Here is a 249,652-nt window from a genome sequence, read left to right on the forward strand (position 1 = left end):
CAGCTAAATTGAGAGAGAGAGAGAAACTATGCCTAACCTGGATGGCCTGGGCTACCCGATCTCACCAGATCTCAGAAGCTAAGCAGGGTCAGCCCTGGAAAAAAATTCTGATACTTCCCACCAAATTTGCCAGCATGGTGCCATAGATCGAGCTATTGTAAATTAGTGAATAACACAGTTTAAAGGCCCCACCTCTAGTGCCCCCCTGCTGCTCCCTTGTCTCTTAATGCCCCCCTAGGTGATCCCACCCACCCGCAGGGGGTGGTACTGCTAGGGTTGCCAGGTCCCTCTTTGCTACTGGCAGGAGGTTTGGGGGGCGGAGCCTGAGGAGGGTGGGTGTTGGGGAGGGGAGGGACTTCAATGCCATAGAGCCCAATTGCCAGGGCAGCCATTTCCTCCAGGGGAACTGATCTCTGTCGGCTGGAGCTCAGTTGTAATAGCAGGAGATCTCCAGCTAGTACCTGGCGGTTGGCAAGGTACTGCCCATTTTGTGAACCACTGGGTTACAGAAACCCTTGGCAGAGGGGGTAGGCTGCTCTGCTTAGATGCAGATCTAGGGAAGCGGAATGAAAGCCTGCATCCCTTTCTTCACAGTGGGCCAGTACAGAAATCCATCACAAATTGGGCCCAGGGTGACTAACCGCGACCTGCTAATGGAATGGAGCCAAACAGTCTTCCTCCGATAGCTCATCTCTTTGTAAAGACTGAAATTCTTCCTCCCTGCCACCCTTTGACGACGAGGATACCCCGTCCCCGTTTAATTAAACGCCGGCTTCCTATTGCCCCTAATCAGATTATCCAATAATACCTGCTCAAAGCAGTCAGAACTGATTAAAATAAAGACCGGCCACTGCACACTTTTTTTTCCTCCTTCCCTCTTTCTCTCGGTATGAATCATTTGATTCCTCAGGCTTGGATTGAAATAAATTGGAGATCAAATTACCTAGTGAATTAATTAAATCAGGAGAATAATCTTTCCCTGGCTCACTTGACAGAAGTTGCTGGCTGTTACTGTGAAATCAAGGCTCAGAATACATATATATATATTATGTATGTATATATGAATACATATATATATATTATGTATGTATATATATATATATATACACACACACACACACACACACACACACACACACCACTTAAGGAAGAATCAAACCGGCTTACAATCACCTTCCCTTCCCCTTCCCACAACAGACACCCTGTGAGGTGGGTGGGGCTGAGAGATCTGTGACTAGCCCAAGGTCACCCAGCTGGCTTCATGTGGAGGAGCGGGGGAAACCAACCCGGTTCACCAGATTAGCCTCCTCTGCTCACGTGGAGGAGTGGGGAATCAAACCCGGTTCTCCAGGTCAGAATCCACCGCTCCAAACCACCGCTCTTAACCACTACACCATAGACTCCCAGGTTTTGTCTTTAGTCACCCGTGTGTGTGTTAAGTGCTGTCAAGTGGCTTCTGACTCATGGCAACTCTATCCTTAACAGCCTTGCTCAGATCTTGCAAATTAAGGGCCGTGCCTTCCTTTATTGAGTCAATCCATCTCTTGTTGGGTTTTCCTCTTTTCCTGCTGCCCTCAACTTTTCCTAGCATGATTGTCTTTTCCAGTGACTCTTGACTTCCCATAATGTGACCAAAATACAATAGCCTCAGTTTAGTCATTTTAGCTTCTTCTAGGGTCAGTTCAGGCTTGATTTGATCTAAAACCCACTGATTTGTTTTTTTGACGGTCCAGGGTATTCATAACACACTCCTTCAACACCACATTTCAAAGGAATCTACTTTCTTCCTATCAGCCTAGAAGAGAACTTAAAACTGCTTCTTGAAGCGGGGGGGACGACGACACCATCCTGAGTTTGCAATCCACGTGGGGGACTGGGTTGGCAGAACTCTTGGGAGAACCGGGCTGTTCCGCTTGCTTCCTCTTTGTGATAAATGTCAATTACATAACTAGGCAGATTGGGTGCTCCCCCCCCCTCCCCTGGTAGCTATTTGGCATCCTCCCGATATGCATAAAATTGCATTGGAACATATCCCCTTTGTGCAAGGAAAGTAATCCAGCAAACTGCAGAGAGTAGATTTGTTCCCTCTGGGACGTTTCCGGCACAGCCGAGCACCTTCAAAAAGCAGTCGGCGAGGCAAGAGGGAAATCTTGGCACTGCAAAGTTGTGACCTGGTTCCCCCTCCCCTTTTGCTGCTTTTATGCGTCGCTTCGGCCTTCCCCCCCCCCCACCCGCGTTCCCCGTAATGGAATCGCCGCCTTTTGGCATTTCTGATCCGGTGGTCACAGCATGAACACGGCAAGCTTGGGAAATTACCTCCTGGAACACAACTCGGCCCCTGAGCTCCTAATATGAGAACCCCTACAGCAATGGAGATGTAGCTTGAGATAATGGAGCCAAAACAGACCAAGAGAGCTATTTATAACCCAATCATATGCACGTGTACAAGGAATGAGATTGCTGGGGAGGAGGGAAGAAGAAGAGTTTGGTTTTTATATGCTGACTTTCTCTACCACTTAAGGGAGAATCAAACCGTCTTCCGATCCCCTTCCCTTCCCCACAACAGACACCCTGGGAGGTAGGTGGGACTGAGAGAGCTCTAAGAGAACTGTGACCAGCCCAAGGTCACCCAACTGGCTTCACAGGCAGGAGCGCGGGAACCCACCCGGTTCGCCAGATTGGCCTCCGCCGCTCACGCGGAGTAGCGGGGAATCCAACCCGGTTCCCCAGGTTAGAGTCCGCCGCTCTTAACCACTGTGCCAGGCTTGCCTCTCTAACTGGGCCAGCTCCAGCAGTTTGAGGTGCCATCATCTGATGACTATATCTAACAGCAAAGCAGGTGGCTTGTGCTAATTGCAAATCCAAGGCCACCCACAGGTGAGGAATGTGCTTTGTCATCCTGCGGGGGAGGACTCACTAGAGAGAGCCGGTGTGCTGTAGCTTGAAGAGCGGGTGGTTTTGGAGCGGTGGTCTCTGACCTGGAGAACCGGGTTTGATTCCCCGCTCCTTCACATGAGCGGCGGAGGCTAATCTGATGAACTGGGTTGGTTTCCCCACTCTCCACATGAAGCCAGCTGGGTGACCTTGGGCTAGTCACAGCTCTCTCAGCCCCACCCACCTCACAGGGTGTCTGTCGTGGGAAGGGGAAGGGACAGTGATTGTAAGCCGGTTGATTCTTCCTTAAGTGGTGTGTGTGTGTATACATTATATATATATATGTATGTGTATATATGTATGTGTGTGTATATATGTATGTATGTATGTATTCTGAGCCTTGATTTCACTGGGTTGGTTTCCCACTCCGACACACGAAGCCAGCTGGGCGACCTGGGCTAGTCACAGCTCTCTCTTCAGCCCCACCTCTCTCCCAGGGTGTCTGTTGAGGGGAGGGGAAGGTGATTGTAAGCAGTTTAAGTCTCCCTTAAGTAGTAAGAGAAAGTCGCCATATAAAAACCAACTCCTCCTCTTCTTCTAAATTAGCCAACAGGCTATAGAGGCGACAGGCTTTTCTTTGAAGAGATGCCCGAGATACTTCCAGGAATGCCCTGCAGATGGCAGCAAATCCCACAAGAGCCACAAGATGGCAGCAAATCCACCACCCTACTGGCCCTGTGCAAGGTTTTTCCCTAGGATGCGTGGTGCAATGGTTAAGAGCGGTGGTTAGGAGCGGTGGACTGGAGAACCGGGTTTCGATCCCCCACTCCTCCACATGAGCGGGGGACTCTGATCTGGAGAACTGAGTGGTAGAGCATCTGCTTGGCATGCAGAAGGTCCCAGGTTCCAGGTTCAATCCCCGACATCTCCAACTAAAGGGACTAGGCAAGCAGGTGAAAGACCTCCGCCTGAGACCCTGGCTCAGTGGTAGAACCTGCTTGGCATACAGAAGGTCCCAGGCTCAATCCCCGACATCTCCAGTTAGGGACTAGGCAAGTAGATGATGCGAAAGACCTCAGCCTGAGAGCCTTCCATGGACCGGCAGCGGCTCTGGAGATGCTGACCCTGGGACCTTCTGCATGCCAAGCAGATGCTCCACCACTGAGCCAGGGTCTCAGATCAAGGTGTCTCCCATCACCTAGTCCCTGCTACTTTAACTGGGGATGCGGGGGAATTGAACCTGGGACCTTCTGCAGGCCAAGAAGAGGCTCTGCCACTGAGCCACAGCCCCTCTCTATGGCTCTCCAGGGTCTCAGGCGGAGGTCTTTCCCATCACCTCCTTGCCTGGTCCCTTGAACTGGAGACGCCGGGGGATCGAACCCGGGGCCTTCCGCACGCCGGGGCAGAACGCTCTGCCCCTGAGCCACGGCCCCTCCCCAGCTTCCGAGAGCTGACCAGGTCGGTTTAGCGTGGGTCGCTCGACCTCCACGAGGCCCCGCCCACCCCCGAACTCTCCCGGAACGGGCCCGCCCCGCCCGAAGCTGGGGACCCGCCTCCGGAGCGGCGTCGGAGGCGCGCCTGCGTCATCCCCCCGCTCACGGGACGGGGGCGGGCGGCGGCGGCCATCTTGGGCCTCCTCCCTGCCTGCCTGCCTGCCTGCCTGTCTCCTCCTCCGCCGCCGTCGTAGCCGCGAGGGGGGCGGGGCCGCGGAGGGGCGTCGGGGCCAGCTGGCGGCGCGGCGGCGGCGTTGGGGCCGGCGGGCGGGCGGGCAGCGTTGGCGGCGGCCATGGGGCAGTGCGGCATCACCTCCTCCAAGACCGTCCTCGTGTTCCTCAACCTCATCTTCTGGGTGAGGAGGGCCGGGGGGGGAGGGGAGGAGGGGTCCGCTCTGCCCCCCACCCACCCAACCGTCTTATCCCACCCCCCTCCCACCCCCGTCCTCCCTTCCACTTGTGGGGGGGGCGAAACCCCCCCGTGTATGGAGGGAGAGGGCTGCCAGTCTCTGCGTGTTGCCTTTCTTTATCTCCCCTCCCGTTTTCCCCCTACCCTATTTCCCCTTCTCCCCCTCCCCTATTTCTCCTTCTCCCCCTCCCCTATTTCTCCCTTCCCCTATTTCTCCTTTTTCCCCTCCCCCATTTCTCCCCCTACCCATTTCTCCCCTACCCTATTTCCCTTCTCCCCTCCCTATTTTCCCCCTCCCCTATTTTCCCCCTCCCCTATTTCCCTTCTCCCCCTCCCCATTTCTCCCCCTCCCCATTTCTCCCCCTCCCCATTTCTCCCCTCCCCATTTCTCCCCCTCCCTATTTCCCTTTCTCCCCCTCCCCTATTTCTCCTTCTGCCCCTCCCCTATTTCCCTTTCTCCCCCTCCCCTATTTCCCCTTTCTCCCCTCCCCTATTTCCCCTTTCTCCCCCTCCCCTATTTCCCTTTCTCTCCCTACCCATTTCTCCCCTCCCCTATTTCCCCTTTCTGCCCCTCCCCTATTTCTCCCTCCCCTATTTCTCCCCTCCCCTATTTCCCCTTCTCCCCTCCCCCCTCCCCTATTTCCCCCTCCCCTATTTCCCTCTCCCCCTACCTATTTCTCCCCTCCCCTATTTCCCCTTTCTCCCCCACCCCTATTTCTCCCCCCACCCTATTTCTCCCGATCCCCATTTCCCCCACCCCTTTCTCCCCTTCCCCTATTCCTCCCCCTTCCCCCACCCCTATTTCTCCCATTTCCCCCGCCCCTTTCCCTTTCCTCCCCACTCCTATTTCTTCTCTCCCCTGTTCCCCCCACCCCTTCTCCCCCCCACCCCATTCCCCCTTCTTTTGGAGGATGTCCTTCCTTACTCCTCACCCACCCACCAAATTGCTTCTCTGACTTCCTGGTTTCATGGAATTATGGGGAGGAGGATGGATGTATTGAGGGGGCCCCACTCACTCAGCCTGTTCCTTCTCCACCCCTTTCCCCCCTACCCCTTCAAGGATGGCCTTCCTTACTGCTCACCCACCTACCCAAATTGCTTGCCTGGCTTCCTGGTTTCATGGAATTATGGGGAGGGGGGTGGATGGATGGATTGAGCCCCCCCCCCCGTTCTTCTCCCACCCGCCCCCTTAAGCACACCCACATTTCATACGCCACAATAGGCAGGTCCCTTGTTCTCTTTGTGGGTCACCGATGGAGGGAATTGAAGCTTCTCTCCCCCCCCCTTTTCCTTTCCTTCTCCATAAATTATTGAAGCTATTTTCTCTTTCCCCCTCCCCAAAATTGCTGGGTATGGAGTTGAAGTGTTGCTTTCTTGTCGTCGTCCCCCTTTCAAATTACCATGGGGGGGATTGAATCTCTTTTTTTTACTCCTTCCCAACCAAATTATCAGGGGCAGAATTTAGAGCTTTTTCTTCCCGTTCTGTCCCCCCCTCCCCCACTTTGGGGAATGGGGCTGAAGCTTTTCTCCCCCCCCCCCTGTTCAGGAGGGGATTTAAGCTTTCCCCCCACCCTCCATGCTCAATTTTTTTTTCTCCTCCCCAAAAGCTGTTGCATTCTAAGGCAAGGGGGACGATGGGGTGGATTTTGCGGGAGAAGCCTCTCTCGCGCGGAGAGGGTGCAGCGGGCTGGGGAAGGGGTTCGGGACGGTTCCCCATCCCCGGCTATTTTTTATTCCTCGTTCAGTTTTGCCTCTACGAAGCAGCAGGCGACATCCCGTAATTTTGCAGCCGGTTTTTAAAAGCAGCGATTGAGGGATGCTGTGAAGCCGATAGAGTAGGCAGGCCTTCGATGGCGCATGGGAGAGAAAGCTTGTTGTAGCAGCGGTCATTCACAAAAACCAGACATGCAGGCCTCTCCGGTTGTGCCCTTGCTGCACTCTCTAGTGACCCAGATTTGGCAAAGATGTGGGGGAGGAGAACTGGTGCAAGGGCATTTCCCCCCCCCCCCCCACCACCACCACAAATGATACCAGGCAAGATTTGAAACCGTCACTTCTGAATGCTCTAAACTAGGAGCGGAGGCCGATTTTAAATGGATTCTCGTGTCTGGCCGGTGGAAGGAGGCCCTTTGCGTGGCCGGTACACTCAGCCAGCGTGGTGTAGTGGTTAAGAGTGGTGGTATGGAGCGGTGGACCCTGATCTGTCAGACCGGTTTGATTCCCCACTCCTCCTCCACATGAGCGGTGGAGGCTAATCTGGTGAACTGGATTTGTTTCCCCACTCCTACACACGAAGCCAGCTGGGTGACCTTGGGCTAGTCACCGCTCTCTCAGCCCCACCTGCCTCACAGGGTGTCTGTTGTGGGGGTGGGGAGGGGAGGTGGTTGTTAGCCGGTTTGATTCTTCCTTAAGTGGTAAAGAAAGTTGGGATATAATAACCAACTCTTCTTCTTCACATCCAAAAGTGAGTTTGTTTTCTTGAACAGCCCAACTCATGATGTCAGGTATGACCTAATCCACAGTGATGCAGTTAGACGTGGCGTGGCGTTGCTGATCAGACGTGGCGTTGCTCATCTTTTCTTATTTTTAGTCCTCCCCCTTCCTTCAGCTTCCTGTCCCACCCCGCTTCCCAAAATCCCCTCGTTTGCGCCTCGGAGGGGAGGGGGCGGAAGAGCAGCCTTTCAGTTGTGGCGAATCTCAATCGGTGAAGGAATTTGGACCGCTTAGTAGCAGCACAGGGGTTTGGCTCATCCTTTAAAAAAGATAAAAAGCCCCTCCCGGGATTTTAATTTTTTTCCCAAATGAGTGTGTGCATATTTTGAGGGGGGAGGAAGGGCAGAAAGAGATGGAGGTTTTGGCCCAAGTGAGCTTGCTGGTGAGGACCGGGCGTTTTTGGCCCAAATGCAGGTCACAGGAGCATGGGTCGTAACCAAAATAGCTGCACGTTGCGCAAAATGGATGGTTCCCCCCCCCCCACCATCTATTGAGATCTGGCTTTTCAGGAGTCGTGGCTGAGGGTGTCTCAAACTGGGTTCCCTTGTTTTCCTGCGCTTTTAACACTTGGAGTGTGCGGCCTTGTTTGAAACAGCGCCAAGTAGCACATGAGAGTATTTAACACCCTTGCTGCAAGAAGAAAGGAACGTGATAGTGTGGAGGACAGCTGACCATTAGGGGCTCCCGCAACTCTCCCAGCTGCCCTGCCCGGTATTTTTTCAAGCAGCTATAGTATCTGGGGGCAACGTACAGATGAGGTGCCCCCCAAAGTAGGGGAATGTGGGGCGTGGGATAGGGTGCCGTAGAGAGTTAGGCCCATGTCCGAACTGGCCATATCTGTGTTTGTCTTGCATTACTGTTGACCTCGTGTTTATAAATCAGACTCGGCTGTAGCAGTTTAAGCCCTGACTTGGTTGGCCCAGGTTAGCCTGATCTCTTCAGACCTCCAAAGCTAAGCAGGGTAGGCCCTGGTTACTCCTTGGATGGAAAGCCACCAAGGAAGTCCAGGGTTGCTACGCAGAGGCAGGCAATGGCAAACCACCTCTGTTCGTCTCTTGCTTTGACCGGGATGGGCCAGGCGAGCCTGATTTCGTAAGATCTCAGAAGCTAAGCAGGATCAGTCCTGGTTAGTCCTTGGATGGAAGACCACCAAGGAAGTCCAGGGTCGCTACGCCAAGGCAGGCAATGGCAAACCACCTCTGAACGTCTCTTGCCCTGACCTGAATGGCCCAAGCTAGCCCAATCTCATCAGGTCTTGGAAGCTAAGCAGGGTCGGCCCTGGTTAGTACTTGGATGGGAGACCGCCAAGGACGTCCAGGGTCACTATGCGGAGGCAGGAAATGGCAAAACCACCTCTGAACATCTCTTGCTTTGACCTGGATGGACTAGGCCTGCCTGATCTTGTCAGCTCTCCGAAGCTATGCAGGGTCAGCCCTGGTTACATTTGGATGGGAGACCACCAAGGAAGTCCAGGGTCGCTGTGCAGAGGCAGGCAACGGCAAACCACGTCTGAACATCTCTTGCCTTGAAAACCCCCATGAGGGGTCACCATAAGTCAGTTTTGTCTTGATGGCAAAAAAGTGGTTCAAATCCCCATTCCTATTATTATTATTTGCTATCCCAGCTGTTAAAGACAGTGTACGTAGGTTAGTAGAACAGCAGTTCAGTAAATATCTTGGAAAGGGGGATAAACAGCCGCACAGACCTCGCACGTGAGATTGTCTTAAGCAAAGGAAATCCAACCTAAGACTGTCAGCAGCCTGAACCGTTCACTATTCCTAGGGTGGCAGCCTGAAGTTCAAGTTACTGTAACTCTGGGCTCCTCTTCCCAGCTGTTTCAAAAATGTGTTCAGACGGGCACAGAGCAACTGGTTTCAAAGGAAGCCCTCGCCCGTTTCCCACGGCATAGCGAGCCAGCGTGGTGCAGTGGCTAGAGTTCTGGGCTAGGACCCAGGAGACCCAGGTTCGAATCTCCACTCTGCCGTGGAAGTGTGCTGGGCGACCTTGGGCCAGTCACACACTGAGCCCCACAGGGTGGTTGTGGGGATTAAATGGAGGAGAGGAAAATGCTGTAAGCTGGTTTTGGTCCCCGCTAGGGAAAAGGGGTATAAATGAAGTTAATAATAATAATAATAATGCGTTCTGGCCGTATTTCTCCCCATAGCCAATGTCTAAACAGACTTTGTTTATTGTTGGATGTGTATCCCGCTGTATACCAGCCAAACCCAGGCTCAGAGCGGGTTACATAGTACTGTGTTCTCAGAGTAACAGAGATTCTGTATGGTTTAACAGATAAAGTATGTCTGTTTATGGTTTTGTTCACATTACTGGGGTTTTATTATAGTTTTCTCACAACCTGTGACAGAGCATAGTTTTCAGCTTCTCTGCGACGGCGTCTTCTTTGGCTTGTCAAACAAGAGCGTTCTAGATCAGATTTAGGTGTTTTACGACAGCAGAAACGTAGTAATTTTGGAAAGTTCACGCGGCATAGGAATTCAGCGTCTGGACTTCGGTGATTCGAGGGGGGGGTTGCGCATTCCGGGACATGTTTCCTGTAGCGTTTTGAAGAAATGCCTCGGTACAAAAGTCCAAAATGGTTATCGTTAATTAAATATCAATGATCTCAGCTTGGCATATGTGGCTCTCTTCTCTGCCCTCTTCTCCCCACCCTGCAATTGCAACAATTCTGACAGCCAGAGCTGACTAGTCCCAAGATAAACCACAGACTCAAGATAAACTACTCATGGCGGAGTTGAGGATTTGATCGTAAGCCTCTTGATCATAGTACAACGCGGTCACACCACATTGGCTATGCAACTTTGAACTACAAAGGGAAGGGAAGCCGGGCTGGAAAGAGGTCTCGCCTTCCCGGGTTGTTCGCTTCTCCTGTCCCTTTCACCTTGGTCTACTATAGGGTGGTGTCTGCACACAGGCTTATATTGTAAGCTTTCTTGTCTTTAAAAAAAAAAGATTTTTGGAACAATAGAGTTGACGCTTGCCAGCGAAAACATTTTGCCCTTTCTGTTCCGAATCGCTTCCCTGTCCCAGACCACGCGAAGCGGCTTACAAATTATAAATACGCCGATGCAACAAAGGGTCTGAAGCATTCTGCGCAGGGGTACAGCTTTTCCTGTCCCCCGCCCCCCGTAGTGAGCGGTTGTGAGGAGAGGCCGTGGCTCAGTGGTAGAGCCTCTGCTTGGCATGCAGAAGGCCCCAGGTTCAATCCCTGGCATCTCCAGCTAAAGAGACTAGGAAGGTTGGTGATGTGAAAGACCTCCGCCCGAGACCCTGGAGAGACGCTGCCGGTCTGAGTAGATAATACTGACTTCAGTGGACCGAGGGTCTGATTCAGTATAAGGCAGCTTCATGTGTTCATGTGTTCAACATTTAGGGGAGGGGCCGTGGCTCAGTGGTAGAGCCTCTGCTTGGCATGCAGAAGGTCCCAGGTTCAATCCCCGGCATCTCCAGTTAAAGGGACCAGGCAAGTGGGTGATGTGAATGATCTCCGCCTTAGACCCTGAAGAGCTGCTGCTGGTCTGAGTAGACAATACTGAGTTTGATGGACCAAGGGAGTCTGATTCAGTATAAGGCAGCTTCATGTGAGTGTAGGTGGGATGAATCAGATACGGTCCATCGGTACCTGAACCCCATGAATTATTCCTGCAACTGGAACCTGAGAACCGCAGCTAACATTTCCTTCTGAAGGGGAGGAGAGAACAGGTGAAATTTGAACTTTGCTGGAGAGAGATGAACCTCCAGGGCCAAACGGTGGACCCTGGTCTCTTAAAACACATCCGTTAAGTCTTGCTGGTGTAGGATCCTCTCCTCTCTGACTCTAGGGAGCCCTTTGGGTACCTCTTCATTATCTGTCTAGGTACGGCAGCCGGGGATTTCTTAGCTTCGTCTTGGAAGGAGCTTTCTGCAGTTTGGTGTGAGGCGTCTTTGTTTTGCCTGCAGCTCCCAAGGAATCTGGAAGCGCTGAAGTCAGTTCAGGTTACGGAGACATGTGATCCAGCCAGTGCAAGAGAATGGGACTATTGTTAGGCTCGTCTTTCTCTTCTTCCCGCTCTCTCTCTCCCCCCCACCTCGCTTTTTAATTCTTTCCCTGTTCCTCCTCTGCAGGCACCATAGTTATATTATCTCCGGCACACTGGAGTTCTTTAAAGGATAAAGATGCCTTTGTAAATTGCGCGGCTCCTATCTAATGCTGGTGATTCCGGTCTGTTTTCTCGGTTCCGCGTGTCCCGCCTTGGACTGTCGAAAAAGTGCGAGGGAAGGCACCCGGGTTCCAGCATAGAATAGGAGTTAGGGGTGAGGAGAGAGTAGTGTTTGAGAAGGCCTGTAATTTTTGACGAGAACTTTTCTGTCTACACGTGTCTTCCGAGAGGCAGCGTAGTGATTAAGAGCGGTGGACTCTAATCTGGAGAACGGGGTTCGATTCCCCACTCCTACACACGAAGCCTGCTGGGTGACCTTGGGCCAGTCACAGTTCTCTCTGAACTCTCTCCGCCCCACCTACCTCACAGGGTGTCTGTTGTGGGGGGGGGGGGCGAAGGGAATTGTAGGCCGCTTTGAGTCTCCTTGAAGGTAGAGAAAAGCGGGTTATAAAGGTCTACTTTTTCTTTGTAGCTAATGCGGTGCTCCTTTTCTACCATGTTTGTCTTGTCTGGGCATTTAACCAGGCATAATGGCTGTCCCCTTCTGTACATCTGAAGAAGCGAGACCTCCCTCTCAGAGGCTCATACCGGAATAAGTTTTGTTAGTCTTTAAGGTGTGTAATTCCTGTGTAATATGACCTAAAGTCAGCTTTAACTTTTAAATGTTCTCAGCTGGTCAAGGGGGTTACCTGACATCCATTGTAAACAGCTGACTTGGATGTTCTCCGAAAGGCCTCCCCATACTTTTTGTGTTTGCAAGTTCCATTTCCCCCCCCTTTCTGCACCCACCTGGAAACACCTGCATCTTACATGCTGATTGGCCTTTTAAAAAGAATAAAGCAGGCCAGTGATCTTAAGTGGCGTTCATTCTTGCATAGCCAGCCTTGTTCTTTACTAGCCTCTCCAGCGATTCACGGGTGTATTCATAAAGCCAAGGTGCATACTTTGCATTTCTCAACAGTTAAGGCACAGCAGGGTGTGTTAAAGTGACGCTGATTATGCGCCCTTAAGGACAGACGGCCTTTATTTGATCAGAGCAGTGTGGCTGAGCCATATGGCAATAATTCTCAAGTTTCTCCCACCGACCATTGTGGTCTGCCAATGGGCGATGTACTTCCTGCTAATCCTTGACCCTAGCGGGCAGGCTTCTCATTCGGAGAGGATCTCCATGGACTCCTGGAGCCGGTCAGCTGGGGTCCTGAAAGCTTAACACAGATGCTGTTTTAATATTTTTGGGGTGATGGTAGTTTTCTGAACATACCAAGCCAGCGTGGTGTAGTGGTTAAGAGCAGTACTTTGGACCGAATGATCTGGAGAACCAGGTTTGATTCCCCACTCCTCCACTGTCTAATCTGGTGAACCGGGTTGGTCTCCCCACTCCTACACATGAAGCCTGCTGGCTGACCTTGGGCTAGTCACAGTTCTCTTAGAGCTCTCTCAGCCTCTCCTACCTCACAGGGTGTCTGTTATGGGGAGGAGAAGAGAAGGTCATTGTAAGCCAGTTTGATTCTTCCTTAAGTGGTAGAGAAAGTCTGCATATAAAAACCAAAGGAAGGTGATTGTAAGCCGGTTTGATTCTTCCTTCAGTGGTAGAGAAAGTCGGCATATAAAAACCAACTCTTCTTCTTAATGTTGCTTGTGCAGTTAATATACTGATCAGATTTTATTGGTAGTTGGGACAGATGTAGCTTACAGTATCAGGAATGTTTACGAGGAGCCCCCACGGGTGGGAAGGCAGAGACAATGCGTTCTTGGACATTCTCACCCCCCAGGGATTCCCACTTCAGAAAGGCCTTAAGAGAAAATTGCAAATTGCAGAAATATGCAGAAATACAGATCTTTTTTAAAAAAAAAGATCTGCTGGGGACCTTTAGGGGGATCTGGCCTTTGTGATAACAGACCTTTGTGATAACAGATATCTGGTTTAAACCCCCTGGCTTTGTTCTCTACCTTTTTAAGGAGAATCAAACCAGCTTACAATCGCCTTCCCTTCCTCTCCCCACAACAGACACCTTGTGAGGTAGGTAGGGCTCAGAGAGAATTGTGACTAGCCCAAGGTCACCCAGCAGGCTTCAGGTGGAGGAGTGGCAAATCGAACCCGGTTCTCCAGATCAGAGTCCACCACCCATGTGGAGGAGTGGGGAATCAAACCCGGTTCTCCAGATTAGAGTCCGCCGCTCTCAGCCACTACACCCACACTGGCCCTATCTAGATTATCCAGAATCTTTTGTAAATGAATGAAATCTCTTACGAAGTCCGATCAATTAAAAGCTTTAACTAGGTGACCTGGTTTCTCCGGGAGTTAAAATGACCAACTCTGAGCGAGTGGGGGAAAAGTGGGAGAAGCGGATTAACATGCCATTAAACTATTACAGGAGAAAAAAGGAGCGGTCGGCCATTAACCTAATTCTGGATTTTCCTTTATGCTTCTTTCCGCCAGGCATCTCGGAGCCTTTGGTGCGGGAGTTGACATCATTAGCGAGCTATTTCTGAGCCTTCATTGCTAAGCAACGGTTAATAATTACAGTATTTCCCATCTCTTCTTGGGTGGCTCGCGGTCTCCAAAACGTGCCCCGCGTAAAATGTCATCCTCTTGCGATGGTGCGCTGAGTTCCATTAAGCACCTGTTTCAATTACGTTCTCGCAGCGGTGTTTTTACCTGCAGCTTACATTGTAATTCTGTGAACCCTTTTCCCCCCCGCTGCATTGTTCTGCTAAGTGTTCAGCCAGCCTGTTCCAACCCTCTGAATGTAATTCGCGGGGATTAGGTTTGTGGCGAACCTGTAGCCAAACTGGTGGAAAACGCCAATTTGAAACTGTGGCCCGGACCTGGTTCTTGGCGAGTTCCCGCTTGAAGCCGAGGCAAGGCAGAGAGCTGCGTTTGGTCCCTTTCAGTTAACATTGCTTTGTCCGGTTACAGAGGGTGTCCCCCTAATAATGCAGACACATGAGTGGCTACCTCCATTATTGATATTTGGTCGCCCCTCCCTGTTCAGTCTTTTTCAGAGGCCCTGCTTTGGTTGCCCCTGAACATTTTAGAGAGTCAGCGTGGTGTAATGGTTAAGGGCAGCGGACTCTGATCTGGAGAACCGGGTTTGAGTCCCCGTGCGTCCACACGAGCAGCGGAGGCTAATCTGGTGAAATTGATTTGTTTCCCCACTCCACACGAAGCCAGCTGGGTGACCTTGGGCAAGTCACAGCTCTGTTAGAGCCCTTTCAGCCCCACCGACCTCACAGGGTGTCTGTTGTGGGGAGGGGAAGGGAAGGCGATTGTAAGCCAGTTTGATTCTTCCTTGAGTGGTAGAGAAAGTTGGCATATAAAAACCAACTCTTCTTCTTCCTTGCCTCATGATAGTCTGAGTGGAATGCCCCTTAGAGACTTTTAGGAAGAACACGCAAAACATTTTTTTATTTAGGCGAGGTTTCCTGAGCTGAATACTCAGTTGCCCCATTAGTGGAATGCCCCTTAGAGACTTTAGGAAGAACATGCAAAACATTTTTTATTTACGCAAGGCTTCCTGAGCTGAATTCTCACTTGCCCCATTATAGGTGATCTGTGAATGCGCTCATTGAGGACCGGCGAATGGAAAGCATATGTTCACCCCAAAGCTTTAGGGAGGATTTCTTTGCCAGACAGGAAATACCCTGACTGAGACATGCTAAGGACCTGATGGCATGCTAATTGCTGTAAACAACCAAGTACCATCGGGTGCAACTGCTGATGTGCAGGGCCGCATACTTAGCAGCCTAAAGCTCAAATTCCTGCTGCCGAAGAATAGTATCTTGTAATAGGATTACGCTGCTCGAGCCAAATAGGTCCTGATTATTTTAGGACTGGGTTCCGGTTTTGGCTGCCCTCGTTCACAGGCCATGTCTCAATCTGTGTCTCTCGGGTTGAGATTTAAAATGAGCTTTCTGTTCACTTGGTGTCCTACGTTGGGGAGGGGCGGGAACAGGGACGGGCTCCTGATTGTAGCACGCCTGCCTGCCGAGGTCCTGACACCGTCGCGCGCTTGTTTTCTGAAGTGGCGCTGCAGTGAGCCGCAGTCTCGATGCAGAGAATTTGACACTTGGAAGCACACGGAGACTGCGGCGCTCGGGATCTGAGTGTCTTGGCAAAGCCAAGCGTGTATGGGGCCACTGGCTGTCTTGCGGGACAGCCTAGAAGATGGTGGAGTCAAGGCACAGATTAGGAAAACACACCCCAGAGGATGCATTTAAAATGTTTTTGCTCCTGATGGGGCCGGAATCTCAAACCTGACGCCTGTGCAGTTGGAGAAGGCCTGTTCTAAGTCCCCCCCCTTCTTTTTTTTGTTAAGAGATTAGCATAATTCTGCTATTTTCTGTTGCCCCAGAAGGTCGGACCAGAGCCAACGGGTTGAAATTAAATCAAAAGAGTTTCCCTCTAGACATTAGGAATAATTTTTTAACAGTTAGAGCGGTTTCACAGTGGAACAGGCTTCCTCGGGAGGTGGTGAGCTCTCCTTCCCTGGAGGTTTTTAAGCAGAGGCTAGATGGCCATCTGTCAGCAACACTGATTCTGTGACCTTAGGCAGATGATAAGAGGGAGGGCACCTTGGCCATCTTCTGGGCATGGAGTAGGGGTCTCTGGGGGTATGTGGGGGGGAGGTAGTTGTGAATTTCCTGCACTATGCAGGAGGTTTGGTGGTCCCTTCCAACTCTATGATTCTATTATTCTAATTGAACTGTATATGGATGGGTGAAGTAGCTCTCTACCAAGCAAGGTATGTCTGTGTAAGTCAAAGAGCGCCTGCTTTTTTTCCTGATCATTTGTGGGAGGCGGGATATATAGACCTCAGCTGAATCCATGTGAAAGTCAAACTTCTTTCATTCACCCCCTAGTTTGGCCAAGAGGTTATTCACCCAATGCCAGTTTGGCCAAGAGACTGCTTACCCAATGCCACATGCAGCGGTAATGTATATCCAGCCATACCTCGGAGACGCCAAGTGAGCACATGGTGTTGGGGAAATGGCGATGACAGACTTGCTCAAAGACGCAATATCTGCAAGGTGCAATAAAACGGTGTGCAATAAAACAAACTACTCCTGTAATGCTCTCAAGGGAGCCAGCTTGGTGTAGTGGTTAGGAGAGGTGGAGTCTGATCTGGAGAACCGGGTTTGATTCCCCACTCCTCCACATGAGCGGCGGAGGCTAATCTGGTGAGCCGGGTTGGTTTCCCCACTCCTCCACATGAAGCCAGCTGGGTGACCTTGGGCTAGTCACAGATCTATTAAGAGCTCTCTCAGCCCCACCTCCCTCAAAGGGTGTCTGTGTTGGGGAGGGGAAGGGAAGGTGATTGGAAGCCGGTTTGATTCTGCCTTAAGTGGTAGAGAAAGTCGGCATATAAAAACCAACTCTTCTTCTCCTCCTTCTCCTCCTCCTTCTGTGGTGAGACAAATCCAGTGCATTCAATAATCTTTGGGAAGATTTATTTCTTTATGTATTTATGGTCCACCATTCTCCCTGGGAAGGTGGATTACACAGTGGGTTAATACCATCAATAGGCTGAGACATTCAATAAATAGGGTTTGGGTTGTAGAACCGACCAGAAATCTACAAAAAAACTGGAATCGAAGCAAAGCGTAAGCGTCAGTGCATGGCAGAGCTCTGATCCCGGTTTTGTCTTGCCAGGCGGCTGCGGGCATCCTGTGCTACGTGGGCGCCTACGTCTTCATCACCTACGATGACTACGACCATTTCTTCGAGGACGTCTACACGCTCATCCCTGCCGTGGTCATCATAGCCGTGGGGACCCTCCTCTTCATCATCGGCCTCATCGGCTGCTGCGCCACGATCCGAGAGAGCCGCTGTGGGCTTGCCACGGTACGTGAGCGCTTCCCTTTCTCTGGTGCCAGAGTCGCTCTGCTCCGTGCGCCATTCCAAATTGCCACGAATGGAAAATATTCTGAGAGCAGAATTATTTTTTTAAGAACAGTCCGCTCTTGTTCCGTCTAAGAGACGGTTGGGCGAGCAAAATGTCAAATTCTGCAGCATTTACTGGTTCTTTTGCTCAAAAATTAATCTCCAGCTTTTATGGTACTGTGTAAAATGATCTCCTTGACCCGAGCACTAGGGTTGCCAGATCCCTCTTTGCCACCGGTGGAGCCTGAGGGGGCGCGCTTTGGAGAGGGAAGGGACTAATTTGGAGAGGGAAGGGAAGTATTAATTTTGTTTATTGGCCATGGATAGCCCTCTCCTCCATGAACATGTCCACTCCCGTCTTCAAGCCTTCCAAATTGGCAGCCATCACCACATTCTGGGGCAGGGCGCTTGGCGTCTCTCTACCTGCTCTGACCTGCCACTTGGTATCACCTCGTTCAGCTCCATGACTCGAAGCCTGTTGCAACCTGATTCCATTATTTTGCCGGTTAGGGATGCTTGCTTTTAATTGTTTCAGACGCTGGTTGTTCTCTCTCTTTTGAGGCTTACATCATTCCCCTCCAAATATGGGGCAATGATGTGCTGTCGAGTAGGCAACACTACCCAGACCAATCCAGTTCAGTTTTACTTGGAAGCGGCCCAACATTGTGAAGTTATCTGGTCACCATGAATAAATCCTGCTTTTTTGCCACTTCTGTAGCATCTTAATAGAGCCCTGGGGCGCAGAGTGGTAAAGCTGCAGCACTGCAGTCCAAGCTCTGCTCACGACCTGAGCTCGATCCCGACAGAAGTCGGTTTCAGGTGGCCGGCTCAAGGTTGACTCAGCCTTCCATCCTTCCGAGGTCGGTGGATTGAGGACCCAGCCAGCTGGGGGTAAAGGGAAGTCGACTGGGGAAGGCAATGGCAAACCACCCCGTAAAACAAAAGTCTGCCTAGTCAGCGTCGGGATGTGACATCACCCCATGGGTCAGGAATGACCCAGTGCTTGCACAGGGGACCTTTACCTTTGCCTTTACTTCATAGCATCTTAAGATTTGACGGGAAAACTTTCCTTTAACTGTCTTGTACGAGATTTAAAACATGGAAGAGAGGGGGGAAATGATTACAATACAGCAAAGCGGAGCTCAGTTGGTACTTGAGATGGTGAAATAACATCTCCTGTAACGCAAGCTGCCATTTCCAAGGGCCAGAGATACGCTTGTGTTCAACACGTACAATAGACTCGTTTGGCTCAAACAATGAAGCTGCAAAATATTTTATGAGACTTGCATGTCTGTAACTTGAGTTTGCCACGGAACTGCCCCATAAAGCAACGATGGGATCTTGACTGTATCTTTTGATCTCTTTGATGCGGGGGCCTGTGTACTCAAATAACTGCTAGATAAGATGCTGTAACATGCTGGGATTGCGCGTTCCGTGTTACCCAAAGGTCCTGATTAGGTTATCCTGGCGTAACCAATAAGCAGGAAAGCTATGTTTATACCTAATCTTCACTTTCCCTGACTAGATTTAAAACTGTGTCTCTTTTTTTTCTTAATACTTAGTTTGTGATCATCCTCCTGTTGGTTTTTGTCACGGAAGTGGTGGTCGTGGTTCTGGGCTACATCTACCGAGCAAAGGTAAATTGGTCTCTCTTTGTGTGTGCGGGTTAAGTGCCGTCAAGTCTCTTCTGACTCCTGGCGACCTTGTGACTCAGCATCCTCCAAAACGTCCCATCTTTAACAGCCTTGCTCAGGTCTTGCAAACTGCGGTCCATGGCTCCCTTTATAGAATCTTCCTCTTTTCCTGCTGCTCTCTTTTACAAAGCGCTTGAAACGTGGCTTGCAAATAAGCTGGGCTGGGGGGGTGTTATAAACTCATCTGCGAGGCAGGGGAAATCGGAGGAGGCTGCCAGGTTAGAATTACAAAAGTTAAAAATAAAAGAGCGGCGCGCTTGCAGAAGGAAGTAATTAGAAATCTTTAAAGAGATAAAGAGCTAGGAAGGAATAACCGTGGCAAGTTGAGAAGCGGGTCACCGGCAGGTGATGGAGTATGACTCTCGGGCCTACCTACTATTTTTAAAGTTTTTCTTGGCTTGGCTGAAATTTCCATTGTTAAAGCTCAAAATAACTCTTCCCTTCCCCCTCCTTTTTTGTTAGCTTCAGGTGAGTTTGAGGATATACAAATTCCCTTTTAAAATAGGTCGTTCGTAGCCTGTGGGGGAGTCACAGGAATCTCTTGGCCCCCTTCCGTTCTTTTTGGGTCCACACCCCAGCTAAATCGTCGCTGTCAGCACAGCAGGCCTGCGATGCTTACCTACACTTGTGTCGCTGCCGCACCCAGATCCCGAGACATCTGTCACAGTCGGTGTTAAACTGCCCAGAAACGAAGGGGACAATCCCTTCATTGTCTTTTTCTTTCAAAGACACCACATCGACCCGTGTGGTTTCCGGAGACAATGGTAATTGACTGTTTGAGGTCATCGAGCGGGGTGTGGAATCCAATTATCCTGGGATCTGAACCTCGAATGCTGTCGGTGCCAGATAAACTCGCTTCCCGGACTGAATTTCCTTGATTTTAAGAGTGGGGGCGAGGGAGAGACTAGTAAAGACTGGACTGTTGCAGCTAGACGGCCTTGTCCGCTACAAGTCATGCCTTTTCCCCTAGTTCCTTTCACCCACATCTCCAAAACTGGCTGATGCAGTGATTACTTTAGAACAGGATCTCTCATGAGCACATGAAGCTGCCTTCTACTGACTCAGACCCTTGGTCCATTAAAGTCCGTATTGTCTACTCAAACCGGCAGCGGTTCTCCAGGGTCCCAGGCAGGAGTCTGTCCCATCACCTCCTTGCCTAGTCCCTTTAACTGGAGATGCCAGGGATTGAACGTGGGACCTTCTGCATGCCGAGCAGACGCTCTACCACCGAGCCACGGCCCCTCCCTCTCCAACCCCGTGGTCCATTGGAAGTTAGGACACTCCTCTCTTTCTCTCCACATGGTTTGTGATGCCACTCGCCCTGCTTATTCTTGGCAGGTACGGTATTCAAGGTGAAGATATATCCTGTGTTCCGATAACACCGCTCTGGGTCCTGAGATGCTCAGAAGAAAGGAGGGCATATAACTATTTTAAAATTACTGCCCTTGGTTTGTGCCCTCCTTCCTAAAAGTGGGGCGGAACCACGCAGGCCTCATGCATGGATTAAGGTACAAATAGCTTCCCCCACACACACACAATTTGTCACTTACTCAGGAGGTAGTACGTACTTTATCTCAATCCTCTTTCCAGTCATAGAATCAGAGTTGGAAGGGACCACCAGGATCATCTAGTCCAATCCACTGCACAATGCAGGAAATTCACAACTACCTCCCCCACATCCCCAGTGGCCCCTACTCCATGCCCAGAAGATAGCCAAGATTCCCTCCCTCTCATGATCTGCTTAAGGTCATAGAATCAGCTTTGCTGACATGTGGCCATCTAGCTTCTTAAAAACCTCCAGGGAAGGAGAGCTCACCACCTCCCGAGGAAGCCTGTTCCACTGAGGAACCGCTCTGACTGTTAGAAAATTCTTTCTAATGTCTAGGCGGAAACTCTTTTGATTTAATTTCAATCCGTTGGTTCTGGCCTGACCTTCTGGGGGCAAAAGAAAACAACTCGGCACCATCCTCTATATGACACCCCTTCAAGTACCGGATGGTGCAGTCACCCTGCGGCTTCCTTTCCCGTGCTCCGGACAGTATAACAGATGTTATATTCACGTTGTTGCTTTGTCTTAAGGTAAGCCGGTGCTTGCCCTAACTTCTCAGCTGGTCCCCAAAAAATGATCCATTAGGCAAAAACTGGTAGTCGGCATTTTCAAAGCTAAATGTTAGCTACAAAGTATTCCGCTGAATGAGCGTTTAAGGACCATCTGCGTCAGGGCGCTGTTTTATGCATATCCTGTTTGGCTGAGTTACTCATCGAGAATGGCAAACCAAATTGATGACGTTGTTTTGGGGGGGTTGCCTTTCCCCCTCCCCCTGAAACCAGGTGGAAGATGAAGTCAATCACAGTATTACGAAAGTGTACGACGCATACAATGGGACGAACCCAGATGCTGCCAGCCGCGCTATCGACTACGTGCAGAGACAGGTGAGAACAGACGCTGTTCTGCCGCCCGTCCAGTTCTTCAAATGACAAAGTCCTGATAATACGCTGAATCCTCCGAGGCAGGGCTGTCCTATTCTCCACGTGGCAGCGCCGAGCGGGAAGTCAGGACCGGCATAGAAGGTCTCTCTGGTTCAGATTCCTATCGCAGAAACAGTTGAAGCCACCTTGCGCACGCGGGTGTGAGGATGACGCAGGGGCAGCAATGCTGTAGTGTGCCCCAGAAGTCCCCCTGGGTGTTGAAGTGACCAAGAGCCAGTGTGGTGTAGTGGTTAAGAGTGGTGGTTTGGAGCAGTGGACTCTGATCTGGAGAACCTGGTTTGATTCCCCACTCCTCCACATGAGCGGCAGACGCTAATCTGGTGAACTGGATTTGTTTCCCCACTCCTCCACACGAAGCCAGCTGGGTGACCTTGGGCAAGTCACAGCTCTGTTAGAGCTCTCTCAGCCCCACCTGCCTCACAGGGTGTCTGTTGTGGGGAGGGGAAGGGAAGGTGGTTGTAAGACAGTCTGAGTCTCCCTTAAGTGGTAGAAAAAGTCAGCATATAAAAACCAACTTTTTTTCTCCTCCTCCTCCTCTGTGGGGGAGTGGCTGGTTTAGTTTTTTTGCAATGCTGAATATAACCTCTCTCTTTTTTTTAATATAGCTGCACTGTTGTGGCATCCGCGACTACACAGACTGGGAGAAGACAAACTGGTTCCAAGAAACGAAAAACAACAGTGTGCCCCTGAGCTGCTGCAAAGCCAGCATCAGCAACTGTACGGGGAGCCTGGCTCGTCCCACGGACCTTTATGGCGAGGTCGGTGGCGCCGAGCATTTGGGTTTTGTGCACGCAAAGCATAAGTGGCTTGCCCATGCCCTTCTGGCGCAATCGACTCATTAGCACTCATGTGCTCTTGGAGTATCATTTCTATGAGGATCTTAGATCATGATATAAGGTAAAGGCCCCCTGTGCAAGCACCGGGTCATTCCTGACCCATGGGGTGATGTCACATCCCGACGTTTACTAGGCAGACTTTGTTTACGGGGTGGTTGGCCATTGCCTTCCCCAGTCATCTTCCCTTTACCCCCAGCAAGCTGAGTACTCATTTGACCGACCTCGGAAGGATGGAAGGCTGAGTCGATCTTGAGCCGGCTACCTGAAACCAACTTCCGTCGGGATCGAACTCAGGTCGTGAGCAGAGCTTGGACTGCAGTACTGCCGCTTACCGGACTGCAGTACTGCCGCTTACCACTCTGCGCCACGGGGCTCTTACAGATCATGATATATCTGTCCTCTTTTAATACATAAATCCGATGCCTCTGTGTCTGATATGATGCCTTTTTTATTAAGTGATCGGGATCCCAAGGCTACATTGGCAGTGGCGGAATTTATTTCAGTCCTTATATCCCTGCAATATTAGACTTAAAACTATGCTGCTCAAGATCAATGGCTCAAGGAGCTTCTTAAGCAGGGGTGTGGAACTCAATTGTTACGAGGGCCGGATATGACATAAATGTCACTTGGTCGGGCCAGGTCATGCCTTTTTTCAGAGAGCAGGCCTTGAGACTGGGAAAGGTTTGGCTGAGTTTGCCTAGTGCATTCCATGTCGGAGACAAGATTTGAACCCAAACTTTCCTTCCTGCGGTCTCTGTCCCGTAGCAGCCTGCTGCAGCTGCTATGTTGCCCCAGCTCTCCTCTAGTCCGGTGTCCCTTGCAAAAAAAAAAAACCTTTTTATAGGCTCTACAAAACTGAATTGCCCCATATGGTATCACTGACGCGCGTGTTTGTTTTTCAGGGGTGCGAAGCCCTGGTGGTAAAGAAACTGCAGGAGATCATGATGTACGTCATTTGGGCGGCGCTGGGTTTTGCCGCCATTCAGGTAAGACCATCGCTTTTTTTAAGGAGGAGAACGAGCAAGACGGTCCCTCAAATGCCGCGCTCAATATACAGCTCTCTTTCCCCCCTGATTTTCTGTGTACCGTTCGACCCAAGAGCAGGCACCAGTCGTCAACGTTTAACTTTGAAAAGAACATAAACGCCACGCTGGCCCCTAAATTGCATCACGTAAATACACAAAACCTGTGTTTCCGGAAGCAGGGTCACGTTGCTTCCTGAAAGGCTGCATAAACATTGCGAGTTTCAGGGCAGGGCGTTCTGCTGGTTCTGAAATATTGACCTAAGGTTGGGAAAAATTCCGCCCCTTTGCAGAACCGGTTGTTAACCCCTAGCTGAGGCGCCTCCAAAGATTTCCTCCTGCTGTATGAATCTTTCCTTCCAACTCGGGAGCAATCATGCCCCGGCCTCGTTTCGTCTTATCCTAAATTGACAGGGAGTGTTTCGTTTTTATCGGTCCGGCGCTTTAAAGAAGAGCCTTCAGATGAGTTGCTTATTGGCAGACTATAACAGGGGTACCTCTCTCATGCCCGGCGGCCAGGTACTGATTAGCAAGAGCTAAGCTGATCACAGTAGAAATGGCTTGCAGTACTCAAAGGAAACTTGAATTGGCCGCGATTTCTTTCATTCACATGTGAAAGCTTAAAGTACCAGCTTTATTTCAAACGTGTGTTTCATTGCTGACACCCCCCTAAAAAAGGTAGCTGTGGCAAACGGCACGGTGAGGGGGGTCCTCTGGAGAAGAAGCGGGCATGAGGACGGCCCAGCAGAGATTGAGTACGACAGGCACTTTTCATTTATTTATTTGGAGAATGTCTATCCCGCTTTTCTGTCAACCTGTGGCTCTCTAGGCAGCTAATGAAAACTAATGTATCTGTACAAATAATATGAGAAGCGGTTGGTGAACTCAGCTCTTTTACTGCATACCAGCACGGTATATATTGGCCTTGGTCTGATCCAGCAGGGCTTTCCTTATGTGCTTATGGAGGATGGGGCTGTCCATGGGTACTAGTCAAAATGGATACTAGTCATGATGCACACCTATTCTCTCCAGGATCAGAAGAGTGCGCCTATTATATTAGGAGCTTTGGAACACAGGCAGGATAATGCTGCTGCAGTCGTCTTGTTTGGGGGCTTGGGGACCCCTGGCTGGCCACTGTGTGAACAGACTGCTGGACTTGATGAGCCTGGGTCTGACCCAGCAGGGCTTTTCTTATGTTCTTAGGATGCACCAGCAATAAAGGAAATATCTTCTCACTGTCTTGGTGTCTCCTTCCAAGACGTTTGAAGAAGACAAGAGGGGACAGGTTTTTGGTAGCGGAGGCCCAGGTTATAGCCCTCCAAGGCAGAAGTGAGCCAGCTGGCGATATATGGAATGTACACAGTGCATTGGATGACGGCTGAAATACAAACAACCCTGCAAGAAAACGGCTGCTTTGAAGGAAATCTGAATGCTTCTACAAATAGCTCCCTCTGTGTTGAACTGTTTGACGTGCCCCCACCTTCAAACATTCTGGGCTTGTGTTGCCTCACCATGGATTGTGGCGGGCATGTAGCCTGACGCATTTGACCTGCTACCCACTTCGGTTAGCGCCGAGCAAGCCGGACTTCGGCTGTTTGCTCTGTTTTGAGTTGGCGAGGAAAGGAGCGGCCGATAAGGTTGGGCAAACATCCGCCGCTAGAAAGTGTAGCTCACCCAAAGTGTGGAGGAGTCGAAAGCATAACGAGGCTTCAGTTGGAGATAAATGTCTGGATTTCGATTTTGGTATTGCTTCCTGCACCGTCAGTCAAACCCGCAATGTTTATTTCTCTTTTCTGTGCTCCCGGAAAGCATTTGTGGTGATGGCTGCCAACTGGGAAGGCTTTAAGAGGGGAGTGGACATGTTCATGGAGGAGAGGGCTATACATGGCTACTAGTCAAAATGGCTACTAGTCATGATGCATACCTATTCTCTCCAGGATCAGAAGAGCATTATATTAGGTGCTGTGGAAGACAGGCAGGACAATGCTGCTGCAGTCATCCTGCTTGTGGGCTTCCTAGAGGCCCCTGGTTGGCCACAGTGTGAACAGACTGCTGGACTTGATGGGCCTAGGTCTGATCTAGCATGACTTTCCTTATGGTCTTATGGATACTGGTCCTGATGCATACCTGTTCTCTACAGTATTAGAAAAGCATGCCTTTATATGAGGTGCTGGGGAACACAGGCAGGATAATGCTGCTGCTGCAGTTGTCTTATTTGGGGACTTCCTACAGGCACCTGGCTGGCCACTGTGTGAACAGACTGCTGGACTTGATGGACCTTGGTCTGATCCAGCATGGCCTTTCTTATGTTCTTACATTCTTACGCTAGCAACATTTCTGCATCCGATCAGCTTGCCGAAAAGACAGTCCCAGGTGTCCTCGGTACTCCCACATGCACTCAGTTTGCTTCTCTTCTCTTCCCCCCCCCCCCCCGCAGCTCTTAGGCATGCTCTGTGCTTGCATCGTCCTCTGCCGGAGGAGTCGAGACCCTGCTTACGAACTGCTCATCACCGGAGGGACCTATGCGTAGAAGAAGCCGTAGAACCTACACTTGAATCTCCCGTTTCCTCCACTTGGAAGACAATGGATCGGCCAGGTCTGTCGCAAGCAGCCACCGCCGATTCGGTGAAGCGAGCCGGGACAGCGAGCGCATACACTGGTGACGGGCAAAGGCATGGCTTCCCTTAACCCCCCCATCCCCGTATTACTGTGACACCCCCCCTCCCCATCTATTTTAGCCAGCCGTCCACCTATCTGTACGTTTTGAGTAACCAAATAAACACTCGTTTTTGGAACCGTTGACAAAACGGGCAGCGTGACGCAAGGGGCGGGGGGGTCAGAGTTTGTAGCCTGAGGTTGGTGAATTGCCTCAACCCTGTCCTGGTTTTAACCTTTGCGTACGGAATCCTTCCAGTCTTCGCCGCGGGGGGTGGGGGTGGGAATAACAGGCCAAAGTTGTACGAAGGTAGGTCGGCCGCATTTCAGTTTTGCGAGGGCTCGCAAGTTTCCCTGTCTTGCCTGTCACCAGTGTTTGTCTTCACTGACGCGTTAAGTGAAGCCCCGAACATACTATAAAAACGACTACTAACCAAAATTTTAGGATCGCACGAACACGTCTCTTGACCTTTTAAAAACGAAACTTCAAGCAAGCAGTTATCTTCCGAAACCCTCTTTGTTTTAAAGTAAGAGCTGGCTTTTCAGGAGTATAATGTATGCACTACTGTTCTATAATGAATATTTTCCGTTTTTTTTCTATGAGGAGCTGTTTTATGTGTCGAGTGAACTGTTCTTCTAGAGTAGCAAAAAATAATACGTGAAGGTGAATTGTGTAAATAGAAGACCTGATTAAATAAATCTTCTGTACATCTCTCCAAACTCAGCTGTGGTTAACCTATTTTTTTGGGGGGGGAGGGCGCTCCTCCTGAGTAGTTCTTGACAAATTAAAGTGACTTACCTGTGTGGGGAGGGGTCTCGCCGCTGACTTCCACAGGTAAGTTTCCGACCGTGACCACAATGCATGGATGAAGTGGATGATTTGCTAGGAGGCCTGTCAGTCAGCTCCCTGCTGAGAGAGCCCCTTCCCTTAAAGATCTTACGTTGCATACCTGAAATTCCCATCGCTCCACCCCCACTTTAACCTCGCAACAACCTGTTGGGATGTGACAGTAGCTGGCCCAAGGAGACACGGCAAGCTGGATGGCGGAGTGGCGATTGGAACGCAGATCACCAATGCACGAGACCAGGGGTCCGCACCCTAATTGAGCCTACGGGCACCTTTGGAATTCTGACACAGGGAGTTGGGCGTAACCACAATTTGCCAAGGAGCAAGGTTATATATAAGTGTAATAGTGATTCTTCAACATTGTAGGCTCAAGCTTTGATTAACGGTGCAAAGCCAGTTGGAAGCCCTGCTGGGCAGAAGCCCCACCTAGCCCTGCCCACTTCCTTGAAGTGGGGTGCCCATGAGTAGTAGAAGAAGAGTTGGTTTTTATATGCCGACTTTCTCTACCACTTAAGGGAGAATCAAACCGGCTTACAATCACCTTCCCTCCTCCCCACAACAGACACCCTGTGAGGTCGGTGGGGCTGAGAGAGCTGTGACTTGCCCAAGGTCACCCAGCTGGCTTCGTGTGTAGGGGTGGGGAAACAAACCCAGTTCACCAGATTAGCCTCCGCCGCTCATGTGGAGGAGCGGGGAATCAAACCCGGTTCTCCAGATCAGAGTCCACCGCTCTGAACCACCTCTCTTAACCACTACACCACGCTGGCTCTCAGCTACGTTGGGGGACCCCTGCCCTAGACTAACACTAGTCACTGCACAAAACCAGTGTTGATAGAGGACAGGTGACTGGCAGATTTTGCTCTGTCCACAGTTTGTGGTACATACATAGTGTGGCAGGGAGGGAGTGGAAGAAGCGCCTCCTGTCTACTGGGGGTGCCAAAATTACAGTAGCAGCGGGTAGCTGTCATTCAGCCCACACCGAGAAATATCCCAGTGGGCGTTTGAGAGCAGATGGCGGAGCCCAAAATAGTGGCCAGGGTAAAACTTGCTCTGTGGACATTTGATACTTTAAGAAGGGATTCACCCTGATTCATTCTGTGGCATAATCCGCTACATGGGAGGTGGGGGCCGAGTAACGTTCAGTGCATTGCTGTCTAAGAAACTAGTATCTTGCTGTTGTCTTACCTGATCTTTAACTGGTGGGTTGTTGTTTTTGTGAACACCCAGTACAGTTTGTGTGGCTGCATCCGTTGCAATAGCCCAAAGCTATTAAAATTCCAGTTAGCGTGGGATCAACGGTTGAGGGGGTGGGCCCATTAAGTTTCACCGATTTAAACAGAGTTCACAAGCGACTAAAACCTGCCTTGGGGATGAAAGGGGTATTTGTGTGTTGGTTTGCAAAGTTAAAGGCTGGCTTGTTGTGGAAGAGATTAAAGCCTAAGATTCGGGCATGTGAGCAGATCTGGCAACATAACAGGGTCACAATCTTGAAGAAGAAGAGTTGGTTTTTATATGCCGACTTTCTCTACCACTTAAGGGAGACTCAAACCCGCTTACAATCCCCTTCCCCTCCCCACAACAGACACCCTGTGAGGTGGGTGGGGCTGAGAGAGCTCTAACAGAGCTGTGACTTGCCCAAGGTCACCTGGGGAGGGGCCGTGGCTCAGTGGTAGAGCATCTGCTTGGCATGCTGAAGGTCCCATGTTCAATCCCTGGCATCTCCAGCCAAAGAGACAAGGCAAGTAGGTGACTTGAAAGACCTCCGCCTGAGACCCTGGAGAGCCACTGCCGGTCTGAGTAGGCAATACTGACTTTGATGGACCAAGGTCTGGTTCAGTACAAGGCAGCTTCATGTGTTCATATGCCCTCTCGTACTCTTGAATCTGACCCAGGCCCTGTCCCCACCCCCTGGCCTGACCCTAGCAACGATTTTAGCACAGAGTGTGGCAAATTTGCCATAGCTGCCGAGTGAAAACCTTTTTAACGGAGCCGAGGGCACCTGCCGTTTCCCCATTCAGAGGCAGCCGCTGTTCTCATGTCCGCTAGCACACTGCGCGGTCCCACTTGAAAGCCGCTCGCTGGGAGGGAGGTTAAAGGTCGGCACTTTCCCATGCGGCTCCTGCCCCGTCCTCTGTGTCCCCGAATCATTTCTTGCCTGAATGCAGCTGGCAGATATTTGCTGTCTCGGGAGGAAGGAGGGAATCATCTAAACCACGAACCTCGTCTCGAAGTACAATCCACCCCTCTTGCCCGCCACCCGTCAAATCAGATTACCAAAGCCGACAAGAGCGCCGTATAAGGTGGCTTTCTTTTGGGGGGTCCGCTTCCCCCCCCCCCATTGTAAAGGGACCGTCGCTAAAGGCGCTTTAGTGTTGAGCTGAAGGAGGGATTAAAGCAGCAACAATAAATCTTCGCCTCTAGAGCTCCGCAGCTAATAAAAGAGCCGGAGTTTTTCATTCCAAAGGAAGATCATGGCCTTTTCTGCCGATGGATGAATGGGGGTGTACGTGCATTGTAAAGACCCGGAATTGCAAATAAATACCACGGCTGGCTCGCCTGTGCGAGAAGAGAAACAACTTATCCTCTAGTGGTTTTTGCAGATTTCTTTGAAACGTCTCCAATAGAATTCTGCAGTATCGGAAAAGAAGAAGAAGAAGAAGAGTTGGTTTTTATATGCCGACTTTCTCTACCACTTAAGAGAGACTCAAACCGGCTTACAATCGCCTTCCCTTCCCCTCCCCACAACAGACACCCTGTGAGGTAGGGGGGCCCGAGAGAGCTCTAAGAGACCTGTGACTAGCCCAAGATCACCCGGCTTGCTTCATGGGGAGGAGTGGAGAAACCAACCCGGTTCACCAGATTAGCCTCCGCCGCTCATGTGGAGGAGTGGGGAATCCAACCCGGTTCTCCAGATCAGAGTCCACCACTCCAAACCACCGCTCTTAACCACTACACCACGCTTGCTTGCATAACATCCCCCAGAGTAGCTGCTTCAGGGGAGCAACACCATTACCCCATCCATGCTTTACCCAGGGAATGTTGGTCCAGCCCCCAAGGTATGCGAACCCACCGAATTTCTCATGCTTCCTCTTGGGCAAGAGGTTGCACAAGCTGACCATCATAATTTCCTTCACTGGAGCCATTCGGTCCAATTTTTAGACTGTAATCTCCTTGGGGCAGAGACCCCTCTCCTTGCCCTCTATAAAGCTTCATGCCCCTTGTTGGTACTGTAAAGGAAAAAGAAAAGAGTGTGGTGTAGGAGGGTTTTCAGCGTCAGAGGGGATGCAAGAGGCTTTTTTTTTAATGTGATTAAAGCAACACGATCCATTGTTAATAGAGGTTTTATTCTGAAATACATACGGCCAGATTAGGAATTTACATGTATGTAAAAACAGCATCGATCAAAGACTATGATTTATTGTTTTTGCAGATTGGTTGTCTTCATAATCTGTTAGTAGGCCAGCAATGAAAGGTAACCTACTTGTTATTTTACTGCCAAACAAAAGCGCGTGCCGATGAGAGAGACTTAGTGACAGAGCATCTGCTTGGCGTGCAGAAGGTCCCAGGTTCAATCCCTGGCATCTCCAGTTAAAGGGACTAGGCAGATAGGTGACCCCTGCCTGAGACCCTGGAGAGCTGCTGCCAGTCTTAGACAATACTGACTTTGATGGACCCAGGGTCTGATTCAGTATAAGGCAGCTTCATGTGTTCATGCAGGTCCCAGGTTCAATCCCTGGCATCTCCAGTTGAAGACCAGGCAGTAGGTGATGCGAAAGACCTCCACCTGAGACCCTGGAGAGCCGCTGCTGATCTGAGTAGATAATACTGACTTTAATGGACCCAGGGTCTGATTCAGTATAAGGCAGCTGCATGAGTGGAATGGGGGGGGGGGAGGATGAAGTTTAGACGAACATTTCATTTTGAGTCATACAGCTAGGGGCCCTGTCCTCCATACATGTGACCAACACCCAAAAGCTGGTACTGCACAGAGGGGATTGGTCGGAAGGGAATCAGATGCATTTGCTGATCGTCCAGTCCCTTTGGAGCACTTGGGTAGATTCACATGCACTGTTCCTTTATTGCAATTCCGCTTGGTTTCCAGGGTGTTTGAGGGATTTTCCTGAGGCGGTCAGTGGGGAACAGTCAACCTGGCGCTCCAAAGGTGACCAGAGCTCCAGTCATTTCATAGGCTCCGGTCCCCCGCGTGTTATGCACCCGACATTTACATAACAGGGTAACTGGCCCTTACGAGTTCGAAGCATTGATGAGCGATTCTGATGGAGCCCTTGGTAAGGCAAGACATCCGCTCGCGTTCGCGAAACAAGAGGTACGTTGGGAACAGATCCCGTGTTTCTCCTTGAGCCTTCCACCTGCTTCTGGCATTCAGATTCCCAGCAGCTGAGCCCCAGAAGAACGGGCAGCATCCTTTGGCAACCCGAGTTGAGCGTATTTCGTTCCCTCGAAAGAACGTTCTGCTCCAGACAGCTGGGGATTGGTATGTGTGCTTAAACCGGCTCCTTGTTGTGGTGCTGTCGGCCAAAGATAGATCTCTTGAAGATGGCCTTGGAGAGATTATGGAATCCCTTTGTGGTCCAAAGATTCTTGCCGGTGCATAGAGGCTCGACGGCAGATCAGGGAAAGCTGCCTGGATTTTTAAACGGTGTACATCGGCAAACCCGGTACTCGATCCCGCAACTGTACAAATCTGGTATCCGGCAGCTGTCTGTGCAAACAGGGAGAGGGCCCAGAAAGGTGCTTATCTGTTGGCGAGGGATTGAAATACCGAGTCCCCGCAGAATGCCCATCACATCAAACTTTCTCCAGGTAGGATCCTGGCACAAAACCTTGCTGCCCGTTCTGTTCCGCCATCCACCAGCCGTCCTCTCCCACTTCGATGACGGTGACTACGTCACCTGCTCGGATATCCAGTTCGTCTTCGTTCTGGAAGGAGAAGAGTGAAAAGGGATGGAAATAGGGTTGAGCCCAAAGGGGTGGGGTCGCTGTGCCTCTCCCCTTTTCATTATTCCGGTGAGTCTCAAACCGTCGGATACTGCCAAGCTGTTCGTCCAAGACCATCTACGTAACCAGAAGCAGAATTTTCTGCATTGGAGCAAGAAAAGTTCGGCTCTGAGACGACGGGGAGGTCTACTGATTCAGACCAAGCGTTGGTTTGCAGTTCTGCAGTGATGTACGAACTGCCATGAGGAAGTTACTTGGGGTTGCGCCTTAAGTGGAGGGCCAGTCTACACCAAGCAAAACCAAAAGGCCCACCTCCTGCCCCCCTGCGCGCTCCGGGAACAGCTGGGGATTAGACGGGAACAAAACAACAGTTCGCGTTGGAAAGGAGGGCGGAATGCTTTGGGGTGGCCTCCTAGCCCTAGTTCCCTGGAGGTGATCAGCGTGTTTCTAAGCTCCGTCACTTCAAATCCCCCATAAGAGAAAGCTAGCAAGCCAGGAGGGATTCTAACTGAACCTTGTGTGGCTAGCTTTCCTGTGTAGGGTTGTTGTTTTTTTGGAGGAGCGTTCAGTGATGTGAGCCCCCCCACCCCCATGTGCAATCTGAATCAGGATTGCAATAAGAACATCTACAGGCTGAAGACAAGCCCAAAGCCTCATCTGTTCTGGCTACCAGCGGGCTTGGTTTGGCAATTTCCTGCCGCTTAGCTCTGCTTTTAAACCCGGACATTTGCTGAGGGGGGGGCAGAGGGACACCCGTGGGGGAACGGCTGCAAATCTCTCCCTGCATAACCTTGAAATTTGGGCCTTAGATTCCAAGGTGGCTTTATCAATGGGCTCTCATTAGATGAGTCATACTATTTATCTGTTCTGCAGCTGGTGGGGGGGGCATACTTTCTCCTTTTAGCAGGGCACCCGCCCGCCTGGATTGCCTGGCTTTGTTTAACGCCTTGAGTACAGAAACAATTTATAAACCTTTTTAAAAAAAATAACGCTTTCCTCCGGGAGTTAAAACCACCTCGGCTCTATTTGGATCAACGACTCAGTCTTGTACAGCAAGCGGTCGAAATGACTCATTGGAAGCTTTTCGCCGTTACCTGGGCTGTGTAATCATAGAGGACTCTGTACTCCTGGGGCAGAGCGGCGTCTCCTTCCTGGTCCACGTGGATCGCTGCGTAGACACCGTCCACTTTGTCTACGGAAACGAGAAAGGTAACCAGAGATGCCGAAGGATCGTGCGCAATTGCTCCAAAGCGCAACGCGTCCACCCTGGGTAACGGCGAGCACAGTTGCCAGGAACATTTGGCAGCGGTCAAAAGCATACCAGCCCAGCATACATAATGAAACCCATCCCTTTAGCTTTCATAACTACTTCCATGAAGCTTTTGAAGAGAGAGAGAGAGGCTAGGAGCAGTGAAAAGGGGGGTACCCTCTTCAAGAATCTGCTGGTGGAAGGGATTGCTGAATTACTTCGCATGGTAATCCTCTGTAGGATTCCTAGCCCAAGGTCACCCAGCTGGCTTCGTGCGTAGGAGTGGGGAAACAAATCCGGTTCACCAGATTAGCCTCCGCTGCTCATGTGGAGGAGTGGGGAATCAAACCCGGTTCTCCAGATCAGAGTCCACCGCTCCAAACCACTTCTCTTAACCACTACACCACGCTGGCTCCCTTTTAGAACTTTTTGGATAATAAAAAAGGTCCACCCATTTAGGGCTTTTATTGCCTTGAGTGGCTGAATGGAACGACACCCCAATTGGAAAACTAATTTTCATTTAATCCAGAATCTCTCCCAACGGCATTTAGAAATGCATGTCTGGTTAAAAAATACATACCCACTGGGGGAGCTGTAGGAATAATGGTGTCCGCAGCATTGCGGTTGTTTCCGTGGAGCAAGCCGGAGAATCTATAAATCGACAAGAAATCAGTGGGGGAGAAACAAGCGCTCTTCCCAATCCCAAACCGTTGTGTCTGTCCCTCCCCTCCTTAAGATCCCCAGATGTTCCTTCCTTTACCTCTTCATCATGCCACAGGTCGGGATTGGACTGCTGCAGTTTTTCGTTGGAGCTACTCGGTCGTAATAGTTCTCGTACCCGATCGCAACTGCGGTGGGAAGAGAAAGAATCGGGAAGAGAAAGGGTCAGGAATGACCCTTTCCCCCTCTCCCTCCATAAACAACTGACTGAGCACAGGCACAATTTATGTTTCTTCCTCCTGAGCACAGACGTGGTTTGGTGCAGATCCCATACGTTTCATGTGGGGTTTTGCACAAGAGGGGATTCTGGCAGACTGAGAAATGCCTTCTAGAGAGTCCTCAGCAAGGTCTTCTACAGCCGTGGTCCACGACTGTTTTGAGTGTTAATAGGATGTCCCCTGGAATGTGGGAGACTATCAGGATTGGCAGGCATTACTTTTAAAAAGTATAGTTAACGAACTATAGTACAATAAGATTTTAAATAAGAGATAATTACAGATATTTTATTTGGTAATGTCATAACACTCCATCGGAAGTCCAATGGTGATGGCACTGTGGTGGGGGGGTGGGATTTGGATTCAGGGCACGATGGAATTTAGAGAACTGAATATTGTATTAGTATATTGTATTAGTATACTGAACATGTATTGTATTGTGCGCTGAACATGTATTTTTTTGTTTCTGTTTTTTTTATTAATGTATTATTTTTTTCTTTTTGTTTTTTTTGTTTGTTTATGTTTTATTATAAAAATAATAAAAAAATATTTAAAAAAAGCATTGAACACCGCTCTGGTTCCATCAAGGAACGAGGCAATTAATTTGGAATATGTGCAAGTAGTTCCTAATTGAAGGAGCTGGGTATGTTTAGCCTGAAGAGGAGAAGACTGAGAGGTGATATGATAACCATCTTCAAGTACTTGAAGGGCTGTCATATAGAGGAGGGTGCCGAGTGGTTTTCTGTTGCCCCAGAAGGTCGGACCAGAACCAACGGGTCGAAATTAAATCAAAAGAGTTTCCGTCTAGACATTAGGAAGAATTTCCTAACAGTTAGAGCGGTTCCTCAGTGGAACAGGCTTCCTCGGGAGATGGTAAGCGCTCCTTCCCTGGAGGTTTTTAAGAGGAGGCTAGATGGCCATCTGTCAGCAATGCTGATTCTGTGACCTTAGGCAGATGATGAGAGGAAGGGCATCTTGGCCATCTTCTGGGCATGGAGTAGGGATCACTGGGGGTGTGGGGGGGAGGTAGTTGTGAAATTCCTGCATTGTGCAGGGGGTTGGATGACCCTGGTGGTTCCTTCCAACTCTATGAGTCTATGAATTTGTTTCCTGGTATAATTCAAGGTGTTGGTCTTGATCTTCAAAGCCCTATACGGTTTGGGACCGCCATACCCGAAGGACTGCCTATTTGGATGGGGGGGGGCACCAAGGAAGTCCAGGGATGTGACACTGAGGGCAGGCCATGGCAAACCCCCTCTGAACTTCTCTCGCCTTGAAAACCCCACGGGGTCAGCCTAAGCCAGCTGCGATTCGATGGCAAAACGAAAAGCTATCCATGCCGTTCTAAACAGAGTTACGCTCGCTGAAGTTACGTTCTGCTTAGGATGGCTCTGAATTAATTAAATGTTGCAGCCCCAATTATGTTTTGTTCTTGAATATTGTATACACGCCCTACATTTCGGGGTGGGGAGGCTGCCCTCTGTTCTGATCCTCATTCAGGAGTTCAGGGTTGAAAACCGGGAGGGCCAAAGGCCGGGGGCCCTTGCGTTCGGTTACCCGGCGGCTCCGTTCCCGTCATCTTGCTCTGAACGAAGTATTCCATGTCTGACCCCACGTCGCAGTTCTCCAGGCTCAGTCGGACCTCTTCATAGACCTATGCAAGAGAGGAAAGAAGTTTAAAAACTGAGTATTTGAGGAGGGGGAACTGGTGGTCCGGGTTTCCTTGCAGGAAGTTTTTAGAACACGTTTCCTTATGTAAATGAAGCGCCCCCTTAATTTTAGGTTGGCGAGATTCGAGACCAGCGGCCCCTTAGAGACCAACAAGATTTTCAGGGTATGAGCTTTGGAGAGTCCAAGTTCCCTTCGTCAGATACAAGCAGGAAGGGAGACCCCTGAGTCCAAACCACCGCTCTTAACCACTACACCACACTGGCCCTCTAATGATTTTCTCACCACTATACCTTACTCACAAGCGGAAGGATCCCATTACTTCTTTTAGCCCAGCAGACTAGCGATCCAAGACATTGCTTTGTCAAGGTCAAATGTTGTCTACTCGGCCCGGAAGCTCTCCGGGGTCTCTCTCCCAATCTCTTACCATCTTGTCCTTTTTTAAACGGGGATGCCGAGAACTGAACTCGCAGCCTTCTGCAGGCAAAGCAGAGGCCCTTCTGCTCAGCCACCGCCCCTAATCCGCCCGCCCCCCCAATTACCTCGTCGTCCTTCACGCACTGCATAGAAAGCTGGTTGCAATGAACCCACAAGGAATCCCGCAGGATTGTAATCCGGTCGCATTCTTGGAGCTGGAAAGCCTGCGTTCACGTTTAAAAGAGCTGAGTTAGAAATCAGACTTGTTCCCTGTTGTAGTTTTCAATATAGCATTACTGAGCAACAGGCTGCATTTCGTGGCCGTTTTGGCATGTCACGCAGAGGCGAACCCAAGTTTGCCATTGAGCGTCCTTGGAACCTCCTCTCCCAGCTCACCCCGATTACGAAAGCCTTTATTGGCATTCGAAAGAAACGTACAGTGGAGTTTACAGTAAAATCACGATGCAAAATATGCAAGTATCATATGATAAGGTTTATTCACAGAGGGTAGCTGTGTTAGTCTGTCTGCAGAAGTAGAAAAGGGCAAGAGTCCAGTAGCACCTTAAAGACTAACAAAAATATTTTCCGGCAGGGTATGAGCTTTCGTGAGCCACCACTCACTTCTTCAGATACAGCTAGAATGTGACTCCATCTGTCTTTAAGTAGAGGAGAGTGAATTCAGACAAGCATTAGTATGTAAATGTTAACAGTATGTCAATGTGAATAGCAGGCGTGATGGGATTAGGTGTGGTCTACTGGACTCTTGCCCTTTTCTACTACTGCAGACAGACTAACACGGCTACCCACTGAAAAATATTTTCTGGCAGGGTGTGAGCTTTCGTGAGCCACCACTCACTTCTTCAGATACAGCTTAGAATGTGAATCCACCTGTCTTTAAGTAGAGGAGAGTGAATTCAGACAAGCATCAGTATGTAAATGTTAACAGTATGTCAATGTGAATAGCAGGCGTGATGGGATAAGGTGTGGTATGGTAAGGTTTACTACGAGATCATTTTTAGGAACATACTAGATTAGTTACTTGGTTCTTTAATCCTGAGTCAACCATTATAGGGTGTGGTTGTAGTTTTCATCAAACCTTGTTGGCAAAGCTTAATGGTCGGGCCTGACGAAGAAGCCTTCACGGACGGTGGCCCCGATCCAACCCCTTACCTCGCACGTGCTGATGTGCTCTTGCTCCCACGAAATCCTGGCCGCGTCCAGCAGTTCTATGTTTTGCTTGTACACTCTTTCTGCGCCAGTAAAGAGGAGAAAGGGAAAAGTTCCACGCATGGAATAAAAGTCTTACCTTACAGTTAGGCAGACGGTAAGATGTTGTTCTGCTTCAAAGTGTCACAGATAAAAAGACCAGGAAGGGGTTGTTTGGTAGGTAGGAATTTTGTCCGCTGTGGACTATGAATCCGAGGCCTAGTGTCATAATGGAGGAAACTCAGATGTATCACCGCTGACCAGCGTGGTGTAGTGGTTAAGAGCTGTGGACTCTAATCTGGAGAACTGGGTTCGATTCCCCACTCCTCCACATGAGCGGCGGACTCTGATCTGGAGAGCCGGGTTCGATTCCCCACTCCTCCACATGAGCCGGCGGACACTAATCTGGTGAACCGGGTTGGTTTCCCCACCCCTATGCACGAAGCCAGCTGGGTGACCTTGGGCCAGATGCAGTTCTCTCAGAACTCTCTCAGCCCCACCTACCTCACAAGATGTCTGTTCTGGGGAGGGGAGGGGAAGGTGATTGTAAGCCGGTTTGATTCTCCCTTAAGTGGTAGAGAAAGTCGGCATATAAAAACCAACTCTTCTTCTTATATACTACAGATAAATACCCACATAGGAAAGGGCTATGGAGTGTTGCGAGCTGGCTGAATCATGGTGGCATTTTACCAGAGGAAGGGTATACCTTATATCACCCACCCTGGTGCCGGATGGCGAACAAGCTCTTCCTACTCTCTTGGCAACCTTTGTTCGGTGTTGTTTTTTAAGTTTCTAGCCCTCATTGTTGTATAAGAACGCGTGATGGCCGTGCATTTGAGAAGCAAGGAGAACGAAGAACAAATTGTGCATGAGTCTACATCGAGCCTCAGTTTCATAGAACCATAAAGGGGTTACCTGCTTCGTTGGCCGCGTCTTTGCACTGCTTCGCTTTGGACTGGCTCTGAAATATAAAGAGAGGATAAGGGCATGATCCTCCTTGGGTATGTGTGTACCCATTTGGGTAAGCACAAGCTATCTTGCCTTAGGTTGTATCCCCTCGTTCTAAGGAATCTTTTCAGGGTATCTTCCCGTCCCCGGCTGTAGGTTGCCAACCCCCTCTTCCACGACTGGAGGTGCCTCATTACAAAAAACAATCCCCTTCCAGCCAACGTGGTGTAGAAGTTAACAGCGGTGGTTTGGAGCGGCGGACTCTTACCGTAATATTTATTGCTGTCTTTGACCAGTGTAACACAAGTTATCACAAGATTGAACAAAAGTTCCAGATCTAAAACAATGATTCGATACGACAGAAGAAAGAGCGGTGGACTCTAATCTGGAGAACCGGGTTCGATTCCCCACTCCTCCACATGAAGCCAACTGGGTGACCTCGGGCTAGTCACAGCTCTCTCAGCCCCACCGACCTCACAGGGTGGCTGCTGTGGGGAGGGGGAGGGAAGGTGATGGTAAGCCGGTTTGATTCTCCCTTAAATGGTAGAGAAAGTTGGCATATGAAAACCAACTCTTCCTCTTCCCGCAGAAAGCTAGTGTGTCAGGGAGAAGGTTTATAACCTCATAGGCTAGCTTTCTGTAAGAAGGCTTTTCACAAGACCCCTCACCTGCAGCCTGGACTCAGGTGTACTTCCTCGGTGAGAATTCAGCCATGGCTCTGGTTCCAAGGAACGGGCTCTGCTTATGCGTCCCCCTTAAACCCTTGCCGAGCGATTTTTTTGGGGGGGTTACCTTTTCCGTCTGCTTCTGGTTCCCCGCGGCGCTGATCCGTTCAAAGGTGAGCTCGGCCTCGTCCGCCTCTCTGCACTTCTGCTCGTAGGTCTTCTTGGACTGGAATCGGAGAGACAAATGCAGGTGATGAGATCGCGGACAGGAGTCTGGAAAAACGGGATTTTAGGGAAAGGGAACGCCTCGGCCTGGTAGCCATTGTAGGGTTTGAGGGGGGGCTGTCGCCTGGACCCCAAGCGGGAAGGCGGTGGGGGCTTCCTTGATGCGACAGGGTCTGTCGGACGCCATTCAAACCTTCGCCCTAAACAAGGTAAGCTCTTTCCTTTTCTTACTCTAAGGCAGAAAGAAAAAGGGGGGGGGAACAGAGCTGGGGTTGCCATAGGGTTGCCAACCTCCAGGTGGTGACTGGCGATCTCCCAGGATTACAACTGATCCCCAGGCGACAGAGACCGTAAAGTAGATTCCACAGAGAGAGCGGTTGGCCCAGAGTTACCCTAGGGTTGCCAGCTCTGGGTTGGAAAGGACCTGGAGATTTTGGGGGTGGGACTTTGGGAGGGCGGGGTTTGGGCAGGGGAGGGACCTTGACAGGGTATAAGGCCATACTGTCCACCTTCCCAATCAGCCATTTTCTCCAGGGGGACTGATCTCTGTTGTCTTATTGTAATTCCGGGAGATCTCCAGCCAGCACCTGGAGGTTGGCAACCGTAGATTTCAACCAAGGTATTTCTCACACACACACACACACACACACACTGCTAGCTTGGCATTCCGATATCCACTTTCGAACTCATAACTCACCTCCGTTGTCTTCTTGTACAGCGAAATCTTGTTTTTGTGTATTCTCTCCATGGTACCCTCATACTGTAGGGATTACATAAGGTTTTTATCATTTTGTTAGTCGTTTAGGGGGGGAAAGTCGAAGATAAGTTTCAGGAACATATGAAACTGCCTTATACCGAATCTGACCCTTGGTCCTTCAAGGTCAGCATTGTCTGCTCAGACTGGCAGCAGCTCTCCGGGTGAGATCTTTCGCATCGCCTCTTGGAGATGCCGGAGATGGAAATTGGGACCTTCTGCACACTGAGCAGATGCTCTACCGCTGAGCCAGGGTCTCAGGCAGAGGTCTTTCGCATAGCCTACCGCCTGGTTCTTTCAACTAGAGACACCGGGGATTGAACCTGGGATCTTCTGCATGCCAAGCAGATGCTCTACCACTGAGCCACTGCCCCCTCACATGAACACACACGAAGCTGCCTTATATTTATCCAGACCCTGGGTGCATCCAGATCAGTACTCAGTACTCAGACCGGCAGCAGCTCTCCAGGGTCTCAGGCAGAGACCTTTCACATTGCCTACTGCGTGGTCCCTTCAACTGGAGATGCCGGGGATTGAACCTGGGGCCTTTTCTTGCCATGCAGATGCTCTACCACTGAGCTATGATCCCTCCCATATAATACATGAACTCATGAAGCTGCCTTATACTGAATCAGACTCTTGGAACGTCAAAGCCAGTATTGTCTACTCAGACTGGCAGCGGCTCTCCAGGGTCTCAGGCTAGAGGTCTTTCACATCACCTCCTTGCCTAGTCCCTTTAACTGGAGATGCCAGGGATTGAACCTGGGACCTTCTGCATGCCAAGCAAATGCTCTGCCACTGAGCCACATTCCCTCTCCATGGTTCTCCAGGGTCTCAGGCAGAGGTCTTTCACATCACCTGCTTTCCTAGTCCCTTTAACTGGAGATGCCGGGGACTAAACCTGGGACCTTCTGCATGCCAAGCGGATGCTCCACGACTGAGCCATGGCCCACGTTATAGGCCATTCTGAGATGCCGGTGTGATCATTTCTGCCTGCGCCTCACCTTTTTCCGTTGCTCCTTCTGTCTCTCTCTGAACTCTTCTAGGCCTTTCAGCTCGTCCCTCAGCATCGTGGCCAGCTGGATGTGAGAGTTTCCAACACTTTCGATTTCTAAGGGAGATCAGAGAATCTGTTGAGCAAACCTTTTGTGTAGGAACCCAGCAAGGACATCCATCCCCTTGACAACAGTTATTTCTGTTGCCGTTGAAATGTTGCTGTCAGCAAGACGGAGGTCATTGCTATGCAGCATCTATTTGACTGAGAAGAAAAGCATTTGCATTAACCTTTTTTTTAAACAAAAAGTGCTCCAGGTGTGATAATTTCCCCACCAGTGGTGGAAGCCAGACACACCCCACCTTCTCAACTGACTTTTTTAAATGGTGCTTCCAAGAATCATAGAGTTGGAAGGGACCACCAGGGTCATTTAGTCCAACCCCCTGCACAATGCAGGAAATTCACAACTACCTCCCCCCTCCACACCCCCAGTGACCCCTACTCCATGCCCAGAAGATGGCCAAGGTGCCCTCCCTCTCATCATCTGCCTAAGGTCACAGAATCAGCATTGCTGACAGATGGCCATCTAGCCTCTGCTTAAAAACCTCCCTGGTAGCCTTCTGGTGTATAGTTGGCTTTGAGCGTTTGGCTCAAAGCCAAGTATACACCAAAGTACACAACATGGGGTTCAGTAAAATACTTACGTTGCTTTAGAATTTCAAAGGACGCCTTCAGAGTGCTGAAAAAAGGGGGGGAAACAAAGTAAACTATTATCGATTCACATATGGTCTGACGATGCAGGTTTATATCTATCTCACATGAAGCTTCCTTATATTGAATCAGACCCTCGGTCCATCAAAGTCAGTATTGTCTACTCAGACCGGCAGCGGCTCTCCAGGGTCTCAGGCTGAGGTCTTTCACATCGCCTACTTGCCTAGTCCCTTTAACTGGAGATGCCGGGGATCGAACCTGGGACCTTCTGCATGCCGAGCAGACGCTCTACAAACCAAGCCACAGCCCCTCCCCTAACCTCAATTTTAATTTCACCTTCCCGCAAGCAGCTGGTGGCACTGGGGTGTAGCTCTCCCCGGTTTTATCCTCGCAACAACCCTGCGGGGGACCAGCCCGCTCGCCCAGTTAAGCTTCGTCGCAGGGGAGGGTCTCGAACCCACACCTCACCGCTCCTAGTTTAACCTCTGCGCCCACACAATCTTCTGCTTTCTCTGTTGGGGTCACTGACGCAGGAAGCGCCAGGCCGTTGATCTAAATTTCCGCAAGCGCAACGGTTCGCAGCCCATATTTTTAACGCACCCACAGTAGGAATTTTTGACTTCTTTGGGGGTTTTTCTGATATATTTACAAGCAGGGGCCTGTGAGACTTATAGGGGGATCCCTTCCTCCCCCCCCCATGTATTTTTTTAAGTGTTCAGGGGTTTTTTTTTTTGCCAACCAGGGGGGTACACCAAGTTCTTAGAACTATTTACAGTCATGAACACATGAAGCTGCCTTATCCAGAATCAGACCCTGGGTCCATCAAAGTCAGTATTGTCTACTCAGACCGGCAGCGGCTTTCCAGGGTCTTCGGAAGAGGTCATCGTGGCACCAATCCACGGATTTAGATATCCGCAGATTGGGTGATGCTTGATTGTTAGAATATAAGAGTAGACATCTAAAGAGAAAGAGAGAATTTGGAGGCACAGAGAGAAAAAGAGAGAGAAATCGCTCAATGAATGTATGTAATTATTAAGATCGGGAGTATATCGAGCTTCCTGGTATCACGAGTCTCTTACCTATACCCTCAAAAAAAAAGGTAAAGGTAGTCCCCTGTGCAAGCACCGGGTCATTCCTGACCCATGGGGTGACGTCACATCCCGACATTTACTAGGCAGACTGTGTTTACGGGGTGGTTTGCCAGTGCCTTCCCCAGTCATGTTCTTATGTCATCTTTTCTTTACCCCCAGCAAGCTGGGTAGTCAGAACTGAAGTCTAATTTGACCAACCGCCTAACCTAGAGGCTAACTAGCATTACCTGAGCTATTCAGATCTGTCTTCCAGATACCATTTACAGAGGATGTGGGAAAGAGGCCTTAAAAACTGGGCGTGAAATGCACACACAGCAGTCCTTCCTTTCTTTTTAATCCAGCCTGACCAAGAGTTCTGGAGAACCTCAAAGCCTGCCTGTTGCGTGCTCCCGCCTAGCCCGGTTGCTTCTGACTGCTGTTGTTAGAAATGATTAAAAATGCCCGGCGAAGCCACAAAGAGGAGATTTCTCGGTCTGAGACGAACGCGCTCCCCTGTTGATCATCCCCATCCCATCTTCTTTCACGGTCTCGCCAAACCGCCTTTATCTCCCGTGCAGAGATTTCGGGGTAGGCTTTCCGATCCAAAAGCAAGCATCCTAATTGATGGTTAGAACAGCTCTTCCCCCCCCCCAAAAAAAACCCAAATGCTATCCATTATGATGTTTCTCTACCGCCCTCTTGTGGCACTGTTTCGACCTTGTAGGGCTTTTTCAAACTGAGTGAGTGATCAAATTTATTGTTTGCGGCCAAAGGCCATCACAATCTATCATACAAATCATTAAAATAACATAAAATATCATTGAAATAACTTTAAAGCAGTCTGACCCCCCCCCAAGAAGCGAGTAATTAAGTTTAAGTTCCCTGATTTAAAAAACAGCCTTAAGCTCGGATTTTCTTGGCTGCTAAAGCAAATGGCGAAACTTTGTAGGAAACATCAGGATTGGCGCCTGATAGGAGAAAGGGCTGCATTTGGGCATTACATTTGGATTCGAGTAAGTTTCAGCGCACGGTACAGAAATGCATACAGTGCGCCTTCAACGGGGAGAAGGGAATGTTTTGCAAACATTCTTGCACCCGAAAAAAGCACACACATCCCATTTTGGCAACTGGGGGGAAATGCAAAAAAAGGTATAAAAGTTTTGTACATAGAAAAAGAAGAGTGGGTTTTTATATGCCAACTTTCTCTACCACTTAAGGCAGAATCAAACCGGCTTACAATCGCCTTCCCTTCCCCTCCCCACAACAGACACCCTGTGAGGTAGGTGGGGCTGAGAGAGCTGTGACTAGCCCAAGGTCACCCAGCTGGCTTCGCGTGTAGGAGCGTGGAAACAAATCCAGTTTACTAGATTAGCCTCCGCTGCTCATGTGGAGGAGCGGGGAATCAAACCCGGCTCTCCAGATCAGACTCCACTGCTCCAAACCACCGTTCTTAACCACTACACCATGCTGGTGAGCCTTAAGCGATTATTCACATCACTGTTGTGCACAAAGTCCAGAACAGGTAAAAAATAATTATTTTTCCTCTTTTGGACAAATGCAATTGTACCCTTGGGAGGCTAAAAGGAAGAACCCATGAGCCTACTTATTCGCTAGACTTGCACTCAATCATTTAAATCATTTGCAGCATTTTTTCTTTCTGTCTGGACTTTCTGTTCAGGGGTGAGAACGGGAGATGTGACCCCAATTCCCCCCCCCATCCCATGCATTAATTCTATGCAGAAACGAAGGACTGGCATCCGCTGAGCATAGGGTTGCCAGGTCCCTCTTCGCCATCGGCGGGAGGTTTTTGGGGCGGAGCCTGATGAGGGCGGGGTTTAGGGAGGGGAGGGACGTCAGTGCCGTAGAGTCCAATGGCCAAAGCGCCCATTTTCTCCAGGGGAACTGATCTCTATTGGCTGGAGATCAGTCATAATAGTAGGAGATCTCCAGCTAGTACCTGGAGGTTAGGAAAAATTGCACAGGAGTCTCCAAGTACAAAAGTATCAAAAGGCTTATTGGTGTTTAAACATATAACATCTACAGAACACAGTGGGATACATAAATAAATCTTAGATAATATATACAATATATACATGTAACCTAACCTACGGTACTAGCACGGAGGTGCCTTCTTTTTGAATTGCAATAGTACCTGGAGGTTGGCAACCCTAGCTGAGCAGGGAGAAGCACGCTTTTAAAAAAATGGCTTCTTTATTTCTAAAGGCGTAAACATCCATATGGGCACCCGTTCAGATTCTGCGTCTTCCTCCTTTGCGCGCCGGGTATCGATGAATCACACTTCCATAAAATCTCTAAAAGTAAGAAAATAACCACCCCCATCTGTTGTTTGTATCATTTCTCGTTCCAAGGACAGAACTGCTTTTGCGGAAATACAAAAAAAAGTCTTCGGGCACCCTGGTCCTTAGCTATATTAATTATGTACCGGGGTTGAGTCTCTGGCAGTGAAAAGAGGTTCTAGACCCTGGCCCAAATTCAGCACAGAGATTAACAGAACCAGTCTGTTCTCACTTGTGTTCATGTCTCCTCTGGGGGGGGGAAACATTATCCCACTAAAATGTCTGGCTTGAGTTCACGATTCTAGAAAGCCAGCGTGGCGTGGGAGCTGGAATGTTACCCTAGGACCTGGGTTCAAATCCCCACTTGGTCATGAACCTCACTAGGCTGAGACCGGTCATCCGTTCAGCCAAACTTACCTCCCCAGGTGGTTCTTTGGATAAAATGGGGAGAAGGAGAAGAAGAGTTGGTTTTTATATGCCGACTTTCTCTCCCACTTAAGGGAGACTCAAACCGGCTTGCAATCACCTTCCCCCTCCCCTCCCCACAACAGACACCCTGTGAGGTAGGTGGGGCTGAGAGAGCTCTAAGAGAGCTGTGACTAGCCCAAGGTCATCCAGCTGGCTTCATGTGTAGGAGTGGGGAAACAATTCCAGTTCACCGGATTAGCCTCCGCCGCTCAAGTGGAATAGTGGGGACTCGAACCCGGTTCTTCAGATCAGAGTCCACTGCTCCAAACCACTGCTCTTAAGCACTATACCACGCTGGCGAGGGGAGAACCATGTAGATTGCCCTGAGATCCTTGGAGGTGAGGGAGGACAAAAGACATGATCGAATCCCCAGAAGTAGGGCCAGTCCTCTCTAGGAATTGCTGGAAACTCTGTGGTTTACCATAGTGTTTCCAGCGATTCCTAGCGAGGCATGCCATCACATCCAGGTTTTCCCAGAAGCGATGGCGGGAAGGCTCAGATCTACCACCTGAATCCAATGCAGTCCCAATCCTGTCCTCGTCCCAAATGAAGATCCCGCACCCCAGTCGGATGCAGCCGCCTTTTCGCTTGCCCGGCTTTTGCTTCCTAACTTTGCAGAGATCCTTCAAGGCCGCCGTGCAGGAAAGCGCATTTGCAAGGCACATGTTCACAGGAAAACCACACTCTGTGTGTTTCCCGGCGGGCGATGGTGGAAAACACATGCACGCGTGCACCCACATCATCTATTCTGTGATCAGAAACAGCTTAGGAAAGTGGAGCGGCTCTATCAGCTTCCAAACTTTGTTTTGCCTCTCGCGTTTGGTTTGGGGTGTTTTTTTTTAGGGCCGGGGCGGAAAAATCCACAGACGATCGAGAACTATAATCGGAAGAAATTAACCCAAAATGAATGTTAGCATTGCGCGAGGGTTTCGAAAGAACTGCAGTCGCTGAACCTGCCCGGGGTGGGGGTCACCGACATTTTACTGCACCGACGACGCTCCGACTTGAATGACAATTATTTCAAAATCTCCACTGACAATAACTGGGGACACGAAACGGAATCACTAAGGGAACAGCCTTGAGTTTAAAAAGTGGGGGGACTGATCCAACAAAGGTTTCTTTGTGCATCCCAATTTTCCTGCACGGATCTCACTTCTGCGTAGGAAAAAGCATGTAAGGAACCACCGTGTGCGACAGAGACGACTCTTCAAGATTTCCAAGCCTACTTCCTCATCTCCTTCCTAGGCAGAGGGCCTTAGGATTGGGGCCAATGAGTTTTCCTCCGCGGGAGTAAAAGCAACTCTAGGTGACTATTTCCAGTAGGAAAAAGCAAGCAAGGGGGAAAGGGTCCGAGGGTTTCCCCAACCCACCCTTTTACTATTCTCCTCCTTGGTAAAGTAAACCCTGAGGCTGCATTTGGAAAAAGAAAGGAAATTAAATAAGCACAGGAGAAACTATAAAGTAGCTGATCCCTCGCTGAAATGGGTGTAGCCATTAGGGTTGCCAACTCTAGGCTGAGAAATTCATGGGGATTTGGGGGGTGGAGCCTGGGGAGGGACCTCAGCAGGGTATAATGCCCTCATAGAATCATAGAGTTGGAAGGGACCACCAGGGTCATCTAGTCCAACCCCCTGCATAGTGCAGGAAATTCACAACTACCTCCCCCCCACACACATCCCCAGTGACCCCTACCCCATGCCCAGAAGACGGCCAAGGTCATCTAGTCCAACCCCCTGCACAAGGCAGGAAATTCACAACTACCTCCCCCACACACACACACATCCCCAGTGACCCCTACCCCATGCCCAGAACATGGCCAAGGTGCCCTCCCTCTCATCATCTGCTTAAGGTCACGGAATCAGCCTTGCTGACAGATGGCCATCTAACCTCTTCTCAAAAACCTCCAGGGAAGGAGAGCTCACCACCTCCCGAGGAAGCCCACTGAGGAACCGCTCTAGCTGTTAGAAAAATTCTTCCTGATGTCTAGACGGAAACTCTTTCGATTTAATTTCAACCCTACAGTCCTCCCTCCAAAGCACTGATCTCTCGATCAGTGGTAATTTCAGAAGATTTCTAGGTCCTACCTGGAGGTTGGCAACCCTGGTAGCCACAAAAGCATCCAGTTATCGCCTCTTAACCTTTTTTTCTTTCCATCAGGCAACAGCGGGGAAGAACCTGAGCGTGCTCTCAGTTCTTGCAAGTTCAGGAGCTGCTCAAAGTGGCTGACGTCAGATTTGCAGACAAATGCAACCTCACATCAACAGATATACCAATGGAAGGAAACATACCACAGCTTCCTTCATAACTAACACCTTACTTTCCTGGCCTATTCATTTTAGCCTTGTTTGGGTGCAGAAAAGTACATTACACCGTCTGCCGGCCTCTTTCCCCTAATATATCTGTCAGATAGATGTTTATCCCATTTTTCCTGCCAGACACACACAGCAGCACATTCCTCTTCTCCATTTGTAGCTTCACAACAGCCCTGCGAGGTAGGTTAGGGTGAGCGAGAGTGGCTGGCCCGGTTTTGCCCAGCGACCTTCAGGGCTGAATTGGGACCTGTGGGTCTCCCTGCTCTAGTCCAACACCCTAACCACTCTACCTCACTCTCCATTTAGACTTCTCACTACCAGTGTGGTGTAGTGGTTAAGAGCGGTGGTTTGGAGCGGTGGAGTCTGATCTGGAGAACCGGGTTTGATTCCCCGCTCCTCCACATGAGCGGCGGAGGCTAATCTGGCGAACCGGATTTGTTTCCCCACTCCTATGCACAAAGCCTGCTGGGCGACCTTGGGCTAGTCACACTCTCTCAGCCCCACCTACCTCACAGGGTGTCTGTTGTGGGAAGGGAAGGTGATTGTCGGCCGGTTTGAGTCTCCCTTAAGTGGTGGAGAAAGTCAACATATAAAAACCAACTCCTCTTCTCCCCATTTTGCAATCGACTCCCACCTATGTGCAACGAAAGATCCTTCAGTCGCTGCTACTGAGCAGGCTGTAGCATGTGTGAAAGTTATTTTATTCTCTCAAACCTTTGGTGCAGACATTCTCTTGCATTCTGATTTTACCCTCTGCTTCACCTAACTGCTGTCATTTTTTTGTTCCATAGTTGCTTTATTTATTAATTGGGCAAATATCGTTACCCTACTGTTTCTATGGGAAATTGTACCCGACCTTCTTGCAAGGATCTTGGGTGTCCTCACAGCGAGGTCCCCCAGGGCTTCATGGGATTCGAACTTGGGCCTCGCTGCATTGCGGCGGGCTGGTTACACCGCCTGACCCGGAGATATTTTCTCCCCCCTCCTCACCGTTTTGCAAAGTGGAAGAGGGGAAATCGGTCGCTCCTCGCCATCTGAACCACAGGAAGTGGTCGCCGGTGGCAGGGCGGATGTGGAGTTGGCAGAAATGCGAGTGACACCGAAATTGGGATTGTTTGTTCTCCATTGCCCGGGGAAACATCGCCAACTTCTCTTTCCTGGGACAGGAACTTGCACCACTGCGTTACCCAGTTGCACGGGGGAAGCCGATTCCAGAGGGGAGGCCGTCTGTCTCCCTGCGGCAGTGGGACCGATGCTGAGGCCAAGATGCCCTCCCTCTCATGATCTGCCTAAGGTCATAGAACCAGCATTGCTGACAGATGGCCATCTAGCCTCTGCTTCAAAACCTCCAGGGAAGGAGAGCTCGCCACCTCCCGAAGAAGCCTGTTCCACTGAGGAACCACTCTAACTGTGATAAAATTCTCCCTAATGTCTACACAGAAACTCTTTTGATTCAATTTCAACCTGTTGGTTCTGGTTCGACCTTCTGGGGCAAGAACCACTGGGTTGCTGAGTGACCTTGGGAGGGTCACGCTCTCTCAGCCTAACCCGCCTCGCAGTGCTGTTTTGAGGAAAAACTGGGGAAGTGGGAACCATGTATGGAATAGATCCAGGAATGGGATAAAAATGCACCAGACATATGACTCCAGGGCAAATGAACGGGACTCTGCTGAACGGGACACTGTGGATTCTCTTGCCTTTAACCAGGAAAACTAATTTTCAGCTCTACCTGGTCACAGCAACAAAAAAACCCACATATATACAGCCCTCTTCTTCCTTCTCCCCTCATCTCCATTTTATCCTAGTCCTTTATATGTTTATAGTCTCCCTTTCTTGTTGAGACTCGAGGCAGATTACAGAATTAGAAAACAATGCAACAGAAGACCATTGATGCACATAGAATCATAGAGTCGGAAGGGACTACCAGGGTCATCTAGTCCAACCCCCTGCACAATGCAGGAATTTCACAACTACCTCCCCCCCACACCCCCAATGACCCCTACTCCATGCCCAGAAGATGGCCAAGATGCCCTCCCTCCCATGAACTGCCTAAGGTCATCAAATCAGCCTTGCTGACAGATGGAACAAACGGCGTGATAAAACCAGATAGCAAACTTGGAGAAATCAAAGCAGTATGATCATCGACCTGACCTTGATGGCCCAGGCTAGCCTGATCTCATCAGATCTTGGCTGCTAAGCACGGCCCGCCCTGGTGAGTACTTGGATGGGAGACCTCCAAGGAAGTCCAGGGTCACTACCCAGAGGCAGGCAATGGCAAAACACCTCTGAGTGTCTCTTGCCCTGACCTGGATGGCGCAGGCTAGCCTGATCTCGTCAGATCTTGGATACTAAGCAGGGTCCCTTAAATTGGAGGAAGGTTGGACTCGATGACCCTGGTGGTCCCCTTCCAACTCTACGATTCTATTCTTCTATGATTATAAGGCTCCTTAGATCGGAGGAAGGTTTCACGCTTGAGCCAAAAGGAAAGGTGTGTGTGTGATAAGTGCCGTCAAGTCGCTCCCGACTCATGGCGACCCTATGAATGAAAGTCCTCCAAAATGTCCTATCTTTGACAGCCTTGTTCAGATCTTGCAAACTGAAGGCTGTGGCTTCCTTTATTGAGTCCATCCATCTCTTGTTGGGTCTTCCTCTTTTCCTGCTGCCCTCAAGGAAAGGTAGGCTATCAATATTTTAATAAATAAATGTGGCTTAGTGGAGTGGTAAGCTAGGGATAGGATTCACCCCACTAACGGCCACTGTTTAACTTACAGCCCCCGTCATTCATTTTCCATATTGATTAATTCTCCCCACCCCGCCCCTTGTAGGGGATCAATCTTGCACTAAATAGGAAACAGACCGACCGGCTCAATTTTTTTCCCTCCATCCGTTGCTATGAGTCTATATAAAGGGTAACACAGGAAGTCTTTACAAACCATCCGTTCCCCACCACCACTACTGTGAGTCACATTTTCTGTCGCTTTGAGGCCGGCGTTCTGCACCCATTTCCTAAGGACTGCTGTGTGGTTGCGGCAACCGAAACGGTTGAGACAACCTCGGTTAATTTTCGCTCCGTTCCGAATTTAGGAATCTGCGCAAGCTGGGGACCTGAAAAGTATCAAGAGGAAGGATAAAGCGTTTGCAAATCTCATCTCATGGCTGAGAATCTCAAGGGAATCTCTAAATCTTGGGGCTTCGGCAGGCTAATTCTTTTTTTTCTTTTCCTTTTTTGAAATTGTGGGACACAGAAAGGAAAAATGGAAAAGGGGGAAAGGAATCCGTCTGCAATTGAGTAATATGATATACATAAACAGAAATAAAATAAAGAAATCTTATCAATCTAATGTTCATAAAACACTTAAAAAATCCTTCTACTGAGTGTATTTTTTTCCTTTGCTGCGTGTGAGTTAATTCACATTAAACATTTATTACCATACTAATATGCCATCCAGTTACATAGATTTATAAACTAAGTAAAAGATTGTTGTAAAATGGTTGCCATTTATCATTAAACTATTCTGATTATTCGTTTACAGTAGAGCTCATCCAGAAAGTCAATCTGGCTAATTCTTCTATTCCCTTTTCCTGCAACTGACTAACTTTTCTCAACATTTCATGACTCCCGGAGAATATTTAGGCCTCATCATGCCCTTTTAAGCAGATTGGGGGGGGTTAATTTACAGTATCACATTTTTCTGTGTATCTGAAGAGCCCCCCCCCCCCGCCCACGTGGTGTAGTGGTTAAGAGCAGTGGTTTGGAGCGGTGGGGTCTGATCTGGAGAACCGGGTTTGATCCCCCACTCCTCTACATGAGCGGCGGAGGCTAATCTGGTGAACTGGATTTGTTTCCCCACTCCAACACACAAAGCCAGCTGGGTGACCCTGGGCTAGTCACAGCTCTCACAGCCCCACCCACCTCACTGGGTGTCTGTTGTGGGGAAGGGAAGGCGATTGTAAGCCGGTTTGAGTCTCCCTTAAGTGGTAGAGAAAGTCGGCGTATAAAAACCAACTCTTCTTCTTCTTCTTCCCCCCAAATAGGTAGAAGCCCCCCCCCCCTTGTCTATAGGGGGCCCAGTTTCATCCACAGAGACTAGTTGGTTTACTGTTAGATATTGTGAATGGGAGCAACTCCCCTGGTTCCCAGGAAGAGAGAGATTTTCCCCAATAGTGCTTCTATTTCACTGAAGATGCCCAGAAGTTGAACCGGGGGTCTTCTGAACCCCAGTCAGATGTCCTGCCTTTCGTTTGTTTCTTCGGTGGTGGTTGAAATTGCTTTCAAGTCCCAGCCAGCTTACGGTGACCCCATAAGGTTTTCAAGGCAAGAGACGTTCGGAGGTGGTTTGCCATTGCCTGCCCTCTGCATAACAGTCCTGGACTTCCTCGGTGGTCTCCCGTCCAAATACTAACCAGGGCCAACCCTGCTTAGCTTCTGAGATCTGACAAGATAGGGCTAACCGGGGCCATCCAAGTAGGCGCTTTGTCTCTTTACTCTGAGCCTGATGTCCCAATTGGTTGCAATGACTTCTTGTGGGGAGGGGACCTTTTAAAGCACTTTGAAAGGCACTAAATTAATGCGATCCCTTATTGGACTAAGAAGTGCGCCTTCTGTGCTTTTTAATTTCCTTTGCTGCTCCGGGCAGTCCAACAGAAAGGGGACGCTGAGAAAATCTCGCCAAAGACACCATTAATTTGGGATCCCTCTTTTGGTCAATGTCAGAGTTTCCGGGGGGCGGGGGACCCTTTTCATGTTAGGGTTCACATTCTCAGCCAGATTCAAAGGCCCCACTTTTCTGTAGACCTTTCCTTTCATTACGGGGGTAGGCAGGTCACAGGACTGCAAAGGCCAATCTCCCCCATGATTGATCGATACTTACATGCCACGAACCGTGCCCGAGAAACAACTGACGTATAGCTTAAGGTGAAAAGATTAATAAATAGACCAGTCCGGGAGGGTACCATTAAGAAATTGGGTTGCAGATGGACTTGGGGGGTGGACTGACCTTTGAGGTTTATAGGGCATTTTTTTTGTTCCAAGTGGACTTGACTCTGAGCCCTAACTCTGGTGACCCCGAATCTCCATCCCTTTTCCTCTGATTACTCCATTTCTCATCATTATGCTCCATGACAGACGGCTTCATTACCGCTCTACCACTCAGTACCGGCGGCACATTTTCTGAACCCCCTACCCCCAGCAAACTTCCCTATCAAAGCAAAGCAGTCCCTTCCAGTGGCCCTTTGGGGATCTGCCTGGCAGAAAATAAGTCATAGAATCATAGAGTTGGAAGGGACCACCAAGGTCATCTAGTCCAACCCCCTGCACAAGGCAGGAAATTCACAACTGCCTCCCCCCCAAAAAAATCCCCAGTAACTCCTACTCCACACCCAGAAGATGACCAAGATGCATTCCCTCTCATCATCTGCTTAAGGTCATAGAATCAGCATTGCTGACAGATGGCCATCTAGCCTCTGCTTAAAAACCTCCAGGGAAGGAGAGCCCACCACCTCCCAAGGAAGCCTGTTCCACTGAGGAACCCCTCTAACCGTTAGAAAATTCTTCCTAATGTCTAGACGGAAACTCTTCTGATTTAATTTCAACCTGTTGGTTCTGGTCCGACCTTCTGGAGCAAGCCAACTCTCCATTCCCATAGGGCATTCTGTGTGTGTGTTTGCGTGTAAAGTGCAGTCAAGTCGCAGCCAACTTATGGCGACCCCTTTTTTGGGGGGGGGGGTTTCATTGCAAGGGACTAACAGAGGTGGTGGTCTGCCCTGCCTCTGGTTCTGGCTCTGATCCCCGCAGAGGGCCTTTATAAACGCAACCTTTGATAAAAGGGAACTAACTCTATTCCGTCTCAATTCAGATTCCTGCGTGAATCTGGAAAACCGAATCCCAGCATTGGGGGAACAGCTAGGTTCGTGGCCCCGTAGTGCTTTGGAGACCAACAAGATTTTGGGGGTATAAACTTCCAAGAGTCAAAATTTCCTTTGTTGAGAGCTTTGAATTTCAAAAGCTCATACCCCATAAATCTTGTTAGTCAAGGTGCTACAGGAACGCGAATCTAGTGGTTGTACTGGGAGGGACCTGGTTGCCAGAGCAGGAGCGAAACAGCTTGGAAGGGCAGCTGTGTCACAAACTCAAACTTGAATTGACAGAGTCGTCGGAACGGACGCGATCGGTGCCGACTGGATCAGGGAACCAAGGGGTCAGGTCCGGAGAAACGCGGCACCTGCTTTAAGTCCCGTCCAAAGCGGCTTACTTGATTTCCGTTTGGCCTCCCGCTTTCCGAGCGATCTGAACCAGCTCTTTCCCGTACCGTTCCTCTGCCTGGGCCCTGTGGACAAAACACTTTGCATTATTTTAAAGTTCATCTACAAGCCGACACTGACAGGAGGTCTTTGGGGTTTGCACTGCTGTCTTAGTGATTCTGGGTCTCTGGGCAGAAATTGGGGTGGCCAGCTATGAATATCCAAGCAACATTTATTTGCCCTGGATCAAGAGCCATATTAGTCAACCCCGTCTCTTTCCTTTCCTGCCCCCACTCCATTCGAATCATACCAGCGCCGATACAAAGGCAACATTTCCATAGATTGGGAGAAATCTTTGCTCATGTCTTTTAAAATAGCCCTGGAGTTCAGGCAAGGGGCTGCGTCACCTTTGACTGCGTGGTGATTCATCTGGCCGTACAGCGTTTGCGTTTCTCCCCAGCTCCAAAAAACAAAAAAGATCCGCTCAAAAAAGGACAATAATCCAGAGCCCTGGAAATGAATTTCTTCGGACGCAAATTTTATTCGGATGGCCCAGCTAACCTGATCTCGCTGCATCTCTAAGCAGAGGCGGCCCTGGTTTATGCTTGGACGGGAGACCACCAGGAAAGTCCAGGGTTGCCTCGCAGAGGAAGGCAATGGCAAACCACCATTGTTGGATCTTGGATGACCCCTTTTAGGTGGTAGATTTCAGTGGTAGAGCATCTGCTTGGCATGCAGAAAATCCCAGGTTCAATCCCCGGCATCTCCAGTTAAAGGGACTAGGCATGGAGGTGATGGGAAAGACCTCTGCCTGAGACCCTGGAGAGCTTCTGCCAGTCTGAGTAGACAATACTGACTTTGATGGACCGGGGGTCTGATTCAGTAGAAGGCAGCTTCGTGCGTTCGTGTGAAGCTATACATGTTGGCCCCAGTTAGTATTTGGATGGGAGACCACCAAGGAAGGCCAGGGTTATTACGTGGAGGCAGCCAATGGCAAACCACCTCTGTTTGTCTCTGGCCTCGAAACCCCTACAAGGTCACCCTAAGTAGGTTGCGTGTTGACTGGATTTTCCTCCACCCCCTTAGATGGAAGACCACCAAGGAAGCTCAGGGTTGCTATGCAGAGGGAAGCAATGGCAAACCACCTCTGCGCATCTCTTGTCTTGAAAACCCCACGCGTTGGAGCATCATAGGGTCGCCATGAGTTGGTTTGTGACTCGACGGCACTCTTTCTTTTAAATTTTATTCATCTGCCCATCGCGGCAATGTAATACACGTTGATCTATCTGCATTAGGGGGCAGGCGTGCCACGTTTCCACAATCCCACAGACCTTCCTTCTTTTATTACCTCTGTTTGATTAAGTCTTCCACGTCCTTACACATCTTCCTCCCATCGAGTAATCGCTGTAGGAGGGCATCGTATCCCGTGTGAACAGTGAATTCCTTGCACTAGGAAATGGAAATTTTGAATACCAGTTAGTGAGCACAATTTCCAACCGTAATCATAGACTCAAAGAGTGGGAAGGGACCGCCAGGGTCATCTACTCCAACCCCCTGCGCAATGTAGGAAATTCCAAACTACCTTCCCGCCCCCACACCCCCAGTGACCCCTACTCCATGCCCAGAAGATGGCCAAGGTGCCCTCCCTCTCATCATCTGTTTAAGGTCACAGAATCAGCATTGTTGACAGATGGCCATCCAGCCTCTGCTTAAAAACCTCCAGGGAAGGAGCGCTCACTACCTCCCGAGGAAGCCTGTTCCACTGAGGAACTGCTCCAACTGTTAGAAAATTCTTCCTAATGTCTAGACGGAAACTCTTCTGATTTAATTTCAACCCTTTGGTTCTGGTCCGACCTTCTGGGGCAACAGAAAACAATTTGGCACCCTCCTCTCTATGACAGCCCTTCAAGTCCTTGAAGATGGTTACCATATCACCTCTCAGTCTTCTCCTCTCCAGGCTAAACATCCCCAGCTCCTTCAACCTTTCCTCGTAGGACTTGGTCCCCAGACCCCTCCCCATCTTTGATGCTCTCCTCTGGACACGTTCCAGCTTGTCTACATCTTCGTCTACATTTTCTATGGTTTTTAAGGAGGGGAGTTGTAAAATTGAGTATGGTGACAATTCAGACAATCCTTGCTCTGGTGCAGAATGTGGAGTCTTAAGAACACCCCTTCCGTTTGTCATGTTTCTAGACCTCACGGCAGTGATTATTTATTTGGAAACGTGCAGGCAACCCGCTGTAAGCCAAAGCCCCACTTCCCTGTTCTGCCCTGTCCCTTACCACAAGTGAAAGAAACCTCCTGCTACCTCTACAACCTGCTGTTCTCACTACATCCTGAAAGCATCGGCCCTTTTCTCTCTGCTTTATCACATGCTACTTTGGGGCTTTTCTCTCGAGTAGACCTTCCAACCAACCAACCAACCATGGGATGAAAGGAGGAGGAAGAGGGAAAAAAGAATTAAGTGAACGGCCCGAGCTAAGCACAGTCGTCCAAAAATAAAAAATACAAAGGTACTTGGGTGAATGTAGATTAGATTTCTTAACAACTATTAAAGGATACTCTTTGATCTAACCCCTTATCTATATTTTATATTAATGTTATAATTAGGTATAGTTTTAAAAATGTTGGATAGGATACTTAACATAATGGTGGGATTATTTCCGTTAGCAAAAGTTTATACAATTTATTTTTAGATGGAAGTGGGTGAGGGGGAAGTCGTCTTATTGTTAAATTAGCAATATCACTAGAATTTTTTATTATTAATGTTATTACTTTTTAGTAGTGGATATTGTTTTATATGCTGATATGTTATATGAAGAAAATATTAAAAAATATATTTTTAAAAAAAGATTTCTTAACAACTAATCGAGCCAGAAAACTGCCCTGCTCATTTCACTGAGGTCCCAAGGCCGTCTCTTGCATATCTTTTACATTAAATTTAAATATTTACATGCATTTAAATATATACATAAGGAATATTTGTTTGTGTTTCCCTTTTCACGCCACCTAAACGTGTTCCCCGGGGAATAATTGCGCCCGATCTGAAATGTAAGAAAGGATCCCTCCCCACCCATTCCGTTCGTAAATGTCACCCTCAGAGCTGGAAAACTGAAAGGAGTTTCATTTCTGCTCTGCCTTTCCATTAAAAAAAAAATTAACCTCTGGGGCAGCTTCCAGAAGTGATACAGAATAACAATCACCTTAAAAGAAATGAAAAGAGCAGAAATGAAAAGATCTCATCAGATCTGGGAAGCTAAGCAGGGTCGGCCCTGTTTGGTACTTGGATGGGAGACCACCAAGGAAGTCCAGGGTCGCTATGCAGAGGCAGTCAATGGCAAACCACCTCTGGATGTCTCTTGCTTTGAAAACCCCATGGGGTCACCATGAGTCAGCCGTGACTTGACGGCACTTTCCATCCCACCACCCACCAAAAGAGCAGTTTACCTACCTAAAATAGCGCAGTGTAGGACGCCGACCAATCCCAATATATTCGGTCATGAACTTGAAAGTCAAAGTGGGGCTGGAGAAAGGCCCGTTGAGTAGCCACTGCCGTGGTGAGCAGAAATCCAGGTCAGTGGCCCTCCGGGAAATTTCTCTGTAAGTTACACGGCCAGTTTGTCCCTGAATACGTTAGATATGATCAACCGCATAGATAAATAGGGCCTGGCATCGAACTCGGCCAGGATGAATCCTTCCGGGTTTCCAGTAGGACACGCAGCGCGGGGACTCAACGGACTTTGAGAACTGCATCGCAAGCTTCCTACTCAGGAGGAATCGTCTAGATACATCTGCCATACCAGTCCCTTCTGGAAAAGATTTCTACGCTACCTTTCACGCCCAACTGTTAACAACAGCAACATGCAAAAGAAGACGGTGGGAACGGTAAAACCTGACGATGCCAACCGCAAAGTGACAAACATTAAAGGAAAAAAAAATAACTTATCTACAGAAAGAGAGGAGAGAAGATGCTAGGTTTGCCAGCCTCCTGCTGGGGCATGGAAGTCTCCCAGAATTGCAACTGACCTCCAGATGGTGAGGGGTCTGGAGACCCAAGTCCTATGAGGAAAGGTTGAAGGAGCTGGGTATGCTTAGCCTGGAGAGGAGAAGACGGAGAGGGAGTATGATAACCATCTTCAAGGACTTGAAGGGCTGTCCTATAGAGGAGGGTGCCGAGTTGTTTCCTGTTGCCCCAGAAGGTCGGACCAGAACCAACGGGTTGAAATTAAACCAAAAAGGTTTCCGTCTAGCCATCAGGAAGAATTTTCTAACAGTTGGATCGGTTCCTTAGTGGAACAGGCTTCCTTGGGAGGTGGTGAGCGCTCCTTCCCTGGAGGTTTTTAAGCAAAGGCTAGATGGCCATCTGTCAGCAATGCTGATTCTATGACCATAGGCAGATGATGAGAGGGAGGGCACCTTGGCCATCTTCTGGGCATGGAGTAGGGGTCACTGGGGGTGTGGGGGCGGGAAGGTAGTTTGGAATTTCCTACATTGCGCAGGGGGTTGGACTAGATGACCCCGGTGATTCTCTCACACACACTCACTATAAAGGAAAAAAAAATAACTTATCTACAGAAAGAGAGGAGAGAAGATGCTAGGCTTGTCAACCTTCAGATGGAGCATGGAAGCCTCCCAAAATTACAACTGACCTCCAGACTACAGAGATCAGTTCCCCTGGACAGACGCTATGGTATCGCACCCCTGCTGAGCTTCCCGCCTCTCTTTAAACTCCCCCATTTCCAGGCACCGCTCCCCAGATCTCTAGGAACGTCCCAAACGGGAGTTGGCCAGCCTAGGAGATTCGGTTCTGGGGCCCACCGAAGAGGAGGCCCTGTCTCTAACATTAGCCAGCCCCTGCGCGTCCTTCCAGAAAGAAGCACAGCCGCCCAGGACACCAGTCAAATGCCAAGAAAGCAGCAGAACATGCCAGCAAGCATACACATGGTCTTCTGTCAAGGCTAGGCAAGGTTAGGGCTCCGTAACCCAACCGTAACCCAATGAGGGCTCATGACGCAAAACCTACGCTCGCCATCCCGGGTCTGATGCGGGAGATGCCGGCCAAGGCTTGAAGGTCCTTCTTCTCCGTTGTCGCCCTTCCGTCTCCAGCTGCACCACCTCGCCCCTTAGAAGCGGGGTTTTGTTTTTTTTCCAACCGGCTGACTCACCAGATGGAAATCGGAGCCCGACGGCTGACCATCTTTCCCCCCCAGGAAAATATTGCATTCGAGAATACGCAGAGCTGCTTTTGAATGAGTCAGACCACCGGGCTATAGGGCCCGGCACACGGGGGATTCAATCCCCACCGCCTCCGTTTAAAGGGGTCTCCGGTAGCTGCCCTGGAACCTTGACTGGCAGCCAGGGTGTAGTGGTTAGAGCAGTAGGCTGGGAACTGGGGCGGCGATAGGGTTGCCAGGTCCCTCTTGGCAGCCGGTGGGAGGCTTTTGGGACGGAGCCTGAGGAGGGAGGGGTTTGGGGGAGGGGAGGGACTTCAGTGCCATAGAGTCCAATGGCCAAAGGGGCCATTTTCTCCAGGGGAACTGATCTCTACCAATTGCAAATTGAAAGTTGTCATGCGCATTCTGTGGTCTGCTCCACCCCTGCAAAGGAAAGGAACTGGTTGTACTACATTTCGGTTGTGCAGGGCGACTGAAACGCTAGAGTTCCTGTCATGGGTACGTCCTGCTGTTGACCGACTGAGTCATTTCAGCAAACCCCAAGATCCGACAGTACGTTGGTAGACCCGCGGCGCTCTGTGACTGCCTTCCTGTGCTGTTTCGAAAAGCCAAGAGGGAGTTTGTTCTGTAGTCGAAAGACGTGCTCAGAAAGCTCGGCATCTTAGATTGCATCATCCTTGGGGCAGTGAAATCGGGATGCCAGCTCGGTAGGGTTGCCAGCCTCCAGGTACTAGCTGGAGATCTGCTATTACAACTGACCTCCAGCCGATTAAAATATGTATAACCTTTCCTTTTAGCGGAAGTTGGCAGAAGTTTCCTTAGGCTGGACAATAGGGTTGCTAACCCCCAGGTACCAGCTGGACATCTCCTGCTATTACAACTGATCTCCAGCCGATAAAGATCAGTTCCCCTGGAGAAAACAGCCACTTTGGCCATTGGACTCTATGGCGTTGAAGTCCCTCCCCTCCTCAAACCCCGCCCTCCTCAGGCTCCACCCCAGAAGCCTCCTGCTAGTGGGGAAGAGGGACTTGGCAACCCTACAGCTCGGGGTTGGGAAATTCCAGGAGATTTGGAGGGAGAGTGGGGTTTGGGGACATCAGCATAGAGGCCGCCCTCCGGAGCAGCCCTTTTCTCCAGGGGAATTGCTCTGTGTCATCTAGAGGTCAGTTGTAATTCTGGGAGATCTCCAGCCCCCACCTGGAGGCTGGCGCAACTCTTTGAGTTCTGCACCACCCAGGGCTCTGGAACCCTCTTCAAGAAGAGTCCCGTGCAGCACACTGCAAAGATCTTGGTCCGGATGGCACCAAAGCCATGCCCACAAGCAGCAACTGGTTTTGGGGTAACAAAGCACTGAAGTGTGGCCAGCGTATCTCCTAGAGACGTATTCCAGTCCTTACGCTTCACACGGCTCGCCGTTCTCCTACAACGATCTGTTCGGGTCAAATGTCGCCCCAGGCCCCAGGATCGCAGCTCCAGCCCGACGCCTATGAAGTAGGTGTTGGGGCATCGCTTTCTCTTAACATAATCTTAATGGTTCCAAGCGATTAAGGGTTGAGACGGAGATGCAGGGTGGGGCAATCTTACACGACCTCGTTCAGCTTTGCATAACACACATGGGCACTGCAATTTAAGCAGGATGTAGACAAGCTGGAACAGGTCCGGAGGAGGGCAACAAAGATGGTGAGGGGTCTGGAGACCAAGTCCTATGAGGAAAGGTCGAAGGAGCTGGGGATGTTTAGCCTGGAGAGGAGAAGACTTGAGAGGGGATATGATCACCATCTTCAAGGACTTGAAGGGCTGTCATATAGAGGAGGGTGCCGAGTTGTTTCCTGTTGCCCCAGAAGGTCGGACCAGAATCAACGGGTTGAAATTAAACCAAAAGAGTTTCCGTCTAGACATCAGGAAGAATTTTCTAACAGTTGGATCGGTTCCTCAGTGGAACAGGCTTCCTTGGGAGGTGGTGAGCGCTCCTTCCCTAGAGGTTTTTAAGCAAAGGCTAGATGGCCATCTGTCAGCAATGCTGATTCTAGGACCTTAAGCAGATGATGAGAGGGAGGGCACATTGGCCATCTTCTGGGCATGGAGTAGGGGTCACTGGGGGTGTGGGGGGGAGGCCGTTTGGAATTTCCTGCATTGTGCAGGGGGTTGGACTAGATGACCCCGGTGGTCCCTTCCAACTCCGATTCTATGGTCAGTGTGATGCTGCAAGTCTTTTCCAAGATCGAGGCGACACGGCAGGGATATTTTATGGACAACCCAGACAACGATAAAAAAAACAGAAATGCAAAACGGGTCTGCGAATGGCAATATCAGAACCAGGGACCAACTTTTCTTTTGAGAAACAAAGCTTGGAAGCGGTTGGATGTTCTTAATAACGGTGACCTCTATGGAACCGCTTGGGCGCTCTGGTTTGGCATGAAAGCCCCCCTGCCGCCACCCATGCCCCGCACGCACACAGGTGGGCCTGAATAGCGGGAAGGCCAGGTGTGCGCGAGTCGCGACAGGTGCATTCGGTTCCCCAAACTGCCAGTTTGCAAATCCGCACCCCCAAAAACGTTCCCACTAAAAGAACAACCCCTCCGGCCCTGCATGCCTGAGATTCTCGAATTGCATTCTTGAATTGTAAAATGCCAGCTCTTCGGCTTCTTATCTCTGTGAAGACTTGGCAGCAGAATCGGACACTTACCCAGAAGGAGTCTTTGAACTGCAGCTGCGTCATTGCGATAGACTGGCGCAGGTGGCTCGGGAGGGGTGGGGGGCAAGCTTGCGCCAAAGTTTTTAGAAAGAGGCGCGCCGCTTGCGCTCTGGAGCAGGAGACACGTTGTCCAGGCCGTGGTTCTTTTTCACCGCTCGGAAAAAACAGCACCTGTCAGTTTGGGGAGACCTGCCGGGCGGACTGCTTGACACCCTGAGCGGCAAGGAGGGAAAGAACAGGAGGGCCAGACCTCACAGGTCTCCCCTTTCCTCTTTCCCTCCTCCGGCCCCACCCCCGGGACTCTTCAGCCTCAACCCCATTTCGGTTTCTGGCAACCAGTGAATATATTGAAATAAGGAAGCTGCCTGCGGTGTCGACGCCTTGTCATTTAGATGCAAATGAGACACACATTTTCTTTTAAAAAAGGACGCCATCCACAAAGCAAAAGGTCTCTCCGATAAAAGGGACGAAACAGCTCTGGGGGTGGGTGGGAAGAGAGCTGAGTTTGGTTGCAGCTGGCATCTGGGCAGATGGTGTATCTTGTTGCAAGGCATATATTTTTTTTGGGGGGGTGTAATCATTTGCACGGGAGAGAAATCACACACACACACACACAGGAAGCAGAGCTGTGGTATTGCATGCTCAGCGGTTGCAGCAATAACGGGCGTTTCCCCCCCCCCACCCGCCAGCTCTCATCAAAATCGAGAAAACGTCCTGCACGGTCGCTCCGGCTTCTGCCCGTTCCAGGCCTGGACCGGCCTGTGGTTTTTCAGACGCTGCCGAGCAAAAGCTGCGCCCATTGTCAATGCGAATGGAAGAGTTAGCGCAGGCAGAGCACAGCTGGAATGCCAATGGGAGCCCCTTCCCCTGGCAGCCTTCGCCCAAGGCTTTTTCGAAGGGGAACGATCCAGGCCTGGCTAGCCCGAGGGGCCACGGAGGGTCCACGCACCTTCCTGGTTGCGTTTGCGGGGCTGAAACGCGTCGGGGTTAGGTCGCCGGAGAACCAGAGCTTTGGGAAACATCGCAACACGTTTCCGCTCCTCGTGAATGCGGAAGGAAGTGTGGTGCGATTAAAAAGTAAGAGGCACCCAATGTGATTTTTTTTTTTTTTAAAAAGGGACCTTTCATTGACAGAAGTGGTGGTGGAAAGGGCGATCAAGCCACAGCTGACTTATGGCAACCCTGGTTGGGGGTTTTCGAGGCAAAAGACTTTCAGAGGTGGTTTGGCATTGTATAAAGAAGTATCCATAGAATCATAAGAGCTGGAAGGGGCCATAGAGGCCATCTAGTCCAACCCCCTGCTCAACGCAGGCTCAGCCTAGAGCATCCCTGACAAGCGTTCGCCCGGCTGCTGCTTGAAGACTGCCAGTTGAGGGGGTGGTTTGAAGACTGCCAGTTGAGCGGTGGAGCGGTGGACTCTGATCTGGAGAACCGGGTTCGATTCCCTGCTCCTCCACGTGTGGCGGAGGCCAATCTGGTGAACTGGGTTTGTTTCCCCACTCCTACACACGAAGCCAGCTGGGTGACCTTGGGCAAGTCACAGCTGTCTTAGAGCCCTCTAAGCCCCACCTACCACACAGGGTGTCTGTTGTGGGGAGGGGAAGGTCAAGGGATCTTAAGCCGGTTTGAGTCTCTCTTAAGCGGTAGAGAAAGTCGGCATATAAAAACTCTTCTTCTTCTCCCTAGGCAGCTAATTCAAAAACTTTTTCCGAACAATTCCTTTTGTCCGTCCCAAAGCATTCTGAATTTCCTGCCCATCAGCTTCACTGGAGTTCTCGTATTTTGGGAGAAGAAAAAATTCACTTTGTCAAAAGAGGTGAAATGTGGTTTTGTTTGAAGCCCTTTTCATCATCATTGGGGGGGGGGAGCTTTACTGAAAGGGAGGATACAGCTCGCACAAAACATAACCCTTTGGGGGGGGGATCACCTCCATCCCAGCAACATCCCACCACTTAAATGTTTGTTTTTTTTAAAAAAACTAGCTTTAATAGATTCATACCAAGAAAGAGAGAGACAAACAAACAGGGCATCTGAGTGTTTTAATCTGACGAAAATAAACTTTTTTGACTTAAATACGGTACATTCTCTAACGCTATCTCAAGTACAATAAAAAATAATCGCTATTCTAGATGCAAAAATAAGATTTCCAGATCATATAAACACCCGCTAGAGAAGTTATTTAATATACACGGACGCCTTAGAGGTAAAAAAAAAAAAAGGCCGTTGCCCTGCCAAACACTCCTGCAGAAAGACAATTAGATCAAGAACATGGAACCCAAACCAATCCTTTCCCCGCTTCATTTTTCCTCTTTTCAAAACTTTAAAAACCAACCATCGGCAACTACTCCCTCTGCTTTGCCGTAATGTCGAATCTTTGCATTTTCAAGTACGTTTTGAAAAGCAGTGTTAAAAGAAGAACGCTTAAGACGTTTTCCTTGTCTTTTTTTCCCCTTTTTAAAAAACTAGTTCCATGGCAACCAAGTTTCGAAAGGCCAAGGGGCATTCAAAGCAACAGGCAGAGGGAAATAAACTTGAGAATGCAACGAGAGCTGCAGACGCCGGTATAATACAGCCACAAACTAAGTTTGCTTTTTAAAAATTTTCTTTCAAAAGCTGAAAACTCCAGCACTGGATCAAAGAACAGACCAAGGTGAATTGCTCGGGAAATTAAAGTTCTTCGTGGTAGAAACGTTCGTCGTGCAGCTGCCTGCCATAATCAGTGGCTTCGCTGTTGAGAAACAGATCCTGGTTACTGAGAATCTCTCCTTCTGAAAGCTTTTCGTTACTGTCAGAGTCCATTTCTTCGATCAGGTGCGCGGCCTTTCAGAACAAACAAAACAAAACGTCAGTTTGGTTATCTTGCAAGTGGAGATCGCTTCGGCGCTTTTAGGAAATCCACCCCATTATGGAGGAGAGCCGGGGTCCCTGGGGGGCGCTCGAGACAGGGTCTTTTGGGTGGCATCCCCACGATTACGGAACAACCTCCCCAGGGAGGTCAGCCTGTCCCCTTCACTTTCGATCTTAAGGGGGCAGCTGAAGAAGGTTTTATTTAGGGGCTGCATTTGACGACTTTAGTTTTTCTTTATCGGCAGTCCTAATTGAGATTTTAATCTGTCGTCTTTTATGTGCTTTGTCACAGTTGCTTTATTTATACTGTAAGCTGCCCTGGGGGCCACAAGGTAAAAAGGCAGCCAGCAGATGTTTTAAACCAGTGGTTCCCAAAGTGGGCAGTACCACCCACTGTGGGGGGTGGGATTACCTAGGGGGGCACTAAGAGACAAGAGGGCAGCAGGGGGGGTGCTAGAGGTGGGCCCCTTCAACTGTGTTGTTCACTAATCAAGCTATGGCACCATGCTGGCAAATCTGGGGGGAAACTATCAGATTTCCCCCCCAGACTTTGAAGAGCTGGTACCACGGGATCGAGTTCATCCGTTTTGTTGAAGCATAGAATCATAGAGTTGGAAGGGGTCACCGGGGTCATCTAGTCCAACCTCCTGCACAAGGCAGGAAAATTACAACTACCTCTCCCCCCACACCCCCAGTGACTCCTACTCCATGCCCAGAAAATGGCCAAGATGCCCTCCCTCTCATCATCTGCCTAAGGTCATAGAATCAGCCTTGCTGACAGATGGCCATCTAGCCTCTGCTTAAAAACCTCCAGGGAAGGGGAGCTCACCACCTCCCAAGAAAGCCTGTTCCACTGAGGAACCGCTCTGTTGGAAAATTCTTCCTGATGTCTAGACGGAAACTCTTTTGATTTAATTTCGACCCGTTGGTTCTGGTCCGACCTTCTGGGGCAACAGAAAACAACTCGGCACCCTCCTCTCTAGGACAGCCCTTCAAGTACTTTAAGATGGTTATCATATCCCCTCTCAGTCTTCTCCTAGGCCCTCTCTCAGGTGCCCCCCAGGGACCCCGGCTCTCCTCCATAATGGGGTAGATTTCATCTACAAAGTTTTAACTTGATTTTGAATAGATGTGCGATTAATTGTTCCTGTTTCGAAACTGTATTGTTATCATCTTCTTTAGTGCGTCATGCAAACCCCTATTTTGAATAATGCTGTTTATAAGATAGGGTAGGGGGCGCTGGGGTTGAGTTTGTGGAACCAAGGGGGCGGTGCCCCAAAAACTTCGGGAATCACTGTTTTAAACAACAAGTAATGTACAACTACAAGTAAATGTCGAAGTCCAACAGCTCCTAAAGGGGGGGGGGGGTTAAGCAAATGCAACTCGGGGCTGGGTTCGGGTCATCAGACCAGTACCAAGTTCTCCCAAGTCCCTACCTCCTCCTCAGCAATGCCCTCGTTATTCGGCACCACCCAACCCAGCAGCTCTTGAGGATTGAGTTTTCCGTCCTGGTCCTTGTCGTAATCGTTTCTGAATCGATCCTTCTCGACGAGTATCCATTCTGGATCTTCGCCAGCAGCTGGGGAACAAAAAAAAAAAAAATCCGAGTGAAACATTTAAAAAAAAAAACACTGTTCCTGCTTTGTGCAGCTTTAATTCAGCTTTAAAGGCATCTATAAAAATAGCTATTTTGAGTGGAAAACACAAGCTTTGAAGCACATGGACTTCTCGTATCTGCAGCCCACTTACGCCAAAGATTCTGGACCACATCGACATGAGCTGCGGCTCAGTGGGAGAGCCTCTGCTTGACATGAGAAGGTCCCAGGTCCAATCCCCAGCATCTCCACTTAAAGGGACTAGACAAGTAGGTGATGTGAAAGACCTCAGCTTCAGACCCTGGAGAACCACTGCCGGTCTGAGTAGACAATACTGACTTTGATGGACCAAGGGTCTGATTCAGTATAAGGCAGCATCGTGTGTTCATCTGCTTGGCATGCAGAAGGTCCCAGGTTCAACCTCCGGCATCTCCAGTTAAAGGGACTAGGCAAGTAGGTGATGTGAAAGACCTCTGCCTGAGACCCTGGAGAGCTGCTGCCTGTCTGAGTAGACAATACTGACTTTGATGGACCGAGGGTCTGATTCGGTAGAAGGCAGCTTCATGTATGTATGTGTAAAAGGGGGTCAGGCCGATCACAGGTTTAAACACTCAGATGCTGACAGGCGAGGAAGGGGAACAGCGGCAGAGACAAAGGCCACGGTCCAGGGAAGCAACAGAGGCAGATTTGTGCAAGCGCAGAGGGCTCATCGGTCCACGCCACAAACACGCTGCAACCTCCCTGCATTAAGAAGGCAGCTTACCGCCCTGATATTCACTGGCCTTGTGCGAAAACGCTAAAAACTGCAGAGAAAGGCCCCTTAATTGAAAAGGTGCCGTCAAGGAGGGGAGACAAGGAAAACCGAGGTTACCGTACAGCCGCTTACGTTAAAGAGTGGCGATGTTAAGGATGTCTGGGTAACAGACGGACTCGGACAACGCAACGTAAAAAGCTGGTTGCATTTCCCAACTCAAGCCCACTCACTTGGATCTCGTCTGTAGTCGCCGAGGAATTCTTCCAAGCTCACAAACCCATCGCCGTTTTTATCGTGGTCCTCCAAAGCTTCTTGGATGACAAACTCCTATAGAGGGGGGAGAAAGAAATGAGGAAGGAAATTCAGCTTTAAAAAAAATCAATGTCTGTGTACTTCAGATCCCACTGGTGGCTATTCAGTAGTCGAGAGGCAGTTTTACACAGGGCCTCTTGCCTATGTATTTGTGGAGCCGCTCCAGAGGACCTAACCCATTACACCTTATTCTGTCCTCTTGACAAAGAGCCCATACTTAAATTCCTTGGAGCGATTCTAAAGGGCCTAAATCTTTCTCTGGATCCAGAGGAGCTGCTCTTTCTCCTATCAGATGCCAATCCTGATGTTACCTACAAAGTGTCCCTCTTTGCTTTAGCAGGTAAGAAAATGTGAGCTAAAGCTGTTTCTAATCAGGGAACGTAACATATTTAAATACTAGTTTCTTTTGGGTCAGGCTGTTTCAAAGTTATTTTAATGTTATTGTATGATATTTTATGTTATTGTTAATGCTTTGTATGGTGGATTGTGATGGCCTTCGGCCACAGACAATAAATTTTATCACATCACAGAGAACAATCCAGGGATCGCTCCACATCTTCCCTATGGCACTGCACAAAAAAAAAGGTTTCCTAGAACTATTTAAACCTTTAAAAAAAGGTTTCCTAGAACTATTTAAAAGGCAGTATCTCCATGGTACTGGCCACCAAGACTAGATTAAGTCATGCCATCGTATTCGCTATTACTATGTATGGGTGTAAAAGCTGGACAGTGAAGAAAGCTGATAGGAAGAAAATAGATTCCTCTGAAATGTGGTGTTGGAGGAGAGGGTTACGGATTCCGTGGACTGCCCAAAAAAAACAAATCAGTGGTTATAGATCAAATCAAGCCTGAACTGACCCTAGAAGCTAAAATGAATTAACTGAGGCTATCGTATTTTGGTCATGTCATGAGACGACAAGAGTCACTGGAAAAGACAATCATGCTAGGAAAAGTTGAGGGCAGCAGGAAAAGAGGAAGGCCCAACAAGAGATGGATTGACTCCATAAAGGAAGCCACAGCCTTCAATTTGCAAGATCTGAGCAAGGCTGTCAAAGACAGGACATTTTGGAGGACTTTCATTCATAGGGTCGCCATGAGTAGGAAGCGACTTGACGGCACTTAACACACACACATCCCCACGGTGTCCCACAGATCTTGTCAGAGCTAGGAAGCTCAGCAGGGCACGCCCTGGTTGGTACTTGTATGGGAGACCACCGAGGAAGTCCAGGGCCGCCATGCAGAGGCAGGCAATGGCAAGCCACTTCTGAACTTCTCCTGCCCTGAAAACCCTACAAGGGCACCATTAAGTCGGCTGGGATGACAGCCCTTTTCACCCCCATCCCCGTAGTATAGTATATTTTTTAAAGCAAGCTGCAAACGTACCTTCATATATTCCGCTTCCTCAGGATGCTCAAATGCAATGAATTCGCTCAGGTCCAGGCCAGAAGCTCCGTCCCTGTTCGCCTTTTCGAACCTCCTCTTGTCCTTTAAGTGCAGCTGATAAAACAGGTTGGAGAGGGACAACTAACATGAATCGCCGGCAGGAGACTTAGCAAAACCCAGGGCGGTTTCACGCTCCATGAACTCAAATGTGCTTGGATGCTGATAAAATTAACACTTTTTTATTAAGCGATCAGTTTTGTACACGTTGAGAGGAGTCTAACAGATCTTAACTTCTATCCAGAGGACAGAAGGAAGAACGGCTCTTCTCAGACACTCACTGAGCAGAAAAAAAAGGCATAAAATCATCGAAGAGAAACTGAGTAATGTTCCTTATCTGTAACATCTGCTAGTGACATTTAACATATTTTGAATTCTGTAAGAGCAGCAATTTTTATACAGTGCTTTAAAAAAAAAAGACAAAGCACCACCTTATATAGATCCTTGCTTCACCACATCCTGCGGCAGGGAGTTCCAGAATTTAACTATGGTTGCCATAGTTTCATTCTGCAGGGCCTCAGCTCTTACGCATGCAAAGGATGAGGCTGCATTATTAAGCCCCTTCCCATTTTCGGAAGGATACCTCGGTCCTTTCGTTCTTAACATTAAACAGCGGCTGAACTCTCCTTCCTTGCCTTCATCACTGCTTTGGAGCATTTACAGTCTCCTGGTGCTAAATTATCACTAACCCGTTGGACACTGCAAAAATTCGAGGTAAGGGCTTTTCTCATGTGAAGCTGGAAACAAAGACAACGTCTGCCACCTCTTGGTGAAACCAAATTTTGCTTTGCTGGTTGTTTTTAAATAAGAATGTGTGTTTTTATTAACTGTTTTCTTATAACGCTCAGGTTTTCATCATTAGCCACCTTGGTGGCCCTGGCTGAGCAGCCAGGCAGAATGTAAACTTTGTACACCAGCGTGGTGTAGTGGTTAAGAGCAGTGGTTTGGAGCGGTGGACTCTGATCCGGAGAACCAGGTTCGATTCCCCACTCCTCCACATGAGCGGCGGAGGCTGATCTGGTGAACTGGATTTGTTTCCCCCGCTCCTCCACACGAAGCCAGCTGGCTATCCTTGAGCAGGTTACAGCTCTGTTAGAGCTCTCTCAGCCCCACCTACCTCACAGGGTGTCTGTTGTGGGGAGGGGAAGGCAATTGTAAGACGGTTTGAGTCCTCTTTAAATGGGAGAGAAAGTCGGCATGTAAAAACCAACTCTTCTTCTTCTTTATAAAATGGATCATTGTTGCGTAAAGATAGTTGGCGAGAAAGAGGGAACAGGTGCAATCGAGAGGGCTGTTAAGAGTGGGACTCTTACGCTTTGGGACTTTATTTGCAGCTCGCTAAAACAAAAGGTTGGCCACCAAAGATGGGGTGGTACGGGTAAATGAAACAAGAGGGGAAAGTAGGCATTTAACGTTCAGAGCTACTTGGAAGTACTCCGGTGACTCACCTGCCGGAAAGATTCTTCTTCAGCGTCCTCCAACGTAGAATCGTCTTCAAAGTCTATGACGCGGTCGTACATCTGAATGTTGTATTCTTCCCAGGATATATACCCGTCGCCGTCTTTATCGTATTCCCCAAACTGCTGTTTAGCGTCTTCGACGATGTAATGCTTAAAAGACTGCTGGATCCACAAACTTAGCTCCACTGTGGAGATTCCACCAAACACCATTAGAACGTAAACCAATTTCTCCCTTCTCCACCCCCCCCCGAATATTAACAAATAAAACCAATATCATCTAGCTTTCTTCTAGACTTCTTTGCTAACTGCTGCTAGAAAAGGACAAACTCGGAACTTGGGGTCTTTGATCCACAGGCACCGAAATCAGGGTTTAAAAATCTCCCTAGTGAGAAGATAAACTCGAGTAGAAATCTTTTTGCAATATTTTCTCCTGTTGCTTCTCTGTGGGGCAGCTCTACATACTTGCGTTGGGTACAAGGACGCAAAATGAACTCCAAAGGGATGCGCACCTCAAATTGCTCCAGCGGCAGCACCACAAGAAGGACAGTGATCTTGGGCAAGAGGAAAGTCGTATATTCTTCAGTCCTGCTGCCTTCAATGGAATTCTAACACGTGATATCCCTGGATTATTTATATTTCCTTCCTGCTATTCCTTCCTGATGATTTAGGGCACATGATGGTCATATATGCACTGAATTTATCCCAGAATACATACAGGCAGAGCAGGTTTTACTGCCTTTCAAACCGGGTTTGATTCCCCACTCCTCCACATGAGCGGTGGAGGCTAAGCTGGTGAACTGGATTTGTTTCCCTGCTCCTACACACAAAGCCAGCTGGGAGACCTTGGGCTAGCCACAGCTCTCTTAGAGCTCTCTCAGCCCCACCTATCTCACAGGGTGTCTGTTGTGGGGAGGGGAAGGGAAAGGTGATTGTAAGCCGGTTTAATTCTCCCTTAAGTGGGAAAGAAAGTCGGCGTATAAAAACCAACTCTTCTTCCCATTTAAGAATTTTCTGTCATTATTTTACTGCTCCATAACAAGTAGGCTTATATGCTAAACAGAAGCCATTACATGTACTTCCTCGTGTCTGGCTGTTGAGTTTGCTTTTCATAACCTGTATTTTTTTTTAAAAAACCAAATCATTGTTAAAGTCCACACATCCTCCATACCCTCTGTGAGAAAGCCATCCGCATCTAAGTCGATTTTCTTTACAATAGCTTTCAATCTTCTCTGTTGTTCATCTGGACTCAGCTTGGCAAACTCGTCCGCTTCTTCCTTTGGAGGGAAATGGAAAGTGTGAAAAATGAGAACTGTAGATGGGTTTTTCTCCGCTCGCTTCTAGTGCTACACCCCTATCTCCATAAAACGACGAGCCGTTCAACATCTGTCAACCTAACCTAACAGGCCTCTTGAAAGGATAAAATGAAGGTATATTGGGAAAGGGGGAAACGATGCATTCTGGCTGTACAGTTCTAAATAGATTTATGTCCTTCTAAATCACTGAAAAGAGCCCCGTGGCGCAGAGTGGTAAGCTGCAGTACTGCAGTCCAAGCTCTGCTCATGACCTGAGTTCGATCCCAACGGAAGTCGGTTTCAGGTAGTTGGCTCAAGGCTGACTCAGCCTTCCATCCTTCCGAGGTTGGTAAAATGAGTCCCCAGCTTGCTGGGGGTCAAGGGAAGATGACTGGGGAAGGCACTGGCAAACCACCCCGTAAAACAAAGTCTGCCTAGTAAACGTCGGGATGTGACGTCACCCCATGGGTCAGGAATGACCCGGTGCTTGTATAGGGGATCTTTACTTTTTAAATCAATCAATACATAAACTCGGTGTGTGTATATAAATAGATAGGTATTAATACATGGATATGTGTATATACAGAGAGATTTCTTTGACAATCCGCTTTGGGTCTTCATTAGGGGGAAAAGCAGGATGAAAAAATATACTAAATAAATATATAGATATGCATGTGTATACATAAATACATACACACCCCAAAAAATGCTGCGTATGCTCTCACACACACGTGATAAAGTATGCATTTTATGCGTATAGCATGCATTATATACACACACACATATACTCAAATACTACACAACCATATATTACACAAGCTAATTCTGTCTACCTCCACAGCATTATTTATTGATTTTAATGTATATGTATTATATTTTTTTGTAAAATGGTTTTAATGTTGTTACCCGCCCTGAGCCTGGCTTCAGCTGGGGAGGGCGAGATAGAAAAGTAAAATAATAAATAAAGAAATAAAGATTCCATCTATACACCCACCCAATAAATATTCTAATGCTGTGCGTATATCTATTTATTATTTATATATTAATATAATATACACAAATACTATACAACCATATATTATACATGCTAATTCTATCTCCCCCCACAGCATTATTCCATATTTACACCCACCCTCCCATCTATACAATATCATGTACATATTCTAATGTTGTGTGTATATCTACGAGTGAATGTACAGCGCACTGAACCTATAACCCACAATACTATCCCAACATTTGCTGTACGTATAGATACATAAAATGCCAATATACACAAATTATATAAAATGACCCTTGTTCGGTGCATACACATGCACAGTACATGTATATATACATATATCTATCTACAAGTGCACGTGTATAAGCACAATGCACACATATCATTTCCCCTTTTTCAAAGAGTGAAATGGCCAATGGCTGTTAAATCTACGGAAAGTAAAGACACACATATTAATATATTAATACATATGTAAGCATTGAGCTTATATATATGCACGTGCAAAGGTACATGTATATGCACCGCACTGATGCTAATATGGTAATACACATACCAGTACATTCCTAAGGAGAATTACTCCAGTCTAAGCCCATTGAAATGAATGGGCTTAGGCTGGAGTAACTCTTAGGAACGCACTGTTAGTATACAGGCAAATGATCTGAGACATCCACACAGTCCCAGCCGGACTTCTCCTCTGGCTTCCTCCTGGGGCAGCCCTGGGAGGCCGGCTCCCTCCCCCTTGCTCCCCGGGGGGGGGGGCCCTTCCACATGCATAAGCACCATACACACATATATTAATATGTTATTAATATATATGTGTATATATGTATGTGTATGTACGTATGTATGGTGCTTATACATGTGTTAAGGTATATTTATACATGCATACATCAATGTGGGTACACATGTATAGTATGCACCTTTACACGTGCTTACGTATAAGCCCAATGCATACATACACATACTAATAACATATTAATATGTGTGTATTGTGCTTATTCATATGCACATGTACATATGCATGTATATTTATGCACACGTATGTACACATGTACATATACATATATGCACACACACTGTACTGTACATATATGCACAGATATTTACATATATGCACACAGATACTTACAATAAGCACACATATACCTATTGTACACCATGCACACATACACTGTACTGTACATATATGCACACATACTGTACATACATGCACACATACACTGTACTGTACATATGTGCACACAGATACTTGCTTTACATATATGCACACATATACTTATTGTACACTATGCACACATACACTGTACTGTACATATATGCACACATACTGTACATACATGCACACACACTGTACTGTACATATTTGCACACCGATACTTGCTGTACATACATGCACACATATACTTACTGTACACTATGCACACATACACTGTACTGTACATATTTGCACACCGATACTTGCTGTACATACATGCACACATATACTTACTGTACACAATGCACACACACTGTACTGTACATATTTGCACACCGATACTTGCTGTACATACATGCACACATATACTTACTGTACACAATGCACACACACTGTACTGTACATATTTGCACACCGATACTTGCTGTACATACATGCACACATATACTTACTGTACACAATGCACACACACTGTACTGTACATATTTGCACACCGATACTTGCTGTACATACATGCACACATATACTTACTGTACACAATGCACACACACTGTACTGTACATATTTGCACACCGATACTTGCTGTACATACATGCACACATATACTTACTGTACACAATGCACACACACACTGTACTGTACATATTTGCACACAGATACTTGCTGTACATACATGCACACATGCTTATCGTACACTATGCACACACACTGTAAGGTACATACATGCACACATACGCTGTACTGTACAGACATACTACGCGCATACATCTCTAACGCGCTGTGCCCGCGCATGCACCGCACTGATGCTTCGCACCGTCAATAAATACACTTCGCACACGGGCGTCCAGGATCGGGGGCCTCCGCGCGCGCGCACACCCGCCCACCCTCCCAGCCCGGCTGCCCACCTGTCCCCCCAGCAGCGCCTCGCGGTCGAAGGCGGGCCGGTGCTCGCCCTCGCCGCCGTAGTGCGGCTGCTGCTGGCCGCCGAGGCCGCGGAGGAGGAGGAGGAGGAGGAGGAGGCGGAGGCCCGGGCCCGGGCCCAGCAGCCCGCACGGCCGCGGCGCCAGCAGCAGCAGCGCCCGCATCGCTCGGCCCCGCTCCGCAGCGGCAGCAGCGGGAGCAGCAGGCGGAGCAGCAGGAGCAGCAGGCGGAGCACCAGCAGGGGGGCGTGGCCCTGCCGGGCTGCAGGCGCCGCCCCCCGCCCCCCTCGCCCCGCCCCCCCCGGACGCCAGGCGAGGCGCTGGGAGAGCGCGCGTTGTGGCGGAAGCCTGCCGCGTTTGGTGTGATGGAGGAGGAGGAGGAGGAGGAGGAGGATCATAAGCGGCCGCGCACCCAAATGGCAATCACTGCCACGGCAGGTTTCTGCTGCCACCCCATTCCACTTTGGTGTGAAATAATAATAATAATAATAATAATAATAATAATAATAATAATAAATGGCTGTGCACCCAAATGGCAATAACTGCTACAGCAGGTTCTGCTTCCACCCTTTGCATTTTGGTGTGAAATCATAATCTTAATCATAATAAATGGCCGTGCACGCAAATGGCAATAACTGCTACGGCAGGTTCTGCTTCCACCCATTGCATTTTGGTGTGAAGTAATAATAATATAATCATAATAAATGGCCGTGCACCCAAATTGCAATAACTGCTACAGCAGGTTCTGCTTCCACCCATTGCATTTTGGTGTGAAATAATAATCATAATCATAATCATAATAAATGGCCGTGCACCCAAATGGCAATAACTGCTACGGCAGGTTCTGCTTCCACCCCATTGCATTTTGGTGTGAAATAATAATAATATAATAATAATAAATGGCCGTGCACCCAAATTGCAATAACTGCTACAGCAGGTTCTGCTTCCACCCATTGCATTTTGGTGTGAAATAATAATATAATAATAATAATAAATGGCCGCGCACCCAAATTGCAATAACTGTTACAGCAGGTTCTGCTTCCACCCATTGCATTTTGGTGTGAAATAATAATAATAATAATAATAAATGGCCATGCACCCAAATGGCAATAACTGCTACGGCAGGTTCTGCTTCCACCCCATTGCATTTTGGTGTGGGAAAATAATAATAATAATAATAATAATAATAATAATAATAATAATAAATGGCTGCGCACCCAAAGGGCAATAACTGCTACGGCAGGTTCTGCTTCCACCCCATTGCATTTTGGAGGTCGGATGACCCGAAGCCATCCAACCTCCAAAATGCAATCGTGGGAAACAACCTGCTATAGCAGTTTATTGCAATTTGGGGGCTCGACCACTTAAAAAAAAAAAATCTCACACCAAACATTACAAGCTTAAAACTGCAATACATGCAATATCACACAACGTACCATACACTGTAGTGTACCAATACATACTTTGCCAGGGTGCGCATTTAATTTCATTATGAATTCATCTAACATATAAAATATACTGTACTATTTATTATTAACAGCCTTATTATAATAACCTTACAATTGTTATATATATATATATACTTTGGTTTAATCTCATGTCTCCCCCCCCCCAAAAAAAATCCATTTATAATTATTGCCATCTTATTTTTTTCCCCCAGGGGAATTTAAAAACCTTACTCACATACTATTATACCGACACATAAACATCCCCAATACTAGCATTGCTGGCCTTACCAGGGGGTTAGACAGATTTCACACGGAGGAAAGGCCCAGCAGTGGCTACTGGCCATGATAACCAAAGGGAGCCTCCATATCCAGAGGCAGTCAACCTCTGAATCCCCTTGCCAGGAGGCAACATCAGGGGAAGGCCTCAGCCATGGTAACCGAAGGGAGCCTCCATATCCAGAGGCAGTCAACCTCTTGGCTCCAGTGCCAGGAGGCAACATCAGGGGAAGGCCTCGGTCTCAGAACAGAGTTTCCGTCCAAGGCAGACAAATAAAACAATTGCAGTGGGGGGATACTTTCTGGGGAGTGGGGTGGTTTTATATATTTGCTGGATTTACTTATTAAAGAACTTTGTGAATGAAACAAAGTTATGTCAAATAACCTTTATTTACTTTAGTTACAGAACTGGGGGGTGGGAAATACAAAAGACCAGGGCAATCTTGAGCACGCAGATCTAATTTGTATGTGTGAAGGGTCTTTACTCCATTCATGGGTACAGGAGGGATTGTAAAAAAACCACCAAAGTGGTTTTGATGAGCCAAAATGTGCAAGCTGCCGGGGTTTTCACCCCAAGGAGTATCAAGGGAGTACCTTCCCAAGCTGTCTCTGTTTACTCAGAGCTCAACAACACTTCCTTAACAACAAAACTAACTCTGCTCTTCGCGGCCGTTCGCAGCAGGTACGGGGCGGCATCTGTTTTGTAACGTGTGGATGTGTTCCCATGAATCGGGACCGGGATCTTAGAGGGGAAGGTTGTTGCCCATTTGCTTGATGTTGCTTTTCGGTAGTTTCCCAAAGCTTATGTTTCCCCCCCCCCCCCCGGTTCTGTCTGTCTGTGGTTTAAAGAGAGGAGCGGTCCACAAAAATAGGAAGGTCGAGGGAGAAACCTGTTAGATGAGAATGCAAAGATTTATTGGCCAGTGGGCGATGTCAATAGCGAGAAAATTTGAAAGGTTGGGGAAAAGCTGTGGCTCAGTGGTAGAACATCTGCTTGGCATGCAGAAGGTCCCAGGTTCAGTTCCCGGCATCTCCAGTTAAAAGGATCAGGCAAGTAGGTGATGGGAAAGACCTCCGCCTGAGACCCTGGAGATTCATGGAGAGGGGCCGTGGCTGAGTGGTAGAGCCTCTGCTTGACATGCAGAACGTCCCAGGTTCAATCCCCGGCATCTCCAGTTAAAGGGACCAGGCAAGCAGGTGATGCGAAAGACCCCTGCCTGAAACCCTGGAGAGCAGCTGCCGGTCTGAGTAGACAATACTGACTTTGATGGACCAAAGGTCTGATTCAGTAGAAGTCAGCTTCATGTGTTCAGCTATTGGGGAGAGGCTGTGGCTCAGTGGAAGAGCATCTACTTGGCAGGCAGAAGGTCCGAGGTTCAATCCCCGGCATCTCCAGTTGAAAGGGGCTAGGCAGGTAAGTGATGTGAAAGACCCCTGCCTGAGACCCTGGAGTACGTCGATGGACCCAGGGTCTGATTCGGTATCAGGCAGCTCCATGTATTCATGGGCATCTTCCCTGTTTGTGTACTTTGGAAAGTCAAGTTTGAGCAACGTTGGCCTGCCGTAGAGCAGCTAGACCTGAGTTCAGCAGCACCTTAGAGACCAACCTGGGACTAAAATAACAATAACAATATCATCATCATCATCAATAATAATAATAACAATACTAATACTAATAATAACTGGGACCAAGCCCCGTGGAACAAAAAGTCTATAATTTTGCAGTCAGCCCCCTGGGACTAAAATAAAATAATAATAATAATGATGATGATAAAATAAACCTGGGACCAAGCCCCGTGGAACAAAAAGGCTATAACTTTGCAATAAGCCCCCTGGGACTAAAATAAAATAAAAACAATAATGATGATGATAATAATAATAAAAATTAAAAAAAACCTGGGACCAAGCCAAGTGGAACAAAAAGGGTTTAACTTTCGCAGTCAGTCCCTTGGGACTAAAATGAGATAATAATAAATAAAATAATAATAATAATAATAAACCTGGAACCAAGCCCCGTGGAACAAAAAGGCTATAACTTTGCAATCAGCCCCCTGGGACTAAAATAAAATAAAATGATAATGATAATGATAATGATAATAAAAAACCTGGGACCAAGCCCCGTGGAACAAAAAGGGTATAACTTTGCAATCAGCCCCCTGGGACTAAAATAAAATAAAATGATAATGATGATAATGATGATGATGATGATAATAATAATAATAATAATAATAATAATAATAATAATAATAATAATAAAACCTGGGACCAAGCCCTGTGGAACAAAAAGGGTATAACTTTGCAATCAGCCCCCTGGGACTAAAATAAAATAAAATGATAATGATGATAATGATAATGATAATAATAATAATAATAAAACCTGGGACCAAGCCCCGTGGAACAAAAAGGGTATAACTTTGCAATCAGCCCCCTGGGACTAAAATAAAATAAAATGATAATGATGATAATGATGATAATGATGATGATGATAATAATAATAATAATAATAATAATAATAATAATAAAACTTGGGACCAAGCCCCGTGGAACAAAAAGGGTATAACTTTGCAATCAGCCCCCTGGGACTAAAATAAAATAATAATGATGATGATAATAATAATAATAACCTGGGACCCAAGCCCCGTGGAACAAAAAGGGTATAACTTTCGCAGTCATCCCCCATACAATCGAAGCGACCCTTTTTCCAAAGAGAAGGGCAAAAAAAAAAGGCGGGGGCGGCTTCGTTCGGCGCCACTGCGCACGCTCACAGGTGCCTCGCGCACGCTCCACGCCAGGACCCGGCGCTTCGGAAGTGAGGGCAGCGCGCGGCCTCGCTCGCTGCCACCGCGCGTGCGCGGGGGCGAATGGCGCATGCTCCGTCGCGCCCGGCGGCGGTGGGGGCGGCGGCGAGCGGCTCCCGAGCGCGAGCGCGGCCGCCGCACCGGCCACCGGCGGGGCGAGATGACGTCACAGCGGCGGGACGCACGCAGGCGGAGCGGCGCGGCGCGGAGGCGAGGGTGAGAGCCGCGCGGGAAAGGAAGGGGGAACGGGGGGGGCAAGATGGCGGCGGGGCGGCTGCAACCGGCCGGCTCCTTCCGGGGCTGCCTTCCCCCCCCCACCTCTCCAGGGCAACTCCGGGCAGGGCCTTCCCCGCGCCGGCCCCAGGCCGCGAGAGGGCGTGCAAGACGCTCCCCTCGGCCTTACCCGTCCAGGGACCTCATTTATGCATGGGGGGGGGGGTTTGCTTTGGGTTTGCCCCTCTCCAGATGCGCATTTCCCCCCATCTGCATTCCCAAAACTCGACAATAACCCCCCCCCCATGAAGACTTTTAAGAATTCAGATGGGGGAAATCCAAGGCAAAAAAAACCCCTTGCATAAATGACCAAAAATACCCCCCCCCAGGCAGAGCTTTGAGAATTCAGATGGGGGAAATCCAAGGCAAAAAAAACCCCTTGCATAAATGACCAAAAATACCCCCCCCCCAGGCAGAGCTTTGAGAATTCAGATGGGGAAAATCCAAGGCAAAGACCCCCCCCCCTGCATAAATGACCAAAAATAAGCCCCCATGCAGAATTCAGATGGGGAAAATCCAAGGCAAAGACCCCCCCCCCATGCATAAATGACCAAAAATAAGCCCCCATGCAGAATTCAGATGGGGAAATCCAAGGCAAAGAAACCCCCCCCCCCATGCCTAAATGACCAAAAATAAGCCCCCATGCAGAATCCAGATGGGGAAAATCCAAGGCAAAGAACCCCCCCATGCATAAATGACCACAGATAAGCCCCCATGCAGAATTCAGATGGGGAAAATCCAAGGCAAACCCCCCCCCCCCATGCAGAATTCAGATGGGGAAAATCCAAGGCAAAGACCCCCCCCCCCATGCATAAATGACCAAAAATAAGCCCCCATGCAGAATTCAGATGAGGAAAATCTAAGGCAAAGAACACCCCCATGCATAAATGACCAAAAATAAGCCCCCATGCAGAGTTTTGAGAAACTGGATGGGGAAAATGGGCATCTAGAGAGGGGCAAATCCAAGGCAAAAAAAAACACCATGCATAAATGGCCAGGGTGTTGTAAATCGTTCCCCCCCCCCAATAGAAATTGGGATTGCAGAACCAGCTCTAAGCCTAAAAACAGAACCGAAGCAAAGCATAACGTGACATATTAAAAGATGCAGGGGACCCCCCCAGTAGCAGGATCCCAATTTCTGCACGCCCTGCGCAGCGGTGTAGACCACAGCTAAAGCAAAGCATAACATGACACAATAAAAGATGCAGGGACCCCCCCATAGCAGGATCCCAATTTCTGCATGCCCTGCACAGCGGTGTAGACCACAGCCGAAGCAAAGCATAACATGACATCTTAAAAGATGCAGGGACACCCCATAGCAGGATCCCAATTTCAGCACGCCCTGCGCAGCGGTGTAGACCACAGCCCCTAATAATTTATCCAGGTGCCTCCCTGGACCATTTTGCCCAGTGCCACCCTATCGCCTTTTTGCAGAAAAGCCCCCCCCCCGAACAATTCGGTTTTGCATCGTTTACAGAAAGCCAAGGCCATTTATGCCTGGGAGGTTTTTTGCCTTGGATTTGCCGCTCTCTAGATGCGCATTTTCCCCATCTGAATCTTTTAAACTCAACGATAAGCCCCCATGCAGAGTTTTGAGAATTCGGATGGGGGAAATGTGCGTCTAGAGAGCAGCAAATCCATGCATAAATTATCCAAGAGAGCGGGATGAACGTATCGCTGGTTCTAGATCTGATCTCCCTTGCCCGGTTCATCCTCCTTTTCAGGGCCCGTGGGCATCCGCGAGGCAGTAATTTCATGCCCCATTCCACCCTTTGTGAAACTGACTTATTGCAACTGACGAGTTTGGGAAGGCGCTGTCCAGCGCTAGTCTGGGTTTTGCCTGTGGTTGTGTTTTTTCTCCCTCCTGTTGATTAAAACGCGGGCAACTGGGGTACATTATTACTGTTACTGTTACTTTATAGTAGTGGTTCCCAAACTTTTTGGGCCACCGCCCCCTTGGGTCCACAAACTCAACCCCAGCTCCCCCTGCCCTATCCTATAAAAAGCATGATTCAAAATAGGGGTTTGCATGACGCACTAAAGAAGATAAGAACAATCACATTTCAAAACAGCAACCATTAATTGCGCATCTGTTCAAAATCAAATCAAAACTTTTGAGTTGAAATTTATTCAACAGAACTGATGAACTTGATCCAGGTGTATCAGCTCTTCAACTCCCAACTACTAAAGGAGGGGGGGGCGGAGTTCTGATCGTTTCCACCAAATTTCCCAGCATGGTGCCATAGCTTGATCTACTGTAAATTAGTGAACAACACAGTTGAAGGGGCCCACCTCTAGCACCCCCCTGCTGCCCTCTTGCCTCTTAGTGCCCCCCCTAGGTAAGCCCACTGACCCCCAGTGGGTGGTACTGCCCACTTTGGGAACCACTGCTTTATAGTTTACCTTTCTCACTGAGGCACAGGAAGAAACATCCAATAAGCAATGTGATAAACACTCGGATTATAGGGATATGAAGCAAAGCATAAAGTGTTAGACGTGGAACGTTAAACAACAAATAAAAAAGGCATTACATAACTAGAAAGCTGGACAATGCAGCAGACGGAGAATACATACGATGCACTTTATAAGAGCGCCTTCCAAAATCATTCTGTTAAGATACAACCCTATTACCTTTATAAACATGCCTGCCTGAAGAATGTTGTTTTACATAGTTTGTGGAATGGCAGAGGTGTGGGAAGGGGGGGCGGTCTGTGCATGCCTGGACGACTGCTTAATTTGGGCTTCCCTTCTGCACAGCCCTTGCTTATCGAGAAATATACTCATTCCTTTCCTCGAGTGTCATTTGCGAGTTCTTCCTTTGCCGATTTTTAGCTTCCTCGACGAGACCCTCCAGAAGAGTGTGCGCAATGTTTTTCGGTTCTGTAACTGTTTTTTCTTTCTTTTTCCCCAAAAAGTGGCTGCGCGTTTTATCAGGACTAAGGTTTACTGCTCTAACGGACAAAAGCGTTACCTTTTTGTGGTCTGAACGGTACTGTTCCCCCCCCCCCTCTTCCTCTTCGGGACAGAGTCCTTCGGCACCTCCGAGTCTGTCTAGTTTGTTGTGGCATGCCAGGGGGCGGACTTAGCCCTTTTGCCGCCTGAGGTAAAGGCCCCTCTGCACGACACCGTTCCCTCCCCCTGGTTGGCCTCTTCCGCCCCTCTGGTCAGTCCCCGCCTTTGCTTCTTGCATGTTTTCGGCAGCGGCCGCAGGCCCTGTGTCCTCTCTCCCGTACCTGGTCGTTTTCTGCAGCCCCTCGCATGATGCGCCCGTACGGCAGTCTCCTCGCTCTTCCTCCTTTAGTAGTTGGGAGGATCGCTCTCGAAGGAGCTGGTAAAGCTTCCATGGGGGGCCAGCGACGTCCCCTTCAAAACATTGGTTGCTCCGGGAAGCTGGTACCATCTTGGAGGCTGGGGAAGAGCTTGCCAGAAAGCACCGGCGTCCTGGGTCCAGATGATTCTGTAGGGCCCCTGGCTGTCAAAGGAGGAGTGATTGTGAGGCGAAGGTTGTGTCGGGCGCACTCCGTGTGTATGTTTGTGCGTGTGGTGAATTCTGCTCACACACCCCGTTCCCTCTGCTGCCCCCTCCCCTCATGGGCTTCGTCTGCCTCGTGGCCTGGCCTGCTCTGTGGCATGTGCTTCTCTCGGCAAAAGCCTACTTTGTTGGCTGCACAGCGCGAGCGGAGCTGGTGGTGTGTCTGTGTTCTCAAGGGCTGAGCCAACAAAAAACAGCGACACATTAGGGTCAAAATTTGTGCGTTTTTATCCTTAAGGTGTCTATTATAAACAGTTAATTGCGCATCGCCGGATGATACAAATTTATACCTTCTAAGTGGCGAGAGAAGGAACTTTCAAGGTTAGTGGAATTAGGACCAAGTATTGGGTGTGTGTGTGTGTGTGTGTAAAAGGTCAAGGTAAAGGTCCCCTGTGCAAGCACCAGGTCATTCCTCACCCATGGGGTGACGTCACATCCCAACGTTTCCTAGGCAGACTTTGTTTACGGGGTGGTTTGCCAGTGCCTTCCCCAGTCATCTTCCCTTTACTCCCAGCAAGCTGGGTCCTCATTTGACCGACCTCGGAAGGATGGAAGGCTGAGTCAACCTTGAGCCGGCTACCTGGAACTGACTTCCGTCGGGATCGAACTCAGGTCGTGAGCAGAGCTTGGACTGCAGTACTGCAGCTTACCACTTTGTGCCACTGGAAGGGGGGCAACAAATTGACTTGTAGATGAATTGTATGTGTATTGGCATTGGAGAAGAGGATGAGGAGAATCAAAATTCCCGCTCTCGGGCTATAGAAAGGATATTGTGATAGTAAAAAAAAAGAAAGAAAGAAAGAAAGAAAGCTGTGTAGGATTTTAAGCTTCCCCAAACCAGTTTTTATTGTGAACACAGGTATGTTAGTGGCATCGCTTGACCTGCGTTAATATGCGTCAGGGATTGCCTTTTCCAGCGTTTTAACAACGCCATCTGTTTTAGCATTAAAAAACATAATTCTGGTATTAATAGTGGATTCTCGTGTCTTATGAGGAGCAATTAAAATGCTTAGGGCTGGTTAGCTTGGAAAGAAGGCGGTTAAGCGGAGGCGTGATAGAGGTCTGCAAAATTATGCATGCTGTGGAGAGAGTTGACAGGGAGAAGCTTTTCTCCCTCTCTCATAATACGAGAACTCGGGGTCATCTGCTGAATCTGGAGGTTTGTGAGAGATTCAAAACAGGGTAAGAGGGTGAGAGATTCAAAACAGATAAAAGGAAGCATTTCTTCACACGGCATAGTCGAATTGTGGAACTCCCTGCCCCAGGATGTGGTGACGGCTGCCAACTTGGAAGGCTTGAAGGGGGGAGTGGACATGTTCATGGAAGAGAGGGCTATTCCTGGCTACTAGTCAAAATGGATACTAGTCATGATGCATACCTATTCTCTCCAGGATCAGAGGAGCATGCCTGTTAGGTGCTGTGGAACACAGGCAGGATGGTCTTGTTTGGGGGCTTCCTGGAGGCACCTGGTTGGCCACTGTGTGAACAGACTGCTGGACTTGATGGGCCTTGGTATGATCCAGCAGGGCCTTTCTTATGTTGTTATGTGTTCTGGAGATGTAAAGACTAGTGTAGGCTTCATTTTATACTGGAGGGTGAGTGTGATCTGCAGAAGTGAAGGAAAGGATATGATTAAATGAAGAAAATAAGGTGTTGCGGCTAAGCATGAAATTTATACCACCTTCGTGATAGTGTTTTTCCCACAAGCAGGAATGAGAAGTCCTGCCATCTTGCATGCACGATGGATAAATTCCACTAAATAGTTAGCCAGTGATGATTGTGTAGTCACCTATCTGCATGTTAGGAGTAGTTGTCGTTCTGGTGGGATAAAATTGTGCTTGGCTGGGGAAGAAAAGAAACCCTGGAACGCTTCATCTTTTAATTCTGGGACCGATTAAAAACCCAACAAGAGGATGGGTGTATCTAGACTGGAAACACAGGGGCCTACAATTAAGAGCCAAACGAGAAGCGGGTGGCTATACCTTCGAAAGCCCCCTCCTCCCATTTCCTCTCCCCCCCAACTGTACTCTGCTAAGAAATTACAATATTAATTGTGGTTTAGAGACGGTTTACGGCAGTGGGCATATACAGTGGAAGCTTACATTCGTATTCTGGGGGTGTAACTGTGTTAAGCTGCTTCTGCTGAAAGGACAAGAGAATCTTTGGGCCCTTTTACAGTCTGACAAATGCATTTCATCCTGCGTTTTGGGGAGCAATTTCCATTTGCTACGGCTTCCATCTAAGAGCCTTAAGATATATTTTGGGTTTGCGCTAATCGACCCGATCATAACAAACACACCATTCATCCGCGTTTGTGTCTGTGATGCCTGGTGTTATCGTCTCGGCAATGTTAGCATAATGTCGCGGCTTCTGATTTTGTTGCTGGCACGGCTGTCGGCGGTCCCCGTCCTAAGGAATTATCTGCCGGCCCGGCAAAAAGCCAGATCTCCTGGCAGGATAATTGAATTCCGTGCACGATGTGAACACGTGTCTTCTGGCTTTCTATCTCACCTGTGCCTTTTAAATGTTAAAATATTTTATGTTTTATGTTGCGCAGCTATGACGACTTCATGGGGTCATCCAAGAATGGGATAAGCGAATCTGTTGATGCGGAGGAAAGTTATAACATGATGGTGAGTCGTGTATATATTTTTGGAGGACATTGATTCATAGGGTCGCCATGAGTCGGAAGCAACTTGACGGCACTTTACACTAACACACACACACACACACACACACACACATATTTCTGTTACCCTAGCTCTGTATAGCAACTGAACTCCTTCCTGTTGATACCGTGTCACAGGGCAAGTCCCGTACCATGCCCCATGAGCTTAGCTGTGGTTAACATCTTGGTCTGTGTCATGAAAGGAAGGGACTGTAGCTCAGTGGTAGAACATCTGCTTTGCATGCAGAAGGTCCCAGGTTCAATCCCCGGCACCTCCAGTTAAAAAGGATCAGGCAAGTAGGTGATGTTAAAGACCTTGACCCAAGACCCTGACTTAGTGAAAGAGCCTCTGCTTGGCATGCAGAGGGTCCCAGGTTCAATCCCCAGCACCTCCAGTTAAAAGGACCAGGCAGTAGATGATGTGAAAAGAACTTGATCTGGGGCCCTGGCTGAGTGGAAGAGCCTCTGCTTGGCATGCAGAAAGTCCCAGGTTCAGTCCCCAGTATCGCCAGTTAAAGGTCTGGGTAGCAGGAGACGTGGAAGATGTCAGCTTGAGACCCAGGGGCAGCTCACCCACTAGGAAGGCCTCGGAGAAGGGCGCCAGAGGGCAGAGTGCGCCAGGGGCACATGCAACAACCCTGGCCCCCCTCTCCTTGCCCCACCTGCATGAAACAGGGAAGAAGAGCAAGAGGCAGCCCATCCCCCTGTTACTGGACTCCCTCCCTTGCAGGGGCTTGCGCTGTTTATACTTGCAAGCATTTTGGAAAAACTCAAGAACAGCATCATTATTTTTTTAAGCCCAGTCACACACGGATCTGTCTTTCGTCAACCCAATTGGGGTTGATGATTAACCTTTTGGGGCGGGTGTGGTTCGTGACTGAAGCCTGTCGCTCCGTAGGTCGAATAAGCCTCGTGTGGAAGAGAAGGACTTGCTTCTGGCTGCATAGGAGAAGGGTCGGGCTGTTAATGGGACTTTCTCTCTCTCTCTCTCTCTTTAGGCTTCCTTCCATCGTTCTAACAGCCACGACAAGGTCAGGAAAATTGTGGCCGAGGAGGGCCGGACCGCAAGGAATCTGATTGCGTGGAGCGTGCCCCTGGAGAGCAAAGAGGAGGACGGTGTGTCTGAGCTGTTTGTGATAGCTGCCTTATTGCGGCGAGATTCGAGTCCAGCGGCACCTTAGAGACCGACAAGATTTTTGGGGTATAAGCGTTCGAGAGTCAAAGCTTCTTCATCAGATGCCAAAGGGAATTTTGACTCTCGAAAGCTGATACCCCCAAAATCTTGTTGGTATCTAAGGAGCTAGTGCTGTACAGCAGACCAACATGGTTACCCTTTGAAAGTGTCTTCTTACATTACCCTCGCTCCAAGTGGCTCAGGATGATTCCTGATCCCATATTTTCACACCACGCCTTCTTGTGTCACAAGGCATGTGTTGATTTCCCAGAGGGGGTCATTTCCCTCTGCTCAATCGCAGGTCATTTTCATCAAGAGAAGGGAGCTCTGAAACTGGAAAAGGGTGTGAAAAATATATTCTCTCCCCAGCCTGGGAAATCTGGGGAGCAGAGTTATCCCTGGCCGACTTCAGTGCCGGCTCTGCGGCTCCATAATACACATATAAGAAGAGCCCTTTGGGATCCGGCCCTTGGTCCAACATTAAAGCCAGCCAGATACCCCAGAAGGCCCACCAGCAAGGGTATGGGGACCAAGTACCTCCCATCCCACACTTATATTGGCTCTGAATACAGTGGTTCCATTTAGCCACCATAGCTAATGGCTATGGACCCTATCCTTTACAATTTCATCTGATCCCCCCTTGAAGCCCGTCTAAGCTCAGAGTAGCCTGCATCCTGTGGCGGTGAGTTCCACAAGTTATGTGTGGGGTGAAGAAGTGCTTTCTTTTGTTCGTCCTGGATCTGGGCCCCCGCCTGACTCTTCTCAGGTCCCAACATGAAGAGGATACTTAGATTGTGGCGCTATCATCCAAAGTTTATTCGTGATTAAATGTTTTTGTTTTGTTTTCTCTTCTCAGGAAAGCCTAAATGGCAAATTGGAGGAAAATCCAAGAGAATAACCCAGGGAGCTCACAAAACTACTAAGCAGGTGTGTGTATTAAGTTTTCTGGGTAGGTTGTTTATTAATAATAATAAGTGGGGCCTGTGAGAATTTCAGGGGGGGGATTCTTTTCTGCAGCTCCCCCACCCGCGTGCAGTCCGCCACCATGTTGGGGACACATTTGGCCATTAGAATATAAAATAATATCATTTATAGCTGGCCTTTTTTAGTGAGACTCAAGGTGGATTTAAAAAGGTAAAGGTGCAAGCACCGGGTCATTCCTGATCCATGGAGTGACATCATATCACGATGTTTACTTAGCAGACAGTTTTTATGGGGTGGTTTTCCATTGCCCAGTCATCTACACTTTACCCTCAGCAAGCCGGATACTCATTTTACCAACTTCAGAAGGATGGAAGGCTGAATCGACCTTGAGCCAGTGTGGTGGAGTGGTTAAGCGCGGTGGTTTGGAGCAGTGGAGTCTGATCTGGAGAACCGGGTTTGATTCCCCACTCGTCCACATGAGCGACAGATGCTAATCTGGTGAACTGGATTTGTTTCCCCCACTCCTACACACAAAGCCAGCTGGGTGACCTTGGGCAAGTCACAGTTCTCTTCGAGCTCTCTCAGCCCCACCTACCTCACAGGGTGTCTGTTGGGGGGTGGGGCAGGAGGGAAGGTGATTGTAAGCCGGTTAGATTCTCCCTTAAGTGGTTGAGAAAGTCGGCATATAAAAACCAGCTTTTCTTCTTCTACCTGAAACCAACTTCGGTTGGGATCAAACTCAGGCTGTGAGCTCGGCTTGGACTGCAGTACTGCAGCTTACCACTCTGCGCCACAGATTACATCATATGATCAAAACAATTCAGCCGGGCAACAAAGAGCCCTAATTAATAATATAATGCAGTGGATTTAGAATCGAAGAACTGGGAAATAATGCAAGCAAGCGACAACTGTCTAAAGTTTGGCATGTGGTACTTAGTGGATTCAAACGCAGCGTTTGCCAGTCACTGACTAAAATAGCTTAACAGCCTGTTCATCGTGATGCTTCTGGAGCTGCAATTGGAAGTGAAGGGCCAGCGAGTGACACAGCCCGCGCTGGTTTCTAAAAGCTCGTCCCCTCTCCCTGGAGCAGCCGACTTCAAACTGTCAAATTCAGATAAACAGTGTCAGGAATGGCTGGGTACCAGGGGACCGAAAATAAACCTTCCATTAACTCTCCAAAACCTCTGAACCAAAGCCTTGCTTGCAGATGGATACGTTCGCAAGAAATCTACAGTGTTCATTGAAATGGAATGGTGAAAGAGCCCCATGGCGCAGAGTGGTAAGCTGCAGTACTGCAGTCCAAGCTCTGCTCACGACTTGAGTTCGATCCCGACGGAAGTCAGTTTCAGGTAGTCGGCTCAAGGTCGACTCAGCCTTTCATCCTTCCGAGGTCGGTAAAATGAGGATCCAGCTTGCTGGGGGTAAAGGGAAGACGACCGGGGAAGGCACTGGCAAACCACCCCATAAACAAAGTCTGCCTAGGAAATGTCGGGATGTGACGTCACCTCATGGGTCAGGAATGACCTGGTGCTTGCACAGGGGACCTTTACTTTACTTATAATGGAATGGTGCCCCCCCCCCAACAATTCCTACTGTAAAAAAAAATATCGTAATAACCAGCCGTTACCTTTCCACCCATAATTTAAACCCGTTATTGTGAGTCCTGTCTTCTGCTGCCAACAGGAACAGCTCCCTGCCCTCCTCTAAGCAACAGCCTTTCATATAGCAATTATGTCCACCCTCAACCTCCTCTTCTCCAGACTGAAAAAAAAACACAAATCAGTAAGGATGCCCCCATTTCAAATCTGTTTTATACCAGGCTTTCTAAAAGAATACATGCCACGTGCCTAAATAATAAGAAATAGAGTTTGTGCTACTAGAAAAATTTGATATACAATAACTCACTACCCAAAAAAGGGAACTGATTTCATTACTGCTACTGGCAGCAACATTTCTGATTGCCTCGTACTGGAAAAAAGCAAAGATGCCTTCTGCTGGGCGGCGGTATGAGAAGGCGTGGAACCTTTTAATTTCAGATAAGGTATCTTCACAACACAAAGTAACAAATAGCTTATCTTAATCTACAAAATTTTTAAATAGATGGCTGCCTTTTCTAGAATATATGGGAAAGGGGGCATCAAGAAGTAAACGATGCCCACGAAACTATCGTATGATTTGCATGCTAAGTGGTATGATGTCTGTAAAAACCACCGATGTATAATATTAGAACATATATTGGAACTGAGTATTGAAACATATCTCAACTGTATGATGTTTAACCTACTGTTGTTTTATTATTTTGTTGTTGTTATAAAATAAACTTAAAATAAAGAATTTAAAATTTTTTAATTCCAGTTGAGGTTGGGAAATGGGGGAGGACGGGGCGGAATCCGTATCCTGATGCCGCTGAGTATACATTTCATTCTCAGGGGAAGGCGGCCATTTATACTGATATTTCAAACCACCAGGAGATGAAGGAAGGGCAGCATTCACACAAATGCCCAACTGTTCCCCCGTCAATAATTATACTATATTAAACGCAAAGCCGAGAAAGCGCAGAAGTAAAACGATAGCTGGATGTCGCTAATGGGAACGTAACATCTCCCCTCTCGGGGCCGTTCAGTCGCTTTTAACGCCGGGGCGAACCAGCCGAGGGAAGATACCTTAACGTATGAGGGAAATCTCCGATAATCAGTTTTCAGGCCGTGTGGATTCCTGGCCTGCTCTTTGGCAACGTTAAACAAGAGGCAGTACCCACCCAACCCATGTCTGGGACAGAAGTGGGGGTGGGGCGGGCACGTAGGTCTCTTCTGTCCTACTCTGGATCCTTGGACTCTCTAGAATGGCAATAAAATTACCCAAATGTGGCTCCAGTTTACTGTGAAACATAAGACAAGGACTGTTAGATGCATTGAAACATGGTGTGGTATAGTGGTTGGAGTGTCGGGCTAGGATCGGGGAGGCCCAGGTTCATATCTTCACTCTGCCGTGGAAGCTGGCTGGATGGTACACAGGCAGGGTTTTCCTTCTGTTCTGATGGGGAGAGGACTATCCATGGATACTAGTCAAAATGGATACTAGTCATGATGCAGGAGCATGCCAAATATATTAGATGCTTTGGAACGCAGTCAGGATAATGCTGCTGCAGTCGTCCTGTTTGTGGGCTTCCTAGAGGCACCTTGTTGGCCACTGTGTGAACAGACTGTTGGACCTGATGTCTCCTCTCTGTTCTTTGCCTCCTTTTCAGAACACTACGTCAGCTGCCGGCGAGAAAAACTTTGACAAAAGCCCCACCAAAACCAGGCAGCCTCGGAAAGTCGACCTGCGGGCACGTTACTGGGCCTTCCTTTTCGACAACCTGCGACGCGCGGTTGACGAAATATATGTCACTTGTGAATCGGATCAGAGCGTGGTCGAATGTAAGGTAAGAGGCTTTTCGCCGTCATGCAATCGGGATGGATTGGGCTCCCGTCGCGGCAGACTGCCTCGCTGGGAACAAATCCACCAAATGACCATTTTCATAAAAAAATACAGTGGAGAGTGAGCAGCTTCTTGTGCCGTGGATTGATTTTGAGTAATATTAACCTTGAATCAGTATACGATTTTGTTCCCGTTGCTGCGGTGAGATTAATTTACAGTAGCCTCGTTCGTTCTGTACTTGTTTTGTAGAAAGAAGTCATCAGCAGCCACGTGGGGCCCCCAGTAGGATCCGAAAAATCGGAACACAATCTCCCTTTTATTGGAACCAGCAAACCGCACATAAGAGTATGTGAGCGCACACATTCTTACGTGTGGTTTGTCGGTTTTAGAAATAAAAGGTATTACGGAGATATATGTTCTGATTTGTTTCATTGGCGTTTTTCTTTCGTCGTCCAGTGCTCGCTGTGTCCTGTAGGTGGCACTGTTGGGATTCAGCCCGAGCGCCGGCATTCTCTCGTTTCCTGTTTAATGTCTTAATTACACATTGTTCCTTTCATGCAGAGATAGTTATCGCTCCTCTCATTCAGGGGAGCAGGGGAGATTGATGGCCCCGTGTAAACAATGTCTGGGTGGGACGTAGTCATAAGTTGGCTCCCCACCCCCCAATTTTAGACGGAAAACAGACACGCCGCGCGATGGGTTTTCACCAGCCCAACTGGAAGCCGGTTTGCCTCTTTATAACCATGATTTAAAACGCTGGGAATAATAATACAAAAAGATCTGGAAAATCTGGGAGAGTTTGGGGTTCAAGAAACAGTCAAAGGACTCGGATTTGTTTTCACGTCCGGCGCGGTTGCAAAGTGTCCCGATTCTGAAAATGGTCAGCGGCCCGTTGCCTGTAAAGAAAACCGCCACTCGAATCACGTACATTGAGACAGCATCCGAAAGGAAACCCTTCCAGATTGGTAGGGTTGCCAACTTGGGCAGATTGGGAAATGACTGGAGAACATGGGAGCGGAGCTTGAGGAGGACGGAGTTTGAGGGTAGGGGGTCATCACCAGGGTAAAAGGACAGCTTTTAACCTTGCGGCAGTATAGAAACGTTATCTCAGAAATCAAGTACACAGAGGGATAATTCTTAGGGAAATGGCACCTTCCTAAACAGGATGTTCTACGTTTGCTGTAGCCCAAGAGAGAAGGCCCATTTGCGTTTCCTTTGAATTAATACAGGTTGCGAGTGTGTGATTCGATGCGACGGGGTGGGGGCAGATTATTGATCACGGTGTTGCCGAGGATAATGTTTATTGCATTTGAAGAGGACACGACTCTGGTGACTCTTTTGCGGTTGAAACGGCAGACGATAGAGGGTTGCGGCGGAGATGCAAACAGTGGCCGTCTGTCGTAAGGAAAACCGGCTGCCTCGCGTATAATCTTTCCGAGCTTCAGAAGCTGTGCGGAGGGTGTCTCTCTGACCAGCTGATTTCCCTTGTTTGCCTCTGAAGTGCTCGGAACTGCAAAATGTACATAACTGTGTTTTATGACCGAAGATGCAGGGCCGAATAGATAACGCTGGGCCTTTCGTGATGGGCAACCTGTGTTTCTGGAACACTGTGCTACAAATGGGATGAAATCTTCACTCTCCCCGATAGGCCAGAGATAGTCATGAATGTCATGGAAGTCTGTTGGACTTCCAAGCGTGGCAGAAAGTTTCCGGCAACTTCTGACACATGAACACATGACGCTGCCTTCTACTGAATCAGACCCTTGGTCCATCAAAGTCAGTATTGTCTACTCAGACCGGCAGCGGCTCTCCAGGGTCTAAGGCAGAGGTCTTTCCCATCACCTACTTGCCTAGTCCCTTTAACTGGCGATGCCGGGGATTGAACCTGGATTGAACCTGGGACCTTCTGCGTTCCGAGCAGAAGCTCTACCACTGAGCCACAGCCCCTCCCTAACTTAGTGAAAGGGTCTCGAGTTTAACTTGTACATAAAAAATCTGAGAGGGCACCAGCATTCGTTGAAAGCTACATCTGGACTTTTCTGGATCCTGAATTGTCTGGGTTTTGATGGACTACTGTTCTGGCCATATTGTAAAGGTTGAAAAGGGGTTGGAAAACTTGAGTTTTTTATTGGTGCAGAATTTTTTGGGCATCAGATCGAAAGTCATACTGCTGGAAATCGTCACAGTGGTTTGAAGTGTATTTTGGGGCACTCATGATATTGTAATGTCAGAGTTTCTCACTGATCTGCCTTGAACCAAGATTTTTTTCCCTTAGAAGCTAGATTTGAGTCCAGTAACCCCAATGTGGTGTAGTGGTTAAGAGCGGTAGTTTGGAGCGGTGGACTCTGGAGAACCGGGTTTTGATTCCCCACTTTTCCACATGAGCGGCGGACGCTAATCTAGTGAACCGGGTTGGTTTCCCCGCTCCTACATATGAAGCCAGCTGGGTGACCTTGGGCAAGTTATACTCTCTCAGCCCCACCTACCTCACAGGGTGTCTGTTGTGGGAAGGGGAAGGGAAGGTGATTGTAAGCCGGTTTGATTCTTCCTTAAGTGGTAGAGAAAGTCAGCATATAAAAACCAACTCTTCTTCTTCTTAGAGGCCAACAAGATTTCCAGCTTTCACGAGTCAAAGTTCCCTTCATCAGATACAAGTAGGAACAGATATCCCTGGGTCCTTATATCCCAGTCAAAAAGTGGGATATGAGGACTCAGAGATCTCCATTCCTACTTATGTCTGTCAAAGGGGCTTTGACTTTCAAAAGCTCATACCCCCAAAATCTTGTTAGTCTCTAAGATACTCCTGGACTCGAATCTAGTTCTACTGCAGACCGACACTGCTACTCTCTGAAACTATCTTCCTAGAAGCTGCTGTCTAGAGAGAGCTTTGTGAAATACGTACTAGCAATAAACACTTGGCATTTTCACCTATGTGTGGGTGATACTGATAAAAACATTTTTTTGCCTGCCTACGATTAGGTTTCTCTTGCTTTGTTCCTTTGTTTTAGAGCCCTTGAAATGGTTGTTTGTAGAGGTCAGAATACCATTTCGAAATGCCTCTTCTCCCTTAAGATGCGTTACCGCCAAATAAAGGGATGCCAACCATAAATCTAAGCACTTCGGGGCATAATCCGTCAAGGAATTCCACACAGACAGGGCTGCTCCAGAATTTCCCAGACCCTGGCGTCAGGTTTAGGTGCTAGCCTGAGCAGAGCTGCATAAATAAATATTTCAGTTTAGACACAAGAATCAAATTACTAGATACTCAGGGGACCTAGGGTTTCTCCCGGCATGCAAGTCCCATTGCCTTAAACAGGAATAATTGTGTGCCGAATCGGAGCCTGGAACAAGTACAGCCTCATTCCCTTTGTTCAGTTTTTGCTGGGGTCCCTGAGCTGGGAGGAGTGGGGAGGTGGGGGAGATGAGGCGGGGGAGACCCAGCAGGGTTTGTTCTGAGCTCCCCACTCCGAACAATTTTACTCTGGTGACATCCATCCTCTTTCCCTCTGCACGCTTTCTTCCTTATCTGTTGATGTTGCTCTGGATTCAATTTCAGAAATGCTAATAAAGGTCAATGGACGACGGCAGGAGAAAAAGAGTCGGAGGGGAGGGACGCAGAAAATGGGAGAGAACAGGTGCCGTGAGAACATCAGACTAGTAAAAAAAACTGACCACATACCAATACCAATACCAGAATCTTTAATGGCGTAAAGCTGACCACATATTTAATGTGTTTTATTGCGTTTTGTGCCCGTCTGATGCCCGAGCTACATCCTTGAGACGCTAATTTTAAAACAAAGAATGGTGGATGTACAGCTTCGTAATGAGGGAACTCCTGCGGGTGTTGCCTAGGAGTAAATGTGCACCAAGTTAGATCCTGAAAAGTATGGCTTCCCTTCGTTTAGTTTTGTTGCGGAGAGTTTTTAACATAGGGGAATGCCCCCAAAATTGAACCCTTAAGCTGCAATTTGGCATGGCGTAGTCCTTTCTAGCACCTAGTTCTCTTACATGGGTGAGTCAGACCTTTAACGTCCAAGGTAGACCTACCAGTGCTAATATAGATACAGGCAGTATACGGGGAGCAAGCCGATCTAAAGCTCTAACGGCCAGCATTTCTAACTTCAAATTAAGTTCTTTTCTCTCTCCTTCCATGCCCTCTGCTCTCTTCTTTAAGAATTAGCGTAGGATGCCCTTGATCTTGACAAGGAGTTTGGGATTTCGAAACGACCCTGACCGTAGTCCCAAAACACTCTGCCCTGCAAAGGTTCCTTTTTCGTCAGCGCCTTCTCAAGTGGTACGTTGTTCGTTTTTTGTGTGTGTTTCTTTTCCCACCGCTCCGGCACCGTAGGGTATATCTGCCGCGCTCAGGACTGCAGGGGAACCAGAGAGCCGTATTGATGGCCGAGACCCCTTGGGCCCGGCGCGCTGGTATTGTGTGTCAGGGACGACAAAGGAATGGCGCCAACCGTCCTGCTGTGTGCGCCAGTTACGAGAATTAATTACAAACCAATCGAATCCGTCGCAGCCAATTGGTAAACTAATTGGTAATTTTAGCCGTACATCTATACGTAGTTATCTGGAGGCCCGTAGCGACGCCTTGAAGAGGTCCTTTTGTTCGGGCTGCCTCCCGGCCGGACAAAATGGCCTTCATGGCTTTAGGGAGAAAGATGTGCATCAGTGGGTCTGGGGGCCGCTCCAGCTGCTTGTCTTGTTTGTATTCCCTTGTTCGTAAAACAGGACTCGGATTTCAGCTGCATGGCGTGGCTCCGATAAGATTTGGATAACGCCGGAGCGGAGGGTTCCTTCAGATGGGTTCTGGGAAGCCGTAAAGCACAATTTCCGTCTGCCAGCCAGCCCCTGGAAATATAATTCCTGTTTTCAGGGCAGGGTAAATTTTGTAAGAAGGGACAGATCGAGAGGTTGGGACTTTGCAAGGGGGAAAAAAAGGTCTCATAGAATCATAGAGTTGGAAGGGGACCACCAGGTCATCTAGTCCAACCCCTTGCACAACGCAGGAAATTCCAAACTACCCCACACACACCCAGTGACCCCTATGCCATGCCCAGAAGATGGCCAAGATGCTCTCCCTCTCATGAACTGCCTAAGGTCATAGAATGAGCATTGCTGACAGATGGCCATCTAGCCTCTGCTTCAAAACCTCCAGGGAAGGAGAGCTCACCACCTCCTGAGGAAGCCTGTTCCACCGAGGAACCACTCTAATGGTTAGAAAATTCTTCCTGATGTCTAGATGGAAACTCTTGATTTAATTCCAACCCGTTGGTTCTGGTCCTACCTTCGTCTCAATATCTGAGCATTTATGATTCTGCCTCAACAGTCTGAGACACCTCTGCACTTAGCTAGGAACTGCTCATTTGCGAGAACGATGTGGAAGAACCTGAGCTAACTAGTCCGAGGATCCCCAACCTTTTTGAGCCTTCGGAGCTCCGGCATGGGGTGGTGGGTGCAGCCACAAGATGGCTGCTGCTGGAGGAGGAGCCAGCCTCAAAATGGCTGCCGTGGCTTACTTTCAGTCTGCATGCCACGCAGAGGCACTTCCAGTGAACCATGGTCCCTCCCTATAATACAGGAACACATGAAGCTGCCTTGTACTGAGTCAGACCCTTGGTCCATCAAGGTCAGTATTGTCCACTCAGACTGGCAGCATCTCTCCAGTGTCTCAGGCAGGGGTCTTTCCCATTACCTACTTGCCCAGTCCCTTTAACTGGAGATGCCGGGGATTGAACCTGGGACCTTCTGCATGCCAAGCAGATGCTTTACCGCTGAGCCACAGCTCTTCTCCATGGCTCTCCAGGGTCTCAGGCAGGGGTCTTTCACATCACCTACTTGCCTAGTCCCTTTAACTGGAGATGCCGGGGATTGAACCTGGGACCTTCTGCATGCCAAGCAGATGCTCTACCACTGAGCCACGGCCCCTCCTCAAGTGGGCCTTGAGGACTGACAGAGTATTTTTGGTGGGAGCTGCCTCCAAAACCTCAAAGGGCAGGAAATACCGGTAGCCTATCCCCAGAGGGTTTTCAGACTGCCCTTTTTCTGAGCCATCTCGGAACGGCTGTGCTTTACCAAATCTCTACTACTGAGCATGCAGAGAGGCACACTGGGGAGACGGAAGGAGCGTCACATTTAGAAATCGTCTCTCAGAAGATCACGATTAAAGGGAGTCCCGGTTGGCTTCTAAGTTCTCGTAACAAGAAAGAGCTATTAGCAAGGGCACGTGTGAAATACCTGATATCCCCGGAGGCATCATAAAACGAAGACCACCTCTGGCGAATGCTAACGTTTCAATCGTGCATCGTTCCTTTTACCTTTTGACAGCAGCCTCGGCGACGTGGCCTGCGAAGCCGAAGCAAAACATTTATTCGGATTGTGAAGGGGGGAAAGGGTTGGAAGGTTGGAGCAGAAAAAGGAGCGCTCGTTTTATTTGGCTAGCGGTTTCCGCAACTCGGATTACGGCGTCTGTGGGTCTCCGCGTGACTGGGCTGCTTTTGATCCCATTGTTCCTGCAAGGGATGGGAAACATCTGGGCTGACAAAATATTAGGATTTGTTGGAATTAGCATAATTCTGACAGCTCTTTATTTGCCTGTACTTACTGATGCAAATTGTAGTTTTCAAATGGAACTTTTTTCTGCGTACGCATTAGACATTCTCTACCTCTTAAGGAAGAATCAAACTGGCCTACAATCACCTTCCCTTCCCCTCCCCACTACAGATACCCTGTGAGATAGGTGGGGCTGAGAGAGTGTGACTAGCCAAGGTCACCCAGCTGGCTTCATGTGTAGGAACGGGGAAACCAACCCGGTTCACCAGATTAGCCTCCGCTGCTCATGTGGAAGAGTGGGGAATCAAACCCAGTTCTCCAGATCAGAGTCCACCGCTCCAAACTACCGCTCTTAACCACTACACCACGCTGGCTGTCAAGCAAGCGGCTCAACTCATGGGGCCTTCCCTAGGGGAGGATTTAATGACTCTGTTGAACTTTGATACATCCTCATAGAACTTGACAGCTCCGGTCCATTTCTCCCAATAAGCTAATCTTCCAAAAAAGCGGCTGAAATTTTGCCCCGGCATTCTCTGCAAAAGTTGTTACACCCGATAAAATTACTATTAGTCCAGCTGTAGCAGAATAACACTTTGTGTTGAGTGAACGCTCCTGAGAGCCTTTACCGTTATTTATTTGACTTTTTCATTATGGCTGCTATGGCGCCTGGGTATTTTTCTATAATCTTTTTTTTTTTTTTTTGGTTTTTGTTTCCTAGGAGGTGCTGATGATGCTAGATAATTATGTAAGGGATTTCAAGGCTTTGATTGATTGGATACAGCTGCAGGAAAAACTCGAGAAGACGGACGCCCAAAGCAGGTAATCGGAAGCGTGTTTCTGTCTATCGTGCCCCTTTCCTTTCGTTCCACTTGCATGGCTCCCAGATCAGCAGACATCAGAATGCCTTTCCTTCTGTGCCTTTCGGAAAAGAGACAAAAAACTCTTTTCAGACAACATGGCCTGGGTAGGTGGGGGGCGGGGCGGAAGAGCAGCATTGTGGCATCGGGTTTTGCCCGTGACCTATGAAACATTCATTTTAAGCCATATATAGATTGCATAGATTACAGCTTTCTGTATTACCGAGAACTCTTTTTTTTAAAAGGGGGATTCCCAATCAGAGGGAATCCTACATAGTTGCTCTCTGAGAATCTTTTAAAGTACTTGAAGGGCTTTCATATAGAGGAGGGTGCCGAGTTGTTTTCCATTGTCCCAGAAGGTCGGACCAGAACCAACGAGTTGAAATTAAATCAAAAGAGTTTCCATCTAGACATTAGGAAGAATTTTCTAACAGAGCAGTTCCTCAGTGGAACAGGCTTCCTCGGGAGGTGGTGAATTCTCCTTCCCTGGAGGTTTTTAAGCAGAGGCTAGATGGCCATCTGTCAGCAATGCTGATTCTATGACCTTAGGCAGATGATGAGAGGGAGGGCATCTTGCCCATCTTCTGGGCATGGAGTAGGGGTCACTGGGGGTGTGTGGGGGAGGTAGTTGTGAATTTCCTGCATTGTGCAGGGGGTTGGACTAGGTGACCCTGGTGGTCCCTTCCAATTCTGTGATTCTATTCTATGATTCTATGAAAGAATGTGCATCAGTTGTGGGCAGAGCCTGCTGTGTGATCCCACTTCTGACACCACCAGTGAATCCACATCTAACGTCTGAAACGGGCTTTCGTATTGCTCCGTTGTGCTTCCTGGCACCCTGTATCAAGCGAGTGTCACCAGCCTGCTGTTTTTAAAAATTTGTGGGTGTTTGCTTCCAAAACCTCGTACCTTGATAAAATCTTTAATCACAAAACTGTTGGGTGTTTTCTTTTTTAATGCTGTGGACTAAACGGTCCCCAGTTTTGTTTCATTAAAACTCCTTTGCTATTTCCAGAAAATATCAATAACATTGATTTATCTTTCACTCAGTCAAAATTGGACAAATGTAATCTTCAAAAGCCAACATTTCTTCTGGTTTTTCTTAATGCTCCAGTTGTTACTGTTTTTGTATCTGGTGGCCCCAGTCCCATAACCAAGTTCTTGGGAGCGCTACCTCACTTAGTCCCAGAATGGCGGGTATCTAAATGTTCTAAATAAATATCAATAAATTGTAAAATGTCAGGGAAGCGGGGCTACGCATCGTTTTGTGATCGTTGTTTAGTATTTTATGTTGACTTTGCAGACCTACTTCCCTGGCCTGGGAAGTAAAGAAGATGTCTCCGGGACGCCATGTAATTCCAAGCCCGTCCACTGACCGAATCAATGTAACGTCCAATGCTCGCAGAAGTCTAAATTTTGGGTATGGAAAGCCAAACCATCTTCCTTATTTTGAGAACGGAAATTGAGCCGTTTCAGAAAGGTCCAAATTTCACAAATGTGACCTGTGGCGGCAGCCTCGGTTGTTAAGTTTCGTCGATCCAAAAATATTTGTTTGTATTACAGCTTAACAAACGCAGCATTCTGCAGTTAGGCCTAAACTAAAAATACAAGCACAGTAAAAAAACACAAAAAACAACAACACAAGGCTACTATTTGATCCGTTCGCAGTCTGATACCGTACACTCTAGTGTCGTTCGGTGACTTGAACACGCAACATGGATTGATACGTGTTGGGTTAACCTGTTTACCAGGGTTGAGGGATAGAAGGGTTAAGCCATTTCTCCGCCTGCACCACGGCCTTTATCTGAATTGGTGCCTAGTGCAACTGCTTGTGAAGAATATACGAAGATCATTTCAGAGGGTAGTAGTTTTGGTCTGCCGTCGAACAGCTAGATTGGAGTCCAGTAGCTCCTTGGAGACCCACAAGATAAAAGCCTCCTTTATTCCCTGTTTCAGCCAGGATCGAACGCATGCGTTTCGTGTGTTGGATCCTGGCTGAATCCTGGTTGAAACAGGGAATAAAGGAGGCTCAAGCGACCGTGCGTTTTCACCCTTGTTGGTCTCTAAGGCACTACTGGATTCGAATCTAGCTGTACAAAAGATTGGGTCACAGATCTCCCAGCTCAGATGCTGGTTTTCATTTTTTACGGGCTGGTTTTTGTACCCCCTTGCAACTTTTAGTCTTTGTTAGGCACTGAGGAATCTTGAGAGAAGGTGCTGTCCTGGGAAGTGGCAATATTAATTGGGATTAGGGGGGCAATGTGAATCCCGCAAACCTCAAAAATTAAGTTTGCCACGGTGCCCAGATCTGTCCGTGCAAAATTATTCCAAGTGGATCTCTAGGTCTAGACGGCTTAATCAGATCAGCTGACTGCCGAAGGCAGAACCTCATTGGGCCAGGTTTTATGTCAATGATGCTGAGTTGTGCATTCACTTCTAATGTGGGGGTTTGGGGCGATGCCACCTCTTAGTCTCAGCTGGGCGACAAAGCGGGAGAAGGTAAGAACCTGAAGAAAGCATCAGCGTGGTGTTTTATCAAGGGGTTGTGTGCTCGCAACTTGTCTCCCCCTTCCGCAGAACTCCTGCCGTAGCAGTGACTTCAAATCGCCTGGCCCCGTCGGGGGTCAGCTGGGCAGACAAAGTGAGGGCGACCCATACGGCCGCAGCTCCCGCTTCAGAGGCAGCAGCGAGGCCAACGTCTGCGCCAACCCAAGCGCCAAAGCCTTCGCGGAGAAATGGTAAGTGTCCGGTCACCTGGAATTGTTCTGAAAACCCGCCAGTTGAAGATAGCATGCGGAAGGGCAGAGCGAGAACTTGGCTCGGTGCTTGTTTGGGTTGAAAGAAAGAGTTCTGATCTGAGCCATGAAAAATAAACAAACTCTGTTCTATGTTTTTCCACTTGAAATGCAATCTAGATTTTTATAGAATGTCCAAATAAGATCTAGCTCATTTATTTATTGGCATGTTTATTTATTGGCTCATTTATTATTATACACACAAAACACCCAGCGGATCATGTCTGATTTGAACATAAGAAAGGCCATGCTGGATCAGACCGGGGCCCATCAAGTCCAGCAGTCTGTTCACACAGTGGCCAACCAGGTGCCTCTAGGAAGCCCACAAACAAGACGACTGCTGCAGCACCATCCTGCTTGCACAGCACCTAATATATTTGGCATGCTCCTCTGATCCTGGAGAGAATAGGTATGCATCATGACTAGTATCCATTTTAACCTCGGTTAACCTTGAGCTTTTTAACCTCGATTAACCTTGAGGTTTTTAACCTCGGTTAACCTCGAGGTTTTTATCCTCGGTGGTGTCTTTTGACTCTCTCAGAAGGGTGTCCCCATTAGTCTGTTACGATGAAACCAACCACAGGTTTTGTGACCCCTTAAGACCAGTGCCTTTTTACCGCGGCATGTGCTTTCATCGGCTAAGGACACATCCAGATGCCGGTAAACGGAAGAGGTTTGCAGAAAGTGGGATTTCCCCTCCTCCCTTTCTTCCCAGAAAGCTTGCTCATGCAACAGCAGGGGTGGGGGGAGCAGCATTGACTTGGTCAGATGTCCCCCATCCTTCCTGCAGCCCCGTACGCCAGATGTCTGGCAGGTGCCCCCACCCTCAACAGCAGCTTCTTCCAGGACTGCAAACTACTGGGGTGAGGGGAGAGCTGGAGAATATCCCCTTCCGCAAACCCCTTCAATTTGAATCCAGCCCCCACGTCTGTAACGTACCGCAGGGGTTTGTTGTTTTAGTTTGACCTGGGTTGACGGTTCTCCTAATCACTCAAAATGTTAAGGTAGCGTTTTGGCTGTGCAGAAATATTGTTTGTGGGCATATGCATGTAATATTTTTTTAAAGGAATCCTTACAGGCTTTTTATATATAGTGCCCATTCCGGACCACTAGTTTTTTAAAAGGAAGTGTTGACATTCACAGGTTTAGAAGCATACGAGCGCCCCTCAAGAGAAGTGTAGGTAGACTTGTGTCTCTGCAGGGACTGGGAATAAAAGAACACGGTTAAAAGCGATAATGGATGGTTGGGGGGGTTGTAATACAGGTGGTGCCTCCTCTTGTAGTTTTTCTTCTGTTTGAAAAGTCTCTTTAGATAAGGGAGATTTTTATACTGGAGACTGGCAGAGGGGTTCCCTCTGAGATGAATTGTGCTACGGAGCGTCTGCTATTGACCTAGGGGTCTGGAGACCAAGTCCTATGAGGAAAGGTTGAAGGAGCTGGGTATGAAGTGGAGAAGACTGAGAGGGGATATGATAACCATGTTCAAGTACTTGAGGGGCTGTCATATAGAGGGTGGTACCGAGTTGTTTTCTGTTGCCCAAGAAGTTCGGACCAGAACCAACTGGTTGAAATTAAATCAAAAGAGTCTCCGTCTAGACATTAGGAAGAATTTTTTAACAGTTAGAGCGGTTCCTCAGTGGAACAGGCTTCCTCGGGAGGTGGTAAGTGCTCCTTCCCTGGAGGTTTTTAAGAAGAGGTTGGATGGTCATCTGTCAGCAATGCTGATTCTGTGACCTTAGGCTGATGATGAAAGGGAGGGCATCTTGGCCATCTTCTGGTCACTAGGGGTGTGTGGGGGGGGGAGATAGTTGTGAATTTCCTGCATTGTACAGGGGGTTGGACTTGATGACCCTGGTAGTCTCTTCCAACTCTATGATTCTATGAGTCTATAAAGGGCCCCACCTGTTTTACTTTAGAATAATCCCATGAATAGTAGCAGGGCTGCTTCAGAATAAGTGATTGTGATTGGATCTTGAGCCTGTTTTCTCCTTTTGGTCAGTCATAAGCAAATTGAAATGGAGTTGACTGTTCTCCTAACTGTGGGTATTAACCCTCTAGTTCCCCAAATCCAATCCATGTATCATAAAACTTCTTGTCTTGGGAAATAGGGCCTTCTGGTTTACGTGGAATAGCTCTTTCCCCACTTTCTCCCCCTACTGCTATTTGTAACGTTGAATATCAGTCTCTCTGCCAGTTGAACGTACCAGAAAATGCCCTTCACCTCTGAAGGCAGGGAACAGAGGGTGGGGCTTGAAGAAGAAGAGTTGGGTTTTATACCCCCTTTTCCTCTACCTTTAAGGAGTCTCAAAGCGGCTTACAATCACCTTCCCTTCCCCCCCCCACCTTGTGAGGTAGGTGGGGCTGAGAGATTTCAGAGAGAATTGTGACCAGCCCAAGGTCACCCAACAGTCTTCATGTAGAGGAGCGGGAAGACGAACCCGGTTCTCCAGATTAGAGTCCACCGCTCTTAACCACTACATCGCACAGAGATTAACTGGCAGGCTGGTTAGCACATTCAGGTTTACATCATAAGATCGTTTTGTTTTACTAATCTGTAATAGATTTACACAGCCTTCAATTTGCAAGATCTGAGCAAGGCTGTCAAAGATAGGACGTTTTGGAGGACTTTCATTCATAGGGTCACCATGAGTCGGAAGCGACTTGACTGCACTTAACACACTCACAATAGATTTAAGCCCTGGTTAGTATTTGGATGGGGGACCACCAAGGAATACCAGGGTTGTTATGCAGAGGAAGGCAATGGCAAAATACCTCTGTTAGTGTCTTGCCTTGAAAACCCCATAAGGGGCCTCCAGAAGTCAGCTGTGACTTGACAGCACTTCATATACATAACAGATTTAATGTGAGGCACGGTTGTACTTGGTGTCCGTACGTCAACAGCCGTACCGAATCGAACTTGCAACTCCTTGGCTTCTTAATCATCTCGCACAGAACGGAAGGACGCCGAAGGTTGGGAAACAGTCCAGCGCGGAAGGCTGGTGAGATCCAAATCTTCCGCCTCGGCGATAAAAGCAGCCTCAGCCACGGAACTGTCAAGGTTGCAAGATGACAGCAACAAAGAGAACGTTGTCCTCCGGCTGGCAGACAGCAAGCAGAAGGGCCCGTTGGCCGAAGACGCTGTCTCTAAAAACGTGGAGCCCATCCTGAAAGAGCCGTGCTCTCTGTGTGAACACCCTCTTGCTGAGAGGACTCAAGTAAGTGAGCTTTTTCTTTTCTTTTTGGATTAGCCTTTAAAAAGTACATAATATTTTTGAAGGAATGTCTCTCGTTGACTGTGTCAATGGTTTTCAAACCTTGGTGACTTTTAGTATGTTTAAAGCATGGGGTCCCACACCAGAGAGCCAGTGTGGTGTAGTGGTTAAAAGCGGTGGTTTGGAGAACCGGGTTTGATTCCCCACTCCTCCACATGAGCGGCGGAAGCTAATCTGGCAAACTGGATTTGTTGCTCCACTCCTCCACACAAAGCCAGCTGGGTGACCTTGGGCTAGTCACAGTTCTAAGAGCTCTCTCAGCCCCACCTACCTCACAGGGTATCTGTTGTGGGGAGGGGAAGGCAAGGCGATAGTAAGCAGGTTTGATTCTGCCTTGAGTGGTAGAGAAAGTCAGCATATGAAAACCAATTCTTCTTTTTCTTCAATCTTTTCTTAGTTCGCAGGCCGTGTTCTAGAGGACATCATGATCTCTGGCAACAAAGGCACACCAGAGGGTTCCCTGCAGTCATCTTCTGAGGTGCCCGTGGTTCTCATCAACGCCGAACACATTGCAAAGAATGCTCAGGCGGACGCGGTCGTCTCTGCTGCTTCCACTAGTGGAGAGGAGACTCGGACAGAGAAAAATAAGATGGAGAATGACATGGACGCTGCTGATATTTCCAACGTGAGTTCCGGCAGGTCAACTAGAATGCGTGAAATTCCAAATGCGCTTTGCCAGTTCTGAAGTGCAGTCATACTTCTGTGTGACTGAGGAATGAAGTGTAGGGGGGCTGCCATGTTGGGTCAGTTCCCTGTGGCTCGGATTGAGTGTGGTAGTTAAAGTTAGTTCCCCTGTGCAAGCACCGGGTCATTACTAACCCATGGGGTGACGTCACATCCCGACGGTTACTAGGCAGACTATGTTTATGGGGTTGTTTGCCATTGCCTTCGCCAGTCATCTACACCAGTGGTTCCCAAAGTGGGCAGTACCACCTTTGGGGGGCGGTGGGATTACCTAGGGGGGCACTAAGAGGCAAAGGGCAGCAGAGGGCGCTAGAGATGGGCCCCTTCAACTGTGTTGTTGGATATGGTTGGGGGTGCTGAGGGTGAGTTTGTGGAACCAAGGGGGCGTTGGCCCGAAAAGTTTGGAAGCCACTGATCTACACGTTACCCCCAGCAAGCTGGGTGCTCATTTTACCGACCTTGGAAGGGTGGAAGGCTGAGTCAACCTTGAGCCGGCTACCTGAAACTGACTTCCGTCGGGGTCGAACGCAGGTCGTGAGCAGAGCTTTTGACTGCAGTACTGCAGCTTACCGCTCTGCGCCACGGGGCTCCTTAGGCAGGCCAAGGTAAAACCGATTGCAACATGGGGGATAGTTCAGAGGAAAAGATCTAGCGACTTATTTCCCCCCTGGTTGCTTGGCTGTGACACCTCAGCCTTTGAGATCAAAGTCCTTAGTCTTGAACTAGATGGGCCTTGAACATGTGTGTTACATGTACAAGCCTGCGGGCACCATTGGAATTCAAATGCAACATGGCAGCCCCAGGATACAGAACCAGCCACAGAATGGCCGCCACACCCTTTCTTCAGTCACACAGTGAAGATCCTTGTGCTGGGAGAAGCCCCACCCAGTTTCTAAAAACACTTGGCAGGTGCCAGGAAAGATGTTGGGAGCCCCTGTGTTAGCATGTGTATTTGTAAAGCTTCCCTACCAGGTGTCGATGCTACTTGGACAGGTGATGAAGCAAAATGTTTATAAGCCTGAAGTAACTAGAGCCCCATCTCCAGAAAAAATACAAACCCTAGAGGCAATTTCGTAGACTTAATTAACCCTCAAATAACTCATTGGTGAAAGAAGAACATTCTCGTATAAATGTTACACGATCCCACAGCGATAACATACTTACAGCCATTGAGTCCAGTTCTCGTTTTGGGTTTTTTTTCCCCAGTCTATGGCAGAGGTCCTCGCAAAAAAAGAGGAGTTGGCCGATCGCCTGGAGAAGGCCAACGAAGAAGCCATTGCGAGTGCCATCGCCGAGGAAGAACAGCTGACCCGAGAGATCGAAGCCGAGGAAAACAACGACATCGAGACGGACAATGACAGCGACTTCTCTGTTGAGTTGCCAGTTTGTTTTGAATCGAACGTTTGTTGAATTACTGTTTCTAAGTCCCAGTCTGACAGGAAATGTACATTTTTGTTGCGTTCCTAAGGCACAAAATGGCGCTGTCATAGCAGAACATCAGTACGAACCGTGAATTTGGGTTTCCAAGGCAAAGTCAGAGTTTGACAGGAAACATACATCTTCCTCTGACGGGAGCACTCCTTTGAAACGGGCACACCCTGTGGACGCAAAGGCCTGTGTGGTCTCTTGAAGCACCTTCTGCTCCACTGAGGTTGAAGGATAGCCAGGATTCGCTCTTTGCTTTGGAGAAGAGAAAGTTCTCTGAACGAGCTCCAGGAAACCCATTAGTCGGCTTCACGTTGGGGAGTCTTTTCCCTGTATCAATTACTCCATTCATTGTTTATCATTTGTGTGGAATTCTAGGTTTAAAATCAAAATCGGTATCTTTCCTCTTGCACTAGCTGGTTTCTAAAGTTCTGTTTCCGTTTCCTGTTTGGCATCGTGTAATTTCAGGCCAGCATGGGCAGCGGGACCATCTCTTTCTGCGGCATCTCCATGGACTGGAACGACGTTTTGGCAGATTACGAAGGTAAAACATTCTCATATAGAAATATGGAATAACCCCGTCGGTTCACAAGTCTTGAGACGTTCCATCTCCCCCACACCCAAAACGTGATTAGAAGAGTGCTTAGCCTCCCTCTCATTTTGGCCATCACTGGGCATGTGGTTGGTGCTTTAGCTTTTGCTAACACGATCCTTTCCTCCGCAGCTCGTGAGTCGTGGCGCCAGAATAACTCTTGGGGTGACATAGTCGAAGAAGAACCTTCTCGTCCACCTGGCCACGGAATACACATGCACGAGAAACTCTCCTCGCCCTCTCGCAAGAGGTTCTTCTTTTTTTGAATGTTTGATAAAATAGTCTTGGTAGAATCAGGTGTCATTGTTTTAGCGTGGTACAGTGGTTTTTTAGCGTGGTGTAGTGGCACCTGGAGATCTGCTGATACAGTTGATCTCCAGATGACCAAGATCAGTGACCCCGGAGAAAATGCTTTCTTTGGAAGATGGACTCTATGGCATTATACCCTTCTGAGTTCCCTCCCCAAATCCCACTCTTCCTAGGCTCCACCCCTCAAAACTAGGTATTTCCCAACCTGGAGCTGGTAACCCTAATAATTGCTCATTTGACCTTTTAAAAAAGTTCCTCTGCCTGTATAAAATTCTTACTGTGTTTTGTATCATGTGACCTTTTCTCGAGGGTGATTAACAGTCAAACATTACGATAACAAATCTTCATGTATTTATAGACGTCCAGCCACCGTTTGAAACAGGAAACGCTTTTTTGGGACATTGGCGAATGTCTGACGTTCTCCAAACAAACACCGAACCTTTTTCTATAGTATCAGTTCAGTTCGATCAGTTCCGTTTGTTTATTTGCATCAACCGTGGGTCACTGTGAAAGCCCCTAAAAGCAAATAACAACCGCGTGAATTCTTGGGCGCAAGGAAGGGCTGTGTCTTTCAGCAACTTGCTGCTTAGTTTCTCAGCCACTTTACCAAATACGGCTTGACTTGCCGCTTACAAAAGCATCAAGATCGATCAGGAGATAATAAAAAAAATTCCGGCCCTCTATGGAATCCAAGCATTATCTTGCTTATTTTTTCCAGGGGTCATCCTCTAGTGTAGTGTTCCTCACCATGGTGCGCATGTGCAGTTTTCCAGGCGCCTGCCGTACGCTGCAGGAAATTGAGAGGATCTTCACTTGAACCTTCCTGCTGTTAATTGGGGAAGGACCCAAGGTGCCTGTAGTGGGACCCGCAGAACAGCTTTGAGGCAGAGGGGTCTAGGAAGCAGCCGAGCAGCCCTTTTACCCCCCACCCCCCGTTGGCGATCTTAGCGTGGTGTGGTGGTTAAAAGCATTGGCTTGGAGCGATGGACTCTAATCTGGAGAACCGGGGTCGAGTCCCCACTCCTCCACATGAACGGCGAACGCTAATCTGGTGAACTGGGTTGATTTCCCCCACTCCTCCACATGAAGCCAGCTGGGTGACCTTGGTCTAGTAGTCACTGCTCTCTCAGAGCTCTCTCAGCTCCACCTACGTCACAGGGTGTCTGTTGTGGGGGAAAAGGGAAGGTGATTGTAAGCTGGTTTGATTCTTCCTTAAGTGGTAGAGAAAGCATATAAAAACCAACTCTTTTTCTTCTGTCTGTGCTTTATCCTCCGTTTCCCCGGTTAATCATTGTCTTCTGTATGCGCCTTATCCCCCCGCTTAGGTTTCTCATGTGCATGTTTTATGTTCCCATTTCCCTTCCTGTTGTGTTGCTTGGCCCTGCCTCCTGTAGCAGCCATTGTGTAGCGGCACCCGCAACCCTGCCTCAAAATTCCAAAGGGGTCCACCAGTTCATTGAGAAACCCCACACACACACACACTCTAGGGCCCTAGGTCTCATACTTTTGGAAGTAGGGGTCTAATTTTTTATTTGGGGACCTACCACCACAGAGCAGTAGGCTGCCAGCAGCGTGGTTCCAGGACGTGGTGTGCATAGGCTACAGCCATTGCCCCACACATCTCTAGTGGATGAGAATAAGCCAAGCCGAGAATCATGAGCGACCCCTTTCTCGGTCTTTATATGTCAGTGAAAAAGACAGTGAACCCGATTTGCAGTTTCGCTACAGTGACATAGCTGCATCTGAAAATTATAAAACAATACCCCTCTGATTGCATTTTGACATTACACTAAGAACGTTTGGCTAGAAACCAAAGAACCAGGCATGCCAAACACCCGTTTTGCTATTGCCTCCAAGCCCCAAACCACAGTTTGCAATTTTCCCTACAGACTTTGGTCCCAGTCCATTATTTTAATCTTGGTCAGTATCCTGCTTGTGTGAAATGAGGCTGACTATAATTTGTGATTCCAGTCGTAGCAACGGTCAGCAGTTTTCATGGATCTGGAAGTCTTCAACTAACCGGCTACGCATAAGCACATGAGCCCAAAGATCGGTGTGATAGCAACGGACTGTAGCGATGTCCAAAATGATACCTAGTTGTCTGAGATGTTGGGTTTGTCTTGAATATCAGACTTTCTGTTTTGTGGGCGTTGCAGTTTAGATGCCTCGGACATTGTGTTTAAAATGTTCCGAAATTGCATTATACGCATAAATAGCGTATTGTCATTGTTTTTGGTAAATAAGTTATTTTGTACCTCACAGTTCATTGGTTTGAAACTTCTATATCCTTAATGGAGTTCGGTGGAATGCAGAATATCCACGTTGGTTTTTTTTTTCCTTTTTTCTTTTGTGTTTTTGGTCTCATTGGGTTCCCACGATGTGTTTATTTTGCAAGGACGATAGCAGAATCGAAAAAGAAACACGAAGAGAAACAGATGAAGGCTCAGCAGCTAAGAGAGAAGTTGCGCGAAGAGAAAACGCTGAAGCTTCAGAAATTAATGGAGCGGGTAAGCAGGCCTGGCGCTCAGCGTGACTTTCCACGTATTGTTTCCATGTATTAAATCGGGGTCCCCAACCTTTTTGAGCCTGTGGGCGCCTTTGGAATACTGACACAGTGTGGTGGGCACAGCCACAAAATAGCTGCCATAAAATGGCAGCTCCCAAAAGTCCAGCTCCAGGCCGCTGCCGCCGCTGTCAGAAGGAGGCTTCGGCCAGGAGAGTGCCGCCTAGCCCCTGGCCCAGCTCCCCTGGCCCTGCCCCCAGGAGAGGGGCCCCCGCCCCTTCTATTGCGCCCGGCCTCCGGAGGGAGGCGTCGGAGAGGGTGCCTTTTCCGAAGGGAGCGCAGCATGGCCGCCACGCAGAAAGGCTCCAGCTGCTGCAAACGGAGGAGCGCCCCGCCCCGTCCATGGCGACGGCTCCCTGCGCGTGCCCACAGAGAGGGCTCCGCGTGCCCATTCCAGCATGCATGCCACGCGTTCACCAACACGGGTCTAGGCAGAAACTTTTGATTTAATTTCATCCCACTGGTTCTGGTCCGACTTTCTGGGGCAACAGAAAACAACTCGGCACCATCCTCTATAGGACAGCCCTTCAAGTACTTGAAGATGGTTATCCTATCCCCTCCTCTTCAGGCTAAATATACCCAGCTCCTTCAACCTTTCCTCATAGATCTTGGTGTCCCTCCCCATCTTGGTTGCCCTCCTCTGGACACGTTCCAGCTTGTCTACATCTTTCTTAAATCGTGGTGGCCAAAACTGAACGCGATACTCTAGGCGAGGTCTAACGAGAGCAGAGAATCTTGGCCTGCATACATTCAGAAGAGTGGGATCTGGTGGCGGCTCAACAAAGGGTTCTATCCCTATCCCTAACCCTAACCCTGACCACCCCTTGCCCTCTACCACATATCATCACGCCCCTGCCTCTTAACACCTGCACGGCGCAACTCCCCCTGTTGGGGCAAGGTTGCCAGCACCTATTGGGAGCGCAGCCAAAAGGGTTACCTGTCCCTGATCTAGACTGTAAATTACCTAGGTATCGTAGTAATGACACTCTCTCTGTTTTGCTGATCTTTGTCTTCTTTATGCAAATGTTCTCCAAGCAGGAGAAAGACGTCGGTCAATATTACCCGTAGTTCCAGGGTTTGTGCGATCATCTTCTATTAAGTGAAGTGAGAGGTTTTTTTCACGCTAGGTGTAACATGACATTTTCGCCCTTTAAAACTGTCGACACCCATTACACTTAGAACGATTGCCAGCTTGTGAAAACGAAGCGAGATTTACAACATCATTCCCTCTAACTCCATTTTCATTATGATTGAAAGGCTTGACAAGGTCTCGGGTATTCTGCTTGCTTTATTGCAAGATTACCTCAACCAACATTTTTTCATTGCATTTAAATTGATATTTGTAGCAAACTCCAAGGGGAAAAAACAGGCTACAGATGCGTGTAAGGGTTCTGGGAGGAGCTGTGGCTCAGTGGTAGAGCATCTGTTTTGCGTGCAGAAGGTCCCAGGTTCAATCCCTGGCGTCTGCAGTCAAAGGGGTCAGGCAGTAGGTGATGTAAAACACCTTCACCTGAGACCCTGAAGAGCTGCTGCCAGGATAGACAATATTGACCTCAGCAGGCCAAGTGTCTGACTCAGTATAAGGTAACTTTCTGTGTATGTTCGTTCAACCCTAAGTTAACATGCCGTTAGTTAACATAATAAAATCCACAGCGTGAAAACAATACTTTTTTTTTTGCCCAATCAATATGGCCCACTTCCTTTTTTTTTCCATAGGAAAAAGACGTCCGGAAATGGAAGGAGGAATTATTGGATCAGAGGCGGAGAATGATGGAAGAGAAACTTCTCCATGCTGAATTTAAGCGAGAGGTGCAGTTGCAGGCGATTGTGAAGAAAGCCCAAGAGGAAGAAGCGAAGGTATGCCCGGGGGCATAAAAAACTATTATTTAACCGGCAAGAGTTTGCTCGTTTCACGGGGCTTATCCAAGAGAACCTCTTGCTGGATTCTGCCCAGTATCTGTACTCAAAGGTGGTTGTGAACGCCCTTTAATGTCCTCATCGGTATCTGGTGAAGGGAGCTTTGTCTTGCGAAAGCGTATTCCCCGAAAACCTCGTCGGTCTCTACTGTGCTTCTGGACTCGACTCCAGCTCTTTTACTGAAGACGAGCACGGCTACTCAACCACAGTTGATTTCCCTGGGAAAGAGCAGCTGATTTGCCCCCCTTTACCCCACGTGTTTGAATAATTTTGAACAGCCTCCTAACCTCGAGGGGACAGGGTCACTCACAGATAAAGTACTCTCATGCCATTGGGAAACCAGGCAACATAGAATATATAATCAGCATGAGTGGTATAGTCTAGGAAAAACTTTTTTTTTTAATTAAAATACTTGTATACCACCTTCTTTTGTTAATGGCAAACTCGGAGCGTACCGCATGTCTCTTTTGCACATTTGCATCGGTTCTGAGGCATCGGCAGTTCGGTCTCCTGTGAGTTTATACGCAGAAAAACTCAGTACGTGAGCTTTGGACAAAAACAAATCCGTGGTTGCCGAGGCTCCTAAGGACAGCAAAATTGGCTTAGTTCGTTAGCGTAACGGCTGCATCTGTCGCTTGGTTTGCCGTGGTTTCCTAATGGGGTTTATCTTTGTCACTTTGTTAAATCCACGTGACTCCTGTCAACACATTAATTAAATAACGTCCCATAATGCCCAGCGAAGCAGATGTGTTAAAAGCGTTTCATACGGTCAAGTGGCGAAAAATCTGTTCTCCCCGGGCGGATGCAGACCGAGATTAATTGGGTCAGAAGGGCCGGCGAGCTGGTGGAGCGGAGTCGAAGGCCGCTGATTTCCGCCACCGTCCTTTTCACCGATTAGATTCCCACTGCGGGATGCTCACCGAGCTGCAAAATCCATTCTGTAAATGCATTCCGCTGGGTAAACAAGAGTTCAAAAATCTGTCTTCTGTTGGGCCAGTTAGCATTCTGTAGGTCATTTCTTCCTCTGACAACCACTGTAAAATAGAAGAGTGGGTTACAAAACGTTTTCTAGTTGCTTCTTCTTTTCAGTAAGTTTCATGCTATAGCTTTGAAAAAATCAAGAACAAAATTCCTTCATGGGTCATGTTACAAGAAGAAGAGTTGGTTTCTATATGCCGACTTTCTCTACCACTTAAGGAAGAATCAAACCAGCTTACAGTCACCTTCCCTTTCCTTCCCACAACAGACACCCTGTGAGGTAGGTGGAGCTGAGAGAGCTGTGACTAGAGATCTCCAGATCAGAGTCCACCGCTCCAAACCACCACTCTTAACCACTACACCACGGTGGCTCTCCTTTGTGGTTTGCACAGTTTCTTGGGAATTATTCAAATTTTACAGTGGCTGAAATGAAAAACTTTGTTAAGGCAGGGAATAGCTTTCCGTGAGGACTTGTAACATTAATATTATTTGTTAATTTATTTTGTTTGTATCCCACCTGTTCCCCAATGGGAACCCAAAGCAGCTTACATTGTTTGCCTTTCATCCATTTTATCCTAACAACACCCCTAAGAGGTAGGGGAGGCTGAATGAGCGTGACTGGCCCCAGATCACCTAGCAAGCATCCACAGCTGAGCAGGGATTTGAACCTGAATCTCCCAGGAGCCTAGTCTGACGCTAACCACTGTACCACACTGCCCTCCCACCAATTTTCCAGCATCCTGCTGAATTGCTCCCACTGGAAGTAATTTAATTAAAACGTTTTGTTGCTGCTCACCAAATAAAAGTTGTACAGGGCCGTGGCTTTCCGCCTCAGCTGTCCAAGGGTGTTTGGAGCCTTTCCCGGTTTATGCACCAGGCCTGTTCCCGCAATCTAAAAATATCACCGGCAGAGCTGCTGACTCATCATCTGGGCCTTCTTCATGCCCAGCGAGAGAAATTAATCAGCAAAAAAGGCAAATATTTTCATTTAAACCTTTTTTTTCCCCCCCGGGCACCGCTGAAGTTAGATGGGATAAGAGCTAATTTGGGGAGCTTTGAATGCCCAGCGACGCTGCCTGGTGCCTGACTATAGGGAATATTCTACCCTCTTCATTTGCTGTGTGATCCTCAGCAAGCAAGTGAAAACCGTTCTTTTATTTGCATCCAGCGGAGAACTGCAAAAAGGCATTCCTCTTGCAGTTGGATCAGTGCGAAGTTTAAAAGCTGCCGTGCAAAAATCGGCTATTAAAGCAAAGGCACAAAAAAACTTTAAGCTGCAAAGCAATAGGTAGCGATTAAAAAAAAAATCATGAAACCCCAAAAACAGTTCCAGGCTGTACAAAAAACAACAACTGGTCTTTCCGTATGAGCCCATCCTGAAATTCATGCTGAAGATGCTTTAGAGAGTGCAATAATTATTGTATCTGTTCCCCCCACCCCACCCCCTGCCCAGAAGTGAATTTAGGAAATACTAGAGGCAGAGCCTTTACTGTGGTAGCACCTGAATCTCTCCCCCCACAGCAGATCACTTGCTACCTAGTCATAGGTGTCAGGTAAAATTACTATTTTTGTTTGTTTTGTCTGTATGTGCTTTTAGTTGGCTTGTTCTTCCCTCCCCCACCATCCCCGTTGCTGGTTTGCAGGATGCTGATTATTTTGTTAGGTTTTTATTACCTGGCGGCTGACTTTTTCACCTCTGCCCCTTGCAGATGTCGACGGCCTCCCCCTCCCTCGCAAGCTGGTACCTGCAAAGGCATATTTCTTTGCCCACTCCTTCTGGTCAACAAAGAGGCAGTGTGTCATAGTGCTTAGAGTGCCGGGCTGGAGAAAAGGGCAGAGGAGAAAGGCAGTTGAAGCAGTTTTCACTTACAGGCTTCTGTTTAATTGTTACAGTTTCCAGAAGGTTTGTGTTGTCCATCAGGTGCTCGGCCCAGGAGACAGATAATTTGATTCCTCCTTATTCGCGTATGAACTCTGGTTGAATTGCAGGTCAACGAAATCGCATTCATAAATACTTTAGAAGCCCAGAATAAGCGCCACGACGTTCTGTCCAAGCTCAAAGAGTACGAGCAGAGGCTGAACGAGCTGCAGGAAGAGCGCCAGCGGCGGCAGGAAGAGAAGCAAGCGCGGGACGAGGCCGTTCAGGTATCACTCGGCTAAAGACGGGCCGCCAACGGGCAGCAAAGTACATACGAGCGGTACCGCACTGGCTGCTTTCTAACAATGGGTTGGGTCCTGCGATCCACGGGCGCGAGGGTCGTGGGATCTCCGCCCTTTTCCGACTCTTCTTGCGGAAGAGAAGGCAAGGAGTGATTTCACACACACCCTTCCCACTACGGCCGCCTGACCACCACAGCTATTAGAAGACACAACCCCGGGGATAAAGTTTCCATGTGGTGAGAGAGGCCCTAGTGAGGAAGGAAGAACAGGGGATGATCTTGCCCTGTCAACGCTTCCCTCTGATTGTTTGCAGGCCAGTGTCCCTATTGGTCCATAAAAATGTGGGAAGTCAGTTTCTGCGGCTCCGTTTTGTTAATGGCACCGCTTTCCTCTGGCGCTCATCCCAGGAGACAGTCTTTTGCATCAGAGAGAGGCTCTCTGGGCCAGAGAAAAGCGCTGCCGTGAACAGAAAGGATCTGGGGAATCTCACACGGAGAGTTGTGGTGACAGCAGCTATCTTGTTCAGGGTGTGCAGAAAGACCTGCTCAAGTGTTTACTGGGGCACCAAAAGCTGTAATCCTCTGCACGCTTACTTGGGAGTAAACCCCCCTAGGCCCTGGTAGGTAATAATTTCTGAATAAATATGGTTAGGGTCAGCTGCCCCCATTGTGAAGGCGTTGGTGAGGGTACCCCAGAATTTCAGTCTATAGGAAAATCTAATATTTGAAGCTTAAGAACACAAATAATAATGCTTTCTCTTTAGGAACGTAAAAGAGCTTTGGAAGCAGAACGGCAAGCCCGGGTGGAAGAGCTGCTAATGAGAAGAAAAGAGCAAGAAGCTCGGATTGAGCAGCAGCGCCAGGAAAAGGAGAGGGCCCGAGAAGACGCGGCTCGAGAAAGGGCCAGGTAGAGTACTCTTATCCCATGGACTTTGCAGTAGCAACTGCCTTTATGGATCATAGAATCATGGAATCACAGAGTTGGAAGGGACCACCAGGGTCATCTAGTCCAACCCCCCCTGCACAATGCAGGAAATTCCAAACTACTTCCCACACCCCCAGTGACCCCTACGCCATGCCCAGAAGATGGCCAAGATGCCCTCCCTCCCATGAACTGCCTACGGTCATAGAATCAGCATTGCTGACAGATGGCCATCCAGCCTATGCTGAAAAACCTCCAGGGAAGGAGAGCTCACCACCTCCCGAGGAAGCCCATTCCACCGAGGAACCGCTCTGTTAGAAAATTCTTCCTAATGTCTAGACGGATCGTGATGACCTGAATGACAATTCAGTGTTTCATTGACCCCCCCCCCCAGCATTAAACACAATGAGCACCGATCAGGGCTTGAGGCTGATTTAGCAAACCCTGGTTGAGACATAATTTAGCAAGATGGTTAACGTCAGGGCCAGTGCCAACCATAACTGTGGTTAAGAGCAAGAGAGGTTTGTGCGGAATGCCCAGATGCCAACTCTGTTAAAAGACTGAAAGGGTTGGGTCTGTGTTAGCTTCCTCAATAAGTTATTAAGAGCTAGATCTGGATACGTAGAAGAAGAAGGGGAGTTGGTTTTTATATGCTGACTTTCTCTACCCCTTAAGGGAGACCCAAACCGGCTTACAATCGCCTCCCCCTCCCCACAACAGACACCTTATGAGGTAGGAGGGACTGAGAGAGCTGTGACTAGCCCAAGGGCACCCAGCTGGCTTCACATGTAGGTGTGGGGAAGCCAACCTGGTTCACCAGATTAGCCTCCGCCGCTCATGTGGAGGAGTGGGGAGTCGAACCCGGTTCTCCAGATTAGAGTCCACCGCTCTTAACCGCTACCCCACGCTGTAAAGTGCCGCCAAGTCGCAGCCGACTTACGGCGACCTCAGCAAGGGGGCTTTCAATGCAAGGTCCTATCAGGGTGCTGTTGCTCACAGCGCCGAGTGGAAGCAAACTGGCCAGCACTTAGTTGGAGAATGTGGGCTGAACATCCCAGCATCATGCGCGCCAGTGAGTCGCTCAGTACTTTAAGTAGGGAACAGCGCGCCATCATGGTAGGATGAGCGCTAACCGCTTGGAAGAATTCTACCCTGTTGGAAATTACATATCCACCTTTGGGGGGAGAAAACGTCCCCGAATACGTGCTATTGTTATTTTCAGCGAGACGTAAACAGGGAAAATTTCACACATCTGTAGTGGCAATTAAGGGCCTGTTATGAAAGGATGAATATCAGTGAAGCTGCCAGCTTGGATTCCTTCTGCCCAGATGGTGCATCAAACTCGATTATTGGAGATGTCTCATGTGCTGTTTCTCAAATTTCAGAGAACAGACGTCCAGCATTTTTCAGCGTTTGTCTGCCGTTATTCGTGCAACCTTACTGTAAAAGTTAGGAAATCTCTGCTATTTAATTAGCTTCTCTCCCTAAATACTTTTATTAATTAAAATCAGTTCTTTTTTCCTGTTATTAAAATGAAAACAAATAGTGTGTATCCAACCACCCGTGCTCAGAGGTTTTCCCCATATTCCTCTTCATTCCTGCAGCCCCTTCCTGTCTCCGGAAATACTGTTTCTGGGGTTGCAGGATTCATATGGAGCAGTTGTCGTCAGTCTTCGGTATGGCCCACAAGCCATGCAGAACCAGAATAAAACAACATTAATTAATTAACTTGAAATCAACCTTCTTCTTTCGGTAGAGATCGAGAGGAGAGGCTCGCTGCTCTGACCGCAGCCCAACAGGAAGCCATGGAAGAACTGCAGAAGAAGATTCAGCTGAAGGTTAGACGGAGATACAATAGACTATTATTTGAAGAATTCCTGCTATTTGCTTAATACTGAAGAAGTCATCCTGGGGAACCATTTTGGACCCATTTGGGTACCCTTGACTAGGGAGTTTTATGATTTTTTGCAAGCGTACCATTTCTGTGCCCTATGAGGAGAGACTTAGGGAGTTGGGTTTATTTAGTTTGGAGAAGAGAAGGTTGAGGGGAGACATGATAGCCATGTTTAAATATTTGATGGGCTGTCATGTTGATGAGGGAACTAGCTTGTTCTCTGTTGCTCCAGAGACTAGGACACAGAGTAATGGATTTAAACTAATAGAAAAGCGATTCCACCTAAACATTGGGAAGAACTTTCTGACGGTGAGGGCTGTTCAACGGTGGAATGTGCTGCCTCGGAGGGTGGTGGAGTCCCCTTCTTTGGAGGTCTTTAAGCAGAGGCTGGATGGCCATCTGTCGGGAGTGCTTTGATTGTGGGATCCTGCATGGCGGGGGGAGGGTTGGGGTCACTGGGGATGTGGGGGGAGGTAGTTGTTAATTTCCTGCATTGTGCAGGGGGTTGGACTAGATGGCCCTGGTGGTCCCGTCCAACTCTTATGATTCTAGTACTGTTACGGAATGTTAGCTCGAGGATAACAGTGTAGCGGTCCTGCTTTTCGTCACTTTTGTGTCCTCATTTGGGTTTTATCAATTGTACCCAGCACGATGAGAGCATACGGAGGCACATGGAGCAGATAGAGCAGAGAAAAGAAAAGGCTGCTGAACTGAGCAGCGGAAGACACGCAAATACCGACTATGCCCCGAAACTGACACCATACGAGCGAAAAAAGCAGTGTTCGTTGTGCAGTGTCTTGGTAAGTTTACTGTTACAGATGAAATTTGAGGGGTATTTGGTACTGTGCGACTCTGGAGATAAGCATAAAAATGTGAAACCAAATGCTGTGTGGTCGCAGGCCTCTGGCAACCCTGAAGGGTTTTCAAGGCAAGGGACGAACAGAGGTGGTTTTGCCATTGCCTGCCTCTGCATAGCAGCCCTGGACTCCTTGACTCCCATCCAGGTACTAATGCGGGCCGACCCTGCTTAGCTTCCAAGATCTGACGAGATCAGGCTAGTCTGGGCTATCCAGGTCAGGGCAGATAAATAGAGGTGGTTTGCCATTTCCTGTTTCTGCTTAGCAACCCTGGACTTCCTTGGTGGTCTCCCATCCAAGTACTAACCAGGGCCGACCCAGCTTAGCTTCCAAGATCTGGTGAGATCGGGCTAGCCTGTGCTGTCCATGCCATAGCCTTCCCTAATCACCATCTTTGGCAGCTGTTTTATTCATTCAGATATTTATTTATTTGACTGTAGCAAGCTGCGTGCAGACTTCTATAATAGATTGTGCTGTGTTTTTGTTTGTTTTCATTTCAAAATAATTTGCTCTCTCGATCCCTTTTTCCAGATTTCCTCGGAGGTCTATCTTTTCAGCCATATTAAAGGGAAAAAACACCAGCAGGCTGTGAGGGAGAATAGCAGCATCCAAGGACGGGAGCTTTCAGATGAAGAAGTGGTATGTACTTAAAAAAAATATATTACCCCCCGCGCCTTCTTTGTGGCTTCAGGGTGTTATCTAAAAATACAATGGGCTGATATTTTTTATCCTGTGCATAGGACAATATTTGCCTCCATTTCCAAATAAAGCATTAATCATAGAATCATAGAACTCATAGAATCATAGAGTTGGAAGGGGCCATGCAGGCCATCTAGTCCAACCCCCTGCTCAGTTCAGGATCAGCCTAGAGCATCCCTGACAAGTGTCTGTCCAGCCTCTGCTTGAAGACTGCCAGTGAAGGGGAGCTCGCCGCCTCCCTAGGTAGCCGATTCCACTGTCGAACAACTCTTAATTGTAAAAAAAAATTAACAACTCGGATACTTTTAATTTTACCTGTGTTCTTGAAAATTGCTATGTACGAGTAAGGTTCCCGCTTGTCTCCATTCCATTTTATTTTTAATCAATGGAGATACCTGCGGTGAACACACTTAAAGTTATTACTTGTCATTTCTGATGTCTTTATATTAAATGGCCCTTTTCGTTCGACGTATAAGATTTTATTTATACCACCTCTGACCTAATAAAACCTCACCTTTGGCCTTCTGCACTTGACACTTCAGATAACGTACACTTGATCTTTGACACGTTTTGTTTTGAGCTCAGAGGAAATAATAGCTGCTTGTCTGGAAGGAACGCTCCGCTGAATAGAAATCTCAACCGAAGGTTTTCTTCTTTTCTCTTTTTTAAGCTGCCGCTGGTTACTGGAAAATCCTGTTGGCAAAAATTTATCTATATTGACTTCATTTCCCCCCCCCCCCAAGTTTTTATTCAAATTTTCCAGTATTATACAAATAAACATACTAACATCCATTCACAAACACACAATATGTGCCATCTTTCTGGGAGTATACTTTACATTAATCGTGAAAATCTTACTAATCATGTGTTTAACCAAAGTTCAGCTTAGTTCCTTTATCATTATTCCAACTGCTTCCCAAACTATACTCATACTTAATGTTTAGTACTATATTGACTTCATTTTGCAGACGGCCTTCTCTCTGAGACTCAAGGTGGATTACACAATTAAAAATAAAGAATGCTTCATTTGACATTGAAGAAGTTATCCTTAAAAACATAACCATTTATCAAATTTGATAAACTGCCAGCAATTTATCAAAAAAAAAAAAAAAAAAAAACAGAATCGGCAAGTATTATAAAAATCCCCAACTATCCACCTAAAATAATTGGAATGCAGCCCCACCAGCAGCGAAAAACATAACTTTGTAGAGCGCAGAAGTTCTGTCAAAATCAGCATCTTAATGAATGAATGAATGAGATTGCACTTTGTGTAAAAAATGAAGTTCTAATGGAGAGGCTGATTAAAGTAACTGATCTAAATGAAAGGCTCAACAATCTAATTCGTCTCGATAAAAATCAATCCACCTTGGCCTCCTGGACACATGAACTTTACCTCAGCAGGAATTGTGTGAGGAAAAGGTCGCGCAGACAAATAATTGTTTCTCCGTCACAGCTTTTCGCTGATTGTGAAAGCAGGACTTTGTTCTCGTGCCCCAGAGAAAGCTCCTTCTGGAAGGATCTCGTTTGATGAGCGTTGAAGACAGCCAATTGGCTAGTTCTTACTCTGTCATTTTGTTAAAAGGTAAAAGGTGTGCGAGCACCGGGTCATTCCTGACCCATGAGGTAACGTCACATCACGACGTTGACTGGGCAGACTATGTTTACGGGGTGGTTTTGCCACTGCCTTCTCCAGCCCAAGACCGCATTTGTCTTTTTAGCAACTGCATCATTTTAAAAATATACCGTATAGGAGAGCTCTAATGACTGCTAGTATGAGAAGAAGTGGTTTTGAAATTGCATTCGATTTGATGCACCTGTTTAAACTGTTGGAACTGAATGCCATTCGTTCTACCACGTCGCCATCAGTTCTGGCACACCTCTGTCTCTTAACCCAGCGTTGGAGATATTGACTTGCCTCCAGGGATGCGCAAGCTCAGCTCCATTTGCACAAGATCGTCTGCAACACCCAGCACTTGCCTCCAGTTTCAGGGTACTGTCGTAACACCCCGAAATTTGTTGCACAAGATCTTGCGCAGGCAGAAGCACAACTGCGGTTACAATAGGTTTGACTTGTTGCGTTATTTGGCGGAGGGGCCTGGCTCAGTGGTAGAGCATCTGCTTGAGATGCAGAAGGTCCCAGGTTCAATCCCTGGCATCTCCAGTTAAAAGGTTCAGGTAGCAGGTGACAGGAAATACCTTGATCTGGGACCCTAGCTGAGTGGTAGAGCATTTGCTTGGCATGCAGGATATCCCAGGTTCAATCCTCAACATCTCCAGTTTAAAAGTACCAGGCAGTAGGTGACATGAAAGACCTCCATCTGAGACCCTGGAGAGCTGCTGCCAGTCTGAGTAGACAATACTAACCTTGATGGACCAAGGGTCTGATGGACCAAAACTCTGATAAGGGAGTTTCATGTGTTCATGTGATTTAGCGGTAAACTCATTGCTTGAGTTTCTTCCCGCAAGGCAATTGGAGTGGAGGATTTCATTACGATGAAGGTAACTCTGTTGAAGAGCCCGTGGCACAGAGTGGTAAGCTGCAGTACTGCAGTCAAAGCTCTGCTCATGACCTGAATTTGATCCTGACGGAAGTCGGCTTCATGTAGTTGGCTGAAGGTTGACTCAACCTTCCATCCTTCCAAGGTCAGTAAAATGAGCACATAGCTTGCCGCCGTAAAATCTGGACGACTAGGGAAGGCAATGGCACACCACCCCGTAAAAAAGTCAGTCTACTAAACGTTATGATGTGATGTCACCCCATGGGTCAGTAATGACCCAGCGCTTGCACTGGAGACTACCTTTAACTTTTTACCTCTGTTTGGGTTCCAGTCATTTCTCTTCACTGGAGAGTAGTCAGCAAGTGAAGCTTTCCCCTCAAACAATTTTTTTTGCATAAGTAAGATTAAAGCAGTTCACAGAAGATCGTTCTGCCATAAGGCCCAGAAATGCTTACACACAATATTCTGTTCATGGGTATTTATCTTCATTAAATTACCAACTGGCATTCAGTGGTTCGCAGCATTAAACTCTTGTGAATTGAGCAAATTATATCACCTCCTGCAAATATTAGAAACGTAGTTGTCCGGGGCATAGCACAGTGTGGCAAAGTCTTTGTAGTGTCCTCTTGACATGTGATACCTTCCCGAGCTCCCGGTTGAACCTCTTTTTCGCACATTAGATACCAGACCTGGCCCCTGTGCTAATCCTACGCTTTGATCTGTTCTTTGGGGAAGTGACAAGCGAGTCATGATGCAACGTGTTATTACTCTCGTTTTATTCCGGTGCGTTCCAAGGATGAAGCTTGAGATTAATCTGAAAGCCGAGACCTCTGAGAAACCTCTTTTTTGCGCGGGCGTCTGAGTCGATATGCGTGGCGGGCTCTGTAGCCAATGCCGTGTTCCGCCTAGCGAAAGTTAAGGCCTCTTTATCCCCCTCCCCTTGAAGAAAGGTGAATGAATGAATGTGTTGGATTCTTATCGTTGCTGATAAAGATGTCTGTAAAATCTCAGATTAGATCAGACAAGGCATTTGAGGCGCGAGAGTCTCTGCCTCATTCATAATTCCCAACTAACAGAGAGAGAGTGTTTACCCCGCCTCGATGTAGGGGGATGAAGTGTCACCTTATATTTAAAGGCACATGAGGGGGTACCTTTCAGAAGGGTAGATTAAAGTCTCCTTCCTTCAGCTATCAGAAGAAATATTGCATAGTTGGTAACGCCAGTAAGCGCAGTCAAAGTTTGGCAAGCGAGTGGAACAACATATATTTTTGTTGCTAGTTCTCTCGTAGGTGACCGGGGTCTCAAACAGGGACTGGAACAGCAGGACTCGGGTACCCTTTGTTCTCTGGACCGACATGGTGACGGTGTGGTTAGAGCGTCAGGCTAGGATCTCGGAGACCCAGGTTCAAATCCCCACATTGCTGTGGGTGACCGTGGGCCAGTCAGTTTTCTCGGCCTAACCTGCTTCACGAGGTTGTTGCAAGGGTAAAATGGAGGAGAGGAGAACGATGTTGCAGGCTGCTTTAGTTCCCAACAAGGGAGAAAAGTGGAATATAAGACATTTATATAAATAAAGATGGCCCTATGCTGAAGGATGGAGCTGCCTGGCCCGTTGTTTCTGTTGCACTGCAGCTCCACTGGTGCAGCAGGACACGGGGTGGTATTGCAGCAACCAACACAGCATAGGTCAGGGGATACAAGGGGCCAATAGGGTTACGTCAGCTACGGTAAAACTGCGGTGGCCTGGCTCCTCCATCTGAGCGACTTCACCTCCAGGTCCCAATGGAGCCGTTTCCAGATTGTCCATCCCCACCGAACACAAGTGTATATGTAAGCAAATCACATGACTTTCCCAACCCCAAGATCCCCCCAAGGTGACCGACATTGGACAGTTATTGGAATATTGACTTTCTAGCCCCACCCTTGAAAATACAACATTTCCGTGTCAGGTGGAGGTTTTACAATTATTACTTGAATTGTGTAGAATTTCGTGGCCTATCTTTTTGCATCGTTTTGCTTTGCTGACATTATTGAGAATATGTCTTTATTATTATCATATTATTGACAAAATATCTTTAGTTGGTTGCTATTCCTTTATTTACTGTTTTAAAGATAAAAATGGTGTGGTTTTTATACTGTTTTAGTGTATTTTATTTTAATGTTTACCCACCTTGGGTCTTGAGTTCCTCAGGAGAAAGGCGGGCATGTAAATAATTTAAATAAAATTACAAGTGATGCTTCTAAGTTTTTTTTTATTTTGCTGCCATTTGTCTTGATGCGGATGGATCATTGCTGCAACTTTTAAATTTTCCATGTTTTGGCTGCTACTTTTAAAATTCTTGTTAAATGTGCTTTAGATTGCCTTGATACATTTTTTTAAAAATCAAGAGCAGTAAGCCACTTATGGTTTCTTTGAGGCAGAGGTAGCTTCATAGATGTAGATAAAATAAAATAAGCCGTTTCTTCCCTGCTTTCCTCAGGAGCACCTGTCATTAAAGAAATACATTGTGGATATCATAGTTGAAAGCTCGGTCCCCACAGAGCCCTCAAAAGATGGTGAGGAGCGCCAGAAAACGAAAAAGAAAGCCAAGAAACTGAAGGCACGAATGAGTTCAAGGTAGCGTAAATATTCGGGGGTTTTTTCTTTTCCTTTGTCCTTCGCCGGAAAGAAGGGGGGGAAAAGCTATGAAAATCTTATTTGAAGGGAAAAAAAACTTTAAAGTTATTTGCTTTAGGAACATCTTTGAAAATAACACCGATGCGCCTAATTTATGGCCACTTTCTCTGATTGAGGAAGAAAACGGAGTATTGATCGGGAGCCCCCGCTTTCACCTGTTAAGAGCTTTCCCCGTAATTGGATGCCAGAGCCCTGCCAAAACTGTAGCCTCTTCTCGCATACAATGGTATGTTTAAGTATGTGTAAACCAGGCCTATTTTTCTTCCGAGCTATTGATTTTTGAAATGAAGTATCAAAGAAAATCAATAGTAATCAACAAATAGAAGCCCGGGCGGCTGGCGCGTCAAATCCCCCGGCTGGCTTTAATCAATTTTGTTGCCTGCCACGCAACATGGCGAAAGTTAGAAATATCTTGGAACGGAAAGTGAGTTGTCAGACCTGCCGTTTATCACGGGGCCGAAAATGTGACATCTTGCAGATCATACACACAACGAGGGGCATCGCTCTGACACGGAGCTGCGGCACATGTCTCGGTCCCGCAGCGTCCCCCAATGGAGGTTATCAGCGCTCCAGTGTAATTTGTCATTGATACTGTTGTTCTTCAAATGACTTCCTATTCACAGAATTCCTTTCACTTGAAATTAATTACGAGCAATGAAATATTATTGTTGCTGTCGTTAATGAGCAAAGGGCTGGGTGCCCAACCAGCTTGATAACTTTATTGTTTTTTTAAAAGTTTTTATAATTTTTTTGTCAACACAACACATAACAAAATACACAACACATATACTTAATACAACACTATTTTCATACTAAGACAAGACCATATTCTACCCATATTCGGGGCAAGTCTACAATCTAGTCATCTTAGCTACTAATATTCTTAGAGCTTATTATACATATAAAGTATAAAATATAGGTAAACCAAGCAGAGAGGGGTGGGAAAGACTAAATATATATTCAAGGTTATTAGTATACAGATTACATTATTTATTGTAGTATAATATCATATAGATATCATAGGCATTATATTAAAGTGTTATTAAAATGCTGTAGGAAGCTTGGCTATATTCTCTATATTATATTATTGAATTGTATTATCCGTCTTAAGATAACTTTATTGTTATGGTTTCAGTTGTTGCTATATTGTAAAAGTTGTGTTTGTGCAGCCAATATCCTCCTCACCTTTTTCATTTACATCCAGTCCTTCCTTTAATTCTGTCTCCGCATCTGGCATTGCAAATAGGCTCACTGTCTAGCCTGCGTCATTGCTAAAATTGTGCACCAACTTTTAGATACGTTAGCATGTTAGTAAAGGTTTGCTGTTGCAGGGCGGTATTAAAGTCGGCATCCCTGGGCATATTTACATTCCAGAGGATTTTGCTGCCTAAAGAAAAAAGCTACTGTGGAGGGGTGCGTGGGGGGGGGGGGAATGATGTTTTGGAATAAATAATAGTTTGGGGGCCTGCAAGGAACTCCCATGAGACAAAGAACTGGGAACATCCCCCAACTCAAACCTCACTTCCCACATAGGATCAGCAATTAGGAGCTCGGGCTAATTTCTTAATTACTCTGTTTCCCTTTTCTTTAGCGAATGCAAAAGCACTTTGCTGGCCTGTTGATTCTGAAAAGCAGTGAGCATGCTTGTTCCTCATCAGGATGTTTGGGGGAGCTTTTTTAGATTTACAAACTATAATATTTTTCTACATCCCTGAGGAGCCCTCCCCCCCACACCTGAGTATGTAGTATCCCACACCTCGTTTGTTTTGCGGTGACAGAGATGGGTACTCAGATACCAACTTTGCTGTGAGTTGGAATGGTTAACCCTTGGTGTTACATGTATTTTGCATAGGTCGTCCCAGCAGTCTTTACGATGGCCCTGTACGATGGCACTCATTAGCCCATTGCTGCTGATGGAGGTCTGTGCCGGAGAGAGCCTTGCTGAGCCCACCTACTGAGTTTGTGGTCAAGATGGGATTTGAACCGGCGACCGCCCAGCTCATCATTTAGGCATGCTACCCCAGCTTATCGATCCTTTTCATTTTTAGTTTCCATGACTAGTCAGATTGTTCTTAGGGGCCTGTTTATTTTGAGCAGAAAATGTAGTTTATATGGCAACGTACAGTCAAATCCCCATTCCTAGATTGTTCTTCCAAAGGAGTTACCATATAGGACATTGGCTGGTTTCTTATTACTCTGTTCAGCCAAAGTGGAAGACCTTCTTCAAGCCTAAGGAGATTTCCTCCGATGGAAGTGATTCATTCTCCGGCAGAAGAGCCGCTTCAGTCGGAGGAACTCTTCTGAGGTGGAGGTAAGGCGTCCAGCTTGGCTGGGCAACATAGTAGGATACTAGCCATTAGATTTTCGAGATTCACATATGGCTTTTCTGCCTTAGCATTTAATGCTGCCAGAAGTCATGTTAAATATTGTGGAGACTAAGGAGGTGTTTGCCCATACCCCAATCAGTTAAGGAAGTTATAATAAATACAACATTACGTCTCACATTTCAGTTTGAAGTCCTGCCTGTTATTACGCTATCTGTCATGTTCCTGAGAAATTGTCTAAATTCTTCGATCAGGAAGTAGTTGGAGATTGCTCCTTTGGTCGCTAGCTAGAGTTTAGGTTTAAAGGCGTTAATTAGTCGAGGGCATGTAAAAGGTCAGAGAGCAAAACCGCACTCTTAATCCATCTGAGCATTTTAAGTTTGGAAGAAGGTTATCTGTGTTGCTCGTTTCAAACTTGTCTAAATCAGTCCTACACCTTTAATTTTAATGCCCCGAATGCAAGACTTCCCTAGCTCAAGAACTCAAAAATGTGTAACCGCTTTTCAGTAATGAGAAAATTGTGAAATATGAAAATTGCCCCAAAAAAGCTTCTAAACACACTCAAAAGGGTTTTTATTGCCGGGCAAGTTGTTAGATCTTAAATCAAAATTGAACCACGAAAGTGGCAGAGGTGAAGGAAGGGACACACTGTAATCAGTAAGATTATCTGTTCTCTTAAAGAAATTTCCTTGCTCTTATTAATAATATTTATAACCCTAAGCCATTAAAGCAGGTGCTGCCTCCACTGATATATAGCAAAGTAAATGATTCCATATTAACATGTATGTGATGCTATCAAAATAGCCCTGCGAATGGCACATAGCAGACTGGTGGCCGGTGAGAAGTAAATTATTATAAATGGAAGACACATGTCTCGGCGCTGATGGAATTGCTTGTTTTGTTTGCCAGTGGATCTTCTAACTTGGCAAGCGAGTGCATATTAAACTCCTCGCTTTCCAAAAATGGCTGTAAGTTTTAGTTCAAGTGAGGAGTTTCATTTGTATTGCTTTTTTCATTGTCTAGGAAGAGTATTTAGAAATGGACTCACCTTTTTAAAAAATACGAATTGAAGATAAAGAGATAGGAAACAGTCGTCTGTAGAATCAGCCCCCCTAAAAAAAAAATCCTGGACCGAACAAGTCTCCTTTTCAAAAGTGAGTGTGAAATCCTGATGTTGGATAGGAAACTGGCGCTACATAGGCGAAGACAGAGCTTGTGACGAGTGTCTCAGGTTAGCCAACAAACGGCGGGTGGCGTACCATCCGACCCGTCAAAGGAAAACGATGAGCTATATCGGAACGGTAATTAAGGAAGGAAAGATAGCCCGGGGCATGTACCTTGGCAGAGGGTAAATATTTGCAGAATGTACAGAAAGCTACTTCGGGGCGCCGTCTTTGTGCAAACTTGAAAACCGACTTCCGTGCTTGCCATTCTGATGTCTCTTTCTGAATCCTTCCTTTCTCCTCTTAAATAAAGTTCAAGCTTTTCATCCCGGGCTTAAGAGCTTTTCATATTTCTGCCTCTCCCTGCTCAGCCACCAGTGTCTGTCTGTCTGGTACACCTAGAATGTAGAAGAGTAAATAAGTGTCATTCTGTTCCCCCTGCATAACTTCAAAGGAAGAAGTCTTCAGGGAACACTAACCACTATGTAATTAGGACTTTTAAAGCCGTAGCTCTGTATCGATCAAAAATATTGCTGCGGCTCCTTCTCTCATCCGGGTTTCTTGAGATAATGTGTTCTGAAGTTTGGCACTTTTGAGTTTGTAGCATGGATTCACAGACCCAACAATTCAACAACCCAAGAACTATTTTGAAGATGAAAACAAAACATTTTTTGCTGCAGTCCCCTGCTGAGTTTTGTTTGCTTGGCATGACTGACAGTGATGAGAATATAGTATTTTTTAACGGAATTGGCTTCTTACCTTTCATTGTAGAGCTCCATGGGCAAGAATTAAGCATGTCAGGTTCAGTGCATCAGCAAGGTATCTTCCGAGCTTAGTTTTGCCAAATCCGTTCAACATTGATGCGTTGTTTCACTGGATGGACGGGTAGTGGTTATCGTCTTTTGGCCCCAGTTGATTCCAGGCCCAGTTAAGCAGCGTCAAAGAAACATTGTCTCTGTCTCCAGCATGTTGGCCCGTAGCCAACACAAACTCGAATACTTTTTAATTGTCTGGACAAGTTTGTACAGCCAACTTCTGCTCGAGTTTCCGTAAAGCGAAGCAGCCATCCGTAGGTGGTCTTCTGTGGCTGCGTGCAGAAAATTCGAGAGATACGTAAATTAATAGTACTCGGTCATAAAATGTGCATGAGACCAGAATGAGTAGAGGTCTCCAGTGCTGCTCTAGGAATTTCTCCACCTACCGCCCTACCTTCATATTTAAAATTCCTCACAACTCCCAGCCATAGGCAAGTTTTTATGCTCGCCAGACTGAATGTCCTTCCAACAGCTCAATCGAGCGGTCGGTTTGATAAAATCCCAATTTCAGATAGGCTATGTGTCTGTGCATCAGGAGCAATTGAGACAATAGATCACCTTCTGTTATTTTGTGATGTATAGGCTACACCCAGGGCCACCTGGATCGCACCCATTTTATCAAGATATCATCTTCCTGTTGACTCTTGGGTGGTCCCATTTCTGTTGGGTGATGCTGACCCAGAAATAACCAAATGTGTGACGAAATATCTGCTAATAATAGTTTCCTTAAAGGCATGACAAGGTTAAACTATTGTTAACTAGTGATATTATTATTATTGTAGTTACAGTTTTGCTTGTAGTAACTAATTTTTTGGTTATTGTGATTTTAATTTTAAAGCATTTCAAGTATTTTAAGAATTTAAAGTCATTTTGTTAACATTATGTTATCTTATGCACGTTGTGCCCAAGACCTTTGGTCAGATGAGCCTGAAATAAAAGGAAAGGAATGAATAGGGGTTGCGTCTTATTCCATTGGTACGAACGGGTCCTTTGGGCCGCAAGGAGCCTTCCTCCAACGCAAGAGCATTTTGCGGCGGTGGGAGTCTCCTTGTGCCGACCCAGCGCACCAGCAGAACGTGCTAATAAATAGCGAGCCCTTTCTCTTGATTGATCATGATGGAATCAGCACCAGCTTTGGGAGATGTTTTCATATCAAACACTTTATACTACCGGCTGTTGTTGAGGCCTCTGGTCATTACATAAGCTTGTTCCATCGAAGAGGAACCAAATCTGTCTCCAGCATCTGTAACTGATGAGGTCAATGAAGCCAAACTGCCCTAAAATTAATCATGTTTTCTTAAACATCTGGGGGGTTGGCTTCTACAACCTTTCCGTTGTCCCTCCAGGTCAACCTGTTGGCCTCTGTGTGAAACAGGATGCTGGACTAGATGGACCCCTGGTCTGGTCCGGCAGGGCTCTTATGTTCTCACGAAGAGACTTCTTTGTCATTTAATGTGTCATATATACAGGTCAAAATAATCCAGAGTCACAGAGTTTGTGTAAATAGTAAACCATATTTGTTTTTCTCTTTAGGGCCAAGGAGTATGAGAGCATCGTGGAAGCCAAAAGCACCTCCTGTGACTCCCCATACAAAGCAAAGTGAGCATGTGACATTTACAATTTGGTGTAGAATACTTCGTTTAAAATGGTGTTGGTAGGTTGTACATCTCTCAGAAGGTAATAGACCTGCGGGATGAGCAGGATTATGAGGGCAAATGTATGCAATGCGCAATGTTTTTAGTATATAGTGTGTGGTTTTTTCCTTTTCCAGCAATTTTGTAATATTGCACTAATACCTTACGAACGTTTTAGAACAAGTAAACCGTGTTGCTCTGTAGTAGGAAGCTAGATTTTAGTCCAGTGGCACCTTAGAGACTTAACAAGATTTTTGAGGTATGAGTTTTCGAGAGCTTTGACTCTCAAAAGCTCATTCCTCGAAAATCTTGCTGGTTTCTAAGATGCTACTGAAATCTAGCTATAACACACATATAATTTAAAGAAAAAGCCACCAGATTGACCATGATACCTAGTCTAAGAGTACGCTGTGGAAAGAAAGGAAAGGTACTCGTTCAGGGGCTCAGGAGCTGCATGTGTCTCTTTGGAGCACTGTTCCCACTATGACCATTGCCCCGTGTTCCAGGAAAGTGGGCAACGTCCTTGCCCAGTGGGGCTTGTGGCAGGTGGTTCCCTCCTTGAAACAGCTGCCATCGGAGAAACGGGTAAGCAGCAAGCTTCCCACAGGTTTAGCTCACGTGCCAGGGATGGAACTCAACATAACTCATTTGGTAGATGGCAAATGCGAATGTGGCTCTCTGTAAGGTGCAAAGTGAGTCCCACTGGTCACACACCTAAGTGCCTATGGGGGCATTTAATGCAAGTTATGGTTGAACACATGAAGCTGCCTTATGCTGAATCAGACCCTTGGTCCATCAAAGTCAGTATTGTCTACTCAGACCGGCAGCGGCTCTCCAGGGTCTCAGGCAGGGGTCTTTCATATCACCTACCTGCCTAGTCCCTTTAACTGGAGATGCCGGGGATTGAACCTGGGACCTTCTGCATGTCGGGCAAATGCTCTACCACTGAGCCACGGCCCCGATAGCCTCTGTAAAGAAAGAGAGGAATGCACACTTTCCCAGAACTATGGACACATTTGGGGAATTGTGCGGACCACTACGCCAATGGTAATTTGAGCGAGCCCCTGATTAAATCCCTCCTCTGCGTTGAAAACTCGAGTTTTCTTGATAGCAACCAAATTCCAAATAAAATAAACATCCTACACGAACCCATCCACAATCTGCATTTTGGCAGACGTTTTGAGGTTTCTGCAGCAGCCGCTCGAAACAGCGGGCTGAGTGTGCGCTTTCCGAAAGGGGGAATAGGATTACCTTCCTTGAGTCAACAAATAGCTCGATTCAGCGTTCGGCTTCTGCCATGCCAAGAAATTAAGCAATTCTGTAACAATTGGGGGTAATCTAGGAGAAGGTAACTCTATATTCTCCCATAGGAAGGGAAACGGGAAATAAGAACCTTTGTGTTTCAGAAACTAGAAGCTGCACCTATGGGGCTTTTTATAAAGAATTTTAGGGGGGGATTATTCTGAAAGGGTGGACATAGGGCTCTGCATTCGCGTACTATATCTGAAGGGGGGGAAGGACTCGAAGGAAAAGCCACAAAGCCGGCTCTGTATCTAAGATGTGTTTTCATAAGGAAAAACCGGTTTGAAGTGCACCCCTCCCTCCAGCCAGAACATATAGGCATCAAGTGGCCATCCGCAATTTGTTCAGTATTTGGCTGCTGAACAGCGAAACCCTTGCTGATAGCAGGGATTTCGGGCAATTTATCCAGCTTTTATCATTAAATTTTTCAAAACTCCACCCATCCGCCCCAGTCCAGTTACAGTCAGTGGCGACAAATCTTTGAGATTGTCTGGAAAGGGTGTGCTTTGGCTGCCAACAGTGTCGAAGCTGAGGCGTGTGACCACCCAAAACGAGGCCTGATCAGTGGTGGCACCCCAGTGTTCTCCTGGCATTTTCCCCTCAGTTTCAGGTACCCAGCCAAGACTTTTACATATGCCCAAGCATTTATCATTGATACGGATTGACCATTTACATGTGAGAGCCAGCGTGGTGTAGTGGTTTAGAGTGGTGGTTTGGAGCGGTGGACTCTGATCTGGAGAACCAGGTTCGATTCCCCCACTCCTCCACATGAGCGGCAGACACTAATCTGGAGAACTAGATTTGTTTCCCCACTCCCACACACAAAGCCAGCTGGGTGATCTTGGGCTAGTCACAGCTCTCTTTGAGCTCTCTCAGCCCCACCTACCTCACAGGGCGTCTGTAGGTTGGGGAGGGGAAGGGAAGGTGATTGTAAGCTGGTTTAAGTCTCCCTTAAGTAGCAGAGAAAGGTGGCGTATAAAAGCCAACTCTTCTTCTTCTTTAGTATTTTATGGTGGTGGTGGTGGAAAGTGCTGACAAGTTGCATCTGACTTCTGGTGGCCTCGTTTGGTTTTCAAAGCAAGAGATGTTCAGAGGTGGTTTGCCAGTTGCCTGCCTCTACGTTGCGACCCTGGTATTCCTTGGTGGTCTCCCATCCAAGTACGAACTAGGGCCTTCCCTGCTTAGCTCACAAGAGCTGCTGAGATCAGGCTAGCCTGGGCTGTATCCAAGTCAAAGCTAGTATTTTGTGGTTTTATTGCAGAGGTCCCCAAACTGTGCTCTACAGAGCACTTGTTGCTCTGCGAAACGTCTCCTAGTGCTCCATGAAGAGATTGGAAAGGAAAATGCTACTGTCGTTCGGTTTAGCGTGTAGGTGCTAGGTGAAAATTAGTGCTCCATGACTAATTTCTCTCCTGAAAAGTGCTCCGTGACACGAAAAGTTCGGGGAAACTCTGTTTTATTGGATTGTAACTGCGGGTTCCATTTGGAAGCCAAGGAGCCAGCGGCTGATGGAGTTAGGATATCAGTCTTCCAGATGTCAGTAGGACTTAATCATCAACCCACCCTGGATTGGGACCATTAGTTATTTTATTCCAGAACAAAATACAAAAATTAATTCTTTTTGGGGGGCGGGGGGATAATGAAATGAGCAAAGGATTGAACCAGTGGTCCAGAGTACAAGATAGCCGCCTTATTTATTTATCTGACTTATGGTGACCCCTGGTGGGGTTTTCAAGGCAAGAGACTTTCAGAGGGGGTTTGCCATTGCCTGCCTCTGCGTCACGACCCTGGCATTCCTTGGAGGTCACCCATCCAAATACTTGCCAGGGGTTGACCCTGCTTAGCTTTTGAGATCTGACGTTTGAGGAATTTCCCCGGTTCTAACCTATTGTTCCTTTCTCTTTTATTCGGGAAGGCTGCAGCGATTGGTAAAGGACCTTCTGAAGCAGCTTCAGATTCAAGACGGCAGCAAAGTTTCTGCTCTGGATAGGATTTTAGGAGAGATTTCACGCATACTGGAAAAAGAGGTACATGACTGTATTGTGTGCGTGTAATATCTGACCTGAAAATGGGGCCTTTGGGAATCTTTCCCTCAAGTGGTTAACATACTTCCTGGCTACCCAGAACAATGAATAGTACACTTGAACTCCACATGGGAAAAGTCTGAACACTGGACACTTTTGCACCTAACTAAAAACCCAGAGCGTTAATTTACCTCCTTGTAGAAGGAGAGGGCTTCTTGGGGAGGGGCTGTGGCTCAGTGGTAGAGCATCTGCTTGGCATGCAGAAGGTCCCAGGTTCAATCCCTGCCATCTCCAGTTAAAGGGACTAGGCAAGCAGGTGATGTGAAAGTCCTCTACCTTGAGACCCTGGAGAACCTTTGGCTAGTCATGTATTCTCAGCCTAAGCTCCCTCACGGGGTTGTTGTGAAGATAAAAAGGAGAAGGGGGGAACGATGTAAGCCTCTTTGGGTCCCCACAGGGGAGAAAAGTGAGGTGTAAATGAAGTGAATAAATGCCTTCGTTCCCAAAGTACACATTTCTCCCTTTTCATACTGCATGGTGAAAACCCTTAACGCTTTTAAAAACACAAATGGGAAACCACTGCATCTTGGTGTAAAATGATTTCTCTAGTTATTGGTTAAAGATGAATTTATTTTGATGGGAGGGGGAGTTGAATAGCCACTGAGAAACATAAGCTCGGTGCAGCTTATCAGCCACGGGAAACATGTGATTGCCATTACTACGAATAAACAGAATTTAAATGGAATTCGCTCCCTCCCCTGATCCCGTTGCCGAACGCAGCCAGTTTTGGGGGCTGCAGTTCGGGCTGCGAGCCGCACAGACCCTCACCGAGGAACTTCATATCTGCCAAAGTTTATAAGCTGGTGGAAGTGAGAAGGGCAAAATGCTCCCTGACCCGTGTCGCCGGAGCCCCGTAATGTGGTACAATATCAGATTCTGGCAAAACCCTCCTTCGGTTCAGGTTCACTGAAATCCAAATAGCACAAGCCAGTGGAAGAAAAATAAATACGGGCTGTCGAAAAGGCCTGCCTGGAGAAGGCCGGTTTGAGCAAGGTGGTGTTGACCCCTGGGCCTTTACACTGAGGTAGAACAGCACAGTTCAGCTGTTCTTTGCAGGTGGGCCGTTCCTCTTCATCCAGCCTGGGAGATTTGCATGGGCGTACTCCCCAATCATAACTCCCCAACCTTAACTCCGGCAAGATTTCTCCGGAAACGAACCTACGAATATACTGGCCTCTCATTCTTTCAGAAGTGAAGCTGGTGGTGACTAGAGACAGGGCCTTGGGAATGTGATGTCCTTCTCCACACACACATATGCACACACCATTTTGATTCAAATGCTTTAAGAGAACAATAGGCACAAAGTGTAACCATGGTTAACCATCCTTAGAGGCCCCAAGAGGACCAGGGTACAAAATCCCAGGGCCCCAAGAGGACTAGGGGTACAAAGTCCCCTCGTTCCCTCAAAGGGCGTTTTAGAGCAGGAAAATGGCGCAGTAGGGAGGCATAGCGCCCCAACTTCAGGCTGTGGTCCCTATCTGAATTGGGGCCCTCTCATCTGATAAATAAGTTTTTTAAAACGCTTGGAGCTCCATAGATAGAACATTCCTGTCTATGGGGTTTAGATAATGACTCCTCAATTAATGCATCCCATCAGATGGAAGATGTTGGCTTTTCAATTTTTCCTTGTACTCTCCCTCGTTTTTTTTTTCTTTTGGGCTTTCTGCTTCGGGGAGGGCACTGTGTCCTTGCTGTTTTCCTACACGGTTTGGCTTGCTGTCTCAAACGGTGGCAACGACCGGATTAAAAATGGTTTAAACCCGTTAAAGAAATCGTTAGAGAGCTGACGATTGCTTAGATTGGGGAAGGATAAGAGAGTTTTGAGCAGCTTTTATGATGCTGCATATAACTCAGAGGTTTGTCACAATGGATCCGGCCATATAATGGGACTTTGTTTTGCTATAAACAGTTTAAAATCTTGCACAGAAGACAAACTGTTCTTTTCGTCCTCAGGAAGTAAGGAGACGCAAACATGTGTACAACATTACCAATATCTGTTCTTAATTGGTCCGTTTAGGGCAAGAGAGTGTGTATATTTTACCAGGAAAACATAGATTTGTGTTTGGTAGTATTGATAGCAATCGGCTAATAGAATAATAGGTATAACTCTTTTCAGGAGCTGTTATAAACATGAGTTTTAAATGTTTTTTTAAAAAATCCTCCAGCCTGTGGTTTTCTCAAATGTGTATTTCCCCCTTATCGCTAGTGAGTATCTCTCTTGCGATGGCAGAGAGCCGTTAAGAGTGTGGGTTGCGTTTCTGTCTATAAAAATCATACCATTGCTAATTGTGCCTCTACCCAGTAACCTAAACAAATGTTATTGAATTTTCCTCACAAATTCATCACGAGCCGTTTTATGACAGGGAACGCTTTGTAAGCTGCAGGAGTAACCAAAAAGGAAAAAAAAAAGGTATTTTTTATTTAAAAGTGCCAGAGAACTAATGCAAAATTGATTTTGCAGAGCTTTTAAAGATCTCTGAGCGTCGTAGTCAGTTAACTCGTATGGGCCCATTTGCATCTTTTCCTAAGGCTGAGCTGGATGAAAGCTACACAGTGTTGCAATTTTCCAAGTTCGCTGGGCAAACTAGCATGCTTACGTGCAGAGTTCTGTATGTATATTGGGCAACTGACTGAGAACCCCTTGGGTCAGAGGTCAGCTCCCCGCACCACCAGAGTTGATGGTCATAGGAGGGAACTACGAGTGGTTCCAAGTAGCTGTGAGACGCACCCTAGCCCATGATTCCGTTGTCCCAGGAAGTCAGGTGATATCGGGTGACCAATCTGGTACGGGTACTTGGTATAAAGCCCCCAATCAGCTGCCTTCCCCCAGTCTGGCCAACAGCAGGAAACTAGCAAGTTCTGTCTCTGTCCAGTAAGAATTATCAGCCTTCAGCGTGTCCTGCCCTAGTTCTTTACTTGGTCTTCCAAACAAAGGTGGCATTTCTGGCCCTTCCAAGATACACTTGAGAAGAAGAAGAAGCAGAGTTGGTTTTTATATGTCGACTTTCTCTACCACTTAAGGGAGAATCAAACCGGCTTACAATCACCTTCCCTTCCCCTCCCTACAACAGACACCCTGTGAGGTCGGTGGGGCTGAGAGAGCTAAGAGAGCTGTGACTAGCCCAAGGTCACCCAGTTGGCTTCCTGTGGAGGAGTGGGGAAACCAACCCAGTTCACCAGATTAGCGTCCGCCACTCATGTGGAGGAGTGGGGAATCAAACCTGGTTCTCCAAATTCGAGTCCACCGCTCCAAACCAGCGCTCTTAACCACTACACTGAAAGGTGTGGGCCATTCCTGTTGAAGTCTCAGAAGCCAGAGAGAGAGTTGGGCATGATTTCCAGTGTTTGGTTCAAGAGGAACCTGGCCTTCCAGTTGGAGACTTGAGACTTGGCTGTTGGTCTAAACAAAATCACAGTTCATTAGAAATTCTTCGCTGATGGATAGCTTGCTCTTGGTTCTGAATCCCACGGAGAAGGTACTGCTGGTACATTGATGAAACTCCCATTTTCCAAGGGCGCCCGTCGCACATCGAAGCTGTACCTTGTGCTAGATGTAGGGGATCTTGCTGATGGATGATCCGTTGCACCAGTCGGGCCTCTGTACTAAAGGTTTCATGGGTAGTTTATCAATACAGTGGGCTTCATAACTGTTGGCACGGCAGGGATGCGCCATGACGAATGGCCGATCGCCCTCTTTACTGATGAAGTTAAGAGAGTGCTTTACATTTTTAAGAATGTTATTTTTCTCGCTCCTATCGATGCTGCCAAAAGCAACCACTTTACTATAACAAGAAAGGAAATAAACTGTCAGTAATATAAATGTACCTCTCCCACCCAGTAGCCACGTTCTTCCTTTTGTAATTCATAATCAGAAGAATACCAGAAACAGTAACTTACTGAGAGTTTTCTTCAACTCTCAGTAGGAAATGCTCAGTATTGTGTACAAGCAGGTAGTAGATTAAGCTGCATATAAGGATCCACACTCCATTGGTGTTAAAAAAAGAAGACATAAGGACCAGTAGTGAGTTATCCCAACTTCCATATGTTATCCCAGAATCACAACTGAGCTCCAGGCAACAGGGATTCATCCTCCTGGAGGAAAATGGAAGTTTCCAAGGATGCACTCCTTGTTAAGCTCACTCCCCTCCTCAAACTCCACCCTGCTCAGGCTCTACCCCCAAAGGGCCAAGAATTCCCCAACTTTGAGTTAATGGTTATGGTCATCAACGTACCAGCAGTATCTTCTCCGTGTGATTCAGAACCATGAGCTAGCTATCCATCAGCCAAGAATTTCTAATGAACTGTGATTTTGTTTAGATCAACCGCCAAGTCTCAAGTCTCCGACTGGAAGGCCAGGTTCCTCTTTATATGTGTATGCATACCTAATAATATACATGGGTGTATACACGCACCTAATTTGCAATAGTGAATGCACAGATAAATAAATTTAATTGTAGAATGCCTGATAAATGTCTGCAGTGCTCTGTTTATTTATTTTATTTTGAACATTTTTATAGAGACTTGGATAGAGGCACCTGGCAAGTAGAACAGTACAATGAAATCATAACTCCACAGCATGAAAATGAGCCATAGCGTAAAAACGAGTTGGACATAGAAAACAACTTAAGCAGCTTAAAAATGCTCTAGAGTTCCTCAGAGCCTCAAAAAAAATCATAGTAGTGTTTTTAGAAAAAATCTTATGAACAGTGACATCTGATTCCTGGCTTTTCCCAGTTACTTACTGATAAATTGTCTAAGTTCTGAACTGCAACAACGACTCGTCAGAGATCAAAATGCTCCAAACCCATCTTAGGGCACGGGGAGAGGTTTTTAATCATGGATCCTCCGAGGCTGTCAACTGAAATGCTGAGCTGTTACATTTAGCATTATTCCCCGAAAATGGGTCACATTAAAATTGTGTTCAAGGCGAGAGGAAGAGAGAGAGGAGAAAACTCGATTGCTAGCTTTTCAGTAGGGTTCTATTCCTAGTCGATTACACAGCAGGAAAAAGGAAAGGCAAATACGATGGCATTCAGAAGGGCAGGATCTCTCTTCTTCCCCTGGCCCCCTCTCCAAAGCATTATTCTGCCTCCGGTGAAGCCTCATTATTTCCAAGTGTCCTAATCAATAGGGTCACGAAAGATTGATTCCCGTAGCTGTCGCGCTGTTTATGACAGAGATCATATACAGTCATTTCTAGAACCGGGCCGTAATGGTCTTGTTAACTTGCCAGTCAAGAAATCAGCAGACACATCTCGCTTGTCAGGGGGCGGTGAAAAGGATCTTGATAGCGTCACTCACTGACTGGGAGGAGACCGACACTGTTAATTGAATTTCCCCGGAGAGCATAAAAAACAAAAGCGAGGGAGGGGAAGGGGGTCAGGAACCACACAGGCTGTCAGTGTGGGGGAGCGACTCGCCGTTGATTTAACTCGGCTAATGGCCGGGTCTGGAGAAGGTATCGCCCAGAGGGAGAGCAGAGTTCAGGGCAGTAGCTCCTTCCCACTTACTAAACATCTTTCCCAACTTACACTTTGCAACCAATTGTTTTTTGAAAAAGGGCGATAATAGTTGCAGGGCAGGTGCTATCGTTAAAGGCGTGGCGGGAGAAAATACGAGGTTGGAGGATCCGTATGGATCTGTCCTGTTATCGACAGTGCTTCCGCAGGTAACCCCGTGTGCTGGCAGAATGGATCCGAGTGACCCAGCCCTATGTTTTCTGTTTCAAGACTGCATTGCAGCGATGCAACATTCGTGCCCATCTGCCATAATTATCCTTCATGCATGGGAGTAGGTGACTTGCGGAACTCCCAGCCGCCAGATGTGGCGAGGGCTATGGGCTTAGCTGGATTTTAAAGGGGGATTGGACAGATTTATGGTCTGTCTTTGCTTACGGTGGCTGGATGGGAACTTCAGGCTCAGAGGCAGAATGCCTCCGAATATCAGGGGTGGTCAGCAGGCTCTGCATGTGAGCTTTCCCTGGGTGTCTGACTAGCCACTATTGGGAAACAGGACTAGATGGACTGTTGGTATCTAATGAAGGGAGCTTTGACTCTCGAAAGCTTATACCCTGGAAATCTTGATAGCCTGTAATTGCTACTGGCCTCAAGTCTTGGCTTAATCCAAGAACTGCTCCCATGGGCTCCGGAAGCACCATAAAATAATTTTTAATACATACATTTCATGTGTGTATATTTTCAGGAATATTTCAGATGCCACGAAATAACCTTTCCACTTTGGTTTCAGTCTTCAAGGAGAGGAAATGTGATAATTTCTTAACACAGAAGCTCGGCAGAGGAAAAGCTTCTCGGACCTGAAAAAAGTCCTTATCGCTAACCATTAAGTGACCTTGCGATCTTTCCTCGATGTATATTTTTATAAGATTGAACCACAACTCTCCTCATCACTGACAGGCATTCCCTCTGCGGCCACTAATGGTTTTTTCTCTTTAACGTGTCAGACAACATTTGGGGGTTTCTTTTTATTTTTCGATAAATTTGCAGCCCGCTGCCGTTCCAGCCGTGACGTCGGCTATTTACATTTCAGGCCAGTGTTTGTCGTAACTTTCAAATAGAGGGGGACGCTGGGCAGACAGTGTTTATCGCAAGCCAGAGACAGTCAGGAATGGCTGGCCTCAACCGTGCAGGGTCCGCCTCTGTTATTTACGTTAAAATTGGCGCATTGTTCATGGTATACCGAGCAACCCACTGGTGGCACAACTGTCCCACGCGTCTTGCTTTTACGCTGGGGGTTTACTTTTAAAAATTAGGAGGGAAGAAAAACTTCATTTTGGTAGATCTATTGTTATGGCTGGGGGTACTCAAAATCTCATTTAATTTAAATTATTTATTTATTTGTTGGTTTGTTGGTTTGACTTATAACTTGCCCTCCCCAGCAAGTCAGCTCAGGGTGGGTAACATCATTTAAAAAATACAACAATATATAATATAAATATACATAATAAAACCATCAATAAAATTCTAAAAACCTAACATGATGGCGCACAAGAGTTCCGGAGGGGTCAGTGTGTTAGTCTGTTGTAGCAAAGTTACACAGGAGCAGCTTAATGACGAACCGAATGTATTTGAGCACAAACTTCTATAACTCAGAACTTGCTTCCGCAGATCCGTAAAAGTATACATCTTTTAGGTTTGGTTCAATACCCACGGGGGGGGATTGCAAAGGGAAGCTGGATCTTTTTTTACTTCAGCCCTCTTTGTAACACCTCCGCCACACATGCACACGGGGTATTTAACAAGGCCTAAAGGGTGTCCCTCTTCTCTGCGTCGGAAGAAATGACCTTTGAATCATGAAAGCTCACACTGAAAAAAAATTGGTTCACTTTTCAGGCACTACCTGACTCCTATGAGCACAGATCAGTTTTTGATTAACAGTGACAATGAGCTAAGGGTTTAAATACAAAACTCTGCATCTTTCAAGCTAACAATAACTGCAAGGTTCAGTCACGGGCAACGTTCGCTTGCTTTGAAATATTCAGAAAGGGGGTGAATTTTCAGCAGACGCCGCTTCTTCCATCACATTGCTGCAGCTGTGGAAAGCATTGTACCTAGTGGGGTACGAGGACCTTCGTTTAGCACCGGGCAGGCAGAGGTTCTGTGGTTCAGTCCCCGGCATTTCTAGCGAGACGTAGCAGAGGTGAGAGAGAAGGCTCTTGACCTGAGACCCAGGAGAGCTGCTTCCAGTCAATAACTGGCTTCTTAGCGCTGTGCATTAAGAGAGTTCCAGGTTGAATCCTCAGCATCTCTGGTGGTCTCCAGCCTTTCCTAGCTCCGCTAACGGAGATCCTTTTAGCCGAAGTTGCTGTAACAGAGTGGGATTCCTGAGCCCAAGCGATACAGATTGTTGTCTGAGAAATTCTTCTGTAAACCCATATTTTACATTCTCGAGTTCAGCAGTGCGTTGGGTTTCTTTTTTTTAAAAAAACCACTTTATCCACTAGAGGGGGCAAAACAGTGCTAGGCTGGGCCGTACTTGGAAAGAAAAGAATTAGATGCCTGCACTGTTTATTCAACCATAATGCCGACATTATTTTGTGTGTGATAAAGTTCCTTTAAGGTGGTGTTGAAACTTGAATTGTTGAAGGTGGGAAGTTTTTTGCACGTTTTGGGTTGCTTGTTTTCCATGCAATCCCTAATCCTGCCTAATTTGAGGGTTCATTGTTTGAACTGGCAAAACCCTAAAATTATCGTTCTCTCTAACATAACAGTTTATTAATTTAAGGATAACACGGAGGAGAGTAGAATTATGTAAGCTGCTTCGGGGGCCCATTGAAATAAATAAATAAATAGGCTTAGGCTATATGAACCAATACATTGGGGGGGGGGCTCAGCTTCGTGGGGTCCTGGGGCACTTTGTCCCACCCCCCACCCCCTGTCTGTACCTACCTGAAGTTGTCCATTTCCATCTTCTCTCAACACACAACACAACGATACCTCCAAGTGCCCCTTGCCCATGTGTCTTTCCTGCTTCTGAGCTACTTACCCCTTGATGGGGGGGGGGGGGGGGGGCGGGAAGAGAAAGTTCCAAAGTCTGCCAGAACTGAAATAAGCTCTGAATAAAGTGTGCCTGATTGGTGGTTCTTTGTAAAATAAGCATTGCCGAATATACATTATCGGCTTGGCCTCATTTATTTTGAGCAGAGGCTCCCCCCCCCTTTTTTTTTCTTGGCACAGAAGCCGGATAATTAGTTTTGTGCGGCTGCGGTGACGGCGTTGGTTTGGTTTTATTTAGAACACGGCTGGTCTAGGATCCCTGCCAAGAATAATCCTTGTGCCTTCAAGTCATTGGGATATAAGTCTCAGGGAAGGGGGGGAGAGAAAGAAAGAAAGAGAGAGAGAGAGAGAGAGAGAGAGAGAGAGAGAGAGAGAGAAAGAAAGAAAGAAAGAAAGAAAGAAAGAAAGAAAGAAAGAAAGAAAGAAAGAAAGAAAGAAAGAAAGAAAGAAAGAAAGAAAGAAAGAAAGAAAGAAACTGATGAGCTTAAATGTCTTGGACGCTGTCGATGGTCCCTTCGTGTTTATTGGGTGTTAATGTGCTCAGCTGCTCTGCTCGTATAACCGACAGATCGTCGGGGGGCTTCAGCTCATACTGTTGAGAGAGACCGGGCAAGTATTCCCTGGCAGGGCGGGGTCCCGGGGTGGAGCCGTTCTGCTCCTTGCAAATGAAAAGTCCATCCGTCTCCTCCCTGTTTGACGTCTGTGCAGAAACCTTCACGGTCGCCCGGAGCGGAAGAGAGAAGGAGGTTGTTTTGTCTAGCACGGGGGCTCCCCGACCTTTTTGAGCCTGCGGGCACCTTTGGAATTCTGAAATAGCATGGCAGCGCACCCACAAAAATGGCGGCCACAGGAGGAGGAGCCAGACATAAAATGGCTGCCTCGACTTGCGTTCAGGCAAAAGCTCCACCTGGTCCCGCCTACTTTCTAAAAAATGCTTGGCAGGCACCAGGAAAGATGTTGGTGGGTACCATGATGCCCACTGGTACCATGTGGGGGATCCCTGGTCTAGCGTGACTTAGTCTTTGTAAACACATTCAATTTCGTTCTGTCTTGTACTTTAGAGTCAGTGCTGCATAGTGGTTAGAGTGGTTTTCGAACCTGTAAGCCCGAGCGACGATTAGGCGACATTATCACCGCATGCCTCCCCAGGCCACCAGTAAAAAAACCCCAAAAAAACAGCATGCCAGACAAGGCAACTTTATTTATATAGGTATATTTACGATATAAGCATGTGATACGCAGATCTCAGGCATGCATTCAATGAGACCCTTGTTCCTGATGGCAAAAAGCCAACGCCTTAATGCTAGGTTGGATTCTTTTTGGGATGTGTGCCATTTTTTTTAAGGCCTGGAGGTGAAATCTGGGATTTCATTGTCCCCTCGGGGCGGGGTGAACAGTATAAAAATAGCTGGGTGTCAGAAGACGCTGCAAGTGGCGGGGACAACCTAAGATCCCCCCTGCCGCCATTTGCTTCCCAAAGCTCTGAATTCTCCCCCCTCCCCCAATGTGTAGATTGCCCCAGCTAACAAGCACTGAGGTAGAGCATCAGACTGAGTCAAGGCCTGAGTTCAAATCCCAACTCTGCCATTAAGTACAGAAGTGGGGGGGGGGTCCCAGTTCGTAACGTATGGGTGTCACTTCCCTGAATTCCTTGGAAGAAGAGCAGTTTTTAGAAATCATTCAGATTCAAATAAATGCTAGCATGGTCTCTCTCTTCCCTGCATTCTTTCCTCCTTTCTCTAAAAGATGTGTCCCCTGCTTTTTCGTCATGAAAGTGTTTTTTAAAGGCTGTTGTGCTCATAATTTGCAAAAATGGCCGGCCGTTGGCCAGCAGTGGCCTTTGGAGAATTTCAAACAACCCCACAGGAGTGAAGCCGCGTGTCTTGCCGAAAGGAAATGACAGCTGATAAGAACGTGTCCTTGCTGAATGAAAATCCTGTTCCAGGATCTTGGGAGCGCAGGCCTACTTTTGAAGACCGCAAATGAGAATCCTACCGGCCAACATTTCCGTTCTTCTCGGAGAAGATGTCCTGTTGCAATAGCAGAAGGAGCTCTGTTAAGAGAGTTCCCATTCAGTTAATTCTCTCACACCAATTCCTGATCTCCCCGGTTGCCTCTTTGACTTCAGAATTTATTCAGGGGCAGCAGAAATTATCAATAGCCATGAGGAACTTGGGGCAGCCGCCGTGAGTTGAGTCTCCAGCTATAGTTAGGGCGTGAAAGAAAGGCACTTGGCATCCCGCCTCTCAGGAGGTAAGATTGGCCCGGTGTACCTGCAGGCCTTCCAGAACAAGCTACAGACGTTCCTATTCCGGAAGGCCTTTCGATGCCGTTAAATAAAGCCCTCCGGGCTGTGGTTTTTGTTTAGTTTTTGTTTTCATTTTGGCCTGTTTTCCTCTGCTTAATTTCTAACCTGTCTAATTACCGGTTTAGCGATTCCGGTGTCAACTGTGATTTCATGGATATTGTAATTTAGACTGTTCTAATTTTGTTCGCTGCCTTAGGGAGTCTGCAAGTGGCCGGAAGGCAACATCCTTTATAAATATCTGCAGGATCATGCGGGTTAGATATGCACAGGTGCTCTGATGAATGCCGTGTGTGGTGATGGAAGGCAAAAGATGTTCAGAGGTGGTATGCCGTCGCTTTCCTCTGCATAGCAACCATGGTCTTCCTTGGGGGTCTCCCATCCAAGTACTAACCAGGGCCCACCCTGCTTTGCTTCCGAGATCTAACGAGATCAGTTTGGCCTGGGCCATCCTGGCCAGGGTAAAAATGCCACATGTATCTGCTAGAAATTTAGAACTGGACTCTATTTAGACTGGATCCTCTTTGAGCGTTGCCCGACGTTTCCTCTGTATTGCTGCTGACCTCTGGTGTCTGCTGGCAGGATTGAACAGATTCCGGCTTCCCTCGTCTTTTTAATGGAAATTGAACAGAGCTTCTAATATGAATTAGGGTATTTACCTATAGACGGTATTCTTAAATTTTTCACTCATCCTGTATATATTTCTCAGGAATAAGTGTGTATGGGACCCCACCTTCCACAAAACAGGAGACATCTTTATTGTCTGCCATCCTAGGATTTCTTTTAAAAATTGTAACTGCAGTTGAACACATTTACACTGGAGTAAGTCCTGTGAAGCTCATCAGACCTTAACCCCAAAGGGCAAACTGGAGGCAATGTTTTTGTCAGGGACAGATCCAGGAAAACAGAATCTCAGAACAAAAGCCAGAAATACCTCAATCTTTTATTTAAAATAGTTAAGAAAACATGAATCCTGTTTTGTGGTGTTATCATGGTTGTTCTTCCCTGGCTTCTGTGTTTTGGATCTTGCTTGGGACCAAAGCAGATCTACCTGTAACCTCAGAGAACAAGATCTATCCATAGTAAAAAAGGGATAACCGAAGCCTTTGTCAACTGATGTTTATTATTTCAGTTTGCAACCTTCTTAAAAACAGTGCAGGGCTATTCAAAGGATATGGGAAACGAGCCAATTTTTCCAAGTCCCTGTATCCTCTGTGAGTCACGATGCAGTAGGAACAGCTAGATTCAAGTCCCGTAGCACCTTAGAGACCCACAAGGTTTTCGGGGTACAGGAAGGTGCTTTTGGAGGGGCCAGCCCCTGACGGGCTCAGCTGTGCCTCGTGAACAAACTCGCGAGCCGTTGTCCCCCATCTGCTGCCCCGGCCTCCGACGCGGACACCTCTTCCTCCTTGATCACAATGGACGTAATTATTGTCTGCAGAGGAGTCAAGTACAAAGACAGTTCATCCAGCTTGACCGGGGCTGCACTGCAGGCCACCAAAGATTAACAGCTGTTTCTCCTTTGATTAGGTTAGGTAATAACAGTTACTTTAGTTAATAATTGGATGGATTCCCAGGGCTGTGTAATTCAGGTTTTTTCGGCTGTCATTTTTTTTTTTTTGCTGGCATGGAGCTGAGCTGTATTATTGGAAGGAAGCTTGTAATCCTATTAGTTCTGACTATAGGAGGAAAGATAAGGGGGGATTCGGAGCCATTAAGGTGTTGTATCAGGTAGGGGAATAAGTGAGCCACCCGCATTTGGGGGATCAAGTTTAATTCTGCATCTATAATCACACGTGAACAATCAAATAAACAAAGGGAGCTTAAGCGTCGCTCGTGCTCCTACCAAGACGAAGGCAGATGCTCTGGCTGTTCCTAGTAAATTGCTCTCCCCATTTTTGCATCAAAATGTATGTTCGTGGCTGTTGCTTTAGATTCCTTACTCCCCGCCCACAAAGCGAAGTGGACAGGGGCATCATCTCCAGTGGACATGGGGATATATGCCTGCACATTAACATTAAAGTGCTGTGCGGTTTAAAGTGCCATGCGGTACGCAGCCTGCAGAGGGAGCGGTTCTGGATTGCAGAACAAGCGCGTTTTGCAAATCTGTCTTTCACCCCCCCCACCCACCCCAGGAAGGTATTCTGGGTTCTTGGCTTTTCAACCGATGGAACCGTAAGCTGTTGCTTTGTGGAAGCGATCTCAGGATCTATGCACAATAACCCCCCTAAATAAATAAGCACGCAGAGTAAAGGGGGGGATTGCTCTCAGACTTTGTTTTTAAAGAGCTTCTACAATTATAACCCTTTCCCCCTACAATTTTGAACGGCATGCTAAATAGTTTGTTTGGACCTACTGTTTCAACATCTTTCTGACATCCTGGGCTCGTCTGATACTGAGATAATAACAGTGTTAAACATTGAACTTTGAAATCTGATTAGCTTTGTGCCTAATTTTTCAGTTACATATTTTGACTAATTAATTTTTTATTTATTTAATCCAGAATGCTGCGGATCAGGTGGCCTTTCACGCAGCAGGGGGATTTACGGCCCTGGAGCAGATCCTTCAAGTGGCAATTGCTTCCACCAACCTGAATGCCGTTTCCCGAATTCCTCTGAAGTAAGTAACAGTGCTTCGCTTGCCTTTTTTTGAGCAGCCAGTGAATTATGGCATCCGTGGTTCAGACTATTTTTCTGGCTCTCTTTCTGCCTGACTTTGCTATTTATCTCCAGGCAGCTGACGAATAGGTTTACAGAGGCTTTTATGGACACAATCCGCCATTGAAATCTTATGCAGGACTTGACTCTAAAGCAAGTTTGGAGAGGTTCTTGCGGGGGGGAGTGTCCATTTTGGATCTGTACCACCAATCAGAAGCTATTTAGGGGCAGTATTTGTGAAAGCTCTACTGAGAAACTGACGAGCAAGCCACCCCACAGCCTAGGTGCGACCCTTGCATCTCTGAATGTGGCTGCAAGAAAGAGAATGGAAAACCAACTACTTCTTTGCAACCGCCTGGCCTTTAAAATCTGGTTGCCAAGCCCAAGAGTCCATGGCTCGGATTCAAACCACTGCAGAGTTCTTTACTGCTGTACTTTTTCACCCCAGCCGTCTATACACCTCAGAGGCACTCCCAGGCACAGCGTGGAATGCTGCATAGGAGCCCACAGTGGAAAGGGGAATTGACAGAAATGTCCCTCGTCACTACCTTTACGAGGACTCTTGCTCTGTCTCTGCGCAAGGCGGAGAGAAGTCTGCCCTTTTTCCCGCCGACAGATGAGATGCTAGTTGCAAATACGCTTGAGTAATTTTGCTGTCACCCAACGAGACTGTGAGAGCCCTTTAATTCTTTCTGGAGATCAAAAGAAATGCAAATATTCTGATACATTAGAGGGTTACAAGTATATAGAGAGAACCTTGGGGGTGGGGAGTCTGACAGGAACACAAGAGAAACGAGGAACTTAAAGAAGGAAGTTCCTAATGAATGCTGAAATTCCTTCCAAATGGTGTGAATGGAGCCCTTTGTGAGGGTTGCTACATTTCTGTGATGCCTTTGGCAACGATTCCACTTGCAGGTTTAGGACAAGCATTCAGTTAATCATAGGTAAATTTTGGCAGAGGCTCGTTTTGCAGCTTAAAAAAAACTAATCAGGAATTAATCTGAATAGGAAGGATCCTCAGTAATTCCAGCTGAAAGCTGCATGGTGGTATCTAGGTGAATGTGGAAAACAAAATAGAGATCTGTGTTATCGCGCAAGTTGTGCACGATTAACCGTGGTTTCCTTCGACGTAGCACCTCTTGGCTCCAGGTGTCTGTATTAATGGGGGGAAACAGAGGTTGCTTCCACTGTACAGTAACGGCTTCCGTTTGGCAGCAGCAACAAACCCCTTTCTCCACTGCTGTCGTCACAGATTCATTCAGTTTGTTATGCATGCTGACCGCTGAGTGTAGGAAAGCGGGCAGCTTGTCTGAATCATGAAAGCGGGAATCCCAGACCACCCACAGACAAGGCAGGGGGTTTCTAACATACTCCGGGGACTCCCTGAGTATACAGAAGAATGTTGTAAATCAAAAGAAAAAGTTCTCGCCCTTCAAAACACCCTCGTAAGGGACTAAGCATGCTCCAGGAGGCGTGGAATGTTAAAATTTGCTGAGAGTGAAGGCTGAAGTAGGCAATAATAAGCCTGCGAGTCTGCCTTGGGACCTGCCTCCATTTTAACAGTGCCGTGGGGGCTCAAATTGGTATGAGACAGTGGTGTGGAGGGAGGAGAGGTCCCTGCCTTCCGCCTGCACTGTTTCCCTGCCGCCATTTCAGCTTGGGAAGGTGGCGCGGGGGGAGTAAGGAGCCTTTCTTCCCCCTATTCTGTGGTCCCACACCAATTCAGGCCCCCATGACTCTTAAAAGGAGTTTCCACCAGGAATGCCACACCTCCAAAATGGCGGTGAGTCCCTATGGTGGACTCATGGGCACGTTATCATCTCGTTTGGCCTTCGGTTAAAGGGGGGTAAATGGGAAATGAGCTCACTGAAGTTCTTGAGTGCTTACAGAATCGTAGGGAGGATTTTCAAATTGTTCCTCTTCTTAGCATCCTCAATTTATAGCACTTGAAGGAGTTGCGTTTATTGTAGGGGGTAAAAAGGAGACCGCATGGATCGCCAACCTCATCTACGTTACCTCGTTGGGCCACTTGTTGCGGAGATTACCTGTTTTGTTTAAGATCTTTTAAAAGAATCAGAAGCCATGACTGAAAGAAGCGGGCTAGTTCCAGACAGCTTCTCCATACAGTTATATAACTTGAGAATAAGCTCTTGTCTGCCAAATACAACAGAACCGGCAGATTTATAAACCCCTTTCAGGCAAGCGGCTTAGACTGGAGCCCTAGCCAAGGCCCCTTCAGAGCAACTTTTTGGATGTAAATTACGTTGGCATTCTGAGAATATCGGATAGAGATATTACGCGATTCGCACAAAAGATTAAAAACACAGTTATGAATACTGTAGATGTGCATCAACCTGGAAGAAACCATTGGGTTATACCAGAGTGACATTTAGGTAGCGAGGAAACCTTAAATATTACCCAGGTGTCATGGCGGAGGCCTGAGAAAGCATTGTCCAGGTTGCTGCTGGCAATACATGAATTCCTCCTCCCCCACCCCGGAATTGAAGGAGACCGGGGCTTGGACAGTTTCGTATAGGGCCTGAACGTAGGCAAGGCTGTGAGATTTCAGCCTGAAGGGAGTAACGGGCGACGGAATGTCAGAAGGTGGAGAGCCAAGAATGTCAATGAGTTCCAGATCCCAAAGTTAGATTCTGGCTGTTATGCCTCCAGGCTATAAAGCCCTACGCAGTTTGCACCATAAAGCCCTACACAGTTTGAACCCGCATGTCAGAACGCTCACGTGAACGTAACAAGGATCCCCGTGTCGCGCTCTGGGTCATTTCACACATTATGCAGCATCAAACCCAGTTTGATTGAAGTGCTGTAAGCTGGATCCTTGGCCTGGGAACTGTGTGCAAACGTGTTTTGCAAATGTTTGTTAAGAGACCTATATGGGCTTGTGATTTAGCTAGAGATTATGCAAGATTGGATTTTTTTTTTTAAATTTGGTGCCTTTTAGTGACTAGGAAGATGTGCAGATGCGTACCATTGGGGCCTTCAAGGTCACTCAATCAGCTTGGTGGCTGAGCGGGGATTTGAAACTGCGTCTCCCCCCCGCCCCCAAGTCTGACTTGCTTTTATTGACTGTTTTTGTTGCTAATGCTTGTCCTGATATTGATTTTATGGATTTCGGGTTTTATATTTGTCATTATTGATATCCTTTCTTATTTATTGTTATTGCTGTTTTAATGTTAAAGTTCCTCGAGCAGGTATGGACAGGCCACACATAGATAAAGAAATAAGTTCATAGAATCATCGAGTTGGAAGGGACCACCAGGGACATCTAGTCCAGCCCCCTGCACAATGCAGGAAATTCACAACTACCTCCCACACACACACACCCAATGACCCCTACTCCATGTCCAGAAGATGGCCAAGATGCCCTCCCTCTCATCATCTGCTTAAGGTCATAGAATCAGCATTGATGACACATGGCCATCTAACCTCTTAAAAACCTCTAGGGAAGGAGAGCTCACCACTTCCTGAGGAAGCCTGTTCCACTGAGGAACCACTCTGTTGGAAAATTCTTCCTAATGTCTAGACGGAAACTCTTTTGATTGAATTTCAACCTGTTGGTTCTGGTCCGAACTTCTGGGGCAGCAGAAAACAACTCGGCACCCTCCTCTATGTGACAGTCCTTCAAGTACTTGAAGATGGTTATCATATCCCCTCTCAGTCTTCTCCTCTTCAAGCTAAACACACCCAGCTCCTTCAACCTTTACTTATAGGACTTGGTCCCCAGACCCCTCACCATCTTTGTTGCCCTCCTCTGGACACGTTCCAGTTCTCGGCTCCCGTTGGTCAGTTGGATTTTTGACCCTTTCCCCCCTCTTTCAAAGGACAGCTAACTGGTCATATCACCAAATACCTTTGAAAGCGACCCCCCCCCATGTCAAAAGAGGTTTGCCCCTTAGCAGAGAGAAAGAGAGACAGTAAAATGGCAGATTAGGGTAGTTCGACTATAGAAATATTTCAGTTTGCAGTGGTTTTTAATCACTTCATCACTACGGATGTTTCATATTTCATTGCAGGACTGAGAATATAATCAACCTTCACATAAATCTTAGAGATTTTTATGTTCCATGGTTTAAGTTACAGCCGGCTTCAAATTTTAAAAAGCCGTAAATTAGGCAATAAAGGGATGAGATGAAGAAATCTGAGGTTTCGGAGGGAGGGAGGGAGGGAGAGAATCTGGAGCGTGAGGTCTGTATTTATAGCTTTTGATCTTCAGGGGACATTCCTGCCAATTCAGACCTTCTTCTCGGCATTTGCACACCTTTTGCGCAGCATGGTGCAGTGGTTAGGAGCGGTGGACTCTAATCTGGTGAGCCGGGTTGGTTTCTCCAGTCCTCCGTGTGAAGCCAGCTGAGTGACCTTGGGCTAGTCACAGTTCTCTGAACTCTCTCAGCCCCACCTAATTTACAAGGTGTTCGTTGTGGGGAGAAGAAGGGAAGGTGATTGTAAGCCGGTTTGATTCTCCTTTAAAAAGGAAGAGAAAATCAGCATATAAAAAACAACTCTTCTTTTTGTCTTCTTCTTCCAAATAGTTACTAGCAACCAAGTCCTATGAAACAATAAGCAGTGCTTTATTAGGATTTGCTATCGTCAAATACAAAAAGGACGGAAGCTGATTTAGAACCCCAGTCATCCAACAATAATTAAAAATGGTAATAACCCATTTGCCTTCTGGGTATGTTTGTTGATGCTTGATATTTGCAAAGGGGTGAAAAGTAGGAAATGCCACTATCTGAAGGAAAAAAAATTGAGAAATGGACTTTTACAAACGGAGCTTATTCGTCTGGGCAAAAATTCGTGCTTAACGTTTGAGGCCTTGCACAAAAAGGGTGACGGTTGACAGCTGCTGTTGCCTTAATAAGATTAAAATAAAGAAATTAGTTGTGCCGACTTTAATCTGCCGTTTAACACCATAAACCACCTGGGGCCTGCCTGGCTACTGACACTTCCAATTTCTGAATTGCAAAAATTGTTTAACTGGATCTGAGCTATGAACACTTCGAAATGTATTCTGATTATCGCAGTCGGTCGTTGACAAGCTTATTGTACTCTTCTGCCCAGTTTTTAAATCCCAGTTTTAATGTAGCGAACAATCAGTAACACCTCTCTTTTCCTGGGCTTTCTCCCCACCTCCCCTTCGGACATATGGTTTATGCAGAAAACCACAAAGTGTGGATTGTCATTTCTCTCTAGCAGATGCGGCAGTAGGACTCAACATTCCCTTTGCACGTTTTTCTAGCCCAAAGTATCCTGGGCGAAGAATCTGCCTAACGAATCCTGGGGTTGCAGAGGTGAAGTTCTCACGAAGTACATCTAAATTACCACATGCTTGGAAGAGCAGGAGATCTTGTTGTACTAACCGCTTGTGATATGTGTCTGAGGTTGGGAGCCTTGGGGGGGGGGGTGAAGCTAGAAGGTAGGCCCACGTAGCTACTCAGGACTCCTCGTGTTTAGGCATAGCTAGCCTGTGGACTGCCGTTTGCTAACCGCTACCTTTGTATAGGCCCGGACCTGGATTGCCCAGGCTAGCCCAATCTCATCAAATCTGGGAAGCTAAGCAGGGTTACTATGTATGGGTGTGAAAGCTGGACAGTGAAGAAAGCTGATAGGAAGAAAATAGATTCCTTTGAAATGTGGTGTTGGAGGAGAGTGATGCGTGGACAGCCAAAAAAACAAATCAGTGGGTTATAGATCAAGTCAAGCCTGAACTGACCCTTGAAGCCAAAATGACTAAACTGAAGCTGTCATATTTTGGCACATCATGAGAAGACCAGAGTCACTGGAAAAGACAGTCGTGCTAGGAAAAGTTGAGGGCAGCAGGAAAAGAGGAAGACCCAACAAGAGATGGACTGGCTCAATAAAGGAAGCCACAGCCCTCAGTTTGCAAGATCTGAGCAAGGCTGTCAAAGAGAGGACGTTTTGGAGGACTTTCATTCCTAGGGTCGCCATGAGTCGGAAGCGACTTGACGGCACTTAACACGCACACAAGCAGGGTTGGCCCCAGTTAGTACTTGGGTGGGAGACCACCAAGAAGGTCTGGGGTCACTGCGCAGAAGCAGGCAATGGCAAACCACCTCTGAACTTCTCTTGCCTTGAAAACATAAGAACATAAGAAAGGCCATGCTGAATCAGACCAAGGTCCATCAACTCCAGTAGTCTGTTCACACAGTGGCCAACCAGGGGCCTCTAGGAAGCCCCCAAACAAGACGACTGCAGAAGCATTATCCTGCCTGCGTTCCACAGCACCTACTATAATAGACAGTGCTCATCTGATCCTGGAGAGAATAGGTGTGCATCATGACCAGTATCCATTTTGACTAGTATCCACTCCCCTCTTCAAGCCTTCCAAGTTGGCAGCCATCACCACATCCTGAGGCAGGGAGTTCCACAATTTAACTGTGCGTTGTGTGAAGTATCTCTTCATACAACAGGGTCACTATAAGTCAAGTGCAGCTTGACGGCTCTTTCCACCACCACCTTTCCGTATGTCAATTTAGCCTTTTGCAATGAAATTGCAACTGTTCTCCCCCCAGCCGTTGCATCCGAGGACTAAGGACTACACAAAGACTAAAATAGTTAACGACAATAGACAATATGTTCTGCTTGACTGTTCTCCGTCACTGTCATTTGGGAGGACAAAATAGACGCCACCGTGTTTCGGTCGTTCTGTTTGCACGCTCTTCAGAAGAAGTGTTAATGGCTCCCTGAAGGTAACGGCAGAAGGGGCTAGCCCCTCTGGTGTATAACAGAAACCGTTTATGGGCCTGCTCTGTTCAGGTGCATTGACTTCCCCCACCACCAAAACAAAAACAAACAAAAAAACCCACAAATGTCCCTCTGCTATCACACCTTGCCTCTTCCAACCATGTTTGAGAATTCAGCCGAGCCTTTATAAACGGCTCCTGACTGAGCGGTATTGATTAGACGGGAAGAGGGGGTTCTTGTCTCCTTCTCCCTGAAGATTTTGTTGCTCCACTGACCACCGTTTGACTCTTCTCCTAACTCCGGGTATCCTGCAAAAGATATTTAAAATGTGACTGGCCACATCGCTAGAGCTTCAGTGGCTAGCATTTGTGCATCGGAAGGCACGTTTAAAAGAATTTCGAGTCTTGTCTTCAGTCAGTTCTACAGATCCACACGTGCTCTTGATCGTGCAATGCTCTTGGGCAAAGAAGTTACTTTTAATCTCCTATAATCTGCTTTAATTGGGTGGGAGAAGTTGAAAAGCGGAATATAAATATTTGAATGGATATTTTAAAGGGGGCGTTTCCAGTGTCTTCGGAATTCGCTCTTCCCTCTGGGAGGCAACCTGCCTTTAGCCTGCGCCTCAGTGTCAAACAACAACAAAAATGTTTTTCGGTGTGTAACTCTCGATCATTTTTGGTTGGCGCATGATTAAAAATATTATTGCTTTTTCTTCTAGGTCACTCTGCAGCACGATAAACGCCTACCACCTGGCCTGCAGCAACTGTGCGGAAAACTGCGCCTACATTTTGTTCAGCAACAGGATCACTTTCTTGATGGATCTGTTGATGCACCAGTTAATGGTACGTAAAGTTTCGATGTTCAATTTGCCGGTGGAATTTCCCAGTTCTTGGGTGCTGGGTGCGTGTGATACTCGCGGCAGCTGCTCCCTTTGCAGCCATGTCCTCTTGTGAACAAAGAGGAAGAAGAAAGGCTGAAAGGCATTTTCAATTCCATGTCCAGAGGCTGGATGCAGGAAATAGAGCTAATTTGGTGTAGGGGTCAATGTGTCAGACTAGGCCTGGGGAGACGCAGGCTCAAATCCCCCATTGAAACCCATTGAATGATCTTGGCCAAATCACTAATTCTTAGTGTAATTCTTAGCGTCTCCCTTCTTAGTACTGACCCTGCTTAGCTTCCAAGATCTGAAGAGATCGGGTTACATTTTGCTGCCTTTCCTTCTCAAAGGCGTACAACCTGGAAATCTTACCGATCTCTAAGGTGCTAGCGGTCTGGAAGCTATAGCTCTTCTACTGCAGACAAACACAGCTACTGACCTGAAACTATCTTCATAGACTAGCATTTGTATCTGCTTTCCTGGACTAGAGGCTCTGATGAAGGGAGGCCATGGTCCACGAATGCTAAGTTTCTAGAATTTTTTGGGGGGTACATCCCATATCGGGAGGAGGAAAGCTCATAGGGGAAGAGTTTAGTTCTAAAAATTTAGGTTCATCAGCTTGCCTTCTGTGCAGTCCCACAGGCTGGCAGCAGAGGAATTCTTAAAAGCTTCTAGAAGCTTCCGAGTGCTTGGAGCGCTCCCCCCTCCTCGCCCGAAGCCGAGCGCGGGCTCTTTTCCCACCCAAACGGTCACATGACGAGGGGGGGAGCGCTCCTCCCTCAGTTCTCCGCCGCCGTGGAGGGAGGACCATCTTCAGGTGTGCTCTGAGGAACTCACCTCAGACCTTTTCTCCCGCTGTAGGGGAGCTTTTTCTTCAATAATGGCACTTTTAAAACAAATGTACAAATTGCGGTCTGGCGGTGGTGACTAATGACGAGCAAGATCAGTGTCTTGACTGTCTCAGAGAATCGCATATCTTCGAGACCTGCCCTTCATTCTGGCTCCTCACTCCGAAGGCCCGGCGTTTCAGCAGGTGGTGGTCAGACTCAGATTTAAGCGAACTGGTCTGTTTCCACGAGGTGCCATGTGAAACTGGGTACCACCCATCTTATCTTCTTGTTTTAATTCCTAAAATGCATACCGCCTTAAAAGTGTGTGTCTCAACGAGTTTGCAAGTCAATTTTTTTTTCAAAAGCATTGAACGGCAAAACTTTTTACTTTCATTTAATTTCTAATGTCATTAAATATTTTATTAGAAGCTCATTTTTAATTCATGGCGGACCTGCTCATCATGAGATATTTAGTCTAGAATTGCTACTTATAAATTGTATGTGTATATTTTCATGAGCCAAGCGGTTTGTTAATTGAAAAGTTATGTATGGGCCTTAAATAATTCACACGGCGCTGTTCGAATCAACAAAGCCATAGGACGGTTGACGGACAGCGAAAAAGAAGCGTTCCAAAAGAGTGCCGCGTACACAAAGGGAACCAGAATGCCACTTGTAAATTCTGCTTGTTGAGCTGTTCTCTGCCCGTTGTGTTTCGGTTGGAACTTTCTCTGAGGAAATTAGGGGTACTGGCCAAGAAGAGGCTCCATTTTGTAGCCACAAATATGGTCAAGGAAGAATGCTCCCCTCACACTCTCCAAAATTCTATAAGCAGTTATGAGAGCAAGTAGACCAATTTTCTCGCCACTACCCCATCGTATCAGGTCAGAGGAGATGGTCTCCAGTCGGGAACAAGTTGCGCATCAGCCTTCTAGACCTCCAGACCACAAGCTTGGCTTTGGAAATCAAAGACATTCCATCTCTGTCTGATAAAATCACAGTTGTGGCGTACGTGAGAATCATTCGGGAAGAACAAGATCTCCCTCCCCCTAGCGGGATAGTAAAATTCCTTTTAAAATAGACAGTAGCTCTTTCTGAGTAATCCACATCAGGGGCCATAGGATAATAGAAGGTGAAGCTCTAAATCCTGGCACTTGGTGTCTGCCTCTTCAAGTTTTCCAGACCTGTGGGCAATTGTCCTTGGGGTCCTGACTTTTAGGTCTGTTTGCAGTGGAGGGGAATACAGTTGTAAAAGGTTTCTTCAGCAGGCACAAAGAGCACGGGAAAGTAGAAACGGACGTACTTTCTCCGAGCCGGCCGAGAAGTTTACAGTCTGAAATTTCTCCCCTTCCGTCAATTGCCACAGCAACCCAGGCCATTATGGCAATGGATAATCCCCGCCTGCACAATTTCGGCTGGGGTGCTCTTGAAGTCCAGACGTTCTGAGGCTGAATGACAAGTGTCTTTTCTCAGGGCAGAGTCTAGACCTGCCGGCTCAGAACCCTGTGTGGTGCAACAATCTACCCTTCATCTCACCGCTTAAGTTCTGAACGGCTGTCATATCGGAGACTTAGCCACTCAGACAAAGTGGTCTCCGCTTTAGCCCTTTCACAAAAGGATCTCCTGGAAGTTTCTCTTAGACTGGCGGATCTTTACAAACTGGTTCAAGGACTATTAAAGTGAAACCCTAGGGCGAAACCATGTCAGCGAAAATTCTGTCCGTTACTTGAATTTTCTTTAGTTAAAAAATCAAATATGTATATGAGATAATCGCTCTTTCAGTTTTGAACCATGATTATTGCAGCAGCTGAACAGCTGCAGCATAACCAGTTAGTTCTTGAGTTTTGGCAAATGCTGTCTTTCCATTCCTAGAAAGGTCTATGTGTAAACCTTGTAATTCATAATGCAACCTTTAAATCCCATATTTTAATGCATGCCTATGGTTTGGCAAGGCTCACCTGCTGTATTTCGATACTCGTTCTTTTTTTATGTTTTAAAAATAACCTCCGTGGGGCATGACAGATTAATTTCTAATCATGTGGTCTCAGGTAGATCAAAGGGGCCTTCCCAAATGCTTTTGGGGGGGGGGGAAACCAAGCCGGCCAAACCAGGAAGGAACCTGAGCTCACCTGAACTTCGTCTGAGGTGCTTTTGTTCATTCAAGTTCGTGCTTTTCTCTCCGAAGGAACACGGCCCACCGTGGGTTAAACAATTCCACCGTTTGGCAAGCCAGGGAATTAAAAACTAAGTAAGGAGAACTGGATTCCTGCTCCCGCTGCTTCTTGAGGGTAGCCTCTAAATTGTTTTCATTTTAGAGTCAAGTTAGGCATGACTACAGTACATTCTGTCTTGGACAAAGCTAAGCTAGACACCTAAGAATGGGAAGAGGGCACTGTTCTTCTCCATAAATGGGCCAGTCCAGTTAACAACCGGGTAAAAAACAAATTGTGCATCGCGTTGCTACATTAAGTTTTGAAGACCTATCAAGGAATATGGCTGGGAAGCCACCTCCTAAATATGTGCATATTTTATTTCTAATACTTTAAAATTCTGCCTTTCTCACCCAGAGTAGCTAACACGAATGGTAAAATATTGGTATTCCAGAAAAAATAAATGAATTCATTATTGGTGTACCACCTGTTTGTGCATGAACTGTTGTCCATCCATTAAGATGTTCCTCCCAGGGCCTTCTGGGGGTTTCTCCCCCATCAGAAGTGCAGCAGCTGGTTACAAGGGCCAGGGCCTTCTTGGTTGTGGGACCGCGCCCCTTGAAAACCCTTTCTTCTCAAGTTGGACTGGTTCCTTTGGACCCCGGGCAAAAGCTGCCAGGATTTGGATTGTTGGTTTTCTCTTTCTGTGGTTCTGAAACTCAAGTTAGTTTTTTATGTTCTACGGGGGTTTTTTTGGGGTGGGGGAGATCATGTAATTTTACTTTCATTGTTTTTAGCTGCATTTGAATGCACTGTGAGGTGTTCTGAACAAATATCATTTGGAACGGTAGGACACAAAATGGGATCCTACAGAACTTTTCTTCCAATAGCAGTGCTTTGCTGCCAGCGCAAGGCAATTCCTAAAGCTCCGCCACTCGCGAAAATTCCCCACTGATGTTAATAATTATTATAGCCTAACACAGAAGTATCTTTCACCCTTCTGGCCTAAGAAGCAGCGGAAACTCTTTGAATCTTTTAATACAAAAAGTGAGGCCGAGAGCCAGTTTTGTTCAGAAGCAAGTCCCGTTGAGTTTGGTGGTGCTTACTCCCTAGCAAACACGGCTAGGACCGTCCTCTGATTCTCTCGTTGTTGTGTTTTTTCGATGAAACTGTTTTTAACAGATGCGTTTGTCACGCAGTTCTGATATGAACAAATTACGGAGCTTTTCTACCCGTGCTTTAGGATATTTTCTTCCATTTAAAACTTTCTTTTAAAAATGTACAGTTGAAAACCTTATTAAAATAAACGGTGTAGTCCAATATACCAGCAGTATAGTCCAATGGCATTTCTTAGTCAGCGTCAGCAGGACTGGCTTTTAGTATTCGGGTTTTACTAGCCATTGTTCTTCTCGGGGGGGGGTCTTCTCGTTCCTGGCGGGAGACTGAACGGGCTGGAAATGTCAGGAGCTCAAAGCTTTGTTTAGTCCCGGCCAGGTAATGCCAGTCACCTCTGTCTTTCCCCCCTCCACCACCCTGCTATCGGCCTCAACCCTGACCTCGGCAGACCACCCACCTTCGGAAGCCGCCTCGGCGCAGAGCTTAATTGTTCAGTTTGCGGAGAGGAGAGCCAGCAGTATTTACTGCAAAATACACGCCGAAAGCGCACCTTTATTATTATTTTTTTTCTCCCCCTGCAAAGAAAGTTTCTGTTTGGGCAAGCCCGGGGACTTGACGTCTGCAGGAACCGCCGCAACCCTGCCGATTTACCCGAGCAGGGTCCAGACGCGAAGACCGAAACGATCAGAGATAAAGACTGCGCAAGGTGTACGCAGTCCCCTTCCCCTCCTTCCGCACACGTCCCCCGAGGCGATCCTCCTTAGAAGCACTTTCTGCTTTTAAGAGTAAATGCAGTCGCGAAATAATATTATCTTGTTATCCTGTGGCGGCAGCCAAGAGATACTTTAGGTAAACCTAGGGATTTTTGTTAATAACACAGCCCTGCTAACATTTCTGGTCTGTCCATCAGTCTTGCCATAAATTGTTCACACAATGATTTAATTGTGTCTAAATGAGCGGGAGAGAGTGGGAGAGATGTTCAGGGAAAAACCTGAACTTTAGATTCATACTTCTGAAAAAACAAAGGTATGGATATTCTAGCTTCTCTACCACCACCACCCAGGAAGGAAGTGAGAAGAAGAGTTGGTTTTTATAACCCACTTTTTTCTATCTTGAAGGAGTCTCAAAGCGGCTTACAATCCACTTCCCCCCACACAACAGGCACCTTGTGAGATAGGCGGGGCTGAGAGAGTTCAGAGTAGGGTTGCCAGCTCCGGGTTGGGAAATACCTGGAGATTTTGGGGGCGGAGCCTGAGGAGGGCAGGGTTTGGGATGGGGGAAGGACTTCAATGCCATAGAGTCCAATTGCCAAAGCGGCCGTTTTCCCCAGGGGAACTGATCTCTATTGGCTGGAGATCAGTTGTAATAGCAGCATGTTTTCTTGCGATATTTTGTTGAGTTTTAATCAAAAGTATGACATGACTTTGGTTTTTTGGCACCCATACATTTACAGACTGGATCTCAAGACGGCAGGCTTGCCTTCTCCTTTGTTCCCCACCCCCTACCTCCTAGAACGGCTATCACATATCCTGTACACAAAGCACGGGACAGATGGGGAGGGGTTCAGGGAAAGAGAGGGGCTGCCGCTACGAATTTCTTTCCTGGCTGACTGAACCAAGAGGGCTTCCAGTGCGTTTATAGCTTGGAGACGCACCGAGCGGGAATGCTGCTGAGTTCGACGTGCTGCTCACAAGCCAGGCTAAAAGATGCAGGCGAGCAAACTCTTAAGGCACTGGGAAGAGCCTAATCCTCTCGTACGGTGCCAGCACAATACGTTAAAACCTGATTGATTGTTCTGGGCTCAGTTCAGGCAAACTGAGACGCAACTTGGAAAGCTGAAATTGTTTGCACTACTGTGTTTGTTGGGGGGTACAATATTTCTGCCTCTGAGTGCCGGAGAGCACCCATCGATCACTCTTGTTGCCTTTCATCCACACAACCATACAGCGATATGAGCAGTGGCAGGAAGAGAAGACTGAGAGGTGATATGATGACCATCTTCAAGTACTTGAAGGGCTGTGATACAGAGGATGGTGCTGGGTTGTTTTCTGTGGCCCCAGAAGGTCGGACCAGAACCAACGGGTTGAAATTAAATCAGAAGAGTTTCCGTCTGGACATTAGGAAGAATTTTCTAACAATTAGAGCGGTTCCTCAGTGGAACAGGCTTCCTCGGGAGGTGGTGAGCTCTCTTTCCCTGGAGGTTTTTAAGAAGAGGCTAGATGGCCACCTGTCAGCAAAACTGATTCTATGACCTTAGGCAGATCATGAGAGGGAGGGCACCTTGGCCATCTTCTGGGCATGGAGTATGGGTCACTGGAGGTGTGGGTGGGGGGAGGTAGTTGTGAATTTCCGGCATTGTGCAGAGGGTTGGACTAGATGACCCTGGTGGTCCCTTCCAACTCTATGATTCTATAAATAGCTTCCACCCTGTAGGCTAATAGATGCCAGCTTGTGGTTAGCATTGATGGCCAGTGGCTACTAGCTATTGCCACACACTCGAGCGAGCACTTCAGTGCTTGAGAGCCAGCATGGCGTAGTGGTTAGGAATGACAGGCTCTAATCTGGAGAACCAGGTTGGTTTCCCCTCTCCTCCACATGAAGCCTGTTGGGTGACCCTGGGCTAGACACAGTTCTCTCTGAACTCTTTCAGCCCCACCTACCTCACGAGGTGTCTGTTGTGGAGAAGGGAAGGTGACTGTAAGCTGCTTTGAGGCTCCTTAAAAAAGTAGAGAAAAGGGGGGGTATAAAAGCCAACTCTCCTTCTGTTTGAGCACAACCAGCAAAGGAGGTAGGTGTCTGCATTCTGGTAGCAGAAGCCTTGGAATGACAGAACTGTTGAAAACATGCTTCTTCAGCAAGGTTCTAAGGGCCAGACAAGGTGCCTCTGGGAACCTGCTTTGCTTTGGGGAAGAAGGAAGTGAGTTGAACACATGAAGCTGCCTTATATGGAATCAGACCCTCGGTCCATCAAAGTCAGTATTGTCTACACTGACCGGCAGCGGCTCTCCAGGGTCTCAGGCAGAGGTCTTTCACTTCACCTCCTTACCTAGTCCCTGTAACTGGAGATGCTGGAGATTGCCGGGGATTGAACCTGAGACCTTCTGCATGCCAAGCAGATGCTCTACCATGGCCCCCCTGATGTCATGCAACCTCTGGCCACGTGCCCTTCTGAGTTTCTATGCGCCGAGAGTGCCGTTTTCAGCCTCCAGCCCCCCCCCACCCAATTTCTTCAGGGGAGCTTCTGGAGGGGTGAGCCCAAGGCCAGTTCTTTCCCACAAGACTTGCTTCTCTTCGGCAGCTCCAGGCTGCTCCTGCCTGTCTGGGGTGAGGAAAGCAAGACTCGGCACCGAAGCGATGCGCGCCTGAAGTTGTAGTCACGAAGGGTGGATCGCAAGCTGATTCCTTGAACCGTGGATGGCCGTACCCCTCGACAGCGGGTGGCCTTTCCACCTGGGTGGCAAAGTTCTTAACGCTGCTTCAGCATCTTTGAAGGGTTCTGTCAAAACTTCTCAAGGTTTTGCTATTTATGAAGACGCTGAGGGTCACCTGGCACGGGGCAGCCCCACGGCTCTGCCTCGCAGCAGCTTTTAATAGTTTGCCTTCTAGATACAAGGCCCAGCCCATGCTAGGAATGACTAACAGGTGAGCCAGTCTTAGAAACACACCATTGCGTTGCCTTTAAAAAGGAATCCAGGGCACGCCAAGTGGTATGACCCTCATTAGCCTTGCGTTGAAGAAGAAGAGGAGTTGGTTTTTATATGCCGACTTTCTCTACCACTTAAGGGAGACTCAAACTGGCTTCCAATCACCTTCCCTTCCCCTCCCCACAACACACACCCTGTGAGGTAGGGTGGGGCTGAGAGCAGACCTGACGCATAACATCCTTCTGTATTCATCCTCAGGGGATTTCTCGGGGCCAAGCCAGAGATGTTGAGGATTCTGGGACTGGAATGCCAAGGAGGGTTGTTGTTGTTTTTTTAATGCAGTTATCAGGCACACAGGGACCCAATTTAGATTGAGAGCCAGCGTGGTGTAGTGGTGAAGAGCGGTGGTTTGGAGTGATGCACTCCGATTTGGAGAACTGGGTTTGATTCCCCACTCCTCCACATGAGCAGCGGAGGCTAATCTGGAGAACCGGGTTGGTTTCCCCACTCCTCCACGTGAAGCCAGCTGGGTGACCTTGGGCCAGTCACAGCTCTCTTAGAGCGCTCTCAGCCCCACCTACATCACAGGGTGTCTGTTGCCGGGAGAGGAAGGGAAGGTGATTGATTCTTCCTTAAGTGGTAGAGAAAGTCAGCATATAAAAACCAACTCTCCTCCTCCTCCTTCTTTGCAACGTTTTCCTGAGCTGAAATCACTCTGGGGAGTTGCTGTTTGTTTCCTTGTGGAAGCATACAGGTACCAGTATGGATGCCTATACGTTCTGCTCACTGGAGCACGTAGCCATTTCAGATTGGGAAGGTGGCACAGGGGAAGGCTTAATACTCTCCTCATGCCGTGGTCCTAATCTGAATTGAGCCCCATACCCCTGGTTAATTTAATATGTTAGAAACTCCAATCACGGAACTCCCTAGATCCTATCTGGTTTTGTCCTCTCAGTAGTATCAATTACTCCACCTGCCCAGAATTGCAGTGGTAAAGGGGAAATGGTAAAAACAGCATGTGAACTATTTTAACGTGGAACAGGCTTCCTCGGGAGGTGGCGAGCTCTCCTTCCCTGGAGGTTTTTCAGCAGAGGCTAGATGTCCCTCTGTCAGCTATGCTGGTTCTATGACCTTAGGCAGATGATGAGAGGGGAGGGCATCTTGGCCATCTTCTGGGCATGGAGTAGGGGTCACTGTGTGTGTGTGTGGGAGGTAGTTGTGAATTTCCTGCATTGTGCAGGGGGTTGGACTAGATGACCCTGGTGATCCCTTCCAACTCCATGATTCTAGGATGGGGAGATGTTACATAGAGAGGCCAGTGTTTTGCTCAGCCAGCCAGACCTTTGTCCTATTCTTTTTTACCAACGACAGGCTGTCGTGAACATTCCTTAGCGGGCATTTCCATTCCTTCAGCCAGTTCCACGGCATCGCGCCAGTTGAGCCGACAGGTGCCAGAGACTTAGTCGCCATATTAACGTGTTACAAAAGGGAGGCATGTTTAACGCTGCAGAGGAAACCCAAAGCCCTTTCTCCACTGCCGCCCGTCTGGAATTACATTCGCGGCATTCAAAAGGGAAACCGTTTACAAAATATTATGGTAAATTTAAAAAAAAAAACCTCTCGGGAAAAACAGCAGTATGCAGTGCAAGCGGCACGGGCTGTTAATTGCTTTGAAATTACAGTATCTGCCTTAGTAATTAAATAGGCGCACGTGTTTTAAATATAATCCACCGACTTTGGTAGACTATCAGAATCATTAGGCGTGAATTACCCCAGTCTGTGTAAATTACAGGAGGAACATAATCCCCTTTCTTCAGCCGAACTTGGATCAGCGGCCAAAGTCTTCTCACTCGCTCGCTTGGCTCGCTACCAGGAACAGACTATTACAATGAATTTTAAGTACCTACTCCGGGCTCAGAGCTAATGAATAATAAAGAAAATGTGCATGTCGTTGTTGTGTCACTGAGTGTTACTGTATTCCCACCGAGAGGGATACTGCACTCGGCGATGGGGTGGCCGTCTTTTGCGAATGCGCCATTGAGTGGGAAGATTTTGGAGAGAGGAAAAAATCAGTCAAAGTCGGCTCGGTTATCGATCAAACCCTCGTTCCCAGAGTTCAGTTGGGAGGTGCACGGTGCGGCCACTTTACTGAAACTGGGTTGTCTGTCCCGGTTGTTGCCTGGGTGAGAGACTTCCTTCCACCTCACATGGGGAGAGGCCGTGGCTCAGTGGCAGAGCATCTGCTTGGCATGCAGAAGGTCCCAGGTTCAATCCCTGGCATCTCCAGTTAAAGGGACTAGGCAAGTAGGTGATGGGAGAGACCTCTACCTGAGACCCTGGAGAGCCGCTGCCGGTCTGAGTAGACAGTACTGACTTTGATGGACCAAGAGTCTGATTCAGTAAAAAGCAGCTTCATATGTTCATATGCTGTGTTGTGCTGAACGTGTATGCGTTTTCAGTTGATAATAGTTCAGATGTTTTCATATTCACCGCCTTGGGGACCCTGATCAGGTAAAATAAAAAGGATTGAAGTAAAGTGAAAAACAAACCATCTTGTGGTTCATGATAGGGGTACATTCATAAAATAAATCTACCGAGTTGGGAAGAGGCAGTGGTTTGTCTGATCCTCATTCCAAAGTTCCCGTGAACCTTTGCTTCCTTTCCAAATGGGCACGTGGGTCATGACGAGTTTGAAAGCCCCAGAGCAGAGCTTGTTATTAGCTCTCCTGGTTTAAATGAAAGCGTTTTCCAGGACTGCAAAGCGGGGAGGGAAGTATAACATTTTGGCTCCGCCTCCTACAGCAGCCATTTTGGGGCAGTGCTCTCCACTCTCAGAATTATGTCGGTGCCCGCAAAGCTCAAAAAGGTTGGGGACACCTACTATGAAGTACTGTGTAGGACGATCGCCTTCTTACAACACCAGTAAAGCACCCAGTAAAGTCTCTCTTGCTGCTTTTCTCTTTTCTCTCCCTCCGCAATAATAATTCATTGCACACAAAAAAGAGTAAATATGATTCCAGCATTTTCTAACACGAATTGAACAGGTTGGATCCCAAGGTTCCTTGGCACGAGCAGAAGGCACTTCCTCTTGCGTAAGGGAAGGATCTTTGACTTCTGCCATTTCCTGACTTGAGATGCAGCCCCCCCCCCGCCCCCCATTCTCAGGGCTCCCCAATCCACTTTTCCAGGAAGATCCCGTTCGTCGACAAGAGTTCCCGTCAGCGATCCTCGAGGTCCACCCACGCAACGTAAATAATATCAAGAGGGAAGGTTGCGTACGTGACGTTGGGAGCATCTCCAGCTCCAAGCTTTTCAAGTTCTGCCACCGATTCTTGACTAATCGGGTGCTATTTCAGCACTGAGAACAATGCCGTATTGGTCCCCGGCAACTTTTCCCCCCCAGCTCTGGGAAGGTTTCAGCACTTTCTCCCAGCTGGACAGCTCCAAGTGGAAATTGAGCCAGGTCCAGGAACTGGGTTGAGGGCCCTTCTCCACCAGTTCCTCTTTTTGTAAACCAAGTCCCAACGAGTAAGAGAGGCGAGAGGTGAGACCAGTCTGACGCGGAAGCTTCTCATTTGAGCCGATCACTTTGATTTCTTAGGCACAGTTAGGGTAGGGGGGACCGCATCCCTTTGTTCACACACGAACACATGAAACTGCCTTATACTGAACCAGACCCTCAGTCCATCAAAGTCAGTATTGTCTACTCAGACTGTCAGCAGCTCTCCAGGGTCTCAGGGCAGAGGTCTTTCCCATCACCATCAAAGTCAGTATTGTCTACTCAGACCGGCAGCGGCTCTCCAGGGTCTCAGGCAGAGGCCTTTCCCATCACCTACTGCCTGGTCCTCTTAACTGGAGATGCCAGGGATTGAACATGGGACTTTCTGCATGCAAGGCAAATGAGCCAAGTCAGATTGAACCTGCGACTTTCTGCAAACCGAGCGATTCCCACTTCACCCCGAATGTAATAATGCCTGAGACCTGTTCAGCGACCCCCTATCATGCTCCCAATGAAGAAATGGGTGCCTTTTCCTTTTTTAAAAAATCTAGTTTTTAAAAAAACTGGATCTAAGCAAGCTTTGAGGATGTCTGAATCTATGTAGCTTCACAATTGTTGACATTTTCTTTTTTTCCCATGCAGCGCCCCGTTGACTCACAATTTCTACAGCAAATCATGGGGGCCAGTGATATGAATGGGTTGAAGGAAGGGCATAACGCAAATTCATGGGGCGGCAGGATTACTTGAGACCAGGCTGGCTTAGTCTTAAACAGGGATGTCAAACATACAGCCCGGGGGGGGGGGGGCGGATCCGGTCCCTTGAGAGCTATTATCTGGCCTGTGAGGCCCCCCCCCCAGTCTAGGCTTGCGAGGCCCTGCCCAGCCAAGAAGCATTTATGTCATATCCGGCCCTCATAACAAATGAGTTCGACACCCCTGGTCTAAAATATGTAACTGTCAAAATCTAGGATACGATAGCAAGTAGTGGAATGCTCCTTTCTGGCTCCTTGCTATTAACTTTCAAGGTAATTTGGAACGTACTCATTAAAAAAAATAGAAATACATTTACCACCCTGGTTTTGTTGCGTATGTTTATGTAGGTTTATGTTCCGGATGACCTCAATGCCACTTTGGGGAGGACGGCCAACAGGCAAGCGTTCGAAGGCCTGACACCGGGCGTTCTGAGAATCACAGCCGTGGTGTTTGAAAGTCTGATCTCCAGCGTGCCTTATGGGAACCACCAGACCTGCGGCCCAAAACTGATTCAGGAAACGAAAAACAAGACGTCGCCCGTCGAAGCCTTTAACACTAGGATACAGGACCTCATCAGGTAAGAGGACGGGTGTTGTGGTTATGATTTTCGGGGCGTACCCAAAGCTGAAAGACAAGGGAAACGGTCCAGCCTGTGCTCAGAGCCTGGCCCTAAATGAAATTCCTCCTCCCCAAAATTATGGGAGATGGCTGGACCTTAATGGGCCATGTGGCAGTGTTTAGAACAGTGGCTCCCAAACTTTCAAGGCCACCGCCCCCTTGGTTCCACAAACTCAAGCCCAGTGCCCCCTACCCTATCCAACAACACAGCTGAAGGGGCCCACCTCTAGCACCTCCCTGCTGCCTCCTTGCCTCTTAGTGCCCTCCTAGGTAATCCCACCGCCCCCCAGGGGTGGTACTGCCCACTTTGGGAACCACTGATTTAGAAGAAGAAGAAGCAGAGTTGGTTTTCATACCCCTCTTTTCTCCTCCAAAAGGAGTCTCAAAGAGGCTTACAATCACCTTCCCTTCCCCTCCCCACAACAGACACTCTGTGAGGTCAGTGGGGCTGAGAGAGTTCAGAGAGAACTGTGACTAGTCCAAGGTCACCCAGCAGGGTTCGTGTGTAGGAGTGGGGAAACCAGCCCGGTTCACCGCTCATGAGGAGGAGTGGGGAATTGAACCTGCTTCTCCAGATTAGAACCTGCTGCTCCTAACCACTACCCCACACTTGCTAAATGTGCTTAGGAAAGCAACCCGAATGCGGAAGAGCACATTCAGGCAGGCCATGTGTGTGTGTGTGTTTCTGTTGGAATTAAAATAGCTCAGAAGTGTTCTGTTTCAGTTGCAGCCACCTTGGTGAAATTACTGCGGGCTGTAATGCAAGCTCTTTCTTCAAAGTCATTGAACCAAATGAATGTCCTCACCCTTATAAGAATGCGCCACACACAAACCGGCCGCTTCCTTCCATGTTGATTTTCCGTTCTGTGCAATTCCTCTGTCTTTTAATATTTAGTCCAGTTCTTTGTTTGATGGAATAGGTCACTGTTCTGGCGATTCCCCCCCCCCCTGACTTTAGGAGGTTTGCCTCTGATAACGCTGCTAGATTTTTTGAAAAAACGACTTAATGCTCTTGTCCGTGTGGCTCAGGGGACATTGAAACCATCGAACATGCACTGATACGTTGCCCATTCTACCACAAAATTAGATCAAAGCTTATATCCCCCCTGCTTGGTAAATTCTCTGAAGAGTCAGTTGAACTTTTGGCGAAGGAGCTCCTATTAGGAGACGATCCTCAGCTCACGCTCCAAATTGCCAAGTTCTGCACCGTTGCTATTAAAATTCGCAGAGCTTTTATTAGAGAGTGACTGTTAGAATATTTACAATTTTGTCAATTTTAAGGGGATAATTTTAATCAGGGGTTGTTTTTTATTGATCTCACACCTTTATTTGTACGGGCAGTCTGTGATTCTGCGGTGCAAAACTTGAGTCTGGAAATTTTGATGGGTTGGCATGTGATTGGTCAGTTGATTGTATCAGTAAATATGATTTGATTTGACTTAATGCTCATGTCGCTAGGTGACAAGGTCTGTCTCCTTTTCTCGTTGATTTCAGCAAGCGCCTGAGGCGCATCTCAGTAATGAATATTGCATCAAGAGGATGTTCTGGTCCTCTTAATTCTCCCGTGCTGCCGCAGTTCCAGATGTCAGAACTCTGCAACCTTAATTCACGAGAATCAAATCAAAACTTTAGCCATGGTTCCGCCCCTTGCAAGCCCATGAGAACTAGCAGAGTCTTCCTGCCCACGTTTTCAGTAACCATGGGGGTCCTGGTGCGAATCCAGAGTCAAGAAGCTGTCCTGATGTGTCTCTGTTTAGTACCCGTGACCTAATTGCTGTTAGTCCAGGACAGACAGAAGGAAAAGAGTAATTAAACTGTGGGATGCATTGGTGGCCATGAGAACAGATGGGTTTAAAGGGGGTTAGACAGATTTAGCCCTGTCCTGGATGTCCCAGGCTAGCCTGATCTCGTCTGATCTCAGAAGCTAAGCAGGGTCAGGCCTGGTTAGTACTTGGGTGGGAGACCTCCAAGGAAGTCCAGAGTTACTACACACAGGGCAGGCAATGGCAAAACACCTCTGGATATCTCTCGTCTCAAAAACCCTACGGGGTCACCGTCAGTCGGCTGCGACTTGACGGCATTTTCTACCACCACCAGACAGATTCATGGAGGTCCATCAATGGCTACTACCCCTGGCGACTAAAGAGAACCTCTGTATTCAGAGGCAGCGAACCTCTGATGGCCGATAATCGGAGGCAGCATCAAGGGAAGGCCTCGGCCTCTAGGCCCTGTTGGTTGGCCCTCTAGGCCAGCCAGTTGGCCACTGTGTGCGACAGGATGCTGGAATAGATGGACCACTGGTCTGATCCAGCGAGGCTCCCTTTACATTCTTACGACGAGAGTACAATTCCTCAGATGCAATGTGGACCATTCAGTCACCATATCTCTCTTGCGCAACCTTGACTGTTCTAGTGCTATCGAGGGAGTTTCCTTCCAGACGTTAGGAAGAATTTTCTAACAGAGCATTTCCTCAGTGGAACAGGCTTCCTCAGGAGGTGGTGAGCTCTCCTTCCCTAGAGGGCTTTTAAGCAGAGGCTAAATGGCCCTCTGTCAGCAATGCTGATTCTATAACCTTGGGCAGATGATGAGAGGGGAGGGCATCTTGGGCATCTTCTGGGCATGAAGTATGGGTCACGGGGTGGGGTGGGAGAGGTAGTTGTGAATTTCCTGCATTGTGCAGGGGGTTGGACTAGATGACCCTAATGATACCTTCCAACTCTATGATTCTATGAGGTGCCATGAAGAGATCTTGTTTAAAAATGGTTTCTTCCCTCTGAGTGTCCCCCCCCTTTTGTTCGCATCATCTATTTCCATCCTCTTTTTCCGAAAGATGTGAAAGGGTACATTTAATTTTTCAAGGAGGTGTTAATAAATTACTTTTCCCGTCTCTTCGGAAACCCCCGTGCCCCTGGCGCTGACATCGACCGCCCTTCTGCCGTGACCTCTTGCTCTGTAAATACTGGTGTCTTTCTCTTCCATCGGAGGATTGCGTCCGTGCAGAAGGGAGAAAGGAGAATTATTCTTCCCCAGGACCCCCCCTTGTCCTGTTGCAAGGACCTCTGAATTCTCAGAGGAGCTTTGGCACAAACAGCAGGGCAGGCAGGTAAAAATCTGTCCCATCAACAGCTTCTCTGAAACTCTTCCACTGAATCCACCCTGTGCAGAGGGGAAGGAAGTATCCGAGGCTTAGGCTAATGTAGCGGCAAACCGTCCTGCTTTCAAATTACCCCCCGCTTCATTGTTCTAAAGCATACCTTTAAATTTCTTCCCTGTCTCAGGAGTTCAGGTTTCTTAACTACCTAGTAAAATAGAAAATACTAAAATGCTATATTGAATTCGAAACGACCCCATTAAAATTATGAGCCCCCTCGTTTAGAATCAGGGCGTTGAAAGAGACTCCGTTTTTATGTTACCGCAGATGCGAGGATTTGCGTTCCACAAAGCAGTTATATTTTACAGTTTGCATTATTAAAGCAGCTGTCCCAATGCTTTCATGGGCTGGTCACACTGGCTAACATGCCAGCACGGTTGCCAATTTCCCTGTAACTTTGACATTACTTTGACGTTTTGTTACGTTACATGACAACCATGGTCACCTCCCTCAGAGAAAAATCTCTGAGTACAAATTTCCACTGCACAGGTAGACGTTCCCTTCACGCTGAAGTGACCCGAAATATTTCCGTGACACACGAACCTGCCCATTAACATTAGAGGCCTTATTTTGGGTGCCACCACTTTCCAAGGCCCCGTGAGCAGAGATCAGAGACAGGGTCTTTTCTATGGCGGCCCCTTGGCTGCTGGAGAGTCCTCCCCACAGCGAGTCACTTAGCCCCAGGTGAAAACTTTGTTATTCGTCCAGCTGTTGTGCTGAGTGACTAACTCCCCGCCGCCCCCACACTTTATTAGGATTTTATGGTCTGCACGTACTGTTGTGTACACTATTTTATCATTTGATTCTGATAATTTGTCTCTTTGTTTTTGATTTATGAGTGTTCATAGAATCATAGAGTTGGAAGGGATCACCAGGGTCATCGAGTCCAACCCCCTGCGCAGTGCAGGAAATTCCAAACTACCTCCTCCCCACACCCCCAGTGACCCCGACTCCATGCCCAGAAGATGGCCAAGATGCCCTCCCCTCTCATGATCTGCCTAAGGTCATAGAATCAGCATTGCTAACAGATGGCCATCTAACCACTTCTTAAAAACCTCCGGGGAAGGAGAGCTCACCACCTCCCAAGGAAGCTTGTTCCACTGAGGAACCGCTCTAACTGTTGGAATGGATGGTGGATTTCCATTCCTGTCTGGATGGAAATTCTTTTGATTTAATTTCAACCCGTTGGTTCTGGTCCGACCTTCTGGGGCAACAGAAAACAACTCGGCACCATCCTCTATATGACGTGGTGGTGCTTTATGGTGCTGCCTCTCGAGCCACCTTCAAGCGTTCTGCGGAGAGCCCGGCGATATTTTAAATAAATATCTGTCAACACCACGGGTGTTTGAATATTTGAGGGGGGGGGGTCTGGCGTAAAGAAGACAAGTCTACATTGAGAGCGCAACCATGAGCAAGAAAGCAAAGCGGACACCTGGTTATCGAGACTGGTGACCTTTTCAAAAAACCCGCACATCTCCACACGCCCTTTCCAAACAGGTTTTTCAAAGGGTGTGAAATTTCAGTCTGTGGTGTTTTCGAATTGGGAGGTCAGGGCCTTGATATTTTTTTTTTGTGCCACGGACACCCGACACTGTGGCCCAATCGAGCGCGGGCATCCTTGCGCTGAGGCGAAGCCGTGAGAATCAGGCCGGGCCCCTCACCTGAGGCATTTTCGAGGATCTGATTCTAACGGAGGGATGAAAGGCACGATGACAAGGTAATAGGACAATTAAGACGGCGTCTCGAGCAGGCGTTGTCAACGAGAGCCATTCACTCCGTGAGCCGTTTATTTTGCGTTTCGGTGCACGGCCGAGGGAAATTGGCACATGCCCGTGTGAGTCAGACCACCTTACAGCCGTGGAGAGGGGCGGCCGATCAAAGCAGACTTTAGAAAGCTGCACTCGTGCATAGTTACAGAAATTGTCAGTATTTTCCTAGATTTCTCCCTAAAATAGCTTTTATTTGTGTTTTTTTGTTTATTTCAAACATTTATTTAGTCCTTTTTCTTTCTTACGGTGCTGAAGGCGGCTTGCAGGATAGATAAAATGCTTAAAATAAAAAATATAAAAACATTTAAAAAAATTTAAAAGCACAATATTTTTTCTTGTGCTAAGTGGCGAAAATATAAAGGTACAAAGATGGTAGAGCATCTGCTTGGCATGCAGGAGGTCCTAGGTTCAATCCCCACCATCTCCAGTTAAAGGGACAAGGCAGGTAGGTGATGTGAAAGACCTCTGCCTGAGACCCTGGCTCAGTGGTAGAGTCTCTGCTTGGCATGCAGAAGGTCCCAGGTTCAATCCCCCACATCTCTAGCTTAAAAGGGAGGTAGGTGACATGGAAGACCTCCGCCCGAGACCCTGGAGAGCCGCTTCCAGTCTGAGTAGACAATGCTGACTTTGATGGACCAAGGGTCTGATTCAGTATCAGGCAGCTTCATGTGTTCATGTGTGTTCAATTATGCGTTTGTGGCGGACCTCCACAGTTTTAGTCACAGATAAAACAAGCGTTTTCATTCATCTCGAAATGTGTCTTTAAAACCGCATAGGAATCTGCTGGCGGGGAAAAAAAATACATAGTGGCCACATTTTAAACCAATTTAAGTTTGTAATGCTTATTTTGAAGTTGGTTCTGTCGCTCAATTGACAAAATTAATAATTGGAGTGGGCAACGTGGCTGGTATTGATGCTTCTTTCCTCTCTCTGTCTCTCTCTCTCTCTCTCTCCTCGACTAGCTACGTCGTGAATATTGGGCTGATCGAAAAGCTGAGCTCCTGCTTCCTGTCTGTCCAGGGCCCGATTGACGAAAACCCCAAAATAGCAACTTTCTTGCAGAACGCCACGGCAGCCTTGCAGGGGTTGTGCCAGCTGTGTTTCGCTGTCAACGGAAGGTAAGTGGTTTTTGCTGTCGCCCTATCAGATCGACGCCGGGTACATGTAAAAAGTAGGACGCTTTGGGTCAAAAGAGGATAAAAACCCCTCAGCATGGCCTGTTAAACCCTAGCAAAAAAGACTCTCTTTAAAAAAAACTTTGCCCTGGCCTTCTACATAACTAATTATTGAGCAATTGATGATCAATTGGGGAGGGGCTGTGGCTCAGTGGTCGAGCATCTGCTTGACATGCAGAAGGTCCCAGGTTCAATCCCCGGCATCTCCAGTTGAAGGGACTAGGCAAGTAGGTGATATGAAAGACCATGTTATAAGAATGAAAAGGGAGGCGCTAACTAGGGGTACAATGAAGCCCTGGTTAAGACGTTCAGAACCAGGTTATGGTTTTGATTCCCATGGCAACCTTTAAAAATAATGGTTGTACCGTCAGATGTAGCAAAAGGACCTTCACACTAATCTGACAGCATAAATTCAAATAGCATCATAGAACTGCTAATGTTTTGCTGTTGAAACGAAGGAACCCATAACTATGAAGACAGGCGTGTTTATAATGAAATACGAGCACTTTTTTCTTTTATTGGCATGGTCTTAAATTAGATTTAGCTGTGTCTTGCCTTTCAAGTGTTTAAAAAATGTATTACTAATAATAAATGTTTGATTCCTCTTTCTTTCTTTTCACTTAAGAGGGAGATTTACCCTTTTCTAACAATTTTTAGTAATTAGAATGTCAGTTTTGAAGTTCCTTGTGTGGGCATTTTGACGTTGAACCAATCAGGTACTTTTAAAAAAGGAGGGGAAGAGGAAAGCATCCTGGCTAGAAATGCAACAGAGCTGATTTTGTCTAGCTTTATATCAGGACTTCGGCTGCCAAGGTGTCCATTCCTCAGCAGAGTTACACCTTTCTAAGTCCATTGAAATCAGGGTTTGTTTGTTTTTTTACAAAGGTATAACTCTGCTTAGGGTTAACTGGAGATTCCAGGAATCTTGGAAGCTAAGCAGGGCTGGCCCTGGCTAGTATTTGGACGGGAGACCACCGAGGAAGTCCAGGGTCGCTACGCAGAGGCAAGCAATGGCAATCGACCTCTGAACGCCCTCTTGCCTTGAAAACCCCGTGAGGGGTCGCGTGGGTTGCCTGCAGCTCGACGGCACTGCCACCATAATCAGTGGAAAATACACATAGAGATTCTCTTCCGTCTATGGCAGTATCCCTGAAAGTCCAGCTCTCTAGGCAACTGCATAGTTTGCCTATACAGTGAGAAGAATAATATATTAGGTGCTGTGGAATACAGGCAGGATAGTGCTGCTGCAGTTGTCTTGTTTGTGGGCTTCCTAGAAGCACCTGGTTGGCCACTGTGTGAACAGACTGCTGGACTGGATGGGCCTTGGTCTGATCCAGCATATCCTTTCTTATGTTTTTCTTATGTCTTATAGGTATGATGCATACCTATTCTCTCCAGGATCAGAGGAGCATGCCTATTATATTAGGTGCTGAGGAACGCAGGCAGGATAATGCTGCTGCCGTTGTCTTGTTTGTGGGCTTCCTAGAGGCACCTGGTCGGCCACTGTGTGAACAGACTGCTGGACTTGATGGGCTTGGGTCTGATCCAGCATGGCCTTTCTTATGTTCTTATGTTCTTAAGAAGAACAACAACAAGAAGAAGAGTTGGTTTTTATATGCTGACTTTCTCTACCACTGAAGGAAGAATCAAACCGGCTTCCAATCACCTTCCCCTCCCCACCACAGACACCCTGTGAGGTAGATGGGGCTGAGAGTGCTCTAAGAGAGCTGTGACTAGCCCAAGGTCACCCAGCTGGCTTCATGTGGAGGAGTGGGGAAACCAACCCGGTTCACCAGATTAGAGTCCACAGCTCATGTGGAGGAGTGGAGAATCAAACCCGGTTCTCCAGATTAGCCTCCCGCCGCTCATGTGGAGGAGTGGGGAATCGAACCCGGTTTTCCAGATCAGAGTCCACTGCTCCAAACCACCACTCTTAACCACTACGCCATGCTGGCTTACAGTTACACTGACAGGTAGACATTCAGGAACAATGGCTGCCGTCCCAGTGGCACTTGAGAACTGAGACCTGTTTTTAAAACCATCTCAAGAGCCTTGGATGACGATGCGAGATTGTGTAGCAGACAAAAAGTGTTAACAGGCGCGACAACGTCTTGGGCTCGATCCAAAACTCCTTGAAGTGACCGGGAACTGTTCCAGAGGCGTTAGCAGCCTTCACGTCCAGTCTCATAAGAACGTTGCGCCAACGACTATAAAAGAGACTTAACAGGAACAGACCTTTTCAGCAAAACCAGCTTGGCAGCGCAGAAGAAATCCTCCCCGGCTAACCGCAGGCGTGCAAAACATCCCCGAACAGTATATCTGCAAGTCCACCTCTGCGTCTGTGAGCGAAAGCAAGACTTCCAGGGTGGGGTAGTGGTTAAGAGCAGTGGTTTGGAGCTGTGTACTCTGATCTGGAGAACCGGGTTTGATTTCCCCTCTCCTCCACATGGGCGGCGGAGGCTAATCTGGGGAACTGGGTTGGTTTCCCCACTCCTACACATAGAATCATAGAGTTGGAAGGGACCATCAGGGTCATCTAGTCCAACCCCCTGCACAATGCAGGAATTTCTGAACTACCTCCCCCACCACTCCCCCAGTGACCCCCTACTCCATGCCCAGAAGATGGCCAAGATGCCCTCCCTCTCATGATCTGCCTAAGGTCATAGAATCAGCATTGCTGACAGATGGCCATCTAGCCTCTGCTTAAAAATCTCCAGGGAAGGAGAGCTCACCACCTCCCGAGGCTGGATGACCTTGGACTAGTCGCAGTTCTCTCCGAACTGTCTCAGCCCCACCTACCTCACAAGGTGCCTGTTGTGGGGAGGGGAAGGGAAGGCGGTTGTAAGCCTGTTTGATTCTCCCTTAAGTGGTAGAGAAAGTCGGTATATGAAAACCAACTCTTCTTCTTCTTCATTGCTGTGTCTTATTTTGAAAGGGGGGAGGACAGGTCTGAACCTTGGTCACTGGCCAATTAATCTTGCCGTTGAATTGTTGGCTTGAGGATCCTTGGAACATACTGGGGAGTTTCGCGCACAAGAACAAGACAAAAAGGGTAGGTCGGAAGGGATGCGAGGGATGCAGGCTGCTTTGTGTGGTATTTTATGGCCCCAATTAAGATAATGCCTGTGTTGGCTGCAGACGGGCAAATAAAATAGAAGCCGTTTGCTTGGGGGACAGGTTGTTCTGGTCCCTGCTGCCAGTGGACAGCATAATCAGCAGGCGACGGAGACTGCAAGCGAAAAGGGAATTCGGCAATTGGAAAACCGCCGCACCTCTCTGTCCCCGTCTTTATTTGGCCCACATGGTCAATCGCCCACTTCAGGTCGGCCACCCTACAACATGTATGCAAGTCCGTATCTGAGCATGTTTAGCGTGGAAGAAGAAGAAGAGTCGTTTTTTTAATATGCCGACTTTCTCTACCACTTAAGGAAGAATCAAACCGGCTTCCAATTGCTTTCCCTTCGCCTCCCCACAACATTTGCTTTCCCTTTTCCCTCCCCTCCCCTGTGAGGTAGGTGGGGCTGAGAGAGCTCGAAGAGAGCTGTGACCCGGCCAAGGCCACCCAGCTGGCTGTGTGTGGAGGAGTGGGGAAACCCACTCCCACACATGAAGCCAGCTGGGGGACCTTAGGCTAGTCACAGCTCCTTTAGAGCTCTCTCAGCCCCACCTACCTCACAGGGTGTCTGTTGTAAGGCAGGGAAGGGAAGGTGATTGTAAGCCCTTTTGAGTCTCCCTTAAGTGGTAGGGAAAGTCGGCATGTAAAACCCAACTCTTCATACAGACAAAACCTCATTGAATTCGTTTTATTCCTTCCTTCCTTCCTTCCTTCTTTCCAATAATGTCCTGTTCGTGATGAGTGACAATATCACCAGGTTCCTTCTTGAGTAGTTAGACAATTTCCTGCGTTTTCATTAGTGGAGTTTGGCAGTGGTTTCAACTGACTGGGGTAGCTGAATCTGAGCTCAGTGCTTTTTTTAAAAAAAAAATTTTTTTGAAACATCCTACCAATAAATAAGCCACACTGTGGAAAGTGAGAATCAGAGTCAGCAAACGCTCCTGAGAAAATCTCTTGTTATTTTATTGCTAATCTTTATGCCTTGCTTGTGGGTTTTAAAAATATATTTTTAAAAAACATACATGGAGAGCTGCCATTTAGTTTTAACAGTGGTTTCTTAACCTTTGAGGGGGTTCTCTCAATCCAGACAGCTAGATTGGAGTCCAGCAGTACCTTAGAAGCCAACAAGATCTTTGGGGTATGAGCTGCAGAGAGTCAAAAGGTCCCATTCTATTGCTGCGGGCATTGTACCTCTGCATCCTGAGTTCCTTCTTTGCGACACCCCTCCCACCTTCTGACCAGGATATAAGGACTCTGGGATATCCATCCCGACTCGTGCCTGTCTAAGGGAGCTTTGGCTCTCGACAGTTTATACCCCGAAAATTTTGTTGGTCTCTAAGGCGCTACTGGACTCAAATCTGGCTGTTCTACGGCGGACCAATAGGGCTGCCTTCTGAAACTATCTCAATCCAAAGTCTTAAAAGTTTATTAAACCTGAGAGATTTCCTGTTTTAATCCGAATTGCAGAATGGATTTCCCCACATCTGGGCTGTTTGGCAGGGGAAGAAACAGCTGATGAAACAATTAAAGTCTCTTAAGGGTTTTTTGTTTTTTGTTTTGGTAAACAGTTTGGTTCAAAGTGATTACAACCGGTAGTTAACGTCAGTGGGAGCCCGCAGCCTGTTCACGGCCCAAGTTTTGCGCACTGCAAAGGAATACCGAAACTAAACTTTTCAGCGAGCCAAACACAACAGGCGGCCTTGGTTTTTCTCATTCTGATTTTGCCGGGCTGCAGAATTCCAGCTGAGCTCGCTGGAAGAACAGTGGGAGAAACGTGTCGCGAACGAATGCAGCAGCACAGCGAATCCAACCCAGCGTGTCAGCACAGGGGTTTGCCGTGTCCTAGCTGATCATGACCCGTCGGTCCACGAGCGTGAAGAACAGAAATAAAGGTACCGTGACCCTTGACACACGATCCTTTGTTTGGCTTCTTTCACAGGTCTTGGAGCATATTCGATAACTCCCGCCAGGACCCCACGGGATTCGCGGCAGCTCTCGAGGCCACGGACCTGGTTGGGGTCTTGCACATGCTCTACTGCATTCTCTTCCACGGCACCATCGCGGACGCCGGCGCAGCAAGCCCAAAAGAGAGTTATTCGGAGAACACCGCCCAAGTGGCTCTTCACAGCTTGCGCCTCTTTAATAGTTTTGCAGTTCTCGATCTGCCAGCTTTCCAGGTAATGCCGCCTCCCCCAACGCATGCGTGCACACCCCTGTTTAGAATCAGAATGTAAGTTGTTATGCTTCTGTTTACATGGGCTCAAATCCAAAGACTGCACCAACAACAATGGGGAGGGGGGAAGCCACCATATTTCCTTTAAAGAAATAAAGGCTCCCCGTTTACTGCTCAAGACCTTTGGGTCATGGGAGCTTGAAGAAGAAGAAGAGTTGGGTTTTTATGTGCCAACTTTCTCTACCGCTTAAGGGAGACTCAAACCGGCTTACAATCACCTTCCCTTCCCCTCCCCTCAACAGACGCCCTGTGAGGTAGGTGGGGCTTAGAGAGCTCTAAGAGAACTGTGACTAGCCCAAGGTCACCCAGCTGGCTTCGTGTGTAGGAGTGGCGAAACAAATCCACCTTTCCAAACCACCACTCTTAACCACTATACCCACGCTGGCTTGAAAAGAAAGGATATTGGGGTGATGGTCAGCGTATGAATGGCAATAAATGGATATTTCAGTTCACCCCAGAAGCCAAGCAGAAGCGAAGGTTATTTGGTTGCAAGAATCTCTCTTTTAATTAAAAAAAACCCTCCAGTTTTAGTAAGTATGACGAGAAACAGTACGAGACTTTTTTTTCTCCCCCAAGCCAGGCCTGTGAACAAAACGGAGTGCACCTATTCCATTTCGCAGGTGATTTCTGCGTATGCAACATTTTCAGTGTCAAAAAGCACTCGACATCTTTTTTACATTCAGCAGCTTCTAGTTTTTCTCTCTTTTGGGGGGGGGCAGGGATAGACTCGGCTGGATAGTTGAGGCAAATTAACTAGCTCGCCGAAAGGCTGAGAGCTTGAGCATCTCCGTCTTCTGCGGGACAGCCAGCATGAGAATGAACATGCGCTCCAATAGTCCCATGGCTTGCTGGGTACGTCTTCCATTTATCTTGAGAGTCTAAACACATCGGAAGGTGTCAGAGAGAAGCAGTGCAGGATACCGAGCTGCCAGCGCCGTTGGTCAAGGAGGAACCATTTTAGGTTTTATGTATAAACTTTGGACGCCCCGTGTGGTTATCAGAGAAGGTTAAATGCAGAAATTGTAAGGGGGGGCATGGGGGGGGGCAGATGCTGAACTCAAGAGGATGTTGCCATCTAATATAGCATGGTGTAGTGGTTAAGAGCGGTGGGCTGGAGCGGTGGACTCTAATCTGGAGAACCGGGTTTGATTCCCCACTCCTCCACACGAGTGGCGGACGCTAATCTGGTGAACCAGGTTGGTTTCCCCACTCCTCCACATGAAGCCAGCTGGGTGACCTTGGGCTAGTCACACTTCTCTCTGACCTCTCTCAGCCACACCTACCTCACAGGGAGTCTGTCGTGGGGAGGGGAAGGAAAGGCGATTGTAAGCCGGTTTGATTCTTCCTTAAGTGGTAGAGAAAGTCGGCATATAAAAACCAAATCTTCTTCTTCTAATATCAAGTAATAAATGGTTGCGGGACACAGCCCTCTGTGGGGTTCAAATCCAAACGAAGTGAATGGGCGGCCTCTACTCACCTTTCCCATGTATTCCAACGGCTGTTGCCTAGGACGTTCTCTGAAGGGTGTCGCCTACAGCATTATATGACGAAGACCGAAAATTATTGTTGGGATGTGTTTTGGACAGCGACGTTTTTGTTCTCCCCCCCCCCCCCGCCCCTTAATTTTAAGCACGTCTCTTCATAGGCCAGCCTTAAGACAGGGAGCCGAGGAAATGTAAATGACAGATATTTTCCCACAGGCCTGTAGGGTTGTTTCGCTCCAGCGGGTTGACTTTGATGTCCGGCCCTCATGCATCACGCTTCCCCTATGACCCCACATCGCTTTTTCTGGTTGACATGTTTATTAAATAGAGGCTGTAGGCTGCATAGATAAAAATGGACTTCTCCCAAATCTCCCCGCGAGAACCGGTTTGCCTGTTTTCAACAAGACAGTCCTCCCAGGGCCAAAAAAATATCAAACCCCTTTGGCTAATGAGGATTTTCCCCCTCTCCCTTTGCAATATATCTTACCAAACAATTATTTTTCAAGTATTACTTGTTTCAAGGAGATATCTGTGCAGAAATCCAAGACTGGGGTTTTGGAGAGCAGGGATTTGTGAAGGGCTGTGACCAGCTCTGAGCGGGGGGATACTCTTAGGGATTTAGGAGACTCCTTAGCAGCGTTTCCCTGCCCTGGCGCATTCTGTGGGGGGAACGGAAATGGAGAAAGGGGTACTAGCGAGCATAAAGAGGAATCTCCAACCCATCGATCACAACGACTAGGCGGCAGTGATCTCTTTCAAACATGGATGCTATGCAGAGGGGAGGTCCGGAAGGGTGTTTTTCCTGTGTCAGCATCAAATTTTAGAGGCTCGTTAAATTGCTTGAACACACATGGACACACACGAAGCTGCCTTCTACTCAATCAGACCCTTGGTCCATCAAAGTCCGTATTGTCTACTCAGATCGGCAGCGGCTCTCCAGGGTCTCAGGCAGGGGTCTTTCACATCACCTACTTGCCTGGTCCCTTTAACTGGAGATGCCAGGGATTGAACCTGGGGGCTTCTGCATGCCAAGCAGAGGCTCTGCCACTGAGCCACGGCCCCTCCCCTAAGGTCTGTAAAGCTCAACAGAGCAAGCCAGCAGCCCAACTTGATTCCAAGGCCCATTCCACTAGGGAAGAGGGTCGAAGGGACAAGAGCACCCTAAGGCAGGGGTATTTAACCCATGGGTCAGGGCACTCAGTAGGGTCACAGAGCCTCGCCCACTGCAGTACAAGGCCCAGCAGAGCCCCTCTTTTTGGGCTGCCCACTGGAAGGATTTTGCTGTTAGTGCGCATGCGTAGAGAGCATGGCCGCCGCACCTCCTGGCAGTCTCAGCACGCATGCTGAGAGGAGCAGCGTGCTTCCGCCTGGGGACAAAAGGTGGGCCTTCGGTCTGGAAAAGCTGAGGGCAGCAGGAAAAGAGGAAGACCCAACAAGAGATGGATTGACTCAATAAAGGAAGCCACGGCCTTCAATTTGCAAGATCTGAGCACGGCTGTCAAAGTTAGGACATTTTGGAGGACGTTGATTCATAGGGTCACCATGAGTCGGAAGCGACTTGACGGCACTTCACACACACAGGTCTGGAAAGCTTAAGGACTACTGCCTTAAGGCAGAATTAAGAACTAGCCTTCTGTCCCACTTGCAGGGGTTCCTGGCAGCCAGCAGAGGGCAGTTGTTTGATACTGTTTACCCCACCCCTGAGAATTTGGGAAGGTTGCTTAGTTTGGTGGTGTTTTGATGTTCTAATTTTTGACTTGCTTGCGTGCCGCGAGTTGTAACTGTTCCCGTATTTTCCACCCCCCAGTCGATTGTGGGCGCTGAAGGACTGTCGCTTGCTTTCCGCCATATCGTGAGCTCTCTGTTGTGGCATTGTTCCCAGCACACCTGTGAAGGACTGCTCCACGAAGTCATCGTTTGTGTGGGGTACTTCACCGTGAACCACCCGGATAATCAGGTAAGGGCCTCCTCCGGAAGAAGCTTCGCGGCTGCTCCAGTGTACAGTAGGAGCTCCCGCGTTGCACAAGACGCCCTTGCCATTTATCATCGGGTCAGTTGTGCGCGGGCCGTTGGATTGCTTCGCCTTTCTTGCCCGGGTTATAAGGCGGCCAGCTCTGACCAAAATAAATTATTGTGCCTTTCGCAACAAGATGGCACCGAGACATTTTGGCAAGTAGGACGCATCCTGTTTCGATGCCCAACAACCGGAGAAGCCGCACTCTTTGTGCCAGCATGATGTAGCGGTTAAGAGCTGCGGGCTCTAATCTGGAGAACCAGGTTTGATTCCCCACTCCTCCACATGAGTGATGGACGCTAATCTGATAAACCGGGTTGGTTTCCTCACTCCTCCACTTGCAGCCTGCTGGTGACCTTGGGCTAGTCTCAGTTCTCTCCGAACTCTGTCAGCCCCACCTACCTCACAAGGTGTCTGTTCTGGGGAGGGGAAGGCAATTTTAAACTGGTTTGAGACTCCTAAAAGGTAGAGAAAATTGGGGTATAAAAACCAACTCTTCTTCTCCTTCTTTTTCTTCTTCTGTAGTGGTTAAGAGCGGTGGTTTGGAGCGGTGGAGGCTGATCTGGAGAACCAGGTTTGATTCCCCACTCCTCCACACGAAGCCAGCTGGGTGACCTTGGGCCAGTCACAGCTCTCTCAGCCCCACCTACCTCGCAGGGTGTCTGTTGTGGGGAGGGGAGGGGAAGGTGATTGTAAGCCGGTTTGAGTCTCCCTTAAGTGGTAGAGAAAGCTGGCATATAAAAACCAACTCTTCTTCCTTCTTCTTCTTCTCCTCCTTTTGCTCCTCCTTCTTCTCCTTCTTCTCCTTCTTCTCTGAGAACTGATTGGACAGTAGCTCCACCACAAAGCTTTGTGGGCACTCCCAATGTCTTCAGGCCTCCCTGTTCGTTTATTACCCAGGTGACTAAATGAGCAGCATCATTAAAGCAAACGTATTGCCAAGGCTGCTTTCCATGAACAGGATTGTTGGGAAAGTGTGTGTGCGTATGCTTTAGAGCCCCCGCACTCATGAGGAGTTGTCTCGGCCAGAGCTGCACAGATGGTCAGAGGAAAACCTTTCTTTCAAACACTGGAGTTCTTCAGACTCTTGCGGTCGGCGCAGAACATGTCTGGTTCTTCAAGTTGCATCGCTCTCCTTCCGCGTTGATTGATGGTGCAGCTAAGCAATTTCCTCAATTATTTTTTCGCGTTCTTCTCAGTCCTGCGGTTTCTTGTTTGGAGGCAGCTTGAATAACGTCTCAGAGCAGCAGGGCCGCTACTCCTGCAAAATAAATGTGTTTTGGTTTGTTTTTGGGTTTTTTTGCAGTGTTCTGTTCATTTGCAGAACTATAGTAAAAGCTGTAGTAAGAGCTATAGCAAGGCTATCATAAGAGCTATAGTAAGAGCTATAGTGAGGCTTGGAGCGGTGGACTCTGATCCAGAGAACTGGGTTTGAATCCCCACTCCTCCACATGAGTGGCGGACTCTAATCTGGAAAACTGGGTTGGTTTCCCCACTCCTCCACATGAAGCCAGCTGGGTGACCCTGGGCTAGTCACAGCTCTCTTAGAGCTCTCTCAGCCTCACCTACCTCACAGGGTGTCTGTTGTGGGGTGGGGAGGAGAAGGCAAGGCAATTGTAAGCCAGTTTGATTCTTCCTTAAGTGGTAGAGAAAGTCGGCATATAAAAAACCAAGTCTTCTTTTTCCTACACATGAAGCCAGCTGGGTGACCTTGGGCTAGTCAGAGCTCTCTTGGCCCCACCTACCTTACAAGGGAGTGTTGTGGGGAGGGGAAGGGAAGGTGATTGTAAGCCGGTTCCTTCCTTAAGTGGTAGAGAAAGTCGGCATATAAAAAACAACTCTTCTTAAAAAAAACGAACAGTTCTGGGTCCCTCCCTCCCTCCCTCCCTCCCTCCCGTGTTTTGGCGGTCCAGGGAGAGCCGGGGCTTCACAGGGCAAAGGTTAAAACGCTATTTGGAAGGTTTCGCAGGATTTAGCTCCGCTGAAGCAGAGCTCCCGCACCCCTGCCGTTCCGTTCCAACGCTCTTCAGGCTGCGTTTTGGAAATGCACTTTTCCCCCCTCCCAAGAGGTTTGCTGGAGCTTTTTGGATTCCCACTTCAATAGGGCCGGCCTTCTTGGCACGCGGACGTGCCCGGGAAAAGGCACTTTCCCACTGCAGCTTGACCGTTTTGCGCTTGGCACAGATTCCGAGACAGATGGGGGGACTCCCTGGGTGGCATTTTTTCGCCAGCGACTGGGATTCTGAGGAAGCATCACTGCCCATGTGCCTGTCTCTGTAGACATTTTCATCCGAGGCCGCCGGTCCGACCGACACGGGCACCGGGCACCCCGCCACCCCAGCAGGAGGCCTTGGTGAACCAGTCAGGCAACCAAGTTGTCGTCAGAGACTCTTATTTGGTCTGCGGGTGGGATGTGAGATAATACATCCGTAGTGGTCTTTATTGCACAGGGTTTCCCTCCAGCTAGTACCTGGTGGTTGGCAACCCTAGCACCATCCCAAACTGCTGCTTGTTGACTTCTCTCCCTTTCTTCGCTCTCCCTTTCTTCGCTTCCCTTTTCTGCGTTTTCCTCACTGAAGAGGTTGTAACTCGCGTGCGCAATTTAGTCTCCTGAATTCCTTTCGATGCCGACTCCAAACCCAGAATAGGAACCAAGACAGGAAGACTAGAGTAACATGTTCCCTTTGGTTCCCAGTTTGATTCGGGAACATCCATCGATCCCTGCCTGCTGTTAACGGGCGAATTGGGGGAATTAAATGGTAACCCTCTGGACGCAGCCAAAGTTTTACATTGAAGCATTTAAGAGACATATTGCAAAACATTTTTTCTTTTCTTTTTTATTCTTTTACTGCTTTGGAAATTAAGAAGCAGCGTAGCTCCATATGGACCTGCAAGCCCATCTCTGCATGCTTAGATCTGTCTTGGACACATCCTTCTTAGTAGTACTAGCAGGCATAACATTTGATATAAGAGTTCCCACTAGATGGGATAAGAGATCCGTTTGTATATCCTAACGATAGTAGTTGGCAATAAAAGTTGGTTTTTGTTTCTTCGTGCGTTCCTCCGCTTACGTAGCTGAGAGAAAGGATCCGTTTCTGTAGCTGGGAAAAAGCTGCAGCCCTTCTCCAAGAATTTGGTTGCGTTCCATGATTTTAGGCAGTTTGTTGCACAGTGGTTATTGTCTAACCAAGCAGAGAACTGCCTCGACCAGCGGCCCCATCCCAATTTTCACAATAACTGCAGTAATTCTGCCTGCCCAAGAGGTACCATGTGAAATTGCCTGATGCTGAGTTCAGCGTTGTCCATTCTGGTTAGCTCTTTGGACCGGAAAATTTTGGTCTCGTGCCTGCAGTCTTGAGTTGGAGATGCCAGAGACCAAGTTGTCATGCAAGACAACTGAGGCATGGACTCTCCCCTCTAGAGTGAGATTTTGACCCACAGAAAGAGGTTCTAAGCCCAAATCCTTCTTCCAGGCACCTTTTTGGATCAGTAGCAGGCTAACATCTCCCTTGTAGGGTTGCCAGGTCCCTCTTCCCCACTGGCAGGAGGTTTTTGGGGTGGAGCCTGAGGAGGGCGGAGTTTGGGGAGGGGAGGGACTTCAATGCCATAGAGTCCAATTGCCAAAGCGGCCATCTCTTATCAGCTGGAACTGATCTCTGTCACCTGGAGACCAGTTGTAATAGCAGGAGATCTCCAGCTACTACCTGGAAGTTGGCAACCCTTCTCCCTTGCCTTCAGAAGTGACCGCAGGTGGACAGGGAGCTTGGAGAGGAGAAGGAGGAGGTAATGGTGGTGGTGGTTTTTATATGCTGACTTTCTCTACCACTTAAGGGAGAATCAAATCGACTTACAATCCCCTTCCCACCCCCTCCTCTCCTGTGAGGAAGGTGGGGCTGAGAGAGCTCTAAGAGAGCTATAACTAGCCCAAGGTCACCCAGCTGGCTACATGTGTAGGGGTGGGGAAACCAACCCAGTTCACCACATTAGCGTCCACTGCTCATGCGGACGAGTGGGGAATCAAACCCGGTTCACCAGATCAGAGTCCTCCACTCCAAACCACCGCTCTTAACCACTACACCATGCAGAGACAGTTGTGAACCCAGTCCACACACACACACATGCACACAGTTTCTTCAGAGAGGCTCAACTTTCCTTCCGCTGTCGGAGAGGGATGTCTGCCACCCGCCATAGTTGTGGCCTGTATTAGCTATGGTGTGGTCATCACGCAACCTTTATTAGGCAACGGTTACAAACACTAAGCAATTTAAGATGCTACACAGCCAAGTTAGCACAGATATACACACCAGAAAACACGTGGATAAATGGTCATAAACATAAATGAAACAGCGATAAAATTATTCACAATCGTTCACGACCAATCCTGGGCTCCTTCTAGTGGCTAGGAAATACCTAGCGACTCGATTGGCAGCTTAAGGTTGGCAATCAGATAAAAGGTATTAAAACCAACCACATCTCTTAAGAAAACAGGCCCCGTAATACCACAGAGGGGCTGATAAAAGGAGAGCTTTGCAATCAGAATAATGCCCATGAGTAAGGCAGTCGGGGAGGGGGGTCTACTTTAGGATTGTGCTTTCCTAATTAAAAATGTTTTTGCTAATGAGCCTCCGCCCTCCATCCTCTGACGCTTTGCTCCTCTCCGCCCGATCTAATTAATTATCATGAACCCAATTAGCCCTTTTTGCCCAACTGTCGGGCTCATTTGCATTTTATATTGGATAATTGAACGCGGCCCGATAATTAAATTAACACGGATGACGGATGAGTTGGTGCCCTCCACGTTACCGCCCTGAGAATTTAATTTTGGAAAACAAACAAACCCAAACCTTTGCATATTCATTGTTGCGTGTGAATATTTTTAATCTGGCAGGTCTTTGCAAATGAAAGGGCTTCGGCGCATGGTCACGCATGGCCGGATGTGGAGTTAGCTGGCATTCTTCAGTCGTCCCATGTGCCTCAAACCATAAATCTGGCTCTGTTCCTTCCCACATTAACATCAGCTGCTTATTTGGCAACCTTTTTGCCAATCTGACAAAGCCAAGAAACCTGGAGTACAGTCCAGAAACGTATATAGATTGGCAACCGAAATTCCTCTACAGTTAAAATATTGATGGTCGTAACCATCCGTCCATCTTGGTATCCATGCAGTCACCTCCATGTCAAAACCCAGGCCAGTCAACTTTGTCATTCAATCCTGTCTTCGTGCTCAGGGTGATGGATTTCAATCTGCCGTTAATTTGAAAATAATCATAGAATCATAGAATTGGAAGGGACCACCAGGGCCATCTAGTCCAACCCCCTGCACAGTGCAGGAAATTCACAACTACCTCCCCCACACACACACCTGTAGTCGTTTTAAGTGCGAAGAGCCGGCATGGTGTAGTGGGTTAGTGGGAAACTTGAGACTTCCGTCTCTGTAGGCCGTCCTCCAAGGGAACGGCAGCATCTCAACCCGTGGTTTGATAGTCTGGTCTCAACGACAAGCCACAGTTTGGCTGACCTCTGGTTTTGGAGCCATCTTTGGCAGATTCTGCCTCGATGCCCGCTGGTACGAACCTAACAATAAGCCATGGATTCTGCCGCTAATTTAAAGCAAGAGTTGATTAAGTGTAACTTCAGTGTAGATTTTGTCTGAAATAACCCCAGAACAATTGACTGTGGCTTTCGACTGCAGGAATCCACTTGAAAAATTCAGGGGCACACCAAGCCCAAAGTTATGCAATTGTTTTTAGAATAATTACATTCCAGCCACATAAATGTGCACAAAGAAAACAGAAGCGCGAAAGACACTGTAAAGCAAAGGCAGGTAATTTGAGAAAGAAAAGAAAACTGCATTCTCGCAAAATACCCAGAGCGGTGTGGGGCCAGATACACATTAAGATATACAATACTTTTGAATCCACTGTGGTTTTCAAGAAAGAAAAGGCATCAAAGAAGACACAGGAGTAGGACAAGAGATAAATAGTTTAGCATGTAACTCTGGATTGTTGCTGGCATATAAACTTCTTTTTTAAATCACGTGGGTTGCAGGAAGTGAAAAGAGATAATTTTGCAGCCCTAGAAAAGCTCCTGAAAAACTGGATCCTAGTGATGGACAGAGAGTTAGGGCAGTTAGGGAGGCGCGGATCCCTGAAAAGTAACTTGTGGGTCATATTAAAAATGGATCAGCTGGTCCCTACTTAGCAAAAATGCATCCATTTAAAAAAAATCACCAGTCATATTTTTGTACGAGTCTGCTTAATAGATCAGCATTAGCAAACATTTTGGGCCCTGAGCATTAGTTTCCGCCTTGAAATAAATCTTCGGCAGCACCGAGTGGACTTCGCCTTTGCTTCTGTTCCACCTCTTTTGTTCTCGAGGGGCTCGGGACACCCGGTAATTTAAAACGAAGCCAGAAGTCTTCAAGCCGCTGACGCGGAGAGCCACCTTCTGTCCCCGTCCTTTGCTAGAGCTTTACATCCTGTAAATCTTCAGCTTTCTCCTCGATGACAGCTCCTTCAGCAAGGATAGGGAGGCAGTGACTTCCTCCGTCTCTCAGAACATCTACGCTCAGTAGATGGCCTCGCTGTACAGAGTCTCCAGGTGTGGATGGATGGACTGACAGCTTCGAGGAGGGGCCTTATATTCTGTACACGGAGTCCTTCCACGTTGAATTTGGGTGTCTTGCCTAGTTTTGATTAATTTCTATGAAGTCAAAGGGTGTGGAGGGAATCTCTCGTTTCAGTTCATTTCCACCCCTCCAGATGGAGCTCCTTCATACCCCATGCTATGTCGATACACAGCATCTCTTCAGTGGGAACGTGGTTCAGGGGTGGAGCATCTGCTTGGCACGCAGCAGGCCCCTGGTTTGGTTTCCAGCATCTCCACTTTAAGCAATCAGATCGCAGGTGGCCCAAGAGACCTCTGCCTGAGGACCCTGGAGAAAAGCTTAAACCTTAGTCTCACCCATTTCAGAGTGAAAATAAAGTCTCAGAATTCTCCATTTACACCAATCGCTTTCCAAGCATAACACAATGCCTGAGCTCTAGAAGTTTCACATAGATGTTATTTACCTGGTAAGACATCAGTTCCAGGCAGATCCATTGCTCACCTCTGTTGCATCTCTGATGAACTTTACGAAATCTGCCCTTCAACTCAGGTGACGGCAGAGCATTCAAACAGTGTTAAATCTGGAGTCTATGATTACCTAATTGTGGCACTGTCTTATGTTGCATACATGTGTAGACTCCAGATGGCAGGACAAGGATGTCCAGTGGGCAAGATAAATGGGCCTACTTCACCCCTGCCACAGGTAGCCTTTATTCGCAAAGAGCTTGCCCAGGCCAAGCTTACCGTGAAGAGGGGGTAATCTGAATGCTCCCATTTCGAATTAAGCAAACACTACCAGTATTTTTTTTAATCTTTTTGCGACGCTGCCTTAAATCTGGTCATGGAGAACATTCAGACAACTGTTTTCTGATCCAGTGTAGACTTGGGGTGGAGCGGAGAGGACAAGGTCACCCTGGATGGGGGGGAAATGTGAACGAGATCCACATGGAACCTATTTCACTTGTGAAAGCCGTGAGCCTCAGAATAGTTCACATGCTCTCGTACAGCCTGAACGTATTTAAATAGCTCATGGAGCTCATTGGAAGAGTATGAAATGCAACCGCATTATATGATAACAGATATGGTCATGCCAGACGCTAATTCACCCTAATTGTCTCCGCGGCCCTACTGCTTTTCCCATGGCACTCGCACAAGAACTGAGAGCAGGACGTCTCCTAAGTAAGCTGCCTGGGCGCAAACACATGCTCTCATTAAAACTGGACGGCCTTAGGGCATCGCTCTTTCTTTTCCATTTCCAGGCTCTCTCTTATGTTTTTTGTTTGCTGCGTATTTTCTTACATCTGTTACTTATATATTCTTTCTCTCAAACTAGTGTATCTGCTTTAAATGCAGCGTTTTGTTTATCCTTTTTAAAAACATTCATTAAGATGGCTATCTAAAGAACATTGAAAAGGTGTCACAGTTTTCTTTTGTCATACCGTCCGAGGGCTCTGATCCTGCATGGTTGAGGTCAAGTTGCGCAATTGTGTACAGGATTGCTTGTTTTAGGGTTTCTATGGGTTGGTCTGCAGTAGAACAGCTAGATTCAAGTCCAGTAGCACCTTAGAGACCATCGAGATTTTTGGGGTATAAGCTTTCGGGAATCAAAGCTTTCCTTCATGGGATCTGATGAAGGGAGCATTGACTCTCGAAAACTCATACCCTGAAAAATCTTGTTGATCGCTAAGGCGCTACTGAACTTGAATCTAGACGTTTTAGACCACCACCTTTGCTTGGAAGGGGTTTATTGGAAATTGGATTTTCTTCATAGAGTTTTAACATTGTTCTTCTATAGAATTGTTAAAAATGCTTAGAAGACCCTGCAGCCACTACCATCCAGATTAGTTCTGCTTACTCCGTGGTAATTGTTCTTAGGATAGCAGTATCAGAGAAGCATCTTAGGATTTAGTCATTTTGTATATGGACAGGAGGATTAGGAAATGTGCAATTTAATATCCGGGTATACCGTTTAGTTTGTAATTACCATCCATGTGAATAAACTCAAAGACGATGGCCCCCATCTGTCTGAAATTTGGCATGGAGGACATGCTGATTCACTTGTTAGTGTCTTCATCACTAACCAACAGAATTCGTTTTGAGCTGTCCATCGGAATGAAGATCAGGTATAAACTCGACTTTCAGGCATGCGCTCCGGTAATGATTTTTAAATGATCAAAACTGGGCCTTTAAGGGAAAATTATAGTGAAATGTTATTACAGCAAAACTGGAAGTTATGCTTACTTCCATTTGGGGAGGGGTTGTGTTTGTCCGGGGTTTTAAAAAATACCAGATGATCCATTTAAAACTTGGAAATAACCTTTTTTTTCCCCTGTGGGAAGGCTGATATCAGTGATAAATACTAGAAGAAAACGACTACTCCTTTTATTCTTTTTCTGCCTGAAAGATCCCTTACTAATGGTCGAGGAAGAAAAATGAGAGCGGGTTTGACCGGAGTGATGACATCCCCTTCTGATTAAATGCTTACAGTCTGGGAGTTGTTTATAGAGTAACAGAGAAATAATGCAGATCTGACTTCAGGGAGGGCGAAAGATAGACGCACGGGGCACTTACCTACTAAAAGAACAGGTCCTTTTGTGTCGTTATAAATAGCCTCCCGTAAACCCGAGCGTTTGAAGCATCCCACAGGGTATTGTACCCTTCAAATTCATATATCGCCGAAGTTCGTTTCCCGCTGGTTTGAAACAGTTCTCTACTTTACACGAAGCTGAATTTGTGGAGTAAACGGGAGGGCACGAACTGAAGTCCCTCCACGGTACAGTTCTACCAGCCAAAGTGTTTCTAATGGTTGCGTTCCGATTTGTGCTGGAGAATCGCAAAATGGCAGCGTGCGGCCTTTTTAGACCCATTAGCTTTTTAGCCCCGCACGTTCCTAAGAGAGTCGGACCTGGATAGGGAATAAATAGTTGCAAAAGGTCAAATAGGCGGGGAGCGGGGTTTTCACACGTCACTTAACACAGAATTCATCTTTGCTAGAAAGAAGGCATTTTGGAGATAGGACATTTTGGAGAACTTTCATTCATAGGGTCGCCATGAGTCGGAAGCGACTTGACGGCACTTAACACACACACACAGAAAGAAGGCTTCAATGTAGTAGCTAGGTTGGCCCTCCAGGAATAGGTGGCATATTTCACATCGAATATCTGGGCGGGGGGGGGGCGCCCTAGCTGTCGCTGATTCTCACATACGGCTAAATATACATGTTTAAATTCCTGGTATGAGCATTTCATGTTTCTGAGAGGGCTTTTGTGGTAGAATATGAGAGGGAGAGAAAGCATCCATACAGACAGTTGGGGAATTAAAATGTCAGTCGGAACATTTCGATTGCTGTTTGTAGGATCTGAACGTTGTTTAATGTTGCATTATTGTAGTGATTTTTGCCTCCTGCATATTTCTTTCCAGGCAGGAAAATCCAAGCTGGGAAAAAGTATTGAGTTCATTTAGGAAATGTACAATTGCACAATATTTGTGCTGCTCTAGTCTAATATTGGATTTGATGCTTTAAACCAATTCCAGTTTTTTTTATCACAGCTACCTTTGAACTTTATCAAATGTGCATTTGGTTCAAAATCAACACTTCCACTTTCTTTTTAGCCCATCTCCAATCAAATGACCATTGCCATGTTTCCATTGTTTAGCTCTCTCTAGTTCGGTGACAAATCGAATTTTTATTGGTTTGTCGCTATGTTTCTGCTGCCTATAGGTCAACCCCAAACGGACGTAGGAGCCTTTAATAATTATTTCCTTCCCCTAAGCTCAAGCTTGTATCTGTGTCAGCCACCCTTCAGGACAGAGTGAGATAAAAATTCAAATTAGAAAGAAAATAAACTCATGGACAGTACTGGTAGCCACCTTATTTTGGAATGAAGACTGCCAATAATTTCCTGTAGTTTTAGGTTCATAATTGTCCTTTTTTTTGTACCATCTGTACATTAAATATGTTCATATCTGTTCCATAGTAACTCCAAATTAAATTAACCTTCTTTGTACTCCATATTCTATGCTAGTCTGTCACAGCTGCCAACAGATGGATTTTTATTTTTACTTTTTAAAATGCAAATCATTCTTCTAACTTTTGATGGGGATTTTTTTTTACCCTACATTATTTATCTGTGAGCTGCCTTGAAGGACATAAAATAAATGTACACCTCTTAAAAGAATCAGAAGATAAGAGGTCATTTTAAGTGTGAGCTAATTTACTCTAACCCTGACCTGGATGGCCCAGGCTAGCCTGATCTCGTCAGATCTCAGAAGCTAAGCAGGGTCAGCCCTGGTTAGTATTTGGATGGGAGACCACCAAGGAATACCATGGTTGCTGTGCAGAGGAAGGCACTGGCAAACCACCTCTGTTAGTCTCTTGCCATGAAAACCGACGGCACATTACACACACACACGATTTACTCTAACTGTAATTAATATATCACATCATATGCATATGTGCACACAAATACATACATATATTCTTGATACGTAGGTATGAAGAGAGAATATATGTATATGTGTATATATAGATATCAAGAAGGACTCTCACAAATCTCACTCTAACGTTGCTCTGTTTGCATCTCCAAAGACCAATTCTGCAAAAACACCCAAATTGTATATTAAAGGAATTCTGGGTAATGGATTATTGCTGTGACTGTTACTCCCGAAGATGAATGTAATTTTTTTTTATTAATGGACCGTAGTGGGTGGGAGGGAATTGTCTAGAGAGCCCCTTGATAGATGGGGAAACAACTTGTCTAATTAAGATCAAATGCTCTTTGCAAATGGACTGTTTTGACCAGCCTTGAAAATCTTGTTTACCCTTTGGTGACGTGAAGCATGGCTCCGGATTCTTGTAACGGCCCTTTTAAAGTGGGATTTAGCAGATTTATTTTGAGCAGGCAGTCGTTGGGGAGAACGGCAGACGGCTCTTCCTGGTCTCTCAGATCAGTGAATTTGTGCTGGAATATTTTGCAGTATTGCCACTGGACGTTTCTGAGATGCGTACTAGAAATAATTCCAGCGTGGCATAGGGTTGCCGACCTCCAGGTACTGAGACTCTAAAACAAATCTAATGGGAATACAATGGAAATTGTATAAAAACGAGAGATCAAGCTCAGTGTTGAGTCCAGAAGGAGCCAGAGAACGCAGCATATAAATGAACCTGGCCTCCTGTTGGAGTAACACTCTCTGGGCATCATTTGAATTGTAAGGATGAGGTCTATAGATCCAAAGAAAGAAAAATCATACTCTTTATGGCCCATTTCGAGGAAATGGCTGACCATGCGTGCTTCTAAGATCTTGGCTCTTATGCGCGAGCGATGCTCCCCGATCCTAGCTCGAACTGATCTCAGTGTGCTTCCTATATAAAGTTTTCTGCAGGCACACAAGATCCCATAGACCACCCTCTTGGAAGCACAATTCGAAAAACGGTGTAAGGTAAATTAAAAACCTGTAGAACTGAGATCTTTCATTGGTAAGCTAAGGGGAGAAACAGAGCATCTGCCACATTTGAAATGGCCTACTGCAGAAGACTGAGGGTGTTGTGGCCTCTGTATCAGCGTTTCTAAACCTCCAGGTACTAGCTGGAGATCTCCTGCATTGGACTCTATGGCATTGAAGTCCCTCCCCAAACCCCGCCCTCCTCAGGCTCCGCCCCAAAAACCTCCCACCATTGGCAACCCTATCATTGGAATGCTCTCCCACGACATCCAAACGCTTCCAACAAAGTTAAAAAATAAATAGAAAAACTACCTGGTTTTCCCAGGCCTTTCCGGAATGATCAATCCCCTCCATCTTCATCCTTCTCCCCACCTTTGAAGGACCGGGAACTGTTTGTTTATTTACACAATTTATATCTCACTAGGGTTGCCAACCTCCATTGTATCCATTCACGCCTCACTGGATCGTGGCAACCCTAGCGTGGCAACAAATTGGGGTTACACCAAGCCAGGAAATTTTCAGCCTTTTCATTGTTTCAAAAACCTTCATATCTGCTTTCGGTGTATTTCCTGGCACCAATGTTCTTCTTTCCCTAGCGTTGCCAACTCTACTTTGAGAAATTAATGGGGTTTGGGGGGCGGAGCCTGGGAAGGGTGGAGTTTGGGGAGGGGAGGGACCTCAGCAGGGTATAATCCCAAAGATGGCAACCCTATATTTCCCAAAACTTGAGCCAGTTATGGTGTAGGCAGATCGTGAGAGGGAGGGCATCTTGGACATCTTTTGGGCCACTGGGGGTGTGGGGGGGAGGTAGTTGTGAATTTCCTGTGTTGTGCAGGGGGTTGGACTAGATGACCCTGGTGGTCCCTTCCGACTCTATGATTCTATGGTTCTCTGCCTCATTGGCAGAAAGGTGAGATATAGGGTTGTCAAGTTCCTTCTTACCATCTGGAAAGCAGTTGTAATTCTGGGAGATCTACAGTCCCCACTTGGAGGATGGCAACCCTATATTTCCCAAAACTTGAGCCAGTTATGGTGTAGGCAGATCGTGAGAGGGAGGGCATCTTGGACATCTTTTGAGTCACTGGGGGTGTGGGGGGGGAGGTAGTTGTGAATTTCCTGTGTTGTGCAGGGGGTTGGACTAGATGACCCTGGTGGTCCCTTCCAACTCTATGATTCTCTGCCTCATTGGCAGAAAGGTGAGATATAGGGTTGTCAAGTTCCTCCTTACCACCGGCGGGAGGTTTTTGGGGTGGAGGCCAAGGGGGGCGGGGTTTGGGGAGGGACTTCAGTGCCATAGAGCCCAATGGCCAGGGCGGCCATTTTCTCCAGGGGATCTGATCTCTATCGGCTGGAGATCAGTTGTAATAGCGGGAGGTCTCCAGCTAGTACCTGGAGGTTGGCAACCCTAGTGAGATATAAGTTGTGTCAATAAAAAAACAGTCCCGGTCCTTCAAAGGCGGGGAGAAGGAAGAAGATGGAGGGGATAGATAATTCTGGAAAGGCCTGGGAAAACCAGGTAGTTTTCCTATTATTTTTTTTAACTTTGCTGGAAGCGTTTGGATGTCGTGGGAGAGCATTCCAACGATAGAAGCAGCCAAAACGAAATGGCGGAGGTGGAAAATGGAAACAGAGGTCCGAGGGCTTTGAAGAGCGTCTCATGGCAGAGGAACAAAGAGACCGAGAGAGAGCGTAAAGAGAAGAGTACGTCGAGGATATAATTTGGAATTTCTAGATAACGGCGCTGCTTGCCATATGGGGCCATACGATCCGGCGAGGCGTGAATGGAGACATCTGCAAGGATTGTCTAATAGGGTTGCGAGTGGTCCAGGAAGAGGGGGCAGCGCTCCGAGGGGAGGAACTCCTTCGGGCCGTGGCTCTCGGCGTTTTTGAAGGAGGGCCCTTTTCTAAACAAACTACAGTTTGGGATCCAGTGCCAACCCGTAGGTAGTAGCTGGAGACCTGCTGTTGCAACTGATCTCCAGCCGATAGAGATCAGTTAACCTGGAGAAAACAGCCGCTTTGGCAATTGGACTCTATGGCATTGAAGTCCTTCCCATCCCTGAAACCTAATTCTCAGGCTGCGCCCCAAAAACATCCCGCTGGTGGCGAAGAAGGATCTGACACCCCTAGCCAAAAGTAACATGGCCGTGTTGTGGGACGCTCTAGGATTCACCCAAAACTCTAGACCCGCTAAAGAAAGGAAACACTCCTCGCTCAGACGGTCCAGAGAGATTTTCTTCCCTTCTGACTTTTGCCTGAGTCCCCGCCAGCAAAAGGGAAGGATTGGAAGCATCTTCCCCCAAAAAAGTCATAAATGAGAGTCGTGTTGAGATGACATTTCTGTGCCATAAATAATGAGCCAAGGGCACGGTGTGTTCAGACCATACGCCACTTTCCCCTACACTCCCTAACTTGGAATGTGGATGTTTATGTGTTCCTCCTTGCTGGTGGTGAAGAACGTGGTGAGTCCTTTCGCAAAGCACTAGGGGACGTAGCAATTTTTGGTAGCCATGTTGGATATGAATGCCAGCGAGGTGTAGTGGGTAAAGCATCGGACTGGAAAACCCAGGTTCGAATCCCCACCCTGCCCTGGAAGCTTGGTGACCTTGGGCCAGTCACGCACTCTCCGGCTGGCCTACCTCACAGGGTTGTTGTGAGGATAAACTGGAAGAGAGGAGAGTGCTGTAAGCTACCTTGGGTCTCCCCTGGGGAGAAAGTCAGGGGGGAAATGGAGTAAATAAATATGAGGAAGGGGAAGATAAAGTATGAATTCTGGTTCCCTGTGGGTTGGTTTTAGGAAGATGCAACAGATGGCAGGCATCGGATTTGCTAGAGCGTGTAGTGGAGTTTTATGAGAAATTTGTAAGAAATTAAGGCCTCTGGAAACTACGTTCATTGATGGGTTTTCTCATATATTCTGCAGCGTTCTGAGTCCAAAGGGTTTGGGATCCTGTTCCAAATTATTCAGGGCCACAGATTTTCCTCCCCCAAAAAACAGAAAACACTTGGGGCAGACCGAAACCACAACTAAATGACGATTTTTAAAAAAAAATAAAGTTGGTAACTTTTATCACAATATAGTTCAAGGGGAATATCCTTAATACCTTAATGACAATCTTTGCTCTTTTGACGTCCTGAGGAAACAATGCAGTGTCTTGCCTGTGTGGTATACGACCGCATATTTGGTTGTCCTTAAAATTCCATTTGGATTTAAGAGAATTAAGGGCTACAATCTGTAGTCACCGTCCGGTTTTCAGTTTCATTTTGGCTATTGAACTAAAAAATGTGAACGATTACTTTGTTGATCTTGTTCTTGACCCGAACTGCATTACCAACGGAGAATGTGTTCTTAACGAATTGTTAAAAGTTCTTTGAAAACTTGTAAATCCCTGTAATTTATGTTCCCGTGGTCTCGGCCGTGTCTTTGTGTCCTTCTGGTTTTAATTTGAGCGCAGTCTTGTCAGGGTGTGTGTACCTGTAAAATGCTGGGGTGGGGGGGTGTTCCCCCAAGTTCAGTTTACAATCCTGACCTTTTAAAGGTTTTGTACAGTGTTCCAAAACTTCTAGGGGTTTTCTCCGACGTAGCAAAGCCAAGATTGGGTCTAGTAGCCCTTCCACGTTTTTTGGTGTCGTCGGAGCTGATCTGATTTTTGACACTTTCGCCGATTATCATCCGGTCTTTTGGGGATCCCACGGATAACTTAAGAGAGGTACCCCAGCCTGGACAATTCCCTTTGGCAGCATTCTGCTGCTTCAGACGCACATGGGTATAAACCCAGCCTGCCTGACAGCCGTTCCATTTATCTAAACAATTCCCCTTTTAAAGTTAGTGGCCCTGATAGAAACACAGATAAAAGGGCAAATGGGAGGAGGAATCTTTTGAATCCTCTGCTCGCCCGGACTCCATGCGACATACAGTCTCCTTTTTCCTTCCACTTAAGCGTCGATCATTGCCGTTGGCCGTCCAGGACTCCAGTTGAACATGAAGAATTACTTTATTAGCGGCTCCTCTTCTAGAATCCTGTCTACAGCTTTCTTTTCCCGCGTCTGTCTGTGTCTGAAAGCCTGTGTGCTGTATTTCTTTGTCTTTTTTCTGATGTAATGCGTCCAGTCTCTGTTATTATTTTAATGCACACAGAACAGCGCTTTAATATTCTTTGTGCTGCTGGCCCTATGGTTGTACAGTCAAACAAATTGGGGAGGTTGATTGTTTTATTCTTGATTAGCAAGCCCAGAGCCTTCAGCTTTTAGAATGTTCTTTTTTTCCCATCCAGCTGATTTGGGAGATACGTCACCACGACTCTAACATTGTTCCATCTGTATTTCCCCCCCACAGGTGATTGTCCAATCTGGCCGCCACCCCACCGTCCTTCAGAAGCTCTGTCAGCTGCCCTTCCAGTATTTCAGCGACCCTCGCTTGATCAAAGTCCTCTTTCCGACGCTCATAGCGGCTTGCTACAACAACCCGCAGAACAAGATTATCCTGGAGCAGGAGATGAGCTGCGTTTTGCTCGCCACGTTCATTCAGGTATTTTTCTTTCCCGACAAATTGCTTGCGTATCGGCCGCTTAGCCGTTTTCGATGGCGTTGGAAGTTTTGAAAAGAATGCAGTCGCTTCAGATCAAACAGGTGATCCTTTTCCCCAAATGAGACACACACACACACACCGAAGTTTCTCCTTAAATAGCAATAATTTGCAGAGTAATTTGGGTTCACGCTAAACGTTTATTACGTCATATTTTTAGTTAAAACAAGCTAGGCTTGCTGGCAGGATTTTGAACTACTTTTATTTAGTACCAGACAACTTGAAAAATGTAAATATTACAGAGCCCTCTCCACAGATGAGCGTACAGTTTAATATCACCTAGAACAAAAGGATTTAACGCAGCTTGGTATTTGCACAGAAAAGGGCCCTTTTTATAGTACAGGTATTAACCATAGTGTGGCGACCTATTCCAAATATGCTCGAAGCCTGCAATCTCCAGTAAAGCAGCTCTTCCTAACTGCTTGCCGGGGAGTTATCTATTCATCATTTATAGCCATTCTACCCTACACTCTCAGCTTGGCTCGCAAAGGATTTGCTTTTACTTCTTTATTTATTCACTCCGTTTGTTTCGTTTCGCCTGCCGGTGTTCGGTTTCGTAGCAATCGAGTGGCGTCGCAAAATCGTTGATGGTGCAGGGTTTCGCTCTTGACGCAACGACGTTTTCCCCTCTGTTTCGGTGGAGTTTTGTTCCTCTTGCGGCTCGCAGCTGGGCGAGCCCGTCCATGCAATCCGCCGTGGGGCTCCTCTAGTGTAACCCACCTCCATTCCAGTGATGCTTGGTGGACAAAATGGAAGAAATTACTTTCTTTTCTTTAAAAAAAAACATTTTCTAACGCCGAGCCCTCCAAAGAGACAAACGTCAAGGTTTGGTCTTGGCAATCTCCAGGAAGCCACAATTTGCTGTCGCACAGGATATTAAAAATGTTCATCATCATCTAATGTGCTAATAACGGGGATGTTTTTACCTCTGTAACTTTGTTTTTGCGCGTTGGCAGCAACAGGTGCTTGCGAAAGGTGCTCTGTGGTTCTGTAGAGATGCCGTAAAAGTTAAGGGCTGGTTCCCCTGAATCCATTCCTTGGCAGTGACACTTCCCAGCAGCGCAAGTAGTCCCCCACTGACGCATGAAATTCTTGCACCCGGCTTCTTGAGCATGAGGGGAAACACCACATCTGGGGCATGTGTCCCAGCAGCTCTGATCCTTAGTGGCAAACGAGTCATTTTTTCTTTCCAAAAGCAGTTGGCAGAGCACCGCTAACGTTAGAATGCATGAGCATGTTTGATTTTACCGGGCAATCATCGAAGATCTTGGATTTCTGGTTCGCATGAACATCTATACGACTTGACAGCTTGCAGACATGTTCATTTCCACTTTTAGAAATTGTTCGGTCATCAGATTTTTAAAAAAATCTAATATAATAATATTAAACAAACAAACAAGCAGTCTGTACCAGAGGCAGGGTCCCCCGCCCCCAGATATTGCAGAATGAGAAACAGATTTGCATTTGTTCGTACATTTCCACTTGCTATCACGGAGAGACGCAATCTGTGCGCCTTACTCAGACAGATATCCTATTTGTTTCTGGGAAGGTTTTCCCTCCATTGGGGGGGGGGGATTGCGATATCTGACCTTGGGATTGGAAAATAAATTTTTGCCATATGGAAAAGTGGGGGGAGGGGGAGAGAAGAAATTGATGCCGTTGCATGGATTGTACGATATGTAAGAATGAAGCTGAAAAACACAGGAAAGAACAATTAGATTCGAGTCCAGTAGCGCCTTAGATTTTCCAGATAAAATGTGTGTGTCTGTTGTTACAAAATGAAGGACAGAATGATGGTGGGTGGGGGTTTGCCAAACTATTTCTGCCTCCTTCTCCATCCAGAATCTTGCATATGTGATGAAATCTAACCCAAATGCTCCCAGTAGCCAGGTTCTGGGGGATGATTTCTCAGAGCGGCGCGCTCAAGACAAAAGGGTCTTTGAGCGATCGGCCACACGGCATTATTCGTGGCAAAAGGACTTAGAACCGAAGCCAGGGAAAGATCCCAAGTAGAATTATGCCGCCGTCGCCCCCTTCTAAGATTGTGCGCTCTGCTGGTCATGAAATCAACCAGTCCAGAGTATTGGGCTGGTTCGGGCTCTATGGCAGAATGGTTAGCCCTTTCCAGAGGCTCAGCTTTAAACCCCATTAGCGCATTAAAATGCCGCAGTTCCCAGCTGTTTGAGAGACTTTGAGCTTCTATTACCACGGCCTTTGCTAGCAGTACTAATCCTTGAGTTCAAAAGGAAGTTGGTGGCAAAATTCTGGAGCAAGCCGAATCTGCAGCCAAGATCCAAAGAGGTATTTCAGGCATGCGCAAGGGGCTTCCATGCTCCCAACATGCTGGCATTCAGATCTACTTCAGTGGCCCTGTGGTATGCCCCTCCATTCACAGAGGCCCCAAGTGGACAAGGCCTTTTCTGTGGTGACCCCACAGCTCCTGCTGTGACAGCCAATGGGGCCCACCCACAGACAAGGGAGGAGGGCTTGACATATTCTGGGGACTTCCACACATGCAGAAAAACAGGAGTATGTAAAAGGGGGAAAGAGGGCTAGAAATGACCTGACAGTGTTTCCAGAGCGTAGAACGTTTACAGCAGTCGAGTGGCAGTTAAAGGAAACTGGGTGGGGGGTGAAATTAACTTGCTTAGCCCCCCCAAAAAAGCTCCTAGAAATCTGGAGGGAGAGACTGGGAAAACAAATAATTTAAACAGTACTGACACCAGTTAACTGGAAAGCTGGCTGGTCTATTCAGGAGTCCAGATCTTGTTTTGATAAAAAAATTGCTATCAAGAAGCTTAAACACACCCAACCTCCCGGCTCCGCTAGATTCCTCAGGGAGGAGGATCCCATAATCTTTTATAGGAGGGGGAAAAGTCTTTGGGCCTTTGGCTTCTGACGTGAATGTAGCAGGTGCTTACAAGTAAATTGTGTAGCGTTGAGGAAGGCTTGCGTTTTAGACAACCGTTTGTGGCCGGCCACAGCAGAAGTCTTTGCACCCATTCTTTTAAGGCAAAACGAGGATTCATGGAAGGGATTCTTGCTGCAGACGGGATGTCTGTCATACACAAAATCTACCGCCTGTTATATCGGGAGGGAAGGCGGCATGGCGTAGCCCAATGTTGTCAGGTCTCAGAAGCTAAGCAGGGGCCAGTACTTGATCGGGAGACCACCAAGGAGGACTCTGCAGAGGAAAGCCATGGCAAACCACCTCTGCTTCTCACTTGCCTTGAAAGCCCCATCCTGGGGTTGCCATAAGTCAGGCTGCAACTCGACGACACTTACGTAGATCGCTATTATATCCTTCATTCTGTTCTTTATGCTCGCGGGCCAACAGGTCATGAGCAAAACAAATTCCAATGAATTAAATAATACAGAAATAACCAAACATACAGAAATAAAAAAAATCTGAGCAGTACAGTTAAAAGGAAGTTATCATTAAAAACCATAGATAAAAATTTTGTCACGACAAGGGTTACTTTTGGATCAGAATCAGCCAATAGCTTTGCAGCTATCTCTTGCTTTAGGGCCGGTCCCCACCTCTGAATGTATACTGTGATCCATTTGTCTCTGGCGAGAGATGATGCTTTTTATAATCAACATCAAAAAAAATGCCAAACTGTGTCCAAAAACCTCTGATCCACAATCACAAAATAGCTCGGAAATAGCTATTATATCAGTTCAAGCTCTCTGCAGAACAGCCAAGAGATTGTAAAACGCTTCCAGAGTGTAAAAGTAAAGGGTTTTGGCTGCTTCTAAGGCCTGCAGAGAGCTTCGGGATTCTCTTTCTTGCAGCCACAGCCCAGCGTCGGTTTCATTTGCGTGATTTTTGTGTGTGTGTGCCGGCAAGCCGCAGTTGACTTACGGCGACCCCGTAGGGTTTTCAAGGCAAGAGGTTTGCCATTGCCCGACTCCCCGTCACAACCATGGTATTCCTCGGAGGTCGCCCATCCAAACGCGAACCAGGGCCGATGCCGCTTCGCTTCCAAGACCTGACGAGATCAGGCTAGCCTAGGGCTGGTCAGGTCGGGGCAATTTTGTAATTATATGTGTTACACCGTTACTTCAAAACCTTCTGTCTCTCAAGACGCTGAACGTCACTGGTTTTGTTTCCATAGGATTTCACACAGAATTCCAGCCAAACCGACAACCAGCCTTCTCAACAAAGGGGTGAGTCTGTTCTGTCAGGTTATCAAATCAGCTATTGTGCAGGCAAACAATACGTTGCTTCTAGGAGGTGAGCAGACCGACCGTTTGGTTGTATCCTGCTTATTGGTTGAAGGCTTGGATGAGCTTCTCTTCTGTGGATTAAGTGATGAACTAGGTAGACAAAAGGGGCCGTTCCGTTCTCACAAACCACTTTTCAGTGTTTGGTTTTGCATGGGAAACGTCCAGTGCCCTCGGCGGGATCGGTTTTCGGGGAAGAGATGTTTATCTGGCTGTCAGCTGCTGGAGATGAATGACGTTCAACTGGTTTGTAACAGCTCCTGCATTTGGATGTTGTGACTAACCAGAACTAGTGCCAGCGTGGCGTAGTGGTTAAGAGTGGCGGACTCTGATCTGGAGAACCGGGTTTGGGTCCCCACTTCTCCACATGAGCGGCAGACTCTAACCTGGAGAACCGGGTTGGTTTCCCCAGTCCTACGCATGAAGCCAGCTGGGTGACCTTGGGCTAGTCACAGCTCTCTCAGCCCCACCTACCTCATAGGGGAGGGGAAGGGAAGGTGATTGTAAGTCAGTTTGAGTCTTCCTTAAATGGTAGAGAAAGTCGGCATATAAAAACAACTCTTCTTCTAACCTTCCTCTACCATTACCCCATACGCTGAGTCATAGGGCAAAATTGGTTCTGTTGTCCCGTAAAACAATCTTAACGGGAGACAAATGAACACAGTAAGAGTTTTGCCTCAGCTTATTATTAAAAGTGGTCAAAACTCCCAGGGGGCGCACGTTATACCGAGCTTTAAGGTACTGTCTACAACGTCGGGGGTTAAGAATGGAAAGGGTGTGAAGATGCAAAATACATTTTAAATATCTGGGCGTTTTGGCTCAGATCTTTGGGTTCATTTCACGTCAGAATACTTCTGGTTATCTTCACTTTCTTTGCCAAACAGAAAAGATCTTCAGCTCCCAAGATTATCTCGAGCTCACCAACCGGTTCCCTCGGCAGACGTGGGAAGAAGCTCGGCAGTTTTTCTTGAAGAAAGAGAAAAAATAAGTGGTTTTTTTCAACTTTCAGCATATCTGTCTTTGTAAAGCGTTAACATACATTTCTTACATTCTTTAAGGAGCTGTTCTAAAAGTCCGTTTTATACTCAAAATGCATATACTGTAGATATATATTGATATATATATATATATTAAAATATAATATAATTTGCACTACTTTTGTTCATACGAAGTGTACATATTTAAAACACGGTGTTGTCATTTTGAAAAGTTGTGTTGTTGGGGGTGGGGGGGTTTGCATTAATATATTTGATATTACGGTTCCTGGCACCTTAAATGCCTTGAGGTATAATATCATTTGCACTGTAAAATTGCTGATACTCGGTTGTAAAGCTAGAGGATGGGCAGGATCCGCAGGGAATTTCTCCCGCACAAACTTCGCTGAATGGAGCAAGAAGGCTAGATCGGGCATAAGGACTTCCCTGTGTCTTGGACCGTCCGCTCCATTCCGTAAAAACTGTAATAAAATAACTTATTCTGTTTGCTTCCTCGGACTTTTCCACAACTCCTTCCCCGTTACGTTACTTAGAAATCCTCCCGATAGATAAATTTAAATTAATCTGAACGCTAGAGCATGTAACATTGTTGGGACACTGTTTCCCGTTTAAATTTGGGTGCGTTTTTTCAGGAAGATCTGTACAGGTTTACGGTTAGCTGTTCTCTTCCACTGTCAACCGGTGGGTTTTCACTGAACTTATTAAAAGAAACATTTCAACTTGCCGAAGCTGTTTGGTGGTGTTTTTTCCCCCACTTTGATGTTACTCAGCATCCTTCTCCAGGGGCGATGCCGTGACTCAGCCCAGAAAAGCACAAAACGGGAACAAGTTCTCTACAAGCGCTCACCATCCTTTGGAAAAGCCAAGCAAAAACAGACTAAGTTGTACTCGGTAATGGAGTGAGGGTACCTCATCGGGGTAATGGGGCAGGGGCACCTCATCGAACTCCTGTCGCCTTTCCGCTGCGGCTACCGGACTAGATGAGGTACCCACATCAAATAGCAGATTGCCACTGCCATAAAAAATGGCAGCCAGGAGATTATAGATCAAAGCCATGCCTACAATCCACAAGGCGCACTAAAAAGAACGGGAGAAGGCTGAGAGGTGATATAACCATATTTAAGTATTTGAAGGGCTGTCATATAGGGGATGGTGCTGAGTTGTTTTCTGTTGCCCCAGAAGGTCAGACCAGAACCAATGGGTTGAAATTAAATCAGAAGAGTTTCCGTCTAGACATTAGGAAGAATTTTCCAACAGTTAGATCAGTTCCTCAGTGGAACAGGCTTCCTCGGGAGGTGGTAAGCTCTCCTTCCCTGGAGGTTTTAAAGAAGAGGCTAGATGGCCATCTGTCAGCAATGCTGATTCCATAACCTTAGGCAGATCATGAGAGGGAGGGCATCTTGGCCATGTTCTGGGCAAGGAGTATGGGTTAGTGGGAGTGTGACGGGGAGGTAGTTGTGAATGTCCTGAATTGTGCAGGGGGTTGGACTAGATGACCCTGGTGGTCCCTTCCAACTATGATTCTATGAGATAAACAAGGGCTACTACAACCAGGAGGAGAGAAGGCAGCATGCTATAGGCCAATCTCGGAAGCTAAGCAGGGTCAGCCCTGGTTAGTACTTGGACAGGAGACCACCAAGGAATACCAGGGCTGACAAGCAGAGGAAGAGAATGGCAAACCACCTCTGTCGGTCTCTTCCCTTGAAAACCCCATAATTGGTCGGCATAAGTCGGCTGCAACTTGAAGGCACTTTACACACACACAAACACACTACAACTGGACAAGAAGAAAAGAAGAAGAGTTGGTTTTTATATGCCGACTTTCTCTCCCACTTAAGGGAGAATCAAACCGGCTTACAATGACGCTCCCTTCCCCACCCCCCACAACAGATACCCCGTGAGATAGATGGGGCTGAGAGAGTGGGACTAGCCCAATGACACCGAGCTGGCTTCGTGTGTAGGAGGAGTGGGGAAACCAACCTCAGTTCACCAGATTAGCCTCCCTCGCTCATGGTGAGGAGCGGGGAATCAAACCCGGTTCTCCAGATCAGAGTCCGCCGCTCCAAACTTCCACTCTTAACCATTACACCACGCTGGAAACTGCTTGGTCAAATTGTGGCGGGCGGAGAAGTCGGCTGGCATCAGTCCCGAAATATGGTGGTAGAAAAGTGCCGCCAGGTAGCTGCCGACTTACGGCAATCCCAGAGGGTTTTCAAGGCACGAGACGCACAGAGGTGGTTTGCCATTGCCTGCCCGTGTGTAGCAACTCTGGGGCGTCCTCAATGGTCTCCCGTACAAGTACTGACCAGGGGCGACCCTGCTTAGCTGCTGAGATCTGACGAGATCGGGCTGTCCTGGGCCATCCGGCTCAGGGCGATATACGTGGAGCAAATCTACATTCTCGTTTGCAAGAAACATACACGCATGGGCAGGCCAACCACCTGGGAAGGGAGCCAAGGCGCATTTGCTGCCTGAGTCACAAAATTATTACGTTTCTCAGATAGCCTAAACAGTTTGCACCTCTCCCCGTTTTTCCCCCCCATAACCACCCTGTGAGGTCAAGTCAGTGAATGACTGGGCCCAAGTCACTCAGCGGGGTGGGTGGGGGTTTCGACTGCAAATGACGGCTGTTGACGTGTTTATTTTAAATTATTATTTTGTTCCTTTTGTAAGTTTGCGCTCCATCCTTCCAAGAGAGAAGGCGTGGTATGGTGGTTAAGAGCCATGGTTTGGAGCAGTGGAGTCTGATCTGGAGAAATGGGTTCGATTCCCCGCTCCTCCACGTGAGCGGCGGAGGCTAAGCTGGTGAACTGGATTGGTTTCCCCACTCCTCCACACGAAGGCAGATGGGTGATCTTGGGCTAGTCACAGCTCTCTCAGCCCCACCTACCTCGCTTCATCGAGGAGGAGAATGGGAAACCTTGGCCCCTTCCTCCCCCGTGGGGGAGAAAACCCCACCGCTAAACCGTTTTTACCACCACTGGGAGTGGGGAAAGACCTGCATCTTTTCTCCAGTGGGGAATAAAAATGGCCGGCTTTTCCCAGAGGGGAAACAGCACAATGGGAAAGTGGGAAGCCCCTATTTTCCCCACACGTCTCTTATCTCTGATAAAGCAAAATAAAAGCAGAGGAGACCTTAACAGGTAACAGGGCCTCACATTTTATAGCTAAGTAGAGTCCCTCTGTGCTTAAGTCCAGCACTAGCCATTACAACATGTTTCTTTTCACTGGGGGGTGGGAGAAATCAACTCTTAATATTGCCTGAACTGGGGACTGAAAATTCCCATTGACGCCAGCAGCAGGAGGCCTCCTGGTAATTACCTCCGATGTCCATCCCTTGACCCTACCTCGCAGGGCTGCTGTGAAGACAACCCGGGACGAAGCCTTCCTGCGCCACCCCTGCAGGACAGGTAGGGTTAAAAACACATCGTTTTAAGCGATGCAGCTTCCTTCCGCCCTTTGGTTTTTCGACCCCCACCCCAAATTAAGGTTGCCAGCTCTGAGCTCAGAATTACCTGGAGATTTGAAGGGGGGGTTAGGGAGGGGAGGGACCTCAGTAGGGTATAATGCCATGCAGTCCACCGCCCATCTTCTGGGCATGGAGTAGGGGTCACAGGGTGTGTATGGGGGGGGGTAGTTGTGAGGTTCCTGCATTGTGCAGGGGGTTGGACTAGATGACCTTGGTGGTCCCTTCCAACTCTATGATTCTATGTTCTCCAGGAGAGCGCACAACAGGGATATCTTGTTTTGAATGCAGAGTTAGTTGCCCCATAAGCCTCCTGCTCCCCCTAGGTGGATTCCCTCCATCTTCCCGATGAACGATGCACGTTCGACAAAGACATCTCGGAAGTGCCGCGATGGATCTCCGGAAAAATCTGATCAGGCTGGAGCTTGAGTTGCCCGTCAGGCGTGACAGACGGCCGGGGATTCATCTCTATCTCTCTCCTTGAAAGAGAAAGAAATCAAAACAAGAAGCTGCAGAGAACAGCAGAGTGTTAGCGCTGTGCATGAGATGTACCGCAGGGAGGGTTTTTGGCTGCTCCGGCTCACGCACGGGGAGAGAAATGAGGGCAAGAAACATCTCTCATAGACAATCTGTTTCTTGTGAACTGGGCATGGCCTGGGCAGAAAGGGGGATTGATCTAAGAGGTCCTGATCCTGCCCTTTCCCGCAAGGAGTTCAGGGTAGCCCACCGAGTGGCCTTGGGCCAGTCGTAGGGTTGCCAACCTCCAGGTGGCACCTGGAGATCTCCCGCGATCACAACTGATCTCCAGACGACCAAGGTCAATTCCCCCTGGGGGAAATGGCTGCTTTGAAGGGTGGGCTCTGTGGCAGTATACCCTGCTGAGGTCCCTCCCCTTCCCAAACCCCACCCTCCCCAGCCTCCACCCTAAAAAACCTCCAGGTATTTTTCCCAACCCAGAGCCGGCCACCCTAGCCAGTTGTAGAGTCTCGGCCTAACCTACCTCACAGGGTTGTTGTGAGGATATAATGGAGCCGAGAAGAACAACCCCCCGGGGAGAAAGGCAGGGTATAAATTAAGCAAAGAAATGCACAAATGCTATTTTGTTTCTCATTACTACCAGATTCACTTGACAGTCATATGTAGGGGGTAATCTCTATGAAACAGGCAGGCCAACGGGCAAACCTTTTACCCCCTCCCAAACTGCTGTTTGCCCCCACCCCGAGAAGTCGCCCAATTGCATCGATGAGCTGCTGTCTCTGAATGGTTTTATAAAGTCCCATAACAGCGACTGTCCGTTATTCTAAGGTTTTTGCTGCCGACTTGGATCGTTTTTTTTAACCATCTTGGTTTTCTGTTGTGTAGTTCCTGGACAGCCGCTACGGTAGCAAGACGGCACATGCATGACAAAATAAACAATATATTTCCTGACGAACGCCTTCTGCAGACCGGCAGTTCTGGAACGACTCCTAAGGGCGCCAATCCTCTGGAACCACCCGCCACAAGATGCGCCTCAATTCGCAGGTAAGCCGGCTCAAACCTGACCATCCCATCCCCTGGGATGTCCAAAATTCTCCTCCTCCTGGCACTTAGGCGATAGGTAGTGTTGCCAGCTCTGGGTTGGGAAATACTGGGAGATTTGAAGGGGGGGTGGAGCCTGAGGAGGGCGACGTTTGGAGAGGGACTTCAATGACATAGAGTCCAATAGACAAAGCGGCCATTTTTCTCCAGCTGATCTCTGTCGGCTGGAGATCAGTTGTAATAGCGGGAGCTCTCCAGCCACCACCTGGAGGTTGGCAACCCTATGAATCAGACCATTGATCAATCAAGGTCAGTCTTGTCTGCTCAGACCGGCAGCAGCTCTCCAGGGTCTCAGGCGGAGGTCTTTCCCATCCCCACCTGCCTGGTCCCTTTAACTGGAGATGCCGGGGATTGAACCTGGGATCTTCTGCATGCCAAGCAGATGCTCTACCACTGAGCCACAGCCCTCCTCCCTTACCCAACTGAGCCCCTGGGGGGTGGGGGGGTGGCATGGGTTGGCACGTGCGTCGAGACCCCTCAAGAGGCGTTTTCTTAAGACACTGGCAGCCTTTGGGGGGGGATCTCCCTCCTTCTCCCCTAGTGCCCCAGATCGCCCCCTCCAGCCGAACACTGCAAAGGAGGTGGTGGGCTCTCCTTCCCTGGAGGTTTTGAAGCAGAGGCTAGATGGCCATCTGTCAGCAATGCTGATCATGAGAGGGAGGGCATCTTGGCCATCTTCTGGGCATGGAGTATGGGTCACTGGGGGTGTGGGGGGGAGGTAGTTGTGAATGTTCTGCATCGTGCAGGGGGTTGGACTAGATGACCCTGGTGGTCCCTTCCAACTCTAGGATTCTAGGAGGGGCAGGGCTGCTTCGTGCACCCGGATCTCCCCGCCCTGCGCCCGAACGTGTGAAAGGCGTTAAGTGCAAAAGCCCCCCCCCCCTCCATTTGGCAGCTCTGCCTTTGTGCTCACTGGAGCTTGGAAAGGCCCGGGGAGCCCCCTGCCGGGAAGAGCCCAGAGACGTCCCCTTCCCATCCCCGGCTAGCTGGGGGGGAAGCCGCCAGCCCCCTTCCCTCCCTCCCTCCAGCGCCAGCAGCCGGATCACTTGCAGGTGATGCCAGGAGCAGATAAGGCGCCGCCTCCGCCGTCTGGCCGGGAGGGGAGGAGAGGGCGGGCGGGGAGTGAGTGGGGGGGCACTGAGACCGGCCTTTCCTGGCCTGGGTGAGAACACATGAAGCTGCCTTATACTGAATCAGGCCCTTGGTCCATAGTATCATCTACTGAGGCCGGCAGCGGCTCTCCAGGGTCTCAGGCAGAGGTCTTTCCCATCACCTACTTGCCTGGTCCTTTTAACTGGAGATGCCTGGGGGATTGAACCTGGGGCCTTCTGCATGCCAAGCAGATGCTCTACCACTGAGCCACGGCCCCTCTCCATGGCTCTCCAGGGCCTCAGGCAGAGGTCTTTCACATCACCTACTTGCCTAGCCCCTTTAACTGGAGATGCCGGGGATTGAACCTGGGGCCTTCTGCATGCCAAGCAGATGCTCTACCACTGAGCCACAGCCCCTCCCCAATGTGAATGGGTGCTAAACCCGGGAAGGAACAGTGTGGCCCGGTTCCCAAGTTCCACGCCCATCCGGCCTTGGAGGAGGCTGCACGTGGGCCGGGGTGTGGGTTGCCAACCTCCAGGTGGCACCTGGAGGCCTCCCTCTATTACAGTTGACCTCCGGGTGACAGAGTTCAGTTCCTTTGGAGGAAAACGGCTGTTTTGGAGGATGGGTTCTGTGACATTGTACTCCACAGAGGTCCCTGCCCTCCCCAGGCTCCATCTCCAAATCTCCAGGAGTTTTCCAGCCTTGATGCGGCAACCTGACCCCCCCATCCCCCTGGGGAGGGTGGGGTTTGGAGAGGGGGGATCCCAATGTGGGTAGAATGCCGCAGAGTCCACCTTCCAGTGTAGCCAGGTTTGATGCACAGGTCCACTTAGATTTCAGTCGCCCCGTGGCGCAGAGTGGTAAGCTGTAGTCCTGCAGTCCAAGCTCTGCTCATGACTTGTGTTCGATCCCGACAGAAGTCGGTTTCAGGTAGCCGGCTCGAGGTTGACTCACCCTTCCATCCTTCTGAGGTTGGGAAAATGAGGACCCATCTTGCTGGGGGTAAAGGGAAGTTGACTGGGGAAGGCACTGGCAAACCACCCCATAAACAAAAAGTCTGCATGCACAGGGGACCTTTACCTTTTTATCATAGAATTACTCCCTTCTGTTGCAAAATGGCCTACGTAACTCTATCATTGTGAGTCAGGGAGGGGCCATGGCGAATCAGGGAGAGGCCCTCAGAGGCAGAGCATCTGCTTGGCGTGCAGAAGGTCCCAGGTTCAATCCCTGGCATCTCCAGTTAAAGGGACCAGGCAAGGAGGTGATGTGAGAGACCTCTGCCTGAGATCCTGGAGAGCCACTGCCGGTCTGAGCAGACAATACTGACTTTGATGGACCGAGGGTCTGATTCAGTAGAAGGCAGCTTCATGTGTTCAGTCAACAGCATCCTAAACATCTACGGATCTGAATCATCTGATCAGGCCATCCTTAATAAAGCTTTCCCCAGACATTTTTATCCAGGAAGGACCTCTCTCCCCCCACCTCTTTAATAAAAGCCGCTGTCGGAAAGTAGCCATTCTGGTTTTGCGAGCCATCAAAATGCACACGTATGACACAATATTTGGCCTTCAATGGGATTGCCTCTGCATCCCATACGCACAAAACCGCTACATGTCAGATCTCCTTTGGAAGGGAAAAATAAAAGAAGAACATTTCTATTTTGGGTGGATGAATGTGGGTGGGTATAGGAGAGAGAGGGGTTACAGAGGGTGATATGATTTCGTTTAAATCATGCCGTCAAATCCTCCCCTGGCTTAATAATTCAGGATCACAATTCGAGGAGGCCAACCCAAGCACAATTTATTTCTTTGCATTGGCAGGCACGGAGTGTGTGTGGGGGGAGAAATGGCTGCATTTCGTAAGACGGGGATCAGCCAGGATTCTTCTCCCCCCCCCACCTCAATTCTCTGGGGGCTCCTAAAATCTATGCTGGAGAAGAAAGAAATTGGACTCTTGATCTCTCGAGTCCCCGGCCCCGTAAGATTAACTCTCAGAGGTACAACTTTGAACGGCGCGGCTCTTGGCAGGCAGCTGTTTCTGCCCTGGAAGCGTTCCTGACTTTAAAGTGGTGGTTCTTAAATAGGGTTCTCACGTTCAGGCTGGGAACGTCACTACTGCTAGAGAGAGCGTGGTGCGGTGGTTAAGAGTGGTGGTTTGGAGCGGTGGACTCTGATCTGGAGAACTGGGTTTGATTCCCCACTCTTCCACCTGAGCAGTGGCCGCTAATCTGGTGAACCGGGTTGGCTTCCCCCCGCCTCCACACGAAGCCAGCTGGGTGACCTTGGGCTAGTCACAGCTCTCTTAGAGCTCTCTCAGCCCCACCTACCTCACAGGATGTCTGTTGTGGGGAGGGGAAGGGAAGCTGATTGTAAGCCGGTTGGATTCTCCCTTAAGTGGTAGAGAAAGTCGGCGAATAAAAACCAACTCTTCTTCTACATTTAATTTGGCAGACTGAAATAAGGGAAGCCGTGGTGGATTAATTCATGGAGGCAGTTGTAACCGGCCAAATTTTAATTGGTGGGGCCATAAACTGTGGCCTAGTTGCTTTGTAAAAAAAGGTTTTGGTGACACAGAAGTTACTGAGGGTAATCCTGACCGCAAATGGATTTGGGAGGGGTTATTAAATTGTAAACTATTATGCTTAAACACGCGATGCTGCCTGCTTTTGGGTCAGACTCTTGGACTGCCAAGAGCCGTATTCCCTGCTCCGACTGGCAGCTGCTCTCCAGTGGAGCACACATGAACACATGAAAGCTGCCTTCTACTGAATCAGACCCTGGGTCCATCAAAGTCAGTCTTGGCTACTCAGACCGGCAGCAGCTCTCCAGGGTCTCAGACAGAGGCCCTTCCCATCGCCTACTACCTGATCCTTTTAACTGGAGATGCTGGGGATTGAACCTGGGACCTTCTGCATGCCAAGCAGATGCTCTGCCACTGAGCCAAGGTCTCTGGTCAGAGGTGACGCAACGGAAAGTCAGGTTTTCCATCTTAGCTGTCTGGGGAATTTTTGATTTGTTTGTTTAAGTAGGCTTAAAGCGTTCAGGCCTGTAGCGCTGCACAACAAATCCCTCCACTTTACTATGTTCCTTTAATTTAGCCATACGGCGGCCATATTTTAGAGTCCGTCCCCCCCACTCATTCGTACCCTCTAGCACCGAGCAGTGATCACACAAAGCAGGTGGCTTCCGATCAGGTATTTGTTCTTTTATTAGTAAGGTCCAAATATCGATCCCACTGTTACCTGCCGCTGCGATAATAAATAACAATAATTTACTTTGGTCTGCAAAGGTTCTCCGTCCGTAAGATAATTTAACATTGGCAAGAAGGGAAGGGCAGGGAGGGGGAAACAAACACTCAGTCCTGCGGACGGTTCTCCAGCGATCATGCCGATCGGGGGGGGGGAAGAGCTCGGTTCCCCCTCCCGGGCCACCAAGCAAAAAAATAAAACAAGGTGGGGGGATTTCAAGATTTCTCCAGATGTCGGTCATCGAGTGTCCGATGGGAGGAAGCCACGTGACGATTGGTCAGGAAGACGTTGAATTTGTTACGATGAACATAGCGAATCTGAGATGATGGAGTCCGTTCATTGAGGCGTCCTCTTCCAAAAGAAAAGGGGAAATGTCCTCTGTCGTTAACAGGATTCAGGGCTAATTTTAGTAAAAATCCAGAGGGTTTTTTTGCGTCGACTCTTTCGGAAGGCCTCGCCCTGTATTTTTTTCCACTTGCGGGCTGGGAAAGACAGCAGAGCCCAGAGAGGATACAGCCCAAACCGGACGCAGGAAGAACCAGGTTTTTTAAATAAAGATAAATAATTTAAAGAGTCGAGTTCTGCTCGGAGGTCAGGAACTCATGCAGGGGGGCAGGAGCATGCGCAAGTCCGTGGAGGGGGGGGGCGGGCAGCTTCACGTCTCCACCGGGCTGGGAACCATGCTGTTGGGGGTATCGGGGAGCTGGGAAGACAAGGAAGTCACGTCACTGCCGGAGGAGTTCCCCAAGGAGCCGGATTCCGAAAAGGAGACCTGGAGGAAAGAAAAGGAAAAGGTAGGTAGTCGGAAGTTGTTTGGGAAGGCTCCTTTTTGGAGGACTGCCCAGTTGTTCAGAGCATGGGATAAGAATGTAAGAGCCCTGCTAGATCAAACCAGTGGTCCATCTAGTCCAGCACCCACACAGTGGCCAACCAGTTCCTCTGAAGATCCAACAACAGGGCATAGAGGCCAAGACCTTCATGAGAACATCAGAAGAGCCCTGCTGGATCAGACCAGTGGTCCATCTAGTCCAGCATCCTGTCTCACACAGGGGCCAACCAGTTCCTCTGGAGGTCCAATGTCAGGGCACAGAGGCCCAGGCCTTCATAAGAACATCAGAAGAGCCCTGCTGGATCAGACCAGTGGTCCATCTAGTCCAGCATCCTGTCTCACACAGTGGCCAACCAGTTCAACCACAGGGCATAGAGGCCAAGACCTTCATGAGAACATCAGAAGGGCCCACCTGGATCAGACCAGTGGTCCATCTAGTCCAGCATCCTGTCTCACACAGTGGCCAACCAGTTCCTCTGGCGGTCCAACAACAGGGCATAGAGGCCAAGACCTTCATGAGAACATCAGAAGAGCCCTGCTGGCTCAGACCAGTGGCCCATCTACTCCAGCATCTTGTCTCTCACAGTGGCCAACCGGATGCCTGGGAGGACCAACAAACAGGACACAGAGGCCGAGGCCTCACCTAATGTTGGGATTCAGAGGTTGACTGCCTCTGTAGACGGAGGTTCTCTGCAGTCACCAAGGCTAATCTCAATTGATGGACCTCTCCTCCAGGAATCTATCTACCCTTCCCCCTCTCAAAACCATCTGTGTTTGTGGTCGTCACTATGTCCTTTGGCATAATGGTCAGAGTTTAATTACTTGTTGGATAAAGAAGCATTTCCGTCTTCTGTTGGACTGTCCCCATAATTCCCAGACCTGGGCGGGATGGGTAATGCCACCATCACAATCACCCAGAGACAGAAATGAGGGGCAGGCTACAATCAGAGCTGCTGTACCATGGTAGATCTTCCCACGGCCTGTGGGGCCCAGAGCCATCTGTGTCCATCTGGGGTAGGGTTGCCAACCTCCCGGTACTAGCTGGAGATCTCCTGCTATTACAACTGATCTCCAGCCGATAAGTGATCAGTTCCCCTGGAGAAAATGGCCGCTTTGGAAATTGGACTCTATGGCATTGAAGTTCACTCTCCTCCCCAAACCCCGCCCTCCTCAGGCTCTGCTCCAAAAACCTCCCGCCGGTGGCAAAGAGGAACCTGGCAACCCTAATCTGGGGCCAGGGTTATCCTGATCAAAGGATGCATGAAATACCACCATAAACCCACCGCGCCAGCCAGTTTCTCCCCTTCTAACCCCCTCAGCCCACCCCTGCGAGCTTCGGGAATACAGTGAGACTTTTCCGAACGTCCTTCCCAGACTAAGCACGGGCCGTTCCGCAGCGCCTCTCTCCATATTTCACAGTTTGATGTATGGGGTACATATTTCATTCACCATCTTCCCGTCGCGTTGGTAAATGATAATTTAATTATGCAGGCAGCTCTCCCGCCACGCTTCGCCATTATATTAACTAAATAGGATACAGGATTCGTTTTTGATTATCCTCCAAAGCTTAATCGTTGTATCGGAAGGGAGGGGTCGGTAGACCCCCAAAGCGTGTACTGCAGATGTTCTGCTGCCGTCCATGTTCCAGAATCTGCAAATAAGTACGACCCGCTTTTCAACAAGTGGATCGGCGCTGGTCTTTCCAGCCACATTCATTCATGCTCCCAACTGGCATGTCTTTGCACCATGTCTGCACCGTATATTATTTTAGGCCAGTCCGCACTGCCAAATCCAGAGCTGGGCAAGCCTTCAAGCAAGTAACCTGTCAACAGGCAATTTTAGTTGTGTGAATTAGCTTGTCGTCGCTAAAAGCTAACTTGCATCTATGGCGGCCACGATCCAACTAGTCTGTCAACCGCAGGGGACTGCGGCGAGCACATTTTAGGACTGAGATGTGCCTCGGGTTTAAAGCCAAGGTCCATGTGGCGTATTAGCTAGATTCAGCAGCACTCAGACTGGTTTTCTGAGTATAACTTTCAGTATAATGTCAGCTTCATGCGTTCATGTGTGTTTGTGTGTTGACTCCTATTTAAGTGAATGGAGGACCAACTTTGGGAGCAAAATTGGGCTCTTGAACACCTGAAACTGCCTTCTACTGAATCAGACCTCAGTCCATCAAAGTCAGGATAGTCTACTCAGACCGGCAGCAGCTCTCCAGGGTCTCAGGCAGAGGTCTTTCCCATTACCTACTTGCCTGGTCCCTTTAACTGGAGATGCCGGGGATTGAACCTGGAACCTTCTGCATGCCAAGCAAATACTCTACCACTGAGTCACAGCCCCTCTCCATGGCTCTCCAGGGTCTCAGGCAGGGGTTTTTCACATCACCTACTTGCCTAGTCCCTTTAACTGGAGATGCCGGGGATTGAACCTGGGACCTTCTGCATGCCAAGCAGAGGCTCTACCACTGAGCCACGGCCCCTCCCCTCAACACTGAGGACTTTTTGACAGTTGAAGCTTCCTTTGTCAGACACCCTTCATGCCTGATGAAGGGAGCTTTGACTCTTGAACTCTCATACCCCGAAATCTTGTTTATCTCTAAGGTGCTGCTGGACTCTAATCTAGCGGTCCTACTACAGACCACCATAGCTACCCTCTGAAACTATTGCATATTGGTAACGGGTATCTAGAATCATAGAGTTGGAAGGGACCACCAAGGTCATCTAGTCCAACCCCCTGCACAATGCAGGAAATTCACAACTACCTCCCACACACACACCCAGTGCCCAGAAGATGGCCAAGATGCCCTCCCTCTCATGAACTGCCTAAGGTCATAGAATCAGCATTGCTGATAGATGGCCATCCAGCCTCTCCGTAAAAACCTCCACCCCGTTACACAAATGGCTAGGAGGATGGGATATAATAATTTGTACCCGGTGCCGCGAGTATTACATGAGCAACTTGTTCCTTTCTTCCTAGGGCGCGACGTCAGCTGTTCCCTTGACACGCCCAAGACCAATCTGCATTCTGATTACGGACGGCCCTTCAACCTTTCCAATCTGCTTTTCCCCCCTCAACGATTTGACTCAGCGGTTGCAAAATTTTGCTGCTTTTCTTTCGAAAGCAACAGACGACTTGGCATATCTGAAATATTAGGAACAAGGGACATCTTGCCTAAGAGGTCATGGCTGGCTTTGGTACAAACCATTACCGGTATCCTCTCGGTTTTTAACATGGGGAGGGATGCCAAATCTCCATTTCAGTGTTACAGGCTATTAGCTGCAAGCAGTTTACTTTGTAATTCCCCCCCCCCCATAGCTGGAATTTCCATTTATTTAATGTTTAGTCCAGGTTTGAGTATGTGAACAAAACATTTGCTTCCGGGTGGGGCTTTTATGATGGGGAACGGACATATTTCCTGATATATAGGGTTTTTACCAAAATGGTATTAGTGTTATTTGTATCGTGCTTTTCCTCCAACGAGCCCGGCACAATGGGGGGGGAGGATGTATACCCCCCCTTTATCCTCTCTACAGTCCTGTGAAGTAGGTTAGGCCGAGAGACAGTGACCTGACGTGGCAGGGCAGAGAGGGGATTTTAATCTGGATTTTCCTGACCACAGTCTGACAACGCTAACCGTTATATCACAAGGCCTTTATCACAGTTGTAGCGGAAGCCCAGTCGACAAACACGGATCTTCAAATAAGTCACATACAAGTAGGTCGCTTTATTCTGGGTTCGCTTCGGCAACTCGTTTTGAATTGGTGTCTGTTTTCCATTTTGCTCCTAAAGGGAGAATGGCAAATGCTGTCTACAAGTAGAGGGTTGCCGTTTCACGCTGCCATTCTGCTGATCTCGATGAGACCACCCAAAGCAAATAACTTGGGGGTCACAGCTTTGAGTTGGGGGCGATCTTAACATTTCCTTTTATCCAATAACCCCTCTAGGATACATTGACCATAAGCAAGGAATAATTGTTATTAATCACTTATCACCCAGTAGCCAAAAGGAGTCTTAAAAAAATTGCAACTGCTGAAGTTCTTTGTGGATCCCTGTCAGCGAGAAGAAGAAGAAGAGTTTGGTTTTTCTATGCCGACTTTCTCTACCGCTTAAGTAAGAATCAAACCAGCTTACAATCAACTTCCCCTCCCCTCCCCACAACAGACACCCTGTGAGGTAGGTGGGTCTGGGAGAGCTCTAAGAGAACTGTGACTAACCCAAGGTCACCCAGCTGGCTTCGCGTGGAGGAATGGGGCAACCAGCCTAGTTCTCCAGATTAGAGTCTGCCGCTCACATGGAGGAGTGGGGAATCAGATCAGGGTTCTCCAGATCAGAGTCCACCGCTCCAAACCACCGCTCTTAACCACTACACCACGCCATGTTTCCTTAAAGGAGCTTCCCAGAATATCAATTGCTCTTTTAGTGACTGAACAGGTTTAATTATATGGTACAAATTGCCACCCACTCTCGAAGTTATCTGGACAGTGGGGGAAAGGGGGCGATCTGAACATGAAGCAGTATTTGGAAAGAAGACAACAGTTTCAAAATTGGACAGGATAATTTTGTTGATGCACTCTAAGCTGGATGAAAATTACTCATTGTATTTCAGATGTTTGCTCAATTTTTGGTGTCCCAACAGACGAACCGTTGCCCTCTCGATTTATCAATATCATACTCGCTTTTTAAAGAATGGTAAATAACATTCTGCTTGATTTCCGGCCCGGCGTTAGTAATACTCGGATGTGTTATCGAATCCGACGGTCTAGCGCGGCTGTTCTTTCTAAACAAATTTCGTCACTCCCACCTCTGCAAAATACAATGCGTCGTGGCTGCATCAAGCCAAGAATCCAGGCCTCGATATGTCAGGAAAAACAAACCGGCCCTCTTCGGACACCTTAAAGTCTAACAAGGTTTTATTCCAGCATATAAACTTCGGCGGACTAGAGGCCGCTGCGTGAGAGGCGTGATTCACGAGGCTGGCTGGAATCCGGCTCAGCCCAATTCCACGGCTTCAGGTCCAAACATTACAACCTTCAACCCCAGTCGATCGTTCCAACTCAAAAACCGATCGTTCCAACTCAAAAACCGTTTCCGTCCAAAAGACAAAGACGCCCCCCTCTCGCTCCACCTACGCGGGTTCATCCTAGAGAATCTCTTTCCAGCGAGAGCCGTAGCAATTAGCCAAGACAAATACAGACAATCGGCGTTACGTCGGATTAATTTTATTCATGCACGGAGTGGTCATCCTGGATTCCATCTTTGCACAGAGGCAGAAGAAGAAGAGTTGGTTTTTATATGCCGACTTTCTCTACCACTTAAGGGAGACTCAAACCAGCTTACAATCACCTTCCCTTCCCCTCCCCACAACAGACCCCCCTGTGAGGGAGGTGGGGCTGAGAGAGCTGTGACTAGCCCAAGGTCACCCAACTGGCTTCGTGTGGAGGAGTGGGGAAACCAACCTGGTTCTCCAGATTAGAGTCTGCCGCTCCAAACCACCGCTCTCAACCACCACACCACCAGGCAGGCAATGGCAAACCACCTTTAAACATCTCTCATCTTTATATATATAAATAATTTATTCTGGGCTAGTTAATCCAAAGTAAAGAGCACAGAGTGATGGAGCCAGGTTTTGAGGGAATCTGAGGCAGTCCAAGAAGTAAGAACAGTGGTTGAACACAACAATTCAAGGTACATAAGAACATAAGAAAGGCCCTGCTGGATCAGACCCCGGCCCATCAAGTCCAGCAGTCTGTTCACACAGTGGCCAACCAGGTGCCTCCAGGAAGCCCACAAACAAGACGACTGCAGCAGCATTTATCCTGCCTGTGTCTCACAACACCTAATATAACAGGCCTGCTCCTCTGATGCTGGAGAGAATAGCTATGCATCATGACTAGTATCCATTTTAACTAATAGCCATGGATAGCCCTCTCCTCCATGAACATGTCCACTCTCCTCTTAAAGCCTTCCAAGTTAGTAGCCATCACCACATCCTGGGGCAGGGAGTTCCCCAATTGAACTATGCAGCACGCAAGACGAGTCCTGCTAGACCAAACCAGCAGTCCCTCCAACCAAACGGCTTTCTCCCGTGGTTGGCTCCCAGCAACTGCTATTCAGAGGTAGACTGCCTCTAGATGTGGATGTTCTACTGAATCGACAGCTTTGTGAATTTGCCTCCGTTCCCCTTTTACTGAATGTTTAAAAGGAAGCAACTCTGGGCTAGGTAGGGTTGCAGGCCGGAGGGAGGGAGGGCCCTGTCCTCATTGACCTGGGCGCTGGGGTCCCCCCCTCCTCTGTTTCTTACCAGTTGCTGAAAGGCGGGCTGGTCCAATTCACTTTGCAAGGCGAAATCACTGAGCGCCTTCCAGGGAGGTTGGTAGGTCTGGACCTCCACGGCGTTGCCCTGGACGGTGCTGTCATGGCGGATCGGGCTGCCGGCTACCAGCGGGGTCCCGGTCAGGCCCTGCAGGCTCTGCAGGAGGGAATCGGAGAGAAACGGTCAGCAAAGGCCCCCGTCCTGACAGCTGGTTCTTAGCAAGCAGCTAGGGAAGGTTGTCTGTGAGAGAAGGCTGGGGTCAAGGGTGACATGAACCCATGAAGCTGCCTTATGCTGAATCAGACCCTTTGGTCCATCAAAGTCAGTCTTGTCTACTCAGACCGGCAGCGGCTCTCCAGGGTCTCAGGCTGAGAGGTCTTTCACATCACCTGCTTGCCTGTTCCCTTTAACTGGAGATGCCGGGGATTGAACCTGGGACCTTCTGCATGCCAACCACTCAGCCACAGCCCCTTCCCAGTTGATTTACCCCTAGGGTATGGAAGGGTCTCCAGGGTCTCAGGCAGAGGTCTTTCACATCACCTACTTGCCTGGTCCCTTTAACTGGAGATGCCGGGGATTGAACCTGGGACCTTCTGCATGCCAAGCAGAGGCTCTGCCCCTGAGCCACGGGCCCTCTCCATGGCTCTCCAGGGTCTCTGGCTGAGGACTTTGAACACATGAAGCTGCCTTTTACTGAATCAGACCTTTGGTCCATCAAAGTCAGTCTTGTCTACTCAGACCGGCAGCGGCTCTCCAAGGTCTCAGGCAGGGGTCTTTCCCATCACCTAGTTGCCTAGTCCTTTTAACTGGAGATGCTGGGGATTGAACCTGGGACCTTCTGCATGCCAAGCTCCTCAGCCTGAGACCCTGGAGAGCCATGAAGAGGGACCTTCTGCATGCCAAGCAGATGCTCTGCCACTGAGCCATGGCCCCTCTCCATGGCTCTCCAGGGTCTCAGGCTGAGGTCTTTCACATCACCTACTTGCCATGTCCCTTTAACTGGAGATGCCGGGGATTGAACCTGGGACCTTCTGCATATCAAGCAGATGCTCTCCCACTGAGCTACAGCCCTTCCCCATAGACATAAGTGCATAGAAGCCTACAGGATTTCCTTTCCACAAAAGTAGCAGCAAGCATCAGGTACAGTGTCAGACTATGATTTGAGAGACCCCTGCTCAAATTCCCGCGCTGCTGTGGTCTCTTAGCCTAGCCTACCTCACAGGGCTGTTACGAGGATAAAACAGAGATGAGGCCCAGGTAACCAGCCTTTTCTGCATTTCATGGGGGCAGGAAAGTCCAGGAGTCAATATATGGGGTGGTGCCTTATCTGTATTTGCTTAATTTCTACCAAAAGATGGGCGGGGAGAGAAATCAAGCATGCTGTTGATCCACCCCCTCTAACCTCTGCCTCCAAATGCCAGGCACAGATCGGGGTTGACTGTCCCAGAGGCAATCGCTCTGCATGTGCTCAGAGGCACTACCTGAGAATTATCCGACGTTCTGCAGAGCCTGCAGTGTGAAAACTGGGCGCTAGAAAAAGCGGCGAGGGGCAAGAATCCTGCCTCAAAGAGAGAAGGAAAAACAGCCCCAGTTCACGGGGGTGGGAAGGCCCTGCCTGAAATCTGCAGCCGCTTCGTTTTGCTGCCATTCTGGATTTTACCCTCCAAAATCCACCCCCCTTTGTGTCCGAATAGACTGAGCACTGCCCCTTCCCCTATTCGCCATACAGGAATCCCTATCAGTAAAGTAGTTATCCCTCCTTTCCGTGGGATAGCAAATGAATGGAAATTAAAATCATCTGATTAATGGAGGCATTGGATATCAACCGGGCCTCGGGTATGCAGGGATGGCCCTCTCTCCCTTCCCCCAAGAGGCGATCTTTCCCACAGAAATGAGCTTTCTTTTCCAATGCCTTCTCTATCCTCCTTTCAAGGATTTCAACGCACAAACACCAGCTCAGATAACCTCCTTTCCCCGCAAAGCCAGCAGAAATAAATCATACTCGTTTTTTTCCAGAATTGTTTTTAACCTAGGCGGGGATGAGGCGATTGCATTTTTGAACAGCTTGTCACAATCTTATCCTTTGAACTAATAAAACTCCTATAGATTGGGAGGGGGGAGAAAAACAATGATTTGTTCCAAGAAGTATTGGGGGGGGGTTATATATTTGGACCTGGGCACAATCCTTAGAAACCCCCTCCCCTCTGCAACTGGGAACAGATTGAAACGGAGAAAGAGACTTCCAAGGTATTTTGGGGTGTTTTTAACATTGCAAAATCCCGTGTTTTCTCGGAAGTAAGTCCTGTTTGCTCGGCGGGGCTTGCTCCTAGGGAAACACGCCTAGGACTACAGCCTAGAGCATACAGAGGAGGAAAAAATAATCCAGACGAAATGCCCTTGGGGCATCCAAGTTCATTGACAAGTGTTTGTACTCTAAGGGAGAGTCTTGCAAAGAGCCAAGACACAAAACGAAAGCGACTGGTGGGAAACGCCTGCAATTGCTTCCTTTCCTTTCTCTGCTCTCTTGGTTTTGCTTTGACCTCTCCGGCAGTTTCACAATTCACTCCCCAGAGTCACTTCTCAGTTTGTTTGTTTTTGGGGGGGGGGTCCATTTCACTACCCTGGCGATCTGGCAGGGAGTTTTCTTTGCCCTTCCATAGTAAAAATGCAACAACGGAGAGGTGATAAAAAATTAGGACGGAATACACTTGGAAACTGACGATTCTCTCGCACGACGTCTGCTTATCTCGCTGAACTTGTAGGTAGGACAAATTCCCTCGCATCTGGCTCGAAAGCTTTTATATAGCGCACCCAGGGGTTAAAGCACATCGCAGTCATCCTTACAACAGCCCTATAAGGTAGGGGTGGTAATATGAGCCCCTAAATTACAAGTGATCTGATCCAGGTTTGGCACCTCCTCTCTGTGGGACTGACAACCCAGGGTTCTCCGGCCCAGCATTTCAATTATTATATTACAATATTTTGAGATGCCTTTTATTTATATTTTAAACCCTTTTAGGTTGTCTTTCCCTACACAGCGTTAGCCCAGTATCCCACACCAGATCTCTTCTCAAGCGTTCTTGAAAATATACTTCAAAATGTGTCCAGACGTTTTCCCTTTTTTAATTTAATTTAGAAAGGGCGATGGTCTTTTAGAGGAAACATTCATTCCTGATTTAATTTTAAGCCAAATAACTTTGGGTCAATAATGAAACCTGTCTCTGCCGAGGGGGGAGCATTCCAGTCACCTGTGCTCCCCCCACAACTCTGTTGTGATCTGCCTGGAGTCCCCTTGAGAAAGGCGGACTATCACCCAGATAAATAAAAACCAATAAATTCCAATAAAATCAATCAGTCAACAGGTGGGGAACCTATTTCTTCTCCCCCTCCTCCCCCAAAATTGCCAGCTGACCGGATTGTGTTGACTGCCTCTGTGTGATCTGCCTGGTTTCCCAGTAGCGAGGAAGGCGGACTACAACCAAGATAAGTAAAAATTAAGAAATGCCAATCAAATCAATCAGTGGGTGGGGGGGACCTATTTCTTCTCCCCCAAAAAAAGATCACCGGCTGACCAGATTGTGTTGACTGCCTCTGTGTGATTCGTCTGGCATCACAGTAGCGAGAAAGGCGGACTATCACCAAGATAAATAAAAGATCAAGAAATGCCAATCGAATCAATCAGTCAGGGGGGGGGCTATTCTTCCCCCCCCCAAAAAAAAAGATCGCTGGTTGACTGGATTGCATCGATGGCTGCACAGTGCATTCCTAAGGAGAGTTACTCCAGCCTAAGCCCATTTAAATGAATGGGCGTAGACTGGAGTCACTCCTCTTAGGAGCGCACTGCAAGTGTGCTCCGCCTGGTGTCCCAGTAGGGAGAAAGGCGGACGATCCATCCCTTCAATGAATGCAAAGAAAACCAACCCCTCAATGTCCTTCTCGTCCCCAAACTGCCAGGAAAGGGGGAGAGTCTGGGGGGGAGGGGGGCAGAAGGGAAGGGGGGTGTCTCTATACCCACCCATCCGCAAGCCCCCTCCGCCAGTGCCCTTACTGCCTTGTCTCCGTGGTGCTGCTGCTGTTGCAGCTGCTTCATGAGGATGGACTTCTTCTTGTCCTTGCAGCGCTTGTTCTGGAACCAGACGCGGATGACGCGGGGGCTCAGGCCCGTCATCTCCACCAGCTGCTCCTTCATGAGCGCGTCGGGCCGTGGGTTGGCCGCGTAGCAGGTGCGCAGCGTGTGCAGCTGCTTCTCGTTCAGCACCGTCCGCACCCGCGTGGTCTTCTCCGCCGCCTTGTGCACGTGGGCGCGCAGGGAGGGCTGCCGGCCGGGACCCCCCGAATCTGCAGGGGGGAAGGAGGAGAGTTTGGAGGGGGTTGGACTAGATGACCCCGGGGGGTCCCTTCCAGCTCTGTGGCCATTTATGCTTGGTAATTAGCAGTGTGTTCCAGGCTGAAGTGCCCTGCATTTTTTCTTTTTTTGTTTTGCACCTGCTTCACATTGCTTAAGGGCCCCTTTGTGTGTTTTCTCCCCTCCATCGCGAAGGATCCCCTCAAGGAAGCATGCACAATCACAGCTGCTCCTTAGCTAGGCAACTGGCAATGCTAATGGCTGTGCAAACAAAGGGACGGAGGAGCAGGTGAGTATAGGGTGGGGGTGGAATTTGACCGTGAATAGGCATTTTAAAAGTCTCATTAAAAAAAAAAAAAGCTTTGAGCGAGCATCAAAATTGACCCTGCATACATGGCCTTTGATTCTATGAGGAAGGAGGGTCAGGGCCAGGGCTTGGGGGGTGGCCCTTCCCGGGAAGCTCCCAGCCCCCCTCCCCAGGGGGCGCCCACCCACCTACCCACCCTCTGAGAATGCACTCCGCACATGCTTAGAGGCATGCTCGCCCAACTCCAGGTAATGACCCATGCGCCCTTTTGTCCCTTGCAAAGAAAGTTTTGGGGGGCCAAACCCCAGGAACTGCCCGCCCCTCCCTGTGTTGGAAAGGGGACCCTAAAGAGCCCCCCTCCCGGAACAAAATCCCAGTGAGTAGCTTGTAAATCAGACAGGGGCTCTGCGAGCCAGGAATGGCTTTTGGAAAAGATGCATTTTTTGGAGCAGGATGGCAAAAAAAATTTTTTTGTGCAGGATGGCAAAATTATTATTATTTTTTTGGTAGGGCGGCAGAAAGAAAATGTGTGTATGTGGATGGATAGAGCGATAGATGAGAGATAGATGGATAGATAGAGAGATAGATATATACACACACATTAGATATCAATATTAGATAGATAGATAGATAGATAGATAGATAGATAGATAGATAGATAGATAGATAGATAGATAGATAGATAGATAGATGCATTATTGTAAAACCTCTTGGAGATTTTTTTTTTCCTTTAAGGAAAAGTGCTCTTGCAAGCGAACCCCATGAAGCAATCAAATTGCTATCGGGTTGGGACTTTGCCTGGTGGGGGGCCTTGGAAGGGTCTCTTCTCCCCCTCCCCAAAATAACCGGCCCAAGGCAGGGCCGGCAGGAGAGTCCCCGGCTGGACTTCCCACCTCAGGCCCGGAGAGCGCTTTGCAAAAAAAAAACCCGGAAAAGCAGCTTAGGAGAGCTGGAGGGGGGCAGGGGAAGCGGGCAGGATCCTGCCCAGGACGGGAAAGATCTCCCTGAAGAGCAGGCCGATCGCCCTGCGGAGGAGAGGCGCGATTTTTAAAGGGTTTGGGGGTGGGGGAGGGGATTAGTTCTCATTCTTGCACAGCCTAGCCGCTCAATTTCTTAGGAAATAGCAAAAATTAAAAAGGGGGAGGGTTTCCCAGTTGCCCCCTCCCTCTCCAAAAAAAACCAAATGCAGGACAGAAACGCGAGGCGGATTGAACTGCCCCACATGGGAGATAGATAGATAGATAGATAGATAGATAGATAGATAGATAGATAGATAGATAGATAGATAGATAGATAGATAGATAGATCCCAGTATTGATCAGACTGCGCCAAAGTGGGGGGGGGGAGCCAGGTATTGTAATAGCCAGCAAAAATAATAAAAGCGACCCTTTATTGCCAGGCTCGAGAATGCCTTGTTTGCAAGATCGTTTGAATGTTTGCAGGTCTCTTAAAAAATAGATTAAAGGGAGCCGGATCCGAATCGGATGTCGCCCCCCCCCCCTGCAAACGAAATTGCCCGCAGGCTCCGAAGGGCGACCCATCGGCTGGGGGAAATGTCCCAGGGCAGGGTTTTGCGAAGGGAATGCGGCGCTTTGGACAGAAAGAAGCCGGCCCCAAACCTGATCCCCGCGGCAGGCCAGGTGAAGAGAAAGAAAGAAAGAAAGAAAGAAAGAAAGAAAGAAAGAAAGAAAGAAAGAAAGAAAGAAAGAAAGAAAGAAAGAAAGAAAGAAAGAAGGGAAGGAAGGAGGGAAGGAAGGAAGGAAGGAAGGAAGGAAGGAAGGAAGGAAGGAAGGAAGGAAGGAAGAAAGGAAGAAAGAAAGAAAGAAAGAAAGAAAGAAAGAAAGAAAGAAAGAAAGAAAGAAAGAAAGGAAGGAAGGAAGGAAGGAAGGAAGGAAGGAAGGAAGGAAGGAAGGAAGGAAGGAAGGAAGGAAGGAAGGCGCTTACACCATGCAACCGCGGTTCCTTCTCCCCTGACCCTCGGCATATTTACGTAGAAGTCCCACTGTTTTATTTACTTCCAAGTAAGCCGCCTACGTGGGCGTAAAGGAAGTAAATGTGCACGAAGTCCGTAGGGGAGGAAAAATATCCTGAGTAAACAACTGTAGGGTCGCACTGTAGAGGGGTTTTTTGCTTTTGCTTTTTTAAAGGGATTAAAATTCAAAATATTCGGTTCGCTCTCATTCGCCAACGCTGTTTCAGAATACCGTAAATGTTCCTTAAGGGGCGACTGTCTTTAAGATGAGGAGGAAATGGGGGTCTTTTCGTTGGAGGAAGGGGAGAGGAGGGCTCTGTCTCAGTTCAGGCGCAGACCCGAGGCCGGATCGCGCCTCTGGCACAAAAAGGCCTCCGGCGTGGCCAAAAGGGGACAGATCAGGTCGTTTTCCTCCGGATCTAGGAGGAACTTTCAGGATTCCGGTTGGGGGGGAAAGGGGGAGGGGGATGGCCCATTGGATCCCCTTCCCCGGAATCCCGGGATTGGACCTGCGGGGCTGCGTCTCCTCGGTCGGGAAAGACGGCAGAGGCGCCCTGCGCCGCGCGTAAAAGCGCGCCAGGGCGCAATCCGGAGCCAGGCGGCTCCTGCGAAGTCAGTCCCGGAAAAGAGGCCTTAGGAAGGCACCTCGATTCTCCTGGGGGGCCAGCTCCGGCCCAGATGGAGCTGGGGGGGCAGATCTCTCCGGCCGGCCCTGGCTGGGTGCTTTGTCCCCGCCTGGAGGGGGCAGATCCAGCCGGGCGCCTGGGGAGGAACCGCAGGGATCCCCTAGGGATTCCCAGAGGGGAGCCTTTTGCCGGGCTGGCTTTGATCCGGACCCACTCCGGTTTCCTTGGCTTGGGGGGCGTTGGCTGGTTCTGGAGATGCACAAAGAGAGAGAGGAGCCAGGAAGCAAACCTTCTTGCTCTCTCTTCCAGCCTTTCCTTCAATCTGCAGTTCTCCTTTTCTTGTTTAGACAACCCTCCTGATCCCCTCCTGCCCGGAACCTCTGTCGTACCAGTCGAAGAAAGGGGAGTCTCTAAGGGACTCCCCACCCCCATCCAAGTCCCTCTTTCTGGGTGCCTCTGCGCCTCTTCTCGGTGGGTTTTCGGGGTTGAGAATTCCGCCTCGAGGTCTTCCTCGAAGAAAGGCGGGTTTAAAATTCCCCAAAAAACAAAAGGATGTTTTTAAAAGTAAAAAGCAAGAGTCCAGTAGCACCTTAAAGACTAACAAAATATTTTCTGGCAGGGTGTGAGCTTTAAAAGTAAAGTGAGCTTGGCGGAAGGGGGGGGGATAGAAGCATGAAATGCCCTCCTTCCCTGGGGAGGGGGGGCAGAGTCTTCTCTGGAGGAGGGAAGCCGGACTTGGCGCGTCCTCCTCGAGGGTCCCGCCGGCGTCTCCGCCAGCCCGTCTCCCTCTCCGACGAGGGCCTTTGGAAAGACCTCCCAGAGCCATGGAGGGGGGAGAGGAGGAGGGCCTCCCCGCAGGGCAGCTCTGGAGAGCTTCAAACGCCGGGCGAGAGGGAGACAGGCCGGCCGCCTCTGGCCTGCCCCGCCCCGGCCACCGAGATCGCGCTCCCCCGAGCCCTTTCCCGGAACCTCTCCGCCAAAGGGGAAGCATCACGCCCGCTGGGAGACAGAGCCCCGGCCTGGGAGGAAGGGAGGGAGACCGAGACACAGAGCAGGAGAAGGAGAAAGAGAAGGGAGAGAAAGAAGGAGAAAGAAAGAAGGGAACACAGAGAAATAAGAGGGGGGGGAAAGGAGAGGGAGAGAGAAGGGAGAGAAAGAAAGAGAAAGAAAAAAGAAAGAGAAAGAAAGAAACACAGAGAAATGAGAAAGAGAAAGGGGGAGGAAGAGAGAAGGGAGAGAAAGAAAGAAAGAAAGAAAGAAAGAAAGAAAGAAAGAAAGAAAGAAAGGAAGGAAGGAAGGAAGGAAGGATGGATCAGAGAAATAAGACAAAGAGAAAAGGGGAGGGAGAGAAGGAAGAGAAAGAAAGAGAAAGAAAAAAACAGAGAAATAAGAGAGAAAGAGAAAGGGAGGAAGAGAGAAGGGAGAGAGAGAAAGAAAGTGAAAGAAAGAAACAGAGAAATAAGAAAGAGAGAAAGAGAAAATGGGAGGGAGGGAGAAGAGAGAGAGAAAGACAGAAAGAGAAAAAGAAAGAGAGAAAAAACAAATAAGACAGAATGAAAGACAGAAACAGAAAAGCGGGGGAGAGAGAGAAGGGAGAGAAAGACAGAGAAAGAAAAAAGTGAAAGAAAAAACAAAGAGAAATAAGACAGAAAGAAAGAGAGAAAGTAGGAATGAAAGAGGGAGAGACACCCAGAAAGGCCGAGAGGACGACAGCCTGCCAGGCCAGCCCTTGCCTGGGCCTGGCCGGCGTCAGTGGAGGCCCCCCCCCCGGGGCAGAGGCCTGCCTACCTGCCAGCGGGAGGCCCTGCCTGGCGGCGGGCAGGTGCCCGGGGCTGCGCGGGGGGCTGTGGTCGGCGCCGGCCTGGTCGAGGAGGAGGCTGTGGTCGGCGCGGCAGAGGAGCTGGTGGTCCCGCAGCGAGAACTCGTCCCCCGGCAGGAGCTGGCGGCTGCACACCGAGCAGCGGAAGCACTCCAGGTGGTAGACGTGGTCGCGGGCGCGCATCACCAGGTCGCTGCTGCTGAAGCCCGCCGCGCACTTGGCGCACTTCACCCCGAAGAGCCTGGGGGGGGGAGGCGGGGGGAGAGAGGCGGGAGACCGTGAGACCCCGGAGGGCAACACCCCCCACAAAAAAAAACCCCTCCCCGCTGTACGCTCCCCGGGGCAGAGGCCGGCCCGCCGAGATTCCCCTTGCATTCGGATGGCAAACGAATCCCTTGCTGTTAGAGAATCGCACCGGGAGTTTATGCCTTGGGTTTGCCGCCCTCCGGATGCCCATTTCCCCCCATCCGAATTCTCAAAACTCTGCATGGGGGGTTTATTGTTGGATTTTGAGGATTTGGGTGGGGGGAGTGGGCATCCAGAGCGCGGCAAATCCGAGGCAAAGCCTCCCGTGCATCAATGACCATTCGTCCCTCGAAGCGATTCTCGAACAGCAAGTGGTGGACCCGCTCCAGCCCCACGAGCTACACCCGAGGAGGAGCAGCTTCGTGTTCCCAGAGAGGGGTCAGGAAGGTGGGAGAGAACACAAACGCCCTGCATACTGTTATTTATTATGCGAATAATATTTTCGTTCCCTCTCTTATGGGAGGTTTTGCATTGGATTTGCTGCTCTCTAGATGCACATTTTCCCCCATCTGGGCCATTTATACATGGGAGGTTGTGCCTTGGTTTGCCGCTCTCTAAAAGTGCATTTCCCCCCATCCAAATTCTTAAAATTCAACAATAAGCCCCCTTAAAATTCAACAATAAGTTTTGAGGATTCGGATAGGGGAAATGTGCATCTAGAGAGCGGCCAATCCAAGGCAAAACCTCCCAGGCTTAAATGGCCCTCAAAACTCTGCATGGGGGCTTATTTTTGAGTTTTGAGAATTCGGATGGGGAAAATGCGCATCTAGAGAGGGGCAAACCCAAGGCAAAAACAACCCCAGGCATAAATGGCCTACAGTATAGCATGCATGGACTATGCCTATAGTCAGATTCGAGTCCTGGAGCACCTCAGAGACAGATTATGCCTGGGAGGTTTTGCTTTGGACTTGCCCCTCTCTAGATGCCCATTTCCCCCCATCCAGATTCTCCAAACTCAACAATAAGCCCCCATTCAGAGTTTTCAGAATTCGGATGGGGAACATGTGCATCTAGAGAGAGGCAAATCCAAAGCAAAACACCCATTGCATGCAAGAGTTTCAGGGTGTAAGCTTTGGAGAGTCAAAGCTCCCTTCGTCAGTATTATACTATGGCACAGTGTGTACAGTCGGTTTACTCGGAAGGGAACCCCACTGAATTTCGATGGAGGGCAGATCCCAGCACTTATTCCAACCGTTGGTCTGTTGCAGCGAGAGGGTTTTTATAAATATTCTTGTGGTCCTCAACCTGCCTTGGCTGATCACTGCAATTTCCTTAGCCCTGGATCTGCACCGAAACCAAAAGGGGGTTTACTCCCGAGGAAGCGTCGCCAGGAAAGAAAGGTTTGATCCCCTGAACTGGAGAGATGGCAGGGCCCATTTATGCACGGGAGGTTTCGCTTTGGATTTGCCCCTCTCCAGAATGATGCACATTTCCCTCCCACCCCAATTCTCCAGACTCAACAATAAGCCCCCCATGCAGAGTTGTGAGAATTCGGATGGGGCAAATGGGCATCTAGAGAGGGGCAAATCCAAGGTGAAACTTCCCAGGCATAAATGCCCGGGGGTTGTGAATTCTCACGATCCACTCGGAGCTTCTGGTCGCCTGGAGGGCAAAGAGCAAAGAAACTATCCCTTCCTCCGGCTTGCTGTATATCCCACCCCACAGGGTCGATTTTTTCCCCTTCTCGGGACGTGTAAGCAAACGAAAACGAAACGAAAATGGTTCTAGCAGCTCTTTCTTCCCTGTTGGGGAAAGGGGGTGGGTTGAAGAGAGAAGGGAATCACCTGATATAATCCCTTTTGCAATAGGTCTTTCCGTCCCTCACAAAACAGGTGCAGGTCTCGTCCAAATACTGGCTACAATCCGCGCATTTCAGACACGCTGCGTGCCACTCCAGGTCCGGGGAGACCTTCAGGATGTACTGGTCGTGGATTTCGCTCCGGCAGCCCACGCACATGGCTATCCCGGGCTTCTCTACCGGGGGGGAAACGAGCAGAGGAGACTCAGAACCCCTCCCGAGCACCCTCGCCAGGGTTGTCCCTCCCCCAGGAGCAGAGGGGATGGGAAACAGGGGAGGGAGACCCCCACGAATCCGGGCAGGCTTTTAATCCCCTTCCTGGCACCCCAAAGCAATCAATCCCCCCATCCCAAACCATGGAGGGGGGCGTCCACTGAAAACCCTGCATTTTTTTTTGTCGTTTCGCCTATATTACTCTCCCCCCCCCCACAATTCCACTGCAGAAAAACGGAGTCAAAATCGCCCACTGATAGAGCAAAATAATAATAAATTTGCGAGAATCTTGGCCGGCAGAATTCTTGCGACCAAAAAATGATATTATAGTCGTAATAAATCCTATCTCCTCTCTCTCTGTACGTTTCTAATTCACCGTTTAACTGGTCAGAGAGAGGAAGGGAGAGACAACCCCCCACCCCAAATAAGCAACCCATCATAACAACGCGGCAGCAATATTCTGCAATATATTAGACACTTCTTTTTCCCCCAAATCCAAACCAAACCGAAGGCGAGGAGGTTGGGCAGGAGAGCCCCAGATATTGCAACCGACCCGCATTTTTTTTTTTGCAAAGAGATCTCGCTCTCTTTGCCCCCCCCCAAAAAAACAAATCTCCTTGCAAAATAAAGCCACGCTGCCCAAAAATCCCATCCAATCTTTGCAGATTACATTCAAACCAGAGAATCCAGGGAAGGGGGAATTATTTGGGAGCAAGAGGCACTTACTTTTCGGATGATCCCCCATAGCCCCCAGGAAAGGATGAGAAAAAATAATATCCACCATGCAGAAAAGAGGAGTGCAATATATATATATATATATATATGGGGGGCTGGAGAGCAGGGGGGGAAATCCTTCCCCGACCCCGGAGCCGTCTGGTTTTCTAACTCGCCAGGCTCTCCCGGAGCAGTTGAGAGGGGAGGCTGGACTCCCCCCCCCATACGCAGCATGACGTCAGCGCGCCTCGGACCGCCCCCCCCGAGTCCCTGGGAAAAGGGAGGGGGCCGGGAGCAGTGACGTCACCGAGGGGCGGCGGCAGCCCCCGGAGGCGATTGGCGGGCGGGCGGAGGGCGAGCGGGGATTGGCCCGGGGGGGAACAATGGGACGCGGGACGCGGGATGGGGGGAGCGGGCGGGGAGGTGACCGGTGGGCATCCCTGCCTTTCTCTCCCCCCCCCCATTTCTCCAAAGTCTCCCATCGGCGGAGATCTCTTGCAGCTGCGAGCGAGACAGGCAGGGGTTCCTGCAGGCGGATTCCCACCAGCGAGAGGAGATTCCTTGGGGGATCCTCTTTTGAGAAAGTCTCTCCCACCTCATTCGTTGAATGGGGGGGGGAAGCAATCTCTTTTTTTGGGGTGTGTGTTTTATTTTATTTTATTTTTTACTTTGTTTCCCTGCAAAGGTTCTTTAAAGGCGAGGACTATAAATGTAGAAGATGCTGTTGTTACTGTTCTTATTGGTATTATTCGTATTATTCTCATGATTGTCATCCGGATTCTCATCCTCATTAATAATATTATTATTATTTGCTTTTTAAAAATAATCCAGGTTAATTTGAATTTTATATTTGCCTGTGCGTTGCGGCTGCAATCGGTGGCGTGGGGTAGTGGTTAAGAGCGGTGGTTTGGAGCGGTGGGGGGTCTGATCTGCAGAACCGGGTTGGATTCCCCACTCCTCCACATGAAGCCAGCTGGGTGACAGTCACCTTGGGCTAGTCACAGCTCTCTTAGAGCTCTCTCAGCCCCACCTACCTCACAAGGTCTCTGTGGTGGGGAGAGGAAGGGAAATGATTGTAAGCCTGTTTGATTCTCCTTAAAAAAGTAGGGAAAGACGGCATATATAAACCAACTCTTCTCCTCTTCTTTCTTTCTTTCTTTCTTTCTTTCTTTCTTTCTTTCTTTCTTTCTTTCTTTCTTTCTTTCTTTCTTCCTTCCTTCCTTCCTTCCTTCCTTCCTTCCTTCCTTCCTTCCTTCCTTCCTTCCTTCCTTCCTTCTTCTTGAGGGCCCGATCCTAAACTGCGCCTTCTCCAACACTTCATAGGGGCCAGCTCTGTGTCGGGATTAATATTGCGCGCAGAAGTTTGCCCAGCCGAGTCAGGCCGATCCTACGCATGTCTCCTCGGCAGTACATCCCACTTTTAGCCCGTGGGAACTTTGCGCCCCACTTTGCGTAAAATCGCAGCCTTCCGTTGGCCCCCAAACTAAGGCGCTGAACGGCAGCCCTTGTATTTCCTTTGATTTTCTGCACCCATGGGTTTGGGGCAGACGTCTTGGGTCCCCTTCCTCCGAACCTGGGTGACTGGCCGTGCTCAGAAAAACCTGCCGGGGTTGAGAAACCCTCGCCTTTCGCCCCCTAAGAGAAGAACCCGGTGGGATCGGTTAAGCGAGCTGTCACGTTTTTCCCCTAGGAAAAAACCGCACTCAGTCGGCTAGAAAATCTGAAAACTCTGCATGGGGGCTTATTGTTGAGTTTTGAGAATTTGGATGGGGGGAACTGGGCATCTAGAGAGGGGTAAATCCAGAGCAAAAAACCCCAGGCATAATCTGTCTCTAAGGTGCTCCAGGACTCGAATCTGACTAAAGGAATAGTCGATTCATGCTATACTGTAGCCCATTTATGCCTGGGAGGTTTTGCTTTGGATTTGCCCCTCTCTAGATGCGCATTTTCCCCATCCGAATTCTCAAAACTCAAAAATAAGCCCCCATGCAGAGTTTTGAGGGCCATTTCTGCCAGGGAGGTTTTGCCTTGGATTGGCCGCTCTCTAGATGCATCTTTCCCCCATCCAAATTCTTCAAACTCTGCTTGGGGGCTGATGGTTGAGTTTATTTCCCTTCCCCGTGGTAAGCAAACCCTGCTTCCCCGGGGTTAGTGAATTTCCTTTTTTTTTCCAGACAAGAAATTTCGTTTGGAGTTGCCATTGTTTGTATGCGCGTGCGTTTTTAATGCTTTCGTTGAAATATGGCAAGGACCTTCCCCCCCGCCCCACCCCCCCCCCGTCGAAGGCCATTCTGGGCAAAACCCCATGGGAGGCTTTGCCTTGGATTCGCCGCTCTCTAAATGCACGTTCCCCCCAGCCAAATGCCCCAAACTCCAAAAATAAGCCCCCTTGCAGAGCTGTGGGAATTCAGATGGGGGAAGCGCGCATCGAGAGAGATGCAAAGAATTCTGTCTGGATCCTGGAAACGGTTGGATACGGCTTAAGTCGCTTCTCTTGACCGCCTTTTGGGTCATTTATGCATGGGAGGTTTTGCTTTAATTTGCTGCTCCCCAGATGCATATTTTCCCCATCCAAATTCTCAACGCTCAAAAATAAGGCCCCGTGCAGAGTTTTGAGAATTCAGACGGGGAAAATGTGCATCTGGAGAGCAGCAAATCCAAGGCAAAACCTCCCATGAATAAATGGCCCAAGTTGGGAGCGCTCCGGGCAAGCAGGGGGCAAACAACTTTGGGGAGAGAGGTACGCTGGAAACATCTCCTTCTCCTTCCCCGCCCCACACTTTATTTTAAAGAGGCGCCTGTGCCTATGCAGAGGGGTCTTTAGACCACAGCGGGGACAGAAGATCTTTGGAGAATACTATCCCAAACAGGTGGCAACATTTCTTGCTTGCGCGCCGTTTTTGGGGCGGAATGAAAATCGTGCTCAGCCGTTTTTTACTCTTCATATAATCATACATTTGCAGTGCAGTCCTAGGCGGAGTTGCTCCGGTCTAAAGCCGCTGTAATCAATTAATATTGGCCATTTACGCATGGGAGGTTTCGCCTTGGATTTGCCGCTCTCTAGATGCGCGTTTTCCCCATCTGAATTCTCAAATCTCTACATGGGGGGTTTATGGGCCAGTTATGCCTGGGAGCTCTTGCCTTGGATTCGCCGCTCTCTAGATGCACATTTTCCCCATCCAAATTCTCAAAACTCAACAATAAGCCCCCACGCAGTGTTTTGAGAATTCAGATGGGGGAAATGTGCATCCAGAGAGCGGCAAATCCAAGGCGAAACCTCCCGGGCATAAATGGCCATGGTTGAGTTTTGAGAATTTGGATGGGGGAAATGTGCATCTGGGGAGCTGCAAATCCAAGGCAAAAAACCTCCCATGCATAAATGGCCAATGTGTGGGTCTCTTTCTCGTTACACTTGGGTAAAACGATCGAGCTACAAAACTATGATTGCCTTGATGTGTGATTGCCATTAAAACTTACTTGGACAAATGACTGGGACGGTAGTCTATATTGGAAGTAGGATCCTGTTATCTCATTTCTGCACCGTTTACTGTGTCACGTGAATACTAATCCTTCCGTTCTTTCTGGTGGTTCCAGACTCCTAAAATCCTAATGCATCGATTATTGGATGCCCCCCTTATTGTTGACCGTCCGGACTCCCTCTGCGTCATCCGCCTTGAGGCCCGGTGAGAAAGGCCGACTATAAATAACCTACATAAAATAGTATTAAAAAATAAACTTTTCTCTGTGTGTGATTTCAGACTATTTCTTTCTTTCTATGCATTATTCATAGTCCGCCTTTCTCGCCAGTACTCAGGGCGGATTACATATCTCTTTCTTTCTTTCTTTCTTTCTTTCTTTCTTTCTTTCTTTCTTTCTTTCTTTCCTTCCTTCCTTCCTTCCTCCTTCCTTCTCTCTCTTTCCTCCTTCCTTCCTTCCTTCCTTCCTTCCTTCCTTCCTTCCTTCCTTCCTTCCTTCCTTCTTCCTTCCTTCCTTCCTTCCTTCCCTCTCTCTTTTTCTTTCTTTCTTTCTTTCCCTTTTTCCTTCCTTCTCTCTCTCTCTCTCTCTCTCTCTCTCTCTCTCTCTCTCTCTCTCTCTCTCCCTTCCTTCCTTCCTTCCTTCCTTCCTTCCTTCCTTCCTTCCTTCCTTCCTTCCTTCCTTCCTTCCTTCCTTCCTTCCTTCCTTCCTTCCTTCCTTCCCTCTCTCTCTCTCTCTCATGAATGAATGAATGAATGAATGATACGTTGGGGGGGAAGGAGTTATCCCCGTCTGCAAACTGCTCGTCAGAGTCTCAGTCGATCGATCATTTCTCGCCTCATCCTGTCCCTCAATAATGGGCAGGGGATAACCTAAGGGGATATTTCTCTTTCCAACAGAACTTGGTCGCGCCACCGGTGGCCACGATCCCGGGGACGTAAGCCCCCCCTTCTTTCCCAGAGGAGGAAGGCGCACGTAGACCTCCCCCTCCCCAATCGCCCGGCTCCCCCCTCTTGCAGCCGGGCTCTCCGGTCCAGGCGATCTCGCTCCCCGCCCGGGTCCCTTCTGCCTTTCATTCGGATCGAGGGACCTCTGCTGGAAGAAAAAGGGCTCCCAAGCCCGGAGTTTCCGCAGCCTGGAAGTCGAGTGGCACGAGCGACGGTGGGGGGTGGGGGATGATTCAGAGCTGGAAACTGATCCCCTGCTACCTTGGTAACTGGCGACGCCGGGGATCGAACCTGGGACTTCCTGCACGCCAAGCAGAGGCTCTGCCCCTGAGCAACCCCACTGAGTTCATGGGGCTTAACTGCAGGGATGCTCAGTACTCATGGCTGGCCAGCCCCTCACATGAAACACATGAAGTTGCCTTCTGTTGAATCAGACCCTTGGTCCATCTACTCAGCGGCTCTCCGGAGTCTCAGGCAAAGGTCTTTCACACCACCTACTTGCCTAGTCCCTTAACTGGAGGTGCTGGGGATTGAACCTGAGACCTTCTGCATGCCAAGCAGGTGTGCTACCACTGCTATACTGAGCCGTGGCCATTCCCTCATCTGCAATTGTGTGCACTCTTCATTGGACAACCCTAATTTGGGGTTATGACATTCATAAATTTAGTTGGGGGGGCAGGTTGGATTATCCCCCACTGAATATTTAATTGGGGGGCTAAAGTTAATTAATGAGGAGGAGGAATGAAGGCCTGGGGAAAAATATAATGGTCAAGGTGAGAAGAATAAGAATCAGGGAGGTGGAAGAGAACAAAGGAAGAACAGGCTAATAGCCAGAAATAAGAGAAAATGCCAGCGGGAGATTAATAATCCCCAAAGTGATCCATTAGAGTTCATTAGCCGAGCCTATTAAGGAAATGAATGTGAACAGTATCCTATCAGTTGGGATTGATAAATAAATGGATCCGCCCTGAACGACTTTGATGTGCTTCTCTGATCTGCTTTTTAAAACATATAGTTGCTGCTATTTGTCATTTGTGTTTCATAGTAGGTTTGCGATGTTTAATTGCCTGACTTCACCCATCGATTAAGAGCCTTTTGACCATCTGAGAACGCGCCCTTCGCTAATTAGGCAATGTATTTTAAAGATTAATTTAATACAAAGCCTTGCAAGGAAAGAAAAGCCGGCGTCTCCATTTTAGAAGCATTCCCAATTCTGCCGAGAGGGTGGGATTGAAGTGCAAAATTCCCTACAACTTAGTTGTTGGGGGCGGGGAGGGCTCTGAGAATCCAGGCAGTTTACCAGAGCTCAGTGGTAGAGCATCTGCTTGGCATGCAGAAAGTCCCAGGTTCAATCCCCGGTTCAGTCCCCGGCAATCTCCAGCATCCCCAGTTAAAGGGACCAGGCAAGGAGGTGATGGTCTCTGCCTGAGACCCTGGAGAGCCACTGCCGGCCTGAGTAGACAATACTGACTTTGATGGACCAAGGGTCTGATTCGGCATAAGGCAGCTTCATGTGTTCATGTGTCTTGCTTTGCTTCCATGATCTCACCATGCTGGGGGCAGAGTGTGCCGTCAAGCGGCAGCCGATGTATGGTGACCCCATAGGGTTTTCAAGGCAAGAGACATCCATAGTAGGTTTGCCATTGTCTGCTTCTGCGTAGCAGCCTTGGACTTCCTTGGTGGTCTCCCATCCAAGTACTAGCCAGGGCTGACCCAGCTTAGCTTCCGAGATCCAATGAGATCGGGCGTGCCTGGGCCTTTTTGGGGAGAGGGGGTAGGTTGAAGAACTGTTTGAGGGCACCTTTTTACCTCCCAGGATTACTGGAACGGAATGACAACTGTTAGAACCTCTCAACGGCCCTGTGAGGTTGGATACTGTTGCTCCCATTTTACAGATAAGGAGCTGAGCCTGATAGGCCCATGACGTCTCTGGAGCAAGCCCAAAGGTTGCTAACTTTAGGTTTGGAAATTCCTGGAGATATGGGGGTAGAACCTGATGGGAGGGGAGAAGAAGAAGTTGGCTTTTACACCCTGCTTTTCTCTACCTTTCAAGAGACTCAAAGCTCCTTCCCTTCCTCTCCTCACAAAAAGCACCTTGTGAGGGAGGTGGGGCTGAGAGAGCTGTGACTAGCCCAAGGTCACCCAGCAGGCTTCATGTGGAGGAGTGGGGAATCAAATCCAGCTCTCCAGATTAGAGTCCGGTGTTTTTAACCACTACACCTCTGAGGGACCTCAGTGTGGTATAACGCTATAGAGTTTCCCTTCCGAAACAGAGTTTTATCTTCCAACATTTTCTCCAGAGGAATTGATCTCTGTAATTTGGAGATCCATTGTAATTCTGGGATACCTCCAGGCCCTACTAGAAGAAAAAAAGAGGGGAATATAACCCAACCTAGAAAACAGAAGTTGGGTACCCAAGGTTGGGTGGGATGGAAAAAAAATAGAAATAATGAAAATATATAATTTATTAGAAGTGCTGTATTAGGATTAAAATGATGTAAAAACCGTTAAAACAGCACAATGGCATCTCCTAAGGTTAATGTCTATCACCACAAGCCACCACAAATTGTCTTTGGTGACAATACACTTTCTAAATAGATTTGCAACATGTAAAGGGTATCAATAAAATGTTAGATTTTCGCCATTTGTCCCTTATCTTCTCTTCCCCCTGCGCTCCTTTCTTCTTAACTCCAGCCTGCTGTTTTGGGGTTCTGCCAAGCCAAGCCTTTTCCTCTCTAGACCACAGATGACTGAAAAACATTGCTTTAAAAAAAAACAAAAAACCCCCAAAAAAACCAGTAGTTTGATACCAAATACAGTTGGAAACGCTGGCGACTTTGCCTGGAGTTTTCCATTTGGGCCGTGACTTGGAACGGTTCCTTTTGGCTGCCCGCACGAAAGCAAGGTTTATGGGCTGTTCCATGGGAATGTCACTGATGGACAAATCATTTCGGCTGTGCCGCGCCGCGCCTGACATCCTGTGGAAAGTTCCAGCTCGTACAAAGAGCCAGTGTGGCATCGTGGTTAGTCCGTCCGGCTGGGGCCGGAGCGGTGCAGCCTCAGTTCCCCATTCAGCCCCGAAACCCTGAGGGAGGAACTTGGGTTAGGCTGAGAAGGCGTGATTGGCCTCCCTCGTAGGCTTGGAGATTTGGGTTTGGGAAAGGGAGTAGGGTTGCCAACATCCAGGTGGCACCTGGAGACCCCCCACTACTACAGTTGATCTCCAGACGACAGAGATCAGTCCGCCTAGAGAAAAGGGCTGCTTTGGAGCATGGACTCTATGGCCGTTCATGCAGGGTCAGTTTTGACGTTCGCTCAAAGCTCTTTTTTAAAATGTGACCTTTAAAATGCCTATTCACAGTCCAGACGCAAAAGGAGAAATTTCACTTGCCTGCTCCTTCGTTCCATTAGCAACTGCTGTTTGCATAGCTAACGCAGGGCTGCGATTGTGCATGCTTCCTTGAGGGGATTCTTCGAGGCGGGGGTGGAGCAAACACTAAAGGGTCACGTAAAAGGGGCTCTTAAGAAATGCGAAGCAGGTATGCTCTGGCTTTGCAGTCACTTCCTGAACGACGGTTCAGGGTGAAAAAACAAAATAAATATGCGGGGCACTTCAGCCTGGAACGCACTGCTAATTACCAAGCATAAATGGCCTCTGGCATTATACCCTGCTGAGGTCCCTCCCCTTCACAAACCCAGGCTCCACTTCCGAAATCTCCAGGTATTTCTCTACCCAGAGAGGACAACCTTAGAAGGGAGGAACCTCAGAGGGGTATGATGCCATAGAGTCCACCCTATGGGGACCCAGGATAGACTTCAATCTCACCCCGTTTTGTTTTCGCAGTCTATCCAAAGCTTTCATCCAGGAGGCCTTTTTTTTTAAGTATTGATTTTAATTTCAGAGGCTCTTGAAAACCCAGCGAATGGCTAGTTTCTCTTGGTGAAGCGGTTTCCTCAACGGCTGTAAATAATGCATAGCTCAACAGTCCAACTTGTTTGGAAGACACTTGATCCAACGGTGTGGGGAAAATCCGGTCCGAGCCGCGTTTTCTGTGATCCCGGATCCAATTAACCGTTCGGGGCAGACGAAAACCTAACTAGATCAATCCAGAATCAGATTAATATCCAACCCATAAGCACATTAATCACAATCTGCCAACAATTAGCCATCAGATAATCCTGCTGGACAGGAGGTGAGAGGCAAGCGTCCCCTTATCTCATTAGCATCTGTTTTCAGTATCTTGTCTTGTCCCATAACAGAAAAAAACAGTATTTTCAAAGGGTGGGAAAATAAAAAAAAAGATCCAAACCTTTCTGAACAGGGCTTGTCTGTGAACGCTGTGAGGAAATGCAAACTTTGGTTTTCCGGGAGAGGATTGTGGGCCTGTTCTGTTTTCTCCCGCAAATGGATTCTTAAGGAATGTCCTCTTTTTAAAATATTCTTTTCCATCTCGTGTTCAGTTTATAAAGGCCGACACGTCAACCCTTGCTATTATGTATTCCTACGACGGAACGAGGCAATGACGTCTAAGCGTGAGAGAACCGCGTTCGATTCCCCACTCCTCCACGTAAGCGGTGGACTCTAATCTGGAGAACCGGGTTGGTTTCCCCACTCCTCCACATGAAGCCAGCTGGGTGACCTTGGGTTAGTCACAGTTCTCTCCGAACTCTCTCAGCCCCACCTGGCTCACAGGGTGCCCGTTGTGTGAACGGACTGCTGGACTTGGTGGGTCTGGGTCTGATCCAGCAGGGCTTTCCTTATGTTCTTATGTCCCTGTCAATGGAGATGCGTATGTATGTTAATTAATACCAGGAACGTACCTCTCGTGAGAAGCCCGGCTGAAGCATGAGATGTGATTTGGGTGTGCACTTTTCCAAGTAGGCAGGTGATTTTGAATGTTGCGGTCTAGGAATTCCAAGCTGAAACATCCAAATGGGATCCTTTCGAGTACATCTGTGCGGTTGTTGTCTGTCCCCCCCCATCCATACCTGACATGGATGTCACACTGCTAATTCCATGTGGAATTCCTGACGTTTTTCTTAGCTGACAATGGATTTTTTTCCCTAAAAAACGAAGCAAAGTACGCCTGCTCATCTTTGCAGAATAACAGATGTCGATGCAATTCCCCCAAATTCTCCGGCAGTATGGTAAGCGGGGATTCTTTTGTGATGATTGGATTTTGACAGATTAAGCCGGTGAATCCTTTCCACTCGTTGGGCAGCAGAAATGTTTTGGCTATACGGTTGCCGAAAGTACGTGTATATTTTTCGGAAGGCGGCACTGGCAATTTTTAGTAAGGGAATCACTCTTGTAGAGCGCCAACGTGGCGTAGCAGTTAAGAGCGGTGGACTCCAATCTGGAGAACCGGGTTCGATTCCCCACTCCTCCACGTAAGCGGTGGACACTAATCTGGAGAACCGGGTTGGTTTCCCCACTCCTCCACATGAAGCCTGCTGGGTGACCTAGGGCTAGTCACAGTTCTCTCTGAACTCTCTCAGCCCCACCTGCCTCACAAGGTGCCTGTTGTGGGGAGAGGAAGGGAAGGCGATTGTAAGCAGGTTTGGGTCCTTAAAGTTAGAGAAAAAGCAGAGTATAAAAACCAACTCTTTTTCTAATAATAATAATAATAATAATAATAATAATAATAATAATGCCAGTATCAAGTCTCTGATGAGCCACAGTATATCTAACTAGGGGTCCTGGCAGGGGCATCTCTGCTAATTACTATGCCTTCTAATTAATTGGACTCATAGAGTTGGAAGGGACCACCAGGATCATCTAGTCCAACCCCCTGCACAATGCAGGAAATACACAATAAATACCATGGCCAGGGAAAGGAAGTTGGGTGATGGAAAGACTTGGAGGATGAGAAAGAAACATTTGGACAGTGTAAAATGTAATTTCTTTTACAACGAAGGAACTGGGTTAGGGCATCTTTAGTGATATAATCCCGGATAACTAGGGGGCTTTGTTCTTCAATTAATGATTAATTTCATTCTTTCTTTCATCACAGCACCCTTCTCTACCTGAAAAAGGTCCGTTAAGCTACACTGCTATTGGTTTGTTTTAGTTTGCGGCTTAACATTTGATTTTGATTTTTTTTTTTTAAATCACAGCGGAGGCTGTTTGCGAAAGAACGAATTTGTTGCAGTTCTCTAATATGGATTGTACTGAAATAATCTCTGCTTTATTAGTGTTAGGCTCCCAGAACACTAGCTATAAGCGATAAACTCCATTTGTACTCGAGGATCTAATCTGCATAGAGCCAGTTTTGAGTAAAGGCTACCGGTGCTGCCAATTAAAACTGAAAGAATAAATTACAAGATAGAAGACTCCCACCCTGACATTGTGATTTACCCCTCCTCCTTGAAGTTTTGCTAATGAATATACATACTTTAAGACGATTATTCCTTCTTTATTATGTATTTTAAGAGTTAATTTTATTTGTAATATTATAACACCCAAGATTTCTGTTTAATTTTTCCTCTCTTTCCAATGTCAACAACTTGGTATTTAACATAATCTGTGAAGCCATAATTGGCTCAAAGGAGCTAATTTTCTTGGCAGTGTTTCCCTCGTCAGATTTGGGCTTATTTTATTATTTAAAGAAGGCAAGAAAGAAAGAAACCCCGACCTTTTCTAGCCCTCCTGATTAGTAGCTCAATGACCCTGCTAAATACTCCTTCTGCCTCATCACAAGATGATTTTTGAAAGTTTGAAGTAGGATTAAAAAGGGGGGTTGTTGTTGTAATGCCTTAATGAATAAAACATATGGCAAAATAACGAACACCCGAGGGAACAAAGAGAACGAAGGTCCTAAAAGTAGGGTCGCCATTCTCTACATTAGGGTTGCCAACCACCAGGTACTAGCTGGAGATCTCCTGCTATTACAACGGATCTCCAGCCAATAGAGATCCGTTCCCCTGGAGAAAGGGACCGACTTGGCAATTGGACTCTGTTGCCTGGAGATCAGTTGTAATGGTGGGAGATCTCCAGCCACCACCTGGACGTTGGCAACCCTATATGCCATGCAGAATTTTTTTTTTTTTTTGCAAGGGCCCCAATTACTGATGTGCTGCTCATGTCCAAGTCCCTGTCTCCTCTTTATGAAATGAATCGGACCTCTGTGCAATCTGAAATATTACAACATGTTGCTATCAGAAGCATACACATATGATGCAAATCTGGATTTCTAAGACGCTGGTTTGAAGCCCTTCCAACCAGATCTTCACAGTCTGTATAGTTATGGATTGAGCTCCCGATCGGATGCCTCTCTGTCAGCTGGAGGTCAGTTGTAATAGCAGGAGATCTCCAGCTAGTACCTGGAGGTTAAGCAAAATACAAAACCTATGCCGTGAAAAGGGTTTCTCGACAAATAAGCAGCACGGAGGCTCAACAATATGTTACAGTGTCTTCGACAATAAACACTGTATCAAAACAAATTCAATGATTTAATGGGCATGAATTCATGCCCCAGTAATGGTATAAATAGCCAACAAAAATTGTTTGCATTCACATTCAAAGGATAACGCATGATCTTAGGTAAGTTGTTCACTAGACTCTTGCAACTAAAGTCTTTATTAAAATGTTTTTTTCCCATGTGTTATATTGTATAAATTTTGCAAGAACAAATATATTTTGTTGCAGCTTGAAAATGACACACCAGGCGCACACAGCTCAATCTGATTTTTGAATGCCTCCGGATAATCAGTGTACAACAAGCTGATGAAGCCACCGAAACGTGTTTTGACTGGTTACATGTCCTCTTCTATGATTTTCTCGTGAACCCGATCCTCCCTGGGGTCTTCTTACCCCTGTCTGCACGTAACTTTTCCACCTTATGATCCCTTGGGATTTGGTTCGGGAGCTTTATACAATGGATTTATGAGGTTTGCCCTCGGACTATTTATTGCATAGTGATTACATTGCAATTCTTTCTCCTACCTATACAGTTACACGTTTATAGTGCCTCCTTGTATGAGGGCTGACCATGCATTTTTTCGTTTAGCAGTTCCTGGAGGTTGGCAACCCTATCTCCGCCTCCTCTTTCTCTCTGCGTTTTGTGCTCTGGGCAGGGACAGGAAGCAAAGAACCGGGCAACGTCTGCAGTGCGTTCTCTGCCTCGAAAGATGGAAACTTTATGGACAGGAGGATGCCATTAATTGATTTCCGCCCCCCCTGGTTCACAAGGGCTGTGGGTGGGTGTTGTGAATCCATATGGCCTCATGCCGTTACTGCATTGATCTGATTGATTTGTAACCGAAGGATAGAAGCCTTCTGCTGTTTGGCTCTCAAAAAACAAAAGAAAAACCCCACAAGTTTCCAAAGGAGCAGTCTTGGAAGAAGTCTTCTCTGAGTTTTCCTGAAGTTGGGCGCTTGCGAACGGGTAGACAGTACGTGCCTTGAATTAAAAACTTTCCTGCCCTGGCAAGACTACCCTTCCACAGAATATAGAAGGGGTATTAGATCGTGTGTTGGACTACAGCTTGTGGAAGGAAAACCATCCTCCAGGAGAGAGAGTAGAAAGGCCCAGGGTTGGTTCCAAGTTTTGGAGGCTCCTGAAAAGGGAGTGAACCATAACTCCTTCATGCTGCTTTAGGCCTTGTGCATACTAAACCAGATTGGCCAGGGATCCTGGAGGGTTTTTTGCCTTCCTCTGGGCATGGAGCAGGGGGTCACTGGGGGAGCAGAGGGGAGGTAGTTGTGAATTTCCTGCATTGTGCAGGGGGTTGGACTAGATGACCCTAGCTGAACTCCTTCTCCTCCCCAACCCCAGTAGTTAAGTAGTTAAGATGCTCTCCCAATGACTGAATCTGTCATTTCCGTTGCATTTTGGAATTTATTTATTGTTGGTTTAGGGGGCTTATATATATTTTTAACCTCCGCAATCTGCTCCGAGTCTTTTACAATGAAAGCCAAGCTGCAAAGGCCTTAAATAATGATGAAAAAAGGAATGATTGCTAGCGTATTGGGATTCAGGGCAGGCTGAGGACAGGTCAGAGCGACATGGAGATCAAATCTGTTGTGGTGTCAGCCAGGCTGGGACGCCGGAGCCGTGACTGCGCGGTGGTCCAGCGGGGTCCCTGCGGGCGCAGTCCTGCCCAGAAACCCATCCGCTGGGCCTCTGCGCAACTCATCCAAAGCAGGATTAGGCATGTCACCGCTCCTGGAACTGATCCGCATCATCTGCTTCCTCCGTCTGCCAGAAACGCAAACCACATTCCCGGGGACCCCTGCCTCCTAATCATTTTCATATTGGCCCATGAAACCCAAATCCCGAGTAAAAGATGCTTGGTTCCTTCAAGACGCTCGCGGGCTCGTAAATTACGAACGGCCGCACCAACCGGCCTCCCCGTCCCGAAATGGGCTCTGCAGATTTTTAATGGGGCTTGGGGTGGCCTCTGAGGAAGGGGCGTCGGCTGAAGGAGTAGTAAATCTGTCTCCCGAAATGGGGAGACCGTACTAGGCTGGCGTGGCCCGGCTCCTCTTTGAAGCTGCCGGGTCACTGAGACCATCGGCGGTCCCGCGGTCAAAAAGCTTCATGTCTGGCCCTTCATCCGCAGTTCCAGCACCTATGGGCAGACGAAGAGAAGGGCCCCCTTTTTACGGCAGATGCAAGGGAAAGCAGGGGGAGGAAACCTACCCAACTACCCTGAAATTTACTATTGGTTCCATTTAATGATTGATTTCTTGGTTTTGGCCAGAGATCCTCAATGGAGCTTCCAAGCAGTTGGCTGGCGGTTGGGAGGGAGAAAGAGACCTTGTTTCATCTTGGGAACCAAAGAGCCTTGAATTTTCCTTCTGCACAGAGATGCAGAAAGTGGAATCAAATACAGGAGAGAGCTGTGTTTGTAGGGTTGCCAGCTCTGGGTTGGGAAATACCGGGAGATTTTGGGGGCAAAGCCTGAGGAGGGAGGGGTTTGGGGAGGGAAGGGACTTCAATGCCATAGAGCCCAATTGCCAAAGCGGCCGTTTTCCCCCCCAGGGGAATTGATCTCTATCGGCTGGAGATCAGTTGTAATAGCGGGAGATCTCCAGCCAGGGCCGGATTTAGGTTTGATGAGGCCCTAAGCTATTGAAGGTAATGGGGCCCTTTATATGTCCAGCTGTCCTTTGCCAACAACAAATTGTCGTTGTTTTTTGTGTTGAATATATGCCATGCAACCAGTCCATGCAGAATGTAGGCACCCTATATATAGAAATGAGCAAACCAGTGATATTTTAGGGAGCAGGCTAGCAGGCGGGGCCCATTACTTACACCATAGGAGCCTGCACAACACAAAACACTGTTGCTGTATGTAGGTTTTATTTTATTTGTTTTTTATCTTATATTTTGGAAATGTACATCCAGTTTTTTTTCCTTTAATTTTTTTTGGGGGCCCCCAAGAGAGTGGGGCCCTAAGCTATAGCTTGTTTAGCTTATACATAAATCCGGCACTGACTCCAGCTACTACCTGGAGGTTGGCAACCCTATGTGTTTGTCAAAGGTCTGTGCTTGGGGGGATATGAGGTACTTCTGCCTGTGGAAGGGGGAGAAAAACTTAGAGGGGTTGCATGGGAAATTGACACACAAACGATGGGGCTCCCAGCTGAGGGGAGGGTTGCCAGCTCTGGGTTGGGAAATACCTGGAGATTTTGGGGGACAAGCCTGAGGAGGGTGGGGTTTGGGGAAGGACTTCAATGGCATAGAGCCCAATGGCCAAAGCAGCCATTTTTTCCAGGGGAACTGATCTATATCGGCTGGAGATCAGTTGTAATAGCAGGAGATCTCCAGCTAGTTCCTGGAGGTTGGCAAACCCCCCCCCCAAGTCATGGATAGTCAGCGTGGTTCAGAGCGTGTCCAGTAGCTCTTTCAGGCTCAGATAAGAAAGATAAATATTAATAATATTAGAATTGCTAATATCAGGCCTGCAATCACATGCACATAGCTGTGACGGTATAAGCCTATCATACAGGGATGTGGTTGTGGCAACACTTACAACTACCCTGCAGAGCAGGTTACTAGCTATCCTCTTTTCATTAGGGTTGCAATTCCATGTAAGCATTGGTGTTCATCACATCAGGGTTGTAATTCCATGCAATTCTTCGCTACCGGTGGGAGGTTTTTGGGCGGAGCCTGATTAGGGTGGGGCTTGGGGAGGGACTTCAACACCATAGAGTCCAATGGCCAAAGCGGCCATTTCCTCCAGGTGAACTGATCTCTATCGGCTGGAGATCAGTTGCAATAGCAGGAGATCTCCAGCTTTTACCTGGAAGTTGGCAACCCTAATTAGGGTCCATTACATCAGGGTTGCAATTCCATGCAAGCAACTTGACGATGGTAAAGACTGCCATTACGTTAGGTTGCCGTTTTAGCTTTGAGGATGCCTACCATGCAAGGTTGTTGTTGTGTGTGTGTGTGGGGGGGTTCTCTTCACAACAACCCTGCAAGGTAGGATTATTATCATCCCAGGTGAGTTGCCAGCCCAGGAGGGCCACATGCATTAAGCTGAGAGGCGGCAGCAGCCCTGATGCCCTCCCAAAGCCTGCCACCGGCCGAGGACATGAGGATTTTGAGATTCCCATCCCGTTTATAATTCAATTATAATTATATTATAATTACAATATATTACATAATATTATATATATAATCATATAATATATTATAACTATAATATAATTATAAGTAAAATATATATTAAACGTCCCTTTATAATTGAATTATAATGAATAATAATTATAATATAATTATAGTATTATATAATGTATATTATAATCATATTATATATATAATTATATTATAATATTATTATAATTATATTATATAATGAAATATATTGTATTTATAATTATATTATAATCATTATATATAATATTATTATATATAATATCATTATAATATACATATTATAATTATATTATAATTATTATTAATTATAACTCATTTATAACTCACTTATAATTCAATTATAAAGTGCCGTTTATGATTCAATTATGGTTCAAT

General features: G+C 48.0%; 5 protein-coding genes and 1 non-coding gene across 8 annotated transcripts; 3 read left to right on the forward strand and 3 right to left on the reverse strand.

Annotated features, from left to right (window-relative positions):
• Positions 1–4,637: 4,637 nt before the first annotated feature.
• Positions 4,638–25,917, forward strand: TSPAN3 (tetraspanin 3). The gene is made up of 7 exons (XM_056865813.1): positions 4,638–4,723; positions 17,080–17,271; positions 18,873–18,947; positions 21,336–21,437; positions 22,100–22,252; positions 23,233–23,316; positions 25,790–25,917. The coding sequence occupies exons 1-7, from the start codon at positions 4,661–4,663 to the stop codon at positions 25,880–25,882; spliced, it is 762 nt and encodes a 253-aa protein (XP_056721791.1). The 5' UTR covers positions 4,638–4,660; the 3' UTR covers positions 25,883–25,917.
• Positions 25,918–31,663: 5,746 nt separating this feature from the next.
• Positions 31,664–61,865, reverse strand: PSTPIP1 (proline-serine-threonine phosphatase interacting protein 1). Of its 3 annotated transcripts, none has more exons than XM_056865981.1 (15): positions 61,833–61,865; positions 55,321–55,421; positions 53,984–54,058; positions 41,579–41,613; positions 40,885–40,991; positions 39,824–39,886; positions 39,029–39,127; positions 38,204–38,249; positions 37,253–37,332; positions 36,208–36,306; positions 35,555–35,651; positions 33,823–33,910; positions 33,668–33,713; positions 32,908–33,045; positions 31,664–31,795 (listed from the first exon to the last, which is right to left on the reverse strand). In XM_056865981.1, the coding sequence occupies exons 1-15, from the start codon at positions 61,863–61,865 to the stop codon at positions 31,664–31,666; spliced, it is 1,239 nt and encodes a 412-aa protein (XP_056721959.1). The 3 variants fall into 3 exon arrangements, with proteins under 3 accessions (XP_056721959.1, XP_056721961.1, XP_056721960.1); XM_056865983.1 differs by having other exon boundaries at positions 32,908–32,999; positions 33,643–33,713; XM_056865982.1 differs by having other exon boundaries at positions 32,908–33,005; positions 33,643–33,713.
• A 2,643-nt stretch (positions 61,866–64,508) lies between these two features.
• Positions 64,509–70,459, reverse strand: RCN2 (reticulocalbin 2). The gene is made up of 5 exons (XM_056866037.1): positions 70,238–70,459; positions 68,733–68,846; positions 67,268–67,364; positions 66,125–66,267; positions 64,509–64,661 (listed from the first exon to the last, which is right to left on the reverse strand). Exons 1-5 carry the CDS (start codon positions 70,457–70,459, stop codon positions 64,509–64,511), a joined length of 729 nt encoding a protein of 242 aa, XP_056722015.1.
• An 8,830-nt stretch (positions 70,460–79,289) lies between these two features.
• SCAPER (S-phase cyclin A associated protein in the ER) lies at positions 79,290–204,615 on the forward strand. The gene is made up of 32 exons (XM_056865979.1): positions 79,290–79,391; positions 85,538–85,613; positions 86,647–86,764; positions 87,679–87,749; positions 90,994–91,170; positions 98,443–98,543; positions 99,885–100,001; positions 101,159–101,319; positions 104,329–104,591; positions 105,046–105,273; positions 106,539–106,703; positions 107,226–107,301; positions 107,482–107,599; positions 110,054–110,165; positions 111,938–112,078; positions 115,106–115,261; positions 116,040–116,182; positions 117,954–118,035; positions 118,739–118,891; positions 119,480–119,587; positions 124,626–124,762; positions 130,658–130,723; positions 133,976–134,087; positions 147,466–147,581; positions 155,058–155,181; positions 167,553–167,782; positions 173,706–173,861; positions 178,973–179,210; positions 182,558–182,707; positions 199,149–199,340; positions 203,516–203,567; positions 204,509–204,615. Exons 1-32 carry the CDS (start codon positions 79,336–79,338, stop codon positions 204,610–204,612), a joined length of 4,299 nt encoding a protein of 1,432 aa, XP_056721957.1. The 5' UTR covers positions 79,290–79,335; the 3' UTR covers positions 204,613–204,615.
• Positions 121,735–121,808, forward strand: TRNAL-GAG (transfer RNA leucine (anticodon GAG)). The gene has a single exon. It is a non-coding gene; the product is annotated as a tRNA-Leu (tRNA).
• Positions 204,616–214,554: 9,939 nt separating the features above from the next.
• ISL2 (ISL LIM homeobox 2) lies at positions 214,555–233,330 on the reverse strand. Its single transcript, XM_056865986.1, has 6 exons — positions 233,260–233,330; positions 232,307–232,496; positions 230,186–230,457; positions 225,196–225,485; positions 221,136–221,303; positions 214,555–214,777 (listed from the first exon to the last, which is right to left on the reverse strand). Exons 1-6 carry the CDS (start codon positions 233,315–233,317, stop codon positions 214,661–214,663), a joined length of 1,095 nt encoding a protein of 364 aa, XP_056721964.1. The 5' UTR covers positions 233,318–233,330; the 3' UTR covers positions 214,555–214,660.
• Positions 233,331–249,652: the final 16,322 nt, after the last annotated feature.

Source organism: Euleptes europaea, chromosome 20 (assembly GCF_029931775.1).
Source record: "Euleptes europaea isolate rEulEur1 chromosome 20, rEulEur1.hap1, whole genome shotgun sequence".
Classification (NCBI taxonomy): Eukaryota; Metazoa; Chordata; class Lepidosauria; order Squamata; family Sphaerodactylidae; genus Euleptes; species Euleptes europaea.

What these genes read in the sequence shown, in the direction of transcription:
- TSPAN3 (XM_056865813.1), top strand. Translation starts at nt 4,661, where the DNA reads ATGGGGCAGTGCGGCATCACCTCCTCCAAGACCGTCCTCGTGTTCCTC. An exon ending in TCCTCAACCTCATCTTCTGG is followed by an intron (nt 4,724 to 17,079) that starts GTGAGGAGGGCC and finishes TTGTCTTGCCAG; the next exon opens with GCGGCTGCGGGCATCCTGTG. An exon ending in TGGGTTTTGCCGCCATTCAG is followed by an intron (nt 23,317 to 25,789) that starts GTAAGACCATCG and finishes CCCCCCCCGCAG; the next exon opens with CTCTTAGGCATGCTCTGTGC.
- PSTPIP1 (XM_056865981.1), bottom strand. Translation starts at nt 61,865, where the DNA reads ATGACGCAGCTGCAGTTCAAAGACTCCTTCTGG. An exon ending in TGTACAAGAAGACAACGGAG is followed by an intron (nt 39,128 to 39,823) that starts GTGAGTTATGAG and finishes CTCCGATTCCAG; the next exon opens with TCCAAGAAGACCTACGAGCA. An exon ending in AGCACATCAGCACGTGCGAG is followed by an intron (nt 36,307 to 37,252) that starts GTAAGGGGTTGG and finishes ACGTGAACGCAG; the next exon opens with GCTTTCCAGCTCCAAGAATG.
- RCN2 (XM_056866037.1), bottom strand. Translation starts at nt 70,459, where the DNA reads ATGGTGTTTGGTGGAATCTCCACAGTGGAGCTAAGTTTGTGGATCCAG. An exon ending in AGGAAGCGGAATATATGAAG is followed by an intron (nt 67,365 to 68,732) that starts GTACGTTTGCAG and finishes CCCCCTCTATAG; the next exon opens with GAGTTTGTCATCCAAGAAGC. An exon ending in CGACTACAGACGAGATCCAA is followed by an intron (nt 66,268 to 67,267) that starts GTGAGTGGGCTT and finishes TTTGTTCCCCAG; the next exon opens with CTGCTGGCGAAGATCCAGAA.
- SCAPER (XM_056865979.1), top strand. Translation starts at nt 79,336, where the DNA reads ATGACGTCACAGCGGCGGGACGCACGCAGGCGGAGCGGCGCGGCGCGG. An exon ending in CGCAGAAGTCTAAATTTTGG is followed by an intron (nt 100,002 to 101,158) that starts GTATGGAAAGCC and finishes CCCCTTCCGCAG; the next exon opens with AACTCCTGCCGTAGCAGTGA. An exon ending in TCGATCTGCCAGCTTTCCAG is followed by an intron (nt 179,211 to 182,557) that starts GTAATGCCGCCT and finishes TCCACCCCCCAG; the next exon opens with TCGATTGTGGGCGCTGAAGG.
- ISL2 (XM_056865986.1), bottom strand. Translation starts at nt 233,317, where the DNA reads ATGGTGGATATTATTTTTTCTCATCCTTTCCTGGGGGCTATGGGGGAT. An exon ending in TATGGGGGATCATCCGAAAA is followed by an intron (nt 232,497 to 233,259) that starts GTAAGTGCCTCT and finishes CCCCCCCGGTAG; the next exon opens with AGAAGCCCGGGATAGCCATG. An exon ending in AGCCCGCCTTTCAGCAACTG is followed by an intron (nt 214,778 to 221,135) that starts GTAAGAAACAGA and finishes TCTTTCCTCCAG; the next exon opens with GTCTCCTTTTCGGAATCCGG.